The 288,358-nt window shown below is 40.4% G+C and overlaps 1 protein-coding gene and 1 long non-coding RNA gene across 7 annotated transcripts; one reads left to right on the top strand and one right to left on the bottom strand.

Annotated features, from left to right (window-relative positions):
- The first annotated feature begins 91,002 nt into the window (after positions 1-91,002).
- Positions 91,003-195,123, top strand: LOC123277245 (uncharacterized). Of its 3 annotated transcripts, none has more exons than XR_011494559.1 (4): positions 91,003-91,033; positions 97,638-97,747; positions 173,331-173,471; positions 183,336-195,123. It is a non-coding gene; the product is annotated as an uncharacterized lncRNA (long non-coding RNA). The 3 variants fall into 3 exon arrangements; XR_011494561.1 differs by having other exon boundaries at positions 91,004-91,033; positions 97,638-97,703; XR_011494560.1 differs by lacking the exons at positions 91,003-91,033; positions 97,638-97,747 and adding an exon at positions 150,323-150,451.
- On the bottom strand, positions 116,722-208,802 carry ANKEF1 (ankyrin repeat and EF-hand domain containing 1). 4 transcript variants are annotated; one of them, XM_070485564.1, is made up of 11 exons: positions 208,340-208,802; positions 168,124-168,514; positions 162,845-163,044; positions 161,951-162,100; positions 160,383-160,506; positions 155,933-156,755; positions 154,275-154,501; positions 152,644-152,807; positions 151,296-151,433; positions 150,243-150,423; positions 116,722-117,636 (listed from the first exon to the last, which is right to left on the bottom strand). In XM_070485564.1, exons 2-10 carry the CDS (start codon positions 168,467-168,469, stop codon positions 150,265-150,267), a joined length of 2,331 nt encoding a protein of 776 aa, XP_070341665.1. In that variant the 5' UTR covers positions 168,470-168,514; positions 208,340-208,802; the 3' UTR covers positions 116,722-117,636; positions 150,243-150,264. The 4 variants fall into 4 exon arrangements, with proteins under 4 accessions (XP_070341665.1, XP_014688298.1, XP_070341666.1 ...); XM_014832812.3 differs by lacking the exon at positions 208,340-208,802 and adding an exon at positions 173,543-174,285; XM_070485565.1 differs by lacking the exons at positions 168,124-168,514; positions 208,340-208,802 and adding an exon at positions 173,543-174,035.
- Positions 208,803-288,358: the final 79,556 nt, after the last annotated feature.

Genomic DNA, 288,358 nt, shown 5'->3' on the forward strand with positions numbered 1-288,358 from the left:
AGACTCACTCCCTCTGTATTAGCCAAGGTTCTCCAGAGAAACAAAACCAATAGAATGTATGTATTGGGGTGTGTCTCTGCGTGTGTGTGTGTCTGTACAGATATACACATTCTCTCTTTCCCACCCCCTCTATATATTTATGCAAAGAGTTTTATTATAAGGAATTGGCTCACGTGATTATGGAGGCTGACAAGTCACAAGATCTGCAGGGTGAGTCGGCTAGCTGGAGACCCAGGAGAGCCAATGGTGTAGTTCCAGTCCAAAGGCCAGTAAGCTCAAGACACGGGAAGAGCTGTTGTTTCAGTTTGAATCTGAAGGCAGGCAATAGCCAGTGTCCCAGTTTAAAGGTAGTCAGGAAGAGGAATTCTTTCTTACTCAGGGGGAGAATCGGCCTTTTTGTTCTAGTCAAGCCTTTAGCTGATTAGATGAGGCCCACCACATGAGGGAGGGTGATCTGCTTTACTCAGTCTATTGATTTAAATGTTAAATTCATCCAAAGACACCCTCACAGAAACACCCAGAATAATGTTTGACCAAATATCTGGGCATCCTATGGCCCAGTCAAGTTGACACATAAAGTTAACTGTCATGCGCTCTCTTTACAGCTAATCTCTCTGCCTCAGGGTATTGTGGTTTGTGTATGACTTTTTTCATTAGCAGCTTCAGAGTTCTATTTACTAATGGGATGAATCTATGGATCAATGACCACAAGGTTTGGTTGGGGTGAATTCCAAGAGAGCCATGTAAGCTAGCAAGATGATTAAACAGAGGCAACATATTCAAAAGGAAAGCGTGCCAAGTATAATCAAGGAGGGAATTCAAGATTGATACCTAATAAGGAGCATAGATAAGAATTGGGTCAGAATATTCACTCACAATATACTTGAGAGAGTTAGCCAGAGCTCAGACCAAAACAGCAATGTTGGCCACTGGTTTTGAGAGAATAATATGGGTTTTGAGGGGATAATATGAAGTCTGAAGCAGGAATTGATTCCAAGGGCTAGGAACTCTGGCAGTGAAAATCAGGTTGAGATGGGTTGAGGTGAATAATTCAGGATATGGCTGAGAATGAAGCAAGGATATCTGGGACCATGCTGTTAGTGTTGGCCACAAAGGGCGGTGCAGTTCTGCCTGCTAACAGGCACCAGGTTGGGCAAGGCACACTCTGATATCTCAGCAGATCTATCAATGATCTCTTGGTCATATCCAGTGGACTTCTCATCTTTCTTAACCTCTGACTTCACCTGGCACTCTGTATCACTCATTCTATTTCTTGAAGTATTCTATCAGGTGCCCTCACCTCTGTTTCTCTCCCTTCTTTGTTGGCTCCTCATTTCTATAGCAGATGGGTTGAATTAGCAAAATTGTGGTGCCCAGCAGGTTAAGCTGGACATTTCCCTGAGCCCCACACAAGCCCTCTGGGAGCTCCATATGTCCATGGAGTGTGTCCTGACTCTCCATCATGAAAACTTCTGTACTCTAAGCCAAAGAGAAGAATATTGAACAGCTTACATTTGTATAGCCCTGTACAAATTATAAAGCACTGTCACACACATGATCTCACTTTATTCTCACTGTGAGGTATGTTCAAAAGTAATTAGTATTTTAATTCCCAATTAACACATGAGAATTCTGATTGATTTTCAAGACTCCTGTACTGACCATGGTACATCAAGAGAACTCAATTCCTATTTCTTCCTTTGCATGTTGTCTTAAAAAAATCTTATTCATGCCCTCAAGTTTAACCATCATTTATATATGCATGACTGTCAATTTTATATTCCCAGTTCCATCTCCTCTCATGAGCTTCAGAGTCATATTTCTAGTTTCTTACTGAATACTTTCATCTGAAGGATCAAAGGCATCTCAAACTGAACATATATATGCATCAGTTGACTTCCTCTGCTCTTCTTCTCTTCTTATATTCTTAATTAACCTTCTTTCCTGGTGTCCCATTTACTAAACTAGTACTCAGAAGCATCTTAGTTTCATTCTCCTTTGCTGGCTTTTCTTCATCCTCTCAACTCTGTGGGCTCAGATCATGGAAATTTTCTCCTCTCCATACACTCATTTCTTCCTTTGATTCAATTCTGGAGTATCAAGTAACATCTATGTGTTAATGTTCTCATATCTACATATTCAGCCCTGATTTATCTCCTGAACTCCAGCTTGTATATCCAGCTTCCTGCTCGATACCCACACTTAAATATAAAGCAAATATGGATATATCACCTAGCATGTATAAAGTGGAATTTGTGATTTTTAACTCCAAAATGGCTCCCCTCCCTAGTGTTCCCTATATCAGTTAATGGCAACTACATTCACCCGGTTCCTCAGGATGACAATTTTGTCTTATTTCACTGAGCTCTTTCACGTGCACGTCTAACCCATGAGCAAATGTTGCTATACTTTCAATACATTTTCTAAATCCAACCACTTCTCAACCTTCCACAGATCTTACCTTAGTTTAAGCCACCATGTTCTCTCACTTGGGCTAGTACAGTGGCCTCCTAATTTGTCTCCCAGCTCCTATTTCTCCACATAGCTGCCACAATGATACTTTTAAAAGACAAATCTTTCTCCAAAATGTTTAATGGCTCCCATCACACTTAGAGGTCCTTGTCTTAATCTACAAGATCAGGCTTCCTTTGGCCACGTCTCCAAACTCATTTCCCAACACTCTCCCTCTCCCTATCTCCACTACAATCACATTGGCCTTCTTGTTCATTGTACAATCCAGCTCACTCCCATCTTAAGACCTTTGCATTTGCTATTACCTTTACCTGAAACACTCTTGCCCAGATCCTCTCATGACTCACTCCCCCAAGTGCTGCTTTTTCAAAGGAAAAAGGAGGCTTCTCTGATGATCCAAACTAGCTAAACTTGCTAACCTCCGATTTACTATCATTCTTTATTCTCTTACCTGAATTATTTTTCTTCATAGTGCTTTTCTCCCCTAATAATATATATTTGTTTATATCTTTATCTATATCCTATTTCCAGGAGGCAACAGTTTTCAACGACATTAGCTTCTCCTTTGCGTAAATTTTTTTTTGTTTCTAAATAATATGCAGACATTGCTAATTCTTGATTTATAAAATAGATTATCATTTGACTTCCTATTATAGTTGATGATCAAGCTCTCTTATATCACCCCTTTTTATTCTCCCCATCCTCTCAATACTGTGACTTTTCGTTAAATAATCACTCAGCCATTAATATGACTAGGTAAGTGTCATTTGCTGATAAGTTAGTACCACACAATGAGTACGCTTCTTTTTTTGAGTAATTTTCCACTTTCCTTGGGGAAGATTTTTAAGAGCTTCTCTAGAAGAGAAAAGGATGGTTGCTTACAAAGAAGCATGAATCACATCGACATCAGACTTCTCATCAGCAAATCCAGATCACAGGAGTAAATGAAATGAGTCTTCAAATGTTGGAAGAAAAATAAATTTCAGCCTATACGTCTATACAAAGCCAAAATATTAATAAATAATTAAGGGAAGAATAAAGACATTTCCAGACCTACGCAGATTCAGGAAGTTTACTTCCTATGCACTCTGTCTGCAAATAAAAACATTTTCTGAAGATTGTACCCCAGCAAAACAACAACTTACAAAGGAACCCACAAAATGCAAGAAGACTAGAGATTTAGTAAATGTTAGAACTAATGTAGAATTTCTTTCCTAGGATCAAGACTAAGAAGCAAGTATAGAAATAAAACACTGCAAATTAGATCATTTAAGAAATAGTGCAATTTAAAAGGTAGATGATCCTATTGTTAGTCTGACAATGGCATAGATCTCTTCTAACAGCAATAAAAATAAAAGTTCTCTATAAACACCAGGAAATACGAAAGCTATATCATACATTTTTGGTCCAAATATGGCACAATGTTGAGCAATTTTTGATGGAGCTTTAAAAAAGATCTTCCGTTTGTTCTTTCTCTTTGATTATTTTCTTTATGTGAAGATTTATATCCATAGGAGTATTTAGAAACTCACTACCCTACCTTGTTCTGCAATGGATAGTATTTATATAATCATGATGCTGTAAATGCTGCTTATTGATTTTTTTTTTAAGATTTTATTTTTCCTTTTTCTCCCCAAAGCCCCTCAGTACATAGTTGTGTATTTTTAGTTGTGGGTCCTTCTAGGTGGGGCATGCGGGATGCCACCTCAGCGTGCTGATGAGCGGTGCCATGTCCACACCCAGGATCCAAACTGGCGAAACCCTGAACCACCGAAGCAGAGCACGTGAACTTAACCATTTGGCCACGGGCCAGCCCCAGCTTATTGATTTTTGAAGTTTATAATCAACTTGTAAATCAAGCAGAAAAGACTTAATTATGTTTACTTAACAGAATCTGAATGTTCTGAGGTGTAACAAATAAAAGTTGCAGTTGATCTGTCAGAATGTGGTAGCTAAAAGAGGGGGCTGAGGAGTGACAAGGTGGAGAGGTGTTATTTAATGTACAAGCCCCACTTTACTCACTTTATATGATAAAGGGTTAAGAGAATTTGTATAAAGTTGATAGAAGAAAAAATAAAATTTAATCCTATTATGTGATTGTATATAAAGTCATAAATAAAATGATAAAATAAACCAACAGAAAACCAAAAATTAACAGGAGTAATGAAATTTGGGTGTTAGAATAAAAAAGAAAGAGCCAATTAGATCATGTTCTAATCTTTAATAAGAAAGTGTTAATACATACTATTCAAAGTTGATAAATCAAGAAATAGAAGGATATCATTTTTTTAAAATTAAGGTTGTAAGCATGGAAGAACTTGAGACTGAAATATTTAAAGGCAGTTACTTTGGGGAAGGATTAAAACTAAAACGCATGATTTTATTTATTTATTTTGTTGTTGTTGTTACTGTATTACTCTTCTTAAAAAGAATGGAGATATCAAAATTATTTCAAAATGCTTTTAAGCAGGCACTCCTGGTTTGGGTGGGCTGCAATGTTCTACTTGCAATGTCTATCTCATAATGCTTTGGCAATTCTAAAAACTTGCCTGTGCAGTCTATCAGAATGGTATCCACTCTTAATAGTGGAAAAGAAAAAATATTTCCTAAAATGTATTTTTAACCCCTGTGTTTTTCTGGGTAATCTTAAAAAGAGAGTCTGCATTAAAATTGAAAAGTAATATGTGAGAGCTGACATCTGGACAGGAAGCCTGTTGGAGCCAGTATTTTAATAATAAAATTGTGATTATGAGAGAGCCACTTTTGGAACAGGGGAGTAAGGACCTCAAAAATCCATTCCTCCATAAAAGCAATGAGAGCACTGGCAAAAATTGTCAAAATCCGGGGGTCGGCCCCATGGCCTAATGGTTAAGTGCAGTGTGCTCCACTTTGGCAGCCCAGGTTCAGTGCCTGGCACGGACCTACACCACTCATCAGTGGCCATGCTGTGGCAATGACACATACAAAATAGAGAAAGATTGGCACAGATGTTAGCTCAGGGAAAATCTTCCTCAGCAAAAAAAAAAAAAAAAAAGTCAAAATCAATTTTTTATTCAAGAAAATTGGCTGAATCAAGGTAAGAACAGCAAGATTTGTGGAATTTAACTTTTTCTATTCCCGTCTTCCTATCTGTAGTGGTCTTGCAAACCAGGAGCCTGGAAGCCACTGGAGGCAGGCATAATTGGTTTGGAGCTCCACAGAGGCCATATCCAGAAAGAATTGTCACTGCTTGATCTGTTTGAAAGTTCCCTGGAAACTACCACTCTCAGGGCTTGTCTTTATTTGATATGACTCACAACTCAATCAGTGTGAACAGTGTTTTCCCCAGGGCATTTGTCAAAAAGAATCAGTAGCAAATGTTTAACATAGCAGCTACCTGAGGCAGTGATAACAGTTGGGGCAAATAAGACACTGACCAAAAAACTTAAAAGGAAATGTTGAGAAATGAGATGTCCAGAGAGGCTTCGAAAAGCTCCAATATATTCCTGGGAATCTAGAAGTTCACGCATATACATAGGGCTGTGTGCATGCCCAGGAAAGATCTGAGAAGACCCTATTCTATGCATGACCTTGAGACTCTTCATAAGCAGGAAGCAAAGGCTAAGGAGTGTTGTAAGCTGCCTGCTGGAATGTTTAAACACTACCCTAACACTCAGACAGGGCTTCTCTGCAAAGACTGTGAGACTTATTGGTATAAAGCATTTAAGGAAATCTGTCCATTCATTAGCTGATCACTAAGTTAGCTAGGCAGAGACTTCAGGCCACACACAACATAGAACACAGACTTTACAGAGGTAGTTTAGGAAAGTCACTAAACAAACAAACCATAGCAGTGAAAAATGCTGCAGGTGTGTGTGGCAGAATCTGATTTCCAGAATTGCCACATTATACTATTTAAAAGGTCCAGCTTTTGGCTAAATATTAAAACATGCAAAGAAATATGGCCCATAAGCAGGAGAAAAAACAGCAAAAGAAACTGCCCCTAATGACACCTAGGCATTGGACCAACTGGACAAAAATTTTAATTCAGTGAATATAAATATGTTCAAGAACTAAAAGAACTCATGTCTAAAGAACTAAAGGAAGATATTAGAAAGATGACTCATCAAATAGAGAATATTAATAAAGAGATAGATACTATGAAATAAAAAAGAACCAACTGGAAATTCTGGAGTTTAAAAGTATAATAACTGAAATGAAAAATTCACCAGAGGAGCGCAATAGTAGATTTGAGCTGGCAGAAGAAAGAACCAGCAAATTTAAAGATAGGTCAATTAAGATTATTTAGTCTACAAAACACAAAGAAAAAAGAATGAAGGAAAATTAACAGAGCCTCAGAGGCCTGTGGGGCACCATCAAGCACACCAAATATGCATAAAGGGAGTCCAAGAAGGAGAGGAGAGAAAGAAACAGAAAGAATATTTGAAAAAATAATGAATAAAACTTCTCAAATTTAAGGAATAATGTTAATCTAAACATCCAGGAAACTTAATGAACTCAAAGTAGGAAAACTCTGAGGTGATCCACATGTACATGCATCAGAATCAAACTCTCAAAAGCCACAGACAAAGAGAGAATCTTGAAAGCAGTGAGAGAGAAGTGAGTCACCACATACAGGAGATCCTCAATAAGATTAAGAGCTGATTTCTCATCAGAAACTCTGGAGGCAGTGGGATAACATATTCAAAATGATGAAAGAAAAAGACTTTCAACCAAGAATTCTATATTCAGCAAAACTATCCTTCAATAAAACCATAAATTAAGACATTCCTAGCTTAAAACAAAAACAACAACTGAGAGAATTTGTTGGTAGCAGAACTGCCTTACAGGAAATACTAAAGGGAATGCCTCCACTGAAATGGAGGGACACAGACAGTGAATCAAAGCCACATGGAGAAATAAAGAACATCAGTAAAAGTATATACATAGCAAAATATAAAAGTCAGTATTATTGTATTATTTTGTTGTTGGTAGCTCTTTTTGTCTCCTATTGTTTAAGCAGGTGACTGCATAAATCAATAATTATGAAACTGTGTCAATGGGCTTATAATGTACAAAGATGTACTTAGTATAACAATAATAGCACAAAGGTGGAGAGAAGGAACGGAGGTATATCAGAGCAAAATTTTTCTGTACTTTTGAAGTCAAGTTTCAACATTAGTTAATATTAATTGGTATTATTATAATCAGAACTAGATTTTTAAAATACATTAATTATAATTCCCAGGGCAACCACTAAGAAAATAACCAGAAAATGATAGTAAAAAGAAAAAAATGACAAGGAAATTAAACGGTACACTAGAAAATATCTATTTAACATGAAAGAAGGCAGAAATGGAGGAACAGAGGAAAAATACATAAAATATAAAGAAATCTAATAGCAAAAAGGCAGACATAAATCCTGCCTTATCAGTTATATTAAATGTAAATGGCTAAAACACTCGAATCAAAAGGCAAAGATTAGTAAAATGGATTTTAAAAAAATGTGATCCAACTATATGCTGCCTACAAGAGACCCAGTTTATAGTCAAAGACACAAATAAGTTGAAAGTAAAAAATATGGAAAAAGATAAACCATGCAAACAACCAAAAGAGAAGTTCTGTTATTATACAAATAACAGACACAATAGATTTTCAGACAAAACTTGTTACTAGAGACAAAGAAGGACATTTTGTGGATTATTTTATTTTATAATCATAAAAGTCCCAATTAATCAAGAAGCCATAATAACTATGGACATACATACCCAAGCAGCAGAGCCCAAAACTGACAGACTGAAGGGAGAAATAGACCATTCAGCATTAAGAGTTGGAGACTTCAGTACTCCACTTTCAATATGGATAGACCTCAATAGAAGATCAATAAGGATCAAAGACTTGAACAACTAAAACACACTAGATCTAACAGACTTCTATGGGACATTCCACCCAACAACAGCAGAACACATATCCTTCTTAAGTGCATATCAATTTCTCCTCCATGCACCTATGTCCAAATCTCTCTCAGCTTCCCTTTTATAAGGATACATGGAGCCTGATTTCATTTAGGCCTCATCCCAGATAATCCAAGATAATCTCCTCAGAGTCTACAAAGAATAGATTATCAGGTAACTAGTTCATATTAAATTCATATTAAATTAATTCATATTCTCCATGCTAAAAAGTCAAAGTAGGGGCCAGCCCCATGGCCTAGTGGTTAAGTTTGGCACATTCTGCTTCGACGGCCTGGGTTCAGTTCCCAGGTGCAGACCTACATCACTCGTGGGTGGCCATGCTGTGGAAGCAACCCACATACAAAATAGAGGAAGATTGGCGCAGATGTTAGCTCAGGGTGAATCTTCCTCAGCAAAAAAAAATCAAAGTAATTTTAAAAAGAACTGAGTCAGGGGCCTGCCCAGTGGCGCAGCAGTTAAGTGCACATCTGCCACTTCTCGGCAGCCCAGGATTCGCAGGTTTGGATCCTGGGTGCGGACGTGGCACCGCTTGTCAAGCCATGCTGTGGCGGGCATCGCACATATAAAGTAGAGGAAGATGGGCATGGATATTAGCTCAGGGCCAGTCTTCCTCAGCGAAAAGAGGAGGATTGGCAGCAGTTAGCTCAGGGCTAATCTTCCTCAAAATAAATAAATAAATAATTTTTACAAAAATTTAAAAAAAAGAACTGAGTCAGGTGGGATTTCATACGCATTGCCTGATGGTTAAAGAAATCTTGTGGGCAAAGAGGGGACATTTTTGGCACTGGAGAGCTGCAGTGTACCACAGAAATCACTCCAGACAGGATGTCACGATTTATTTTTATTTATTGAACAAACGTATGTAAAATGTTATATGTTGCTGGCATAGTTCTAACCACTTTACAGATTTAACTCCGTACAACTTTATGAAGTTTGTACTATCATAATGCCCATTGTACGGATGAGTAAACTGAGACCCAGAGCAGTTAAGTGTCTTGTCCAAGGACACCCAGTACTAAGTGCCAGGACCCAGGAAGCCCAGTTCCACAGCACAAGTGCCCAGAGGCTACCCTGTATCCTTTTGTGCCTTCTCAGCTCTACTATATCTTTTCATCCCTGCTCTGCTGTGTCTGTACTGTGTGACATTTTGAAAACCTCTTAATCTCTCTGGTCTTGTTTTCTCATCTTTAAAATAAAAAATTTGTTTCTGGTTGGAGGTTGATGTCATGCCACACACAGGGTCAAATCCATCACTTTTTTACTGATAGAGGCAGCCTTTTATTTTTCTGCCCTTTGCCTTTCCTTTTAATCTGGATGCTAGCCTGTTACAATCTGTTTGAGCCAGGGGCCCAAAAACATGAGTGTCCTAGATGGTCCAAGCTGGAGTAAATCTCTGAAATAGTCTAGTCTGGTAATTTCACACATGAGGAAACTGAGACAGAGGAAAAACTACAGGACCAGTCTCCTGACTCACAGGCAGTAACTTTTTTCCACTGTATGTACGTGTTTTGGAGCAGCACTTCTCAACTCGTGTATGTGAATTACCTGGGATTTGTTAAGATGAAAATTCCGACTCAGTGGGTCTGAGGTGGTATCTGAGATTCTGCATCTCTAACAAGCTCTTGGGTGATGCTGATGCTGCTGGTCCACACTTTGAGTAGTGAGGTTCTAGATAGAACTCAGCACTTCTGGTCCATATTACTCTGGGGAAGAATTATGTCTTTCCCAAATCTCTAGGGACATGCCCAGTATCCTCTCATGAAATCCACTTAGGCTTGTGACCATGGAAGCAAGTACAATTACAAACATTTTGGAATTTGGAAGTTGGAAAATGACCATGTCACAGGTGATGGGGAATGGAAGAGAGACTGGCAGCTGAGCTGAGGACTTGTGTGGGGTCAGCAAGCTTGGGACATGATGTGGCTTTGTATATCAGGACTGTTTTGCTTGCAAGTTATAGAAATCCAAGTCATAATAACTTAGGCAAAAAAGGGAACATATTGACTCACATAATTAAAAAGTCTGGGGTCAGGTCTGGCTTCAAGCAAGACTGAATTCAGGTGCTCAAAAAATGTCATCAAAAATGTATCTCTTGTCATCTATGTGTTGACTTCATTCTCAGATAGACTCCACCACCTGTGGTCAACAGCAGAAAACAGCACACCCCTTTCTCAATAGTTCCAGAAAAATCTCTGACTTTGGTTTTCATTGGCCAGGCCTCGGTTGTGTGCTCTTTCCGGGAACAATAACTGTGGCCATAAGTGTGTGGTACTCTAATTACCTTGCCTGGGTCACATATCTATTCCCAGAACCATGCTAGGTCCCATCCAAAACACATGGACTGGGAGTGGGAGAGGAGAGTTGTTGCAAAGAAAAATCATAATGAGAAAAATCAGAACCAGCCCTGTACGGTTTTAAGGCGTTGGAGTAAAGACGATCCTTGGCTTCAGTTTCAGGGAAGTTTAGTTAACTGGCCCATGGTCAGCATTTTACTCAATAAAGGAGTCAGAGATTACTCCACTTCTTGCTGCTCACTTAGTATTCTTTGGCCATAGACTAGAGATTTGCCAAACCCCAGAAGACTGCAGTTGCATGAGTGGGCCCTGCTGAGGCCGACTCAAACCAGTAGAACTGCCCAGTTGACCCACAGGTTGACGAGCCACACCAAATGGCTGTTGTGATGAGCCCCTGAGTTTGGGGAGGTTTGCAACACCACCTTATTGTGTCAATAGATTACTAAATGACCATCTGAATGAACTTGGGCGAATTCTTAATTCTCTCTAAGACCCTGTTTCCTCTGTAACATGGGGATAAACTTATATAAAATTATTGTGAAGATTAAATGATAAGGGAGGTGAAAAACTTAGCACAGTATTCCAACAAAAGGCAGAATTAGAACTACAGTTTGCTATCCTACAGCTAGTCTGCAAGAAGCCTCATGGAGAAAGAAACGTTCTGGTGGAATTAAGAAGAGATGGCGTGAGAGAGACGGAAGAGAGAAAGAAACATTTAGTGACCTCTGCCTGGTGTCAGGCTCTTTCCTATGTCCTTTAATATATTTTACAGCATTCTTCACTTCCTACCAACTTTTGTGGTAAGTTTTATCATTCCCTTTTGATAAATGAGGAAAGCATGACTCAGAAAAGTGAGCTGACTTTGTCAAAGTCAGACAGCTAGTAGTGGAGGCCTTGGGATAAAAAAACTTAGGTCTTTTCAGTCGAAAGACTTTGCTCTCTTCACTGTTAAAACCCAAACAAAGCTTCATCACATTAGTTTTTATTAAAATAATGTATTCAGGACTCCCATTACAGAGTAAGAAAATAGATGTCTTAGCCAAATCTTTCAAATATTACTGTTGCTTTTTCCATTTGACATAATAAATTTTTCTTCTTTCTTTCTAGAATCAGTCTCTTTCTCCCTCTCTCTCTAAATTTCTATGTCTCTGTGTCTGCGTGTGTGTGTGTTTGTGTATCTCCTTCTCTCTCTCTGCTGCCTTCAGATCCCTGTAGTTAACATTCAAGCAGAAGGCAAGTGACTCAGCAAGCTGGATGTTAATCTCAATGGTTTACTTATTCTTAAAGGAAAAAAAATTCTCTTCGCAGCGTATCTAGAAAGAAGGGAATGAAAATTTTAAGCCTCTTGTAGGAAACGAGTCTTAGAAAAACACAGCCTATACGGTATTTTATTCTTCAGTCAGGCAGGAAAAGAGGCCCAAGCTCACAGCAGTGTTTAAATAAATATCTACATACCTTTTATGATCGCACAAACATGCTATTTTTTCTTCCTCTGTTTAATGCCTATAGGAAATCAGGCCTAGGATTGACTTTGTCAAATTTGACCCCTGGCCTCCATCTGTGTACATATAGCCTTTCTGTTTTTACTCATAGAAGCAAAAGACTCAGAACCCCTTGTTTCCATTTGGAGCCATATGACCTGGATTTGCATGATGTATTGTTCAGAACAGGCTAGATTATACTGCAGTAATAAATACCCTCTGGTTCATAACGGCTAAACATAACAAGAATTTATTCTCCTGCTCACTACTTTTGTAATGCAGATCAGCAGGGCCTTTCTTATCATAATCACTAATGGATTTCCACTGATGGAGACTCCAATGCGGGCTTCCATGACTGTCAATGTGAGGAGAAAGGGGGATTCAGCCAAACACAGAACTTAACTGCTTCCACTGGAAAAAATATACGTCACTCCTGCTCATCTTTAACTGTGCGAATCAAGTTGTCTGGTCTCTCTTACTTTTGTCCCCCCGTGTTCCTGGAGAAGTAGAGCCAGAGGTTTTATGACCAGCTCTAATAACTAGCCCAGATGACCTCCCTGATGGTCAGGTAGGGTCCTTGCCTCTCCTGGATCAACGATGAAATAGGATCTTGGCCAATTCACTCTCTTCTTGGGTAAACTAACTTCTTCCCTTGGAAAAAAAATGATGCCATATCTTATTATATAGCTTAGAGGTTAACATGTATAAAGAATATACGTGTTTAAATTCTTTGAATAAGGTAATATAGAATTTTATTCGTTAAAATGATATATATGTACCTGGAGATAATACCCTTAAAAATGGGCAAGGTTCTCTTTAAGTTCTTTCTAGCTGCTATTGTTATCTGGAAAGGGGCTCACATTGTTTGTACTCTCTCTCTCTCTGGAAGATGTCAAGAGATATTAGGTTTATTTTTTTTTAACCTTTAATCTATAATGATCATTGAGCTCCAGGCAGTTAAAACTCTGTTTGTGTTAGAGATGTGAAATTTAGCTTTCCAAGGTGGACTCGCCCTTCCAGTATGTAAAATTTATTTTAAGAAACTGCATGTATATCTCTAAATTTTAGCACAATACAGACCCTCTTTTGATTTACTGAGAAAAGTTTATTATATTTTCTACCAAATAGGGTTGAGATCACTTGATCTAGAAGGCTGAACACACTGATATAAAAGCAATTTCTAGAGCAGTTCTGTCCATAGAAGTTTCTGTGATGCCAGAGAATGTTCTATAGCTGCATTGTCCAATAACGTAGCCACTAGCCGCATGTGGCTATTTAGCACTTGACGTGTGCTTAGTGCACCTAAGGAACTGCAGTTTAATTTTTGTTTAATTAGCTTAAATTTAAATCTAAATAGCCACCATGTGGCTAGTGGCTACTGTATTGAATAGCAAAGTTCTAGAAGTTGGACTTTCAATAAATGTTTATTATTGCTGAATTTTTAAAAAACCAAAATGTATCCTTAACCTGAAATACAGGAAGCTCGCATGTGCATCCCTGGTCTGTCTGCTGAAAATCTGGGACTGCCATGGGGACGTTTTCTAATTCTGCGGTATGGGCATCTTGGGATTCTAGCAACCTGCAGAATCATTTCTTTGGGAAGGGGCTCTGGGTTAGGCCATGCTGGGTGGCAGTGTCAGACTGTGCAATGGGGTGAAGGGAGAGTCGGTGATTGTCCTAGAGCGGAACTATTATGTCAGTCAGTGTAGTGGCCCCGATACCCTCTCCTGGTAAGGCCCTGGGGCTCAGGGAGTTGGCCTGAAGTGGTCAAGGAGAAGGCCTTGCCAGCTCATGCTGAAAAACATCTGAGATTCACAAACATACAATCATCCTATTACTTCCGGCCACTATCATCATCCCCCATCACTGGTGAGGACCAGAGTTGACAGTTTAACCTCCCCTACTCCTGTTTCAGTAAACCTTCTACACCATTCTGTGAAATGACAATGGCTGTTTCCTCAAACTTTTCTAAAGTATTAAACAAACATAGTTTACTCCTCCCCCAAATACACACACAAGTCAAATGCTCACTTTATAGATTACCTCTCCTTGATATAGATATCTGGGAGTGGGCACTGACCACCACCATCACCAGGACAAAGCAGTTAGGAATATCTCACGTTTTCTGAATTGTCCAGGATCTCCAATCCTTAATATGTGCTGTCCACTGTGCTAAACCCTGAGGGTACAGAGATGGATTACATAGGGTCCCTCTTTCAGGGAGCTGCCGGCCAATGATGAGAGATAGACATATAAACAGTTAATTCATGATAAAACATTGTAGTAGTATGAGGTGCCTGGGGACACAGGATAAGGAGTGACACAATGGCAATATTCAAAATGAGATTAATATTCTCCCTAGTTATTTGGAATTCAAAGAAAGAAATATTTCCAAAAATGTTTATGTCAGAGGCCGGTTTAATACCCATCAATCCTGTTGCTGCTTTCTAGTCTCATAGGCTAAATTAACCAGACTCATTTTAACTTAGTCTGAGGCCATGTGACAAGGTTCTGGCCAATGTGTCTGGCCAAATTGACATGCCTCCTATAAAACCTCCTGTTTTCTTCTTCATGTTCTTTCTTCTTTTACAAGGACCATGGAAGCTAAATGGACATGATGGTAGCGCCATAAGATGAAAGGAGTTGGGTCCTTGAAATACTGCTAGGAGGAGACATCAGGAAAGTCTTACAGATCCAATTGGACTATCACGTGAGACATAAACTTTCATTGTGTTAAGCCACTATAATTTGAGGGCTGTTTGTTATAACTGCTAGCATCAATTACCCTCACTAATATATTGTCCAATTGCCTTCAACTTGGATATCAGAAACAATCACAGAACTTTATACTTTAGAAAGTGCTCAGTCTATTTAATCTCTTCATTTCACAGAAAAAGAAATAAAGTGACTTGCCTAAGTTCACAGGGCCAGTTTTTGGAAGTACCAGGACTGGAATTCGGTCTTCTAAGTCTCAGTCAGAGGCTGGCTCCACCAGGCCAAACCTGCCTCCGTTAGTCTGCACATATTTTCTAGCACTCTCATATTTCCAGCATATCTTATATATACAACTGCCAGGGAAACAGAAACACATAGATTGAATTTTGTGAAAAATAAAAATTGTCTTTATGAGGCAAGGAACATTGAGATTTAGCTCAAAGATTTAGCTTAATATTTTGATATTAGTATACTTAGGTTGTTTGTAAAGTACTAAATTTAAAACATGCCTTGATTTATTTATCTGGAAAATTTTAGGTTTATCATCAGGACAGTGCCTTATTGTCTTGTTTGGTTTTGTTCCACTATGCCTGGTATTTAAGTTTACCCACTGCAGGAGACAAGATGTTGAAATTCTTTGGTTATAATATATGGGTTCATCAGTTTCTGAGAAAAGTAGGCTGTAACCTTGCTGACCTTCGATGTCATCAGATTAGACTCTAAGTTTCTTAGTCCATGGACTAAACCCATGGCACATATACTTTCTAGGGTAAAGTGCGACAAAAGAACGCAGGGTGGTTGAACTGCTGTGGCAGATGCTGTTGCCTGCAAGATCAATAGCCATTTTTCCCGTCTGTCATAGATACCAAATCTTGATGCATTTATGTGGCAACCAGCCTACTCCAGATGATAAATGGTGACAAATGTAAAGCAGATGTGTCAATCTTGGTCTCCTTTACAAACGATTTGTCTATAAATAGTAGTGAGACCAAATTCTGGCCAACGAAATGTAACTAAAAATCTGCCGGAGGCTTCTGGGAAATATTTTCCTCTCTGCTAAAAAAGAGATGCTGAGGAAAGGCCACTGTTGTCTGCCCTTTACTTGCTACATCTGGATTTAGTTGTGTGAGGATGTGATGCTGGGAGCTGCAGCAGCAGTCCAAGGGTGGGAAACAGCCAATGTGAGTCGGGGCATTTTGTTTTTCATATTCCTTTGCAACACTCCCTTCCCACAAGTGCACACCTGTTTGTTTCTCAATTCACTGGAATTGAGGGATTAAGAATTAAGCCCTTTATAGGTTTTCAATCAGTTTGTTGGGTTCCAGTCCCCAACTTTTTCTCTAACAAATTAGCCTAGTCACTATGTTTCCTTCCTTTCCATCTGAGTGGAAAAAGGGTGATACAGATGATATCTTCTTTGAAAATTGAGATGATGAAATTCTACCTGATATTGTTATCGGAGTGACTGTATTAAATTCATTTATTCAACTAATATTCACTGAGTGCCTATTGTAGGCCAGAAATTGTGATAAGCACTGATGGTTACCATCATCAAAGTGAACATGATCTGCCTTCCTGGGACTTCTAACCTGGTAAAGAAGAGAGGCAAAAAAAGTAAATTATCTAGTAAATATAGCAAGAATCAGAAACTGTAATCATTTCAATGAGCTCAATGGGATGGGATGATGGAGGGGAACGAGTGGGGCAGAAATACCACTTTACATGAAGTGTCCAGAGAAGACCTCCACGAGGTGGTGAGATTTCATCTGAGAAGGATGTCATGGAGCCTACCAGGTAAAGAACAGGGAGCAAGGGAAGAGATTTTGTAGCAGATGAACAGCAAGAACAGAGGTCTTGAGGTGAGAGGAACTCAGTTATTCTAGGGGAAGCAAGAAGGTCAATGTAGTTGGAATGTAGTGAATTAAAGGGCGAATGGCAGGAGGTGATTGGAGAGAATGGCAGGGACAAGGTCATGTAGGACTTTATAGGCCATAACAAGGAATTTGGATTTGAATCTAATTGCAAAGTGAAGCCTTTGAAGGGTTTTAAGCAGGGGAGTGCCATGATCTTGTAGGATTTTAATATCAAAAATCTGGCTTCTGTGTGAAACAGGTTTGGAGATGTTCAGATGTAGAATGGGGGGATCAGATAGAAGATTACTGTGATGCTATGGGGAAGCAACGGCAGAGGCTTAGAATGGAAGAAGTAATGGTAGAAGCACTGGAAAGAAGTGAATAGATTCAAGACAAATTTAGAAAGTTGAGTCAACAGGATTTGCTGATGGATTGGATGTGGGAGGTAAGGGAAGGGAAGAATTAAATGGTATCTTCCAGGTTTTTGGCTTGAAGAATTGGCTGGATGGTGGGGCTACTTTCTGAGAGGAAAAAACTGGAGAGGGGAAGTTTTGAACTTGTGGTTAAAATCAATAGTCTGGTGTAGATTTTTGTTTAAGATGGTTATGAGCCATTTATATGGAGATGTCAGATTCGTAGTTGAATATATGTCTATATGTAAATCTAAGCTGGTATATCAGTTAGCTATTGCTGTGTAACAAACCACACCAAAAGTCAGCCACTTAAACAATAACTATTTTACTACCTTACCTTATATTCCTTCAGGCTGGCAAATTACCCTGGGTTAATCTGGGAGTCTTATTTGCATTAGGAACCTCCCAGGTTCCCTAACGCATCAGTAGTCAGCTGTGACATGGCTAGGTGGCTTTGCTTCTAGGAGGTAGTTGATTGTCAGATGGTGTAATGATCTCTGTGGTTAGAGGGAGAGTTCTAAGAGTAAGCAGAGCCTGAAACTCACAAGTGGTACACCATTACTTCCCCAGCATTTTATTGATCAAAGAAAGTTATAAGGCTAGCCCAGATTAGTGATGGGGAAAGAGACTTCACCTCATGATGGGAACTGTTGCAAAGTCACATTGCAAAGAGGTGTGGAGACAGAGAGGCCATTAATTAGGGGCATCAATGCAATTAATTGACTGTCGTACAGGTTATAATTTGAGTCTTCCGCATATAGATATTATTTAAAGCCATGGGAACAATGGAACTCAACTAGAGAAAAAAAAGTTGATGAAGAAGAGTCTTAAGAAAATTCAGCATTTGCCAGTGAGATTTGGGCCAGCAAAAAGACTTAAAAGGTAAAACAGAGATAGAAGTATGTGGAGCATGTATTAAGGTTTGATAAACTGAGTCTGAAGACAGTTCATATTCATTTATTGAGGATGTCCTCAGTTTAGGGCACTTAGCTAGCTCTGTGGTAGAAAAAATGAGGAATAACTATGGTCTCACTGTGGAAACCATGCAGAATGTTTAATATAGCTGGAGGGAGAGCCTCATGCTTACATAAAGTGAATAGCAATGTAATTCAACAATACACATGTTTCTCAGGAGCTCATCACAGAGAAGCCCTCAGCAAGATAAAAGTCAACCTTTTGGTTAGTTACATGCATGTTTTCAGTTTGCGAAAAATTCATCAAATCATACATTTATTATTTGTGTTATCTTCCATGTGTATGTTATATTACAAAAAAAGGTTTAAAAAGAACACATCAACCTTCTAGGTTATTGATGCTTGAAAGTGATTTAGTTTGATTAAAAATACTAATTGTCTTTTCATAAGAACTTACTTTTGTTATATGAATTTACATATATGTGATATATTCATATATATTTCAGGACCAAACTTTAGAAAAAGATGCTTGAGAATAAACAAAATAAATTCTCTCTCCTTCTAAGCAATTTGATCATGGTGGATTTTTAACTTTTATCTTAATAATTTTGAAAAAATTTATTACTTTTTGTCTTCTACTCCAGCTTAAATGAACCCCTAATATGTAAAAAGAATTTAGTTCTCTGCTTCGGCATGCATTGTACTTTTAACACAAGAGCAAAAGAAAATTCAAACAGAGGAGAAATTGCTTTTTGTTATAAATTTATGCTAACGAAAGGTAAGAAGCTTCTTTTGAATAAGACAATTGAAGAAAAAATTGGAACAGTTAGAAAGAAAAGAGGACCTGGCAGGAGTGAAAAAAGGCCAAATCAGATAGGGGCTTGTGTGGAAAACTGGAATGGAGACAAATTGGCTGGGTCTAAAAAGAGAAAATAGCTTTTAGAAAATTGACCATAGAAATAATCATAGCCTCTAAGTTGGCTCAAATGATTTAGGGATGCTGGGGAGGAGGGATGGTAAGACAGCTCACATCCTCAACTTGTATCATGTCCTGTGAAAATCTGAAATAGAAACAGTTCTCCTATAACTAATGCAATTGAAAACTTACTACTAATTATATATCCATGGCCTGTGAGCATGATCAGAGACTGAAATGTCACAGAGTTGGCTGAATCGCAAGGCACGTAGAGATGATGAGATACAAGGACCCTAATTCAGCTGAGAAAACTGAGGCCCAGAGACATTAAATAATTTACTGAAGGCCATGTGAAGAGCTAACAACAAAGTATAGGGGTGTTCTGAGTTAATCACCTCAAAGCCTAAACAGAGAGGCTTGCTACATTTTTGTAGGCAAACCATGCAACAGTGGACTTCATAGAATATGTAGTCAGTGTGGATTTTTTTTTCCATATTGGGCAAGGCCTGTAACCAGAAGCAGGGTAAATGCCAAAGGAAGTGATTTACAATGGGTACCAATTACTGTAAGAGTGAGTGTGGTAGTTAAAAAAAAATTTACAAATTCTTTGACGCTATTTTCATTAAGGGCTTGGAAGTCCATGTCGCCTTGGTTAGATCTGGAAGATCTAAATAGAAATAGATCTAAATAGAAACCAAAAGTTCTATTGCTCTATTGATGGTTGGAGGCCAAGTGGGCAATTGGATCTGCAAGCCTGTTACTTAGGGGAGAGATCTGAGCTAGATATAGAATTTCACTTATTACATAAAAATGTTTTTCAAACTTTAAAATTATTCTTTTGACACAGCTATACTGGCCTTTCTCCAAACCTGTGAATCTCGATAGCCTCTTGGGCTTCCCATTCCCCTCAGTTCCAGGCTTCCTTGTACAACATTGGGGTCATCTTCCTCCTTCTCTGTTTGGTACCTATGAAGATTTCTTCAACTCTCTCCTTTTGTGAAATAGAGGAAAAGCTAACCAAATATCTGGACTCTTAACTGCAGCATCAGGTTAAAAAAAAAAATCAAGGTCTGTAGTTTAAATGGCTCCACACCATACATTTGTCATTTCATAGCAGCCTCTACCTAGAAGGTCAAGAGAAATACTGGAGACCCGAACTCTGAGGAAAAGGTGATGCCCTTCATCAGATTTTGCCCGTAAAATTCTGTAACCCAACATGGTGGATTACATCCATTTTTCAGTCTATAAAAGCCCAAAGGGATGGCTGCTCTTCTAGATCTAATAACTCCCTGTGGCACTGTGGTGCTGGTTGGTCCCCTGCTCCAAATCCACTCTGTCCTGTTCCCAGAATTACCATTATTTCCCCATTAGGACATTTCTATTCCCTCCAGCTTGTCAGCCTGACCCCATTAAGTCATACCTTTGCAAAGATACACCTGTTTAACTCCTTTCCTCAGAAATCATTTTCTTCATTTCTGCAATCTTTGTAATTGGCCCTTGTCATAGAAAATCAAAATGCTAAAAGGATTTGAAAAGAATGCTTTCCTCCAACATTTGCCACATACCTACGTGTATCGACTGTTGTTCTGGATTCCTGCCTGAGGAATCTAACTGGGAAATGAGCCATCGATAACATATTGAGGTGAGTTCTAGGTGACGGGCAGGAGGAGGGCAGTTAGTCAGTGTCAACGATTTTGTCCCTTTAGAAGTCTAGGGCAATATTATTACCAGAGGGGAAAGCAGCATCTCTCACAAAAGGTTAAGATCACAGATGCAGACTGAGATCACAGACCAATCTGAGTATAGAATCCTCGTCTGAATCTGGACTAGCTGTCTGACCTTGGACGCAGTCATTTAATACTTCTGTAAAACTTCCTCCCATCTAGATTGTTGCACTTCTAGCTCATCTTTATCCTTCAAGTCTTAACCCAAAAGCCCCTCCTCTCAGAGGCCTTCTCTGCCTGCTCTCTCATCTAAGGAAACCCCCGTGTCTGGCCAATTATTCCCTTATTCATTATTCTACTTATTTCCTTCCTTGTACTCATGATAATTATTTGTAATTCTCTCTTATTTACAATGATTATCTATGTACTTATTTATGATTCAATTGCTACTTTATCCCCAGCTCAGAAAAGGTGCTGAATTAATCAATGAAACGTCTAGGCAAGGCCAAAATCGCCAGTCAGTCTGGTGAGAAAACTCAATCCGATTGATTATTTACTATCCTTTGCCAAGCACTATCCAATAGAAATATAATACAAGCCATTTATGTAATTTTAAATTTTCTGGTCACCACATTAAAGAAGTAAAAAATAAACCGATGAAATTAATCTTATAATGTGTGCTATTTTACCTAGTATATATCCAACATATCATTTCAACACTTAACCAATATAAAAATTATTAATGTAAAAATTATTCATGAGATTAGTTTACATCTCTTTTTTCATAGTGAGTCTCTGAAATCTGGTATTTGTTACTTATAGTACATCTTAATTTGAATGTTAAATTTTCACAGGAAATCCTTCTGTATTTCGATTTTATAAAATTTATAGTTGAAAAAGGAGATTCACATACCCAACTTGTTCCAGGCATCCTTAAACATTTTCCAATACTTGAATAAATTATCAGATTTCAAATGTAAATTTAAATAAATTAAATTGAAATAAAATTAAAAATTCAATTCCTAACTACAGTAGACACATTTTAAGTGTTTAATAGCCACAAGTAGCTAGTGGCTACGATATTGCAGCTCTAGTCATCTTGCCAAACTTTTCTGATCATATTAGCTTGTGGAAATGTATCCTTACAATCAGATTATGTTGTTCCAAAAGGAAGAAGAGAAGGAACTTGTACACATTAAGTGGAGGTATATGCCGGGTGCTTTGGCAACTATTTTCCAAACAACTCTTCCAGCAAGCCTAGGAGGCTAATTTCATTATCCCCATTTTATACATTGGGAAATTGAAAGCTGACAGGGAGAACTTGCTGTAAGCCCATGGCGTCTTTCTCTCTATCTGGTGGTTTTCAAATGAGAAAAGAGTAAGGAAAGGGCACCCATCTCTGGCTTTCTACCCTGTCCTCCTCGTGTCTTTCTACACACTACCTGGAACTTCTGAGAGCACGCTTAGCTTCTTTTGCTCACACATAGGCAACACAAGGCAGGCTTTCTGCTTCCCGCTGCTGGCAGGGCCTGGAGGAGACTGGTCACAGATGAGGCCCAATGCCCAAGGAATAGAATGAACTTCCTGCCTCCCCCCTTGAAGGGCACTTGGAGATAGTACTGCTCCTTGAAAGTATGGAGAGCACTGCCTCACCTCAGAGCCAAAGCCTCTCCAGAGAATTGCGATCTTTCCCCGCTGTCCTATGGGAAATACGCTTTGGGCTGGGATGGCTTCTGAGGATGTGGAGACCATCTGGACTGCAATCATTTAAAGTCTTTTGCATTCTTTAACTTGGACTGTATGCCTTCTGTCCTCCTTTGGAAAAAACAAATTGCATATTTAAACAAGTTTGAGGTGCCCAGTCACCATCTGTGTTTATGTACTTAGGTTCGGGGGGAAAAAGGATTTTGATGACCTTATAGGTCTGAGATTACTGGTTGCCCTTCAATATTGCTTTTCCTTTCTTCCTTAGTGACAGAACCCTTTAATTTTAGCTGGAACATGTCCCTTCCCTGAGAACAAAGACTACATTTCTCAGCTTTCCTTGCAGCTAGCTGTGGTCACGTGACTACATTTTGGCCAATGCACTGTAAGAGGAAATGTTGCGTGAGGCTGATGGAAAGTTTGCTTAAAGAGTCTCTACTTTCTTCATTACCTTACTTCACCTTGCAAGCTGGACTGCAGAGTTGATGGCTGGAATTTCAGTAGCCATGTTGGACCATGAGGTAGAAGCCATGTGACAAGGATAATGGAGCAACAAGATAAAAGGAGCTCGGGTCCTTGGTATCATGGAGTGCCACACCTGCCCTGGACTATCTAAATCCAGATTCTCCTATGTGAGGGGGATATAAACTCTTATCTTCCTTGAGTCACTATTACTTTGCATTTTCTATCACATGCATCTGTACCCAAATCAAATCTTAACTAAAACATATGCACTTTCCACGTAGAAGACACCAGGGAAGTGAGACTTCTGCAACTGAAATGGCCCAATTAATAAGACTAAAAATGGACTAAAAATTAAATGGAGATGTGAGGCCTCACTTGGCCTGCTCATTGTTAAGATGTATCTAATCTCTAGGCCCGTCTCTTATATTTATTCAGAATGTAAGATACTTCCATTAGGTCCTTAGGTTAAATATTGGACCAGAGGATCTCCACTATAGTCTCCAGATGTTTTTAATTTTACCATTTTTTTCTACTTTTATTCCTTGATTTTTTTCTTCCCTTTTGTTTTACTCTCATCCACCTTTTTGGGTTCAACATTTATACATTAGATTTTCCAATGTTACTCCTTTTTTTTTTTTTAAAGATTGGCATCTGAGCTAACATCTGTTGCCAATCTTTTTTTTTCTTCTTCTTCTTCTCAAAGCCCCCAAGTACATAGTTGTATATTCTGGTTGTAGGTCCTTCTGGTTGTGCTACATAGGACATCGCCTCAGCATGGCTTGATGAGCAGTAACATGTCCACACCCAGGACCCAAACTGGCAAAACCCTGGGCCTCTGAAGCAGAGTGCATGAACTCAACCACTCAGCCACGGGCCGGTCCCAGCCAATGTTATTCTTCACAGAGATGCAGAGTGGGACTCATTACCACAGGGAGTCTTCTTCCTGTTAGGGAAGGATGGCACAGGAAAAGGAAAAGGCTGGCTTTCTGGACTGTCAGAAAGTGATGACTAGAATGTTGGCCTCATTACTCCAGCCCTGATTAATAATGTAGGAAAGACACAGGCAAAAAGGGCACACATAGGAAAAAGACTGGAAGGAAGTGCTCAAATTGAGATCAATGATTATCCCTGGAGAGTATGGTAGAAGCCACACTATAATTTTTTCACCATACATACTTTTGAATTATTTGATGTTTCTTCCTTAGAATGGGCATTTCTTATTCTATAATTTAAGAAATGGAAATAACAATATTTTCATGTTCAAGGGGCGGTAGTGATTGGTGGAAGGTCACAAAAAACAAGAAATGTTCAGCTGTGCCATTGTCCAAAAGCATTCACAAGCCAAGACCACACTCTAGAAAACCTTAGCTCCTACTAGATCTTCCCTGTGTCTTCTAGGAGCTTCTCTTCACTTGTCAATATGGGGGAGTTGTTGCTGGGTAAACAGTAGCAGGAATTCTGGGCCAGGCTGGGGTCACCTGCAGACTGGATCTCCACAGACCTCCACGAAAATACTTATTCCAGGTACTTATGCATGAACTCGATTTTATTTTGTTATCACACTGTGTTCTGAGCTTCCTGAAATACCCGATTCCTCTAATGTCAGGCATATTGCTATTCTCCCTTCTAAGAACCCATCCTCTGTCCAGCTTCATGGTTATTGGTTTGTTATTAGAGACTGATTGCATTAATGGACACAGATTTCCATGTCTCTAGGCCTGGCCATGAGATATGTTTGATTGATGAGCCAGCAGCCATCTTTTTGAAAGAAGAGGCTCAAAAAAGTGCATGTGCAGTTTTGCTTTTTCTCTTGGATCCTTGCACCATCAGGAGAACATGCCTGAGCTAGCCTGCTGGAGGGATGTGAGAGATACATGGAGCAGAGCCAAGTCATCCAGCTGAGGCCAGCCTGGACCAGCCATCTGACAGCCAACCTGGCAGCCGATGGTGGATGCCTGAGCAGGTGCTGCCAAGACTGGTCATGACTGATCCAGAGTTACAGAACTTCCTAGTGGAACCATTAGGCTGATGAGAAATGACAAATGGTGGTTGTTTTTGCCACTATATTTTGGGGTGGTTTGTTGCGTAGCAATAGCTAATTGATTCAGTTGTACACTTCCTTCCTCACCTGCACCCCTCCTACCACCGTACCACAACCAACTCTGCCATTTACCATCTATATGGCTAGATAGTTAGTTTTCTCTGTGTAATGAACAATTTTCTCTGTGTAGCAAATAACCTCAAATCTTTTTGGCTTAAAATAACAACCATTTACTCAAGATTATTCATGAATCTGAGGGTCAGCTATGGGTTCTGCTGATTTGGGTTGACTTTGCCTGATCTTGGTGGGATCATGCCTTATCACGCATTTGTGGTCAGCTGGAGGGTTAGTTCATGCTAGCTGATTTATTATAGTGACACCGGGATGACTGGGGTCTCTCTCCACATGATTGCTCATCATCTAGCTGGCTGGCCTGAGCTTATTCACATGATAGCCACAGAGTTTCAGGAGTAGGTAAGAGTAGCAAGTCCTAATGTGAAAGCACTTTTCAAGCCTCTGCTTACATCACGTTTGCTTTGTCCCATTGGCTGAAGCAAGTCACGTGGCCAAGTCCAGGGTCAGAGTGGAAAGGCACTACCAAAAGATGGAGACAAGGAAAGGCACGAAAGAATTGGGGCCACTAGTATAATTGATCCTCCATGATGACATCACACAAATCCTTTGATTGCTCTGAGCCTCAATTTCCTCTTTCCCAAAATGGAGATAGTGATACTGGCCTGTTATAGATGGAATTATGTCTCCCAAAAAGATATGTTGAAGTCCTAGTCCCTAGTACCTGTGAATGGGACCTTATTTGGAAATAAGGTCTTTGCAGATGTAATCAAGCTAAGATGAGTTCAGTAGGGTGGGCACTAATTCTATATGACTGGTATGTTTATAATAAGAAGAAAACACCATGTGAAGACACAGACACAGAGGGAGAATGCCAAGTAATGATGGAGGCAGATATTGGCATGAGAGAGCTTTAAGCCCATAAATGCCAAGGATTGACAGCCACCACTAAGAGCTGGGAAAAGGCAAGGAAGAACTCTACCCAGACTCTTAGAGAGCACATGGTCCTGCCAACACCTTGATTTTGGACTTCTAGCCTCCAGAACTGTGAGACAATACATTTCTGCTGTTTTAAGCCACTCAGTTTGTAGTACTTGGTTACAGCAGCCCTAGCAAACTAATATAGAGCCCAACTCCTCTGGCAAAGCTTTTATCGAGGATCAATGAGAAGAGTGACTGCTGATGGATGGACTCTAGCCCTACAAATGGATATGCTGAAATAACTCTATCTCATATTGGGAGGAAGCTCTTCCAGCAGGGATGAGGTCATACAGCTGTTGCAGCATCAGAGCTGCCTCAGATCTCTGACTTTAGAGGCCTTGGGGTTTCCGAGGGAGGAAAAGGCCAGCATCACTTGTTTTCCTGTCAGCCTCCCTCCTGGTTTGTGGTCAGCTCCCCAGGCTCCTGACAGACACCTGCTCCTGCCAATCCCTGCAGGCCTGCAGGGCAGGGATGTTTTCCTTTACTGAAGAAGAAGCCCTGAGCTCTGACTCTTGGCCTTGCTCCCCTGTAGCTCTGGCTCCGGGAACATTCCAGGAAGACAGAGGCTAAATTTAATCTCGCTTACCTTGCAATTTCTATACTGTGTCCTCCATTCAGACTCTCTTATTATGCAGGGAACTTGGTTCTGGGCATTACTAGAGGCAGTAGTGTTTGTTTTTGCAGCCAAACACAGGCAGGGAAAGGTTCCCCCTCCCTGTGGGAAGTCTCGCATTTTCTGAGGCTAGGTGCATGGAAGTTCTCTCAGAATGCACCACCAGATTCTCCCAGAGTGCTCCTTGTTGCCTCCCACCTCCCTAACACTGCCCACTCTGTTTTCTTTGACTAGAGAAGGCTTTCTACCATCTCTACCCATTGAAGTGATTCTTAAACTTTGAAAACTTTAAAGCATGGGTCATCATGGAGAGAGCACAGACCTTGAGACAAAAGACCTGAGTTTGAGATTCATGTTTAGCACTTACTGTGTGTCTTTAAGCAAGTCACTGAACATCTCTGTACCTTAACATTATTATCTAGTAGAGAGAGAAATGTATTCTGCGAATCAGCTAAGATAATGGATCTGAAAGTGCTATGCTATATAAGCATTACTCAATTTGGAAAAAGAAAATTCATTCATTCATTCATCCAACTAATAACTATGAGAAGTCTATTTTGTGCCAGGTCCTCCTCTAGGTGCTGAGGATAAAGTAGTGAGCAATGTAGGTGAGGCCTCTACCCTCATAGATCTTACATTCTAGTGCAAGAAATAGGCAATAAATCAGCAGAAAAATAAATAGGTATAATTGCAAATAAATAGATAATTACAAATTATAATAATTTCTAGGAGAACTATAGAATAACTGGGGAAAGCCATTGGACTGGATGTTAAATGACATGGACAGAGTTGACATCATTTAAGATTTGAATGCTCTAATCCTTTATGCCTGGAGGAAAAAGCAGGAAGGGATAAGTGTGATGGGGATAAACATGTGTTTTGCTATGTCTTTACAATGTATTCTGAATTTCCTCTAAATCTGTTTGTCTTGCTGGCTTGCTACTCTCTACTCATTGGATCACTGGCATTAATATCTTCATGGGGTTGGCAGATGCCCCCTAGACAAATGTTGAATGTCATTGAATTATACAGAGGGCTTTTATAGGTCTAGTGAGACAAAAGTTTAGAATGCTAGCTTTTGTTGACAAAGAAAAAAGAAACTTAAAAATTTTAGATCTTTCCTATACATGTTAAGAGCAACTGGAGTCTGAACACAGGATTTCATAATAAACTAGAGGTAGAGAGAATTTAGTCTACATTTAAAGAGAAGTTGCAATGAAACAGAAAGGAGTAGAAAGTTTCCCACCACTAAAAGGGAGGAGAGAAACTGAAGGACAAGTGGTCAGATAGGAATGTACTGATTCTTTCTGGTAGATATAAAAAAACTTTTGAAATATGGTTTTAGGGCATATTATTGTTGAACATCAAGAATCCATAATTGCCTGTCTCCTTATTGGTAGAACAAAGATTTTTGTTAGGTGTCCATTTTTACTTCACACGGTCGGTGTGATGAGGGAAACTGAACTCACCTCCAGTTAGAGGGGTGGGGCTTAGTCTAAGCAAATTATGATAATCTCAACCCCCTTGATGGCAATTGATTTGGAAACCCAGGCTTTAGCCAAGCAGCAAATGGCACTCATTTGTTAGTTTTGACTTGGCCCAACCAGGCTGAGGGAAAAACCTTTTAATACAAAGTTACAGAGAAGTTTTATCCTTCTCTCTCCCATTAGTGATGGAGGAAGCAGGCTCCCAGTACTACTTGTAGCCAAATTCTGACCAAGTGGGAAACCAGCTTTGGAATGAGGCCAACAGTGTGGCTCTCAGGGTGAAGAGACAGAAAGAACCCACGTCCCAGCTGATATTGCTGAGGTCTTGAATCAAACAATCCTAATGCTAGACTTCCTGTTTTGTGATTTAATAATTTTATTTCTTGTTTAATCTAGTTTGAGTCAGGCTTTCCATTATTTAGAGCCAAAAGAATCTGAGATAATACAATGGGAGAAATAACTAGACTGCTTTGGAGGAATGCCAGAGTGGGGGGAGTTATTTCTCATTTTAAAGAGCAGATCCTAGGAAAATTTCAAGATATTTAGAAGAGTTCTGTGCCAACAGGGGGAGGTGAAGGCAGACTAGAAATCGACACATGGCATGATGTGATTAATCAACAAGAAAGCTTATGCCACCTGCTTTAGCCTGAGAATGCTTTACAAGGCATTCAGAATTTCCTGAATGCTCCGGGAGGTAGGAAACAGAGAGGCATGTAAGACAGTTGAGGCAGCTGCCTTGTGACCCCATCAGGGGACTCCTTGCAGAAAAAGGTGTGGTGACTTTGAAGTAGAGGTTAACAGGTGGGCCACTCAGGCTAAGGGTTAGATGGGAATCATTGCTATGTCCCAGAGAGGAGTATCAGCACCAAGACCCAAAGAGAAGGACAATTCATGAAGGGCAGACCATGAATCACACAAGACCCACCAGCGTTGGATGCAGCAAGGTTAGAGTTTTACCAGGTAAGGTGAGGTATATCTGAATTTGAGGTCACTGGGAATCATCAGAGAACCACATGTAGGTAAAAACATAAACTTCTACCTATATCCAAACTCCAAATTAGAAGAGAAGATCAGGTTGTGAGACCCACTGAGAAGGAAGAGATACAATCTTGACGGAGCATCTGGAATTAGAAGTGATTGATCATTTACCCAAAGGAAACTGGGTTAATCTGAAAGAGGTTGTGTTAAACTCATTATGGTAGGTTGCATTATTTGCCCTAATTCTTTGCCCGTCCTGTGTCTGTGTCCTTTGTGATGTGACAAGGTAGAGTCTAGGGTACAGTCTGTTTCTACACCCCTGGATCTGAGGTTGGCCGCGTGACCTGCTTTAGTGAATACCATGAAGCTGGAGGGATATGTCCCAGTTCTAAGCCTGGGTCTAAAAAAGCTCTTGTGTGTTTCCATTTGCTTGTACTATCATGTCTGCCATCATCACGAACACAGCTCAGGCTTAAGAGTTACGAGGAACCCAGCTGAGCCACCCTAGTCATCCCAGCTGAAGTCATCTTAGATAACTGACAGCCAGACATCTTCAGAAGTATTAGTTTTCTATTGTCACTGTAACCAATTATCACAATTTTAGTGCCTTAAAACAATGCAAATTTATTGTTATAGACCTGCAGGTCAGAAGCCTAAAATGGGTGCACAGAGCTGCATTCCTTCTGGAGGCTATTGAGGAGGATCTATTTCCTTACCTTTGCCAGCTTTTAGAGCTGGAAATATTCTTTAACTCATAGATCCTTCCTCTATGTTCAAAGCTAGCAGCATAGCATCTTCTCTCCTGTGTGACCTCCTGCCAACCTCTTATAAGGACACTTGTGATTGTATCAGGTCCGCTCAGATAATCAAAGATAATTTCCCCATCTCAAGATCCAGAACCTAATCACACCTGCAAAGTTCCTTCCGCCACGTAAGGTAATATATTCACTGGTTCTGGGGATTAGGACATGGACATCTTTGGGTACCATTATTCTGCATACCACACCAGATATGTGAGCAAGACAGACCAAGATTAGCAGATACAGATGTGTGACAAATAAATGCTCACTGTTGTGTGGCACAGCAGTTTCAACATAGTTTGTTATGTGGCATTGTTGTGCCAGTCAATAAGTGAGCCATGGAAAAGACTGAGCTACCCTTAGTCAGCCAGTTTAAACTTATACCCTGCCATTAGTTAAAATGAAAACTATGGTGCAAGATGAGAACAAAATGGTAAAGAAAGTTACTTTCCTTTTATTCTTCCTTCTTTTCCTTTCTCTCTCTCTCTTTCTTTCTTTTTTCCCCCTTTTTCATTTTGAAAAAAAAAGAGAAAATGTAGAAAAACAAAAACATTGAAAAGAATAAAAAATCACTTCTAATCATACCACTCTGAGATAATTACTATCAATATTTTGGTATGTGTGTATCCAGAATTTTTCAAATATTCAATCCTTGGAAATTTTATTCTGGGACTTCCAATTGCAGGTTGACCTGACCCAGGAAATCTCTCCTTCCATCTCAAACACATAGAAATGCCAGAACAAACATACTGGAAAATAACATGTGTGAGAGAAGATCAGAGTTAGGGCATTCTGAATCTTGCACTGTTTGGAAGAAGGAGAAAGACGCAGATTAACTTGAGATTTCTTCAGTATTCATGTTAAACATTTAAGGGTAACTACTAAAATAGTAGAAATAAAATGTGACATCTAAACCAAAGAGGCTGGAAGGAAATGGATCTAACAAAATTCAGGGACAGGGAGAAGAAGCAAAGAAAAATCTCCCAAATAGAATGCACAAAATAAGATGGCGGGTATAAGTCCAAATACGTCAGTAATAATAATATTACAAATAGATTATATAAAAGGTAGAGACAATCAAATTGGTTTAAAAAAATCCATCTATTGCCTACTTCCAAGGATGCACTTAAAGGAAGAAGACTCAGAAAGGTAGAAAATACATGGAAAAGGCATTTAATATATCAGGCAAATACCAAAAGAATGCTAGCATGGCACATGGTCACTAAAGATATGAACAAAGTCTTTTTTTTTTTTTTTGAGGAAGATTAGCCCTGAGCTAACATCTCCTGCCAATCTTCCTCTTTTTGCTGAGGAAGACTTGCCCTGAGCTAACATCTGTACCCATCTTCCTCTATTTTATGTGGGAGGCCTACCACAGCATGGCTTGCGAAGCGGTGTCATGTCTGCACCCGGGATCCAAACCAGCGGACCCCAGTCCACCAAAGTGGAACATGCGAATTTAACCGATGTGCCACCGGGATGGCCCCAACAAAGTTTTATAGAAACAGCAGCACTGTTTGTAGTAGAGAAAATTCAGAAATAACCTAAAGAGCTGTAGAAAATGGAATGGATAAATAGATCATATATTCACATGATGGAAAACTGTATAGCAGTTACAATGAATGAACCAAGAGCCATAGGAATCAACATAGACAGATTTTTTTAAATGTTGAATGGAAAAAGGAATGGAAAAATTTTACATTCAGGCTGATAAAATTTATCCATATAAAAAAGCCACTCTATATTTCCCATATGTATGTGGTGAAAATATACCAATCTGGACTGGATGATATATACTAAATTTATAAATCCGTCAGTTTGAGAATGGAAAAGATGGGAAAGAGAAATAGAAAAAATGGGACTTTAGCTTATTTATAATATTCTAGTTATTTTAATTAAAAATTCTGAAGGAGATATAATTAATGTTTGTTTCATCATTATCTCTAATTTTCTATACTTTTAAAAAACATCTCAAAGTGTAGTTCCTTCGAACAGGGTGAGGGCTATTTTCTCCAAGGCCTCTTTTAGTGCCAAAACTCTGATTTTACTGTCACATCTAATATAGAAAAAAAAAAAGAAGAAAAAAAGAAATCTATAGTTTTTTGCAACCTGCAGGCAAGTATTAGAGCATTCTTTACTATAGAAAAAAATGAGAAAACCCTAAATGCCTCAAAATAATAAAATTGACACAACTTTGGGGGCAGTATTACATAGCTGTTAAATTCATGTTCTTAAAAAATATGTCATGACATGGTGAAGTGTTCACAATAAACTGTTAAATTAATTGAGCAGAGTGCACACCTATATACACATATATATTTACATATATGCATATCATATTGATCTGCCCTGTGGCTGCTGGTATTACGGGGAATACTAGCTATATTTTCCACAATAAGCATATATTGCCTTCAAATTAAATTTTTTAAATTAAAGTAGGCTAGTTTCATTACAATCATGTAAACTGATAAAAGTTATATAGTTAAAAAAATAAAAGATTGTCTTTTTTTAATACATGACAAGTGTTAACATGCTAGCTCATTAGAAATGTTTCAGATTATAGTGTTATTTAGTTATTTTCTACCTCTCTCTTCCCATCTAAGGGCCCATTAGTTGTGGATTCAGGGCAAAAAAAGATAAACAGGCAGATTAGAACAGTTGACGAACCCAAATGAGGCCTGCACAGTCCATACTGCACCCAAACCCACCACCAGGATAACATGGGTATGGGCCAGTATAGACATTTTTATCTAATAGAGATTTAGATTTTTCCAAGACCTGGACCTCTTGGTCTCACAGAGCACTTTCTTCCAGATCTCTGGGGGCAGCACTGCAGTTGGCTCAAGGAGTGCCTCCTCCTGGCCAAGAATCTTATTGCTTCCGGCCTTGGAACAGGCTTTTCCCAGGGGTCATCTACTATGGTTTGTATCCCACCCCACTCAAGATTTTGACATTGAAACAAAGAATTTTATTTTCTTTCCCTGGAGTGCTGCATTTTCTTTTTCATGCAAGGGAAACAGCTTGTTGAGTTTGACCATTTCTCTGTAGGCTTGAAAAGCAAACCTGGAATGCTGGGGGCCCAGGAGTGACCGAGGTGGAGGCCTCTGTGAAGCATGGATTTAGGTGACAAACTTATTTCAAACAAAAACCTAAATGAGAATCCGGGACGACAACCTGGCTCCTTCTCAAAGCAAAAATGGCCTCAGAAACCACTGAAAACGTAGATCAAAGAAGAAAGTACGCCCGTCTTCTGGCACACAGGCGGCAACCGCTAAATGGTTTGCTCCATTGTCATACATAACATGATGGATATTAGTAGATAACAAACAGCATAAAAATGTCCTCTTTCTAATAAGCCAGCAGAAAAACAAAGAAAATAAAGCTACATTTGGCACCACAATGTCACTTGGAAATTGGCCTCTGTTTATAAGTAATTGATTGAATCACTGAAAGCGTTTGCTTGTCCCAGGCTATCACTAAGACTAGCTCTTTAAAAACTATTAGTATTTCTTTTCTTCCTTCATGAGCTAAGTTTGCATTATTAATACACAGAGGACTTCCGGGACCAAACCAAGCCGGGTTAATTTGCTGTATTCCTACCGCTGCAGCTTGGGCTAGAAACCAGACTTTGCCCAGGAATACTGGAAAGGGGCACCTGTTTGGTCTCCTGCTTTTGCCTCCCAGCCAAGGATCTCTGTGGATACCTGCCAGGCTGTTAATTTAATTGGCCTCCTTGGATGGGCCAGCAGCACATGCCCTGGGGCTCTGGCAACGGACCTACTTACCACATATCTTGTTTTGCTGACCACAAGCTTCTTGTTAGAACATGTTTATTTCTTCCTTAAACACTTAAATCGTCTTTCTAATGGAAGCCTGCAAATCTTTTATGGAAACACATGGATTAGTTTAGTCTTGCAACATGCTAGACTGCTCAATATAGATAATTGAAGCTTTATCCTTTGACATAGATGTACATGATGGAAATAGCAACCACAAAGCAACCGATCAGAGGCGGTTGAGTGGAGAACAATCTTTCTCTCTCTGGTAGAAACAGACATACAAACACAGTTATGGGATATCAATGGTCAAAGAATACCAGGGTCACAATGGAGTCCAATATAAGTAAAAAGCAGTATTCAAGGAATACAAAATTCGCGAAAGAGTCCAATCTTCAGATAATGCAAAGATGTCACCATCAGCTGCTCTATCATTTGCATATTCAGATAAACAATGGGCAGCAGCTGTGGAATTAATGCCATTGCAAAAACCTACTACCATAAGACCATTTAAAAACTTTCATGAGCTTGAAGAAATTAAATGATATGCTCAGTCTAGCCTTTGGATTATAGATTCCCCACTCCAAAGCTAGACTCAGCCTGATTTATCATTTTCTGATGCAACCCAGGTATGATAGGACTCTCTTGTGGACCAGTCTTTGCCCGAAAGAGAGAGAAATGTTGCTTCTGATGCCCTGAAGACAAATGTAAATCTTTATTATGTTTCCTCAAAGGTGTAGTATAGGGGCTTCTCACAGTGAGTGGCCCAGAAAACATTGGTCATTTCCTCTCCAGGTACCTCTCCCCAAAGTTTTAGTAAGAACCACTGCTAAGTTTTCTCTCTTTCTTTCCACACATCCCTTCCAGCATCATGTGGCTTACCATTTCCTCATTTCAGACTCTCCAATATGCCTGCCCACCATGCTGGACATGGGAACTCCCGGCCCATTACACTTGATAGCACTACTGTTCTTTGGAGAATCATTTCCCTTCCTATTCCTAACTTTAAAGAAAATTCTAGCAAATAAAATCATTTACTCTTGTAAAAGGTAGAACTTCCTACCCCTTAAGTGTGGGCTACACTTAGTGACTTTCTTCCAAAGAATACAGTATGGAAACGGAGAAAGAAGCAACTTTACAGTGGAAAAATCTGGCAAACACTACCTTAGCTGGGTGATCAAGGTTAACATCACCAGCAATGTCATATTGATAGTATGTACCCTTGATATGATGTGTTAAAAATGCCACTTTGCCTCTGTGCTCGTCCTCCATAAACCCATTAACCCAAGTCTAACAATGAAAAAAAAAAAAGGAAAAAAAAGCCAAATTGGAAGACATTCTACAAAATACTTGACAGTACACTTCAAAACTGTCAAGGTCATCCAAGAAAAGGATAGTCAGAAAATGCCACAGCCCAGAGAAGCCTAGGAGACATGAAAACAAAATGTAATGTTGTATCCTAATTGGGATCTTGGAACACAAAAAGATCTTTAGGGAAAAACTCATGAAATCAGCATAAAGTATGGAGTTTAGGGATTTTTGCTTTGTTTTTGTTTTTGATTTTTTAAGAAAAGGATGATCGACTTTTTGATCTGGACCATGTATCTAGTGGGGGCACAAACTTTGGTTGTCCTGCCATGGGACATAATGCTTCTTAATTAAATTTGCCCCAGATGAATTTCCAGTTCCCATGTAGCCTAGGCTTGCCAAGAATATTACACTAAAAATACTCAGCAAAGTTATTTGCCAAAAGTAATCAAAATAAAAGGCAGATCGATAAAAATAAATAAAATAAAAGATAGATTGCATATCTGGAAGAATAATAAAAGAGATCCAATTCATAATTCAGCACAGCATTTTAAAAAATTCTTTCTTCGCTCTAGTTTTCATGAAACCTGTAGCTTTTCTGGACTTTCTCATTCTCCAAATTCCTTCCTTTCTATTTCCTACCTCTGCTCTTTCTGAAGCCCCACCACATGTGGCTCTCCTCTCGCATCATTTTCTCAATCCTTTCCTCCTGCTTCTTCCAAACTTTCTCTACCCATTAACCAGACTCAGCTGTCACGAAAGCCTGGGACCTTCCCCAGCAAAGACAGAACTCCCCAGGGGAGAGGAGACAAATCTGAATAGTCAAGGAGAAAATTCTCTTTAGCAAGGGTAGAAAAGGGAACGAAGGTAGGCTGAGAACTCTGTAAGCTAACATGGATTGCTCCCGTCGCAAACATAAACAGTTGTCTTTGATATACAGACCAGCGTTAGGAGAACCACAACAGTGACTGGAGATGAAAAATATGTCCAGAGGAGGAATTGGATGGTCGTGGTTTAGGCCCCAGACACACCACTTAAAGGATAAAGTCCACGCTTTGTGCAGACAGAGTCCATCTCTGCCCTATTTTCTGTTGTGTCCCAGTGCCTAGTCCAGAGAAAGAATTCCAATATATTTGATAAGTGACCTTGAGAATAAGAGTATCTGTTTCTTTAATTGTAAAGTTGCAAATTTAGACAACGTCTGCCTTAGTCACTTCACAGAGATTTTACCAGGAGTCATGCTACCTACATTGAAGGGCAAATAACTAAAAAAAGAGCAGTGTAGCGGACAAAGCATCAGTGTGGACAGAGCATCAGTGTGGAGGCCAGAATAACCCTCCCTAATCAGAGGAGGACTTGGGTGAATTCCTTGGCTGTAGTTGCTTACCTGTCAAGTGGGATAGGCTAGGTCACATCCTCTTGGAGTTCTCATTGGCTCACTGCATTGTGACTTTGTAACTCCTCCTGTCAAGAAGTGTAGTTGTTTCAGCGGCCTGGGGTTCACCGGTTCGGATCCCAGGTGTGGACATGGCACCACTTGTCAAGCCATGCTGTGGTAGGCGTCCCACATATAAAGCAGAGGAAGAAGGGCACAGATGTTAGCTCAGGGCCAGTCTTCCTCAGCAAAAAGAGGAGGATTGGCAGCAGATGTTAGCTCAGGGCTAATCTTCCTCAAAAAAAAAAAAAAAAGAAAGAAGTAGACTTGTGACTTGCTTTGACAAATAGTGTGGTGGAATGAAAGTGTGCAAGTTCTGAGCCTGGATCTCAAGATTCCTAGTGTGATTTTCCTCTCACTTTTGGAAGCTTGCCTCCACCATGTATATAAGCCAGGCTAGGCTGCTGAAGGATGAGAGACGTGTCCCACTCACTCCCATCGCCCAACCAACAGCCAGCCAACTCCAGAAAGAGAGCTGCTTGGCTGACTGGAAGCAGACTGCAGATACATGAGTGAGCCCCACTGAGGCTAGAAGAACAATCCAGCTGACCTTAACTCAAACTGCTCATCTACAGAATGATAAGCCAGATAAATCATGTAAGCCACCAAGTTTGGGGGTAGGATGTTATCCGGCAATGGCTAACTGGTATGACTTCTAAATGGAAAACTGAGTCAGTTACTCCTCTCTCACTTGTACCGTCAGACAGAGGGCACGTTTTCCAGGAAACTTCCCCTGACCAAGAAACCATCTCATGCATTGTCTTGGTGGCCTGTTGTCTGCTTTTGTTTGGTCATATAACTTCCTGTATCATCATTATATTGGCTCTTTAAAAAGCTCTAATAGACAGAGTTAAAATTTAGTCCACATATTAGCCACAGGGCCTATTTATTTCTGCCTCAAGCTCTGTCTTATTTAGCTAAGACTGATGGCTCATGGCTCTTGATGTTCACCGAGGAAAACAATGGCGTAGGACATGTCTGTCTTTAGTTTCTGCACCCCTCTCCTCTGAGATCCACCATCCCTGAAGGAAGACAGCATCCTCTTGTCTTTAGATGTTTGGGACCATTCACCAGGAACGTCTAAGCTCACGTGTTTGTGACCCTTGAGGTTAGAACTCTGCTATCTGCATTTCAAGGTAACATCTAGTTATGCAACAGATGAATCCTGCTATGATGTGGCACATCCTAGAAAACTCAGCTCAAACTGGCTTGAGCGAAAGGGGAAATTTGTTTCTGTTACTGAAGGGTATCTGGCCTCAGGCATGGCATTAATTAGGTTTCAGTCTTCTTTGCTCCATCAATAATCTCTCTTTTCCTCTGTGTTGCCTTAATTTACAAGCAGCCTTTCTCTATGTGGTTACAAAAATGGCTGCTGGGAGCCCAAGACTCCCATGCTTTCTGCTGAATAACTGAAGGACAGAGACACCTCTCCCTTCCCAGTAGTTTCAGCAAAAGTCTGAGGCTGATTCTCATTGGACCTCTTTGGGTCACATGTTGTGCCTGAACCAATTACTTTCTCCAGGGAAATGAAAAATGCTAATTGACCACACTGGCAACCTGCTAGGCCCCAGGGGAAAAGGGTAGTGTGGGAGGTGATAGTGGGGTTCGCATCACTCAATCACCTGGATCAAGAGAGAGTGGGGTTTCCAGAGGAACCTCAGGTGCTGTTAGCAGAAGGGAGGACCGATGTGGGCAGGCAAAACCAGCAGTTACCATGACAACAGTAGTTTTCAATCTTACTTTACATTATGGTCACCTGGGGGTACTTTTACACAATACCTCCAGAAACAGTGATTTACTTGGACTGGGGTGTAGCGTGAGCATCAGTAGTAGTTTAAACTCTCCAGGTGATTCTAACGAGCAGCCAAAGCAGACAGTCACTACATGAAGGATATTAATAGCTCATTAAGCCTTCACCCGGGGGATCAGTCTGAAGGAGTGCTGCTCTCAGGGTAGAGTTCCCAGCCCCGGAGAAAGCTAGAGTCAGTGTGGTGCAGTACATGTGAGTGGACGGGGACAAGCAGACAGGAAGCTCCAGTTGCCCCCAGTTTGAAGCACAGTGGCCCTCTGTATCCTCAGCTTCCCCATCTTTGGATTCAACCAACTGCGGATTGAAAGAACTATGATGGCTGCGTCTGTAATGAACATGTGCAGATTTTTTTTCCGTGTCATTATTCCCTAAACAAGGCAGTATAACAACTATTTACATAGTATTTACATTATTTTAGGTATTATAAGTAATCCAGAGATGATTTAAAGTATATGGGAGGATGTTCGTAGGTTATATGCAAATCCTACACCATTTTACCCTATGTAAGGGCCTTGAGCATCCGCAGACTGCAGTGTCTGTGGGGGTCCTGGAACCAATCCCCTGTGGATACCAGTATATATTAGCAGCTACCCGCTGTGTACACAAGCTGTCAGCCCTGATGGCAACTTTTAAAATCAAATTTTGAGAAACTTATTCCAGAAAGCCAAAGAATCCCCTATGGCACCCCCAATTACATAACGAAAGGTACAAGGTTAACTACCCTGTCAGAGATGACCTCCCCCAGGGGGTCAAGTGTAAAAACCTGGGGGTGGGTGGGTCCCTGGCATCATTCAGCCCAGAGAGCCCAGGCCTGACTCCCCTGTGCTCCATCAGGGGGTTGGGGGTGGAACATCCATTCTCATCTTTGCTGCTGCAGTGTTTTCTCCCAGCTGGTTGGAGGCGGCAAATTCTCCCCATCTTTCTAGTGATGAAAAGTTCTGGCCAATCAGAAGAAGCCAACTCGAGACTGCAAATGTCGGGATGAGATGGCAAAATCTGTTTTTGGAGCTGTTAAGAGACACACCTCTCCGTGCGCAGAGCTGCCCCAGAAAGCTGGTTGTCAGGCGGGCACTGGCAGCTGCTCACGGCCCAGGGGTGGGTGGGCATATCAGAGGCTGCTGCTGCCTGGGTCTCTGCATCCCAAATTCCACATCTTCCTTTACCAGGGTCCAGGCCTCGGACAAACAGCCATGTGAGCCTTCTCCCAGAACTTTAATTTGGGAGAAACTGGGAGAAGAGAATGCCCAGGGAAAGGCAGTGGAGTGCAGTAGGCAAGGTGATGGATTGGAAATTCAAGCCCCATCACATTGATTCCTGTCCTGTCTTCCTCGACTTGGGCACGTGACAGATCCTGCCTACCCTCAGTTTCCTCATCTGTAAAATGGAGTATTAGATGCTGTCTGAGAAACCTCCAGGCTCTGCAAATTCTAAGGTTATGATAAGAAACGGAGGGGCCACCTTTGGGGACCAGTTGCTTTGCTTTGAAGACAACTGGTGGTTTGGGGCCAATGGACCTCCCTCATTTTTAAGAGCAAGAGACATCCCTTTTCTTCATTGTCTTTTTTGTCACTCCTGATCATCATCAGTGTCGTGACAAGAGCATAACATTGGGGATGATGCCCCGAGTGTGTGAGGGGCAGCCAAGCCAAGCCCCCCACGTCCTACCTACGGCTTTAATTCCTGTATTACACAGAGAGATGTTCTGCACTTTCGCGGGTATGGAGGCTGAGTCCGCTTCCGTTTTTGTTCTTCTCTCCTGCTCTGTCTCCCTCCTCCCCCTCCCTCCCCCTTCCTTCCACTGCTGTTTACTGATCCCCCAAGTCGTGATGACGTGCCAGACATCGTGCCAAGTGCGAGGCCCTCGAATTCATCGGGGGCGGATTAGAAAGCTCGGCCCTACCGGAGTCTCCTGGGGCAGATGTGGAAATAAACAAACAGTGACAATACAGCGCCCCGAGGGATCCCGCGGAAATGAGCAAGGCAGTTTGGAAAGCCCACAGGAGGACCCCTGACCCAGGGGATGCCTTGCCGGCGCCCCTCGCCTCCGAAGCAGATTGCGGCGGGGCGGGGGAGGCACAGCTACAGCTCTGCCTGTCGCCAGCCCCGCCTGTGCCGCAGTGAGTCAGGGACCCCGCCTCCCAGCCTGCACCCGCCGACGAATCACCGCCACCAACTCACTGCGGCGCGGCCGCAGGGGCCCTCCCGCCCACGCCCTCTCGGCGTCCCTCCTCCCTCCTGGGTCCCTGCCGGCGGCTCGCCCCCTGCGCCCTCGCCTTGTGCTCGCCAGGGGGATCTGGCTCCCCGACCTTCCGCCCGCAACCCCCAGCGGCGGCCGGTGGAGGGAGGCCAAGGGGGTGCGGATGCCCGGCTTGGAAGGGAGGCGGTCGGCGAGCTGCAGTGTTCCTTTGCATCAGGAACGTCGCCGAGGGAAAGGGGAGAAACAGAAACGGTGAAATGACTCAGGATTTTTGAAGCGGCTAAGACACAGCGGTGCTGGGGGCTCACTCCAGGAGGAGAGGCGGGAGGCGAGGGGCCTTGCGAGTCTCCAAGTCTCAAGCACGGGGCCCTGTCCCAGCCCTTAGCTTGAATTTCTGCAGGAGAGTAGAAATGCAGTTATGATGTATAGCTCTAAAAATATCAAACATATATTCGGGTGAATTCACACCATGCAAGTGACCCAGAAAAAGGAAGTAAGATCCCAAAGCCTTGAGCAGCCACAAAATAATCACTCTCCCGAGCACAGGCCAAATGCCTTAATCCCACTGGCCTTTCCAGATGATCTTTTGGGAAGAAAGTCTGGCAGCTGGATGGAAATGAAAAGCAGCAAACAGGGTCATGTCTATCTGAAACCACCCAAAAGGTCTGTCTCTGAAAATCCACCCTGACCCTCGGGGGACTGCAAGCACCAGGTTCTGCAGGAGCTGGTGCTGTGGCTGGTGCCTGGGCTTCCCCCTATATAGGCTAATGGGGGAGGAATGGCACTGCCCCCGGCCTCTGGGATGATGGAGCTGCCTCAGGCCTAGATGTGGTTCGACCAAGATGAGCTATGATTTGTCCAGCAAAGCGTATGACTTGGGATCTCAGCTCATAGAGGGGCAATGGGAAGCCCTCTTTGTTTCTCTTGCCTGTACCAGTTTGCTCCTGGAACCTGTCAGATTACTCTGTAGCCTGCCCAGATCCCTCAATGGCTCCCCATCCCCAGTCATTACCAAGCCTAAAAGACCCTCCATGATTGGCCCCTGTTACCTCTCACCTCCTCCCCTTCCACTTCTCCCCTTGCTCCCTCTGCTGTAGCCACACAGGCCTTCTCTCTGTGTTGAGCACACCAGGGACACCCCTACCTCATGGCTTTCCCGCATGCTGTCTCCTCCACCTGGAACTGACTCTCTTCCCTAAGATATTTATTTCATTTTACTCTGCTCAAAAGACTTTCCCATCCAAAATAGCATGGTGTCCACAGCACCCCAGCCCTTCGTCTCTGTAAATTTCCTTACTGTTTTCATGTCCTCATTATGTGGTTATCATATATCTCCCCTAGAACGTGAGCTCCCTGAGCGCAGGAGCTTTGTCCTGAGGGCTGTTCTATCCCCAGTGCCTGGCATATTCTAGTTGCTAGATAAATTTTTGTGGAAAGAATGAGTTCGGGTTAGGCCAAGGAACTTGCTCAACTTCACACAATTAGTGGAACAGCCAGGAGCTGAACTCTCATCACCTCCTGCTGACCTAGAACTTCTCTACTATCTCACACTCAAGCTGGTTATTTGGAAATGATCTCAAAATGAAATCAGATCAGACAATGGCCACGGAGCAAGCTGGACGTCTTCTCAAGATGCAGTTTTTAGGGTCCTCCACTCTCCCTAAAGCCCAAATGCCCCATTTCTCTGGAATGTAGATATTTATAAAAGTAGCAAGTCTTTAGTAGACCTTGAGTGGTTCATGATACAGTGCCAACCTTTGGTCTTTCCTGACATTTCTTTAGTCACCTTTGAAGGCTTGGCTGGAAGCCGAGGTTTATAGAGGTCAGGGCTTTCATACTACAGCTTATTCTATCCATTAAGGCTGGAGTTATTTTTGGAAAAGTGAGTCCTGCCAACTGAAGCTGGAATTATAAAATCTGTATTGATGTATTGGAATATGGCGGGCAGTCATTTGGCAAAGATAGGCATTCCAAGTGGTTCCGTTTTCTTGTGGCCATTTTTTGTGCCATACCACCTACTTTCTTTTCTTAGCAACTGTTTATTTTCTCTTCTAAGTTTGAATATCATAAAGGATGTCCAAGAGTTTCAGCAGTGCTAGTACTTTTTAAAATAGCATGATGCACAGAAATAATTCCCAGAGTGGGAGACAGGAAAATTGGGTTTGCATCTTAGTTGCTCTATAGACCAACTCTGTGAGCCTCTTTGTATTCCAAGTTCTCATTTGAACAGGTAGGGTCATACTATCCACCTGAGAGCACTATAGTGAGAGTCAGATGAGTTAGTGTGGAATAAAGTACTTTGTAAGCTGTATAGCACTGGGTACTTCAGTGCCCAGCATGATGCTATTAGAAAGAATATTTTTAAAAAATTGAGAATCAAAGCCCATCTTTCTACGGTTAGAGCCAGGGTGGGGGCTATTTACAAAAGACAGTGTACTGGGGTACATCAAGAAAGGGGTTGAGAGTTAAAATGGAAAATCTGCGGTATCAAGAGTCAAGTCTGAAGTGAGTACTATGCCAGGGACTAGGGGAGAAATGTGATCAGTGAACAAATTGAGAGGCGTGTGATGGCTGAATCATAGGGCTGGAACCAGTGAGAGTTGGAGGGACCAGATAAATGGATGACATTTGAGAAAACTGAGATGAAACAGAGTGGAAGGATGGGTAGGGCAGGGGCTAGTTCCTATTTTCTTCCCTTCTTTCATTTAGTAAATATCGTTGAGTGTTGACAGTTAGGCATAGTCTTTTCATCATCTCCAGGAAACTGTCCCAAGATAACTGATGAATAGCCAAGTCCTTCTTCTTATAAGTGGGCTGGTATTGGTACACCCTTCTCCCTGCCACCCTACTCTAGCTTGGAGCAATTGATTAAAGAAACAGGGGATCTGAACCTCCTAAACACTTAGGAAAGCATGTAATTTTCTATAGATGGAAGCCTGCTGTAGATTTCTAGGGAGGCAGAAGAATTGGGTTTTCTGAGGCCTTGGAGATTATGATGCATCTAACAAAGCTGAAATCGCAGAAGCAGACCAAATAAAATATCTAATCTTAACCTTTGGTTATCAATTCATCCAACACCTATTCTGTGTTTTCTACCAGTTGCCTGCCTCTGTGCTGTCTGTTTTAGTCAATAAGCCACTAGGGGATAGGCAGTCTGTCTTTCTTGGTGCACACCAAGCACCAAGTCACTGTGTAAAGGGGCATATAGAAAATATGGCAATAATGGCAATGTGTTTTCTCTATCACGCTAATGTTAGGGAGCAAAAATTTTTGTCTATCCCTCTAGATTCTTCTAGCAGGCCTAATAATTAAGTTGAGGTGAGACAGATTAATAGGAGAAAATCAAATTTAATTTTGTATGTATGGGGGCTCCATAAGATTATGAGGCACAAAGAAGTGACCAAGGCAGGCAGCTTTTATATCTTTTAGACAAAGAAACACTAAATTTGTGAAGGACTGACAAGACAAAGAAACTTAGGCTTGGGTGCTAATTCGTGAAGAAACTAAGCAGAGTTTGTTTACACAGGCTTCTCAGTCCTGAATACCCTATGTCTAGTGATGAGGATGCCTTCCTACCTTCTGGTGCAGGGAGGGTCCATTTCACATGGGAGATTGATTTCAGGGGACGAAGGAAGGTCAGAGGCTGTTTCTTAAGTAACTTTTATTCAAAATAATCAATATGCCAAGTGGCGTATTTTCAGATACCCTGCCCTGAGCCCCATCACAATGATAAAATACCTTCAAATGCACAAAGTTTTCAATCATTCATTGGCTACTTATCTGGCACCTATGGTGTTCTCTTTTGTGGGTGTAACTTCAGTTACCTTATTTTTACTACCATTTGGGTCCTTATTAATAGCTTCTCATAATCCTGTGATGATACAGATCTTGATATTGAAACCCCTGCGAATCTAGGACTTAAGAAGAGGTAGTGATTCACTGCCTGGAAAGAAACAGAAAGTAATGATAACAAAGGGCAGACCCTATTGGCATTGAATTGGAGGTGGGAAGAGGGAAGAAAGGTGGAGCATCAGTCAGCTATTGCTATATAGCAAATCAGCTCGAAACTCAATAATTTCAAATAATCTCTTTTTTCTTGCTTATCTGTTACTGGTTGGGTGGAGGTTGGATGATCTAGGTTAGATTCAGATGGGCTTGGCTTAAAGCTGCAGATTGGGTCTATATGTGTACTCATGTCTTTGGTTTAGTGAGCTAACTTAGGCAGATAATTGGAGCACAAGAGGGCAAATCCAACCAAGCAAATTCATTTCAAGTCTCTGTTGCACCATGCTTGCTAACATTTCATCGGGTGAGGCAAATCATACTGCCACTTCCATCATCAATGAGGGAGGGGCATGCATTCTGCCTCTAGTGGGTGGAATTGCAAAATGTCATGGATACAGGGAGAGGTGAAGCACTGGTATCAATAACACGTAAATTAGAATCCATTTTCTGTATTTGGAGTGTTTCCAGAATATGGGAATATCACTTTATTCCACCCCCTAATTCTAACTCATTGGAATCGGTTAATCCATGGATTAGGCTGTTCTAGCAGCAGTGGGAATTGTTCTCCAGTGAAGGCCCTTTTGACTGTTGACTCATTGGCAAATGCCAAATTAGATGCATTGCTAGACATTGAATCAAAGAGTCTTGGGTTCAAGTCGAAGTGGCACTGCTTATCATCTGTGCATCCTTAAGTGGTCATTTAACCTCTCTGGACCTCCATTTCTTCATGCGTAAAATGAGGGTTATTACTCCTCAATTCATGTGTAAAATGAGGGTTATTACCCCTCATTATTACCCCTCAATAATTCATGCTCTATTTATCTCAGAGGGTTGTTATAAAGATCAAGTCAAATGAGATCATGAATATGGAAGGTTCCGTAAACGGGGACTCACTGCACGTGCAAGGCAGTAGTATTACTGGGCAAAGAGCTCAAAGTCTTCTGATGGTACTGTTTGTATCGAGGATTTTTAAAAGTCCATCTTCTTATCCAATTCCACTGATTCGGTGACTTGCATGATTGTTGTAACCCTTAGGTCTTGTTCCTGGGCAGCCAGAATGAAGCATAACTAGTTTGACTTGGGGGTGGGCTAGTCAGGGTGGAATTATCAGGAAAGGGCCATGGAAAGAGGTAGTAAAGTCAGAGAGGAATTCAGCCCACTTCTTGTTCTGACGAACGCTGGTTCTGCTATCAATGGCCTTTCTAGGGTCTCGCAGTATGGAATTCTGAAGACAACATCCTTTGTTGCGCTTTTCACTTATTTCTTCCTGGTTGTTTTCCAGTGGTTTCTGTGAAGGCTGGAACATGCTATGGAAGCCAATGCCAACAAATATAGAATAATGCACAGCTTTGAACAGTGTCTTGTGGTTTCCTTTGCTTGGTGTTCATTTCAGCTATAAAATTCTTGATTTTCATGAATCCACCTAAAAATACTTACTTATTTAACAACCTTAGCAGTCTACATTATACATATTCATATCTGGAATGCCATCTGTTCTGTCTCTTGGAGTGAGTTGGTTCCTAGGTGTGCGCCATCCAACCTCATCCAGGAGGTGGCCTGGGGAGTCCATATGGCTTCTGGAATTTTCCTGGCCACACCAGTACCTGGGCTTAGGCCCAGGAAGTGATTCGGGATTAAGAATGAGCATCATACCAAATGGTCTAAGGTTGGATCTTCAGGTTAATCTGGCTCTTCAGGCTGTATCTGAAGCAAGAAGGAAAGGCCATGGGATATTTCTTATGATTTCCCAGTGACAAAACTCATTACTGAGAGGGTTTCTCCCCAGTGTAACAATTTAGGCAAGACCACTAAATGCAGTGGTATAATCTCAGGTTTTCTAAGAAGAAACATCCACACCACATCCAAGATAGGTTATAGAGTTGAAATGTGAGCTTAAGACAAAGCAAATGTGAGCTTAAGATCAAATGCAAGAGAGGCAAAAATTCATAGTTAAACCAACATTAATGAGGGTGGTATCGGGGTGGCAATGAATGGAATCAAGATTTCCTAGTTTCAGCCTCAACTTTGTCCCTAAGTAGCTATGAAGTCTTGAGTGAAGGATTTCCTGATCTGTGCTTCAGTTTCCTCATCTGTTACAGGAGTGAATTCGACCAGGTGCCCTTAAAGTCTCATCCCGCTTTGCCATCTAAGACTTTCATGCTTTCTCTATCCTTATTGGTAAAATGAGGAAGTTGAACCATTTTACCTCAAAGGTGTGAACTCTTTTATTTCATGATTGTAGTTTCTAATAGGAGTGAAATGGGATTGCACTGGGCTCAATGCAAGCCCTGTTGGCCATATGCATTCGTTGGCAAGAATTTAGGGTTAGAAGATGGAAAAGGGCACAAAAGAGATGTGGACCTTTTCCCATTGCCGTTAAAGTGAATGTTTTGTTTAAAAATGCCCCAAATAAAAATAAAACAAAGGAGTCTGCATTTTAACATTTTTTATGTCAATAATAGACAACATCCCACTAGTGAGACTAGGCAGAGTGCATTATTTAAAAGTGTGTTTTTCATCTGACGGTACCATTTGGAGTGCAAATGCATGTTTCTGGCAAAGCCCCATGCCTGGTGATGCTTTTCTCAGCATGGCGGGTTTAGGAAGTGGGAGAGAGACCATGCAGGGGAGGCAGTGTATCCAGAGATTAAACATGACTGTGTTGCTCAGCTTTCAGGACCACCAAATTGATAACCTCAGTGACTGTTCTTCCAGTGGAAGAATTCTAGACAACTCACCGCCGTTGCTGGAGCCTGAGGATTAATGAGCATCCTCCGCACCTTGGCTCGTTCATGCTTTACTTGTCTTTCTCTCCTAGAATCTTCCGTCTAGTACTTCGCCCTCTGTTTGGCCAGCACTGAGAGGAAAGAATGCATTGGCTTGCTGCATTTTGAATTCATGGCTTCTTTCTAGGCTGAGTCTATGTCAAAATGGTCTGTGTATACATCAATCTATTTGAGGGTGGAAAGATGAAAATGGTGTAAGTTAAACAACTTGTGGGGTGCATTTTAAAAGTTATAAGTCGATGTTACTTTTTATAAATTCCTGTGGGCCAATGTGGCTTTAGTTTGTTGCTCTGTTAAATGGTGTCTCAGCTTGCAAGGACCCAAGTGCAAGTAATTTAGTTAGAAGGTAATGCCAGCAATCCCATAGAGAAGTGAGGAAGTGAGACAGGGAAAGGAAGGCAGCCAATGAAGTGTGCATTATCAGATAAATTAGGCTGAATCCCACTGGGGAACTCTGAAAGCCCATAAAGAGAACGTATCTCAGAGTTAACCCAAGGAAGCAAGGGAACTGGGGTATTTATCCATGAACCCCTGCCAGTCATTGGTTGAGGGCTGCCTCAAAGGGATACTAATTACCCAGCACTGCAGCCTGTCTTATACTAAGGCAGAAGCACTAGAGTAAGCCCTCAGGCGTAGGAATTCAGGTGGGAGAGAATTACGATGGTAAGATCTGAAAGGATACAGGCAGGGCTCCACCTGTACTTGCAACAAATAGATATGTCAAGGAGACCACACATAACAGATAGATATATGTAGACGAAAGTGTTAGTATTTCCCACTCAAACTTAAATAATAAAAGAGGCATAATGATTCAAAACTGAAATGTCCAAAGACTGGGGTGCCTTCAGATAAAGCGTGGTCCAGGCTCTTTTAATGCTTTGACCGAGCATGGATTCCTTTTCTGTTTCTCTGCACCACTTACTATGTGTCAGCTCCATTCTCAGTAGTTTCTACCTTCATGGTTGCAGAATAGCTAATAGTAGCTCCTTGGGGCTATATTTTCTAGGTTCAATGTCCAGCCAGGAAGAGAAAGTCTGTTTTCCAAATAGCTTAAACAAGTCCTGGAATTAAGTCTTTTAGGCTATGATTGCCCTGGTTAGGGTCATGTTCCCACCTTTAAACCAATCCCTGCAGCCAAGGGGCTTAAGTCTATCAAAAGTCACTCTTAAGTTTTTGGAGGGTGGGGGCATGGTGACTCTAACTTGAAACACATGGCTGAGAAATTTAGTCTGTTGGGACAGGAATAGGAGGTAATTAACATTGAGGCCCCTAAATCTAACAGCACAGATGTTTGACAACCTTAAGCAAAGGAGCTAAACCAATGATATTGTATTTTCATCCCCCTGATGTCAGGATCCAGCTGAATGTTCAGGGAGGAGAGAAAGAGATTAACAGTGGTGTGGAAGGGAAAAGTGATGGAGAAAAGCTTGGGGACCAACAGCCACTCCAGGGAGCTGAATTCAGACTGTATCTTTGACAATATTAATGCCAGGTAATATTTATTTAGCTGAGCCTAATAAGCAGTGTAAAGAGTCTCATCTCTCAAACTGGCACAGCAAGGGGCCACCGCAGCCAGGCTGCTGATAATTAACAGTGAAATGCCCGGTGTGCTCTCTCCCTGCAACATCCGAAGGGATGCCTGGGGCTGCTGGGTAAATTCATTTTCCTCTTGCCGGCTGGGATAAGGATGGAGCTGGCTGCAAAAAATTACTGGAGAGGCAGCCAGCCAAGGGCAGAACAAAATGGCTGTTCTGAGCGGGCAGGCTGGGCTGTGGAAAGCAACCCATCTTTTACCTGTAGAAGGTCACACACTTACACGCTTTGTATTTTCAGTAGCCACAGGTGTAGACTGATACAGGCAACGGGGAGTTCTGTTGTTTTTTAGCTCACAAATGCTGCAGTTGAAACAGTACTTGCAGAATCAAAGGCTGTTAGAACTCAGTTAGTTAGACCTTGGAGACTGTGCAGTTCAACCATATTTATTTACTGATGCAGACACAGAAAGCTAGCAGAGATGTGTGGCTTGTCTAGCCTCACAGTGAGTTCATTGCAGAACTGACACAAGAGCTCAACTCCCTATTTGCCAGTTCACTGTTAATAATAACAACGTCTATGATCTGAATTCTTAAGATCCAACCTGGACGTAGATTTTGTTCCCCTTTTATAGCTGAAGCATTTGGTGGAATTCAGACAGCAAGTCAGTAGAAGATGGAAGACTGCAATCCCGATGGGCACTGTTCAGAAATAATTCTGGAAGCCCTCTCTAATTAACTAACAACAGTGATGATGGGGATGATAGACAGCAATTATTTAGCTCTCAAAATATACCAGGAGCTGTGCTAAAAAATTTCCGTGAGTTATTATTTTGAAGTTTAATCCTCATAATAACTCTTTGATGTGAGTACTATTCCCATTGTATGGTGGAGGAAATTGAGGTTTATGAAGTTTACGAACTTGCCCAAGAACACACAGTTAGGAAATGATGGAGCCAGGATCTGATCTCACATGGTCCTATTGAAGAGCCTGCACCTGTAAACACTACTAACCTTCACTTTTCCTTCTCTGCCCTGCCAGTGTTTCAATGACTCCCACTGGATTTGCTTCTCCAAGAAGAAATTCTATATTTTGAGCGATCTGGTATCGTTTCCTTTACCCCTAACAAAAACAAGAAGTTCATAAATTTGGTGCTTTTTTTTTTTTTAGAAGATCACCTGTGAAACACTACATTTGCATATTTAAAGGCAGTTTTCCTAAATGTCAGTTCAAAATATAGATTTATCAGGATTTGGAAATGAAATGATTTTCTGTTACTGCTGACTCTCCTGGCTGTCGAGACTGCAAGTGGCATCCCAGAACTGGAGCACTGTGGGATCATTTGACCCCACCCAAGGTCTCCCTGCCAAATAGCCTGTCTTTCTTCTCATTTCCCCACCCCTGAGCTGCATGACTTCCAATTCTCCTTCCTCCAGTTTCTCCAGATGGCAGGCATCTTTCAGCCTCCCGGCTCCTGAAACTCCTTCCCACTGAGTTAGAGCCAATTCCTGTAATCCAGCCTCCTCCTCTTCAAAGGGGTGTGCATAGCTTCTACCAGGACGAGGCCATCTGACTCCACTGTGTGTTGTCTTCTCTTGCCAATGTCCTTATTTGACTTCAGTTTTTCCCCAGGTGGTACCCCCACCCTCCCACACCAACCATTGGCTTGACTTACATCAAGTTTTCCTGTGGGTCACCTTCCCATCTTAATTCTTCTTTCCTCAACTGCACCATTAATACCCCACTCTTCTCTACTTTGCGGCTGTTTCTGTCTTACTAGAAGAATACTATTAGAAAAGGGCAGATGGATTAACTCTGATATTTTAAACTTTAAGCAGTTTTGCCAATTATATCACCAGAGAGCTGCTCAAGGATGACCAAAGAATTGGCTGTTCATCTATAGGCATATGGGAGGAAGTGCTTATTATAGAAGAACAACTCACACCAAAGAATGGGTGATTGAGGCAGCGGCGAGAATCACCTAGAACATACCTGAGTATAGTTTGTACTTTTTTTCCTCTATCTTATCTTAGCTTGTTAAAACCTGAATTTGCCTCTCTTTCCTATCTTTAAGTAATCATTGTCTTGTACGATGTAGTCCAAGCTTTTCCTGCATTATCAATCAAAAATTGCCCTCCTCCTGTCTTCTAGAACATTCTACCTGAATGTTTATGATATGTATAATTGAGCATTTTCCAAAAGTATGAAGACTCAGTTGATGGGGTCTTATGCTGCTCATTGAGATTACCTTTAAATAAAGACAAATATTTCTTCTACTCGATCTTCTCTTTACTTCAGTTTTCTAATTTTCCCTCTATATCGGTATTTATATTGTAATTTATTATTTTATTTTTTATTTCTTTTATGTTGAGCCTTGATGAAAGCTATGAGTTCTCTCTCCTCAGTAAATTGTCCAAATAGCACATACATAACTCACACAGAGCATTTGGCCACTGTCTCAGTGTTCATTGATGCTCACACCCACACAAATTGATTCCTCACACTGCTGTCACACTAATAGTTCCATAAGATGAGTGAGGTCATTGTCCTTTCCTAATCCCTGTCACCTCCAGAACACAGAATAGAGTCCAAAGCCTTCCATGACTCTTACTCAAATTACTCTTCCTTTCCATTCATCCTCTGTTCTAGCAATATTTTGTACATTCTTATCTCCACATGCCTTTGCTCAGGCAGTTCACTTGACCTGGAACATCTTTCTGTCATTCTCTACCTTGAAGAACCATTTGCGTCTTTCCCAGTTCCACTAATGGCACCTTCAATAAATCCCTCAGTCACACTAATCGACACAGGTGACACAGTCACAGTGAGGTGTCATCTCTCCTTTCTTTACCTTACAACTCCCTGAAGCTTCTATCTCTTTGATAGTATTTAGGAGCACGTAAATCTTAAGACTAAACAGAACTGTAAATATTTTTAAAATTTTATTATTATTTATAGATGAATGAATAATATAGAGCAAACTAAAAAAAACTTTATAAAATGATTTTTAACGTGCAACTGCTCTGTGTCAGACACTGATCCAGGCACGGGGGCGTAGTATTGGATGAAGCAGATAGAAACTTTCTTTATATTGGGAGAAGGAAGTCTAGAAATAAGTTTAAAAAGCCAGATACTTTCAAATATTGAGTATTTGGAAGAACATTACTTTGAGAAATGAGGCAGAGAATGACTAAGGGGGAGGAAGAACTTCTTTTTTTTAACTGGGAGATCAAGAAAAGCATCTCTGACATTTGAGATGAAGTCTGAATGGTAAGAGGGAGCTGGCCAGGTAAAGATGAGGGGGAGAGAATGTCTAATAGAGAGTACAGCAAGTGCAAAGGCCCTGAGGTGGGAGCCTGCTGAAATAAAGACAGAAAGCCATGGGATGAGGGGTGCAGGAGGAGATGCTCTTAGATGAGGTCAGAGAGGAGTAAGGAGTTTGGAATTTATTCTAAATGACATAGAGCCTTCTAAGTCTTCAGGCCCTTGAGAGCAGACGTATCTTAGTTGTTGCTAAATTGCTGTGGCTCAGCAACAGTGCTTAGTGAAAGAAATAAATGCTGTAAAGAAGAAAGTCTTAGAACCAAGTCATTCTGAGAATGTTAAGATGCTCCTTATTCGAAACTAGAAGAGAGTTGTTTCCTAGGCCATGCAACGTGTGTGTACGGTCACATTTGGCTGAGAGGAAATGTAGCCATTACATAAGAATGCTTGGCTTTCCATTTCCCCCAAGGACCATTGTGGGGACTTTTATGAGCTCCTAACAGTCCTACTTGCCCTGTGAGTTCCCATTCATTCCACTTTCTTCGATTCTATCTTATCATTGAAATGGTTTGAAGCCTCAAGAGTTTTACAAGCTTCAATCTGCTCTTGGCTTTTTGCCTCCGACATTCAATTTTCACACCTACTTTTGTGAATTCGAGAATGGTACTAGACTGGCTTCCTCTGATAGGATTTTTTCCTTTTCAACACATTTTCAAACATTACTTATTTAGAAGGTTGTATAAAACATATATGATCAGCTTAAAGAGAAATTATAAAGCAGATAGTACTTGTGTAACCGTAACCTAGGTTAAGAAATGGAATGTTGCATTTTAGAACATGTGATGTTAGAACCGAAAGCAAGGTTTAGAACTGAAATCACCTGGTTTGTGCCCCTTTTACAGGTGAAAAGTCTAAGGCTTAGACCTGGTAAGTGGTTTTATACAGGCCATACAACAGTTGCTGATGGAGCTAACAGAGAACATGAGCTCTAAACTAGCAGGCCCCACAAAAGATCAGCGGCTCAAATCTCAGACCACGTTGTCTGGGCTCTAGATGAACATTTGCAGTCAGAGTTGAGGGGGGAGGAGCTAATCTTCTCGTAGAGGGACCATTGTTTCCCTTTCCAGAAGCTCTCTATGGAGGTAACACTGGTGGTCTACAATGAAGATGCTTGGTAATTTCATATGTGGTTGGATTTTTTGCATGGAGTTCTTTCTTTTTCCTTTTTCTTTTTCATCACCAACTCAGCTCATGTTTAGAGTTAATATTTTCTAAGTATCATAAGATTTTTGATGAATGGTGGAATCAGAAGCTATTTGGAATTCCACCTCAGTAACTTTCTATTCAAAAGACAGTTATAGTTGGAGGAGTGATGTTGTAATCATTTTTAATCATTTCCTAGTGGGGTTGAGATCTGGGCCTGGGTGATTCTGTGTCATTAGCATTGTTTCTCTTTCTCCTTTCTGTCTCTCTCACACACGTACATGCACCCCCACACACACACACATCAATGAATCAATAAACACTGGTACCTTGGAAACACCAAAAGGTGAGTAAAGTAGTCACACAAACATCTATATTCCTCCATGTAACTTTTTGTTCCCCACAAGAGACTTTCTTGACCTTCACAACTAAAAGAAGAGGGGCAACATTTTTGAATTCCTTAGAATGATTTCAAAGGCAGAAAACTCAAATTTCTTCTATTCCAAGCAGAAAATATGAGCATAGTGTGCAAAAGTAATGGGAGACCATGATTAATTGGAAATCATTTGCCCAGTTGTGATGTGGTGATATTGTGAGAAATATATATTCGGTCCTCATCCCAGGTTCCTGGCACAGAGCTCCTAAAACCCTTGGCATTTCTGAGTAATAAGGGTAAGAGGAGCATCTTTTGTTATTCATAATGAGCCCCTTTAATCATGCCTGTGTTTATGCTAATGAGGTGACTCTTGGAGGATGGGGGCTGGTTGCCAGAGGAACTAACCCTGTGATTAGAAGGTTGGAACTTTCAGTGCCACCCCTGGAACTCCAGGGAGGGGAAAGGAGCTGGAGGTTCAATTAATCACTAATGGCCAATGATTTAATCAATGGTGCCTACACAATGAAGTTTGTATAAAAGTCCTAACTGAAGGAGTTTGGAGAGCCTCCTGGTTGGTGAACACATTGAGGTGCTTGATGCCGGGGGTGGGGGGAATAGCATGCCTGGAGAAGGCATGGAAGTGCCACATCATACCATGCCCATTGCATCTTTTCCATTTTGCTGTTCCTTTGTTGTATCCTTTATAATAAATGGGCGATAGTAAGTAATGCACTTTCCTGAATTTTATGAACCATTGTATTAAATCATCAAATCTACGAAGGAGTTGTGGGCACCTCTGATTTATAGCCAGTTGGTCAGAAGCACAGTGACAAACTGAGACTTTTGATTGGCATCTGAAGTGGCCAGCAGTCCTGCGAGACTGCACCCTGAACCTGTGGGGTCTGTGCTAACTCTGGGTAGTTAGTGTCATAACCGAGTTAAGTTGTAGGACACTCAGTCAATGTCTGTTGTGAATTGCAGAATTGCTTGGTGTAGGAAAAAAAAACACATTTGGTGTCAGAAGTGAGTAGTAGAAGAAAACAGGAGGTTTTTTTCTTTATGAGTTTAAAAGCATTTACATTCAAACATTTAAAAAATATCTTGTAAAGGCCAAAAAAAATTATCCATAGTGGAATGAAGCCTATAGCCACTTCCTTCCAAGTTTGTCAACTTTGGATCTTTTTGCACTAGTCAAACCAAATTAAAATTGCCATAAAGTCTAGTGTTGATGAGGGAAAAAGTTATAGAGTGACAGCCTCTTGGTTGAAGTTTCTGGTGGTGGCAAGAATGGGGCAATCTAGAGGACTTTGCTACAAAGCAGCCTGTCTCTTGGTGAACTAGTGTGATTTACCATTTTATGTCTCCATGCTGCATTTGGTTATTTTTTTTTCCAAGCTGTCTTCCAGTTCACAAATTCTTTCTTCAGCTCTGTCTACTCCGCTGTTACAATTATTCATTAGTTTTTCCTTTGGCTATTATATCTTTCAGTTCTAAAATTTCATTTCACTCTTCTAAAAAATTTTCATGATTCTTTGTCAAATTTTTCAATCTTAATTTTAATCAGTTTCAATATAGTAGAAGTTATTTTAGAGTCTGTTTCTTATATTCATGTATAAGATTCATATATGTTCTGTTGTCTGAAGTTTTTGATGCTTCTTTTTAATGATCTTCTTCTATTGTTACCTAATTTCACTTTATATAAGACAAAAGTATATAAAAATATATAAATATATAAATTTTATATATTTTATATATAAAAAATAAGACATATTTGAAAACATGTTTGTGGAGGCTATTTCAACCTAGGATGATGTCTTCCTCAGGAGAGAAATTTCATTTCTTTTTGTCATGTGCATGGGACAATAGCAATTTGAGGTCACTTTAATTCGATTTAAGGATTTACATCATCTGGGCAACCCAGATGACTCAAAGCTAAACTGTATATGAGAGCTGGATGACTTCGACTCCAAGTTCTGTTTCCTGATACTGTGATACTGTAAAAACCTCAGATGCATCTTCCAGGTGGGCAAAAATTGGCACAAAATAATGTCTCACCTCTCTGGATTTCCTACTTCTCCTGGGTGTTGGCTTGGTAATGCTTCACAATCTTATTTACTTTTTTATGCTTTCAAGCTGACTTTTATTATTAATTTTTCAAATATATTTTTTCTAGCTTTCCTAATTGTCCTCAGTCATAAGGTTCATCTTCCATTACTAGAGGCACAGTCTCAAGCTAATATAATTTATAAACTAGTCGCCTATATATAAACCTCAGGGCCTGGTTATACACTGGCTAGGAGAACAATATCTGAAATGCCACCTTTCTCAGATATTGGCCTATTATCTGTTCTTTGGTGATTACTTCATTTCACTCTGACAGCCACTTCCTGTCTTTCTCCTCCCAACTCCTGACTGAGCCATACTTGTGATGCTGAACACTCTTCGCATTATGTGACCTGAGCTAGAAGAGAAAAAAGATATCTATTCATCATCAGCCTTCCTCTTCAGTTATACACACACACACACGCACTGTGTGTGTGTGTGTGTGTGTGTGTGTGAATATGTTTTGATGAATGGCCAAGAAGGAAGGTGTGTTTGGAAAATATATAACTTGGGATCCTGAAAACCAAGTCATTTTCTCTTTTTAGAACATATGTGACATCTTCAGAATCAAACGTGCTCTTTTTGTGAGGTTCAGCTAAAGATTCAGTGTCTTTTCAACATGCTTCTGATGGAGTTGAAAGTTGGCATATCAATCTGTGAGTACTTGAAAAAGAGGCTTTCTTAATTTCCTTGGCTAAAATTCCTTAAATACATGAAGAAGGTTTTTTTTAAAATAAACTTTATTGAAATATAAAATAAATATAGGAAGATGCACATATGAGTGTACAGCTGAATAAATTTCGGTAAAGTTATCACGTCCATGTAACCAGGACCCAAAAACAGAACTAGATCATTACCAGCACCTGAGATGCCTCTTTCATGTCCCCTTCTAGTCACTAACCCCTCAAGGGTAATCACTATCCTGATCTTACACTATGGATTAATTCTGTCTGTTTTTGACCTTTACATATAGAATCATTTAGTATACATTCTTGTGACTGATTGTTTGGTTCCTTTCTCTCAACATTGTGTTTGTGGGATGCGTTAATATTATTGCATGCAGTTGTAAATCATTCATTCCTGTTTTTTGTATAATAATCCATTGCATGAATATACCATGACTTATTTATCCATTCTACTGTTGATGGACGTGGGGATTCTCACCATTTTACTAACAGTGCTGTTACAAAAATACTTGTGCATTCTTGTTACCTTTTAGTAGACACAGACATCAGAAAGATTCTTAACCTTTCATCTTCTAAGTCTACCCTGTTCATCAGGACTTTGACCCAGATTCTCATCCTCAATCTCTTCATTTGGACCACATACAGATGAAGACTCTGAGATGATTTCCATGAACTGCTCTTCGGATAAGATGGGAGCATTTTGTCCAGATGACTATGGTCTTTTGCCTGACCCATATCTCTAGAATCTAGTGGTTGAATCGGATGAGTCTGATAAAATGGAGGAAAGACCTCACTGGTAGAGCACCTTAGTTTAGCTTGTTCTGATTTCTGAACATTATTTTGTGGTTCCATCTGGTGAACCAAATTATATCTACTACCCACTGTAGATTGAAATTAATTCTTCCTAGAAATTAATTCTTCCATGTCTCAATTGAATCTTTTAAGAATGAGAGATAAGCCTGTTTTTTGAAAAAAAAATAAAATATACAGTCCCTTATGAGAATATTATTACAATTCTATTAGTTAATCACATTCTGTGAGCATTCATAAAAGAAGGGATGTCTGGTCATGGAACCTTCAAAAAGATAGAAAAACTGTCCATACAATAGAGCAAAAGATGCTTAAAGCAGGGTATTCTAACCAATGTGAGTTATTGTCATATATGCCTCAAAGCTAAACAGATGGCGAATGTGGGAATTAGAGTAAAATTACTCATTCACTCTGAAAAATCCACTTGAGCGTATTCTATTTGCTACTCTCTGTGTTAATACAATTTACATTAAGTTATATTAAATTAAATGTTAATTACATAACATAGTACCATCATAACATGATCTACTATAATTCCAGAGAGTGATAAGAGCTAGAGAGAATAAATCAATGTAAGGAGAAGAATGGGAGCAAGATGTTATTTTAGATGGGGGTGTGTGTGTCAGGAAATCACTTTGAGTCAGTGACACATGCAAAGACCTGAGTGAAGTGAGGGAGCAAACATCGCATTGATCTGGTGGACAGTATTCTGGAAAGGGATATTTGCAAGACCAAAGGCTCTGAGAGGGGAACAAGATTGGCAGATTCAAGGAGGAGCAAAAGGGACAGTGTGGCTGGAGTATAGTGAGCAAGGGAGATGAGGAGAGGAGGTCAGATAATAGAGGAAAAGGAAGACAGGGGCTGGAAGGAATTTGAATTTTATTTCCAGGGTGATGGCATTCCACTGGATCTTAAGTGGGGGTGGGGAGTGTGTGGTTTGATTTGACATATGGTTTGGAAAGATCAATTTGGCTGCTGCACAGAGAATGGATTATAGGCATTAAGAATGGGAGCAAGGCAGTATCCTCTGAGAATCTTATTGATTCTCTGAGATTGGGGGGTGGGAGAAAGAAGTGAGGTGAAGGCTGCTACAGGGACAAGTAGGAAATTGTTCCCAAGGAAGAAAGGGGTCCACCTAAGTGAGCCAATTGCCAGACTTTCAGTTTGATAAGATATCAGAGGAACCACTACATTTTACTCCTTTATTTTACAGATGAGAAAACTAAGGCTCAGAGAGCCTAAGTAACTTTCCTAAGGAGAAGATGTGATAACCACATTGAAAACAAGAGGGAATTTGGAGAAAGATAACTTCTGCCACTAAGTCAAACTATTCATATGGAATAAAGTGAAATTATTGGAAAGAGTTACAGACATTTGGAAATTGAGAGCTGAATCTCTCTCTCTTTTTTATTTTTGAGAACTGAAACTTTGGCAAAACAAAATGCCCAGCTCATTATCTTGAGCTGTGCTTTAGGAAAGCAATATTGACTCTGAACTCTTTATTGACAAAGTCCAAACCTTATTAGTTTTCCTAAAACTATTGTGAGCAATACCTGGCATATGGCAGGTGCACAATAAATATTTTCGGAATGATTATATGATAAAACTGGGTGTCAGAATTCTGAAAGGTTGTATAAAAGGGGAGAAAGAAAAAGCACCTGCCCTGTACTTAGCACTGTGGTAATATTGAAAAAGAACATTAAAGCATTAGTCAGCATCCTTTGGATTGTGAGTGACAAAGAGTCAGTTCAGACTGATTTAAGAATAAGAAAACATTCATCGGCCAATGTAATAAAGTCTAGGGGGGTAGTTCAGTCCAGGTGTGGCTGGATCCAGGGCTTATATGGCCTTTGAAGAATTCTCTCTGTCTCTCTCTTTCTATTTACTTGCTCATCTTTCCTTCACAATTAACTTCATTCTCAAGTTGGCTTTCTTCACATGGAGGTCCCCTACAGTTATAAGCTTACATCTCCTAGTTTATTAACACCAACAGAAAGAGTTTCCTTTTCTCAAATTGTTCCATAAAAAGTCTTCAGGGGCCGGGCCAGTCAGCTCATGTGAACATGGGCTGAGAGTGGAGGGGCGAGTGGTTCCCAAAGGAAGAACAAGGAATGATTAGCAGAAGTTGGTAGAGTGGATATTGGCAGGTGAAACAGCAGAAATCTACTACCCAAGCACAAGAAGAAAAGGGGAATCCTGCAGCCAAAGAGGCAATTTCTGCTTATGAAATCCCCCTAAAACCTAAGGCACGTCAACTCTGGAGTAAGACTTGCCAGCTCAGTATTCAAAGGACTCCTCTGCTTGCAGTATTGACCGTGCAAATATTTGTAGATGTTTACAACAGCACTGCTTATTCTCCTTCAGCTTTCCTGAGGCAGCTAGATTTTCCCAAAGCCCCCTGAGAAACTGAACAGACTTCTTGAGCGTATAAGAGCTCACAGGACCAGCAGCGACTGCCATGTTTCTCTCCTCCTTATAGACTCCCTAGTCATTGTTATGAAGCCCCAAATGCCCTAGTTCATCCATAGATTTTAAAGACGTTCTTCATGGTGATTAAAGGAACCAAGTGCCCAATGTCTGCTTTCCTCAGGAGCTCAAGTGCTAAGACAATGGAATAGCAAGCCAAATGAGGTGGTGACTTCAGGCAAGTGTGTAGCTTTTACTCTGTGATGAAGGTAATCAAAGAAACAAACTCTGCTTCCCTACAGTCCACCAAAACATCCCGAAAACATCCTCCTAGCCAGTTGAAAAATGAGTCAGCTAAAGGACTCCAAAACAATTAAATTAATTGAAAACACATTTCATAAGAGAAATCAAATAGATTATTTGAGGTCACAGAGCATCTGCTAATGAATGTTTGCCTCAGCATTTGCAGCTTTACTTTGCCTCCCCAGTGGCAGCGTTTCTGAAATCCACTCATTTCTCCTTTGTGTGTAAATTCTGAGAATGTGTGTTTCTAGTTATGGCTCCGAAAGACCAGTATTTACCACCTTCACAATTTCTGTCATGTGTGCCATAGCATCAGGGTTTAGTGAAGGAAAGAGAAACTACTCTAGGTATTTCTAGCAGAAGGTGATTTAATACAGGGAAATGCTTACAAAATGGTGAGAAGAATGGAAGTCAGAGGCATGAACAGAATTTTGGTTTCAGTGTGAAAGTCGAAACACTGGTTATCACATTTTCCACTCCTGCTGCCTCCATAACCACCTCACTTGCATGAGGCTGTTGACTAGATAGTAGAACACAGAGTCTGACTCTTGCGTGCATTCAGTCTCTCAAAGCTTAGTAATCAGGTTCCTCTACTGCAGCGAAACTGCCTCTACTTTATTTCTGCGTTACAAAACAGGCAACTGCATCTAGTTGGCACAATAGAATTCCTACCCAGAACCCTAACAGCAAGGGTGTCTAGAAAGTGTAATTTTAAGACTTCCAACCTCTCAGAAAGAAAAGAGGAGGCTGAGAGAACTAATCTAAGAATATGCCACTTGTACTCACTTTACAAATTAAAGTTATTTTAAAAGAAGACTTTGTATTTATACTGCAAATGAAAATCCAGAATCATTTGCCACTAACAGAAGGTATTTGTCAAAGTAAATGCAAGGAAATTTTTTGCCTTGAGTTTCTCAAAGATATTTTTCCTCCCTTATAATTATGATAGAGTAATTATGAAAAGGCTCTTCTCCCAGGTTCTCCCCAAACTGCACTATTTCCCCATGCAATCCCCATCTATCCACTTTGTGTGAGCCAAAAGCCAATATTTGCAATTAAATTATAGTTCATGTCTGAATTAAAGCAGACTTCTATGCCAGTCATATTCAAGCTTTTTTTTTTCCCCCCTGGTGGAGGTATGGAGAGGACCACTTCTTGGTCCCAACAGCAGTGCACATCAATGCACTTTGCTCAATGCTTTATTAGGTTATAAGCACCTTGAAGGTGCTTTGATCTCCTTTGTCTTAAATTCTAGGATAGACCCCACGTTTCTTTTATCCAACCTGGAGTTACAAATCTAGGAAGGAAGACAATCAGGAAAGATGACTATTTCAGGAAGTTTCAGAAAGTGAAACAAAGACCAACAATCAGTTTAAAGCAAGACCTTGTTGCCTTTGTTTGGGGCAGGGGAAGGGGGAACCTGAGGTCACTCCTGCAGCCCTGGACAAGAGTTGTCCATTTAACCCAACTCCTTTCCCCTTCAAAGCACCTTTCAAAGGTGCTTTTTGTCTATCTTTCCTGTTACCAGCTGACCAAACACTTCTCCAACATGAGGACCACAGCTTTCTCCTCTCTTTCTTCCACTTCGCCTTGGTCAACACACCCCTTAACCTTCCATTCTCAACTCTTCTTTAATTTTCCTTCAGGGCGGTTACCACTACCAGCTTCAGTACATATTGCTGTGTGCCTTTCAAAGAGCTTCATGATTGTCTATTTTGTTCACAGCAGAATCCACAGCATCTAGAGCACTGCTTGTTATGAACACTCAATTCACATTGGTTGAACAAGTAACAAATGGGAGAATGAGTAGTCAGCCTGCTTGGCTCAGCCAGGCCAACCCCAGAAAGAATCCCAAACCCAGCTCAGCCTCACTTCGGACCTTAGTGTGTTTCACAGAATGTCAAGTTGATGGAAACTATTTACAACGGAATGCACTTCAAACTCCAGACCACCTGAATCAAGTATAGGCCTTCATGTTGTTGTAAACTCAATTTTGAGATAATGTTGGTAGTTTCCTCTTTTGTCTTAGAGGATGAAGAATTGGGTTGAGCGTTGACTCCACCATCTCCTGGATGGCAAATCACTTTCATTCTCTGAGCCTCAGTTTCCTCACTTGTACAATGGGGAGGATTTATTTTTTGCTTAATTCACCACTTGTTGCATGGATCATATGAAATGAGATACTAATCCACATATTTCATCATCTAAGAAGTAGTTTTATGAGTGCCTACTATGTGCGAGGCCCTTAAATATCATATTCTCAGTGTGGTTGTTTCTAACTGCCTTGGGGAAGGTTTCAGCCTTCCTCCTCAGAACTGCCGATCCTCCTCTCTGCTTCATTTTTCTCACCTAAGTTTGAGTCTAACTTAATCCATTTTCTAACTTAATATGTCTTTTATTGATTTGTATTATTTAATATAGGTATCTATTTCATTTTGTACTATGTGTCTCCCCCTACTAGGCTTTAAGCTCCATGAGAGGGATGATTTTATTGTTGTCATTGTTATTGTCTTTGCAGGGTCTGGCCCATAGTGGGCACTTAATAAATAATGTTGAATGAATAAATAAATGCCCCATGCTCAGAGCACAAGGGCTAAGATAAACCAGGCTACCATATAAAACTCAAATTTATTCTTTATTAGAGAAAACTTGCTGAAGAATGTGTGTTCTGTACAGATGGCTTCTACAGAAGGGCTGGAGTTGGGCTGAAGGAACAATTAGGAGGCCAGTACATAATTCAGGCAAGATATGACAAAGTGACTGAACTCAGACAGTGTCTGTGAGTGAAGGAAAGGGACAATTAGAAAATATTGAGAATATAGAATTGCAGGGCTTGGTGGCTACTTAGATGTGAGATGTGGTGGGAAAAGTAAAATCTACATTGACTCCCTGGTTTCTGGATTGGGAAGCTGGAGGATGATGATGCTCACTGAGATGGAGATACTGGAGAAGGAAAAGGTTGTTTGAAGGGCAAGCATGGGGAGAGAATTCATTATCAGGTGCCTGTGGACCAACAGATGTTCACCAGGAGGTTGAGTATACAGCTCTGGGTTTAGCAGAGAAATTTAGGCTGGGGATAAAGATTTGAGAGTCATAATCCTAGGCTCTCAGGACAGCACTCAGAGTAAGGAGAGGGGAAGGCCAAGGGGAACACCATAATTTGGGATAAATGCAGGAAAAGGGGAGCTGCAAAGAGAACTAAGAGCAATCACAAAAGCAAGAGGAAACCAGGGGAGGTTTTTCAAAGGAGGAGCCAACAGCATCAGCTGTCAGAAAAATACCAAGCAGCACAAAGAATGAAAAATTTCCACTGGACTTGGCACATGGAGGGCCAGGGGACAGAACAGACATTCTAACAGGAAGGTGGAAGATCTTAACTTGTATTCTCATCCCACCTCTCCACAGATAGGACCACTGGGGAGTGCCCCATGATTCTCAAAAATGAGCCTTTTGCCTGTTCCATCTGAGACCCAGAGTTCTGCACCATGGATGATGGAAAAGCCTTTCATTTACTTAAAATCCAAGACTGCTATGGTCTCCTTCAGGTCAAATACCCACAATTCTTTTATTTTATTAACATACATGATGTGCTGGAAAGTTCTGAGATTGGGAGTCAGAAAACCTGGGCTGATCTGTTATGATCTGTTATGGCTAAAGGGTGACCTTGAACAACATATGGATTTTTCTTCCAGTTCAGTTTTCCTCATCTGTAAAATTATGGGGCTGGTCTCCATCAGGTCTCTGGGAAGGTGTATCAGCAGTATTAGAGCGATCTTTTAGCTTTAACATTTATGAACTAATGAAATCCACAGTAGATACTTAATAAGATCCTACAAGTATCCAATTTCTATTCCATTCCAATAATAATTCTGTTGCTGGACCCATTCCAGTTCTTCCATATATTCTTTGAAGCACATAGAAGCCTAAACCGTATATAGCTCTCTAATATGGTCATGACTAAAGCAGCAGAGTACATGAGAAGGTGGAACAAAATACAGACTTTATACATCTGTCATAGGCTGCTGGCTGTTGTCAAGCTGCTAGTGACTTATTCTGGTTGCAAAGAAGCAGGGCCAAATAATTTGCTTAGAAACTTACTGTTCCCTTTAAAAGTAATTAACCCAAATTAAGACAATATTCACCAAGGGTCCTGAAAACAAAACAAAACAATAAAACCTCCAGTCTATTGATTTAATAGTAAGATTTCTTAAAGGTAGCCAAGAAAGTGTGTATTTTTCCAACTAAAATTTTAACATATTTTGCAAATGTGACTCAAATGCCAGTGATACTTCCCCCTCATTGTCTCTTAAAGAAATGGAGCCAGTGAGAACTGAAGAATCATGGTGGTATTGAAAATGTGGTCTTTGAAATTCATGTGTGTAACTCCAGTAGATTATTGTCCAGCTTACCTCCACTCCTTCTCTCCAAACTCCTAAGGAAGTGTGTACTTCTTGCTCAACTGATGTTGACCTTGACTATGTGTCTTGCTTAAGCCAATGGAATGTGGGTAGAAGTGACAGTGGCACTGCTGCTTGATGTCTTTCTGACATCTGATGCTGTTGGCTTCTCTCTCTTTGAAATGGCATCTTAGACCAAAGGAGACAGCACATATTTCTTCTAGTGCTTCTAGAAGCTTCTTCCTCTATCACTTATACTGCCTCAACACAAGGTTGACATAAGGGAAGCCATATTGTAGAAAAGAAACCATATTGTAACTTTAAATGACCTCTGATTAACCAACCCAGACATGCTCTGTAGATTTTATGGCTTCTGCCATCTGAGATAAGATGATAACTTTGTTCTTTTGAGTTCTCTGGGAATGTGATGACCGCCTGGCAGAGAGCCTATGCTGATAGCCATCATCAATGACAACTGAAAGATCAAGGTAGAGGGTGTTCTGATCTCCGATGCATATCCAGCAAAACAAAAGGACTATCAGGAACTAAGACCAGATGTCTGCCCCGATCCAGAAACCAGCCCCCTCCTCCACCTGGAAACCAGCCCCCTGTATAACTGGCCTGTAGCCTTTGTTCTGTAAGATGGTTCTTTCAGACCTGAGTCAGCCATCTTCCTTCTTGCTAGCAAGCTGTAATAAACCCTTTCTCTCCTACCACCTTGCCTCCTGACTATTGAAATGTTTTGTGGGGAGCAGATGACCCCCCTTGGGCAGTAATATCATGAGAAGGGCTTCTCCCTAGTAGCTGCTTCCTTTTCAGACTAATCTCAAAATGAGATTCATGGAACAAATTGCCCTAGTGAACCTATAGCCTCAGAGTGGCCCCTGCCAACTTGTAGACCCTGAAGCATAGGAATAAATGATTGTCGTTTTAAATCACTGCATTCCACATTGGTATGTTATGCAATATGATTGTGTCAATAGTTAACTGAGATAGCATCATTTGGCATAACAGCCTTTCTTGTGGATTCAATGCCCATTGAGATCCCTGGTCTCTGTAACTACTCTATTTAGGGCCTAATTGGCTTGGATCAGGAATCAAGACAGAACTATACTTAGAGAAAAATTAGTTTACAATGTTTTAAAGCTCAGAAGTCAATTTTACCTCTCTAATGGTTGACCATTTTTAAGATCTACATCTCAACCAAAGGCAATTGTGTCTCCTAGGGATATTTAGCAATGCTTGGATACATTTTGATTGTCATGACTCAGGGTGGGGGAGCTACCGGCAGCTAGTGGGTAGAGGCCAGGGATGCTGCTAAACCTCCTACAATGCACAGCTCTTCACAACCAAGAATTATCCAGTCCCAAATGTCAACAGTGTCAAGGTTGAGAAACTCTGGCCTAACTATATATTTCTTTCTCTCAGGGCATATCAAATTTTATCTTTGGGCAGCACAGCATTAAAACTGATATCTTTCTTTAGGAACAAGTAGGAAAACTTGGCCAAGTATATATCACTCCAGATAGACTCCTGAGGAGACACCAGAATTCTTCTATTGTGTATTAAGCCATTGAAAAAGGTAAGCAAAAGTAATTGTTCACTCACAAAAGGTTTAAAAATCTTTAATTGGACTTAAATGTCTCACTGAGGCTTTTCTTTTTCACCAGCACCTCAGGAAAATTCTGTATCACTCAGCTATCAGACGCCTTGTGATGTAGCTAATCATTTACTCTGTCATCCATTCAAGTTATTTATGGAGCACCTACCACGTGCCAGGCACTCAGGATTTCTCATTCCCAAGATGTCAGGTCTAGGTTTGTCTTTGTTTTCTTTTGATTCAAACTGAGTACATAAGAGTGCATGGAAGTTCACATTTGTTTTAAGGCACCCCAATAGTGAACATAATCTTTCTATTCACCTTGCACCTTTGAATATCCCTTCCTGTATTATGTGTTTTGAAAGGAGGTAGAGACTGCCTCTCACTAGAGATGTATGAGCTGAATTTTCTCACCTTCCCTTATAGACAACTAGCTACAACTGTGTAGAACTTGGTGACAGCCACTTGGATCTAGGTGATGGCTAGAGGTAGGTGCAAATGTTTTTGTGGTAGGAGTATAAGCGCAGCTTCACTTTACAGGCATATTCCTCAATGTATTTTATGTTAGTATTATAGGGGAGGAAGACATTTCCTCTACCCGCTCTGGGTCCTTCTGGCTGGACAATGAATTAAATTCACATGAGACAGAATAACAGGAGAAAATCAAACAAAGCTTTATAACGTGTATACATGGGAGAGACTCAGACAAAGTGATTAACTCCCAAAAATGGTGGAGGTTCTCATCTTAAACACCATCCTCAGCTAAAAACAAAGGAGGATGTTGGGGGTGAGGGGAGTCAGTTATGGGAGATTACCAGAAAAGCACAGTAAACAAGAGTAAGGTTATTAGGCAGATTTAAGTCCTTGCCTTCCACATTGATGAAGAGTTTCTAGAGATAAGGTCATCTCCCTTCCTCCTGGTACAGAGAGGGAAACACCTTTACAGATGGAGATTTCCTTTACAAATGTATATGTCTCTTTACAAAGGGTTAAATTCTACTTTTCAGAGTTTCTTTCATGTCTGCAGTTTTTAAAAGTAACCAGCCCAAAATAATCCTCCTGCCAAAGAGACGTATCTTGGGGTAGCCAATTCCAGTCCCCCACAGTATTGTATTTTATAAGCAAATATTCCATATGCTTTGTTAGTAAGAGCCAGAAGAATCTGATACCACTAGGTGAATGATGATGCTATTTAAGCTGAAGAACAATGGTGAACAGCAAGAGAGAACATACTAGGTTGAACCTGAAACTGCTGGGCAAGAGCCTTTTATCCATCTGGAACAGAAAGAGTTTTCTGGCAGATCCACAGGCCCAGTTGGGTCCTCAAAAATGTCTAACCTGGTGAAAATGTCGCCACCTCCCACTGTAGGTTCGAGGAGAGGGATTGGCCAGGGCAGCTTCTGGTCAAGAAAGCTCTTGCTTCACCCCTCTCTTAGTTCTGCCCCTTTGAAGCCATGGTAAGTGACGTCCCAATGAGCCAGGGTGTGGAGAGCCTAGGATAGGAGCAGGAAGATGGACAATGCACGAGTGTAGTACTTCCCTGGCCACAACATACTGAAATGTCCATATTGTTTGCTAATTCAATTGTGCTATTTTGGATTCAACCCCAATATCTCCTTCAGATAATGCTTTTGTCTGTACCCAGCCACAGAAAGAGTAGAAGGCGACTAGCAGGAAAACAATGATCTGACGCATAGAGAGAAAATGGCTGATGTCCTCCTTTGTGATGTCTTATCTAATCCTTACAAAAACTTTGTGAGAAGACTTGGTTTCTACTTTGCAGGTAAGAAAACTGAGGAAACTAACTTGAATTCTAATTCAGGTGCCTCTGATTTTCAAGTCCGTATTGTTTTTCATTAACTACAAAAGCCAATGTTGACTTCCTTTTATGATCTGTCAATATTCAGAGCAGTACAATTTTTGTCATGGAAAAACCCAAGCCCTACCCAGAGGGAGGAAGCAGGGAACATAAATTCAGCCCCTTTGATGGAAGGGTGACATTGCACGCGGTTTCAAATCACCTGGAGAAGCAAGGAATCTACTCTGAGTTTGCAGATTTGATTTCAAGAGCTCCAGGTATGGGATCCATCATGTGAGGGTCAATATGGCAGCCCAGGGACAGATTAGGACCAGGTGACTGCCAAGCTGTTCACTGTCCCCTTGTTACCCACCTCCTACACTCACCCGAGCACGGTGCAGCCAGAAGTTCAGAGGCAAAGGTGGCCTCCTGCCCTCTGACTTTTGCCCTCTGCCTCTCTCTCTGGGCTTTTTGACACCATGTTGGTGGCAACCATTGGCCACCTGCTTACAGGCACAAGTCATTTGAACTAATAAAATAAAAGATAACTCTGATAAGAGCCAGCTGTTGAATTTTCACAGGTCTTGGCTTTTTTTCGAGAAAACGTGGTTTCTTCAAAGAGTCAAATGGAGTCTGGCAGTCACGTGTGTGGACTCTGGAACCATATTGCTCAAATCCTGGCTCTTCTATTTACTTGGTGTGTGACCCTAGGGATGTTACCTCACCTCTTCAATGCCTCCGTTTCCTCATCTGTAAAACAGACTCATTTATTCGTTCCATACATTTGTTCTGCCATGTATGACAACCTTGATTCCAGATGCTGGGGAGGGAGCACTGAGCAAAACCCACCAAGTCCTTCTGTTCTCGTAGAGGAGACAAATGATAAACAGATCCATCTTTAACATAATTTTAGATAGTGTTAAATGCTATAAAGTCAAATAAAGTAGGGTAATAGATGGAGAGATGGGGAAAGGGATGGCTATATTATAAAGGGCACAGAGGGAAGGCTCTTGGAGGAGATAAAACACTGAGAAGAACAGAATAGTGTGAAGAGAGGGACCCACACAGTACCTGAGGCAAGAATGAGTATTCCAAGCAGGGGGAGTGGGAATGTAAAACAAACATAACAATGGTACCCACCTTACTGGAGCCCTACAGTGGGAGTTGCATGGGTGATATATATAAAATGGGACCATAGAAACTGCCCTGTGAAGGTTAGCTCTGCATGCATCACAGAATCTCAGACTTGAAGAATGATAAAGTTCTACTCCAACCTTTCCCTTGTGATGCGGGTGTCTCCTAAAACAGTCACGGAGCTTCAGCTTATGTGCCTGTCATGATGAGGAGCTCCTACTTCAGGAAGCAGGACCTTGTCTCAGTTGCTGGGTGGCTTTTCTTTGTGAGGAAGTGCCTCCTTCCACTGACCTTACATCCTACCCACAGGAAACACAAAACCTACTTGCTGCGTCTTTCACACGACAACATCTCCAACATAGGAGATAACTTTCATCTCAGCTCCATCAGTTCCTTCAACCATTCCTTACCTGTATGGCTTCCAGATTTCTCACCCTTTCATGTGATCATTTCAAAAACGCGGCACAATAGGCTCAGTCCCTGAAAGACGAGAGCAAAATGGTGAGATTCATGTTTGAAGCTCGAACTCCCCACTCAGAAGCTCTTTCCTAAAAGCGGACTCCCTAGATAAAGAGGAGTCTGTCTACTCTTCTCAGTGTGTGCCTGCCCCTTTCTGCCGTCTTGCTCAGGCATAACCCTGGCCTGCCCCAATTTGCGAGCATATCTATGGTAATGATTAAGAGAATAGTTGACTGACCAGTGCTTCCAGTTTCCTGGAGACTGCAGTGCAGAAGAGAGAAGAGAGGGCAGGAGGTGATGGGGTAGCCGTGAGTGGTGGTGGGTTCAGGACAGATGTTATGGCCATTGTATCTATTAAGCATTAGATCAACAGAGTTAGACTAGAGCTGACGCATCAAAAATCTAGGGTTCATTTCCTGTGAACCAGCCAGCTGGGTCTTGCTACCCAGCCTTAGCCCAGCTGCCTCACAAAACAAGCCATGATTGCAGGTGTTAGAAGGTATAGACGACCCAGCACTAACCCATCCCTGCTGCTAGAAAACAATTCCGAGAACTCTGCCTGATGGTAGATGACTCAGCCATATTGTCTTTAGAGCTTACCTTCATTAGAACAGATTCTCCTTGGCATGACTTCTGAAATGATGGGCAGGTTTTATCTCTATGGAGCCCAGGCCTGAATTTTAAGCAGTGATGTTGTGAAGTTCTGTATCATCTTTTTCTGATTAAATTATTGGATAAACATAGATATTTTGGGCCAGTAGGTAGAAACAGGAGATAACAGTAAAGACAATCACGTTTTGATCTGTTTATTCATTTGTTTCAGTTTTTATATTTGGAACAAAAATCTTAATTCTTCAACTGAATGTAGGAAGGGCGAGTGTGAGAAAAATTGAGGCACCCACTCAGGCTGATCCAATGCTAAGCACTAGTCACGGTGCAAACAGCTTCTAATCGCAACTTCACAGTGATTTATCTGCTCTCCCGGGCTGGCTTGATAAAGCAGCCATCCAAGTGATGTTCATATGATGCCACTCCAGGACTCAATTTGCTGGGAGCTGCCAATTGGCTGAGTAATGCTGGCAAATAATGAGCCAGTTTCTCATTGGTTATCTGTTTAACTGACAGACAGGTCGGGCAAGGCCATGAATCTTGTGTGGGCCAGTCCGTTCCAGGACACCAGGCCATCTGACCTTGAAGCTGTCCAAACTGGGTAAGTTGCCATTTGAGGATCCTGACACCTTCAGCAGCAAGGATTTGCAGACTCATCCTACCTGCCTCAAAGCTTTTGCTGTTTTGGAAAATGTGTTTGCAAAATTTTACTGCCTTCTGCAGTTTGCAGACGTGATTCCCTTTTTTTTTTTAAACTCGGTGGAGGTGGGAAATTACTATTCCTTGAGCCCTCTGTACGCAGCCAAAACGTAGTCACCCTTTTCTTTTCCTCTTTTTTTTTTTTGGTGAGGAAGATTCGCCCTGAGGTAACATCTGTTGCCAATCTTCCTCTTTTTGCTTGAGGAAGCTTGTCCCTGAGCTAATATATGTGCCAATCTTCCTCTGTTTTGTATGTGGGACGCAGCCACAGCATGGCTTGATGAACTGAGTGTAGGTCTGCGCCAAGGATCCAAACCTGAGAACCCCAGGCTGCCAAAGCGAAGCACAAGAACTTAAACAATACCCTACCAGGCCAGCCCCCAAAACCTAGTGATTCTTGAGAGACAGACTCCTGAATCAATATTTTTTGACCACCAAGCTGCATGCTAATCTCTCTCTCCCCCAAACTCCTACAACTCAACCGTCTAGATCAATGGGTTTCAAATTTTACTGTCCTTGGAATCCCCTGGGGATTCAGTTAAAACACAGGTGCTTATCCAGCAGATCTGGGGTGGGGCCTGAGACTCTGCATCTGTCACAAGCTGTCGGCAAATCCACACTTCTGTAGCAAGGATCCATTTCTTTGACAATAGAAACGGGCTGTCTGTGACCTTGCTCCTTTCTCCAGATGTATCTGAAGCTTCTTGATGGCTGTATACTCTTTTTTTCCCCTTCCTAGAACCACACACAGTGCTATATGAGCAGGCAATGCTAATAAATATTTGTAGAATAAAGAAACTCCTGTATAGTAGAAACTGTGTCAATTCTGCATCAGCACAATGACTCATGCATGGTAAGTGCTCAATGGTTATTAATTGAATGAATGAATGAACTGCTACGATCTAGGAGGGTGGTGAGAGAATAACAAAAAAGAAAAACTGAATCTAAGAGGGATTTTTAAGCTCCTGCTTGAATCAAACAAGTGGGAAAAATATGGATGCAGATTCAGGAAACACGATGTCTGGAATTAACTGATTTACACCCTAGTCATGTAGTGTCTAACACATACTTTGCTAGACCATTTCTGTCAGGAAGTCTTTTAAAAGCGTTTCCACTGTCATGATAAGGTTTTGAGTGAATTCGCTGATTTGCCCTGTTTTGGGTACTGTGCAGAGGCAGACAGCAGGGAATAGGAGAGAAGGCCGGTGGAACTCACCCTGGGGAAGCTCAGTGGGAAGGAAGTCCTGGGCTGCCCCGGGAAGCACTTAATTCTCAAACAGTGGTTTTTGACTGATTCTTCTCAGTCACCTTCATCTTCCTCTTTCTCTACTTCTGACCACCCACCAACACAGACCTCAACACACAGACCAGTTTTTGTCCTTGGCCTGGAAACCTGACCCTCATTCTTGCATAGCTTTATCTGCTAGGAGGTTGGATCAGTGCCCTTGCCACACAACTAGACCCTGACTGAATAAACAGGCCACAGCTGTTCATAGAGAGGGGCAGTCTTCTCCCAACATTGGGGAAGGAAAGCCATTTACGGCAGAAAGGTGAAAGTTACAGAAGCAAATTGGGCAGCTGGGAGAACCAGGGAGGCCACAGTCAAGGCAGTATCAGAAGTTCTGCTCTTTAGACTGAGGGAGACGGTTGGGCTCACACTCTGTTGGGGCAACTCTGAACACACTGTGGGTTTATAGCCCCACGAGCTTCTTCACCTGCCCTAAGGAGCACTCTCACCAGCCTGTGGTACCCCCTTCCCTTTGCCCATCCTGGAACCTCTGCCATTAGAGCCATCCTTTGGATGAGGAAACAAATCAGATGTTGACTTTGGAAGGCCACTGTTAACTGTCCCTTCGATGTCTGTCACCTGAGCCGGTGGGAAGGAGGAGACTGTATATTTCCTTGGAGTTGCCCTGTGCCAGCACCCAGGCAGATAGAGCCTGGGTGTATCCCAGCCCCTCCAGCCAGATTGGAGGGGAGGCCATAGAGTACAGATAAACTTCACTGATCTGAACCCTGAGGCTTGCTGAGCCAGAGTCATCATGGCTGTGGGACTGTCACAAGGCTCAGGGTCAAGGGGGAGCATCCAGATGTCTCCAGGCCAGGTGGAGCAAGTCTGCAACCTGGAGCTGCTTCCTGGAGGGGCAGTTGGGGTGGTGAGACCCTAGGGCCCTCAGACCCTGCAGGCGTATACGGGCATGCCCTGAACTGCCCTGTCTTGGTTTACTGCATCCAGCTTTCCAGCCAGCTCTGCAGTCTGGCTGGCTTTGTTTGCTGCAGGTGGTGTTGCTCTGCGGGGCCCAGCAAAGGTGCACCGGGCAGCCTCCAGTCTCCCTGACTAGCTGAGAGCACTGCAGTGAGGACACGGGCCAGCTCCAGGCGGGCTGCCAACAGCCTCTTGCAGACTGCGTCACAGCACAAACCTCTCGCTTGCAGGCAAGGGAGGAGTAAGAGAGCAAAGCCAGAGACTGGAACTGTGTATCTGGTGCTGCTTCATCCCTCTTTCCATCCCCCTCTGCTGTTTTATGTGGTTCCTCATTCTTTTTTCTTTCCTCCACCCTGCAACCCACCACAACACTGCCACGTTTGTGTCCTCCTGATGGCTTTTTATGCCAGTGTCCAAACAAAGTGATCCAGACCATAGTGCATCCATCAGGACACTGCTTTCTAGGGAGAATCAGGCTGATTGATCTGATGACGTGTTAGGCATGTCATTGGTTAGCAGAGTGAAGCAATAGAAAATCAACAGTTTCCATCTAGAGACCCTCCCCTGGCATGGAGCCAGCAGGGTGCCCTTGGCATGTCAGGTTCACCTTTCTCTGGCTTGATTTCCCCATTTTCAAAATAAGAACAATTTCTCCTCCTTTCTTTGATTTAGAGAGTCTTGTGAGTATCAAGTGGAATAATAGCGGGCTTCATAAATTTTAACTCACATGGAAGTTACCTGGGGATCTTGTTAAAATGCACATCCTGAGTCCATAGGTCTGGGGAGTGGGGCCTGACATTTCTAACAAACTCCTAGGTTAATATGTGCCACTGGTCTGTGGACCATTCTGAGTAGTGAGGGACTAATAAATAAGAGGACAATTTGAACATCAAGAAGCACAAAGGCAACCATCACATTTTAGTTATTTTATGTATTTGCCCTTCTAAAAAGCACATTTTCATCTTAAAAAGGAGTCTTCACATCTTTAATTCAAATGAATGTCCTTATTTTAGGCATCTCAGATAGCTGCTAGAGAGAAAATATGAATTTAGGAGGGACTGAATATCATTTCTGTTGTCACTGAAGCTGCCTCCTTCTTTCTTCTCCCTTTTCCTTCTCTTTCCCTCTCCCAGAGTGGGTGCTGGATTCAAAGGCAGGTTCTCATCTAAGCCTGTGGTCAATAGGTGACCATGGGGTGTTGGGTCATTATCCGTGCCAGATTATAGACAAAAGACAGGTTGATTGAAAGCCATTGTTTTCTTAAGCAAAAGAGAACATGTGTGTACCAAAAGGCATGTACAAGAATGTTCATTCCTAAAGTCAAAGCTAGAGGGGCCAGCCCAGTGGCCAAGTGGTTAAGGTCACCTGCTCTGCCTCGGGGGCCCAGGATTTCACCAGTTCTGATCCTGGGCGCAGACTTAGTGCCGCTCATCGGGCCATGCTGAGGTGGCATCCCACGTGCCACAGCTAGAGGGACCCACAAGTAAGAATATACAGCTATGTGCCTGGGGGCTTTGAGGAGAAGAAGGAAAAAATAAAATCTTCATAAAATAAAAGTAAGTCAAAGGCAGATGAACCCTATACTCTAATAACAACAGAATAAAGTAGTGCTGTATTCATACAATGGAATATTACAGAGTGATAAGAAGAACAAACTACTCTAACACATACCCTCATATATGAATCTTACAGGCAAGCACACAAGCCAGACATAAGAGCACATGCTGTATGATTCCATTTATATGAGGTTCAAAAACAGGCAAAACTAATGTACAGGGGTAGAAGACAGAAGAAAGGTTGTTCTACGTGAGGGGAGGTGTTGACTGGGAATGGGCACAAGGGAGCCTTTTTGGTGCTAGAAATTTCCTTCATATTAGTCTGGGTGCTTGTACCACCACTTCACTGAGCTGGACTCTTAAGATTTGTACGAATTACCGTATGCCTGTTACATCCCAATAAAGACATTTTAAAGCTGCAAAAAGAGAAAGCCTAGTTCTAATTTTATCCCTGAATGTCACATTTCTGGGCCCTGCTCTCCTTCTCTCCTTCTATCCCACATCTTTCATAAATGGAAGCCCCATGTTGGCCATATCTGGCAACTTTCCTGATTGGCTCCCGGCTGGCTTCCCAGGGACGTTTTCTAGACCATGGAACGAAAATAGAACCTGCCTTCTCATTGCTTCCCTTGTGAAGGCACAGAAGGCTTCAGGCTGTGTTGTTTCTGCTCACAGGGCCCCCTGTGAGCTTGAAGCCTGCCCCTGCCTCAGGTGCTGTGTCCTCTGGCCACCAGAACACCTGCTCTCTCCATGGCTCTGAGCTGCCAACCCTTTTTCCCAAGTCCAGAATCAGGCATGCAGAGCTGTTTGTAATCTGTACTTTAATGCTGGCGTCCCACATTTGGATTTCTCCAAGAAGCGTCTGAAAGTTGTGGGGTATCAGTTAATCTGTTGTCACAATGATGCTGCCTAACAAGCCACCCCAAAATTCAGTGTCTTCAAACAATAACCATTATTAGTTCTCAAGGTTATGGGTCAGCTGAGTGGTCCTTCTGCTCTGGGCCAGGCTCTGCTGATCTCAGCTGAGTTTGCTTGTGAGTCGGTGGTCAGCTGAAGGATAACCACTCGAGGATGGCCTCACCTACACGTTTGGTAATCAGCTGGCTATTGTCTGATAGGATGGCATGGCTGGGTCATGTGTCTCTCATCCTCCAGCAGGCAAGTCTGGGCATTGACTGAGGTGGCTGAGGGTCCAAGAAAGAAAGAGGAGAGGGGCTCAAGGGATCTAGAGATCAGGCTTCGAACTGTCAAACCATTCCTTCTACCCTGTTCTATCAGTCAAAACAAGTCACAGACCAGCCCAGGTTTCAGGAGTGGGAAACACACTCTACCTCTGGATTGGAGGAACTGCAACATCACATTGCAATGAGTGTGCATACGTGAAAGTGTAGGAAATCAGGGCCGTTCTTTGTAATCAATCTACTACATGTGATTGGGGCATCAAGACAGTGGCATTGAGAATTGGGTCTTTTCCCTTCTGCAAAGCATCTCTGGAGTAGAAGCTGCTATGCAGGCTTCCCAGGCTACAGCTTTGACCCTGACCCCATAAAACCAGTCAAACCTGTTCTCCAGCCCTCTTTTATGCATTTTTCCTTTTGAGCTCAGCAGGTTCTTTTCATCCTGACTGGTCAAATAAATGTGTGACAATGTGGGTGAGACATAAAAGGAGCAGTCTGAAATGTTTCTGCTCCAGGGAAGATATTTCAGGTCAAGTTTCTTAGAAGAGGCTGAAATGGAGATTCTGGTCAAGTGATTTGTGGAGGAAAGATTTTCAGGAAAAGGGAGGGCCTAGGCATGGACTTGGTCTTATCTGGAGACTGAAATTGACCCACCTTGAGACAAGGAGGCTGGGCTTTTTTGCCCCATATCAGCCAGTCATTGGCTGTGGCTGCCCCTGGGTGAGGGATGGCGCACATCTCTATTGCTGTGGCTCCCACCAGCCAAGGGTAATTTTCTCAAAGATGTAGCTGTGAGTGCTCAGAGCAGTTGCGGAATGGGAATATGGCCCAGGAAAGGAGATCAGGGCTGGACCCCAACAGCTCCTACTGTAGAGAGGCACTACTTAGAAAGTCAATTCTGAACTCAAAGAAGATCTAGAGAAAATTTAGAGGAGGCTTTAAGGTTCTGATCTCAATTCCAATGTGTGTGTATGAGGGGATTCCCACACCATCAGGCAATTCTCTGATACCAGCTGGGTGTCCTACAATTCAACTCAATTCGGACACTATCTACATGGAGATGGTCATATTCCACAGGTTAAGGGCTCAGGCCCCCATAAACGCCCCCCACTTCAAATGTTAATCTCAAGTCCAGGTTGTTACCTGTGCCCCTGTGTTTTCATCTATAAGCATTACATTAATTCCCAGCACCTCCACGTATTCACCAACCTGGAAGCTCTCTGGAACGCCACACTTCTGAGTTTTCATGGCGTTTTCATTATGTGGGTGTGACTGATTAAATCATTGGCCATTGGTGATTGGTTCAACATCCAGCCCCCCTCCCTTCCCAGAGGTCAGGCAGGTGGAACCGAAAGTTCCAACCCTCTAATCACATGGTGATTAGATTCTCCTGGAAACCAGCCCCCATCCCTGGGTGCTGGGCAGAAGTCACTTCAATACCATAACAAAAGGCACCTTTATTGCTCTTATCACTTAGGAAATACCAAAGATTTTAGGAGCTCTGTGCCAGAAAGGAGGACAACAACCAAATATATCTTATTACAAATCACAGTATCACAAGGCTTGATAACTTTGTCTAAATGTTTGATGAGTTGTGAATTCATATAGAGAAACCCATTCTGTAGGCAGATCTAGGATCCATAATTGGACTCTCTCTGAAAGCAGATTTGGGCTTAACATAAGGGAGGAATTTTGCACAATTGAAGCCATCTGAAAATGAAAAGGCCTGCACTGGGAGTAGTGAGTTTCCGAAAAAGAGACAGGGCACCATTTGGTGGGAAGATAGTATAGGACATTAGTTAGGTCCTCAAAGAAAAAGGGAGAGATGGTGGCTGGGATTCCACATCCTTGAGTCCTTGATGTTCTGACTAGAGATTCAAGAAGGAGGTGTGCAAAGGGGACATTTATTCAGGGCAAACACATTTCTTCTATTAATACAGGGCTTTGGCCTCAATCCCCTGTTCATTACCCCTAGATCTCACATGCCAGCTGAGAAGTGGATAGAAGGGAACTTTTCACAGTCAGAATGAGCCCTGGTGCACATATGGCACCAGCTACAAAGGAGAAGAGAAAAGTGTACCCTAAAAGAAATGTCAAGATAGACCCTAAGAAGGGTCACTGTGTATATTCCTCCCAAAGCTCTGTAGATCTACCCTCTAGATCCTTCTGGATGGTCTGAGAATTAAATTGACATCAGACAGAATGACAAGAGAAAATCAAACAAAGTTTAATAACATGTACACATGGGAGAAATCCAGGAAATCTGAGTAACTTGCCAAAATGGCCAAAGCCACCACCTTACATACCATCTTCAGCTAAAGACAAAGGAGGATGTTGGGGTTAGTGGTTTGGGACTTCAAAGCGGAAGAGGGCAATTTGCATGGAGATGGAAAAGCAAATGTTTGATAAACAAACTTTTGCTGTGCCATCTATAGACAACGTGACCAGAGAGAGAAAGAGAGAGAGAGAGAGAGAACTTTATAAGAATGGGCTTAGCAAGGATCCTCCCAGTCTATCATACCCAAAGCTATCTACGGTAATGGCCTGTCCTTGGGACAGGCCTTCTATCTTAAATTCTTTCAGGCAGTTACGGGGAAGTTTGAAGTTTCTTCCTGAGTCTTTTGTCCTTAAAAATAATCAAGTCAAAGAGACATATTTTGGGGTAGCAAATTCTATTCCCCTACACCATCTTACTTAACTTCCGCAGCCCTATATTACAGGCAGATACTACAGTTCGTGCTAGCCATTCAGCTTCTGTAATTTTGCCAAGAATGAAAATCATCCAGTGATGAAGAAATAATAAAGAAAAGCCCAAACACAATTGCAAATGTGGCATTTTCTGAGATTAAGAGGGGTAATTTCCAAAATAAAATCAAATATTTCATAAACATTTTACCAGACTGAAGCTTATACAATAAAAGTTATTAACCCTTTTTAAAAAGAATTCTTTGTGCTTTCTTATGGTGTCTTCTAGCCCTGATGAGTAAATGTCTACAATTAACATTTATATTGACCTGAATCATTGTCTTTCTTTACCAAACCCACTTAGTAGCTCTGCTTATTGCCTACCCACGTCCTTTCTCCACTTTTACCTTACTAACTGAACCATGATTTTTTTTCAGGGCAGCAAAGTACCTGTCTAAAATGCTTACCACTCCACCCTCCTTTGCAGCCAGCCAGCTGCCAGTCCTAGCCAGTGAAATGTGAGTGGAGGTCACTAGCTGAAGCTCCTGGGAAAGCTTTCAGAAGTGGAGGGACCCAGGTTGCAGTACATTTTACCCCTTGCCCTTCATCATCCTTCTCATCTCATCCTTCCCAACATGGATGAAAGGCCTTCCTGTGGCCTTGAAATGTTGCACCTGAGGACAAAAGCCACTTGCCATGGCTGGCAGTCTGTAAAGGGAGAAGGAGCCTGGGACAACGATAACATCATAGTTTTGTAGCATCAGCCCAGGGTTGCCAGCCTCCAGCCTTCTTGTGACAAAAAAGAAATCCTTATTTAGTTAGATCACCATGGTCCAGTCTCTGTTTCTTGCAGCCCCAAACAGTCGTAAGTACTATATCCAGTTACTTCTTCAAAGCAGCTCTGTTACTGGCAGCAGAGGAGCAGTAATACTCAGACTTTAGCGTGCATCAGAATCACCTGGAGGGCTTGTTGAAATACAAGTGTCTGAGTCCCAACCCCAGATATTCTGATTCAGTAAATCTGGGGAAGGCCTAAGAATTTGTATTTTTAGCGAATTCCCAGGTGATGTCGATGCTACTGGTCTAGGAACCTATTTTAAGAGCTTACTGACAGGGATGTACAGAAAGAAGGAGGAAAAATCTGTCTGTGATGGTTTCAATGTAACTCTACCTCACAAGAAATCTTGGAGTGGGTGACACTTCAATGTCCATTTCTTGAATCCCCTGGTTCTGTGACTCTGTTTACACTGGTCAAAAGACCTGGATGTTACCCATTTTCAGCTGTCGGGTGCCAGTAGTCAAACTCTCGAAATGGTTGGGTAAATATTTTCAAGGCATCCTAGATATTCAGCAGCAGATAGAAATAATCCATTGTTGGGTCAAATAGCTTCATGAAATCTTATCTTCCACTCAAGATACCTGGGTCTTTCTTGGGATCCAGTTCACATATGTAGTGAGTTTCAGGCACCAACAACTTCTTTTGCTGCATCTGCTGCCTGCTCCAAAGCTCCCTTGACAGAACAACTTTTCTCTAATACCAGTGAGTTTAGAAGAAACTCAAGGTGACATTGTCTTACCATTCCTCTTTTGAAGACTCTCTCTCACACTGTCTACTAATAATTGCTAACTTTCCAAAGGAGTCAGGTGAGATTAATTTTCTGCAAAAGCTGATTTATGGCCAGTCACCTCTGAGAAGATGGCCTGAGTCACTCTCCTTGACTCATGCTCACTGCAGAATATTCGGTGATAAAAAATCTTACTTTTAAACACAGAAAATTTATGGGCAAACTTCAAGGTCCTTCCCCTCCACTCAGCCATTAATCTTGAGTCCAATAGGAAAGCAAATAAAGGCCATTGGCAAAGCAGCAAAAAGGGATGCCCCAAATTTGGGTTTTCGGGCTCTATCCCCGTGTTGTGACCGTTGAGCCTTTGCCCTTCACGTTCCCTGGGGTGAGGCTGACTCCTCCCCCGTTATAAGGCCTAAGTAGTTTAAAATTTAAGATGTTTTTGAGGATCCACAGAACAGGATGATAACTATAAATATACTACTACTATCATTTATTGAGCATAAGTCACTGTTTTAATGACAAGACCCTAAAGTTTTAGGAAGTCACTTAGTCCTCTTAATGACCTTGTGGGATGAATTCAATTCTTCCTCCCATTTTACAGGTGGGTAATCTGGCCTCTATCTGAGGGAGTTCCCTTGATCTAAATCACAACTGTTAAAGTGGTGAGGCCAGGATGAAAGGCACAGTAGGCTGACCTCAGAACTCTTAACCACGTGGCATACTGAACAAACTAAAAGAAAACAAGCAAAAACAACCTAACACAGGGATGGACTAGACCCAAAGGTTTTTTTCACTGTTGGAAATGTGGAGGAAGTTGGGGTGGCATATTTATATAAGGAAGAAGTTTTGTCGGGATCAAAAGAATTTAGGTGTCTTCAGCTTTGACGCCAGACCAGGAGAGGTACAGAGCTCATTAACAATTACAACATGCCCAATTATTTATTGTAATTTTATATGATATAATTGTATGTGCTTTTATACAATATAGAACATATATAATACACAATTAACAATACATAATACATATGAAATATATATAATATACACTATTGATTATAATGTTATATAATACATAATATTTAACATATAATACATAATATTTAATATATAATACATAGTTTGGAACAGTGTTATTAAGATATTATTCACATACCATAAAATTCAGTAAAGTGTACAATTCAATAGTTTGTAGTGTAGTCACAGAGTTGTGTAACCATCAGGACTATCTAATTCCAGGACATTTTCATCACCTCAAAAGAAACTCCATACCCATTCTCTATTCCTCCTTCCTTCAGTGCCTGGCAACAACTAATCTACTTTTTGTCTCTATGGATTTGCTTATTTTGAATATTTCATACAAAAAGAATCATGCAATATGTGGTTTCTTGTGATCAGCTTTTTTTACTTAGCATAATGTTTTCATGTTTTAGGGTGTATCAGTGCGTCTTTCCTTTTATGGCCAAATAACATTCCTTATGTGGATTTACCACATGTTGTTTACCTATTAATGAGTTTATCGACATTTGGGTGGCTTCTACTTTTTGGTGATTATAAATAATGCTATTATTAGCATTCATACACAAGTTTTCATACGGACCTGTTTTCGGTTCTCTTGAGTAAATACCCAGGTGTGGAATTGCTGAAACATATGATAACTCCATGTTTCATTTTTAAGGATCTGCCAGACTGTTTTTCAGAAGTGGCTGCATTCCTTACAATCCCATCAGCAATGTATGAGGATTCCAATTTCTCTAGCCTCCCCAATATTTGTCTGTTTTTTTTATTTTAGTCATTCCAGTGGGTGTGAAGTGGTATCTCATTTCAGTTTTGATTTGCATTTACATAATGACTGATGATGTTGAGAGTCTTTTTCATGTGCTCATTGGCATTCTATATGCCTTCCTTGGAGAAATGTCTTTTCAGATCCTTTGTCCACTTTTAAATTGGTTTATCTTTTTGTTGTTTACTTGTAAGTGTTCTTTATATGGTCTAGTCCTTTATCAGACATGTGATTGTAAATATTGTCTCCATTCTATGGGTTGCCTTTTCACCCTTTGAAACACAAAATTTTTTAATTTTGATGAAGTCCAATTTATTTTTTCTTTTGTCACTTGTGCTTTTTGTATCATATCTAAGAAATTGCCTAATGCAATATCACAAATAGTTATGCCTAGATTTTCTGCTAAGATTTTTATAATTTCAGCTCCACATTTAGATCTTGGGTCCATTTTTAGTTAATTCTTTCATGTGACGTGAAGTACAGGTTCAACTTCATTCCTTTGCATGTGGATATCCAGTTGTTCCAGCAGCATTTGTTAAAAACAATCTTCTTTCCCTATTGAATTGTGGTGGCAGCCTTGTCAAAAATGAATTGACCATAAATGTAAGAGTTTATTTCTAGACTCTCAATTTGGTTCTGTCAGTCTATATCTCTATCCCTATGCCAGTACCAAGTATTCAAGATGACCACTGCAGCTTTGCAGTAAGTTGTGAAATGGGAAAATGTGTGTCCTCCAACTTTCTTCTTTTTTTCAGGAATCTGTGCAGGTGATTCTGATGAATACTAAACTTTGAGAAGCACCTATGTAGTGAGGTGCCTGGCTACTGGTAGATGGTCAGTGAATGAATAAATGCATAAGTCTTAACTATACTACTTGCTGACTGTATAATCTTCACCAAATATGATGGGTTATAAAGAAGCTCCTGCACAGCTTCTGACATATAATAGGTTTCTTCTCTCTTCTTTTTTCACTCTTATTTGTAAGTCAACTGACTGGTTGCCAGTGTGGTCTTCAAACTCTTAGCCTGTTTGCAGATCCACCAGAGAGCAAGCTTGGAACATCCCTACTTGTGTCCATAGATCCAAAAAGGGAATAAAGAAAATGTGGCTGATAGAAAAGGGCATTCTCTGGAGTTTGCAGATGGCCCATCTGATCAGGAATTTGTCTGATTATGTGGGTTGATCAACACATGCGATAGATGACAGAATATTGGAGTGTTTTCTTTCTCAGCTTCAAGCCTACGGGCTAGGCGAGAACCATCATTTTTAGTGTTAAAAAGATAAAGTTTTGGTTGTAAATATTTCTCAACCAAATATTTGGTTGTCAATAATTATATTCAATCTTTTTACTAAACAGTTTCAACATTTGAAGTAATGCCTTTCCTAGTTTTGCAGTTTTAAAGTTTTTCTTTAAAGCAAAATAAGACAGGATTTAAAAATTCCTGGGCTGTTTGTTCAATCACATCCAAGTCTGGTTTCTAAGTTCCTAACGATTTCAATCAAGGTCTCATTCTCCTTAAATTGTCACTGAGCTGTTGAAGAGGGTTACAATTTCCTCCACATTTTATTTGAATTGAATGGTCAATTAAAATACACACTAACTAACCCCTAAATCGACTGGACTTCTAAGAGATTTTTCAAAAGGTATTTAAGGGGATATGAAAATAAATGATGCTTGAATAGTTAAAAGCCCCACAATTCTTTTAAAGTCCTACTGAAACCTATGCAATATGAAAAATGCTAGGAAGAATGGAGTGGGGGCAGTAAGGGTGTTTGTTTCTTTATCAAAGGGGAAGGATAGGTGGAAAGAGCAAAAGCAGAGAGATGGAAGTTAATGGAGACAAAGAAATCGATAGTGGTTTCCGATTTCGCACCCTAGCAACTCCTTAGAATTAAATGGTTGTGAGGCCCACGAAGGGAAGCTTGACACCAGGCTCTGGGAAAGCAGTCCCAGCAAAGTGCCCTGTATCCAAGGATGACAGACAACTGTCAGAGCCGCCTTCCTTCCAGGGACTTCACAAATCTGAACAATGAGCATACAGGGTGACCAAGTGCCAGGGGGAGCTCCCCCCAAAGTCTATGCTGCATACAGCTTCCTGGACCTTTTTGGGAGCTGGGGGAGGGAAGAACCTTCGTACTCACTGAGACTTGGTTCTTCCTTGACCCAAGTGAAATGAGGACTTAGAGTTGGCTACAATTTGTTTTTTTTTTTCCGTAAGGAAGAATGAAGCCTTGTACTATATTTTTAAGCACGAGAATTTTTGGAAGCAGAAGCAAGCTGACAACTTAAGTTAAAAATCTTCTCTTTGATCTCTGCATTTTCTCATCTCTGGTAAAGATATCAGAACCAAGCAGACATGAATAAGGCAGGTACTTTGTGGCTGGAATAACAGCAGATGATGGAGGCAAATCCACAGTGATGGAAATTGTCCCCTGTACATTTAACAGGGGCCTTCTGGGATGCATGCTTTAAGAAATGGAGGCACCATAAAAAGACGAAGGGCCCAGAACCCAGGGGTTGATCAAAGACGCTACTTGGTCAGAGGCAGTGTGGAGCAGATAGCTAAGATAATAAGCTGGGTTTAATGTGAGCTTACTAGCTGTGTGATCTGAATATGTTATTTATCCTCTCTGTACAGTAGTCCCCCCTTATCCATAGGGAATACATTCCAAGACCCCAAATGGATGCCTGAAACTGGGGATAGCACTGAACCCTAGATATACTACGTTTCTTTCCCATACATACATACATATGATAAAGTTTAATTTCTAAATTAGGCACGGAAAGAGATTAACAACGATAACTGATGATAAATTTGGCTTTGAGGCCATTATTAAGTAAAACAAGGGTTACTTGAACACATGCACTGTGGTACCAGGACAGTCAATCTGATACCCCAGACAGCTACCCAGTGACTGACCGGCATACACCATGTGGATACAATGGACAAAGGGATGATTCACATCCTGGGTGGGATGGGGTGGGACAGCATGAGATTTCATCACTCTACTCAGAGCAGTGTGCAATTTAAAAGTCAATTGTTTATTTCTGGAATTTTCCATTTAAGGCAAAACTGCAGGTAAGAGGGGACTATTGTACTTCAGTTCCATCATTTGTATGTGGGGATAATCATAGAGTACCCTATAATATTATTAAGATGATTAAATGAGCTAGTATATTCACAGCACTTAGAACATTGTCTTGCCCAGGATTAGGGTTCAGTGAATGTTGGTATCATCATCACCATGATTATTACTACGTGGGGCTGTGTCAGGCGACCAGGGTTCTAATTTGACTACTCCTTTCCTTTTGCAAAACAGAAAGGACTAGGTCAGCTGGACTGAGATCAGCTGTTTCTAAACACATTTTTAGCAGCAGAAATAATTTTTCCAACATAAACTTCAAAAGAAGCTAAGTGTTTATGTACCTGTTGATGTCTTTGATTATAGTTGCTTACATCAAGAAGAAAAATAAAATAAATTTGTGGTCTCACATTACAAAATAGTCCAGTAAGATCCAGCTTCAAGAATAGCTGGATACAGAGGTACAAACAAAGTGAGCTGGATCAGTTTTGTTTGTTTGTTTGTTTCTGTCTCCTCTCCACTCTGTTTCCCTCTTTCTACTCCATTCCCAGGATCCTCTGCCCCTCCTCATCACAGGATGGCTTCTAGAAGTCCCAGAACAATATTCTTCTAAATTCCAACGTACTGAAAAAGAGTGAGCATCTTTTCCCCAGCATTCCCTGTGAACGTCCTGACGTTCATTTTGATTGGCCTGGCATGAACCACATGTCTGAGCCTAAACCAATCACAAGGGCCAGAGGAAAGTATTGCACTGATTGGCCACTTAGTTCACATGTCCCACCTGTGAGGCTGGGAAGAAGCCCTGTCCCTGAGAACAGAGAAAGGAATAAGCTGTACCCACCAGGCTTCTTTTGCACCCTACCTGCTTGGCAGTCCCTTCCCCAAATCCCAAATATTCCTAGTTTGAAACCCACTGGATGTGAGTCTCTAACATTCTGCAAGTGTGCCAGGTTGCAGATCCTAAAGAAGCAATTACTATGGGAGCAGTAAGGGGCCTGAGCAATTCCCCGAGGGAGGTTCCATTGAGTCTCCCTCAAACCATAGCAGCAGGCAGTTACCAACTCTGCTGTCCCGTGAGACATTACTTTGTCTCTGCGTGCTCACATTTGTACTCAGTAGTGAGCAGGAGAATCACCTGGATTGAGTTCTACATCACATTATGTGCAATGTGCTTTCTGTTCTAATTATTTATTGCAGCTTAAAACAGTAATAATTTATTAGTATCTCTTATGGTTCTGGGATCAGCTAGTTCCCTCTGGGCATTTCTGGCTTCCAGTTCTCGATCGTTACAGGCAGCAGCTAGGGCTAGCGTCATCTTGAAGGCTTCTTCATTCTCATGTATGGCACTCCCTGGACTGGGAAGATCAAATGGCTGGAGCTGGAACATTTGGGGCCATTGGTTATCTCTCTCTCTTTCAGTGGTCTCTCCACATGGTATCTCCAGCAAGGCAGCCTCAAGGTAGTCAGATTTCTTACAGGGCAGCTGAAGACACCAAGAGTGAGTGTTCCAAGACAACAAGGGGGAAGCTGCGTGACCCTTTCGGACCCAGCCTCGGAAGTCACACAGTGTTACTTCCTTTGTACTCTTTAGGTTGAGGCAATGACAAAGCCCACCCCCTTTCAAGGGTTGGGAACCTAGACTCTATCTCTTAGTAGGAGGAGTGTCAAAGAAAGCACAACCCTCTTAAAACCATCATACCTCCTGGGGATGGCTTTGGGTCAACCTAAACAATGTGTGCTTTCCAGGTCTCCGAAAAACTGCTTCATTCTTCTCCATTTGAAATCACATTTTAGAGCGGATTCTTGGTCATGCTGTTCTGATTCTGTCCTGCTCTTGGCGGAAATGAGGTGAGATTATCAGGGCATAGCAAGAAAAGTGGTTTCTTAAACAATAGTGTGCCAGAAAAGAGGCTTAGACATCACATGCAGATATAATGGTCTCCATCTGGACACATGGACCTATTTTGGACAGTTGGGATCCCTTTTAGCACTTGTGAGAATATCGCAATACCTCACCCTTGTGCAGTTTCAGCTTTTGTTATAGAACACAGCTAGAATCAAGAAAAACATTTTCTCTGCCATGTATTTATTAAAAGCATTGAGGCACTCTGGAGGGACTGTGATACAATCTGATGTTACTGCTCAGAGTTTGATCATTTCCAGGAAAAAGATAATGTTATCTTTAAGGTAAGGGCTAATTCCAGGGCTAATTGCAAACGTTGACATGACCTCATGTTCAGGGTAAAAGGAAAACATGCAAACATCTGCCTGCACCAGTGCTCAATGCTCTGCTTTCCGCCACCAGCCCACCCTTGTGATTACCAAGCATATGAGTAAAATCGGAAGGCAGGGAGAAAGCAAGATGGGAACACATGTACATGACCCTCCAGAGGAAACCACTGAAGAGTGGGATTATGGAATCCTGATTCTCACATGTTTGCAAGGGTGTTCAAGCAAGGATCACATAGGTGAATATGTGAAGGTATTGTCAAAATATGCAAATTATGTCTTCCTTTTAATTTCTGACACCAAGTCAAGGCATAACCCTTTTTATTAGACCTTAAATGCCTTCAATATAATGAAAGAATGAAATTCCCCATTATAGAATTGACTTACTATGAGGAGCCGAGTTCTAGTGAGTAAAGGGTACTCAGGTACTACAGGTAAAATCATAAAATCAGCAAAGATGTTCTCCAGCCTGCCACTCCTTGGTGTGCTAATGTTTGGGTCTTCTACTGACTCCGGCAGCACTAACTCTGGGGTCCTATGGCCAACTCCTTTCTTCTCAAGGCCCAAGACTCTGTTCGGTAACTGGCAAATGTTTATGATTCTGGTCCCTGGATTCATTCAACAAGAATTCAACGTGCATTAGTTGAGCACCACCCACATACCAAGAGCTGTCCAGGTACTTGGTTTACAGAAATGAACAAGCCAGCCGTAGTTCTGATGTATGGAACTTATAGTGTAGTACCGTGTCCTTCTGCAAAAGCAGCAGTGGGAGGGGGGAATTCTATCCATTATTCATTTCTATTGTGAAGCCAAGTGGGAGTTTTTTGAGCTTTATAATTTACTGATGCTCCTCTGTTTTTCCCAGTCCTATATACACTTTCTAGAAAAAGTACAGAGAACCCCACAGGTGGCTGATATAATAACAAATGTTTTCTGGAAGCCTGAACTTAGTTAAAATTTTCCAGTATAGAAAATCACGAATATTTGTTCAAAGTGCATTCATATAATTCTCTGTCAATGTGAAATTTTGTTTCTTGGGACAGAGCTGGACTGGACTTGTTAACTTGGGGCTAATGCTGAAGAGAAAAACCAAGATGCTGTTGCTGGAAAAAAAAAATCAGTGGGGAGGTAGAATACAGTACCCTGTCAATCAAGAAATATTTATTAAGTTTCCCTAGGTCCTGGGGTTTTCATGGTAAACAGGACAAAGCAGCTCCTTTGTAGATTTTGTATTCTAGTGGAGGAGAGAGATATTTATTATCTCATTTATTGAGTGTAAATAAATAACTTCTACAATTGCAGGTAAGGTGAAAGAGAATGGCAAAGGTATGCCATGTTTTAGGTAAATTAATCACAACAGGGTTCTCTGAGGAGTTGAGATTTAAGCTGGACCTGAATAGTAGGCAGAAGTGAGTCATGCAAAGATCTACAGGAAGAAGGTTTCAGGCAAAGGAAACAGCACGAGATGAAGCAAGAGATCCAGTGGGACAGGCCAAAACAGAGAGGTCCAAGGAGCAGGGGGACTTGTAGGAGCACACGCCCAGCTGATGTTGAGCCATCTGGTAGTGGGCTTTATCTGGAAAGAAAGGATCCAGGCATTTAAACAGGATTATGTACCACTCAGAGCCAGAGCATTGAGGAGAAACTGAGACCATGAAAACTGCGTAAATTCTTCCTACATCGGTAGAGATTGACCCTTGAGATTTGGGTAAAACTGAGCTGACTGATGAGGTCCAGCAGCCGCCTAGAAGAGATGTGGAGGCCTCGAAGCATGAAGGCTCTGACAAGCTTAACTTTGGAGTCCACCAGTTTTCAGAACGGAGGGGCAGGTAACCTTATTCTATGGGGTGAAGGTGGAGGGCGATTGCTTCCTTCTTGGCTTTAGCTGCCATCCTGGAAATGTACTGAAAGACTGGACTCTTTATAAGCCTTAACTACAGTGTGTCTGAACAAAGTTAAATTTAAAAAAAGAGAGAAAATCGCAAAACAATCCAATGTTTTCAGTTCTGCAGTAGGCGGGTTGAGAATAACCGAAGTCCCCATGTGTCCCAGGGTCTCTCGGGGTCCCATAATAAGCAGAAATCCCACTATCACTTAATTCACACCCCTACATGCACCCTGACGAGGAGATCTTCTCACTCTTGGCTCCTGAGGTTGCTGCAGGGCTTGGTGATTCTGCTGGAGGAAACTGCTGTGTGTCCTCACATGATGGGGACTGCTAATTCAGAAGAAGGCCTGCTTGCTGCTCGCTGTGGGTGTAGAATGCTTTCAGATTTCTCTTCTTTTCAGGATGCTATGGCCAAAGGATAGAGCTGACTGTTTTCCAATGCAGCTTCTGCCATCTTCCTTCCCAAGAATATGATGTGTTTTGCCTCCTCTCTCATATTCTGGTCTATTCTCCCAAACTGTGGACTTTTCTTTGTTCATGAATTGCTTTCTACAGTTGATGCAAATAATCCATGCTCAATCTATAAATCAAAATTGGAGTGAATTTATTATAAGCCAGATCTGAGGACCAGACTGGGGTTGTCTTTCCCCAAGGAAGGAAGGGCACCAAAGAAGTGGAATGTACAGAACGGTTATATACCGTCTTGGAACAAAGAGTATACATCACATATGAGAGGAATGTCCCTTTACAATTGTCATGAGATGCTCAGCTGGCACAGCAGATTGGTTGTCTGCAGGTCAGTGGTCACAAAGTGAGCACAGCAGGTCAGTGATAAATCCTTAGTTTCCAGGAAGAGATGCTTATCCTCAAAGAAATGCCGATATGGGAGGAAGCTACATGCCTTTCTTTAGGGCCATCATTCTTGTGTTTCGGACACAGTGAATATTTAAACTAGATGTATAATGCATGCTCAGCAGGCCACATCAGGCCCTTTAGGAAAAATGTCAGGCCAAATTAGTTTTAAACCAAATGGCTTCCCCATATACTCCACTATATCCCATTGTTTTTCATTTATTTATCACCACCTTTCAGGAGTGGGGACTACTCCCCACTCTTTGCTCCTATCTTCAGCTGAACTACATGATCTGTCCAGGATCTTCTCCCAGGACTTCAGCAGACCTCTGTTCTTCTTGGACATCCTAGAAGTGGAGAGGTTTCCCCTTGATCTTCCCATGGAATGTCTTTCAGTAGCATCAACAGAAGGTCAACAGAAGACATCATTGATCTTTAAATCCATAGATCTGCCTCTCCTTTTTTTCTCCTTTGTTTCTCATAACTCCTGTCTACTTCTCAGTCTATGGACAATACTCTGACCATTATCAGGCTCTGATAAACATTACTTCACCCCTTTTCACCATTTGTGGAAGGGTATATTGGTATAAACTTCAGGCTCTACCAAATCTAGATACAGCTTTGAGGCTGAGTGTCTAATATACATTTCCAAATATCATCCTTACAGCAATTATGTAATAGGTACTATTATTTTACAGAGAAGCAATTTGATATATGAAGATTTTAAGTCACTTGCCTCGGGTCACCCAGCTCTGACTTACTGAAACCAGGATTCAAGCACAAGCTTGTTGCCGCCCCCGTGGGGTCTCCAGCCCTTGAGGTCTCTGCATGTGGTCCAGGAAATAAACCAGGAAGGCTGAGGCAGGAGTGGTCAAGTTCGGCATATTTCTCCTGGCTCCTCTGCCAAGGACTTCCTCTGGACCCTCCCTAATTTCTTTAGTCCCAGATAAGATGAGCTGGAGAGGTTTTTTTTTTTCGGGGCTACATTCAAGTGTTCATTTCAAACAATAGGAAGCACAGAGGATTTAGCATCATTAGAAGATGTGAGTTTGAGAATAAAGAGACAATGAGACGTAATGGCACAGATTCTGCCAAGAGATTGCTGGAGGTAGCAGCAAGCAATTGGATCAAACGATCGATGTGGGCTGGCAAAGGCAGCGGAGCAGCTTCAAAGCTGTTACTGCCTCAGCTTCCTAAGGCTCAAATGGTGCAAAGGAACTGGAAGATGCGGAGGATAAATAGGCAGGCTTGGAAAGAGGGATTAAAACCCCGTAACTCCAGATGAGCCTTCAGGGCCGACAATGCCCCGAGGCTTGTGGGCACATACCCAGTTGTTACCTGTGTATAGCTTTATCCCCAACTAATATGCCAGGTGGTGGAGTTTTATTTCCTTGTTGACTTTTTTGCTGCCACCCAGGGAGTCTTGGTAACTGTAAACAAAGATTTAGAACACTAATAAAGTGTCGGGCGCCAATGCGGTTGACTGTATGCAGGTACTAAAATCAAGTAACCTCTGGGTGAGCAGCTGGTATGGGGGGACCCCAGCCATGTGGGCTGGTGGAGGAGGAGGAGGCCAAGAGCAGGGAGGTGGGGTGGGGAGAAGGGGATCTGATTGCTGAAGGCCCCAGTTCAGAGCCCAAGATTTAGGCAATTGTAGTAGATGCTGTTGGGTCGGCAGGAGCCCCCAGCTCCCAGCTGCTGTGAGTGTTGGCTGATAAGAGCTCACAGAGGCCCCCTTTGCCAAGAATTACCCTCAAAGGATACCTAGGAGGTAACACTCCTACATTCCCCACCAGGAGGAGCCTATAGCAATGACTGACCGATACAGGCATACAAAAGGCCAGCCACCTTGCCTTAAGGAGGAGGTGCTTGTGTCAACACCGTGATTTATGCTCCAGAGCCTTTTGCGGATCAGGACAAGTTTAGATTTTACCCCAGCAGACATCTTCACTTGGTCGTCTCATCTTTTCTGCTTTCCTCTCTTAGATGCTTCTCCTGAGAGTCCTTCCTCAATACACCATAGGCACCTGATTTTCCCTATCTTGGGTCCTGCTTTTGGGGAATCCGACCTAAGACACACTGAGGGTTTTAGGTCCCCATGCCACAGCTAAGTCTGGCAGGAGGTTGGGAGGGCTTTGAAGCAGGAAGATCTCAGAGACGCGTATTCAGGGCCAATCCTCCAGCTATGCATACATGCAGGGCATGGTGGGTGGGGATTGCAAATGAGTGGACAGAGGATGGACATGAGGGCCGTCACCGGGAAAGTACAACTAGAGCAGCCAGCAAGAAGACCAAAGACAAACCCAGCGCTACAGCCCAGGTCAGCAAAGCCGGGGGTGGGAGATGCAACGACTTGTAGGATACACGGAGGTTCAGGTCTCTTGTCTGGCTCACCAAATCCTTGGTCTGTTGGTGACAAGACCTAACTACTTATTAGCCATGTGAATCTAGGCAAGTTAATTTACTTTTCTAAACCTTAATTTCTTCATCTGTAATATAGCATACATTCAAGAAACAGTAACTATTTTATTATATATATATTATTCTAAGCCATGGTGGGTAATGGAATTTTTGCCTGCTGTGTGGTGGACCTGGATTTCTACACAGGGCCCACCTGTAGGTCCAGACTCAGAAAGCAAAGAAATGCAAAGCTATGGGATACAAAGAAGGGGGATTAAATAATGGCCAGACCAACCTGAAAGGCCATCACGATGCTTGTATGGCTACCACAGTCCAGCATCTTAAGGCCCAGGGCCCTGAGTTGCTATTTTTGCATCTTCAGAGCCAGTCTTTGAGAGGGACAGGGAAAAGGAGAGGGAAAGACAGCTATAAGCCAAGAATCAGAATTGACCATCTTTTATTCAGAATTGGACCCAAGAGGGTCTGTTGTGACTGAAAGTTGGCCAGTCAATAGTTATTGACTCCAAGTCTGAAATTGCAAGAGAGTTTTTCTCTAGCTTGGCAGACACTACATGCACAATGCCAGATTCCCAGTGCCAAAATCAAACTGGAAGTTCCCAAAGACAAGAACAGCAGGAACCCTGAGCCATTCAAATATTCTTTCCCTAGGACCACTCTCTACTCTCCCTACACTTCTAAGACAGAGTTATATGGTCCTTATTTTAGGACAGAGTTCCAAGAAGCAGGCCTTGAGGTGAGAATTCATGTGCAACTTGACTTATTGAGAAGTTTCTCTTGGGAGAAACTGGATGCAGAAATCAGGATGAGACGGGAAGAAGCGAAGCAGAGTTCCAGCCTCAGCCTGACCCCACAGGGGAGGTTGGGAGTATAAATGACACCTTAGATTTTGGCCTAACTCTAAGGCAGAGGAGCTGGGCTTTGATTTTCCCACCTCAGTCAATCATTGGATAAAGACCACTCTTGAGGACATAAAACCCCAAGAACTTTTGTCTCTCAGTAGCCAGCCCAGAAGCCCTGGGTGGTTCTCCATAGAGCATCAGAGATGGAGAATTAGAAGCCACTTAGAAGACGAGGAAAGGCACACTGAAAAGGTCAAAGGGGTCCAAGGGAATCTGAGTGGAACACCAATGGATATGCTAAGTTAAGACGTGCTGATGGATGTGCTAACTTATGCACACTTAAGATTATTTTAAGGGCCTGGAAAAGGCTAGTCATTTCTGCAAATATGCCGTTTATTCTACATGTTTTAGCATTATAAAATGGGAATGGCATAGAATTTAGCATTAGAAGATATGAGTTTTAGTCCTGGCTCTGACTCATATAAACTTTGTGACCTTCAGTAAATCTCTCAGCTTTCCTGGGCCTCTGTTCCTACATCTATAAAATGGATTTATTATTTTTGAGCTTTTTAATATACATTGATATTTTCTACTGGCTCCACAGTTTTCTGGTATATGTGTTTTAAAACATGGAATAGGATGGTAGATTTTTCTATTCTGTCTGGTAATTTTGTCAGTTTTTTCCTTTCTATTTCAAGCCATAACGTCAGCCACTCGAATACAGGGTTGTTCTTTTTGTTACTGTGCAATGTCTCTTTTAATACTTTTTGGCCTGAATTCAATTTATTCTGATATTAATATTGCTATCTCACCTTTCTTTTCATAGTAATCACCTTTTTGGTTTTTTCCATTCCTTTATTTTCAACGTTTCTGGATGATTATGTTTTAGGAATGTCTATTATAACCACATACGGTTGGATTTTTAAAATTCTGATTTGATAATCTTGTTCTTATAGGCAACTTGAATTCCTTTACATTTATTTTGATTACTGCTCTATTTAGATTTAGTCATATGATCTTATTTTATGTTTTATATTTATTATGCTCTTTATTTGCTTCTTTTCCCACTTTTCCTTCTTTCTGTTTGATTGATAGTTTCAAATTTTTAACATATTACTTAAGTGTAAAAATTTGTAACAAGGTTTAAGGCATTCAGCATCTCTGCCCTCCTTTCAAATAACCCCAACCCTGTCTGCTTCAATTACTCACTGAACACCTTCTCCCTCTATATTTTCCTGGGTATTATTTGAATTACATCTAATTGTATGACAAATATCATTCTTTTTGAAAGAGTCAATAGTAAATTAAATTTATCAACCTATTTGACTGAATTCTGTACTAATTATTGTTTCTGTGCTTCATCCATCTCTGTCTCTCAGGGTGTTTTCTTCTTCCGCCTAAAATATATTCCTTTTTTTGAGGAAGATTAGCCCTGAGCTAACCGCTGCCAATCCTCCTCTTTTTGCTGAGGATGACTGGCCCTGAGCTAACATCCATACCCATTTTCCTCTACTTTATATATGGGACACCTACCACAGTATGGCTTAGCCAAGCGGTGCCATGTCTGCACCCGGGAGCCCAACCGGCGAACCCTGGGCTGCCGAAGTGGAACGTGCGAACTTAACTGCTGCGCCACCAGGCGGCCCCCTAAAATATATTCCTTAGTAGTTATTTCAGTGAAGATCTGTGGGTAATAATATCTTATTATTTCCATTTTGTCTAGCCTGAATTCATTTCCTATTGTGGGTTTTGTTGCTGTGTTTCTTAGCATTGTTTCCTCAAGTGTTTGGGAACTTTATTATCGAATGGAGGCTCTTTCTCTCTCTTTCTCTCTCTCTCTCTCTCTCTCTCTCTCTCTCTCTCCCTCGCTTCCCCACCCCGTGTCTCACAGTCTTGCAGCTTTTTATGTGATCTCTTCTTCCACCACCTCCTAAGAACATTCAGTCCAAAACCAGGTCTTATATTGGTGGCTCAGGGCTCCCAACCTACACTGATATTGGGGTTATTACATAGTCAGCAACAAAGTCAGCAGACATTTAAGCATAAGTGCAGGATGAAAGACTTTATTTCTTACAGCTTCCCTGTTGCACAGCTTTATATAAATGGTAGCTCAGATAGTGGTTTTAAGAGCTTATTTCGGCATCCTTTAGTGAATGAGAAAGCCTCAAACTTGCTTCTGATTTTTAAGAATGAATTTGAGGAGTGAGTCTCTTACTTCCCATGGAACACTTTTAGTCTTGTTATCCCACAAGAACCCAGATTTCTCCATTTGCTTCTGGATCTGCAGTTAAGTGAGTCTGAAACTCAATCCCAGTTACTCCTCTGTGTTCACTTCCATTTCTGATCTTCAGAGATGTTTCTCTCAGTTTTTAGAATGGCTATGTTGTCTTAAATTCTTCTGACCATAATTTGTATTTTTCAGTTATTGCTGCATAACATGCCACTCCTGAAAACTGAGTGGTTTACTGTAATAGTCATTTATTCTCACTCATGCATCTGGGGTCTGGCTAATCTGGGATGGGTTCAGCTGGGCACCTCTGCTTCACTCTGCAGGGAATGAGATGGAGGAATAAAAATCCTAGCTTCTTTATCCTCTTCCTATTCAGTCTCCTGTTAGTGCCCTGCACACCTCCCCCATTAGCCAAGCTCCATGGTAGCCAAATGACCAGGGTACCATTGACGAGTCCATAAATGTCAATCCCCTGGAGCACACAGCTGGGTAGAGGTGAGAAGGAGCAAAAAAGAATATGCAGCACAAGACTCAAGGGGAGTCACAGGCAATTGGAAAATCACTGGGAGACACAGGGCATGCACAAACAGAAAACCAAGACTCACAAGTCTCAAAAAGGTGTAATCACCCAGGACGGATTTTGGAAAATCATTCTTTTTGGGTTTTTGGAAATTGGCAACTTTTGGCTCAGATGAGGGATACAGAGGCCGAGAGGACCCTGTATCTCCAAGGGGGAAAATCCTGTCACCTTTGAAGGCTTGTCTTGCACTCAAAGAAATATTGCACCCTTTGAACTTTTTATTACTTAGGTCTCATTCGTCTAGTATTTTGTACTGAAAAGAATAAGAGGAAGGCAATTTTTTCCGTTCAATGGATGCTGGAGTGTCCATCATGAGCACTATTGAGTTCCCACTCTCCCACTGTCAACTTCCCTGACCTGGGAAAAGACATGTGGCTTCCCGAGTGTCCAATTCCCTCCTGCAGAAAATGAGGAAGTTGAATCAAATGCCTTCACAACTCAGTATCTATGGTTTAGAGATGGGATGAATGGCACTTGCTTGCTTATAGTTTTTTTTTTTTTTATTTTGCTGAGGAAGATTAGCCTTGAGCTAACATCTCTGCCACTCTTCCTCCATGTTATATGTGGGTCACCACCACAGCACAGCTGATGAGTAGGGTAGGTCTGTGGCCAGGATCTGAATCCACGAACCCAGGTTGCTGAAGCAGAGCATGCCAGACTTAACTGTGATGCCACGGGGCTGACCCCTGCATTTTTTTTTATTAAAAATTATTCAACATTGACTGCTTGTATTCTGGTCTTTTTACTGAATCACTAGAACTAATGGAAATCTTGTGAGAGAACTTTATATTTTCTATTTTCCCTACCTTAATTCTTAAATCCATCGTTTTCTTCTATGCCTCCCAGGCAAAGGAGAGCCAGCCCTGACAGCCACCCAAGGCAAAACGTGGTTTGATAATGGGAAAATGAAAAAGCTAGAAGGCTGTGAATTTAGATTTCTAGCATGTGTACTGATTTCCTGGCCTCATGGACATCCTAGTAATTATCTAGAATTATGCATAATTTTCCTACTTCTGTTTTCTAAGAAATTGTCAGTTTTAAGGTCAGAGTTTGACAATTTATTGGTTTGCCCTGTAGAAATAATTGGGGGCATCTGGGACTGGAGTCTTTAAGGTGTGCAGTTGGGGCCGTAGATGTGAAGCTGCCTCCTATTTATAGCTGAGCAAGCTTAATTGTTGCTTTTCAATCTAAATAGAAAGGCTCTGTTTACTGCTGCTTTTAATTGTAGCAAGCTGGTGAAAAAGCATGCCGGGCCTCTTCAGTAAACGCAATTCAATAAAAGCATTTTGTCAATAAATTATTGTTGCCATCGTGAAAACCATGCACAGCATTCAAATATAAAGCAAGCAACAGTTCAGCTTCTCCCTTTGATGTCCCCACCATAATGCTTTTAAATTTTCTTAATTCATTCTCTTTTTTTTCTGTTTTCATAGAATGTTAGAGCTGATAAGGGTGTTGTCGATCTTCTCAGCCTCTAGCCTTCATTTTACAGAGGAAAATCTGAGTTCCCTGTGCAGGGCTGGGACACGATTGTGTCTAGAGGCGTTAAAAGGATGGATCGTCTGGGAAATCAGAAAGTCAACCCTCTTTCTGTGTGTGTGCCTGGTTGGAAGAAGATTTGGTGCACACCAAACCTTTATTTGGGGAGTTTTCTTTTATAAAGCTCTTCTCACATGTTTTCTGCCCAATGTGCCATTTTATCCTCAAATCCCTGGGAACTGAGTAATACAGGACAAGGATCCAATCTTGATCAGATCAAAATCACAAACCCAACAGTGTTTTATGGGAGAATGTTCCAGAAGAAGGTTCTTTGTGTGGGAAGGTAGGGATGAGTGGAGGATTGCATGTTTCAAAAATGACCATGGCAGTATTTCCAAGACCACATGCTCTTCCATTGATCCATTTCTCCATCCCTTGAACCTGAACAGCCTTTACAAATGCCTTGATGAGTAGAATGCAACAGAAGTAATTGCAACTGACTTTTGAGGCTAGGTTGGAAAAGACACTGTGTTTCCACTTTCTTTCAGGATGCTTGCTCTTGGAACACAGCCACCACGTTGGGAGGAAGCCCAGGCCACGTGGAGAGGTCCCAAGTAGGTGTTTAACTGAGGTCCCTGGTGACAGCTGGCATTGACACGTGAGTGAGACTTTGAGCTGCCCCAGCTGGTGATGAGTACAGCTGAGTGAATTATCTCCATTGAGCCCTTTTGAAAATTCAGATTCTTGAAGACAATAAATATTGTTGGTTTATGCCACTACATTTTGACATAATATGTTGTACAGCCATAGAAACTGGAATTTTGTGATACAAATACTATTCCCTTGCATCTCACTTCTCTTTAAAGTATGTCTTCCCCTTTCCTTTAAGGGCCCTTTCTCCTTTTCTTTCAGGCAGCACTGTTGTTACTTCTACTAGTGATGCTACTATGACTCAAATACTGTTGCTACGGTGTCTATTGCTACTGCTGAGAAAAATAAGACAATTTTGATAGCTAATGTTGAGTACATATCTACTATATAGATTTAAGCCTTTAACTTATACTAAATCATTCACTTCTCATAGGAGCCTACTATGGGTTGAATTGTGTCCCTCTAAATTTATATGTTGAAGTCCTAACCCCCAGCACTTCAGAATGTGACTGTATTTGGAGATACGGTCTTTAAAGAGGTAAAATGAGGTCATTAGGGTGGGCCCTAATTCAAAATGATTGGTGTCCTTATAAGAAGAGGAAATTAGGACACAGACGTGAAATGAATGAAGTCACATTTCTGTCATGGCTGTGGATGCCAAGACCTGGGCTAGAGTGTTTTCTCTCTCTTTCTCTCTCCTCTCATCTGTTCCTCACATCTAGGATAGGACTCTGATGCCCATGGCAAAGCTACATAATAAGAGGAGGCTGGGTTCCTGAATAACTGTGTGGAGCAGAGCCACTCTGTCCACTCACATTGAATGAAGGCAAGGAATAAATCCTTTTGGGTTAAACCAATGGATTTTGGGGGTTGTTTTTTCACTGCTGTTAGCCTACCCTTACGAATATAGATTATCATTGGAATTAAACCATTCAAACTATTCCACTGCTGGTCCACAGTAATTGGTTTAGGTTGGGTACATGCCCCCATCAAAGCCAATGAGATATGAAGAGCTAATTTCTGAGGATTCTGGCAAAAGGAAGACTCTTACTAGAACTACTAGAACTGATTCCTTTCTCCCACCCTACCGCCAACATGCTGAGAAATGCAAGCTCCAAATCTACTGTAGCTTTGTGCTGTCAGGAGACCACTACGTGGAGGAAGGGGCCAGTACTGCAGAAGGCAGAGAGACGGGGAAGCCAGGTCCTTGATGACATCATTTGTTCTGCTGGACCAAGCCTTGCCAGATCTACCTGTGGGCCTTCTCAGTTATGTGAGACAATAAGGTCACATCATCATTTTAGTCTATTTGGGCTTTCTGCTCCTAGAAACATAAAGCAGCATTACTGAGCACCAACTTCCTACATAGCACCCATTATGTCCTTTTTTCTTCCTAATAGAACCTCAGTTTTTTTCAGGTGCCCAGACCTCATGTAGAGCATATGACTCAGAGGAATCCCTTCAGCTTCTAGAATGAATCTAACTGGACTAAGGGTTATCTCATCCCCTTTGTTTGTGATTGGTTTATGAAAAGTCATGTGACCCAGTTCTGGCCAATGATATGTGATGAGAGGGTCATTGGAGTCCTCTGGAGAAGTCTGCTCTGAAGAGCAAGCTATTCTCTCTCTCCATATTTGAATGAAGGCAGATAAATCCACAATTGTCCTCTGGCCGGCCTTAAAAATGAAGCCAACCATGTGAATAGCAAAGCCAAGGATTGTGGAGAACCTAAGCTCCAGATAATAATATTAGGATGCTGGATCAACTAACTACTATTAAATTTCCTATTAAATGAGCTTATGCATTCCTTAATTTAAAAAGCCAGTTTAGAGTTTATTGAAATAGCTGAAAGTTAATGGCTACATAAAGCATCCAGTAGTTCCGAATGCCTCCAATAGAGTAAATAATCCCTACCCTCTGCCCGCAAAGCAATGGCAGCCAAAATTTGCTTTATCCCTTCTATCTCTGTCTCGTTAGGCTATAAATGGCCAAATGGTTTCCTCTCATCTGAAGGGCCATGGGAAGAACTCTGTGCAACCTTTCCAAACCAGTCCCGAAATAGAAAATGTTGGAAGTGGTATTTCAGCCTTAAAGTGGTCTGTGCTCTACGACACAGACTAAGTGAGGATTATTTGACAATATTTGCAGCAGGAGGGGGAAGAGTTGGCATATTCCTGGCCTCTTGAGTGAGTCATAGGACTGGAAAAGAGCTCAGCTCCTCTCTTTTCTTGTCCAAGATTGCTCTTTGATGGTATTGAAGGGATTTGATGACTGATGGTGAAAATGAAATTAGTTGGTAGTCTTAGCCAGATAATTATGTTCTGAACTCCAGGAGAAATAGACTTTGAGGCATCTATTTATAAACGAAAGCTTTCAGATGCCTAACATTTATATATAGGCTTGGTTCTTATATTTGTAAAGTTTCTTTTTCAACTAATGTTATTAATGCCTATTATCAACTCTGGGAGGTAACTGTAGCAGGTTTTGTCAATGTCATTGTACACATGAATTTGGACAAGGAGAGTGATTTGATTTCTAGGTTGATTCCATTATGATAGAACATACTCTGTATGATTTCAATTCTTTTAAATTTGTCGAGGTTTGTTTTATGACCCAGGAAATGGTCTATCTTGATATATGTTCTGCTGGCACTTGAAAAGAACGTGTGTTCTGCTGTTGTTGGGAAGATACTTCTATAGATGTTGATTAGATCCTGTTGGTTGAGTTCTTGTATATCCTATCTGATTTTCTGCCTAGTTGTTCTATCAACTATTAAAAGAGGGGTGTTGAAATCTACAATTATAATTGTGAATTTGTCTATTTCTCATTTTCGTTTTATTAGCTTTTGTTCACATATTTTGCAGCTCTGTTGTCTGGTGCATACACTCTTAGTATGGCTATGTCTTCTTGGTGGATTGACCCTTTTATCAGATTATATCTCTCTCTGACTCTAATAATTTTCTTTGTTCTGAAGTCTACTTTATCTGCTATTAATATAGTCACTTCTGCTTTTCTTTTATTAGTGTTTGCTTGATTTATCTTTTTCCACCATTTTACTTTCAACCTGACTGTATTGTTATATTTGAAGTGAGTTTCTTGTAGACAATATACAGTTGGATCATGGTTTTTAATCTGCTCTGCCAAGCTGTTTTTTAATTGATATATTTAGATCCTTTACATTTAATGTATTTATTCATCTATTAGGGCCTAATTCTGCCATTTTATTTTTGTTTTCAGTTTGTTTTCTCTGTTTTTATTTTTGTTTTCTTTTTCCTACCTTTATATAGGTTAGTTGAACATTTGTTTAGAATTCCATTTTGAATAATTTATAGTGTATCTCTTTGTATAACTTTTTTAGCGGTTGTTGTAGGTATATATATAACATCACAGTCTACTGTTGCCATCATTTTACTAGTTTGAATGAAATATAGACAACCTTACCTTTCTTTACACTCATTTATCCTCCTCTGTTCATAATATAATTTTCTTCAGTATTTCCTCTACATACACTGAGAACCACATCAGACAGTGTTATAATTTTTGCTTCAACCCTCAAATGTAATTTAGGAAACAACAGAGAAGAAAATTCTATTGTATTTATCCATAATTTTGATTACTGTATTTTTTCCTTCCTAATGTTCCAAGGTTCCTTCTTTTATCAGTTTCCTCCTTTTAGAATACGTCTGCTGGCGATATATGCTCTTCATTTTCTTTCATGTGAGAATGTCTTGATTTCCCCTTCATTCCCAAGGATGCGTTCACTGCATCTAGGATTCTGGGTTGACTGTTCTTTGTTTTCAGCACTTGAAAAATGTTGAGACACTCCCTTCTAACCTCCATGGCTTCTGATGAGAAGTCACTTTCATTCTAGTTGTTTTCCCCAATAGGTAGGTTGTCACTTCTCTCTCACTGTTTTCAAGATTTTCTTTGTCTGTAGTGTTTTTGGTGTGGCTTTCTTCGGGTTAATCCTGTTTAAGGTTTTCTCAGCTTCTTCAGTCTATAGATTTGGGTCTTTTGCCAACTGTGGGAACTTTTCAACCATTATTTATTTAAGTGCTTTTTCAGTCTTACCCTTTTTCTCCTCTCCATCAGGGACTCTGATGATATGAAAGTTAGATCTTTTTTGTAATGCCACAGGTCACTAAGACTCTATTGATTGTTTTCAGTCTATTTTATCTCTGTTGTTCAGATTGAGTAATTTCTATTATTCTATCTTCCAGTTTACTGATTGTTTCTTTGTCCCCTCCATTCTGCTATTGAGCCCATCCAGTGAGTTTTTTTATTTCAGCTACTATATTTTTTGGTTCTAATGTTTCTATTTGGTTCTCATTTATATTTTCTATTTATTTGCTGAGACTTTCTATTTTTTCCTTGCTTTCAAATATGCTCATAATTTCTACTGAAGTATTTTTGTAATCACTGCTTCAAAATTTTGTCAGATAATTTTAATATTCCTGTCATCTCCTTGTAGTCTTAAAGTTTTTCTTGCTACATTTATATCCTGTCCTCCTTTTGTATTTGAAATACAAAAGAAACGTATATAAGATTTTTTCTATAATTATTAAATCTGGGGGACTTGATTTGATTCTGGTGTCTTTGAATCAATTTCCAATGTTTCGCAGCTGTTGAGGATCTGAACAGAGCATGCTGTCCTTCCCTTCTCTTTGCAGGACATGAGACTGAGCTGCCAAATGGATAAGAGAAAGACACAGAGGCAGCTCACCTCTGCTTCTTGTCTCACAGAGACTGAGCACCTTGTGTAAACCGTTTAATAGATGCTTATGTATGAAAGGCCTCCTTTTTATCTATCATCTCTCACGTCCAATGTTTATCTATAGGAGGTTTACCCAATGAGGTCTATGTAATGGGCACAAAAATATTGATTGAATTGGCAAGCCTCCAAAACATAGCATTTGGGAAGCTGAGTCGAAGTGTCCAAAATGAGTCCATCATTTTTTCCAACTTTGTGGGAAAAAAAAAATCTCAAAATCTTTGTATCCCTGAGTCGGAAACTTCCAAAAGAAATGCACGTACCAAAAAGAGAAAAGTGTGCACACCCAAAGACATATCTATATTAGCAAGATTTGTAACAATGCAAACTGGAATCAACCCAAATACCAATCAACAGTAAAATGAATAAATAAATTGTAATATTTTCACACAATGGGTTATGACACTGAAATGAGAATGAACAATCTGTAAATATACACAATAATATGGATATATCTCACAAATATACTATTGAATAAAAGAGTCAGACACAAAAGAGTACATATTGCATGATTACATTTGTATAAACACAAAACAAGACAAAACTAATCAGTGATGTTAGGGATCAGTATAGTGATTATCCTTGAAGGGAGGAAAAATGAGACACAGGGGGTTTCTGGAATGCTGCCGTGTTGTGCCTTTTTGACCTGGGTTCTGGTTATACAGGGAAATAGTTTATTAAAGTTAATAGAGTGGCACACTTATGATTTTGGAGCTTTTCTGCATGTATGCTATACTTTAATAAAAATATACCAGGCAGGTTTCATTGCTTCCTTCAATCATAGCCCCTTCTGGAAAACTTACCACATTCACAGGATCAGTCCTGGGTTATGATGAGATCCTATCCCCACGATACCATCCCTCGGCATAATTGGTTAATCCAGGACTGGACATCTGACCCAAGGGTAGCCGTGTGTAGCTTTGGCTGAGTCAATAAAATTTCTTCTCTTGGGAATTTGCACTACACACACATACACACACTCACACACACACACGCACAGAGGCTGTTGTACCTTGTCAGAAGACAAGGACAAGGATGTAAATTCTTGTAGCCTTAGAAATGTGGCTGCCCATAAGGACTATGAGCAAGCTGGCAGGTAAATGGAGAGGTTCTGCAGAGAAAAGAAAATGGAGCACATGGCCAGAGAGAAGAGACAGACTCTTCAGTCCCTGAGATCAGGGAAAGCCTAGCCCAGACTATAGAGCTGCCTATCAGACATGCTGCTGACCATAGACACACGACAGCCCGGTTGAAACCAGAACTTCCCAGCTGAGCTCAGTCCCAATTGCTAGTCTCAGAATTGTGAGCTAAATAAGTAGTTACTGTGTCCAGTCACTAAGTTTCGGGATGGTGTATTATGCGGCATTGTTGTGGTCATAGGTAACTGATACAGAATGGATGGGAAACCCTGTACACACATACAAACACGCACCTCTTGCAGATCCTCAAGTGAGGAGCAGACTGAGGTCATTTGTACTCTTTGCATGGAGCAAGCCCAGACCAGTGGCTCTCGGCTCTGTCTTCCCAGTCTTTGTTTAGAGACAATCTCTTCTAGATTCAGAGAATCTCAGATAAAATGAGATCCTGAGGAATGCTCTTGTGTCTAAGGCTACCCCCAGCTTCCCTGGCAAGATGGAGAGAGGCTAAAGATGCCTTCTCTCCTGGAGGTCAGGCTCCAATTCCTCATTTCAATAGACTTCATTCCATGTCTTCCACTCTTACAGGCACATCACCCACCTCTCTCTTTTCCTCATAGTATTTTGTATTGTCAAGTCTGGCTGTGGGCTTCCTCTAATTTTTGTAACAAATCAGGAGTTCTCATTGACACTCAAGGGAGGAAGACAGTATCTCTTTACAGGCCACGTAAAAGCACCTAGGTCTGTTCTGGAAAAGGTTAGTGCTCCTTCAAGATAGACTTTAAAGCCTTGAGAAAAGTTAAGAAGTATTTATTGCTAAATTCAAGAATCCCTCTGTTTACAAGAGGTGATGGCCCTATAGCTGTATTTCCAAGAAATATATATATATTTTTTCTTAGACCAACTCTGTCCCTGGATTCAGAGGAGTCAGGATAGGCTTTATTCAAGATTTTTCTGTTTCTGGCAACATCTAGACAACTTGTCGACTGGTTTGACTCAGTGTGAGGGAGGAGCCTAAGCTTTGTTCCCACAGTGGTGAGGGTTCAGGGACAGAGGGAGCAGCAAGCATCTTGCTTTGGGCACTGTGCTAGGCACTATGGGTACTTCACCTCATTTGAAGCTATATCAATCCCCTGACATCACTGCTATTATTATCTTCATTTTATAAATAAGAAATGAAGGCTCAGTAAAGAGAGGTATTTGTCAAAGATTACTGAAGAAACAGATCAGTGTTACTTCTTGAACCCTACCAGATCTTGCTAATTACAGGAGAATATCATATCTTCCCCCTGCACGCACACTTTTTTGAAACTTATGAAAAAGTAGAGATAATAATAACTAACTAATATCCATTACAAAGAATTGATCATAGTTGACATTTTGTCTCATTAGTTTTAAATATTTTAAATAAAATGTTAAATGTCTTTGATTCTCACTTTCAACCTAATCCTACTATCGTCTTTCCACTCCTACCCTCAAGAATAAATCTCTACTATAAGTTGTGTTTTCCTTCTAGCCCATTTTTTATACATTTCAAAGACTTTTCTGGAAGTAGAAAGCTTCATTCTCCTTACTGTTTCCTTGCAGGGGTTTTGTGAATCCCACTCCTTAGAAAATGCCAGCAACCTCTGCCTGCCCCTTTGTGCTGTGGCCCCCCATGGTTTGTGATGCTGCTGCGGGGGTGCAAGCTCAGGCAGAGCAGTGGCCTTGGCAGAGCTGAAGTGGCCCACCCCTGCTACAGCGGGCTCAATTGTTTGTTCTCGGCTCATGCTGCTAATTGTTCAGTTCCAAGGACATCTAGGAATGTCGCCTGGCATTTTGTTTCCTGAGTTGCAGGACAACTTGACATGATGCCATCTAGTGTTTCAACCTTTACCAGCAAGAGGAATGAGGCATCACCCAAAATAAAGCAAATAGACACACACACAAAAAGACATCTTGAGTAAAATATCTTAAAACTGAAGCTTGAGATGTTTTTCTTTTTTTTATCAGCATTGCACTGCAGGAGACACTGTAGGTGTCCTACCTATATCTCTCTACCTTACCTCTTCAGTGCACAGTGGCCAGGGCACCAGCTGCCAGGACTTGCATACCTCTGGAACCACTCTGCCCAGTGTGGGAGGCTGAAATGATGGGGAATCAGTGTCCCCTGGGAGCAGCCCTCAACAAACGACTGATATGAATGGATGTGTAAATATCTCAGCTCTCTTTCAGGTAGGAAAACAAAAAGACGTGTGTCCAACACTTCCAGAGTTTTCCACTGGAATTAAGCTCCAGCTACCCAGAGTGCTAGCTGGCTTGCTTATGCACACTTTACTGGCAGGTTCCCTCTGTGTCTCAAACCCTCACTCTCCTACCAGTATTTCCTTCACTTCCCAAGTAACCAGGTAAACCATTTGCTTTGGAATCTTTGTCTCAGGGTCTCCTAAACTGAGAAAACCCCTCTGTGGTAGATGGCAAAATGTCCACAAACCATCCCCTTTCTCTATATTTTTACATTGTGATATTACAGCTCCTCCCATCAAGCAGTGGGCTAGCCTTGGGTCTTGCTTTGGCCAACAGAATATGGCAGAAGTATTGGAATGCCAGTTCCAAGCCTAGGCCTCAAGGGGCTTTGCACATTTATGCTTTTTCCCAAAGACTCATGTGCAATAACAAATGGTTGCTTTTTTAAGCCACTGAGTATTGGGTGATTTGTCATGCAAGAGAAACTAACTGATTGAATCTGACTCCCACCCCAAGTCCATATTTGAGACCTTCTTTCGTGTATATTTCCTTGAATGAGAGCATTGTTATTCCTAAAGAAAAGCATCTTCTCAGGCACAGAGAGGCTGAAAGACCTTCTCAGAGCTGCCCAGCAGAATGTGGGTACCAGTTGCTGTCAGTATCCTGGTTTATTACTTTGCTCCAGGGCCTCTGTGCTGAATCACCTTGTCTGGTTTGCCTGCTAGCTGCTGCGTTTTCTCTCCTCCACAGCTGCCAGCCTGGCTGCTGGTTTTTTCCAAAGCCCTCTTTTCACAGAGCTGTGAGGTAGGAAGCCACTGTGTTTTCAAGGATTGTGCCAATGACATATGTGTCTGATTGGAATTCAAGTGCCTGCCAAGCTGGCCCGAGATGCAGAGCTCACCAAAAATACTGCAGCTTCTGGATGCTAGAGAATTTATGGAGCTTGGGAGCCAGTGGGATGCAGAGTAAACAACATTGAATAGTGAGTCAGGATGCTTAATCTTGGCTTTGCCTCTGGCCTCTGAAGTCCCTTTCAGCTCTAAAGTGCCAGGATCCGAGGACTGAGTAGGGCTTTGTGAAAATGCAAAGCCAGAAAGTATGGGGTTAATTGTCTAATTTAAGGACGTTCTAATAGGTTAGAACAATGGTTCTCAAAGCAGGGTTCCTGTGCCTGCAGCAGTAGCAGCAGCATCTGGGAACCTGTTAGAAATGCAAATTCTCAGGCCCCATCCCAGATCCTCCGAATCAGCATCTCCTGGGGTTGGGCCCAGCAATCTGTATCAACAGGCCCTCTAGCTGATTTGAATGCAGCCTCAAGTTTGAGAATTACTGATCTGAGCCATGTTATTCCAATCGTGGCTCAGGGTGTTGGCTTCACCTGGGAGCTGGTTAGAGATGGTGAAGCTCAGCACCTCCTCCTCAGCCCTTCTGAATCAGAATCTGCCTTTCACAAGATCCCCAAGTTATCAGGGTGCACGTCAAAGTTGAGAAGCCCTGAGTGTAGATTCTTAGTCTCAAGCCTTCAAGATGGTGATTCACTCGATCTAGGGTAGAACTCAATAATTTCCATTTCTAAAAAGGTCACAGGTATTGCTGAGGCTGCAGATTCAGGGACCACACTTTGAGTAGCAAGGCTGTAGATTTCAGGCAAGGCTTGGAATCTTGGCCATGGAAGGGTTTCAAGCCAATCAAAGTTGGTTTGACTACTCCATACAGACATGCAGGCTCTGTACTGCCCAACTCCTGGAGGCACCATTCACAGAGACTATGAGTCAAGAACCTGAAACCCAAAGCTAAGTAAGATAAGAGGCAGGGGCTGGCTGAAAAGTGGGTTTTAGAGTCAGAAGTGGGTTTGAATCCTAACCCTGCCACTTACATAGAATCCTTACGTAGTGTGATCTTGGGAAATAAATTCAACTCTGAGTCTCAATTTCCTTTTCTGTGAAACGGAGATGATCATTACTGCCCCACCAGATGAGATACTCAACAGTCGGCGCACGGAACAAGCCCAGCAAATATTCGTTCTCTTCCTTTCAGCTGAGGGAACAGTGGGTGTCTTCAGATTTGTAGGCTCCTTCTCCTTCAGTCTCATCCTGGCCAGTGGCCTAATTGCCTGGTCCAGGCTGAAGGCCAGGTAAGTGGGATGGGCTTTTCTTTAGAGCTCCCAGGGGTCAGATGAAGGTGATACAGCAGTAACACAGGCTGTTTACATTAGGAGCGCTTCCCATGGGTTTGTACAAATCGATTCATAAAAATGACCAACATAGCCAACTTCAAACTACACCCCATTTCACCTACCTACCAAAGTCGCAAAAGACAGTAGCAGTCCCTGGTCCTGCCAAGGATCTCTGTGATGGCCCTGGAGCCCAGAATCACGCAGAGACTTTGCAAGGGAGGGCACCCTGGCCTGGCAGGCAGAGAAATCTGCCATCCTCCACATCAAGGACCCAGTCAGGCTCTTCCTGTGTTTTTTGTGAGAAGATAACAGTCAGGGGTGATCTGAAACAAACCCAAAGTCCAAATTAAAGTACGTATTTGGGGTGAGGGGAGAGCCATTCGGGCTATAAAGCAGGCAACAAGATGCTTTCAAAGCTCATGGACACCCAAACCAACCAGGGCCACATTAAGAGGCCAGATGAGACTTGTTGGTGTCAGAAACTAGACATCCATAAATTTGCTTTTTGCACTTTATAAGAAGAAACAGAAAAGGATTTCTTTCTTTTTCTTTTTTTTTTTTTTTAGGGAAATTAGCCCTGAGCTAACTGCTGCCAATCCTCCTCTTTTTGCTGGGGCAGACTGGCCCTGAGCTAACATCCATGCCCATCTTCCTCTACTTTATATGTGGGACGCCTACCGCAGCATGGCTGTGTCAAGCGGTGCCATGTCCACACGTGGGATCTGGGCCGCCAAAGTGGAATGTGCACACTTAACCGCTGTGCCACCAGGCCAGCCCCTCTTTCTTTCTTTTTAAATTCAGGGCTGGTTAGATTTTTGGGAGGTGAAGTGCCCCTGGGTTCAGGCGGGACTTCAGCCTAAGACAGCCACTAGAGGGCCCCAGAGATCCAGGAAAACTGCATGGTGTCTCCCAAGAGACGCCCTGAGAGCTGTCAGGCCTGGTCAGGGTGAGGTGTTTAGGGTGAGCCCGGTTCCTGAGAACCTGCTCAGCAGGTGCTCACCTTTCCATGAGAAAGACGCAGCCAGCTCTGTTAGGGAAGCTACATAATTAATGGGCCAGTTTATTCACTGACAAACACTTTCTGCGTGCAGACCCTGTTCCGTCCTTGGTGTGATAGTAAGGACGAGGGTATAGGACTTTTATAAGCGAGTCTCCAATGGAAAAGAAACCTGATTTTAGGGCTCAGTGGTGGTATCAAGGACAGGCTTGGAAGATGTGTACTTTAGTACCCCATTTCTTCCATGTGCTGCCCCAATAAACGTAAAATCAAAATAAATAGCATCTTGCTGTGCAAATGTAGCTTGGAGCAAAGCCCCATCGGGTAAGCAGATTGCCACACATTAATCTCCCCTGTATAGAAATTCCAGCGCTGTCCTGATTGGGGCTCTGCACTGTACATTGATGCAGGGATGGGGCTGACTTCTCTGCTACTACTCAAAGGGCCCTTAAAGTATACAGTAAGACGACATAGCATAGAATTTTAGAAACTCGTCCTTTCTGGAGAGATCTAGAAAATAGGAGGGGCTATCTAGAAAGGAGACATGCTAGAAAATGACCTACCAAGGTATGTTCCAGCCCAAGGAATTGCTGGTCGTGGGAACCATGAGGACAGAACACGGGGCAGAATGAGCACTGCCTGTCCGCCAGCTTCTGCTAGGGAAGGGATTCGTCTCCCTCGCCCTCATCCTCTGTGGCCCCTCCGGCAAGGCATTTTGGCTAAGGAGGGCCTTTACAATATGACCTACACTTCCCACCCTCACTCCCACTCCTCCACAGCTGGCACAACTTTTGTGAGTCAGGAAGGTTGGGGATAGGAAAGAGGGGTTCCCTAAAGTAGAAGAAGGGTTTCCCAGTCTATGGGTTTCTTTGCTCTAGAAGAGCTGAGTCCTAGATGACTTGCAAATATGGTCTCCTTTGTGCAGGGAGCTTCTGGAAAAGGAAAGAAATTGGTTGAGTTTAGTCTATTTTCTTGAATGTAGGAGATAGATGGATAAAATAAATGAGATGAAACAGATTATATCAAGCAATATAAGGATGTATCCCTTTTTAATAGAAATTTCCTTTTCAGAGACTAAAAACCCAGTAAACCTCTTATTTCTCAGTGTCCCATGGATAAAAGGAAGGATGGCTTCGCTGTGAGACTCTATTGCTGTCTCCACCACTGTGGCCAACCCCTCTAGCCCCTCTCTTTCTAGGTGGTATAGTTGGCCATATCAATCCTCCTGTAGATATTGCCTTTGTCTTATTACTCTTTGCTCTCTAGTTCCCAGCACATCAAGTCCAAGCATCCTTACCTGCCTCTCAAGGACAGGCCATCCCTTCCACATGACACCTCTTCTCTACTCTTATCCTACTGGTCATCTCACTGTCCAATTAAAGGATCCCTGACATTGACCCTTTGCGGCGTTTATGAGTGCTGTTCCCCTTGCTTGGGACATCTTTCCTTCTTTCTGGCATAAAGGTTGAACCCAAGATACAGTTCCTTCGAAGAGTCTTTCCTGGCTGCTTAGCTCTTCTTGATTGCCTCTTCCTTTGAACTCCCACAGACACTGGAGGACTTAGTCCAATACTGGTTTTCCTCTGTCTCTGTTATTCTAGGAAGCTTGATTGTGACCCGACAATTAGATGGCTAAGTCTTTGAGGACAGAGGTTTGAGCATAGCATCCCAAGCCCCTAGCATTGTGACCCCATGCACACATTAGAAACCCAGTTCACATCTGCCTGGTTAACTCCTATGCATCCTTCAGATCTTGGGTTGAACCTCACTCCCTAAGGGCAGCCTCCTCCATTAGACCCAAATCTCCTACTATAGTTTCCCAGAGAACCATGTATCTCTCCTGCATAGCACTCCTCAAAGATAGAAATTTTTATTTACTTATTTTATTTTATTACTCTGTTCCCCACATGAGGGCTGGGCTTATATCTGGCTTTGTCCAGTGCCTAGGGCAGCGACGGGCACACAGTGGGTAGTCTATAAATATTTATTTAATGGATGAATACATATTGGTTGAATGGCTGGACTGGAATGTGATGTGGACTTCTTGAGAAATGAAGAGAACAGAGTTGAGGATATTAATCTCCTGGGAGCTGGTCTCCTTGAGCACAGTCCTAATCAGAGTTGAACAGCAGAGGCTCAGATGGGCCAAATTAGCAAAATCATGTTAGGGTTGTTATTGGCGACAAGTGACATGATATTTCCTCAACGATTTTGTCAGCAGGTTATAAAAGTCATACATGCTCATTGTGGAAAATATGTAAAGTTTAGAAAATTATAAGGAAGCAGAGAAAAGTAACTACAAGCCCATCACTCAAAGGCTTTTGAACACTAATATTTTCTTTCAATACTGGTTCATTACTTTGTTTTACACAATGGAAACCCTACTGGCTATACAATGTTGGATCTTGCCTTTTTTAAAAAAAATACTTTAACCTTAAATGATAGGCATTTCTCCTTTTTATTGAAAACTCTTCATGAATCATAATTTTAAACTCCAGAATGTTCCACTGTATGGAGGTACTCTATTATTCCGTCAATGGAGGACATGAAGGTTGATAAATGTGAGTTTTGACCCTTATGACTTTGAAGACATTTTAAAATCTAAAGGCAATAAAGATAAATGGAGACGTATTAGAGATTTCCCAGATATTCCAGTGCGACACCAACCTTCATTCATTGGCATACCACCCTGGCTGTCCAGATCTCAGCCCTACCCAAGTGAGTGCTCCTCCTTCCTTGCTTCCTCATCCCCAGCTCCCTGCTCCTCCATCTGCTACTTCTCCCCATGTAGCAGACACTATTGGCGCCCTGCCCATGTACTCTCAACACTCAGCCTTCCTGGACTTGCCAATGGCTTCTCCCTAAGCACCTTCTTTGGCTACAGGAGCATGCTCAGTGGTGAGTGGAGCAGGCTGGGAGTGCCAAAGTATTAGTGCCCCCAGGAAAAGCCCTCAACCAATGAGAAATGGGAATTAGTGGATAAATATCCCAGCTTCTCATCGCCCATGAGGAACAACTTGGAGATGTGTTTCCACACAGGGCTCCCCACCAAGACTGAGCTCCAGTTACCCACAGGTGTAACTTATTCTTTAAAGCACTTGTATTACTGTCCTCTCCTTCTCTGCCTCATTTCCACATTCTCCTTCTGTGTTTCCTGGGATCACCTCACAGATAAACCATTTGGACTCAAATCCTTCTTTCAGGGCCTGCTTCTGGGGGACCCAGTCTAAGATACCCCACGACCCCATTTCTTAAATATGAGTTCAAGTACTTTTCATCTTAGAGTTTTCCTCTTCTTTTTGACTAAAGTGGAAGCTAAAAAGTCTAAATGATCCAACATATATTTTAAGGAACAGAGTAAAAATGCAAAACCATGCCAGACTGCTGACTCTTTGTCATAAGAACATCTGATAGGAACTCCCAAGGGGCAATAAATTATATGGAGATTCTGGTCACTTTGGAGGTGACTTTGGATTATTCTTTCTTTCTCCTCTCTTTAGTCCTCATATTTCTTTCTTTATCTGCTTCCTCTGTGGTAGAAGGCATCCTAAGCTGAACTATTTTTGCTGCTGTAGGGGAGGAAGTCATATTCCTTTACTTTCTAGGTTCTTCAGGCTGGTCTAAGAATTAGATTGACATGAGACAGAACAATGGGAGAAAATAAAGCCAATTTAATAACTTGCACATGGGAGAAACCCAGGAAAACTGAGTAACTCCCTAAAATGGCCAAAGCTGCCACCTTAAGTACCATCTTCAGTTAAAGACAAAAGAGGATGTTGGGGGTAGTGGTTTGGGGCTTCCAAGGGGAGGAAGGCCATTTATATGGAGATGGAAAAGCAAATGTTTGGTAAACAAATGTTTGCCATGCCTTGCAAAGACAATGAGATGTGGAGAGGACTTTGATCAAATTAGCCTTGCTAGGTTCCTCCTTGTCTACCGTTATAGATGTCTATGGTGATAGCACCTTCCTGGAACAGACCTTCTATCTTAAATTCTTTTAGGCAGTTAGGGAGAAAGTCAGTTTTCTTCTGAATCTTTTGTTCTTAAAAATAATCAAGCCAAAGAATCACATTTTGGGGCAAATTCCGATCTCCCGTAGTGCCAGTCCCTAATTAGGTTTCCAGATACACCCACAAACCTGGATGTGATGCTAGATGTGCTATAAAGAAATTTCATATTTATTTTATTTAATTAATAGTTACTACTAGTTACTAAGGGCCTCATGCACTCTGAGCTCTCTATTAGGTTCTGCAAAAGATTCTGCAAGGACCATTAGGAAAGACTTCTTTGTAGGGAAGATAAGACACACAGACAGCTGGACTCGGGCAAGGCTGAGTGTGATGTCAGTTGAGGGGCATAGATTGACCAAAACAAACAACTCTAGGAATTCAGAGAAAGTAGTGATTCATTCTGGCTAGATTTTGAGAAAATTTCATGGAACAGGATAAGAATGATCAGTGGGTTGGATTTTAATAGGCCAAGACAGAGAAGTAATCTAAGCTTCCCCCATCTCCATTCCTAGGGGACTTCTATTTGATGCTAAAAGGTAGACTGCTGCTTGCCTCCCTCTCCCCACAGTAGTTATGAAACCCTGAGTTTCCTTCTATCTCAGCTCCTCCAATATCCAGCGAGGAAACGACGACGTCTTTCTGATGTAAACAGATGGGGCCAGACCCAAACTGTAAAAGAGGCGTATCAGATAGGAAGGCATTTCATTTTAGATATCAGAACGCCATCTGCCAGGAGTTGAAACAAAATAGACACTGATTGTATCTTGTGTTAAAAGAAGACTGGAGATAGGCATTTGTCACGGCTGGTTTAGCTACTCAGCAACATCATCAAGGAGCCAGGCTTTTTCCATCTTCCTCCTCTGCCCTCCTTAAGCTGTTGACTTCACCTCCCGGTTGCAAGTTGGCTGCCACAGATCAGGCATCAAGACTGCCTTCGAGGCAGGAAGAGGGGAGAAGGGCAGTCACAGAAGTTCCTTTTCTTATCAAGACAGCAAAAATTTTCTTAGGAGTCCTTTGCAATACTTACGTATCATTGGCTAGAACTGGATCATGCAGCCACACCTAGCAGTAAAAAATTCTGGGAAGGGGGATATTTCATTTTTTAGATTCTGTAATTATAGAAAACAAGGAAAAAGGGACAGGGAATGGCTGCAATGAAGTTCCTACAAATTCTACCTTCCCTTACAGGAAACTTCACCTGCTATGGCCGAGAGGCTCAGAGCCCTGCTCTCTCTCAGCTGATAGCTGATGTATTAATCAACTATCACCACAAGCGCACTATATAGCGAACCACTCCAAATCTCAGTGGCAGGTAACAACAAGCATGTGTTATCATGCTCACAGTTTTGCTGATCGGCCAGGGTGGCTCTGTTCCATGTGTCTTTCGTTCTTCTGGAACCAAAGAATGGGATGGCAGAAGCACAAGAGAAGCAGGCAGAAGGACGTGCTGCCTCTGGAGGTGCAGGCTCAGAACTGGCACACCACTGCTTTTGTCCATACGCCACTGGCCAGAGCAAGCCACCTGGGACAAGAGCAAGAGTTCTAGTGGAAGGAACTACGGAGTTACTTGGGCAAGGGTATGGGTCTGGGGAGGGACGAGGAATGGGGAACATTCTCAGACCCCAGCTGCATCATCTAATATGTTCTCCATGTGAAAGAGGTGGTGGGGCTAGGACGTTAACATATGTCCCTGCAGGTGGCAAATGTGCCTGTCATAGGGCAGGGCCTACTTAAGGCAATGCCCAATCAGTGAAGTGACTCTAGGGGGTAATTTTAGACCAGGTGTGAGGGAAGGGAAGGCTACAGCACACTAGTCCTTTAGGGAAGGCAGAGCATGTTGTCCTTGAATCACCTCTCATAGGTGGTTCTTCCCTTTTATTGATTGAATATATCCAACAAAAAAAGATTCTGAGGCTCAGCTTCCCACCGTATATCAATTGGCATTACCAGGAGCAGGCGGTTCCTCAGGGCGTTTTCATACCTTGAGCGGGGATGGAAGCCTGCTTTCCCAGCAGTTGTGCCTGGAGATGTTACCTGCATTTCTCAAGGAGTCTTTTCCCAGCTAAACTCCATTTGCGATAATTACTTTAACTAAATTAAACCAAATATTGTGACAATACGAACAGAATAGAGATGGAGACAATTCCTCATAATGGTCATAAGGCCCAGCTTTTTATTAGTGCCGTTCAATTAACCAGAGCGTCCTTCACAGGAGAGCTTTATTGGTTTTAATTTAATTAGATTCTGACGTGTGCTCACAGAGGGAAATTACAATACAGGCCAACCGTAGTTAAGGACATAGGTGTGTCTGTGAAAAAAAGCGTGTATACCCTTTTCTTTGAAAATCAGATCCACTCATTCATTCAGTAAACATTTTCAGTAGGTGCTCCTCTCTCCAGAGGCCGCCTGTCCTACTTTTGGTCCCATTTTACAGATGGAAACTCTGAAGCACAGTGAGTTTAGACAACTTCCCCAAGGTTTAATAGCTTGAAAAAGGCATGGATTCCCACACGACTAACTAATGGAAAAGAAGATGGGGCACTTGGTGGAGGACACAATTTTCCTCATGAAGCCACATAAACTTTGAATAATCATAATCATTTTTGGGGAACCAAGTAGCCTCCTCATTGCCAAGAGTCTTGATTTGACATATGAGGAACTTTTCCTGCTCACCATCCCTTCTCTCTCCTCCTGGCTATAGCAACCTGATTTTCCCTCGGGAGAACCACTTCCCTTTATCTAGTCCATGTGGTTTGAGTGGGGAGACCTGACCCTCCACCTCCAAGGCTGGAAATCAATCAGGCCTGAGGATTAGTTGAGGAATGAGCATGTGACCCAGGCAGAGGCCAATGAGCATCAGCCATAGGACTTCTGCTGGGGCCTTTAGGAAAGCAGCAGGCTCTCTCTGGTAGGGATGTTAAGGAAGGACAAAAGGCTGGGATAGCTGGCGGCCGCTGTTGGAGAAACTCGGACTGAAATTTAAAGCAACACAGGGGGCATTGATGCTGAGAGACTGAGACAAATAAATAATGATATTATCTGAGCCCCTGGATTTAGCCAGGCCTGAGTTTCCCATTACAGAGGCTGCACACTTTTTAGTTGCTTGAGCTGATAGAGAACCTTCATTTGTCAAAGCCAATTTGAATCAAGTTTCTGTCATTGGTAACAGAGCCCTGTCTGAGAGTGCGCCAGATTACTTTCCAGGCCCATTCTGCTGCCCTGGGGGCCTCTGTTCTTTCTGTCCAACAGACCTTGGAGAATTAGGCTGATTTCCTTTCTCTGAAGCTTCCACCAACATCCTCCCATTCTTACATGGAACTTCCCTGCTTCTCGAACCTTCTTTACTTCCTTATTGACACCAATAACAAGAACACAGATGCTTTTCATTTAAAGGCTTCAGGCTAATCATTATGAAGAGAAAACAGGTCACATAAAAATTAGCATGAAAAGGCTGTTAAGGTGGAAAAAATCTCACATGTTCTTGCAGTCATGGTCTCTATCTAGTGTTTCATTGTTCAATGTGGTAGCCATGAGCCACAGATGTGAACTGAGCACAGCAAATGTGGCCAATGTGAGAAACTGAATTTTTAATTCTATTTCATTTTAATTAAAAATTAAGTTTAAAAACTTATCTTCAATTCGGTTGTTGGAAAACTTTTTCATGTATGCTTGGAACAATCTGAGTATGTGAATTTTTCTTACCAATTGTACATTTTATAAAATCTAAGTACAGATCAAGTATTTTTTTTTTTTTAAGTATGCTTTTTTTTTTTCTGGTGAGGAAGATTGGCCCTGAGCTAACATCTGTTGCCAATCTTCCTCTTTTTTTTCTGCCCAAAGCCCCAGTGCACAGTTGTGTATCCTAGTTGTAGGTTATTCTAGTTCTTCTATGTGGGACGCCGCCACAGCATGGCTTGATGAGTGGTGCGTAGGTCTGCACCCAGGGTCCCAACTGGCCCACCCCAGGCTACTGTAGAGGACCACGCGAACTCAACAACTCAGCCACAGGGCCGGCCCTAGATCAAGTATTTCTGATAAAAACTTAGTGTCTGAATTGAGACATGATATAAGCATAAAATACACATAAGATTTCAAAGATTAGATTTAAAAAAAGCAAAAATATTTTATTAATTTTTATATTGATCACATATTGAAATGATATTTTTGATATATGAGGTTAAATAAAAAAAATTCTTAAAATTAATCTCACCTGTTTCCTTTTACTGTTTTGAACATGGCTGGCGTTATATTTCTGGTGGACTGTGCTGGTCTACAGTTTCTGTCTAACCAGTGATTTGAAGGCCGGACTTATAGTGTATATGCTGCAGGGTGGTGTTCACCAAATTTAAGATTGTGGTATTTTGTTCTGAAAGTGTTTGAGATTTGAGCTTTTACTCTGGAAAAGCATTGAAGAAATGGGTCAGCAACCCCTCTCAGATTAGTCTTCTTATGAAAGTCTGGAACTATCTAATTATGCCATTTTTAGTATTTTTCATGTCATTCCATCGGTGAACATCGCTTTTGCTTGTTCTCTTGGTCAGTATGACACTCTTCTAGCTGAGGGTATAAAACATGAGTTCCTGAAAAATACAAAATGGAAAAATATTCTATTTAATACAAAATGTTAGATGTTGTTGTAGATTATTTCCAGGAATCTTTTCATATTGCATCAGTTTTGCTGCTGTTTTGTCCATTTTTTCACTCCTACAAGTCTGACACTTTTATGGAAATAATCTGGCAACCTGGGAAGCTTGTATTTTGTTCCATTTCTCCCACTGTTAGCACCCACAAACCAAGGCTCTTTACCTGCCACACAAGAGGGGCCAAATAAAAACCAGAAGGCCAGGCTTACAGCAAGGAAAGGGTTTTTATTTTGGGTGACATCAGCTGGGAGACGAGAGCGAGCCCTCAAATTCATCTCGTTTCATCTCATCTCCCCGAAAGAGGGGAGGCAAGGGGTTTTAAAGGTTTGTGAGGAACGTGGCTGCTTGTAGATGGGGGCTGGGGTTGGGGGAGTCAGTGGCCTGGCTGGTCGGGCTTCCCCACCAGCCTGCGTTAGGCCTTGGGATGCTGCTTGTAGGAAGGAGGAGGAGATGATAAGGAAATTTGCAGGTGGGCAACCTTGGCTGTTTGTTTCCATGGTGGATAGTGGAGCTGGGAAGCCAGGGAGTAAGCAGAGAATGAGGGTTTTGGCTTTAACCCCATATATGCTGGGTTTAATGTGGGAGAACTGACATCAGGGGCGGCATCACCACTTTCCAGACATCGTGATTCTTCCTTCCATTAGACTCCTTCTTCCCATGCAGAAGTCAGAAGATACAGTTACAGCAGAACCATAAGTGAGGGCTTGAATCTCTAGGGACATGCCAACTGGGGGGCTCCTGTCCCATTGGGCCCCCAACCCCACGGTAGAGGCTCCCTGCAGAATATCCTTTTAAGCATTCAAAGTTTCTTTGGCACAAAACAACAAAACTAAACTGAAAAACATGATCTTCATCCTGGAAAGCTGAAAATTGGAAGGTTTTTTAAAGAACATCATCTTAAGTCCAGAATGTGCACTGCAAAGCTTGTGCCAGACACTTGTCTGCTTGGGCTCAGATCCATCCTCCACACCTCCCCTGCTCTTCTCTGCATTGCAGGAGGCTCATCCTGCAAGCTCCGTCTCTCAGACTTCCCAGCCAATTGGCTTCTGGCTGGATTCTGTCCATAGGAAGCAGGGGAGGAGACGAAAGATAGAAAAGCAAAGGGAATGTCACCTACTACTTGCCCAGAGCAACTCAAGGGAGGTATCAGAAGCATTTGACTGTTCCTCCAAATTGTTTTTTCTTTCTTGTTGTGTTAAGAGATATAATCACCAACCACCTTGAACCAATCCAAACCCTACTGCAAGAATTACGCCTGCTCAGAGGGGCTGAAAAGTGCCCAAGAGATGACCTTTGCCTCATTTTAATGCTAAGATCTCTGCCCCAGGAGGAGCTTAGGCCTTATTATTATAACAAGCGATGTATATGGAAACATATTTTCCGACTGAGCCTGCCTCTCCCTTTTGAATATTCATTCCTCATCTGAAATAAAAAGCCCCTGCTGTCTAGTGCTCAGAACGCCTTATTTGTATGGGCTCCTTTGTAAAACAATTTGCCGGGGGCCCCTTATTTGTGGCAAATAAACTTTACTTTGTGTGACAACTACTTCTGGTAGAGATTCTGATTTCAACTCACCAAGTAGCAGACTCGCTTGGTTTGGTAACAGGAAGCCAGGGAGATGCCAAGGGGCTTACAGCCCCTCTCTCTTTCTTAAGACGCATCATCTTTGGTAATGGTCTTGCGTCCTGTTTTCCAGCTCTTGTCTAACAACCCTTCATTCTATGACATTATATGTAAAAATTTAGAAAGTGCACACAAAATAATACTATAAATTGATTATGCATTTCTGTATAATATTTTTAATGATTATAAGAGTACATGTTAGAATATGATTATGGTTGATGGAGTGGGTCAGGGAATGCAGTAGGGGTTATGGCCCGAGGGGACCTGATAGTCAACTGTAATGAATATTTTGCTTTTTTACAAAATAGAGTGAAAGGCCATAATGCAAAGTGTTAATAGCTGTTAATTCTGGATAGTGGAAAAGGAAAGAAAAGAAGAGGAAAGAAAAAAGAAAGGCCACACTTCTACACATCTTTTGGGGGAAGAACTAAACTTTACCATAATACATTTTCTCTTTTCTTACATAAGTTTTTCCAGGAATTATTTGAATATCATAACTGTATTTTTTTTAAGATTGCCACCTGAGCTAACATCTGTTGCCAATCTTCTTTTTTTTCTTTTTCTTCTTCTCCCCAAAGCCCCCAAGCACATAGTTGTATATTTTAGTTGTAGGTTCTTCTGGTTGTGCTGTGTGGGATGTCACATCAGCATGGCCTAGTGAGTGGTGCCATGTCTGTGCCCAGGTTCCAAACCGGCAAAACCCTGGGCCGCTGAAGTAGAGCACATGAACTTAGCCACGGGGCTGGCCCCTGTGTTGTTTTTTTATTGCTGCTGCAACAAGTTACCACAAACTTAGTGGCTTAAAACAACATAAATGCATTATCTTGCAGTTCTGGAGGTCAGAAGTCTGACATGGATCTCACTGGGCTAAAATCAAGGTGTCATCAAGGCAGCAGTCCTTTCTGGAGCTCTAGGAGAGGACCTGTTTCTTTGTCTTTTCCAGCTTCTAGAAGCCAGCCACATTCCTTGGCTTGTGGCCCCTTCCTCCATTTTCAAAGCCAATGGGATTATATGTCTTTGACCATTCTTCCATAGTCACATTTCCCACAGATTGCAGCTGGGAAAGGTTCTATGATTTGAAGGACCCTTGTGATTAGGTTGAGCCCACCCAGAAGATCCAGCAAAGCTCCACATCTCAAGATCCTTAAGTTAATCACGTCTGCAAAGCCCCTTTTGCCATGTAGGGTGATATATTCACAGGTTCCAGGCATTAGGATATGAACATTTTGGAGGAAGGGCCCATTATTCTGGCTACCATGGTCATATAAAATAGGAAGACACCCTTCATCTCCAAACTAAGGGCTCTTGCAAGCCCTTCTTCCACATAGCACGCAATCTTTCTGAAAAGACAAAGCTTGTATTCAAGTTCAAGTCCACAGCAGTGAGGTTGTTCATCTTCTCATTATGCATAGCTGAGCAGGAAACTTGCTGTACATTTTTATAATAGAAAACAATGAGAAATTTACAAGCTCATTAAGATGGTTTTCATCAGGATAGCCAGGCAGATCTCAAATTAAAATCTTATAGATTTCCCCCACTGAAGAGACAAGCATCATTTGCTCGAATTGTTGCTGCGCTATAGCAACTCATTTTGGCTGAATGACAAATTAACACAGTTCTATGAGATACTACATTTTGCACTGGTTGCCGTGGTTTTGCTGAAAAACAGGTCAATTTCTTGTGAACCAGGATTTTGCTGAACTGGTTAGTTGTCTAGAAACTGGGGCTTGGAACTAATTATTAGAAAGTGCTAATGTTCACTGACCTACGATGAATAACCCTTCCTTCCTGAATAGGTTAACTTCTCTTTAAGGAAAGAGCTAACGAAATTCCGAACCTCCCAAAGAGATCACAAGGAGACATTTGATTAAGCAAACAAGGTAAAGCAAGAACTTGGTAGATAATCATGAAAACAGTCCTTGTAAAGTCTTTTCACTTTTCATTGAGCAATTGCATTCCTCCAGCAAACAAAGGAATAACGCATTAATGTTCAAGAACTTGAATTATGCAATCAACCAACCAGCAGAAATACTCAAGCTGCCCTTCCAGTTGATCAGAGGAGAACTGCTTTTTCCTATTATCTCCAAGCATTTGTAGGGCTTTTGTCTGCTTCGTTTCTAAAAAACTATTTTAGCAGGTAGAAATTGTTCCAAAATTTAAGACAAAAGAAGGGGGAAATCTCACTGATTTCATAGCTCAAGTCAAAGGTTGCTTGTGAAGGTTAGCAGAAAGTCTGACGGTATTATTTTTTCCTGGCTTCTTCCTCTTTTTTGGACTGGTGGCAACCAGGACAAATGGGACTACGGTTTTCAGGCTGCCAAGACATATATTATCATCCCAAATTGGGCCAGTAACTTGTGGGCAACTGTTTATCAGCACCTGCCTTCTCTAGGCCTAGCTGGGTGCCGTGAACTTCACAACTATCCCTGAGGATACAGTGCTCCGTGTTTTAAATTGATTCCTATGCAGCCTCCCCCTTATGGGTGCTTCCACTTTTGAGATACAGCATGGGAGCTGAGCCTTCTACCCTTCCAGTCTTGAGAAATCCAACCCTGTCCGTGGCCTGGCTTCCCCCCTATGAGACAGAAGGTGAAAACCACCTTTTCATTCATTCCATAAGTATTTGTTGAATGTTGTCTTAGTTCAGGTTCCCTCAAAAGCCTGAGACCCTGAGACAAGAATTCATGTGTAAGCCTGAGACCCTGAGACAAGAATTCATGTATAAGCAATTCATTTGGGAGATGATACTAGGAAACATAAATAGGGAAGTATGGAAGTGAAACAAGGAGAGGAGGCAGCCAGAAGGAGGTACCCTATAGAATAAGCTACCACCATGGGCAACTGGAGCTCAAGCCCACTGGGGCACTCTGGGAGCCAGTGTAGAGGACTCAGAGTTGACTTACAAAGGGTGAAGGGGCTGGGTTATATATCCACCAGCCCCTAAGGATCAGTGTCTGAGGACAGCCAGTGGGTAACTTCCCAGATTGTCCAGTCTACTGCTTGGAGGCCAGAGTGGCTTTGTGGTGTTTGAAAGAAGGCCCTCTGGGAAAGAGGTGCACATACTGGCAGTTGGAAGTAGAACAAGCTCACAGTGCAGTGGTAAGGTGTGAGGGGCAGTAACACAAACGGCTTCTTGTTCCAGCCTATGAGCAAGGCCTTGAAATAAGTGCTGTAGGAAAGCTTAATCAATCCAAACAGTACATTAACCAGAAGCAGCTGTGTTTTGCTGACTGTGTAGGCAGAATGATGCCAAGTGCTGTAGGGGAAGCAGCAGAGAAGGAGGCATGGTCTCTCCCTGATTTTGAGGAGCTTACTGAGTTGGGAAGACAACCCCGACTTTACCGGCAAATGAACGGAATACAATGTTACTCTAAGCATGAGGGGGGATTGAATTCTTGAGAAAAGCCTCATGGAGAAGGCAGGAAATAAAGGAAGGAAAGTATTTGCAGAAACAGAACAAAAGCCTATAGAGTTGGAGGAATAGTGAGAGAGAGCATGGAGACAAATTTTGCCTTGCACTTGTTGGTAGACCACAAACAAGCCCATGAGATTGAAGTTGATGGAAGAGTTGTAGGGGAGGAAGACATTTCCTCTACCCACTCTGGGTCCTTCTGGCCAGAAAACGAATTAAATTCACATGAGACAGAATAACAGGAGAAAATCAAACAAAGCTTTATAACATGTATACATGGGAGAAGCTCAAGCAAACTGAGCAACTCACCAAAATGGCTGAAGCCACCACCTTAAATATCATCTTCAACTGAAGACAAAGGAGGATGTTGGGGGTGGGGGGAGTTTGTTAAGGGAGATAACCAGAAAAGCACAGTAAACAAGGGTAAGTTATTATGCAGATTTAAGTCCTTGCCTTCCAGATTGACGAAAGTTTCTAGAGATAAGCTCATCCCTCCTTCCTGGTACAGAGGGGAGACACCTTTACAGATGGAGATTTCCCTTAGAAATGTAAATGTTTCTTAAGAAAGAGCAAGTAAATTCTACTTTTCAGAGTTTCTTTCCTGTCTGCAGTTTTTAAAAGTAGCCAGCCCAAAATAATCCTCATGCCAAAGAGACATATCTTGGGGTGGCCAATTCCAGTCCCCCACAATGCTTAAGAGATGCGAGGATCTTCAAGCTTGACTGGGTAGGGCAGGGCACACAGTGAGAGGTTTGAAGGCAAAACAAAAAAGTCTTGGTTTGTTGTTATCTTAGAGATATAAGTCATTGCCTTGAACCTATGATCCCTTTTAAAAAGGCCCACCCATGCCCACAGCACTGTTGAAGAAGTGGCCAAGTCGTGGCAGACGACCCTGCTTCTGAAGCCACATCTGACTGAGATGAGCAGACACCTGACCCTAGATGGACTAATCAGGTTCTGGTGCTTTGGGGTTTTTTTCCCCTGGCATTTGGGCCTAGGGCACTAAGAGACTGACTAAATCGGTTCTCTGTAGAGCCAGGGCAAGAGTTCCGTTCCCTTAGTAAGCCACAGCCATGTGCAAAGAATTACCTTACAGTGAAGCATCACAGGGGATATTGAACTGCAGCAAAATCGGCAAGTACAAGTGCTGAAAGAATCAGAGAAGAGAGACCATGCGGCCCAACAAGTTAAAGGTGACTTTCTAATTCCCCCAAGGCCATAGTGTACCTCGGGCCATTTACAGTCTTCTGTAAACTTTTCATTCAAGCTCATTGGAATGCATTTCTCTCCTCATTGGAAATCAAGGGCCCTCAACTAAGACAAAATGGTAGCCATTAATTTGCATATTGCCAGCTCTCGGATTGATTTTTAGTCTCTTGGGTTGATGTCTTAGCTGATGATCCTCAGAAGAAAACCTTGAGATGAGAATCACGTGTAAATTGTTTAGTAAGGAAGGTCTCCAGGGAGACAGTAAAGGAATGGGGGAAGCAGGACAGGGAAGGGAAGGAAGCCAAGCAGGTGGTGAATTCAGACTAAGTGGGTGGAGCCTGCAGGGGGCGCTGCAGTGGAAGTCGGGCCTCAGGTTTGCTTTCTTCCTTAACCCCAGGCAAGGGAACTGAGCTTTCCCTCTTGGCTTACTGACCTGCACTGTCCTGGAAAAGGGAAAGTAAGTTAGACAAGATGCTTGCCCTCAGAAGAGTGAATGATTTAACATGGATGCGCCATGCCCCCGCACCCCCTACCGCCCCCCACCCCAAGACAGTAGAATCTCTCAACAATGTACACGTGGCTGATTTCCTCACAGGGACAATTTTCTGAAATCTCCTCCAGAAAACAACTTCCCGAAAAATGACTGTTGAAAGAATGTAGCAAGAACCTGGCAGAAGCCCAGTTTGTGATCAGCAGGCTTGACCCAAGAAAGAGAAGAGTAAATATCAAACAAGCATCGATAAGACTGTTGTGTGTTTTTCTTTTTCTTCTTCCCCCTCAAGGCATGTTTGCTCTTTCAAGGACTGGGAACTTACTGTTTAAAGTATTTTTGGTCCGAGGCTCAGGCTGTCAAGAAAGGAGTGGGCATCTGCTTGCACTAGTGAGGTTTTTACCCTGTGTGACCTCTGTCTCAAGCAGGAATTGTGAAAGTGTGGGCCAGCACTGGGGAGGCTTAAGGGTCCAGACTGCTAAAACATGGAGAGCTTTTTCTTTTTTATGAGCAAATGATATGCCATATGATATCATTTTATTTTTTATATATAAACCAGTGCTACATACTAGTCAGTTACTCTATGCAGAATTCATTATTACTAAAATTTGGTATTTGTCCATTTTAAATAGCACAATATTGGAGTTTATTAAGAACAGTAATTCAGGACTCCAATGAAAGTCGGCTTCCACTAAATATTTCACAGCCCTATAAAATGTGTAACGCTGCTGCACACAGGCGGATAGTAGGAATCCCCACAGGCTTGGGGAAAACACTGATCGGTGCATTTGGTGGTGTTATCTACAGTTTTTAATTGCTGCTATTCTTGCTTCTTGATCATCAGACATCGTCAGTTCAAATTCATCTTAATCTGCTTTCTTTTATATTTGGTTCATTTTCTTATGTGGAAAAATACTGTTTTAGTTTGGGTGAACCCGGAAGGAGACTGAAATAAGGATGTGAGTGCAAGTAGTTTACATGGGGGTTTTCCCAGGAACCACTATAAGGCAAGTGGGGAAGTGAGACAAGGAAGGGAGGAAAATCCATCAATGGGTATACACAAATGAGCAGAATTACTGCTGTGGACAGCTGGAGCTAGGCCTCTGGGGACTCTTGAGAGACTTTGCATAACATGTTCAGTGTTGTCCCACCCAAAAGGAAAGGATTGGGGTATTTATCCAACATTGGACGGTTGTTGAGGGCTGCTTCTGGAGGCAGCAATGCACAGATACCTCCAGCCTGCCTTGCACTCTGGATCATGCTCCTGCAGCCAGAGAAAGCCCACAGAGAGGATGCAGGTGCATTAGAAGAGGCTGTCAGTGAAGAGAAGAATCAGAAGGAAGGTCAACAGGGATTGGGCAGGGCGCAGGTGTAATGGCACAGGGCACATCTAGTATGGATGCACATTTCCATGAACAATATTTTGGGCCCACGGTTTTCTAATCACTCAACTTTGAAACAAACATGGTACATTGCAATCAACCATATAAGCCCATATTGCTAAATTCAGGGAGAACCTTATGTAAGGACGTAATTCTAAAGTCGAAACCTGGAGGATGGGAAGATGCCAGCCATATGAAGAGGGGAGAGTCATCCCAAAATCTTCTACATCAGTCTGCCCATTTAAATTCTGAGTCTGGAACAAGAAAATTTAAATCCTGGATTACTTGAAGAGTGGTCCTTAGCAATCACATTCTCATTCAGAATAAAATTGTGTCTCCCACAGGATAAATTTTCAAATTTTCCATTTGATATCATTTTAACATCATGCTTCTTACCTTTAGTCAATTTCTCTATGCCCACCCATTTGTCAAATTTCCCAATCCCATTGTCACAGATCGCTACTCTGACTGTTCCCATCTTCCATCCTAGGTTTCTCTAATATAGTTCCTTAGAAAATAGAACATCTCATTGGAGACACAGAAGACCTTAATGCCCTCTAAAGATGGTGAGGATGAAAATCAGATACCCGGGACTGGACTTGCTCAAATTTTTCTGGTTACAAAATTTCCCACTTCGTCTTGTCTCTCCGCCAAGGGGTAATTCCGTATCTCTCAGACACTAGTCCTGAAGTTTGTCTTAGGACCTTAATGTTCTGTGGGTAACTGTGTGGCCTTGAAAAGGACTTAAATCAATTTGTGAAGGGATGTCTTCCCCAAAGGCCCCGAGTCACAGATCTTTTTCTTGCTCTGGAGTCACCGTCAAAATTGCCTGAGTCACGCATTTCTTCTTTCTAGTGTAACACACTCCCAAGGGCCATGTGGCTTCATCCTGAGCAAATTCAGTAAGTAGTACGAGAGAGAATACTAAATACTTTAAAGGATTATGAAGCCAGCTCAGACCTCAGTTCTTAGAAGATTTCCTGAAATCTTTCAGATGGAGACAGCATCACTTCTCATCAACAATGGCAGTGTCCCATTCCATCACATTTTCCCCTGGATGGCATCTCCCTCCCTTGGAGTTTCTCTGATAGTTCCGACTTTCGGCAGAATCATTTTCTTTTACATGCATTCGGAGTTGTCATCTTCTCTGCACGTGATTGTTTCCTGTCTCCCAGAGAGTCTTCACAATTTTTATTCTTCTGATGGAAATCTCTATGTTTTTATGTACTATTATGGATTACTTTCATCAACTTTTCTTTCACCGAAAAATCTTGCTAATGCAAGTAGACACCTGTACTCAGTTTTTAATTTGATACAATTTTCAACAGCTGTTTATATATGACCTATTTTTTCCATATCTAGCAACACAAAGTTAGCTCTCAATTAAGGCTGAAGCAAATATCATTGTTTTATAAGAAGATCCAACCTAGTCAAGCCATACGCAAACTTAAAATATGGGTGTTAAAGGAATTCTAGGTATTTGGTTTTTTGCCCTTGTGTCTGAAATTTTATATCAACTTAGTTGAATTTGTTTATGTGGTGCTGGGGACCAGGAAAGAAGAATGTAATACATAAACACAGCTTCACATAACTACAACAGAAAAAAAACCCTCAACACTGCAAACCAGTATTTTAATCTGTGTATGAATCCTGTCTAAAACTTCTCCAGTGGTTTTCCAGCCTTTTTTTTGAATACTTCCAGTGACAGCAAACTCATTATCCCCTCATGAAGCAATTTAAGCCACTTTCAGGAAGTTCTAATTGTTGAAGAAAACAAAAGCATCCAGGAGCTAATTCTGGACAGTTGTAAGTACTGTGCTAAAGAATTTGGACTGTTTCTGTGTCAGTCATCTTGGTTAAGAGAACTCTGCAAATAAACTATGTTAGCAACCCAAGTGGAAAAAGAAAACAATTAATATTGAATCTCAACGTTCCCTGGCATCTGTAAAGTTCTCAACCTCTACCCAACATGTTTGTTTATTCGGCAAATGTGTACCCATTTGGGTAAGTGTCTCACTGAAGCGCCATGAATGACTGTGATTTACTCACTGTGTTGTTCAGAATAGATTCACTCTCCTTTCACCTTATAGCTCAGATAAATCACCACAGCCCAAAGGAGTATTTTTCTTGTTCTTCTGCAGTGGGCATGTTGCCCTAGAAGGGTCTTTGAGGTCATCCACCTGAGCCGTTTGCTCTCCATCTATGACATAGCATAGGTCCCTAGCTCCTGACTTTAGTTATTGTGTCAGAATCTTACCCAGGTCTTATGAAATGATCCCTTTGGAGTAAGATCCAAAATATGTTCTTATTTGTCATGTTTAACCTCATATCATAAAAACTGAAAGGAGATTATCAAGGCAAGTCTTGAGATAGTGTCTTATTGATAATTTGGCAGGCATGATCAACATCTCAGGTTAATCCCCAAGTGGCATGTGGAGGGGTAAGGAATATTCTAAGCCTCCTCGACATCCCTAACATCCATTGTTACCACTGCCTCCGCTCAGACCCTCTCCATTTCTCCTCTGAATGACTGCTGTCGTTTATTGTCCCCTGCAGCCTCAGCCTTGCCAGGTCTCTCATCCCTTCCCTCCTGCAGCCAGAAGGCTCTTTCTCAAATGCACACCTGATTACGGGACACGGTTGCTTAATTGCCTCACTGCCTTCTGCATAAAACTCAGACTCCTTATCATGGAATACAAAGCCTGTGCCAACTTCTCCCACCTCATCACTTGTCTCGATCTTTCTATCTTCCAGCCATGTGGGATTACCTTTGATCCTGGACAGTATATGCTCCCTGCTGATTCTCCTCTTCCCTGCCTTTGGCTGCATCCATCCCTCAGAGTGAAGCCCTACTGCCAAGCCTCCAGGAAGCTCGTTTCCCTCACACTTTCTTCCCCAGCAGGACAGGTTTGTGCTCCATCCACCCAGTTCCACTGCATCCTGAGCTTATCTCAAATGCTATCACTAATTGCTCTGTGTCATGATTGTTTTCTAGTCTACATCCTTCCCAAACCTGGAGCTCTTGGCAAGAACAGGCTGGGTCTTTGATATCTATAACATCAGGATGAAACCTTTGCAGTTGCCCCATGTTGCAAATGCATGCTGACTGCAGGTGTTCTAACTCAGAGATGAATAAATATTCGGCATTGGAAAATGTAATTGTGCTGCTGAGGACCATTCTACAGACAACACCCTTTGAGTGAACTCTGGAGTAACTAATGGTTGCCTTTAGTGGAAGCACTAAAACACGAATAACAGTGATCTCTGGTGGTTTGCCCTCGATTATGTTTTTCTCTTAATAATTTTTCTGTTTTTAAAATTCTCTGTAAGGAACCATATAGGTTACATTTATAATCAGGAATGAAGGTTAAAAAACAGTATATATTATTTTGTATTTGCATTTATCTTTATGGCAAATGTGTACAAAAAGACTGAGACAAAGTCCTCAGGGGATTAACAGTGGGTTTTTCTAGGGTTGGAATAAAGGGTGATTTTTTTCTTCCTTCTAATTTGCGTATTTTGTATGATTATGTATTCCTATTTAAGAAAATATTTACTTATGCGCCAGCCCCATGGCGCAGCGGTTAAGTTTGCACGTTCTGCTTCGGCAGCCAGGGATTTGCCTGTTCGGATCCCAGGTATGGACCTACACACCTCTTGTCAAGCCATGCTGTGACAGGCATCTCACATATAAAAAAGTAGAGGAAGATGGGCATGGATTTAGTTCAGGACCAGTCGTCCTCAGCAAAAAGAGGAGGATTGACAGCAGATGTTAGCTCAGGGCTAATCTTCCTCAAAAAAGAAAAAAAAAAAAGAAAACATTTTTTTAAGTATTTAAAAATTAAATAAAAAACGTGATTAATAATTTGAATAGTCAAATAATAAAGCCATCTCCTGTCAAGAGACTACTGAATTTAATCAAATCATACTTATTGTCAAGCCATTTACCTATTGTTTTCAGAATCCATGGAAAACAATATAAATATTGGAATCTATCTCTTAAAATAGAGAAAAATATGACTCTGGAAGTTATAAAACTGGAAAATTTGTTTTAGACCTTTTGGAAGTTAAGTGTATCACTGTGCTGGGAGAGAATTTAAGTCCAGTTATGAATTATAAAGTTGGTTTTTAATGGAATTATAAAGTTGGATTTTCATGGAATGTAACTCTCTATTTCTGTTGCCAAATCTATTTTCTCTTAGTATATAACACACCGGAGATTATGATCCCGTATATTCAGCAAAAGATTTACTGTGAAGCAGTAAAAATAGGTTTAGTCATAATATATACAGGTGCATATTTTTAAGTAGAGCATAAATGTTTGAAAAAAATGGCAGTGAGAGAAAGTAAGGAATCAACATTATTTTAGAATATTATTTCTTTTGATTGTCTTCTCTAAGCACATATGATTTGCATTTATTGCAAGTTAAAACTAAACACTCTTTCAATATTTATCAAACAGTGAAGATTTCCCTCGGTTGTATTTGGCAAGAGCTGAATAAATCAGTTGCTTATGGTTATTTATTGAAAAGGAGATTAGTTATTAGTCTTTAGCCATTATGAGTTTACTTTTGTGAGCCAAGTAATGTTAAGTTCTTACAGGTTCTTGCATATCATCAATTTTCATGAGCTGAAAATGTGATTTACAAACTTGATGATCAATAATTTTCATATAAAATTAAATGTCAGAGTAGATACTTCTAAAGGTAACTTGGATCAGTCAATATTGGGGCTGAAAATTAAATCCTGGAAATTACACAAATGCTAGTACTTGGACATAGAAGTCCAATAATGCTTACCTGAAAGATGGAAACGCATGTGTATTTAGCACTTTAAAGTGTGAACAGATAATAAACAGAACAATTGCCAGTATATATTATCCGATTGAGCACTCACCACAAACCTATGAAGCAAGTCTATTAGTCAGGGTAGTCAACAACCTGTAATCTCAGTTGCTTATTGCCCACCATCTCCATGGACAGGCAGCTCTGGATCCTGCTCCATATCTCCTAGGCTGATAGAGAAGCCCGGAGCAGAGGGAAGCAGAGCTCAGAGAGTCTCACAGCTGCAATTTGAACAAAGCTCCAGCCGGAAATAGCAAACATCACTTCTGCTCACCACTCATTGCTCAGAATAGTCACCTGGCACCTCCCTGCCACAAGGGGGCAGAGCAGGGAGTGAGGGGAACAGAAAGTATTTGGTGAATAGTACGAATCACTACTAATCCTCCTCTTTTCTTTGTTTGAGGAAGATTAGCCCTGAGCTAAGATCTGTGCCAATCTTCCTCCACTTGATACATAGGTTACCTCCACAGCATGGCTGACAAGTGGTGTAGGTCCACACCCAGGATCTGAACCTGCAAACTCAGGCCACCGAAGCAGAGCACGCCAAACTTAACCACTATGCCACAGGGTCGGCCCCTAAACAATGATTTTACAGCAAATTCTGAGCCTACCAATTCTATGTCACCTAGAAAAATACAGGAATTTTAGAAGTAGAACAGAGATTTGCAGGTATCCCTCGGTCTCACTTTTGTGAACACTGAAATCCTTTGGCTATACTTCCAGCTGCCTACCTCAAAAGCTAGAGACTAAAAATACTGACTTTTGTTACTAGAGCCAAGTTCCTCGTGAAATTGTTATGACCCTTGGAGTTCTTGGGTAACTTATTGAAGATAAAGAGCAATGTGATTTGCTATCACTTGGAAGAGGTTGTTAGCAATGTGAAGCCGAATAACCCTCAGGAAGAGGCCATACTATGGATCCAATCTGCCTCAGTGGTGTGTATTTTTCATTAAGGTAAATTATAGACAAGGCTATTGCATCACATAACTCCAGGGGGCACTGTTCACATAGTATTCTGTGGTAATGGTACCTCCTAGAGTTGTGCAATGCATTAGTTTAAAAAAGTCTTGGGGCTGGCCCCGTGGCTGAGTGGTTAAGTTTGCGCGCTCCGCGCTGCAGGCGGCCCAGTGTTTCGTTGGTTTGAATCCTGGCCGCGGACATGGCACTCATCAAACCACGCTGAGGCAGCGTCCCCCATGCCACAACTAGAAGGACCCACAACGAAGAATATACAACTATGTATTGGGGGGCTTTGGGGAGAAAAAGGAAAACAATAAAATCTCTAAAAAAAAAAGTCTTTTCTCCTAGGGGGCAAATGTCATACACATCATCCAATTTCTATCCTCAATAGTATTTCACTCCTTATATGTAGGTATTGGAGGGGAACATATCATAGGTAAAGTCTTGAGCAGTCTACAAATTTTGCACTTCCATTGAGCATTCAGCCAATGGAAGCTCCTTCCTATCATTTCCATTTTAGCATTTGACATCTTGTAATCTTTAGCACTTGCTCATAGGTCCTGAAAAATCAGCAGCAAGTAAAGAACAAATTTACATTGCCTCTACATACTGCCCAGGAAGTGCTCTTCACCCTGGAATGGGCCATGAATATTTTATGAAGATCTTCAGACGGTTCGAATACTAGCCTATGTTGAGAACCACAGACCTAGGAAATAGTTCAAAAGTGTCCTAAGACAAGGTTATTACTAAGAAGTTCGATTTATTAAAAGTTCAATTTATTCAATTTATTAGATTGGGAACATGGGAGGGCTGTAACACTGATCTATCAGAAAGAACAAAGGAAGATATATTGTAATAGATTTGATTCTTCAACCTACCAAATTTGGCTTCTGGCCCACAGTTTTGCCAAGGCCCACAAGCACTGCCACGTCACCAAATCCAACAGATTACTGGTTCCCAACTTTTACATAAGAATGCCCTGAAAAGCTTTTGAAATCCAGACACCCAGTCCATATCCAAGCCCAATTAAAGCAGCATCTTTAGGGTGGAGGACAGGCATCTGTGTGGTTTTCTTTTTTTAACATTCCCCAGTTGATTCCAAAATGTAGCCAACATCAGGAGTGACTGCACTGGTTCCTTTTCAGGGAATACTGTACTAAACTTCATAGCAACTTTCAACATTGGCTTCTTCTCCCTTCGTGAGAAACTATTATCTTGGCTTCCATGACTCCATACTCTTCTGTTTTCCTTTTTTCTTCCAACTCCTATAACCACTTTTTTTTTCTCATTCTTATGTGCCAGGTTCTCTTCTTCTAGATTTCCATGTTATGGGAACCTTCAGACTTCAGCTCTTAAAGCAGAATTACCGTCTTAATCTAGTTGATATAATTTATTCTTATGATTCCAAATACTGTCATTAAGCCAAAAGCTCCCAAATTTATATCAATAGTCCAGATTTCTTTTTTGAGCCTGTTTATCCACTTGACTGTTTCACAGGTGTCCTTGAATATTTCCAGAACCAGACTCTTGACCTCAGATGTGTTCCTTTTTCATGCATTCTTTACTCTCACTACATAATGCAATCTCTCCAGTCACACAAGCCAGAAATCTGAGAGATATTCTCAATGCTGCCTCCCAAAACCTCACCAACAAATCCAGGCCTTCATCGTGTCTCATTTAGTCTACCTCCAAATATATTTCAAATCCGCTCCCTTCTCTATGTCACCACAACTAAATTACTCATTTCTTGTTGCATCACACATTGTCCTGAAACTTAGTGCCTTAAAGCAACAATGAACGTTTTATATCTTGTACAGTTTGTGTGGGTCAAGAATATGGGAGTGGCTTAGCTGGATGATCCTGGCCAGGGTCTTTCATGAGGTCGCATGAGATGTTGGCCAGGGCTGCAGTCATCTGGAAGCTTGACTAGTGCTGGCAGATCTGCTTCCAGTGGCAGGTCACTCACACAGCGGAGGAGTTTGTGCTGGTTGTTGGTGGGAAGCTTCAGTTTCTCCCCATAGGGAACTCTCCATAGGGCTGCATGAGTGTCCTCAGGACATGGTAGCTGGATACCCCCAAAGTGAGTAATCGATGAGACAGCAAACAGGAGGCTGCAATGTCCCTTTTGGCATGCTTTTGGAAGTCACTCACCACCATTTTTGTATGAGCTTGTGGGTTACACAGATCAGCCCTGTTTAAGAATCAAGGGAAATACACCAGGATGTGAAAACCAGGAGGAGATGATCATTGGGTCCAATCCGGAGACTGGGTAACACAACAGCCAACACCTTAAACTATGCCACGATCATTTCTCACCCAGAATATTACAATATCCCAAGTGATAACTTCACTTCTAACTTTGTCCTCATTTCAGCCATTTCCACAAAGCAAGCAGAATGATCTTTTAATAAAGAGAATTGGATCATACCATTTGTCAGCTTAAATCCTTTGACTGCCGTTATATGAATTTAAAAGGAGAGTCACACTCCTTAACCTTCTTTGCAAGGTCCTCAAAATCTGGCCCCAGCCTCCCTTTCAACCTCATCCTCAGCAATCTCCCCCTTGCCCCATCTTTGTTCAAGCCATTCTGGTCTTCCTCTGAGCATGCTCCTCACCAAGCCAGGCTCCTTCTCACTTCAGAGCCTTTGAGGTGCTTCTTTGGGTATAGATTGCTTCCCTCTCTCTCCTCCCAATCTGGCAGCTTCTACTCATTCTTAGGTCTCAGATTAGATACTTCCTCAGAGATGCCCTCCCTGCCTCCCAACCTAAAACTTCACCCGGTACTTTTCCATTATAACATTTGTCACGTTGTATAATGATACTTTGGGTTGATTTAATTACTGTCCCCCCTATGGTGGCAAGAGCCCAGGGAGCATGACTGTGCTTTGTTCAGCATTCTACACCTAGTGCCCAGGATGCTGACGGCAAAGTAGTAGACCCTTGATATTTATCGAATAAAACGAATGAATGAATGACTGGTGATCTTTAAGTGATGATTTCAGTTGAGCATCCCAAATTTCAGTTTATTTTTCTCTTCTTTGAAGCTTTGCCAACAATTCTAATGCTAGAGGTGAGAAAATAGAGTTAGGAAAAGCAGAAACAACCAGGAAAGTTTAGATAAAAATAAAAACATTTCTCCCTCTCTTCTGGTAATTTTTTCCCCAGAAGCCTGATAAAGATTAGCCTTTTTAGACTATTGATTTTTAGAGTGAGGTATAAAAGATTTAAGAACATTCGCAATATTCAAGATGATTTCTATAAGTAGAAAGGATGTTATAGAAAACCACCAAGCCAATTACTGCGTTTGAATCGATAAGTACATTTTACATTTTTTTTGTCAGACGTTTCTTACCAAATGGCTTAGATAACATCATCTGTTCTTGTTTTTTTTTGTGCATTCCTACTCACACATATCAAATGAAGCAAAGCCAAAGGCTTTGTTAAGTAATGGAAAGGATTTTATTGTCAATCAGTTCATGCTACCGCAATTGTGTGGGTCCCTGACCAGGAAAATGTAAGGCAATGTGCTCTCATTTGCATCAAAAAACATGTAGCAGATTTAGAAGTTAGCACTACGAGGGTAATTTCCTTGCTGCAGAACACATTTATCTGCTGATGTGTGGTCTAGGAATATAGTGTTTTTATTCTGCCACTTCCGCCTCCCACTCCACCTCCAAAAAAGAAAAACTCTTGCAAAGTTATTTGCAAAGAGTTTTTGAGATGACTTGCTCCTTGCTTATTTGCAATCCCTTTACTTCTTCAGAATGATCGACAGTTTTTATGCATTTTGGGGCCTGGAGTGGAGCTGAGACTCAGGGGAGCAGGGGCGTCAGGGAGCCCTTCTACCAGTGGGTGCTGATGAGAAGCAGCCATTTAGAGAAAGATTTGCTTCATACAAATAGCTGTTATGAGTGGCAAAAGGGAAAGCTAATACAGTCCAGCAGAAAGAAAGAAGGGAACACTGAAGAACAGATGCAGGAACTCAGGAGAATAACTGTCAGGGATGAATTAGCCTAAGAGTAAACTTCTCTCTACATGTGACTAGGCACTGAGAAAATACATACATGACTTTTAGTCACATTCCATGACTAATTTTAAAATGATTTAAGTTTAGATTGTGGTACATTTTCAATGCAGCAGGAAAGTCCCTGGAGGGATTTGTAAGGCAACCACATGGAATTGGGCACGTGGTTGATTTCCATTTGATTCTACTGATTCCTCCCTCGCCCGAGGAATTTCCTTGGTAACGCCACGGTTCTTGGTGCTTCTCCATATTCTTTGAAGGGCAGTCCTTTTTGTATTAGGACTCTCCACACAAACCAACTTAATAAACAGAGAATATAATGGCTCATAAAGCTTAGAATTTCAAAAGGTGGAATGAGCATGACTGGATGCAGGACTGGAGCACTGTGGCTCTCTCCCCTGCGCTTGCTGGCACTCTCATCCTCCAGCTCCCTTGCTCTCTCACCTCTGCTTTCATCTGTGTGAGCTCCGACCTCAGCCAGAATGTCCTCACAAGGGAGCAAAGATGTCTACCAGCAGCTCTAGACTTACATCCTGCTAGAATCCTAAGTTTATTCTTCCCCTTGGTCCAGTAAAAACCTTGGTTGGGGTCTCAGTGGATCTGGCTTTGGCCTCTTCCTCTGCCCAGTTTCTATGGATGTTCTCATCACACTGCCTTTATTTCTTTTCTTGGAATGGATCTGCCCTTCAAAATGCTGTTCCTTCCACCAGACTCTTCCCTTCCATCAGGGCCAACTTAATTCCTTACTCATCCTTCAGATCTCAGCTAAAAGCCATTTCATTAGCATGAATTTCCTTGATTCCATGGCGCATATTGTAAGTTCACACGTCACGTAAGGACACGGTTACCTTGCAGCTATACTGTGGTAGCACTATGCTTATCTCCTGGAATACCTAGAAGTCTGCCAAGATAAGGATGAAATGTACCAGCCAAGACTTTATAATGTGCTATTTAAAGTTAAAAATTCCCCTGGAGACAACCTGTATTAGCTTGTCTAGACTTTTTAGGGATCTGTAGATTGATAGTTTGTACTTTGTTTAACATGTTCTACAGCCTGGGTTTTTATAAGATCCCGGTGGGTATAAAAGACCCCTCAATAAATGTGTGCCTGGGTTTATGGTTATCTTGATAGTGCATCATCTGCAGATAAAGTGTGACCTGTCCTGAGTAACTACAAAGGACCCTGGGAGGTTATGCCTAGAAGTCTTGGACCCAAATATGATTGCCCGTGCTCTCTCCTGCAGTATCGCATCCCTTACCTGTATTAAAACCTTACGTGAGTATACCCTGTGGAATCTTGGGAATCTTGTGATAATCTTCAATTATTCACCCTTGTGTAATTGTCACATATGTATTTTGTGATTATTCTATTCAAATATGTCTCTCCTACCAAACTATAAGCTCATGAGGGCAAGGGCTATGCCTAATTTTGCATTTCATTTTCTCCTGAATTACTATAGTGCTTCATACATGGTAAATCAGAATCAACCAGGGAAACAGAAACCACTCTGAGTTCTTACAGAACTGAAGTTAATGCAAGGATTTGGTGGCACAGGTGATAGAAGAAACTGAGGAACCAATCAGAGTACGGAAAGGCAGCCCAGATATTAACAAAAGGAAGCTGGTGCCATCCCTAGGCTTGAGGGACTGGGGAGGAGGTGGTGCCAGTAAAGCCCAGGGACCAGAGTCACTTGGTGAAATCTGGAACCACAGCAGGATGGTCAGATGGGAACAGAAGCCGTCAGGGAGACAGACACACCTGTTGCCTGGGATGCGGCCCAAGGCAAAGAGGGAAAAGGAGACCTACCCTGGCTTCTCTACTCTTTCCTTTCCTCTCATCTTACCAGCATCTGCCATTGTCTGGATCCAGCTGGAAGCCAGATGATGCAGAAACCCGAGAAAGATAGTCTGTATGGCACAGTCTCCAGTGATGCACTGCAGAGGAAGAGCAAGGAACAGCCCCAGGATTGTCACTATCAGTGCTCAATAAACAGATGTGAATTAATGAGGAAAACCAAATTGTGTGCAGAACAAGCATTGCTTGTTGGTTCAGAATTCCAGTGGTACCCGCCTTGAAAGGTCTAGATCTATAACAGAGGCGCATGTGTTGCATAGACCAGAGGTCCCTACTTGGGGCCGAATCTGGAACGACACAGTCAGCCTGGCTGCTCTATTTAGTGACAGTTCTGCTGCTGATCAATCCTCCTTCTGGTTGACGCTTTCTTTAGCTATGCAGTATGTTGCTTTAGTTTGGGATCCCTTCAGGCTTATCAGTAATACTTTGTCTATTGTTCATTTCTTTCTTTCCGTGTTTATTTCATTAGTTAATTTTTATGAGGGAATACTTACTTCTCTTACTTCCAACTTCCTTAGGAGGGGAGCATCACTCTGGAGCCTGCATGTCCCAACAACAAAGAACATCATAATCTCCCATGTTTAGAGAAATATATGGATATTTCAAATCATCTTACAAAAAGTCACTAAACCTATGGAAATCAAATCATCTTTTGTGTATTAGTTCTTCTTTAAAGTCTTATTTACTGAAGATAAAAGGGAAAGACCATCACTATTAATCCTGAATAAAACACATATATACATACACCCCCCACAAAACTCAACTATTTATCTAGGATAAAAGATCTCCAGTGAGTTCCAGAATGTTAACAGAATATCCAGTTCTTTCTTATTGCCTGGATAAAATTCATGATGTAGTAACAATTACCTAAGGATCTAAGAATGTTAATGTGAACTTATTCCATCGGCACAAACACCTCTTCTACCTTCGTTTGTAAATTTCCCGCAGGACCCATTGTTAAAGAAACACAAATCCAGGAAAAAAAAATCTATACCCTGTACAAATATTTAGAAAATAATAACACAGTTCAGATGACTATTTACTTCAAATATCTCCCTAAGGGTAGAAAGCGTCTGAATTCCCCTCTTCCTCTCTTTTCATGCCACCCTCTTCAGAAACAAACTACAGGCAGGCTGGTTCCCTTGGGTACCTTCACGGGTACATTGTGAATTTGCTAAATTGTGAACTCAAGAAAAATTGCTAAACCAAATGCAGTGGGGCAGATTCATTTGTACATAATTAGACGTGACTTTATCCTGAGCGTGCGGTAGAATGCAGCCTTCTGTCTCTCATGTTTATCATTTTCAGTGATTGATAATGCTCAACTCCAGTTTGAAGAAACAGAAACTGCCAACAAGATTTGTGAATTGCTTTCTCCTTTTAAGTAGCTGCTGAATGGATTCTCATTGCTGTTCTTGCTCATTCTTTACTCAAGAATGATTTAGACAAGTTTGGAAGTTGATAAAAGTTAACGCTTTTTTAAAGAGAAAGCTTGTTATACAAGATGATCCTCAAGAAGTCACCATCCAAAACTTTGCACCCAAACTATGTACCCCAAAGCTGTCATCTGTAGCAGTTGCTATCAGTGCCCTGCCCAGATTCCCTTTACCGGTTGGTGCCCCATTGCTCAGCTGCTGTGGTTGACGGTTGCTTCTGGCTAGAGCTTCCCTCTTCTCCGGAAGATTGCCTTTGGCTGATTGGAACCACCTTGCTCTGTGAGGTTTCTGTCCCCACAAGGAGCTGACCAATGACTAACTGATGCAGGGTACCAGCCAGCCTCCTTCCCTCTGGGCAGGACAACCTTGTGGTAGAGTTCATCCTCCACAGCTCCTCATTGAACCAGGTTGAGGCTAACTTTCTCTTCCTTAGGCCCTCTCCCTGTTGTTTCCTGCTTTCCTCATGCCCTTTCTCCTGGGAGCACTCCCTCAGTAAAGCACTTCCGCAAGAGCCCCCATCTCAGGCTCAATTTCTGGGGAGCTTGACCTAAGGCACTGTTGTAATTACCAAACTATTTAGACTCTAAAACAAATTGGTTAGGCTCTGGAGACAAACCAAAAAAGTAAACATTTGGGCTACTATCCACTAAAATTACTACGACTGGAATTAGTAACTATTCCATAGCAAATGGCTATTGTTCATCTTTCTCTAATTATCAGAAACTAGATAAAGAAAATGTCTACATGCTTCAGTCGCTTCAGCTGACAGTCTGAGAGTGAATCTGCTTCAACAAGCCTTTCCCCCTCTGATTGTCTAGGTCTGGGTCCCCAGCCCTGTGCCTTCTTTTGGCTTACCCTGCAGCTTGAGACTGAAAGAAGGTTAAAAACACATCACTTATTGAGCACCAACTCTGCATATACACAAAACTAGAATCCTTGCACATATTACTTCAATTGATTCTCACTATAGTTTATTTTGGGGAATATTATTACCCCTAATTTATAGATGATGAAATTGAGATTCAGAGACAATTTGTAACTTGATCCATAGACAGGTACCTAGTAAATGGCAGAGTGAGAATTCAAATCCAGATGCGATGACTACAAAAACCACACTCTTAACCAATTCACCACAGTGTTAATTTAAAGATAAGGACTTATATAGAGAGACTATTTCCTTCTAAAGTTAAGCTCCTATTGATACTTTTCTGTAGCACACACTGTTGGTGCCCCTTTTCCCGTACTATGAACCCACCCCCAGCTCCTGCATACTTTCCAGCCAATAGCACCCCCATGACCCGCCAATTCAATTCACTGAATTGCCTTTGAGCACTGCAATAGCCTTTCCAGTACCGTCTAGTCTGTAACTATTAAGGGATGCAGGAATCCAGAAGCCCGGCACATTAGCCTATGCTTTGCATCTCCCCACAGGTTAGACTTAAGCTGGGCCTTCATCAGAAAGCTCACCCCCACTTGCCTGTCCTGCTTCACCCCCTCGCCCCAACTGGTTTCCCCTGGGGAGCATTTCCTTAACAAATCCCTTGCTCTTGAATTCTTGGCTCAGTGTCTCCTTCTGAAATAATCTTAATTAAGTCCCTATACATAAAGGAATAAAAGAGGCAAATACTGGTAAAACCACTTTGATATTCTGGACTTCTAGGTCAACTTGTATTTTTTTTCAAAAAAATAATTTTGTTGTTTATTCCAAAGTAATACATGTTCATTGTATAAAAGAAAACTAGAAAATATAGGTAAGCCAAAATAAGAGAATAAAAATCAATTCATAATTCTAAAACCCAGAAAGTTACTATTTATATGTGTTGCATATTTACAAGTCTGAGATTACCATACATATTAAATAGATTTTTTATGTAACTTTGACAGATTGTCTTTTTATGCTGGCAAAATTTCCTCTAGAAAATTTTCCTTATGCTTATATAGAATTTTGTACTGCAATTTTTGGGGGGAGTGGGACCAAGCTCCCATGTGATGCTGATGCTGCTGGCCCATGGACCACTCTTTAAATAGCACGGAGACCTTATAGGGGCCATGAAAGAACTTTGGCTTTGCTCTGTTTGGGTTTAATGTCAAACTTGAAATAAACTTAGTCACTCAAACATCCCCTCACACAATTCCCATTCAAACATGTTATTGAGCCATTCAAATGAGTATAAACACTTCATATATGGAGAAAGAGAATTAATAGGACTTGACACTAACACTTTCTCTCAGTTTATGTTCACAAATAGCTGAAGGTGATCACAGAACACCCCTATAAATGAAACTGGCATTGAGAAAGTAGCATTCAGTAGGATGAATATAGCAGAAAATGATAGCCTCTGAAAATCTGCTGTTACAGACTCATTTTCCTTGTTCCTGAATGAAACCATGGGTAGGCATTTTCCCTCACATTCAAGAAATAAAGTTTTCTCTAATTATTTTAGGGAACAAAATGTCCTAGTCTCAGGAGCCAGCTTGAAGGAGCTTCCATTGGCCAAATCTGAGACAATTTGAGCACCAAAATAAATACTTCTAGTAAAGGAATTTTACTCATTAAATGAAAAAGGAATGCATGAGTCTATGCTGATTTACATACATAAATTAATGGGGAAGAAGAGAAAGCTCTGCCCTGCCGTAAAAAGTCAACTAAGAAATGTAGAAAGAATGATGAAATTAGAAAGTCATCTTATGGCAATCATCACTGTAATAATTATTTCAGGCAAGAATCATCCACAAATGCTGAAATTCATGGGCGAAAGTTATGGGACTAACAGGAAATTTACATACTTTCAAGGGATCTATCCATTAGATACTTATTAATTACAAAAGAAAAAATAATAACTTTACAGAGGAGAAACCAGGTAGAAACGACTTTAACCAAGAGATTAAAGTTTACAACGATTACATCATACATCAACATCACGCGCTTCCGGATGTGATATTCTACAATATCACATCCGTGGAATTCCTGCCTAAAAGGCATCATCCGAATCTATTCTTGAGGAAATAGAAGACAAATCAAAATTGAGGGACACTTTACAAAATAACTGGCCTGTAGTCTTCTAATATGCCAATGCCATCAAAAAACAAAGATAGATTGAGGAACTGTCCTAAGCTAAACCAGACCAAGGAGATGTGACAACTGAATGCAGCCCATGATGTGGGATTTCTTTTGCTATAAAGGCTGTTATGGGGACAAATAAGATATGTAGATCTGATAGTTAATTCAAATATTAATTTCCTAATGTTGACAATTATAATATGGTTGTGTAAAAGAATGCCCTTGTTTTTTGGAAATATATATTGAAGTATATATGGGTAAGAACATCCATGTCTTCAACTGACTCTCAAATAGTTCAGAAAAAATCACACACACACGTATGTATACATAGAGAGTGAAAGAGAGAAAGCGATGTGGTAAACGGGTAACATGTAGGTAATTTGGGTGAAGAATACACAGGAATTCTTTGTAAAGTTCTTACAACTTTTCTGTAAACCTGATATTAAGTCAAAATTTCAAAATGAGAAAACAGACCAGAAAACTTCATAAAACAGAGAAAATTTAGTTCTACCAGCCAATCTCCAGGCTTTATATTACAAAACCTGTAAGCAACCAGAGCTCAAGCCTGCCTCAGGGGCAGGTGGGCCCTGGTGCTGCTTCTTTCACTCATTCAGCCTCCTCCCTAACTCCCAGCTACTGTGAAAGGCCCTCGCCCATCCGATGGTGGAAGGGGAGGGAGGGAGTTAAAGGAGACCCCTTTCATCACATATGGCTGACGGCGTTGTAATCTGAAGTTAGTGCCTCCTGGCAAGGCAGATTCTAAAGTGGACTCTGTCAATGGGGCTTTTGTGGATATTTTCAGAGTTCCTGCCCAGCACTCACTCCATTTCCTGGTGTGGGTGATGCCTCCACTAGCTTTTAACTCAACAGCACACCTCCAGCAATGGTCAGTTTTATGTCTTAGTTTGGCTGGGTTATAGAACCCAATTACTCAGTCAAACACTAGTTGTAGGTGTTGCTGTGAAGGAATTGTGCAGATGCAATTAACATCTACAATTAGTTGACTTTATGTAAAGGAGACTATCCTCAATAATCTGGGTAGCTTTGATCCCATCAGTTGAAAGGCCTTAAGAGCAGAACTGAGGTTTCCCAGAGGAAGAAGAAATTCCCCTTGTGAACTGCAGGGGTAGTTCTCGCCCAAGAATTTCCAGCCTGCCCATCCTGAGAGCCTGCCGGGCCAGCTCCTGCAGTCACATAAGACAACTCTTAGCAATAAAGCTCTTTATCTATCTACCTACCTACCTATATCTATCTATCTATCTATCACCTATCTAACTATGCTTCTGGTTCTATGTCTCTGGTAGAACCCTGATATACCTCTTTTCCAAGCATGAGTCAGGCCTCAGGCTCAAATTCCAATGGACATTTGTAAGGTTTCATGGTGGGTCTCTTAAATCCCCGCTTCTCCCTTTCCTCATACATATTTGCCTTAAGGAAAAGCCACATATGATACCTAGTCATTTTCTATTATATATATATTTTTCTGGCATCTGGAAGTTCTGTCCAAAGTATCAGCTAGTGGATGAATACCATTCAAACTGCTTCTCCGTTGCACAAAACCCTGGGGCAAATCCTTCTTGCTGAGGAAATGTTTATTTTGTAGTAAACAGAAGACGAGGGAATGCACTTTTAACATTTTTGCTAGGGAACTCAGAATCATAACTAATAGCATAAATATTGTCCTAGTTTGGGTCCATCCAGAAGCCGTCTTGAGACAAGGATTTAGGTGTAAGTATTTGATGATTATAGCCATTCAAACGGGAGTAAGGTGATATCTCATTGTAGTTTTGATTTGCATTTCCCTGACGATTGGTGATGTTGAACATCTGTTCATGTGCCTATTGGCCATCTGAATATCTTCTTTGGAAAAATATCTGTTCATATCCTCTGCTCATTTTTTGATCGGTTGTATGTTATTTTGTTGTTGAGCTGTGTGAGTTCATTATATATTTTGGAGATTAACCCTTTGTTGGATATATGACTTGCAAATGTTTTCTCCAAGTTGGTGGGTTGTCTTCATTTTGTTCCTTGTTTCCTTTGCCTTGTAGAAGCTCTTTAGTCTGACGAAGTCCCATTTGTTTATTTTTTCTTTTGTTTCCCTTGCCCAAATAGACATGGTATTTGAAATTATGCTTCTAAGACTGATGTCAGAGTATATTGCCTATATTTTCTTCTAAGAGTTTTAGGGTTTCACGTCTTACCTTCAAGTCTTTAATCCATTTTGAGTTAATTTTTGTGTATGGTGAAAGATAATTGTCTACTTTCATTCTTTTGCATGTGGCTGTCCAGTTTTCCAAACACCATTTATTGAAGAGAGCTTTTTTTCTCCATTGTATGTTCTTGGCTCCTTTGTCAAAGATTAACTGTCTGTAGGTGTGTGGTTTTATTTCTGGGCTTTCAATTCTGTTCCATTGATCTGTGTGCCTGTTTGTACCAGTTCCATGCTGTTTTGGTTACTATGGCTTTGTAGTATATTTTGAAGTCAGGGATTGTGATGCCTCCAGCTTTGTTCTTTCTTCTCAGGATTGCTTTAGCTGTTCAGGATCTGTTATTGCCCCACATGAATTTTAGGATTCTTTGTCCTATTTCCATGAAGAATGTCATTGGGATTCTGATTGGGATTGTGTTGAATCTGTAGAGTGCTATAGGTAGTACGGACACTTTAACTATGTTTATTCTTCCAATTCATGTGCGTGGAATATCATTCTATTTATGTCATCATCGATTTCTTTCAATAATGTCTTATAGTTTTCATTGTATAGGTATTTCACCTCCTTGGTTAAATTTATTCCTAGATATTTTATTCTTTTTGTTGCAATAGTAAATGGGATCCTATTCTTGAGTTCTCTTTCTGTTAGTTCGTTATTAGAGTGTAGAAATGCAACAGATTTTTGTAAGTAGATTTTGTACCCTGCAACTTTGCTGTAGCTGTTCATTATTTCTAACAGTTTTCTGATGGATTCTTCAGGGTTTTCTGTATATAGAATCATGTCTGAAAACAGCAAGAGTTTCACTCCTTCCTTGCCAATTTGGATAAATTTTATTTCTTTTTCTTGCCTTATTGCTCTGGCCAAAACCTCCAGTACTATGTTGAATAGGAGTGGCAAGAGTGGGCACACTTGTGTTGTTCCTGTCCTCAGAGGGATGGCTTTCAGTTTTTCCATATCGAGTATGATGTTGGCTGTGGGTTTGTCACATATGGCCTTTATTATGTTGAGGTAGTTTCCTTCTATACCCATTTTATTGAGAGTTTTTATCATAAATGGATGTTGGATCTTGTCAAATAGTTTCTCTGCATCTATTGAGATGATCATGTGGGTTTTATCCCTCATTTTGTTAATGTGGTGTATCACATTGATTGATTTGCAGATGTTGAACCATCCCTATGTCCCTGGTATAAATCTTACTTGAACACGGTATATGAGCCTTTTAATATATTGCTGTATTCAGTTTGCCAATATTTTATTGAGCATTTTTGCATCTATGTTCATCAGCAATATTGGCTTATAGTTTTCCTTCTTTGTGTTGTCCTTGTCTGGCTTTGGGATCAGGGTAACCCATAGAATGAGTCAGGAAGTGTTCCATCTTGAATTTTTTAGAATAGTTTGAGGATAGCTGTTAAATCTTCTTTGAATGTTTGGTAGAATTCTCCAGAGAAGCCATGTGGCGCTGGATTTTTGTTTTTTGGGAAGTTTTTGATTACAGTTTCAATCACTTTACTTGTGATTCATCTATTCAGATTGTCTATTTCTTCTTGAGTCAGTTTTGGGAGGTTGTAAGAGTCTAAGAATTGGGGCTGGCCCCTTGGCCAAGTGGTTAAGTTTGCGCGCTCTGCTTTGGTGGTCCAGGGTTTCACCAGTTCAGGTCCTGGGTGTGGACATGGCACTGCTCATCAAGCCATGCTGAGGTGGCATCCCACATGGCACAACCAGAAGGACCTAAAACTAGAATATACAACTGTACTGGGGCCTTTGGGGAGAAGAAGAAGAAGAAGAAGGAAAAAAAAAAGAATCTAAGAATTTATCCGTTTCTTCTGGATTGTCCAATTTGTTGGCATTTAGTTTTTCATATCACTCTCTTATAATCCTTTATATTTCTGGGGTATTCTTTATAATTTCTCCTCTTTCATTTCTAATTTTATTTATTTGATCTGTCTCTCTTTTTTTCTTAGTGAGTCTGGGTAAGTGTTGGTCAATGTTGTATATCTTCTCAAAGAACCAGCTCTTAGTTTCTTTGATCCTTTCTACTGTTTTTGGTTTCTATTTCATTTATTTCTGCACTAATTTTTATTACTTCTCTCCTTCTGCTGACTTTGGGCTTTGTTTATTCTTCTTTTTCTAATTCTGTTAAGTACAGTTTAAGATTACGTATTTGAGATTTTTGTTGTTTGTAAAGGTGGGCCTGTACTGCTATGAATTTCCCTTTTAGGACCACTTTTGCTGCATCCCATAAATTGGTATAGTGTATTTTCGTTTTCATTTGTCTCCAGATATTTTTCAATTTCTCCTTTAATTTCTTCATTGATCCATTGGTTGTTCAGTACCATGTTACTTAGTCTCCACATATTTGCCATTTTCCCAGCTTTTTTCTTGTAGTTGATTTCTAGTTTCACAGCATTGTGGTCCAAAAAGATGCTTGATATGATTTCAATCTTCTTAAATTTGTTGAAGCTTGCCATGTTTCCCAACATCTTTGAGAGTGTTTCATGTGCACTTGAGATGAATGTGTATTTTGCTGTTTTTGGATGGAATATTCTATATATATCTATATATATCTTAATATATATCTATTAAGCCCATCTGGTCTAGTTTTTCATTTAATTCCACTGTTTCCTTGTTGACTTTCTGTCTGGATGATCTGTCCATTGATGTAAGTGGGGTGTTGAGGTCCTCTACTATTATTGTGCTGCTGTTAATTTCTCCTTTTAGGTCTGTTAATAGTTGCTTTATGTACTTTGGTGCTCCTGTGTTAGGTGCATAGATATTAATGTGTTATGTCCTCTTGGTGGAGTGTCCCTTTTATCACTATATACTGCCCCTCTTTGTCTCTTATCATCTTCTTTATCTTGAAGTCTACTTTCTCTGACTTAAGTACAGCAGCACATGCTTTCTTTTGTTCACTGTTAGCTTGGAGTATTGTCTTCCATCCCTTCACACTGGGCCCACGTTTGTTTTTAGAACTTAGACGTGTCTCCTGGAGGCAGTATATTGTTGGGTTTTGTTTTGTAATCCATCCAGCCACTCTGTGTCTTTTGGAGAATTCAATCCACTTAACTTTAGAGTGATTATTGATATATGAGGGCTTAATAATGCCATTTTATCACTTGTTTTCTGGTTGTTCTGTATTTCCCTTGTTTCTCTTCCCACATATTTCTGACTGCCAGTTCAGTTTGGTGTTTCTCTATGATGATTTTCTCTTTATTCATCATTTGTGTCTCTGTTCTGATTTTTTGTTTAGTGGTTGCCATGAGGATTGTACAAAAGATCTTATAGTTGAGATAGTCCCTTTTCTAATATCCTCTTATTTCCTTAGTCTAAGTAGGTTCCATCCCTTTCCTCTTTCCTGTCTGAATTATATTGTCACAACTTATTCTGTTTTGTGTTGTGAGTTTGTGATTAAAATCAAGTGATTATAGTTATTTTTGATGCTTTCTTTCCCTTTATCTTTAATGTTATAATTAAGTGTATGCTAACCTGTTCTGATAGAGAGCTGCGATTTTATGATTTTGTCTGTCTATTTATCTCTTTGTTCAAGGCTTTGTAACCCCCTTTTTTTTCAGGTGTGAGGGCCTTCTTGATCATTTTTTGTAGCATGGGTCTTGTGGTGATCAACTCCCTCAGCTTTTATCTGGGCAAGTTTTTATTTCTCCATTGTATCTGAAGGATAGTTTCACTGGATAGGGTATTCTTGGCTGAAAGTTTTTGTCTTTCAGAATTTTGAATGTATCATTTCACCATCTCCTGTAAGGTTCCCACTGATAAATGCCCTGAAGGCCTCACAGAGGTTCCTTTGTGAGTTATTTTCTTCTGCCTTGCAGCTCTTCTTTCTTTGTCATTTACTTTTGTCAGTTTTACTAATATATGCCTTGAAGAAGGTCTTTTTACACTGATGTAATCGGGAGTTTTATTAGCTTCCTTTACACGTAATTCCAGCTCCTTCTCCAGGTTTGGGAAGTTCTCAGCTATTATTTCTTAAAACTAGCTTTCTGCTTCTTTTTCCTCCTCCTTTCCCTCTTGAATACCTATCATCCTTATGTTGCATTTCCTAATTGAACTTGATATTTCTCAGAGAATTCCTTCATTTCTTTTTAGTCTTAGTTTGCTCTCCTCCTCCATCTGCAGCATTTCTATATATCTGTCCTCTAAATTACTGATTCTGTCCTCCACAATATCAGCTCTGCTTTTTAAGGACTCCAGATTTTTCTTTATCTCATGCATTGTATTTTTCATCTCCAACATTTCTGATTTTTTCATAGTTTCAATCTCTTTTGTGAAAAATTCCCTCTGTTCATTAATTTTATTCCTGAGATCATTAAACTGCCTTTCTGAGTTTTCTTGTAACTCGTTGTTTCTTTATGATAACTATTTTGCATTCTCTGTCATTTAGATTGTAAATTTCTGTAACTTCAAGATTGATTTCTGGGTACTTGTCATTTTCCTTCTGGTCTGGAGTGTTAATATACATCTTCATGCTATTTGATGGGGTGGCTTTTGCCATTGCATAGTGCTTGTATCTGATAACAGATTCCACCTGCCACCACTGGGGACAGGTAGAAGCTGTGTTTTCCGAGCCCTCTGTGACCCCTGGCAGATGTGCCTCTTCATTGGAAGCTGTGCCAACAGGGACTGTCTGTATTTGTCCGCTAGCTGCCACTGCTTTACATATATAGGCACAGGCCTCCCCTGCTCTCACTGCTGGGCCAAGCTGGTGCACCAGGTAGGAGGGTTGCTTTCTTTTGCATGCACAATCCCACATGCCCCCCCCTCTGCACTCACTGTCTGCCCACCTGGGTTGCTTGGCTTGGTGTGGACCCCCCTGCAATTGCTTAGATAACTCAGTGTGAGGCATTCCCACAGGGTGGGAGGCAACTCCAAGAGCGCAAGTGTTCCTGTGGATGGCTGCCTTCTCCCCCTTCCCCTCTCGGGGTTGCACACTGGCACTGTGCAAGGCCCTGCACCCTATATCGCTGCTACTCTGGAGGAAGAGGATATCCCCTTACCTTCTTCCACTGCCTCCTGGGGTGTCCAGCACCCCCAACTTCAGATATATGGTTGTGTGGATCTCTCAGACATCTATTGTGTTGTGTGAATGTCCTCTGTTGGTTTATGAATGTCCTTTTCATTGTATCTTAGGGAGGAGAGACTAATGGAACAGCTCACTCTGCTGTGATGCTGATGCCACTCCTATGTGTAGGTATATGGGAAGTGATCTCAATAAAGACCAGAAGGGGTAGGGAAAAGTGAGAGGACTGGAAAGGGAAGGCAGCCAATGAAGGATGTGTTATCAAACAAATTACCACTGTAATAAACTTGATTTTAATCTTGCTGGGGAGCTCTAGCATCAGTAAGAATGTGCACTTCAGAATAATCTCACCAGAGTGGTGAGGGAGCTGTGCTGTTAATACACTGACTCTGTTCAGTCACTGTTTGATAGCTACTTCCAGGAAGTGCTAGTTCTGACATACTTTGGTCCTCCTGTACAAGTTTAAATGTCGGAGGCAGCCTTCCAGTGTCTGGAAGTCAGACCTGAGAGTGTGACAATCACAAAGCAGAGAAGAAATGGGTGGAGTGCTGACAGCATCTACTAGAAGTGTCAAAATTTATTTGACCCAAGGTGTCTAACACATATCACTTATAATACTGTGTGAGAAACAATCTCCTTCCTTAATGGATTAAAAACTACTTCTCTTCCCTAATATTAAATTGTTTTCATCAATTTCCACTACAATTATATCTTTAACAAACATAATGGTGTACATCTTGTAAATTTTTTGACAATAATGTTACGTTTATAACCAAAATGCCGTTTATTTCACTATATTCTTAAAGAAGACTGGACGATTTATCCAGAATGACACGTAATTCATTGAGAAATAAAACACACCTTCTCTAGACAGCTCAGAATATTTATAGTTGTTAACACAAAAACAAGTATTTGGTTACAAATTCTTAATTTGTGGATTGCTTTGGGTTTGATGAAAATATCCACTTTCTCCAAAGTTTGGTCTCTGGGCCTCATAATGCTTACCCCAAGAAGCAACTGCTGTGATTTAGGTCTTGAGGGCAGCTTCCATTGCTTGAGCTTTCTCTGCAATATTCTTCTGAAAGGGCATCAGGAAGTCATCAAAATCTACCTCGTAAGTGAACCTCTCCCGCCGAAGCTCCCTCTTCCTGATCAACTCTGCCGTTGTGGCTTCAGGACTCCAGATCTTAAATAAGCAACCACATCCAGAGCAGGTATGAGTATGACAGCCGATAAACATGCCATATTCAGACAATTTTCAATATGTTTAATTTAAATCTATCAAATATACTTCTCAATCTATTTTAACTTATTTTTTCCTCTTACATGACATCAGTGATTAAACGGACATCATTATTTCTGATGGTGACTATTTGGACAACTAAAATACTCTTCAGTTATCTCTCTGATGATCCTTGGACCTAAAAATGAACAGCTGCTGTTCATTTTTAGGATGTCAAAACAAGGAAACAATGGAATTAGTAGATCATTTGGGTTTACTACCTTTATGTCTTATGGGGAAGTCAAAATTATTTTCATTGTAGAAGCAGAGGGAGCTGGTGGTTTCTTATTCGGTATGGTTTGATGGGCATTGGCAAGACCACTCTTACTCCCCAAAGATATCTCGACTCTTTAACTGTAGATGTTTTAGGAAGCTACTGAGTAAATTCAGTCTTGATTAGCATGAAACTCCCAAGTGAGATGGTGGTAGTGAGTACCAAGAGAAAGGGTTGGCTCTGAGAAGTACCAAGAAAAAGTATCTGCAGAATTTGGTGACTAAATGACTACAGGGAATGGCATTGACCAAAGAAGACTTCAATCTTTTAAGGAAAATTAAAATGTCAATATAGAAATAGTAAGACAGGGAATCAGATATTGGGAGTTAAAACAAGTTGGACTCACTGAGATGGAAGTAGCAGGACCTGACAAAAAGATACCTTCAAATTGTAACTATGAAAGATAACCTTTGGACATTTGTTTGGGTGCTCTGCAAAAAGTATTTGAAAAGTGACACTATGAGTTTATGTCATGTTATGAAGATCTTTCCAAAGTACTTACCCTCCGTGGAATAAATGTGATATCTACTTTCTTGGTATAACCACTAGTAATCAACGAATTGAGATAAACCACATTATCCTTATGCATTTTCTTTTGCTCCGATATGGTTGGTATAGTATACAGTGAAGAAAGTGGTTCCTTGAAACAAGACCAAAAAGATCTATCAATTGGAAATACCTATATGCACTTTCTAAAATTGTTTATTGTTCTACAGCTTACTCTGAAGCCGAAAAAAAAAAAACTAAAAATGCTACTATACGAATTATAATTTGAAATGAAATAGATTATTTTATCAAATTTGGGTGGGGAGAGAATTAGTTTGCCTTATTTAACTCTAGGTAAATAGTATCAGTGACAGATCACATAAGTTTTCAAGATATCCATACTTGACCTGTGGCCATTCATTAATCAGAAGGATGTATTCCTACTGAAATGATAATGGTGCATGTAGTAGGAGCTTTAGTTGATTCATCCTCCTTCACTTCTGGCCATCCTCACTCTCATCCTCCATGTTTGTTACTCTCTACTGTATGCCTACAATCTATTTACCCTACCCACTTCCTACCACCTACATTTCTTCAACCTTTTCTAATTTGATAACCTTAAAGCTTTTCCTTCTTGAATTTTGTCCCCTGTCCTGTGTCTGCCAAGAATTTCCAGGGATCCTTCTGCTTCCTTAAAAGAAGCTTCCATGCTAGAAGTGTACTTAGGGCCTCCCTGCTAATGACAAAGTCTTGATGTCTCAGAAATTCCCACGCGCAACAGCCTCAACCTTCTGCTGGTAGCTTAGAGGCACTCAAACCACTCCAGATTACCAGGAACAGTCAACTTGGTGCCTGTAAAACCTTCATTTTGCAGGGTATCCAAGTTACAAATAGCACCATATCCCGGGTTCAATAGGAATCATTAAAATTCCTTGGGAGAGGAGTGGTGGTAAAGTGGGTAATGAAAGATTATAAGATCAAAATGAAGGAAAATCACGCCTTCATTCCTCAGAAGGGTTACCCTCCTTCGTTGTTTGGGCCATCTCATCAAATCTGTATAATTCAGGACCAAATATAAACATATCCAATACCAGGTGTTTTTTCAACATTCTAATTGTATTTGGCTGAACCAACTTGGTTTTTGTGTGGATTCTGTTTGCAATGAGCACTTTTTAGACTTTCCAGTAATAGGAATTTTCTTGCTAGATATTTCTTTAAAAGTATTGCATAATGGTGCTAAAAATATGGATTGCATATTATTTTGCCTATGTTGTATAGCAATACGTAAATAGTGCCATAGCCCCAGACCCCAGCAAGTTTTTAAGGAGCTCCAGTTACTAATGGGTAGGAATTGCTGTTCATACCTCTTCTTTCTTAATTTCAGGGCCTTCAGTCTTGGATTTAGGAGATGGCTTGCCTTTTAGTTTTTGATTTTCTGCTGGTTTTGGAAAGTTATCCATCTTTTCTTTAATCAAACCAATTATTCTATAGTCAGCGTATGCCTTTGCAACATCCATGGCAGTATGCCCTGTTTAAAAGATAAATTCAGAGTTACAATAAACAGATTAATAATAGACCAGGTAGAAAAATTTCAGTACATCAGCCCTAAGAATGTGGTAGCAAGGGTGATTACTAAAGCAATGGTGTGTGTAAAGTCATAGAGCTAGATGAGGTATTCTCTAAGGTGGACAGCTCAAAAATCTCATAATTTAAAGTGCCATCTACCAGCAAAACAATTTTTTCTTGTTAATTTTTTTGAGCGTGTATCTTAAGGAGTTGATAGGAAATATTGGTAGATTACACTTTGAATAGCTAATTGCTGGCTCTCTTCCCACCTTGCACACATTTCCTTTTGTGTGACAATTTTACATTATCCTCCCCCTTCCATGGGGTAAGGAGGTATATTCAAAAAGGTCTGGGGAAGCTGGTGGTCACTAGCGCTCTATGCTGATGGCTGAGTATAAATGACACCTCAGGCAGGCTTAATACAATACTACCTGTGACTCAAAGGCAGCCTGAAGCAGCCAGAGGTATTAATGCTCTCTGATCAAAAGGAAGCAATGGGTCCCACTATAAGAAAATGACATCTCCCAATAAGGAGCTCAAATGTTTATTCAAATGATTATTCTTCACGTGTGATATTTATGACATAAAGTAGGCCTCCCATTTACTTCCTAGAGAGAGCCTCCATTCAGGAAGTACTTTGTCCAGCTTTAGAGGATCCAAAGTCTACAGAGGGTTTAAACCATGCCAATTATTAGGAACAGACAGTAAAAACAGTGTGATAACTCAAACTTGATCTGCATAGTGGTTTAAGGCCGCAAACTAATAAAATAACTACAGAAGTTAAGAGTAAGTGTTTAGGGGCCTGCCCCATGGCTGAGTGGTCAAGTTCACGCGGTCTGCTTCAGCGGCCCAGGGTTTCACCAGTTTGGATCCCAGGTGCGGACCTAGCACAGCTCCTCAAACCATGCTGAGGCAGCGTCCCACACAGCACAACCAGAAGGACCTACAACTAGAATATACAACCATGTACTGGAGGGCTTGGGGGAGAAGAAAAAAAAAGAGGCAGATTGGCAATAGACGTTAGCTCAGGGCCAATCTTTAAAAAAAAGAAAAAAATAGTAAGTGTTTAGACATTTTTATAGCAATTTGATAGAAGAATTTCTGTCATTTGAATCTAATGATAAAAAAATTTTGGGCTTGTATTTTATGGCTTTTTCCACTACATTTTTCCAGTAAATAATTTTTGTATTGTATTTTATAAAAGTATCAGTCCACGACAGATTGCAAACATAAAGAAGTAGTCCTTTAACACCAAAGATTTGAGAAGCATTGAGTATAAGACAAACTTCCATAACATTTAATTCAGGCTTGTATTTGCAGCAGTGACTCAGGGGAAAATGTGGTCCCTCAAGAATAAAACCAGAAGCGGTTTGGAATCTGACATAAATCTCCTCTTCTAACCCTAACCATTGATAATATGAACACGTACCTCTTCTATTTTCCAGCTGGAATTTAGCACCAATATCAAGTAAGTATTTTACAGTATCCAGTCTACAGCTCTCGATGGCTCTAGTCAAAGGAGTTGAGTTGTTGATGGAAGGTGCATCTACTACTGCTCCAGCTTTAACAAGAAGCTCAACAATATCTTGTTGGCCTGCATGGCACGCAAAATGAAGTGGAGTCCACAGAAAATTATCTGTTGCATTAACGTTAGCCCTATAAAAGAAGATAGAGGTAAAGCTAAAAATACGAGTTGTTCCAAGCACTGGAGGGTAAAATGCTAAGTAAGATTTCATACAGTCTTATCAAGATGTTCAACTGTAAACCAAGGAAGCTGCGAGTAAAGTTAAACTTTATGCCATAATTTTTGTTGATACGTGTTCTGCGTTATCTGACAGTCTTAACTTCCTTTGTGTATATACACATTTTGTTTAGTTTTAAAGGGCACTTAGAGCCTCGGGGTTGCAATTTTTGCAAAGGTTAAAATCAAGGAAAATTATAGAACTGGATCCAATGAAGACAAAAGCTGTCAGAAAATATAAACGTTATATTATTCCATTTTCTGTCTACTTTCTCTGCGTGTGACGAATTTTAAAATGCACCTCCATTATTAAAATTCTAAGCATTATAAAGGTATTGTTTAAAATTTTAGTCCTTTTTAGCAATTCACTGTGCAAAAGTTCAAATTCTCATTAGTTGCTTTATACTCCCTCTCAATAATATACAAATTTGAGTCCCTCTTTGACATTAAATATAGCAATAATAATAATGATAATACCTTTTATCAAGTATGCATTACTGTGCTTCTAAGTGTTTTACATATTTTAACTCATTTAATCTTCAACAAATTCTGTGAACTGAGTCCCCATTAGAGCCCCGTTATAAAAAGGAGAACACTGAGGCAAAGAAAGGTTAAGAAACATCCCCCAGATTATTCAGCAAGGGTAGAAGAAGGAATTACCCTGAGTAATTGCTTTAGATTAAAAAATTAAATGAAAATGTCATGCTCTGATATTTTAAAGATATTTACAAATGATCCAAGGAAAAGACCACTCCCTCTGGAGGAAGGAATGAAACACATCCTTAGTCATTATGGCCACTATCCCACTTGTTTAAACTTGTTGGGATCCCCACACACAAAAAAAGAGGCAGCTCAAAAAGCAACTCCATGTAAAATGAGTGAGTTCTAGAGATCTGCTATGATTACAGTTAACAATACTGTACACTTAAAATGTGGTAAGAGAGTAGATCTTATGTTATCTGTTCTTGCTACAATAAGAAAATATTTAAATTTAAAATAAAATAAAAAGTGACTCCACACCATCGAGGTAAAGCTGTGAGATCAAGTTAAATTGTCTCTGGAGGCCAGTGATACCCCATCAGAAGGCCTCTTCTACCCCTAGAGTCAAAACTCCTTTGCCTTCCCTTTGTGCATTATTGTTACAGGCAAACTATCTTTGTGTACACACTCCTATGCACCCGTTAGCCTGGTCTCCATATAAGAGCTATCTGTATTCTAGATTTAGGACTGAAGCGCTTTCTTATGCTACTAAGATCCTGGAGTTGACTGTATCTTAACCTTCCTTTTACTTCCTGGAAATGAGAAGAGGCATCAAAATTTAAACCTCACTCGACCAAAAAACATACCCTTTTTCAAGAAGAAACTTGACTGCATCGATGTTTCCGCTGGCACAGGCAGTCATCAGTGGTGTTTTGTAATAATTATCCTTCATATCCACAGGTATTCCTGATTCAAATGCCTTTTTCAGAGAAGCCAGGTCTCCTGCCTTGGTGATAAAATTAATGTTTGAATATACCTTCCCTGGATCGTCTATGTACCAAGCAGAGTCGTCCTGAATGGGGTGTTCTGGCGGACGGTCTTGATTAAACCGATTGCAATCAGTTACATTCTTGTAGGTTTCAATCATGTAAAACGGTGGCCCACCGTCACTCCGGCGTGGAAAGACATGATCAGGGATGACGCAGATTGGGAGAGGTAAAACAAACTTGCCTTTCTTCATCTTTTTGCCCATCCCTTTTCTCTTTTTCTTAGGCCCATAGGATCCCAAGACATAAGCCTTGCTTAAGAATCTGGTTCCTTTAAAGAACTCATTAATGTTAACCCCTCCTCCCCGAACTTTTTCATGAAGTTGAGCTATGACAGCCAGCTGTTCGGAGGTCACAAATTCTTGCCTCTCCTCCAGCGCGGTCACAAAGTCATCCTTGCTGACTGTCCCATCGCCCCTGTCCACAAACGAAAAGGTTTCCCGAAGGAAAGTTTCATGTTCTATTGACCAGTCGTGAAGTCTAAGTGCCCAGAGTGGATTAGGGTTTTTAGCTCCTGGCCGAGCCAGTTTGTTGGCGATTCGCTCCACCCTCCGTATTTCTTTGCTGGCTGCTTTGAAGCCGCCTTCCTTAGCCAGGTTCTTAGGCGTTTTATGATCTAAATTCTTCCATTTCAAGTCACATCCTAAAACACGAAGCATCATTATTATGAATGGTGCCGAAGCATCTGCATGGCTCTACAAATGACATTCATGCAACTTTTTTCTTAATTTACAGGGATTAGTCAAGTTTGTTCCCAAACTATTCATAGAGATGAGCATATTTAGCTATTATAATTACAAAATTAAGCTGCAATTTTTTCTTTCTGTGAGGTTCACTTTGGTGAATTCTGAGGGAGACATGTTTTCAATTTACATTTTCTCTTCCCAGAGGATTAGACAGTAATCGCTGTAGATACTGGAAACAAATATTATATTGGGATACTTGCTAAGGAGACTTCATGCCAAGCAGGAAAAGAGTAAGAGTGACGTTTGAATTTGGAAAGAAGCTGAATTCAGACAGCTTACATAGGACCTTAGGAACTCAGAATGCTGAACACCACCTGTTTCTTTTTGAAGATTATGATTGTAAATCTGTGTACAATCTTAAACTAGATTTTATCCGTATTCTCTATGAAATCAATGCAATTTATATTGATCTGCTGTTTGGTGGTAAGGTCATGTGAACAAGCTAATAGAGGAAAAAGTAATTTATTCATCAAATCTGAAAAGATTCTAGTATTCTATTTGCACAAGTTAAGCATTAAAACTCATTTTCCTTCTTGGTCCCTTACATAAAATGATGAGACCAACATTACATGTAAGCATTCTTCAAATAAATAAACTTTTCTGAATGCATCAGGAAGTCCACTTAGTGCTATGGGGAAGGCTGTATTGTCTATAATGTGTCTTGAGACATTAAAAATCTATTATGTGTATATATAAATCAGACAATGAAGAAGCTCTTTCTAGTGTTTTGCATCTAGAAGAAGGCTGTTCCGTTGCTTTCCAACATTATGTAATCAAAAAAGATTGATACCCAATTAGCGTCTCTAGGAACCAACACGGATAGGCAGCTGCATGCAAAAAGAAAACGTGCCCTCCAACACCTTCTAGTTTTATTCCTTGTCAAAAAGAAAATTAATCACCAATGCTTTTTGAGATTAATATTTCCTTTGGTATTGTCAAAAATTAAAATTTTATCTAAGGCTGGTAAGTTTACTAGTGATAAAAAAAACCTCAAAAACAATATTGGGACAATAAAGATTCTAAAATTTCTATATTGGACAGTTTTAAGAACAGTGACTTAAATACTGTATGATCTCACTCATAAATAGAAGATAAAAACAACAACAAACAAACACATAGAGACAGAGATTGGATTGGTGGTTGCCAGAGGGGCAGGGGGAAGGGAGGAGAGCCAAAGGGGTAACTAGGCACATGTGTGTGGTGATGTGTGGTAATTAGTCTTTGGGTGGTGAATATGATGTAATCTACACAGAAATCGAAATATAATGATGTACATCTGAAATTCATATAATGTTATGAAGCAATGTTACCTCAATAAAAAAATAAAAAGAACAGTGACTTACTGGGAAGGGGACATTGAGACTGAACTCAATAGTATAATTCCACAGCGCAGTAATTCCATAGTAACTCCACGCATGTTGTTTTTACTGAGCTTTTTTGCTTATTCAGGGTGTCTGGGGTTTTATCGACAATTTCCTGAGCCACTCCTTCTATATTCATGCCAGCAGAAGGATCAGAGTTTAAAGCTGCTAATTTATCTTGCCCTCTTCCATTTTCCTCCTAGTTAGAAACCTTTATGTAGATAAAAGACTCCAACATTCTAGCTTAAAGATCTGAAGGCATTTTTCCTCCCCTTTTGACTTGGGACTTTTTGTCTCTTCTTTTACAATTAGTAAATAAAGACCCATTTATTCCCTCTGTGACTGATGTTTCTCTGTGGTTGAGATACTCCACTTTCAGCTGGCTGGTGCTGTAGAACTCCAGCAGCCAGAGGCCCATGAGAAGGAGGACTCTCCGTGGGGCACCTCAGGAGAACTACGCCAAACCCCCTCCTCTGCCCCTGGATGTGGCACTCTACACTGCTCACAGGGACTCGTAAATAGCTCCAGCGACAGGACTAGGAGCAAAAGGGGCATAATGAGAAAAGTCTTTACATTGAAGTATAGAAGAGACGAAACCCAGGGAGTTTACTTAGAAATGAGCATCTCATTCCTAATGGTTTCTTGCTGCTCCGATTGCCTTAAATCTAAGATTCTAAGTGTGGAGCTGTGACTGATAACTGCTATGGAAATGAGTCATCCACATAGGATCTGGTGAAGTGGTTGCACTTCCAAACACATGACAGAACTCAGAACATTTTCAGACATTTGTTTTAGAAACACAGTCTATTCTTAGGATTCTGACAGGAAGATGAATCTTTTCTGCACCATTGGGTAAGGCCTTCGGCATGGCCCACACTGGCCCTTTGCTTCTCAAACTGCTTTCTGTGAGTTTCTCCCAGGAGTACATACATGATAGAGTATATGTTTAGTGATGTTTGTCCCAATAACAAAGTATTCAACATGTTAAAGTTGAAGAAGCTGTCTCAATCTGGGCAGATCTTTAGTTTTTAGAAATGCACAATGTTAAAAAAGCAATGTCAGATAAACTGATAGTCATAGATTTGAAAACAAGACTGATGAGACAGTTTATGAGGACAAAAATTGCATTTGACATATTTTCCTTCCTTGTTAAAAGTGTTTAATATTTTAGGGTGATGGGGAAGGAGTATGAGCTCTGTATAAGTTCATAAAAAGTAAAAGTGGATCAGTTATTACACTATTAGTTATGCAGGCACGTTACTTAGAATATTAGTGGTTACAGTATAGGCTCTCTAGGTTCTAGTAGCTTCTAAAATTCTGTGCCTGTGTAGAGGACAGAAAAACAAAAACACTTTCTCTGTTCTATTACAGTCATTGGACTTAAGTTTTTGCCGATTTCTCATAAACTGGAAAAAAAAAAAAACCCCACTACCGTAAAGTTCAGTAGGATGCAGTTCCATCTATGAGTTAAAAACTTTTAATGTACATTCAATTAGCATGTAATTAACACCAAACTGATCCATATCTTTAAGCTTAATTACTTAATATTATCATTTTAAGGAATACATTAAGCTATACATAACCTAGTTTATATTTCTAAATTAATAAAGTTACCTAAAAGCTATAGGAAAATCTAAAATAATAAGTATTACTTATATTTCAAATTTTCCATTAAAAATTTCATTTTATTTCATGTTTATCCTCAAAATATTTTCCCCATAATTTCAAATTATCCAGAAAAGTTATCGTTGCACTTGACACAATAGAATAGTTTAAAAAATAAAATAATTAAGAATCCAGACTAAAAGACATGGTTTCCAGCATTTGTCCTTTTTTAGATTGATGTTCACATTTTTAAAAGAAGGAGTTTAATAACTATGAGCATTTTAATAATTGCCTGACTCATGAAAAATAATCTGTAGATTCTTAACAATAACCTAAAATTATTTGGGAAAATGGGTTTTCATCACTTTTAAGATCAGATTTATGATTTAACAGAAGGTAAAGTAAGAAAAAATTTCAATTTTCCTTCTACATATTTGAGTGAGGTTGGGCTATTGAAACAGATAAGCAACCGACAAGTAACGGGCCCAAATTCTTCACTCATCTACAACACAGGTAAATCAGAAACACTTTCAGCATAAAATTGCTAAACAATTTTACCTCGTTGAGCTATATATTTACAGCAATCTGCAAAACCACCCATGGCAGCATAATGAAGTGGTGTGTTCCCATTCATTGCAATCAGCCCCACGTCTCCATTGTAGGCAAAAAGAAGCTTCAGTATCTGCAAAATAAATAGTGGATATGTAGAGGAATAGGAATGTGCATTTACTGAATGAAGACTGGCACCTAGACCTGTGCTCTCCAATACATTACATGTTAGTGACATGTGGCTATTTAAAATTAAATTGAAATGAATTAAATAGAAAACGAATTTTAAAAAATTCAGTTTGTGGGCCAGCCCCAGTGGCCCAGTGGTTAAGTTTAGCACAATCCGCTTTGGCGGCCCAGGTTCGGTTCCCAGGTGTGGACCTACACCACTTGTCTGTCAGTGGCCATGCTGTGGCAGTGGCTCACATACCAAAAACAAAAGGAGGAAGGTTAGCAGGAGATGTTAGCTCAGGGTGAATCTTCCTCAGGAAAAAAAAAATCCAGTTCCTTAGTTTCACTAGCCATATTTAAAATACTTAAAAGCCACATGTGGCTACTGTTTTGTACTGTATTGTACAGCACAGATATAGGACGTTTCCATCATTGCCAAAATTTCTATCAAACACATTGATCTAGAGTATAGAAAACTCAATACTCAGCTGGGCACTACCATTTTGGTAAATGTAGGCAATCTGAGAAGGCATCTGACTATGGCAAACGTTATCCAGGGAGCAAATTCTTTACCAAATGTGACTTCTATTGTGATCTATGCTTTTATTGCAGGGAAGAGACTTAATGACAAACATAAGGATAACTATGTTAAAACTCAGAGAAAACTGAGTAAACAAATGTTAGATATAATTCAGAATTTTTAAAAATTGGATAGCAGTGGCCCAGTGGTTAAGTTCAGCATGCTCTGCTTCGGCAGTCTGGGTTTGGTTCCCCGGCATGGACCTACACAACTCGTCTGTCAGTGGCCATGCTGTGGCAGCCGCTCACATACAAAAAGAGGCAGATTGGCAACAGATGAGTGAATCTTCCTCAGCAAATAAAAATAGGATAGCTTTGCTTCCTGTTTTGTTTCTAAATGTCACTGTACCTATGAGATATCCTTTGCCATGTCCAGATAATCAGAATACTTAGAGTTTAAAATTAAGATGAGTCATTAGATGCACACAGACATTAGGGAGATAAGAGTATGTTGATATTGTTCTCTTGTTCTCCCCACAATTAGATTAGACCATATTTTGAAGATTCAAGCATGCAATGGAGGCATAAAATAGAGTAATCTCCGTTGGCAAAACTTTTAAATTGTTGTAGTTAAGAATACAGAAAAACATTATTAGTAATATTAAATGAATAAATTAGCAAGCAGACTAAACTGAATAAAGAGCCAGAATATGTTTTTAAAAAATAATATTTTGTATAAAGTATAATTTTAGAATTATTAAGGGAAATCAAGATGGTAACTGAGAAAAAATTCTCCCTTAGTGTAACCTACATGCTATTTTAAAATTTGGAGGCAAAGGAGAGAACATTTTTAGCAACAAATTTTAAAGCAAAGAGCAGGTTATTACATCAAAAAAGCCTCCTTTGGCAGCAAAATGCGCAGCATGATGTCTGTCGTTGTCAAATGCATTCACTTCACCTCCTCTTTCCAATATCCCTCGGACTAGCTCCACCACTCCCTCTCTCGACGCTTCCATTAAAGCCGTGCGACCTGTGGACTGGATGGGAAACAGATGAGATGCTGTTGTACCGGCCGCATTAAATAACATATTCAGTGTAAATATGGTGTAAACCCACTTGGCCTTATATTCGCACTACATGTTTAGCTCTCTACATTTTTAAAGGTTTTGTATAACAAATAAGAAAAATGAAGCCAGTACAATGGGTCAGTCTTCAAAATGTAAAATTCTAAAATCAGAGTCCGGGTCACCCCAGATGTCCCTGTGAAAAAGTCATGCTACAAAATGCATCTCTTGCAAAGAAAGTAGGACAAAAAGGGAGAAAAGAGGTTAAACTATATGCTAAAATTAGGTTATAGGTGTTTTGTAATGAGAAGAAAATCTACTTTTATTGTCTGGAAATGACAATTAAAAGAAAACTCAGTAAAATTAGCCAAATGAGGAGAGGGAGAAAAATAGATAAGGGAAACAGCAGAACTACATATTTTCTCTCCAAGAAGATAAATTTTTATTAGGCATCAGTGATACCTTCTTTTATTTCCTACAATGATCTTTTAATATTATACATAATAAATACCAATTTTCCAAACATAATTAGGAAATAGACTGTAGAGTCATGGCAATATAAAGATAATGAAAGTATATCATCCTAAAGCATTCTGAGTAGAAATGAACAGTCTATATGCTAACAGGACAATTTCACTATATTTAAATGCAAAAATTACACTAATAAGACTCTATAATTGAAAAAAGGAATGTTTACAATCACAGGAATAGTCATACCGAGTTGATAGCATTTGGATTGGCTCCTCTTTCCAAAAGTGTCAGGCACACTTCTTTAACATCATGTGCTTCTTCACAGGCTCTGAGGAATATTGGCTTTCCTTCATAGGTGGAATTATTGACGTCTGCACCATGTTCCAGGGCAATCAATGCACAGCGATAATGCCGCTTAGTAGGTAAAATGCAGTAAAACAAAATACCTGCAGAAAAATAGAATCCCCAAAAGGTACTTATTTAATAGTCTCTACATATTTGAATCAAATAAAAGGGAAAAAAATAATTTTAAAGCCCATAAATTAGCCAGTTGAAGGTGGTGGGCATCTCTGCCTTGGTTGTCCCTCTGAAACCAGCTGAAACACCAAGACAAGGAAACAACAACAAAAGTTTAACTTCTGATAAAGTAGAAAACAGTCACAAACAAATGTGATAGGACCCAGTTTGGGGAAGAATATGAGCGCTGATGTGTGAGTCCCTGTGGACCCTGGGTATTTGCAGTCTTGCAGTCTACACCCCAAGTGTTCCTTCTTGGAATGTTCAGGCCAGAGTGTGCTAAAGGGCTCCTGGTGGGTCCCTGGGCCCCCTCTGAAACTGCAGAGTGGCAAAGGAGCTGGTACTGAATGATGAAGTGGGCAGACGGGCCATGTTTATAAGAAGCAGGCTGTCAGTATAGTAGCAGTGAGAAGAAAAACTGTATGGCAAGTGGCTCTACATTTTAGCAAATCATTTTGCTCCACCAAAGAGAGGGAAATGCTAAATCCCCACACCCAGCACCTACGACATACAGACTCTCAATATAATCCATGTCAAAAATGTACTACAGATCAGGGGTATCATTATAATCCTGGGGCAGAGTGTTGGTAAGAAAGTCAGGTAAGCAACAGTCATACTCCAAACTGACTTTGTAATGACCTCACTCTACAAAGAGGCTTCATTCAAAGAGGAACAATAACCAATGAGAAACCAGCATGTGACCTATGAGAAAAAGATACTGAAAGGAAGGAAAGGAACCTGATAATGAAAGCTGGGAAAAAAGTATATACTAGAAACGCTGTACCATGTGAAAATTATTGACTGACTCACTTCCATGATAGCAAAGAAATGAAATAAAACTTTTTCTAAAACAAAAGTGCAAAGATAGACCAAGACCTAAAAGAAGGACATTTAGAAGAGAAACAGAATGAAAAGATGAAATCTAGCCAGCAGAACTTAGGGAAGAAATGGTAGAGAAAAATAAAACCACTGAAGAAATGAAAGTCAAATTGGAAGCTGGAAAAGGGAGAGCAGACATTGCTGAAACCATGGTCAGGAACATGCAGAAAAACTTGAAAGAACTAAGAAAAACGTAATTGAGAGGATGCAAGAGTTTAAACTGTCTAGAGAGGCAAAGAATATTTAACATGTATGTAATTGGTATTCAATAATAAAAGGCCAAATGGAACAGAAAAAATATGAAAGAGATAAGAGAAGAAAACTTTCTTGAAGTAAAAACTCAAACCTGAAGATTGAAAGAGCATGCTGGGTCTCAGGAAAAATTGATTAAGATCAATCAACAAGACCTCGCTAGGTAAAGAAAGTGTCCCGTAAGCATCCAGGTAAAAATTCAAGTCATCTATAAAAAGGAACAGTCACGTTGGCCTTGAGACTTTGCCATAGCAACAATCAATGCTAGAAAATAACTAAAGGACCTCTATGATGTCACATGGGAAAGAAAATAGGGAATTTTTATACTTATCAAACTGTTGTTCATATATAAAAGCAGCAGACATGCAAGTTTAAGGATGCAAAACATCAGAAGATACACGCCCAATGGAGTGAGCTAAACTACTCAATGACAAAAACCAGTCTACTAGGAGATCAATAGAGAACATGAGACTAAAAGACCAGTGATAGATGCTGACTCCCTTCCACTGGCGATCCAAAGCTAAATCACCTTAGGAATTCTAGAAACAGAAAAGAATATTGTTCATAATCATGCAGAAATGATAGTGTAATTTAACAAAAACTTGGAGGGAAAGAGAGAGAGTATAAGCATTTGATTTTGTCATCTTTTACCATGGGAGTTTGAGATATTATTGAAAGAAAATAAAGAGATTAAGGGACAGATGTTTATTATTTAAAGGTATAAAAGGAATCACTGAAAGAACTAAGATGATTATAATTCATTAAAATTGGGTGCTGGAAGGGAGAAAAAAGAGGTGAGAGGTAGAGTTATAGTACTAATCTCATCTCTCATAGTAAAATATCAATAAATACTGCGCAAGGTGCTAATTCAATATGTATTTGTAAAACTATCAAGTTAACCATTAAAAGAACTAAAAACAACTCTCATCACAAGAAAAAAAATTCTGTAACTATGTATGGTGACAGATGTTAACTAGACTTATTGTGGTGACCACTTCACAGTATATACAAATATTGAATCATTATGCTGTACACCGGAAACTAATATAACATTGCATGTAAATTACACCTAAATAAATAATAAAAATAAACTATTATTCCAACAATGACAACAAAAGAGCTAAGAACAGACCGTTAATTTTAGAAAATACAACTAGAAGGAAAATAAATGCAGGGCAAAATAAAACAAACAACATATGGACCATATAGGAAAACATTTTTACACATTTTTAAAATATATTTTTTATGTATTTATATATTTTATAAACATTATATATTATATAAATATATATTTATATAATATATTATATTATAAAATTTATATATTTATAAATATTGTATATTTATATATTTATATATGATTATATATTATATATATATAGTCAAAATCGAAATATATTTCCTATAAACAAATGAATCTAAAATAGGGTTACTCGGAACAGTTAAAAATAGAAAGATAGTCAAGGACATGGTTGAAAATAGAAAAGACAGAGCAAGTCATAGGAGGTAAAAGTGGACCAAAGCAACCGCAAACAACAACACAATCCAGAAAACAATACCAGGTGAGGTCAATCCATTACAAAGGCCCTAAGGCACTCACTTATCAAATGGGTATTTTAGATGTGTACAACTCATGCAGTTAAACTCACAAAGTCTGTCCAGGCCGACTATTTAAGCCATAAAGAACATGAATCAACAGTCCAAAACTAAAGCGAAACGAAAGAGAAAAAAAAATTGTGTCATATATAATAGAACTGGCCCACTGCATTTAGGACTAGGTGTGCGTTCCTACAAATGGTAGAACAGTGGAGCAGGTATTGTAAGGAGCTCTTCTAGCTTAACCCTTAAAGAGAGTAGTTCCAGGCACCGTAATTAATTCCCTAGGACAACGTACAAGAAGGAGTTTATTGGCTTACAGCTTTACCTTCTCCACATTCTGCAAAACAGTTCAAAGACAAAGGGCCGTTTAGGCCTAGAGTGTGTCTCATATCCTTCTAAAGATCCAGCAAGTATTTTAACCGCTTAAATGTTTGCTTGTCCTTTAGAAACAATGCGCAGTGAGCCAAACATCACTGGAAAATAGGATGTTAATGACAGAAAGATTACTGTAGAACAATCAAAGCAGGTTGGCAAACGGCACCTGAACTGAGGGATGTGCAAGGTGAGCCAGGTTCAACGATGTGGGGAAGACGAGGCGCTCTGTGCAACGGGCGTACCATGGGCTACACAGCATCAAGGCTGTGGGGGGCAGTACTAACAAGTTACGTGTGAAACAAGATTTTCTATCTGTTTCAAGTTTTGTTTTACATTTTTACTTCTTCTTGTGTGATTTGTCAGATTGTTTTCTCATACATCCATCTTCCAGAACCTTGAAAGATCTAATATTAATTTGAATGAGGACAGATATTAACTATATGGCTGTTACATTTGCTACAAATATTCACTTGGCCTTGTTTCCAATTTTACCTTGATTGTTTAGTTTTAATTTTACAATTTTAGATCTTTATGCTATAAAATTTCTCAATTTGTTTTCTTTGTATTTATATGTCTGTTTCAAACTCAAGACAGTCAACTTTTCTCCATTATAGTGTTTTCCACAGTATATTCCATAAAACTCCAGGTATATGAGATGCTATAAGAAAAAACTATTTCTTGCTCAAATAAATATGGAAAATGTCACTGTCTTTGGTCCGTCTGACAAATGTGAAATAAACATGTCTAAATTTGTTACATCTAATGTTTCTCTAATGAATTTGACAGTATAACCAATTTGGCATGTAGCATTTATCAACATCCCAGTGATTCAGTGGTCCATGGAACACACTTTGGGAAATATTCTGTATTCTATAGAGCTTTGAGAGGCTTCTGTTTTGTTCAAGACTTAAGATTTTAAAACACATTTGATCCTGAATGCATCTGAAGTTTATTTGTTATGTGGTGCCACTAAGTAATTAAATAATTGTTCCTTTTCTTCATCCTCTCCTCCTGTTTTAAGCAAATCACTTATCAAATACCAAGTTCAGTGAGAGTTGCAAAAGCAAATTGCAGAAAACATTAATATTATAAAATGGGATTCATTTCTCCAATGTGGGGCTGGTGTTAATGGCTTTGTACTTGAAATGACTCTTTGAGACAACTGATTAACTCTACCAATTTATATTAAGCCTGGTGGTAATTTTCTCAGTGATTTTTATGAGGCTGTGTCAACTCCTGCTGGAACCTTGAGTTATTTGGGCAAGAAGCTCCCAGGCCTGGTCTTAAAATGAGATTAGAGAGAAGAACAGAGTAAGAAAGTACGGCCATTTCATCTGAATAGTCAGGGAAATGCCACGTCTCAAGTTTGAAGTCATATTCCTAAATACACTTAAAAATGACCCTAGAAAGTTGAAGTTTATGTCCAAATCCACCTAGTCCTTCAAGTTTCCAAATGCAATGCCTTTCTTTATTAGACTGTTCTTGAGAAGGGACAAAATCCTTTTTGAATCCTAAGTCTAGTATTACTCGAGGTTCTAAAATGTAGAAAAGAATAAGGAATGCTCTTCTTCATCTTGATTTTATATTTTATAATAAATGATTATGATTATGGTAATATCCATGTGTTTGATGCTGAAAATTCTCCACATGTGGAAAAAAAACAGATTAATCTAATTTTCTTTTTAAATGAGGAAGTTCTCAGAACTAGTTTCCCTAAGACATACTTGTACTGTTTTCAAATTATGGGGAGACAGTGTGCTTCGGTACAGGAGGAGAATCTAGTCTTTCACTTAAAACCATGAGTAATTCACTTCTGAAGTTGGAAAGCAAAAAAGTCCATTTTATTGATTTCTGGCTGAATTGTAGTGAATTGTGTCTCCTGGGTAGGATGTGGGGATTTTTACCTTTTCCTTCATTGTCAACTATAGTCATATCAGCCTTCGCCTTGGCTAGTATTTCCATGGACAACTCATGGCCCAGCTCTGCCGCCCTCATTGTCGGAGTACAGCCCATCCGGTCTTGCACATCAGGGTGAGCACCAAGGTCAAGGAGAAAGCTGACCATATCAATGTCATTGGAAACTGAGGCTAAGTGCAGAGCACTGTGTCCATTGACGGGTTCTGTGAAATTGATTAGTTCAGGGTACCCAAGCCTGGTCAGCTTCTCTATCTGCATCTTGTCTTTGTTCCGAACACACTGAAGAACTTTGTAGATCTGCAAGTTCTCAAGTCTCTTATCTGCTAAGGCCATACTTGACCAGCTTCTCGAAAACGCTTTTCTGGACCAAAACAAAAACTACAGCAGCGAAAGACAAAAACAAAAACTCAAAGTTAATTTTGTCATCTTCACTTTAATTAAATAACAACAATATTTTATGCCTTCCCTAAGAGGCTGTTTCTTAAGAAATATTATTACCATAAATTATTGCAACGGATTTCATGAAAATAGAAATTACATATAAACACAAAACTATTCAGCTAGCATCAAGTTAAAATATTTCAAAACAAATCTTCCATCATAATGAATACTAGCCTTGCTATGCAGTTTTCTTGTTATCTCATTTAATTTTCCCCGCCCAACACAACCTTCCCATTTCCCTATGAAGAAGGTGAGGCTAAGTAAATTGCCAAGGTAAGGATTTATGCTCTCCGCTATATGGTTGTACCAGCATGTCCCCCACAATGTAGACACCATACAAGTTTTAGTAGTCAAAAAATGTTATAAGAGTATTTTGAGATGCTCATTATAAACAGGCATCTACTCTGCTTTGTGAGATACCAAAAATGAGATGCATGATTCCCGCATCACCTTATGTAGGAATGAGGTAGGTAAATGGTTGAGAGACAACTGTTAAGTTTTCATAAATAATCCCATTGTTAAATTGTGATGAGCATTCTACTATGTAATTTTATCTCCTTTTATTATTTATGAAAAACCAATCTTTGGAATTGAGTAGTAGGCCATGTTAGGTATGCTCAGCCTGCTAGACTTCATTTTATTCTGGGAAAAGAATCCAATTATCACATAGGGAATCCATTCCACGCAGTACCGTGGTACTATCCAAGGTCAAATCACTGCTACAGATGCTAACTTTCTCATTGCTTCCACAACAGCTCCCTATAATCCATTCTCTATTCAGTCCCCAGAAAAATCTTTTAAATACGTAGATCGGATAAGATTGGACAAACTTCCACCCCCAATATTTTGGATGGAACTGTCTCTTCTATCCCCTGTGATAGGAATGGGTCTGAATCCTAGGCTGAGCCTGTATGAGTGGACACTCCCTCCAGTACAGTGAATGTCTCAAGCATATGCTCAGAACACACATTAGCCAGTCAGCGTCCTACGGGACCCTTCTGCCAGAACTATTTGGAAAGACCACTCTTTCTGCCGAAGCTGTTAAGCAGTAGGTGCAAGGTTGTGGCTGCAGGCAGCCATCTTGGCTGTCACAGAGAGAGGGTGTGTTTGAGACTGAGGCTGACAGCAGAAGTGGCAATGGGGAATTAGTTGTGCCAGAATTCGCCTACACCCTAATGTGCAGGGTTGCACATTAAGAGTAAATATATCCTTTCCCCCAACCTTAACTTAGCATAAGCTAATTAGCTGAGTTTCTGTTATTCACAATGAAAAGATTCCACATTACTACAAAATCTGAAACTGCACCATCTTTTCCCCACCACAAACCTGCTCCGTCACCTCTGTTCTCTGTGGCAGTAAGTTGACTGTTGACCACTCACTCCTTCTTTAGATGTATATATCTCTCTAGGCAACCATAACATCTCCACTGCCTCTTTGCCTCCTAGCTCACTGCCCACTGCTCAGGCTCCTGGGCTGGCTCCCCCTCTTCTGTCAAAAGCTAATTATTGCAGTGCCCATGGTTAGGCCCTCGGGACCCTTTCTCTATTCCCTCACACTCTCCTGGTGATCTCATCACATCTCAGGACCTTCATTTCAATTTGCAGTTTCTGATTGTTCACTCTTGAGTTTATACAGCCATCTCTGACTCTCCCCAGAGCTCCAAAGTTATATATCTACTTGTCAACTCTCCATTCCCCCTTGGACATCCAATAGGCATCTAAAATGTAACATGGTCAGAAAAGAACTCGTGATATCATCCTGACCTTCTCCAGTTCTCCCCATTTCCAATAATGGCATCACCATCCATCTACCTACTCAGATTAAAATACTAAGAGTTACTCTTCATTCTTTCTTTCTCTCACAGATCCCCTCCTCTTTAAGTCCATCAGCAAATCCCATCAACTGCCTCCCGTATAAACTGGAGGGACATCAACCGACATCAACTCCCAATGGTCCTATCCTAGGACAAAACATTGCTACCGCCTTTTAATTTGTCTCAGTCCTTTCACAACAGCCCCCTATAGTCCATTCTCTGAGCAGTAAATCTTTCAAAAAGGTAGATAAGATGAGATCAGGCTAGCTTTCACACACATCTCCAACATTTTAGTATAAATATTCTTAAACGTAAAAAAAGTTGAACACCCATATATCTACCACTGAGATCCTTGCTTTATCACATATCTACCCATTAACCCAATTTATTTTTTGATCCATTTCAAAGTAAACTGCAGACATCCTCCAGCATACATATCCTTAACTGGAGTTCAATAGATGTTTATAACTATAAACTAATAGCTTATATTTCTCTTTTTGGTCTTTTGAGTATATAATGAAATGTGCAAGTATTAAGTGTAACATTCCATGAGCTTTGACAAATGCACTTGTGTAATCCAAACCCCTATCAAGATAAAGAACATTACCTTCACCCAGGAAAGCTGCCTCCACACTATCTTTTAAAAGCATTGCAAGAACTTTCCATTGTGATCAGAATAAATCCAAATTCTTCATGATGGTCTCCTAGGGACCCCTCCCCTACCCCCGACCTCACCTCCCCATTATCCCTTGATTTAGTGATCTCCAGCTACACTGGCCTTCTTTCTGTTTATGGAATGAAAGCTCAACCCTGCCTTTGGAAGTTCACCCTTCTTGCTTCCTCTGCCTGGGATGCTCTTTGCTCAGAATTTCCATTGGTCAGTGCCTCTCACCATTCAAATTGCTGTCACCGTGTTACTACACCCCTTTGTTTTATTTTCTTCATAGCTCTTACTGTCTGAAAGCATTTTATATAATACATAGATAAATTCAATTTATGTATGTCTCCCCCACTAGAAATATAGTCTTCATGGAATAGAAGCTTCATATTACAAGGGCCATTATTTCTCCATCACCCAGAACCTGACTCATATGAGGTATTCGATAAATGCTTGCTCAATAAATGATGACTACAGGTTAAAGGAATTAAGGAGTGGAAGGAAAGAAAACACGCAGGTTTCTGGCTTGAGCAACTGGCTACCTGTATCTGAGATGGGGAGCTCAGGATGGGGTCTAGATTAGTCAGGGACTGTAGACAGTTCAGCTTTGGGCATGCTGAGTTAGAATCCACAAGGCAAGAGGGAGTGTGCACAATCCAGGAGAGAGCTCTGAGCCTTATCTACGGGGAGTTATGAGGTTTCCGGTGGTTGCGGGGCAGGCTGAGAGGGATGAAGGCAAGGAGGAGGGTGTTCTCCGTGGGAAGAGGGACCACCACGGTCACATGCGTGCTCTTGTCTCATCCTTTTCTCCCCACTCTTCTGCCTGCCGTTTATTCTTTGTGCTTCCTCCTTTGCTGCTGGGACATCAGCCATCACATGGCTGTGGCTTCCGTGTCCTGTTTGCGGTAGCCCCTCTCTTCCCTTCTAATCTGTTTATATCGTGTGGTGGACTAGGAAACCAGATAACGCCGCTTGTTAGAACCGTGTGTATAAATAGGCTCCCAATAAATCCTGAGCTGCCCCAGAAGCCATCCATGTGGCCTTTGCTGCTTGGCTTGGTGACATTTATTTTAGCTGCTATTTATGGCTTGTTTTATTATTATCAACCATATTCCAGTTAGGTGCAGTGTCGTCATATTGCATATGTACGCATGTCATATATGGAATAGGATAAGACGCTTCCAAATTGCTCATTGATTGTACTGCCACATTGTTTGTGCGGACAGACTTCCTAACCAGAGACATCAATGTCATCTCTGACAGCACCCACACCTAGAGAATTAGCAGCATGTGGCACTTTCCAATGAAGCCACAGTGATGAAGTCAGCAGTCCACGGGCCAGTGCTATGTCTGGCATCCCTCACAGCTAAAGCCCCAAAATGCTAGGGAGGGATTTTTGCCCTGTGTAATGTCCTTCACGAGTGACCAAGAGCCTCACCCCACTGGAGGAAATAATACAAATTCTGCCCTCTAGTCCTGGGTTCCTCGCAAATTGTGTAAATTCCTCGCAAATCTCTGATCCTGAGGAGGGTGGCCACACAGACACACACCACATAGACACACATGTACTTTACTTCAGCATGGTCTTGGGGTACTTGGCACACCCCATCTAACCATCTACATGGACAATCTCAAAAGTGGAGGACAGGATTTCTTGACTTGAGGTCCATGTTTGGGGTCTGAATCTGAAATTACAAGAAAATCTGTGTGGTGTGTGCGTGCAGGTGCATTTTTCTCCTGTGAGGAGAGATCCGTAGAGCTCATCAACTTCCCAAAGGAGGCTGTGAGACAAGGGTGCTTTGTTAGAAAGAGGAACGCAGGAGACACGCTTGGAACAGCGGAAAGAGTGTAGGATTGGAGGCGGGGAAATCTGTTGTTGTTTGCCATCCTCCTTCCCCTGCATCATTATTTATACAAACTGGTTGGATAAACCTGCACATGTTACCCATCTAGTTTGTGCCTTGGTCTCTTCATTGTGAAATAGGAATAACAATAATACCCAGTTGGTGGGGCTGTGTGAAGAGGAAATGAGATAATCCTTGTAAGGTATTTAGCAGCCTCACTATGAATAAATCAGATGTCCGTGGGTTTCAACTCACCCTAAACCACGGTTTACATTTGGGGGCTTCTTTAGTGTCTCAGTTTTTTTTTCTTTTTTGTGAGGAAGATTGGCCCTAAGCTAACATCTGTTGCCAATCTTCCTCTTTTTGCTTGAGGGAAGATTATCCCTGAGCTAATATCTGTGCCAATCTTTCTCTATTTTTTGTGTGACGCCTCCACAGCACGGCTTGAGGAGCGGCACTATGTCCTGACCCGGGATCCGAACCTGCGAACCAGGGTCCAGGGAAGCAGAGGCCTGAACTTAACCACCACGCCACCCGCATGCCGCCTGTCTGATTCAGTTTTAAACCTCAGGAAAATCGGTAAGGTAGGGTGGGTGAGATGTCATTTCAAGGGAAAGAGCAAGCGGCAGAGACCAAGGTGCCAGGCTCACCTCTTATTCGCGGGGGCGATCGGAAGCAGCGGAGGACCCGGCACCGACGCGCGTCGGCCTGTGGGGGCGCCCAGGGGCCGGGCTCTCGGTCTCCGCCGCCTGGAGCCGGCCCCAGCCGCACCTCGGGCTCCGGGAACGCGGCCTGGGCGCCTGGCCACGAACGCTGTCCCTTTGGGCAGAGCAGACGAGCCGGCGCGCGAGGCAGCAGGGAGCGGGGGGGTGTGTCCATGGGCCCCGGGTCGCCAAAGGCAAGCGCGGCCCGGTGAGCGCAGGGGGCGGCGGGGAGCTGCCGAGACAGGGCCGATTGTGAGCTTCGGCCACGCAGGGCCCGGCTGCCCGAGCAACCGCCCCGGGGCGGGGCCGGCTCGTCTCCGCCCGCCGCCAGTCCTCGCCAGGTGGCCGGGATGCTGGAGGAGGGCTTAGCACCCCCAGCGCCCACCCAATGCTGGGGTCTCTGGGAATCCTCCCGTCTTTCATCCTCTTCTCCCACCTCCTGCCCTCATTCAAAACTTAATTAGAAACGTAAAGCTCATATAGTATAAATAAATAAATACTTTTAAAAGTAAAGTTATATGAAAAATATAATAAATTATACAATAAAATGAAAAGCGAATCTACTTGTCAGAGACAACTGCTGTAGATTCTTGTTAATCTTTCCCAAGAATTTTCTTTGCATACTCTAGGATGCATATACGCTCAAAAATATACGCAAATGGGAGCAAATATATCAAGATCATTTTATTTCAGGGCCAACAAATGAGCCCCAACCCCAACACACTCACTTTTGGAGGCAAATTCTGAAAACGTTTATTTGTTTATGTGCATGTAAAACATGCATGCTTTTAAAAATAGCATGCAATAGCTTCTAATTAAAAGCAATAGTTCCCCGACCCCAATCTATTTTATTTTCTACCCAGAGACTCTGTTTAAGAATATTACTAAGGACTTTTTCATGAACACAAAAGAATATGCTATATAATATATGGAAAGTAGGAAGAAACAAAACATACCATGGCTAAAGAAAAAGAAGTCTGCTTCACTGCTGGACTCTGTGTATTTCTTCCCCATACTACATCCTCCCTCTCCTGTCTCCAGAAGTAACGACTATTCTGCATTTTGTATTTATCACCCCTTGTCTGTTGAAATGTGTTGCTTCATGTAAATGCTTCCCTTAAAAAAAATGTGTATTTAGTATTGCATATTTTGAGAATTTATAAAAATCGAGTAGAATAGTATGTACTGTTTTGATCATTTTTTTCCTTCCAGTATCTTATTTTTGAAATGTATCTTTGTTGATATGTTTAATTATTGTTCCTTTATCTTAACAGCTGTATACTATTCCATTGTATTACCATTCCACACCCCTTTTAAATCAGTTCTACTATTGATGGACATTTGGGATGTCTCCAGTATTTGCTATTATAAGCAATGCTGCTATCATCGTGCTTGTACGTGTCTTTAGATGCACAAGTTCAGGAGTTTCTCTAGAGTAAATGCCTAGGAGTGGAGTTTCTCGGTCATAGATTATTTATAACATCAAAATAATATTGTCTTGTTTTCCAAGTGTATATGTAGCAATTTAGACTCCCATCAGCAGTGTGTCCTAGCCAAAACTTGGTTTTGTCACACTTTAAACTTTTTGCCCATCTAGTGGTGTAAACTGGTATTTCGTGATTTTATTTTGCATACTCTGATTATTGATTATTAGCCTGAGAGTTTGATTCCTTGGAGATACTCGAGGATAACTTTATTCACCCTCAAGTTCTTCCCACATAACCCTCTTAGATTATTTTAACAGAATCAGGGCATCGTTTCTTGAATTACTCTTTCTTGGTGTGGGCAAAGCCTCACCTTTGAGTTTGATTTATTGACCTAGTCGGGTTTGGCGATGATGAGCAAGTTACTCACGTTCTTTGGGTCTGAGTTTGTAAAATCAGAATAATAGAAACTGCCTTTACAAGCCATAAAAGAAGTAGGCGTAACAGGTAATCTCATCTTGGCTGTGGTGGACAAGCGTGACTGGTTCTTGGGGAAGGCTTCTGTAGATGAACGGTTCTGAGTCTGTATCACAGGTCAGTGACGGAGTTTTGCAATGATAGTCTTCCTCATTTTGGAGACAAAGTTGATGTCAATGGCAGCACTATTTAACTGTGGAAAAAGTGCCTAAAGTTATTTGAGGATTTGGTAAATTTTGGAAGAAACATCTAGAAGACTGAAGGGAATAGATTAGTAATGTGTAAACTGTGCTTGGATTTGTCAGAACTGTTAATGCAAATATTTTGAATACAAGTTAGGTAAACCTTTGTAGTTGAATGAGACCTTGGAGATAAGCAAAGCAGTCTGACTCACTCTCCCAACTTGATTTTAGGGAAATTTTTTCCCTGAAAGGCTACTCTCTAGTTTTATAAAAACTCTTTGATTTATGAGCAGGTAGCTGCTGCTGAAAAGTAACTTCACAATGATGATCATATTTGATTTCAAACTTTTTGTAGCCCGGGGAGGCAAGTTATGCCAAGCTGCTTAAATACCAGCTTCCTGTTAATGAGGGGGCAGGCATAACATGGGTAAAATTTTAGAAATCCCACAGATTAGTAAATAGACACAAACTTTTCCCTCTTTCGCCAGAGATCTTAAAAACACTGCAGAGTTCTTAACTTGAACTTTATTTTATTTTGCCCTAAGCCATTTGGCAGTACAGCTGTCAGAACTTGGGCAACACAATGAAAAAACAGGAGAAAAGAGCATCAACAGTTCTATTGCTTAAAATAAAGTTAATTGAAAAGTGACAGAAAAGTTTATGTAGTTCTTACCAACACGAACTCGGAGCCAGACTGATGGTTGGGATACATTCTCCACCGTTAATCTAACTTGTGCTTCCATCTTTATTTGGTATTAAGTAAAATTTTATCTTTAAGTTACAGCTATGCAAAAAGGTTGTACATTTACAACTTCTTACAGTCTCAGGCTTTCTGCAAAATGCTTGGTAAATAAAAGTGGTTCTATTGAATAGCTTCACACCTCTTTATAAAAATTGGCATTAAAATCCAGTAATAAACTTTAGCTACCAGAGCCCTTAAATTCTTATTTACTAGCTGAAAGGCAGCCCATAGAGTAGTTGTTTCATAGCAATAACGATATCAATTAATTTAAGTGTGAAAATAAGGGAAATATGAATTAGTAACTGGTATGGCATTCCAGTGAGTGATGGTATATTTAATTGGAAATAAAACTTGTTGAATCATTATGGATCATTTTGTAAGACTGAGGCAAAGTTAATAGAATTTGTTGTTCTTGTTATCTTCACAAATACTTACAAAATTCATCTCTTATATTGCCCATGAGTTAGTATTTTTTCCCTCTAAAAGTAAGTAAATCTTTTAGGCTGCCTCTGTGTTTTGAGGAAGGCTATTTGCTATTTTGCACTGCATGTTTATTTTGAAAATTATGTATTGTACAAGTAAATGATGGATTGATAACAGATATTTACTTGTTTCTTTCCACAAGGAAAATGAAAATGTGTCAAATAGCTTTGAAATGGGAAATAAATAGTTGACAACATAGAGCACTGCTTACTACTTCCATTAAGGACTTTCGTATCGATTCTTTTATATTGTGGCAATTACAAAACACCTCTCGAATGGATGAATGTTGAGCAACCACTCCTTTAGAATATGAGCAGTTTGCAGATAAATCGATTTACATGAGGATCTGTACTTTTCTCTGGCTTACAGTAAAGCCTTCTAAGATCACATGGGAAAATTTTTGTGAATCTGAAATAAACACCTCAAAAGTTCTCTTGCTCCTGAGGATGTTTTCAGTATTTGTAGGCTACTGTCATATTATTCAGATTTCCTGTATACTTGGCTATTTTTAAATTTACTGTATCAGTCTAATTCTTAGAATATATTAACTCTCTCACAGTAAGTATACTTTTTATCAAGTTCTTCTTATATCTCTAGTAATTTTTAGTGCCATACTGTTTGTGCATATAGATTTACGACATCTGATTCCTGGCTTTTGCTTTTTATTGTTACATAATGTCTCTCTTTTTCTTAGGTAGCAGCCATAACTTTTAATTCATCCTGGTCTAATATTAATTTCTTTTTGTTTGCCTTGCCACCAATCTCTTATTTTTAAACTTTGATTATCAATTTGTTTACAAGTATGTTTCTTGTAAATGCTAAATAGCTAGACTTTTCTACTATTTAATCCAATCTGTTGATGAGATAATCTAATCTATCAACATTTAGTGTAACAAGTGATATACTTGATTATAGTCTTTAATCTTATTTATTGGTGATTATTTAGTTTACTCTGCCATGACCTCTTTTTTCCTTATTTTTCTGGTTTGCTCGAATTCCTCCTTGTTAACTTGGGAAACCTGATGAACTTTTCCATTTTAATTTTTCCATTAGTAATCACCCTCCACTTTCAGGCACTAATAATCTATTTTTTCATTTTATAAGAATAAGAGGGCTTTTCCCCACTTATCTCCAGATGCTCTGTTCTCCCAATGCTTTCCCCAATCTGAAAAGAACACCTTCATTTCCCCACTTTACTCCTCCACTCTTAAATCTTGGGGATGATTTTACATCTCTCCAAAGAGTTGGTTCCAACTCTTGAGTTTCACCAAGATGATTTAGAACTTCTAATTCCAGACAATTATTATACCATCACTGGCAGTATGAGTCTTCCATGTCAATGCCTATGACACATTCCCTTTTTCATTGAAAGGCAGTTTCACATTGTAGTGATGAGCTTGGGCACTTGAGTCAGACTACGTGGTCTTGTGTCTCAGCTCCCCTGCCAGCTAACCATAGAAACTCGGGCAAGTTAAATAACTTTTTTGTGCTTCAATGTAAAGAATAACAACACTGTGGTAGTTTAAAATGTCCACACGTTCTTTGCTCCTTCCCTCAAAAAAGTGGAGCCTAATTCCCCTCCCCTTGCTTGTATGCTGGATTTAGTCTCTTGCTTCTAATGACTAGAATAAAGTGAAGGTTACGGTGTGTCACATCTGAGATGAGATCATAAAAGATATTGTGGGTTATGAATCTCTCTCAGAATGTTCACTCTGAGGGTTCCAGCTGCTATGTCATAAGGACACTCAGGCAACCCCATGGAGAGGCCCGTGGGATGAGGAACTGAGGCCTCCAGCCAACAGTCCTGTGAGTGAGTCCTCTAGGAAGCGGATCCTTCAGCTGTAGTCAAACCTTCAGGTGCCTGCAGACCTGGCTGACATCTGGACTTCATCCCTCGGAGAGACCCTAAGCCAGCACCAGTGTTCCCAGATTCTTGACCCACAAAAAGTGTGAAGTAATGACTGTTTGTTGTGTTAAGCCACTAAATTTGGGGGTAATTTGTTATATAGCAAAAGATAACTAATACACTCACTTCCTAGGGTTGTGATTTGGAATGAATAAGATAGAGCACGTAAAGAACTTTGCTGTTATTTTTATTATCTGATCCAACAGCTTGTGTTGAAAGATTCTTTCCTCATCCCCCTTTTTTCTTCATTTCCCTATCTTGACACTTCTGTCTGGGTCATTTGTTTGCAGTTAGAGTTTTGTCTCCAGGATTTTCCACAGTGGGCTTCATGGATGCCGGATTCTCTGAATCTTTGTATAGCTGCCCATATCTTTATTCCACCCTGACCAGTGAATGGTATCTTGATTGTGTGTTGAATTTTTAGGGTAGGTCCTTTCCCCTCAGCACTCTATAAATGTTATTCTACTACCTTCCAGCTTCTCCTATTTTCTTCTAGTAGATAGTTATTCTACTGTCATGTAGCAGATGATGTCTGTCACTAGATAGCTTTTCCTTTTTACTTTGTATGTGAATTATTTTTTTCCTTAAAGTTCGTGGTATTTTCCCCTTCCTTCTCTAAATTTTGGAATATAACCAGGATATATTTAGGTTGGTATCTTTTCTTATCAATTCTGCCTGGAATTCAGGAAGATATTTCAATCTGCAGACTTTGGTCTTCAGCTCAGAATAAATATTATTTTATCATTTGTTTAATTGTTGCCTCTAGTTTCTGTGGACACTGAAAGCCCAAAAACTGGTAAGGCAGTGCTTCTAAAACTTTACAATGCATAGGAATTACCTAGGAATCTTGTTAAAATGCAGATTTAGACTACCTGGAAGGCTGGTACCTGCCAACGAAGGGCATTCTGTTGCAAGAAGGTAAGTTAGTAATAAAATATATGTGCGTAAAGTTACTTATAATACACACTTATGATATACATCAGGCTTTTTTCTCTTCAAGATCATACCTTAGCCTAGATGACCCATGGCTAGGATAAATGGAGACTGTCACAAAATGATTGATTTGTTCCTCTCTCACTCCCAACCATGCCACAGGAGGTACAAATAGGAGGTGGGGGAGAGAGAAATAATCTGGAGGAGCCAGAGTTTAGGCAAGATAGTTTGGTGCCTGAACACTTCCTAAATTCAAGTGGTCAGAGAGAGCAGAGGCCTGAACATAAGACTTTTTGAAGTTTGCATGGATGCCGGACCATATAGATGGTACCTCTGTCTCATCTGGAGATACTGAAGGCAGGAGATTTCATGCAGGATCTGAGCCAACAGGACATGATGTGGTTGCAGGGTAAACAGAATCACCCACCCTCTCTTCATTCCCCTAAGGTCTCAGAGGGCAGCAAATATGACCTCACAAGTTTCTGCATTTCCAAATGGGAGATCTCTAAGATCAGCTGAGGGGCAGAGGCTGTGAGCTAGCCTGATAGTGACAATGGAATAATGGGACACACCCCATAAAGGGCGTGTGCATGATCTGTGGGATCCAAAGGAAATTGCAGCTGAGATAAGGCTGGCGGTCCAGCTATTTTGAAGCCAGCACGTCAGTAATAACTAAAAAATCAGACACTCCCTATCTGCCCAGCACCTGGGCAGGACAAGCTGATGACTCCAGGAGTATAAGACAGCATGGGCCAACTCTTTCCACCAAGAAACCATCAGTCACCATCACTCATCCAAGCAGATTCTATTTTCTCCCTTTCTTCTGTTCTCCTTCCCACCAGCACACACCAGTGATGAACAATGTGCTAATACTGATAGTACCTGGATTTCATTGACTAATTACTTGTGACAGCTATTATAATAACAGAATTAGACATAAAATCCTAGATTGGACTAGATTATTGAAGAGGAAAATAATTTTCCCATCACCAAGTGAGAATGGGACCTTTACAAAGAATCGTATAATTGGTTATGAAAAGGGTGACTACGTATCAATGGTTTGAGGGAAAACCTGGTTTACACCTTGTGTTCAATCTTCATCATTAGGAAGTACTGTAACCATCTGACCACAGGGAACAAGCCTCAGGACAAAAGCCACCAGGTAGGGCTAGCAGAATGAATTCCAACAACTTGCAAACTTTAATTAACTTGAATTAATTTGGACCTGCCCTACCTCTGACTTCATACTAAATGAGATAATAATTCCTCCAATTTTTAAGCCATTTTGAGATGTCTCTTACAGCCAAAAACATCCTAACTGCATAGCATCATTTGATACCCAACCAATGTTCATCAACATTTGATACATTTGTTAAATAAATCTTTTGATGTCCATCTCTTCTATGTAATGTAAATATCATCTGAATATCCATCCAAAAATTATAGCTGGTCTGTAAAACTAGTATATGGCCTACATTAATTGATAATTATTCCTTCTCAAACTTCTTGTACTATTCCATATATAAGCAGAGTAAACCTACATTGTTATGTTAACTAGACAAAGCATAGCTGTGAAACCAGGAAGTTACAGTTCATTGTACATTTATTTCAATTACAGAAAGAGCTAAAACCTTTCTCTCCTATTTAATGCTTCCCTAGAAAAGCAATTGAAATAAACTGGTACAATTCTAAAATGATTTGCACACTATGTAGACCAGAGTATGAGGACGTACCTACAGAAAATAAAGGCACAATTGTTCTAGAAATTAGATCTTCGTGAAAAAACAAACTTAAATGATTGACTAACCTCAAGCTGATTAGATATTTTTATTAAATGCATCCTTAGCCAGTGCTTCTTTTCATGGCTGCAATAATTAAAATATATTACATATTCAAATCAGTAATTGAATTTGGTAAAAGAACATGCTCAGCTCAGTGAAGACTTGAATAAACAGAATTCAAGTACCATTTCTTTGTACTTCATAGCACTTGCCTCATCTTAGTTTAGTGACTGCTCTGTCTTGTACTACAGGAAGATTTTATTTTCACTTCGTTTTAGACTATTCATAGGTTCATATAGGTGGGTCATAGGCTGCATCTAGGTATGAAATGGACTGGGAGTTTGTTAACTACACAAGATGAGAGGTAGTAGAGACACAGTCCAATTCGTTTTGCATGCTTTCGGTCATATTTCCCACTGCTCTGTCTGGATTTGCCAGTAAGATCCGTGACATTATTTTCATTTCATATGACTAAGCAGTAAAATGATTATTGCATTGAGAATTTTGTTTGTTTTTCTGTGCTAAGTTCTTAAAATAACTCGTGTTCAAAACAGTGAAGGAAGACTTCTTTTTATAAAACAGTTTGGAAAGGAAATTATTACTGTCTTTTATGTTGCTATTCTCAATATTTTAATGATTTTAAAGTATCTTTCAAACATTTTAGGAAGATCATTTAGGAAAAAGGTAGAAATAATACATTCATATTGTGTTAAACTGTGACCATTTTTTTTTCTCTTGAATTCCTTTTGAAATTATCCTTACGCATCTGGTGATACAGAAAGATGAATCCAATAGAGTAATATAATGGGGCAATATGAATTTGTGTTCTAGTTCCTGTTAGTTGCATCCTTGTTTGAGTCACATTTAGAAGAGATCCGACCATGACACAAAGCCAAGACAGCAGATAAGGGTGATGGCAGATAACGAGATTTAGATCTCGGTCTTCAGTGCATTATCATTTAACTTTCATTGGCATCACAGCAATTCACTCTTCATTCATTTTTTCCAGAGAGTTTTGAATAATTGAACAATTTTAAACATAATCTTCTGTGCAAAAGGATATTTATTCATTGACTCACTCATTTAACAAATCATAATTAAGTACCTATTATATGCCAGGCACTGTTCTAGACACTGGAGATACAGCAGTGAACAAAAGAAATGAATTCTCAATTCTTGTGGAGCTCATATACTAGTGGGGGGAAGCAATATATGCAAACCAACAAACAAAAAAACATATAATAAGTCAGGAAATGATAGGTGCTATGAAGAAATGTAAACCATGGTAAAGGTCACATCGAATGCTGGGTGGGTACTGATATATATAGGTTGACCAGAGTAGGCCTCGCTGAAGAGGTGACATTTGAGAAGTGAGGAAGTGGGCCTAGTGGATTCTAAGGGAAGAATATTCCTAATAGAGGTAATAGTAAGTCCAATATTCATCTTCTTGGCAGGTCAATAAAACAGAAGGAGTGTGCTATGGCTGGAACACAGTGTGTGGGGGTGAGAGATGGCCACCTCATATAGGTGATAAGATAAGGACTTTGGCTTCTAACCTGACAGGGGGCATCATTGGAGGGATTTGAGCAGAGCAATGGTAGGATTTTACTTAGGATTTAAAAGGGTTGCTCTGGTTGCTCTGTGGAGAAGAGATTTGGAAGGCAGCAAAAGTAGAACTAGGGAGAGAAGTTAGGTAAATGCAAATACCCAGATGAGAATTGATGTCTTAGACTAGGACGGTATGGCAGATTGATTTCATTTGATGGGCTCAATTAACGGCCTTCCCGTTTCTTCTTTTCTCTTGAGCCTAGCTTGCCTCCTGGAAGTTGACAAACCATGTGGAACAGAGCCAATACTGCCAGCTGAGGCCAATTTACATCAGCTAACTGGCAGCTTCTCATCATGCAATTGAGCCCCAGTCAAGACCAGAAGAGCTGCCCAACTAAGCTGAGCGAGACTGGCAGAACTTCTCAACTCATAAACTCACAAATTTAGGGGTAGTTGTGACACAGAATTATGGCATTATTATATGTGCTGTATTTATTGTACTGCATTATACAGATGGCAATCAAGGAGATGGTGAAAAGTCAGTGGATTCTGAGTATCTACAGATAGAAGAACCAATTGGCTGAGTGAGAGAAGTTGCGTGACTCCAAGGTTCTGCCCTGGACCACTAGAAAAATGAATATGGATAATAGAGGTGGATATTGAATCCAAATTGAATCTTTGGTCAATATATTGTGACACATTCAAATGGAAATCATAACATAAAAATTGTCCCGAATGTATATAGTTTTGTAAAGTAGTTCTGCTCTTCCTGAAGGGAAAATTAAAAAATAAGCATGGCTTTGGCTAGAGACACAGAGAAATAGAAAACCTGCTTCTCATAGTCACTCTGCTAGAGGAAATATATCAAAGTCATGCAGCCCAATTGTTTTATTTAATAACCAGAATTTGGATAAATATTTCTCCATCACTTGTGGAACTGGACTCTGGTAGATGCTGACCCTTTACCTGACTAGTGCATGCCCCCCAGCTGCTGTGACTGCTACTGCTAATAGCTCGCAGTTGCCCCTTCTGAGCACTGCCTTGAGCCAGTGGGGCCCGCATCCCAGGAGATTCCCCGGGAGGATGCAATCCACCACTCATGCATCAAATGAGCAGTGCAGGGTTAACAGCTGGTGCCATTCACACTCCAGAGCTCCTCCTGTGATCAGGCTGAGGCTAGATTTCAGTTACATCCCTGTGGCTGCTTAGCTCCCTTCCCTGGCGCTCTTCTGCTTTCCTCAGTCTCTTACAGGTCTCCCCTGAGAGCATTCCCTCAATAAATCGCTTGAACAAGAATCTCTGTTTCGTGCTTTGTTTCAAGGGAAACTGAAATAAGACACAAGGCATCAGTCAAATTGCCAAGTACTCCTAGGCTATTGCTATCATAGGAAGACAAGTATTTTTATTATTTTTTACGTTCAGACAACTGACTTTATTGTCAGGACACATGAGCATATCATCAGTCTCATGGACATGTTGAAGAAACATGCAATGCGATGTTTTCTATGTTTAATTGAATGATACCAGAGAAAGAAACCATCTTTACAGTTTTCTGAAAATAGATTTTATTTATCAAGGCAAGAATTGTTAGCAGAAATCTTAGAATGTTTATTACATCGTAAATTGTTAGTAACTTGGACTGATGGAGAAAGTTAACCTGAATTAACGGTAAAGAAATGCAAGTATTAAATGTCCCTAGCTTGGTGGCTTTTTACCAAAATATTCACTTCATCTTTGGAAAGCATCATGTTAGCAGCCTTTTGTACCAATATGGTAATTTGCACATTGATTTTTTATAAAATGATTGATGTGAAATTTGGAAAAAAAGAAAATGAGTATTAAATATACAGAAAAGGATTAATTTGAAGAAGACTTACATGTAAATATCATTTTAACCAACTCCATGGGACTCCTAAGTTCTTTAAACTGTATTTTGTTTAATTTGTTTTATCAACAATTGTTTGCTAAAAATATATCACTAGAGAGAATATACTGTTATGATTATAAATGTTGTGTTGAATTTGACCTGTAGCTGCATCTATGTATAAAAATGTTAGACCTCACAGACTCCATTCTGAATCATACTTTGTATTATTTTTTTTTTTAAAGATTTTATTTTTTCCTTTTTCTCCCCAAAGCCCCCCAGTACATAGTTGTATATTCTTTGTTGTGGGTCCTTCTAGTTGTGGCATGTGGGACGCTGCCTCAGCGTGGCTTGATGAGCAGTGTCATGTCCGCGCCCAGGATTCGAACCAACGAAACACTGGGCCGCCTGCAGCGGAGAGCACGAACTTAACCGCTCGGCCACGGGGCCAGCCCCTGTACTTTGTATTATTTATGACTGACTCTGAAATATATAGTTCATAAAATTAAATGGTATATTTTGACATGATAGAAATTTAGAATTATCTGATGTAGAGCCAAAAGAGTGAGATGCTAGAGAAATCTAGTCCAATTCCTACATTATTCAGTTGGGGAAACTGTAAGTTAGAAAGATTAACTGATTATTCCAAAGTCACGGAGGTAATTAGTGTCATATCTGGAACCAGAAAGCAAAACAGGGTCTAATAAACATATTTAGTATAAGATATAGCTGTTTAATTGTAGCTATTATTGAAAAAAAGAACAAAAAATACATTGAGAATGAAATGGAGAACTGACAATTATTTCAAATGGCTTACATCCACATAATTCAGACAGAAGCCAACATTGTAGTTTACTCATAAATTAAATGGATATTTAATAATAGTTTTCCATTGCATAGGAATTAACACAGAAAATCCTAGTTATATTATCTAGTTGCTTCCTCTTATTTAAAAACATTTAATTTACTCAGTAAGGTAGTATCTTTGGTCCTTCTGCCATTTTCTGTAACTATGATGTCTCAAGTCACTTACTGGAGAGCCAGCAGCTATATGGGACAGAATTGGGCAGTGTTGTGTGGAATGTCACTTGGGTTGAGTTTGTTGAATACAGCAGCACTTCTCAAACTGTTAACATGTGTAAGAATCATCTAGAGGTCTTGCTAAAAATTCAGATTTCAAAATGCCAGGCCACAAAAATGACATTAAGAAACAATTCCATTTACAATAGCATCAAAAAGGATAATACATTTGGGGAAAAGTTAACAAAAAAACATGCAAGACTTGTAACTGAAAACTACAAAACATTGTTGACAGAAATAAAAGAAGATCTAAATAAGTGGTAAGAAATCCCATGTTCATGGATTGAAAGACTTAATATTGTTAAGATGCCAATACTCCCCAAATTGATCTACAGATTCAACACAATCCTTACCAAAATCCCAGCTATCTTTTTTGCAGAAATTGACAAGCTCATTCAAAAATGCATATGCAATTCAAGGGACCCAGGATGGCCAAAATAATCCAAAATTGAACCTCTACCTCACAACTTATACAAAAAATTAACTCAAAATGATCAAAGACCTAAATATAAGAGATAAAACTATACAACTCTTAGCAAAAACCTAAGAATAGATCTTCATGACCTTGGATTAGGCAATGGTTTCCTAGTTACGGCATCTAAAGTAAAAGCAACCGAAGAAAAACTAAAGTATGTTTTCATAAAAACGTGTGCATTCACTATCAAGAAAGTGAAAAGACAACCCATGGAATGGGAGAAAATATTTGCAAGTCATGTATCTGATAAGGTTCTAGTATCCAGAATTTATAAAGAACTCCTACAACTCAACAATAAAAGACAAGTGACCCAATTAAAAATGGCCAAAGGATTTGAATTTTCTTCTCCAAAGAAGATACACAAATGGCCAAGAAGCACATAAAAGAAGGTCAACATCATTAGTTACTAGGAAGTGCAAATCAAACTCACAATGAAATACCACTTCATACCCACTGGGATGGCTATAATCAAAACATGGACAGAAAGAAGTGTGGGTGAGGATATGGAGAAATTGGCCTGTTATACATTGCTGATAGGAATATGAAATGGGGCAGCTGCCTTGAAAATAAGTTTAGCAGTTTCTCAAAAACTTAAACTGCCATATGACCTAGCAATTCCACTCATAGGTATGTATCCAAGAAAACTGAAAACATATTTACACAGAAGCTTCTTCACAAGTGTTCTACATGAGTGTTCATAGTAGCCAAAAGATGGAAACAACCCAAACAGCCGCCAACTGGTAAATGGACAAACAAAATGTGATTTATCTATAAAATAAAATATGATTCAGTTATAAAAAGGAATAAAGTACTGACACATACTATAATAGGGCTAAACCTTAAAAACAATATTTTAAGTGAAAAAAGCCAGACACAAAAGCCAAATATTACAGGATTCCATTTATATGAAATGTCCGGAATAGGCAAATTCATGGGGACAGCAGATTAGTGGTTGTCTAGGGGATAGAGGAGGAGAAAACGAGAAGTGACTGCTAATGGGCCCAGGATTTTTTTTTGGAATAATGAAGATCTCTGGACCTAGAAGTGTTGATAGTTGCACAATGTCATGAACACACTAAAAAACCTGCCGAATTGTACACTTTAAAAGGATGAATTTGATGGTATGTGAATTACATAAATGAAAGTTTGCAGTGGGGCCTGGAATTCTGATTTTCTAAAGTTCCTGGGTAACACATGCTCCTGGTTCACAAATCACACTGGGATAACAAGGGTTTGGAGAACTCCTTCCAAGGTCTGGGTGGGGCATATAGCATTTTGCTTCTGCACCTGATATTAGTGATGTGTAGTTGTTTTTTGCTGGAAAGGGAAGTCCTCTTATATTCCCACTGTTAAAGTAGTAACTCGGAACAACAGATCTTGGGTCAACGTGTGATATATATATCTCACAAAGTGACATAGACCTGCCTCCTTAAGATGGTATGTAGGCCACACATCCTAGCACACCACCCACTCCTGCCCTCTGAGGGTCAATCAGAGTGGGTTCTGGCAGAATGCGCATGAGGGATTTTGCATCTGGGAAACTAGACACCATGTTGAGAACTGTATCAAGCAGGACTCTACCATGGAAGCTAACAGTTCAAAGTGTAACCGAAAGTTCGGTCTCTGAACCCGATGCCAATCCAAATCACGAGAACAGAGTCTTGAGTGGAAGAGGAAAGGTTTTTACTACGCCAGGCACAGGGAGCAAAGCAAGGGCTCATGCCTCAAAAATTGCTAGCTCCCCAATGAGGAATGGGTAGGGATTTTTATTTGGGGTTTCGGGTAGGGGAGGGGGGAACACGTAGCTTGTGCAGCTTGGTGCTTTCCCTCCAGCCTGCATTTGGCCTTGAGAGGCTGCTTGCAGCAAGGCGGGGGGAGGGTGAGATAGGAGGATGGCAGGTGGGCATCCTTCGCCGTTGTCTCATCTTCTTGTTTGAGGCAGGTTTGAGTGCTGGGAGTCGAGGAGTTGAGGTGTGGGAAGCCTCCGCTCCTTGAAACTCTTGAGACAGCGTCTTTCTTGGCAAACTCAAGGACACATGATTAGCTAAACTTTAGTGTGCCTCCAACTCCGGGCCACCTAGGCTTTTAACAATTTGTAACTCCTATTTAGTTGTAAAGCTCAAAGAGTCCAAGTTTAAAGAAACAGGTATTTACATATGTGTGGAGCTAGAGAAGCAGGAAAGGGGGTGGTGGGTTTTAGTTTTAACCCCGTATACGCTGGGTTCAATGTGGGGAACTGATATCAGGGCTGATGTTAAGAACCTGTAACAAAAGTATTTAACACAGAGACAATTCTACTGGCGATTGGTTGCACAGGTACTGAGTAAACTGAGATGCCAAATGGGATGATGATATAGCCCAGAATTTACTAACAGTATAAAACAGTATACTAACACTCCTTGGCTGGAGGGTCAAAGGGAAGAGGCTATATTAACAAAATCCATGGGCCAGGTCATACCTAGGAAATTGAAAGCACAGTGAGTCTGTCTCACTGTCTGACAGGAGCTAGAGACACAGAGGGGACACAGCTGGAGGCACCACACAGGCCAAAAGAGGGGGAGAAACACCCTGCCTTCTCCCTTTCTCCCACCCTCCGTGTCAGTGCAAGCCACTATAACAAAAATACCATAGACTGTGTGGCTTACACGACAATTCCGCAGACTGGGAAGTCTAAGATTATGGTGTGGGTCCATTTGGTTGCTAGTGAGAGCCCTCTTCCTGGCTTCCAAACAGATGCCTTCCTGCTGTATCCTCACCTAGCAGGAAGAAAGCTCGTCTCTCTCCTGCCTCTTCTTATAAGGGCACTAATCCCATTTATGAAGGCTCCACTCTTATGACCTAATTATCTCCCAAAGCCCCACCTTAAAATACTATCACATTGTGAATTAGGACTTCAATATATGAATTTTGAAGGGACACAAATATTCAGTCCATAGTACTCCAGGATCCCAGAAAGGCCTCCCACTGGCTGCAGACCATTGAAAACCAGCTGACAGGAGCCTGAAAACGACAGCCTATGAGAATCAGCCTTCTCAAATGCACAGAAGGGGGGAAGGAGAGAATGAAGTGGAGTGAAAATGGACCAAAGTGGAATAAGAACTTAAACGAAGTGTAAAATTGTAATTTATCATCATAAATGCCAAGGAGTGACAAAAACAAAAGGTCTGGTTGAAAAGCTATTACCCTCCATGCTTCCCAACTTTGGCTGCACGTTAGAATCACCTGAGAAGGTTTTTTAACTCCCCTGCCAAGGCTGCACCCCAGACTAATTACATCAGAATCTCTGGGGGTGGGCCCCAAGCATCAATGTTTTTTAAACCACCCAGGAGATTCCAACACTCAGCCAAGGTTAAGAATCACTACTCTAGAAAAAGAGGTTGGGCAGATAATATTTCATGTAGCTTACTATTAGGAATTATGATAAAAGGGGGCATCATTTTTCTATTAGCCTTATATTGCAGTAGCAAAATAACTCAAGCACGAGAAGAAAGGAGGGAAATAAGAAGGACAGACAAGGAAACTTCATAAATGGGGTCATTTTTATAGTAAATGTAACACTTTAGAAAGACGTCTAGGAGAGGAAAACATTGAGTGGGCAATCTTGATCAGAAGGGGCACTTAAAAGGGAGGGTCTGATTAGGGAATAGGAAAGCATCAACATTAGCAAGTGGAACTGAGAGAAGTTAAGGTCATAAATCCAAGAGAAATTAGACAAATCAGCCGGACACTGCCGATAGAGCTGCAAAAAAGAAAAGAGGCAGGACTGGGGTTGGGGTTGCATTATTTTGACCACAAAGTGAGAGGATCCAAAAGCACAACAGAAAAACTAGAGGTAGGATCCAGTCAATAAGCACAATGCTTGTGCCACTTCTGGTTGCCCAGGCAACAGGAGCCCTTTCCTCATGCTAATGACAGTATAATAAGGAAAACTACATGCAGATATAGTCACGAATAATTAGAGGTGGAGTCACACATGTCCAGGGAGCTTCCTTTGGGAAAGGCTAGGTAGGAATTGGGGTGGGATTTGGGTGAGAGGTTGATGGATTTGATTTACATGTGAAAGCAGTAAGTTGAGGCCTCTGTAGATGGTGATGGGAACACAGGTGGCTACTTCTCCGTGTCCTGTCTTGATGCACTGTGCAGTTCACGGGGGAATGCAAATCCAGACAGCCACGCCCAGGCTGGCTCTCCACTCAGGAAGTGGAAACACTGATTTTTGATGTAGGAGGAAAAATCACAATTTACAAAGTTCACCCTGCCCTTCTTGAAATATGTAAATGCTGTTTTTTGTTTTGTTTTTACGCAGTTGTCCTGTCTCCCTAGTTACTGAAAAGTTCTAGTTTTATGTTTAACATTTTAGCATCTTTTAATATTGTGAAAGGTTTATCTTCACAAATTATCTTTGATGTTTGAAGATACTTTCAAGTACTTTTCACATATTAGGAAAGAAATTTAAATAAAATATTTTACTTCTTAAAGTTTCTTTTTCAGTGATTAAAGCAGAAATCAAGATGCTTAATGTTTTAGAACAATGCTTCTCAAACTTTCTTATGCACAAGAATCGCCTGGGGATCTTGTTACAGATTCTGCTCGTCTGAGGTGGGGCCTGAGATGCTGCATTTCCTACCAGTTCCCAGATCCTGCCATTGCTGCTGGTCCAAGGACCTCACCTTGAGTAGCAAGATTTTAATCCATCATAGTAGTTGCTGGGAAATATAAATGGTAATTTGGTAGTTAAATTAACCAAATATAATGTTTTTGTTTCATGAAATTTTTCCATTTCTGGAAACAATTTTTGTCAGATTTTTCTTTTCTACATTACACAAGTAATGCATAGTTATAAAAAAATTTACCAATTATAGATATAAATGGAATAAAAGCAAAAATCCATCTTCATTCTCCATCTTTCTCCTCCCTCAACTCTTTCCTCTGTGGATAATAAATACTTTCGTATACTAAACACTGTGTATATATAAATTTTCAAAAGGGAGTAGCCTGATGAATACTTTGGTATTTACTGAGAACTTTTACAATGCCATAATAATGCTACATAATAAATTCACCTAAAAATTTACCACAAAATTCAGTGGTTTACGGTAAGCATCTGTCCTCATGCTTGATTTTCAGGTTGACTGCTATGGTGTCATCTAGAATAGGCTTCATGGGCAGCTCTCCTTCAGGCTCCATGTTCCAAGATGGAAGCACCTGCTGGGATTGGGTTCAAGTTGGAACCAAGTTTTATTCTGGGGCCAAGGTTAAAGGAGAAGGAGTAGCAGTTACTTGGGACATGCTTTTCTCATGGAGGAGCACAGTTGCCAAGAAGACATGCCCACCATTCAAGTTTATGTCTGCCAACATTGTTCAAAGGAAGTTACAGGGCCAAGCCCAGAATCAAGGGGAGGGATTGTTCACTTGGCACCGTGGGGCCATGGCAGAGGTGTGTATTTACAATTTTATTAAAAGGAAATGAAGAATTGGGGTGAATTTTTAATCTATGAAGCCACTGCGAGTCTTTCCTTTCTCGTTTCTCTTTTGTGCTCTGTCTGGCCTTCTTTCCTCAGTGAAATCCACTGCATTCATGCCAAGTTTTCACACATTGTCATCTGGTTTTTCACCAGAAAACATCAGATGGAGAAAGAGAGGGTCAAAACTCCCCTCATCTTTGAGTGACTCCACCTTAGTGATGGTCCAGAGCAATGACTAGTACAAGAAAATAAAAAACTCCCCTATGGTTTCCACGTGTTCACATGGGAACAGAACCGAGCGCTGTTATCTAACATGGTTCAGTGAGGTCCTTCGTTTATAGGCCAGAGCCATGAATATGTCGGTTTCTTTCCCAATTTGTTCTTCAGTCACAGCAAAGGGGATTTTTATTAAGGGCATCTAATGCCATTCTAAAGTTTTTGTCTACAAAGTGTAATAAATAATCTCAGTTTCTAAACTAATTTTAATTGTCTCTAATCCTTTACTAATTAACTATGCTTCTTTCCACCCAGATGCTAGAAGGAGGTTGTTGCTCTTGTTTTCTTTGTGTTGGCATATTTTGCCCATAGCAAAACGATCTCAGAATGTATAGTAGAAGCTACTGATGCCCCAATCTACATGCCCTCAGCCAACTTCTGGATTCACTGCTGTAGTACACCCCAGCCCCTCCACCTCGACCATCCACACCTCTCTCCTTGCTTTTCAGCCTGGGGGCTTTCTTGGCACCAGAAGAGCTTTCTCTGCCTCCATGCAAGCAGCTTGGAATTCCCAGTAGCAACCTTCAACTAATGAGCAACTGGAGCCTGTGGTCCAGACACCCCAGCTCTCCGTCACTCAGTGGGGTACATTCCCAGAAAGATTCTGACACCAGTAACCTGCTCATGCACACACTCTTCCAGGCTGCCTTTCCTTCCCTACCTCACTCCTCATTCTTTTGCAGCACTTCCTGGGGTCACCTCCCAAACAAACAACTTGTACCCACATCCTTGCCTCAGGGTCAGCTTTTAGAGAAACCCAAACTAAGACAGGTTATGAGCAGAAAAAGCTGAGAGCTTTCTCTAAAATGCACAAAACTCGGAGCACCTAAAGCAATAAAGTAACTGAATTTATGTGCAGATAAAAATGGCTGGCAGATGGCATTGCTCTTCAGCTGGCGATTTAAAATAAGTAGCAACTAAATACCGAAAACGTGAACAGAGAGAAAGAAAAACTCCCACCCAGGTGTTGGTCTGTGTTTGAAGCACAGAGAAGGTGGAGTTTGGCCCTAGGTAAAGGCAATGCACCCGATGTCCTGGCTTCTTCTGCTCCCCAGCTAGTTTCTCTCTCTGGCTGCCCCTTGGTTGAGTACCCCTGTCTCTGACTATTGCCCAGAAGGGATGGGTATGATCCTGTGCTCATTATTTCCAGAGCAGACAGATTTGCATTAGACTCATGTGCTTCTAAAAGCTGGTGACAGCCCCCTCTTGTGCCCTGGGTCACATCCTCTTGGTATGCCTTTTTATAGTAACTAGCTTGGTGGAGGTGTCACCTGACAGCACCCCACGTCAGCAGCAGCACCTGTCTCTTGCTTCCTGCGCTGGAGCTGCTCTGCTGCTCTCTCTCAAGATGCCTTCTGGAAACCATTCAGCTGTTGGGCATGTGCAGTCCTGGAAGGGCAGGGTCCTGAACACCCTGTTGGGGCAACTCTTGACCAATGGGAGAAGAAAGCTGATGCGTAATCTCTTGCTGGCCCTTCTGGTGGACAATTTTGAGGTGTGTTCTATGCAGCTCCTCAGAGCACCCCCTAGAGGACTGAGCCCCAATTGCCCACAGTGGTGTTTAGCTTGATAACTTTTCAGTCTCTGGCTCTGGTTTCTTGAGACAGAATTGCCTAAAGTAAACTTCCAGCGTACACACTCTGTGTCCAGCTCAGCTTTCTGGGGAGCCCAGTGCTGCTTAGCTCCACATTCCAGAATGCCAAGCTTCCCCCGTTTCCCCTTTTCCAGTGGCTCCTCATACACCTCCCAACCCAACTGCTCTTATGACACTGTCATGGCTTCCAATGAACAAAGGTGGGAGTGTCTAAAAACTAGAATTTGGCTGCTGATTAACTACTCTTAAGGAATTAACCATATGTGAACAAAGATATGAACAAACATTTAGGACTCTAACTTCTGGACCTTCTTGTTGAATTTTTAGGATTCTGGTAAGCTCATTTCTCAGCTGACGTTCCACCTGTATTCATTCTGCCTTTCCTTGAAATGTACAGTATTGGGCCAGCCCCAGTGGCCTAGTGGTTAAGTTCTGCATGCTCTGCTTCAGCGGCCTGGGTTTGGTTCCCAGGTGTGGACCTATACCACTTGTCCATCAGTGGCCATGCTGTGATGGCAGCTCACATACAGAAAGAGGAAGATTGGAAGTGGATGTTAGCTCAGGGAGAATCTTCCTCAGCAAAAAAAAAAAAAAAAAGAGAGAGAGAGAGAGAAAGAAAAAAAGAAATGTACAGTATTTATATCTGTGGCTGTGGATTTTATGGGGGTTTGTTGATTCAGAAAAGTGTTTATTAATATTCACGGCTCTTGAATAGGCACAACTGAGAATACAGAGCAGCTGAGATGCTAAAGTTTAGGGATAATCTAATAGGAAACGGGAAAAACTTTACAAATAACCAAAGCGAGTAAAATAACAGAATGTGATAAATATGACAAAGTATTGACAGGGTGTTAATGGTGGAGAGAGAAGTTACGTCTGGTCAAAGCCAGAAGGAAGCATAGACTTCACACTGTTCCTCAATCAGATTGTGGAAGATGCTCCGCTTGGACCACACTGAGACCAGCAAAAGCAATGGTCGGTTTTGCCACAGTGGCAAAAAAGCTCGCTTTTGATTGGCTAAGGCATTTTGAAAAAACATTTTCAATTTGACTCTTGGACATTTTGGTGGCTCTGGATAGTTCAAGCTCCGAAGACATTTCAACAAGTTTTAGCACATGGTGTTGAACACCATTTTTATCCTCTCCAAGGTTGAGCTTTTAGAGTTATGAAATCTATCTTTTCTGAGGTTGTAATGTCATAATACATGCATTTTTGAAGCATTGTGATTCTTCATGCCTGCTGGGTATTTCTGCTTGTTTATGAGAATTTCATTGGTATTCATGTGTAGATGGCGGTTTGACCTAGAAAGAACAAAACATTAAAAACAATAATTACAGAATTCATGCCATCCCTAATTAACTATGTTTCATTTTCTAAGAGCTACAGATGTTATATTACTCATGACAGTCTGTTCACATATTATTTATGTCACACAAATAGGATGTTTTTAGCTTGAAACACTTAAGCAAATTCTGTGTGTTTCTCTAAATTAAAAAAGCAAGTATTGGGGTATATTAACCATTTTTTGTGCCTATAAAATGACGAGCCAAGCTAGCTAAGGTCTAAAGCCTTCCTAAAACAGAGTCTGGTCTTCAGGCCATCAGCATCAGCATCACCTATGGGCTTTTAGAAATGCAGAGTCCTGGGCCCCACTCCAGAACTACTGACTCAAAGCCTGCATTCTAACAAGATGTCCAGTGACTCATGAACAGTGTAATGTTTGAGAATCCTGATCTACTGTTTTCTAGAGCTAAAATTCTCCAAGGTTTAAGAGCTAACTTTGGCCTTAATTGCAATAATGTCTGACACACAGGACAGTCTCAAGACACCTGGTGACCGTGGTACTTGGCTTTTAGAATAAGTAAATATATTTTAAAATATTTGTTTCTAGTAAAGATATATTTTGCTCCTGCTAAAACAAGCCCAGTTATAGATTTAAAGGATCCTTAATTACCTATGGTACATTTTCCGTGCTCTGATGATTTATGTACTCCTGATTCACACAGGGCAAAGTTTTAGGTTTTAGAAACTTAGAACCACGTTACTAGTCACATACTGCGTACATCTCTTTGAGAGTAAAAGAACATTTTTCATATCTGCCCAAATGAGAAATGTCCAAATAGTATATTCAATGATGCTCAACCATATTCAGAATTTTTTAAACTTTTTTTAAAGATAAAATTTTCCACCCATCAGATTGAGTAATAAATGGCATCATAACTCGAGGGTTTTGGAAGGGGAAACTAGCCTGATGTACCACTGGTGAGGATATGAATTAACTCTAGGCACTGAGTGAAGAAGAGAGGAAACGAAAAATGTATAAATAAAAGTCCTGCCCATGAAAAACAGCAAGAGCAAAGGCAGGGAGGAATTAACACTCACTGTGTGCAAACTGGAAATAGAAGGCGAACTGTGTATTGTTCTTCAATGTCAAGTTACTGATAAGCCATATGGTGTCTATTTGGCTTGTTTAAAATGTACTTTCAAATATAAGAAACGAAACAAATTGTATTTCAACTAACTTCTGTCTTTCTGAACGAGGAAACTGCCCTTTCTAATGCCCTATTGTAGAGGAAACAAACAGGTTTGATCAGTAACTATCCTGTTGGTGTAATATGCACGTCCAAAAATAGTGAGTACCAGATCAAATAGTGTTAATATTCAATTGTGTTAAATAGCCTCATTTGGATATTTTTCCCGAAATAAATCTAACATTGAAAAACAAACACATACACAAACATAATGCATTTTAGAACTGAGTGATGGCCAGTGGGATACCTGGGGAAATGTACTAAAAGATGAGGCTGCAAAGATAACCTTGGTGCAGGCCAGCCTGGATGCTCTGAGAGGCTCTCTGCCCAGCCATGGGTCCATTTTCATGCAGATGCCCTGTTATGGGCTCTCCCCTTCCCTGCCTTGGCTTGGTTGCTGATCCCTTGCTAGCTGCTTTTCCATTAGACTTAGCCCATCCCTTGCTTCCAGATGAAGCTTGCCCGTAATCAGGTCTCTGGGCCCTTTTCCTCGACTCTCCGCCCACCACCACACTCACCTGACTCCTTGATCTCCAGCCTGTGCACCCTATCCACAGTTGTCCCTTTTATCTTTTATTTTTTGTCATTTGAGTCAATACAAAGAAATACATAATCTCTTTTCCCAATGAACCCAGAAGATTAAAAAAAGTGAAATACAGGTATGACTAGAAAATTCAGACAGTTCTGAAAGAGATGAAACGGAAAGTGAAATTCTCTCCTTTCCCTACAGATCTCTTTCCTCAAAGGGTAAGTTGTAATTAACTTCTTGTGATTCCTTCCAGGAAGAGTAATATGTAAATACACTATAGTCTCTCACTGGGGGTCAATCTTGTGAATTCTATTTCCAAGACAATCCTCAAGATGAGCAAAATTTTTCAAATTTATTTGCAGTTTGCAAAATACTTTCTTTGGGTATTTTTAAGTTCCTCTGTTTTTGATTCTCCATTTTCAAATATTAAAATTGTGTTTTCTCCTTTTGTTGGTTAGATTCATCAGTAAGTTACCTGTTGTGTTGCTATTTTACCTCAAATTACTTGCTTTTTAGTCAATTCATCCACTATTTTTCTGTTTTCTAGATCATGAATGTTGCCTTTATCTTTGTTATTTTCTTCCTTTTCTTAAGTATATTTTGTTATTATGTCCTGACTTTTGGTCTTCAGTAGCTAATTCTTTTCTTTTCATTCTGTCCTGCTATTTATGTGGATATGTAAGGCCATGTATTTTTCTCTGCTGTTAAGTTTTTTTTTTTTTTAAAGATTGGCACCTGGGCTAACAACGGTTGCCAATCTTTTTTTGTGTGTGTTTTTCTGCTTTATCTCCCCCCCGCCCCGTACACAGTTGTATATCCTAGTTGCAGGTCCTTCTAGTTGTGGGATGTTGGACGCCGCCTCAACGTGGCCTGACGAGCGGTGCCATGTCCGCGCCCAGGATCCGAACCCTGGGCCTCTGCAGCGCAGCGCGCGAACTTAACCACTCGGCCACGGAGCTGGCCCTTCTGCTGTTAAGTTTTAATATTTATTATTTTAATTATAACAACTTTCTAAATACTCTGCAATTACAATTTTGATTACTTTTTTGATCTCAGATGTTTTATGGGAGAAACATTACAAACTTCTAGGTAGTTGTAGTTTTTCTGCTTGATTTTGGTTATTATTTTTTAGTTTTATTTTGCATGTATGTGTGCACATCTAGAATGTAGTCTGTGCTATTTCTACTTTTTGTTCTAATACATGGAAAATTTTTTATAAATTTGAGTGATTAAAATAAAGTATATTTTTTGTTATAGGAATATGACATTTACTATATTTTTATTGCTCTATGTTCAATTTTTGTTTAGAATTTCAAATTCTTACATATCTATATCTATTTTGTTCCTAGCAATTCTTACAGTTTATGGTTTATTTTTTGTTGTTACGGTATTTACTGGTTAACTTTTTTTGCTATCCTATTATTTAGGGTAAATTTTTTCTCTGGATTAAACTTTGCATCTTTCTGGTTTTGTCTCTTTCAAGCTTCTCTTCCTTAAATTTGAACTTCCGTGATATTAATATCACACCTTCAACTTTTTATTATTTTTCTGGTCCTGATTTGTTCATCCTTTAAAAGTTTACCCTTTCAGTATTTCTTTATATTATCTGTGTTTTATACAATATGTATTTTTTGCTGTTTACCCAGTCTATGATAATATTTTTACTCATTTTTATTTCTATACTGACATTTTTGAGAGAAAAGTTATATTTAGACTTAATTCTGTCATCTTAATGTCTTTTCTGCTTTCAATACCATGAGTTCAATTGAACCAGCTTTTAAATCTGCAAACTAATATTAATTTTACTAGATTTTTTTCGAATTTGGACCCTTCGATTTTTGGTATAGTCAGTGCTATTCAGGAAAATGATTTAGCTATTACTTTGCCAGTGGTAGGATCAGGCTTATAGTAACCTAAGGTATAGGACAAAAAGACATTTACAGGAGTTTCTGTGAAAATGTGCTTAATCCAACGAATTCTCCTGAAGGCTACAAAACCAATGTGGGTTTGAGCACATCTAGCATGAAAATAGTTTCTGCAGAAAAAACAAAAATAAAAACAAAAGCAAAATATACTTGGATCTAAAAAAAAATGCATTATCAACATGAGTTAGAGCAACCCAGAAGCAGTGGTCAAGAATATTACTGCTCAAAAGTTTGTAGGTCAGCTGGTTGGGTCTTCAGATCTCAGCTGGCTCCCCATGCATCTGTGGCCAGCTGTGGGTCAGGTAGGCAGCTCCCCTGATCTTGGGTGGGCTCTCTCACGTTTGGGGTCAGCTGACTATAGGCTGGTCATGGCCTTGGCTGGGCAACTGGGTTCCACTCTACGTGTCTGGCTGGTGCTATTCCCAAGGTGCTGGCAGGACTCCACAAAAGAGAGCAAAAGTTCAAGGTCGCCTGAGACCCAGGCTGGGAACTGGCTCACTCTCACTTCTGCCACGTTCTGTTGGCCTAACCAAGTCCAAAGGTCAGCCTGGATTCAAGAGGTGAGTAAAGGGATGCAGCCACTCTGATGGGAGGATTTGTAAGGTCACAGTGCAAAGAGCCTAAAGGGTTGAAGAACGGAAACACTTTGACAATCAATGTTCCATATGTTACTACTTGGAATTAAAATCCTTTTGCACTCATATCCTCCAGCTCATGCACCCCAAGATTTCTTACGGGCTTGAGCATTATTCACTAAAAAGAAGACTATTTCATCACTTTTACAAAGGGGAATGAAGTCTATAGTGCAGCAATTCATTTGGGGGCACTCAGAATGTGTTATCCTATGCCCTGAGGTTAGCACTTCCACTTTGAAAGTTTGAGCCTGTCTCGACTCAGGGAGAACTGAAAATGTTTACCTAGCTACTTAGGAACTTTGCAAGAGCCTATGGTTTTCAGACTAAAAAAAAATTGGAGAAAATTATATATTCATATATTTGTGTTTATAAAACATTAGTATGACTTTAAAAAGATGGATTTTATATAGCTACTCACAGGTCTTATTATAGTCATGTCCCTTTTCAAGAATTGTTCTTTTTCTCTGAATGATTAATTGACATATGTGAGATTTGTGAGCATATAAACACAAATCCCACGATTCCACGAAAGTTACATTTACATTATTTTTAAAAATCCTATTATAAGCACTCTCGAGTGAAATAAACCTAGCTGTAAAAAGCATAACCCTTAGGAATAAAAAGCCTTTCCAAATATATTTGTCTAAATTTGGCAGGCCTATTTTAGAAACATGAGTCTTGTTTTAAAAGAAATCTGTGATTTCCTCCTTGAACTTGTCAACATTAACAGTGACATGAAATTACAGTGTTTCATAGAGATGTTATCTAGCAAAATGGGTAGGGAGCAAAACTTGAGATGAAAAAAATATCCAGAATGTATGCACTAGTCACTTTTTCTTATTCAGCAAACCATTCATATGGAAAGTAAAATGGAGAATTCTGGCAATTCTTAAATACTTTCAGTGCTATTTAATTGAATTAGTAAGCCTTGAGAGATATATTGGGATAATTACCACACATAATTAAAAGAAGGGAAAAATTACTTACTTCAATAAGTTATCTCCTTTGTGGTCAATATCTATTAGCTGCTATTATGAAATGAAAAATTTTGAAGCGATTATGGTATCTTAGATTATTAAACCAAATTTAAATGATTAGCTAATTGATTATTTTTATTATAATCTATTTCTGTCAGTGGTCTCTAAGAAAAATTAATTAATATAGGAATACAGTTAGCTACTTATCCATAAATAAAAAATTTTGCTCTGCTCTTAATGACACCTGGTTACTAACTAAAGACAAATCAAGTAAATAAACATAATGGAAGAGAACTAAAACCTACAGAGACTATAGTCTAGACAAATTATAAATAAGGACATCTATTTTCTGGTTAGTATTTTGAATTGTATTTCCATATTTTATCTCATTTAATCAACACAGCAATATATTTGTTATTTTGGACAAGTTTTACTAAATAAACTGTGGACTTGTGAGTTTACATGACTTGCCCAGGATCAGAGTCAGCCTATGGTGGATCCAGGATGTTGTCCACCCTAAAGACCCTGTTCTCTCTACCAAGACAGCACTGACTTCGGGCCTCGTCTATGTACACTTCTGGGGGAGCTGAGGCACCAGCAATGATGATGGAGGTCGAGGAAGGAATTCAAAGGACACCTGATGGTACAATTTCCAGCTTTGAAAAATGGCCAAAGAAAGGGTAGATTCCAAACACTTATTTCGAGCAAATGAGCCCAATCTCTGTTTCACTGGAGTCATGGAAAATCTCAAAAAGTAAAGCATGCGAATTTCAAATCCTCTATTAAAACTTCACCCTGACAATGTTAAGCCTGCGTTTGATTTCATAGTAAATAAGAACCACTTAATAATATTGATAATGTTATTGATTATGAACATTTTTATTCTATTATGTCTCGTGGGTATACTAAATTATTGTTCAGTATATATTCACCCACTTCATGACCTCCATGGAAGGAGTGTATTTCTTTGCCCCACTGATGTTACGTGACTTTCTTTGGCCAAAAGAATGTGACTCAAAATGACTGTGCCAACTCCCAGCCTGCACCTTAAGTCAACACAAGGGTCCCTCTGTCTTTCTTGTACTCCTGCCATCACCTCAAGTAGCTCCCAGTCCAAGGAGGATGAAGGATCTGAGGACCAGACATAGACCCAACCTATAGCTTGGAGCCTAGCCCAGCCATGTCCAGCCTAGGTCAGCTGAATTTCAGCCAACCCACAGGGGAATCATTGGTCTTAAGTGGTTAGAAGGCTGAGACTACCAGATCAAGGTATTCACGTTACTCTCCTTCGGGTGAATGGGAGCTACAGCAAGTCTTTGAGCAGAGAAACAAGTGCCATCGTCATCTTTTACCAAGATTATTCAGGCAGCAATATGCAGTTCAAAGACTTCAAATAGAGTCTATTTCTATAGCTCCCACAGAAGAAGAAAAACATAATTTCAATTTGGTGCCAGGACTTTTAGCACGCATGATGCAATATGAGGAACGGCTGGAGCTGTGTGAAGAACTCAGGGTTGGAAATTTACAGCATGATGGCTTAATGCCCAAAGGAAATAATGAATCCCAACCTCTGGAAATATGGTTGTCACCTAGTTGGAGAGTCTTGCATAAGAACAATCACATAGTAAATATTCTGTAATTGTTTTCTGTTGTCCTCACTTTGGTCTCTCGTGATAGGAGCCTTCAGATGAGCCCTTCAGTTAACTGTTGTCTTTTCTTAAACGTATTTGAACCGCCTTCCTAAGAATTAACTGCATCAGAATGTCAAGTAAATTATTGACTCATCTTGTTCAAGACTGAAAGCAAATCTAATAAAAGTGCCCTTAAACTCTGTTATGAATTGTTTTTAATTTATATAAGAATCTATAGTACTTATTTGTAGGATTTACATGCTGGGGCTTACAATATTGAATTCTTCAATATTGATTAGCTAGTTAATCACTGGGGAGACCCATGGTTATTAGTGCCAAGAAGAACCCCAATAGTCTCTGGCTGATAAAGATAATTCAGTAGTAGAGCCGAGAGCAGTTTTCAATTCTGGCCACACATTCTAATCACCTGGAAAAATTTTTTTTAAACCCCAGACCAAATAACGATTATTTTGAAAAAGCTGTCTGGATGATTTTACTGTGCAGTCTGGGTTGAAATACGGCATATGTATTTTATGCAATTTTGTAAAATCCACAATAATTTGGACAATTTACCTATATAAAATGCCCCATGAAGAACATTATCCCCTATAGCTTAGTTCTATAGCCAGGTGAAAAGAAAATCTTCACTTTAATTTGTATGATATTCTATATATTGATTCAGAAGATAAATGTAATTATCAAATTTTGCCAACCACCATCTATCCACAGAAGTATTTCAAACTCTTTGCAAAACTTAAACTCTGTGCTTATTAAACAATAACTCTCCATTTCCCCCTTCCCCTAGTCCCTGGCAACCACCATTGTACTTTCTGTCTCTATGAATTTGACAACTCCAGGTACCTTTCATAAGTGGAATCACACAGTATTTGTCTTTTTTTTTTTTTTTTAAGATTGGCACCTAAGCCAACAGCTGTTGCCAATCTTCTTTTTTTTTCAATTCTTCTCCCCAAAATCCCCCAGTACATAGTCATATATTCTAGTTGTAGATCTTTCTGGCTGTGCTATGTGGGATGCCACCTCAACATGGCCTGATGAGCGGTGCCGTGTTTGTGCCCGGGATCTGAACCCACGAAACCCTGGGCTGCCAAGGCGGAGCACGTGAACTGAACCACCCAGCCACAGGGCTGGCCCCAGTATTTGTCCTTTTATGAGTGGCTTATAGTGTGCTTAAAGTTCATTCATGTTGTAGCATATGCAAAAATTTCCTTCCTTTTTAGGGCTGAATAATACTCCATTGTATGTATATATCACATTTTGTTTATCTATTCATCTTTCAACAGACACATGGGTTGCTTCTGCCCCTTGGCCATAGTGGGTAATGCTGCTATGAATGTGGGTGTAAAAACATCTTTTCAAGACCCTGCTTTCAATTCTTTTGGGTATAGAGTAGACTTGCTGGATCATATAGTAATTCTATTTTTAATTTTTGGAGGAACCACCTTATTGTTTTCAATAGTGGCTGCACCATCTTACATTCCCACCAACAGTGCACAAGGGGTCCAATTTCTTGAAATCTTTACAAACACTTGTTATTTTCTGTTTTTTAATAGTAGTAATCCTAATGAGTATGAGGTGGTATCTCACTATGATTTTAATTTGCAGTTCCCCAGTGATTTGAGCATCTTTTCATGTGTTTATTGATCATTTGTATATCTTCTGTGGAGAAATGTCTATTTAAGTCCTTTACCCTGTTTTGTTTGTTTTTTTTTTTTTGCTGTGTTTTGTTTTGTTTTGTTGAGGAAGATTGGCTCTGAGCTAACATCTGTGGCAATCTTCCTCTATTTTGTAAGTGGGTTGCTGCCCACAGTCATCGGGTTCACATCCCCTTCTTTTCAAATGGGGGAATGGAGGCCTAGGGAGGCAGTCACTTGACTCAAATTACACTGCCAATAAGCAATGTGATCAAGATCCTAATTGAACTCCCAAAACCAAAAGCTTATATATTGTTAGAAATGTCACCAGAAGCAGAAACAAACAAAAAAAGGGACAATAGGTATGCATTCCAGGACTTGAGTTCCCTCCTCATCTTGCAACTTCTGAAAGCTTGCTCTCCCTCAGCCAACCAGAAAACTAGAAAACCTTTGGCTTCTAGCACCCTAACTTCCCAAGCCTAGTAACAAAGCCGTGGGGATCGTGGCCATACGAACGTCCTCTCACCAGTCCTAGGTTCACTTTAGCTGGTCCCCTTGCCACTAGAAATGGGACAGCTGGACCCTTTCCCAATTTTCTCTGCTTTTAGCTATCTTTGATAAAAGGGGCCTCATTCCATAAAGATTAGCGTACTCAAACTGTTGCTGTTTTTGTATTCACAAAAAATTGTATTGACAAGATTGCCAATTTTCCAAACTTTTCAAGTTCATCTGAACTTCCAAATAACAACATCCACTGGAAAATTATTGGACATCTGTGAGAGTCATTTGGAGTTGAATTAAATTTTTGATGTGCTGTGAAACTGGGTCAGTGCATTAGAATTACATTTTAATAGTTATAAATGTGCTAATAAAATGACGTTCTTTGCTGCAAATTGGCAACACTCCCAGACTTCAAGAAGCTCCGAAATGAATTTCAAAATTTCTGATTAACAAATATGTACAAGAAGTCAGAAAAGACAAATTAAGAATCCTTTATAAAAGTACACAATAAACCCTAAATTTATCTTCTGAGTTATGATCTTAAATGGGGCTATTTACATGGAAAACAGCAACTTTGTTCAATGGTGTGAGTAGCAAGTAGGGAATTCATAAGGAGAGAAGCTCCTCTTTCTTCTTAGAGTTTGTGATTCCAGTGAAGTCACTGTACTTAGTCAACTCTTTTCTGGAGTGCTTAACAGAGCAGAAATAGGACAAAGAGATGGGAGTTGTGGGGACTCTGATTTCTATCGGATTTTATAAAGAACTTCTTAACAACAGGCTGCTTTGTGCGTCTCACGAAAAATATTTAAACAGAAATTGGACGACCACCTTTCAGGGATGTTATAGAAGATATTTCTTAATTGGATGAGAAGTGTACTCAATGACTTTCAAGATCCTTTTAAATTTTAAGACCGTGCTGCTACATTCTATGAAATAAAGCTAAAAAGAGCCCTCGTTGAATCGCTGGTAAATAATATGTCTCAGAAATGAATTCTCACCCAACAGCATTAAGAATTTAACAGAACTAAATCTGAGTTTCTGGAATTCACCTCCGGGCTTAGGGGCAGTCACAGCTTTGGATGCGAAAAGGACTTCAAGGGAGCTGCAGGAGCCTGGCAGAGCCTGCAAACTCAATGCCCTGAGGGGCCAGCAGGTTCTCTGAAGGCAGCCTGAAGACAGCTGTGTGGTGAAGGTTGATGGCAAACCTCAAGATATTCAAAATGTAAAGCTCTTTTGCTTTCCTGTCTTATCAAATCATTACCATTGACCCTAATCCTCTACATTAGGAAGACAGAGGAGTTCAGAGAGCTCTGGGACAAATGGAAAAGACCATGCAAGAAATCTTTGTTGGGGTGTAACTGTGGCCCATTACCCCTGAAAGGTAGCACAGTCGAGTGTAGAAGTTTCTTAGGTATCCAAATGCTTATGCAAAGCAAAATTTGTTTGTTTATGCAAGGCAAAATTGCGTTTTTGCCTGGGTGCCCTTCAGTCTGATGACACCCAAGGCTTGCAGGTCATGTCCCTTCTCCCTTTCCCACGCTCCTCTCTCTCGCCCCCCACCGCTTAGCTCTTCGCTAGGATCCCTGACTCCAGGCAATACCTCACATTCGGGACCTGTCCTACCTGCTCTGAATGAAAATTGGCCTGAGCTGTGTCCTCATCTCTCTGCACCTTCTAGATAGGTCGCTGAGTGAATTAAGACAGATAGGAACACACTCTGCGTACCTCTTCCATGACATTTGCATGGTGGTTGAGTTTTCTTATCATTGAAAAACCATTTCAATTTTCATTATTTTCAAAAAGCAAAATAATGTTTCTGTAATTGTAAATTTCCTGCAGGTGGTCAGCAGGTAGGGGCAATAGTTTGATAGTTTAAGGTGCGGACTCGTCGTGCACCCACATCCCACAGGATAGGTCATCCCCTCTACATTTGTATAGAAAGTCGGAAACTATGTGATGGAGAATTATTTTAGAATCCCTTACTACAACCTGCTCATTCAACAAAATGTATCGGTTTCTTCCGTGGAGCAGTTATTAAACTCATAAATGCCATGACTGAAACATGGATAATGTTATTATACTAAAGTTAATTCATTGTTTTCTAAAAGGTTAAGCACTTTTTTCCCCTCTTTGAGTTTTATTTACTTTTCATTTTTGGACACATTTTGCTCTATTTTTTTTCAGCTTTCTTAATTGGAAATTATATACACTTAAGGTGTATAACTTGATGTTTTGATATACGTATACATTGTGAAGTAATCACTGATGTGGGGTTGGTGAGCTGAGGAGTCGAAAGAAAGATTTCTTGGACTCTCAAGATCTGGCAGTAGTGCTCGTTTATTTAGAGAATAGAATAGCATGGGGACAGGACCCATGGGCAGTCAGAGCTTCTGCTGCCGGCATGGGCACAGGACCCATGGGCAGTCAGGCTGCTGCGTGGGGACAGGGCCCACGGGCAGGAGGAGCCGCTGCTGCTGCTTCTGCTGCAAAGTTGGGTGGAGAGTAAGGCCACATTTAAGGCGTAGGTATGTGAATTATCTCTTTACAAGACAAAAAAAAAGTTAAAATGGTACCAGTGCCCGTAGGGTCTGGCCATTGGGCGGTCCCACAACTTTTAGATAAGAATCAAACCGGATTGAGTAAATGGCAGAAGTCACCGCTTAAATATTATCCTCAGCTAAAGACAAAAGAGGATTTGCAGGCGGGGGGGGGGGGGGGGGGGGGGGAGGGGTCACTTACATGAGGTTGCCAGACAGTAACCAACTTAAGTCCTCGCCTTCCCCATTAAGAGTTTCCAGAGATAAGGCCATCCCGGCTTCCTCCTGGGGCAGAGAGGGAGGCATGGAGATTTCCTTCACAAATGCAACTGTCTCTGATCAAAGGGCAAGCAAATTCCACTCCTCGGAACCTGCTTCTCATCTGCAGTTTTAAAATTAACCAGCCTAAAATCCTCATCAATCACCACAATCAAGCTAGTTGACATATTCATCACCTCACTGAGTTACTATGTTCTTTCTTTTCTTTTCTTTTAATTTTTTCTTTGTTGCAGTGAGAAGGCTTAAAATCTATTAAAAATTTAAGTATTTATTGTCCATGAAGCTAAGCTTATTATTTGTCCTTATTGAGTACCATTTTGCTACTTTTTTGGTAAAGAGTGCATTTAAGTGTTACCTTACATAAAGACTAACATGATTTTACAGTTTGTTGGAAAGACATGCTTTAAGAAGTTAAGGTGTCAAAAGTCCACTAGGCAATGGAGACGGATATGGGGACAAAGGTTTGGTTTTAAGAAGTTAGAATCACAATTGCTAAAATTGAATTAATTTACCAAAAGCTTCTGCAAACTAACCAGATACTGTTTCCAAGAAAAATGTATCTATATACCATAAAATATATGGATTTATACCATGAAAACCCAAACACAGAGCAGCTATGGTGGCCATTTATCTGACAAAAAACCAAGACAAAGTTGATTCATCTGCTTCCACTGCACCAAAGCGGTAAAATTAACAAGGAACAAGATAACTCCAAGTGAGTCCAGCTGCAGAGTTTGAAGTGTTAGTGTTATGTCACCCTGAAATTTTTCCCCTGTTCACAGGACACCGAACCAAGAAGAGAGTAAGTGTCCTTTCTGCCGTTTCAAGGGCTCAGGCATTGTTTTTGCTCCAAGGACCATTTTGAAAATACACTGTGCACTCAAGGACAACTGCTGATTGTCTTTATCACTTGGAGTCAAGGAAAACAACCCACAGTTGGAATGAACATCCCTTTTCTCAAACTTTCTCTTCTACCAAGCCTTTCAGCTAAACTGCTAGAGAAGACTGAAACAGAAGTTTCAACCATTTTTGACCTGTGTCTAACCAATAATTGAGAGAGGCAATAACACAGGTAGGACCCCCTGATTTACTAGGTAAATGAGACTTTCAGCTGAAAACAAAAGCTGGTTGTAGTCCCTAAAGAGGACTACATTTTTGAAATGTAGACAACTCCATTTGTGAAAAATGGAAGGCGGTGATAAAAAGCATTTGTTTGTTTTTCTTCTCTCCCCTCAAGCATGCATGTTACTTGTATTATCTCAGTAACAAAAGGGAGAATTAAGCTCAACATTCCACAGACTCGCCTTAAAAATTACCTCTCACTTGGGTGGGTGTGGCGTTCTGGCAAGTCTTCCCCGTGTCTCCTCCACCTCAGAGAGCTCCTGTTCTTTAGAAGACAGAACCATTCTCTTTGGGCAAGAAGGCCCCTTCTCTCCTGCTGGAAAATGGAAAGGAAGCATCCTGGAGCTGGTTCTCTCTGTGCTGCCTACAAACGGCTTCCCAGCAGCATTGCTGGAATCCACTACCCAGACTCCGCCCTTGTTGAAATCATAGTTTTTTTCCCTCTCCCCTTTGAAAATATAGAAAAGGGCTGAGATGAAAATACTTGTGGCTGCTATTAAGTAAATAGCATATAGGATAACAAAAATGGCCAAAGCAAGTGTGAGATCCACAACGAAAATGATTAGCTTTGCCAACATGTCTGCATTTCTCCTTGTTCACAGAAGATATTTAAAAATTCCCGAAGGCACCCACTGTGCAATTATGTCCTTGTGAGATGTGGCCAGGAAAAAGGACATTTCTAAACATGCTAAAGTGTGTTGTAATTCCTCCAAGTATCTACCAGAAGAGCCGTAAAATGAAACTTTTGATTTCCCAACTGACACAAAATAATGGCTAAAAGTAAAATATGGGCTATTGCTTCACCATGAATAACCTGATGGAGAGACATCCAAAGATTTATTTTATCCCTTAACTATGTAACTGATTCACTTGGATTGTAATTTCCAAAGAATAGGAATGCACCAATATTATCATTTTATAACATGCAAGGCTACCACAGAAATCTAATGGTTCACTTGGAAAATGGAAATGCACCAGTCCAGTGTGAAAGGAAAATAAAGCCATTTTCAAGCCCACAAAGACTCAGAAAGTTTACCTCTTTTGCATGTGTTTGGAAAAAAAAATTGCTTGAGGATATAATCCAGTAAAACATCTTTATTGAAAGAGGAATACTTGATATGTTAAGACCTGTGAATTTAACCAATAAAGCAATGAAATTAAATTCCAGAATCACAGCTCAGCAGCAGACATACAAGGCAATAAATTCAAATTAAAAAAGGAAGTTAGTGGGCTACCAGAGATAGTCTTTAAGAAGACAGTCACTTTCCTGTACTAAATGGTGTGATTAAAAAATGTGATGATGTAGAAACAAAATGGCCAGGATATTTCTTAGTTAACAAAGTAAATGAAAGGTAATAGGAGGATCCAAGAAGAAGATAAAGTTGAATAATGAAGCCACGGTAGTCAAATGAAGCAAACTAAACTGAAGCCTGATTCTGAGTAAGTGATGGAATATGAGAATTGAGAAACTATTTGTCCTTAATATTCAGAAACGTCTGCTTCATGCAGCACAAACAGTGTGAGATTGTATTTCCAAAGGGTTTAACCACACTGCTTGATTTTACAATGAATATTTTCAAAATTATAATATTCTAAATGCTATCTACCAGTTTTACATGCTAGAAACCTAAAACATGACAATAAAATTTAATTTACGATAGCGATAGAACAGAATGTGTAGGTTATAAACCTTGAGAATTTAAAAGTATCGCTATAGCTAAGAAAAGTTTGGATGCATACTGAGAGAGAGGGAGAGAAGTGAGGGAATATCGATTTCCACATCTTACATGGCTGGAATTCAAGAGATACTGCTTAATATTGGTGTAAGAAATAAAGACTAGGTGTAGTTTTAAAAATAATAAAGAAGACCATCAGAAGAGCTAAAAACACAAATTTAACAAGATTTAATAAGTTAGAATTGGTAGTAGAAAAATGTTGAATTCTTCACTTTCACGGTAGGAAATCAACAGATCATGTTTAAAATTGCTAAATAACAAACTAAATTTATAAGTATATTATCTAGACCTGTGCTGTCCAATGCGGTGATCACTGGCCACATGTGACTATTAAACATTTGAAATGTAGCCAGTCTGAATTGATACATGCTCTAACTATGAATTACACTTAACATGAAAAAAGAACTTAAAACATCACATTCATAGTTTGTATATCAACTATATATGAAATGATGTCTTGGATATATGGGATTAAATAAAATATATCATTAAAACTATTTTCACCTTTCTTTTTACTCTCTAAAATGTGGCTACTAGACCAACTAAATGTGGCTTGCATTCTATTTCTATTGGGCAACACCGCCCTAGAACTTTAGAGCTAATCAAAAAGAGAACTAAAAATATTAAAAATAGCTCTCTCTGGAGAGTAGACAGGTGTGGGAAAGGGGAAAATGTTATATTTTCATTTTGTGCCCTTCTGTATGGCCCAAATTTTTATTACCAAGTCCATCTATTATTCTCTAAACAAACATTTAATGAAATACAAATTAAGATAATGTGGAATAAATAAAAAGTATGATATGTTTTTAAAGAGTAGATTAGGTAGGTGGACTGGAGGCAAAAATCAAAAGAATCAAGCAAGGAGAGTCATTTAGATAAAATGTGAAAATGACCTACCTTTCGATTTATAGAAAAAGAATGAAAGCAATGGTAGATAAATATAATTGAGAAGGGAGGCTAGGATTATAAGATGTATTATATTGATCAATAGTTCACTTCTCAGCTTAAAACTCAATTTTAGAAATCTTTGGGTAGTTTTCTGCACATTAGATTAACTAACAAATGTAAAATAACTAGCGGATGACGGCACTGTGATGGTTAACAGAGACGTGGCTAGCTTTATGCTGAAGTAATACGTACGTGTTCCAGTTTAACAAAGAGATAGACTTGGTTGTGACGGCTCACCTTACTAAAGAAGCTGGTCCCTAACTAAAAGAACCAACAAACAACTTCCAAATCCAACACTCGAAATAGTCTCTCATAAATTCAATCCCCCGATTTTACAAAGCTACTAGAGACTAAGTAACAACGTCAGGGAAAGAATTCAGATTTCCTATTATAATTGCAATTAAAGAAAATTTCATTAGACTAAATTTACAGACAGCATTTATTAAAATAAAGTGTCTATTAAAAATTTCTCAGGCACATTATGTAAAATTAAATTACTTTTAGTATTAATTGGAAAGAAATATTATTTGTCCAGTCTTTCCTCTGTGATGGAGAGCATGTTTACAGAGTTCACATTGTGGAGGAAACTTCTCTGTTCCCTTAAAAATTTGCTCCACCAAAAATGTCTGTAAGGGGCCGGCCCTGTGGCCGAGTGGTTAAGTTGACGCGCTCCGGTGTGGTGGCCCAGGGTTTCTCCAGTTTGGATCCTGGGTATGGACATGGCACTGCTCATCAGGTCACGCTGAGGTGGCATCTCACATAGCACAACTAGAAGGACCCACAACTAGAATATACAACTATGTACTGGGGAGCTTTGGGGAGAAGAAAGTGGCGGGGGGGGGGGGGGAGGATGAAGAAGATTGTCGACAGATGTTAGCTCAGGTGCCAATCTTTAAAAAAAAGGCTGTAAAATCTTCAGAGTAGTGGGCAGAAATGTAACGTCACTATAAACCAGTTGTCCTTTTGAATCATTGTTTTTCAATTTTCTCCACTGTATGATTTCACAAAAGAGAGTAATGTATTCCACTTTAATTTTTGTCTTTAATTTCCCATTAGAACGTCATTCCTTTGGCTAAAATTTTGTTTTCTTTTGATATTTGCATACAATAGCCTATGCCAGCAGATTAAATTTACTCAGCCATTTAGGTATTGAGAAAGCTGGTAAATTTTAACAAAAATAATTTATCTTAATGAATAGGTTTTGGTAAGACAAGGGAAGAGGGAGATTAAGGCATTAGAGGCAGGTGATTCAGACAAAAGAAGAAAGACAGAAAAGATTGGGCCCAGAGAAGATTATAGCAAACCTCCCCAGGTTTACTGGCTTAACATCAGTATGCCTGGGGAGGTGAGATCGTGGGGGCATAACTTGGGATTGTGCCTTTTCATGTCCTTCAGCGTAAAAACTGGGACGATTTTAAATGTAGATTGATTTCTGGCTCAAGATTAAAAGGATCAGGGAAATTCTTTTCATCAAACACGAGGATCTTAGGTTCTTATCCTAGAAATTTATGTAAAAATCATTAGATCTAGAACTAGTTATAGTAGAGAACAGTGCTTTAATATATAAGGAGGTTTGCTGCCATACATTTTATTGATGGGTAGGTTTTTTCTTTATGCAAATCAGATCTTAGCTTTGACCACCAGAAATCACATGCAACTCTTCATCCTAAGGTGCCCCCCAAATTTATTTCCAATTATTTAAAATGAATTTGAAACCAGCTGCAATGATGGCTTCTGTAGATTGAAAACTACTGCAGTGTCTGCAGAAACTAAATCATACATTTAATATCTCTTACCTTTCAGATCATCAGATCCCGTAAGACTTACTATAAATCTCTCCACTTCCACTCCATAATGACTTGGGCAGCAGCATTCTGAATTAAACGATGCTATGACTTGATTTATGTACATCTGGACTTTCAACCCAATGGCTTCCCAGCACTCTATCAATCTTTATAAAGTCCTGGTAATGTACTTGAAAAGAACTGCAATGCAGTGAGTTAAAAATGAGGAGTGGAGTTTTGCCAATGTTACAAGATAAGAAGCTGTGACCTGGCCCGTGCTGCAGCTGGGGATGGGGGAGATTGCTCTTTGGGCTCAGCAGCCCCTTGAGCTCTGCTGCTGGCCCTCTCAAGTCCACTGCCACAGCCTGAAATGGCTTTTTTTCCAATAGGCCACTGCTGAGAAAGGTGAAGAGGAGCTTCAGTGCTTGGACTGCTCTAACATTTACTTCATGTTGTTAAGTTGAGGCTGCTAGAGCTTGTTTGCATTTTTGCCCTATTAATTTATTCAGATAGGAGTCTCCCTAAGCCCAATATGGTATAATTCAGTAAGTCGGATGATTGTCTTCTTGTTCCCAATAGTAGGTGACCCTTCCTGCCTATAAGAGGCTTCAACCATCCAGTCTCATAGACATCAGGCTGGGCCACATGATTTGCTTTGGCCAGTGGAATGTGGTCAGAAATGCTAGACGCCAGTTCTGAGCAAAAGCTCTAAAAACTATCATGTGGTTTCACCATCTTTCTTTTTCCACAGCCACTGAGCTGGCAGGTCCGAGATGAAGGTGCTCATTCACCCTGAGTGGGTTCCAGATGGAAGAGCCAAAGCCAACCTATGATTGATATGTAAAATGAGCGAGAAAGAAAATGGTTGCTATAAGCTACTAAAATTTGGAGGTAGAGGGTGTCTTTTGTTACTGTAGCATAACTTAGCTCAGCTGCCTGATACAATCAGCATCTTTTGTAGAATCTGTAACTGTCTGAACATGAATAAACCAAAAAAGTTCAGTGAAGTCACTCTCTTTAGCCAATGAGAGTGATTTCTTATTTCTCAAAATTTCTGCACTCCTGGCCTGTCTCTCTTATATGTCCTTCAAAAAATATTAGAGACTAGGCATCCTGCTTTCAGGAGTGCTAGATGCCCATACTCGAAGAGATCTGGTAATCTTTCCTTTTCTTGACAGAATGGAGATAGGTCTGGAGTCTTAAAGTCTGGAGATCTCTCTCTTCCCACTTCTCCATTGATGCCAACATTAAGGCAGCCACAATAGACTTCTCAGGTGAGAATTTATGTCTAGGAAGATTCTTGGGAGAGGGGCTGCCTCAATTTATAGCGGAGCCTGCAGAGATGAGTGGGCATGAAATTCCAAACAGCATACTCGTCAAGTGCAGAGAAATATCTGTGGTCATAGACACTTTGACACATTGACACTTATATTCAAGGGGACTGTAATTTTTGACAAGTCTGGGATTGGCCACATCAAAATGGAATGTAATTCAGGGAAGACTATCAGGTCACAAATGATTAAGACTTTGGTTCTAAATTCAATTCCACCTTCCATAGCTTATTACATAAACTTTTTTATTATATAAACATCTATATTGCTAAAAATGATGATTGATTGACTGCATGAGTCTTTTGGCCTGTCTGGGTTTTAATTCCAGGTAGGCCACTTCCTGTTTGCACACCCTTGGGAAACTACTTAACTTTTCTCTACTTCAATGTCTTCTGTTAGAAAAGAAGAACGATGATGGTACCTACCTCATATGGTCATTGCAAACATTAAATGACTTAAGAGAGGTAAAATGCTGAACAAGTGCCCTAAGTACTCAATGAATGTAAACTATCATTATTATTACATCATTAATGTAAGCTAAACATTATTAATCAATATAAACTATCTTGCCTATCTCCAAAGGTTACCAAGACTATCAAGTTCTTGGAAAGAACTTTATAAACTTTATGAAAAATTATTTTTGTTGTCTCATTTCTCCCTTTGCTGTACAACATGACTTCTTTTTTTTTACCACAACTCTTTTAAGGGTAGCAATAATTTAGGATGCTTAACAGATTCGTTTGACGAGACCAGTATCTTCTGAGACCACTGGAGTCAAAAACAATTTGTCTCCAGAAATCAGCCTTAAAATGCATGTCAAATGTGGTCCAATCTTCACAATTTGGTTGATTATTTGTGTCAAATTTTTAAACCCAAGGTGACTTCCTGTCTACACCTGGACCTCTTTTCAAGCCATGAAGACTGATTTCACAAAACTAACACTAAAATGATGAATCCCATCGCAGACGAAAAAGAAAAAAAATCCATTCTCCATGCATAAAACAATGCTCTAAAGAGTCGTTGCTATTTATAAACCATCCATATTGCTCCTTTTTCCTTTAGCATAGCTAATGTGACTTTCGAGAGCTATTTTGAATTTTACAAAACTTTATTAAAAATTGTCTGTCATTTTACTTTAGGAAGTTAAAGAATTAATTCATTGTAATTTTTTCCCAAAAGATAACTGTGGAATAATTCTACCAAAAGTTGTAGAAATCAGATGCACTCTGAGGAGCTTTCCACTGTCCTCTATTTTTGAAGACCTCTGTCCCAGTAGGTAGTCACCTCTTCTGCTGTGGGTTAAGATGTCTTTTCAAGCCAGTTGAGAAATATCAGAAATCTACTGAATAGATATCCTTCCTTGAAACATCCATGTGAAAATGACATGTTGGCCGTAACTTTGATCTGAGATACAAAAATTGAGCACTTCAACTCAACAAGATAATGAATGATAAGTGATGGCTCGAGCTCAGACACAAGAGATAAAGAAATGACCCTGCCGTCTCTAGAAGAATTCAGAAGCCAGAGGTATGTTTTTGTCCTGTGTTTTTTTCTGGCAAAGGTTTTCCCCAAGATGTCTACTTCCTTGTCTTTTTCGGGACATTACACATAGCAATAGCACCACCTAATGGCCTATTCATCTGTTGATGCGCTGTCATGAAAATTTTGCAGCCGCTCAACTGGCAGGTGTAGAGGAGGGTTTCCTGGTTTCACTGTTATCACCCTATTCTTGTTTTCTACTGTGCAGTTTCATTGTGCAGTTTTACAGCTAGTTCCAGAGCTCACCACTATTAAAAAGAAATTTTAAGATAAGCCATTTTTTAGCTCCTAAACTCTCTCTTCTTCAAAATAATAGGTTGTATAAGTACTATAAATAACAAATTCTTATTAGTTTTCCTGTTACAGTGCAGTGTGAATAAATGATCCATCTTAGGAGGCACATAAAGTTAACTGTTTAATAACACTGGCTAATTAACTAACCTAATTCCGTTTTATTTCCCTAACCTCAAGTATTGTTTCCGCAGGAATAGACATAATAAACTTAGAATTATGAGTTCATATTAGCTTGTTTAAATGGAACTAGAGAGTGTACTTGGTACATGTATGCAATATAATCTTGGAAGAGCTTTATGAATATGTTATTCATTTAAATATCCCACTTGATAAAAGCATAGAAATTCTGCTTTATTCCTTTTTTTTTTGCCCCCAAGGAAGATTAGCCCTGTGCTAACATCTGCTGCCAATCCTCCTCTTTTTGCTGAGGAACACTAGGCCCTGAGCTAACATCTGTGCCCATTTTCCTCCACTTTATATGTGGGACACCTGCCACAGCATGGCTTGATAAGCAGTGCGTGGGTCAGCACCCAAGATCCAAACCTGCAAACCATGGGCCGCTGAAGTGGAGCCCGCGAACTTAACTGCTACACCATTTGGCAGGAGCCTGCTTTACTCCTGGTTTTGCTGAATTGCGAAATTGATTAACCAGCTGAAATATAAGTCAAGATTCTTCTGAAGTTGGGCGTAAAGATCTCCAGACCAAGACTGACTTCTAAACAAATAGAGTGGGTGCTAACAGTCTCGCACAGCTTCCTGATGTTCCACCACGTAAAAGCAATGACTCAGCCACAAAACAGGATTGATAAATATTTGAAAAGCAAGGGAAAGGAAGAAAAAATGAGTTTGAGGACTATCAAACCATAGTGCTTGTAGGTCAGGCTCAATGCAGAGCCTGAGACAGGGATCCATTGTATGTGATGTACTGAGGGAGCATTCTTCAGGAAAACCTGTAATGAAGGGGACGAAGCAGGATGGCAAGGTGAGGACTAAGGTAATGTCTAGCTTCTGCCTGATCCCACAGGGGAGCTCTGGAGTGCAAGCCACATCACAAATTTGTATTTCTCTATCAGTCACTCATTGGCTCTAAGTTTGTCCCTAGTTGCTTAGAGGGAAGATAAAAGTTCCTGGCGAGACATCTCTTATGCACTGAGGGCAAGTCTCTGGAGGAGCAGCTGGTAGCCATTAGCATCTAATAGTCACAGTACCTGGGAGATGGCACACTGGCTCATCTGGGGCACCTGGGTGAGGTTTTAAAAGTGTGCTTCCATAGTGTGCCTTTGTCATTAATTCCTGCCCTCCCAAAAAGGTGAATCCTTGGCAAACATTGAATGACATGTTGTTAGTCTTGCATGCTCATCACCCTTACCTGTCTTCATCCCACACTGCCAGTCCTGTCAGTCCACCCCTATGTCCTGCCTTCATATGGCTCATCAATAACAGCCTACTTGTTTTCCCTTGCAGGGTTGTCCCACCCTCAGTTCCTAGGTCTTCCTCCTCTCTCCTCTCCTTCCTCACTCAACTGTTCCTCCTTCATACCCTTTCTTGCATCTCTAGACATAATCTAGTATATTTGCAGTCAGTTAGATTTAAAGAATAATATTGAAGCTAGTTGTATAATCCATTGCAATCTTATTTCTAAATTTAACCAGCCTAGTTAGAAAAATAATCCCTTAAACCCAGGTGATTAGAAGTTTTTTTCTACCAAAGGATCATGAGCAGGTGCCTCAGCTGTTTCTTCTGTAAACTGTAAGCTTGAACCAAGTTTAATCCTGGGCTGGGAGGCAAGATAACATAGAAGAATGATCCATAGGCCTAGAATCACATAACTTATCTCAGCTTTGGCCTTTGCATGGTTAAATAGATATAAGCAAACATGTCTGACCCGCTCACTGTATTAATCAATGTCCTAATACAAACCAAATAGAATACTCAAAATAGGATAATTCTAGGAGGTTTTGTTAACAAAGGAGCTGTCTACAAAAGTGTGAGTGTAGGGGGACCATGATAGAGAGTGGAGTTGGTTGAAGCTAAAAACATGAAAGAAATGAGCAGTCAACAGAACACTGGAGAGTCCCAGAGAATTGACTTGTTTTCTCGACAGCAGATCTCAAGCTGGTACCTAATACTCATTTTGAATAGGGACAGCTATATGATAGGTAATCTCGTTGGGGAGTAAGGAAGGAACGTTTTGGGACAGTCTGTGGTTCTAATAAAATCTATTATTTCCAGCATCCTCTTAATAAATACTTTTTTCTTTGAACCTTACAAGTATATCTCTATTTCTAGCCTTCAAAAAGTTGGTGTGGGGTTCACGACCAAATTCCTGGAATCTGAGCTCTTATTTGAAATCGACACTCTCTCCCTCTCCTCCTTTAGCATTGTGACCAGAGTTCTTGTATCTTGTTTCATGGCTGTGGTAAGGCATGGTCATTGTAGTGCAGATTTCAGACTTTGGGGCAACTATATATCATAGTCTATGATTTGAGGTTGTAGCTCCTTTTTTCTTTTTCACATTTTTAAAAATAGACTTATAATTCACATATCATAAAATTCATCCTTTTAAAGTGTATAATTCAGTGGTTTTTGTATACACATGACATTGTGTAACCATCACCACTATCGAATTCTGGAACATTTTATCATCCTGAAAAAACACTTTATACCTATTAGCAGTCGTTTCTCATTTCCTCCTCTCCCAAGTCCTTGACAACCACTAATCTACTGTCTCTATGGATTTGTTTAATCTGCACATTTCATATAAATGAAATCATACAATATGTGGTCTTTTATGTCTAGCTTTTTTCACTTAGTATAATGTTTTCAAAGATCATCCAAGTTGTGGCATGTATCAGTACTTTATTTTTATTGCCAAATAATGCTCCATTGTGTGGATATACCACATTTTACTCTCCATTCATCTTTGATGGACATTTGGGTTGTTTCCACTTTTTGGTTATTGTGAATAATGTTGCTATAGACATTCGTGTATACACCTTTGTGTGGACATGTTTTTGATTCTCTTGGGTACTCTCTTGTTTTTAGAGCTGGAACATTTTCCCCTCTGTTTATCATTCTTTTTCTGGTATGTTTGAAGAGGGAAAGGAAATAAAAATGCTTTTACTCTTCCATCATTAATCAGAAATATTGTTATCTAAACCACAAGTATGAAAACCAAAGACCAAAAAACTTACATAAATTGTTCAGGGACACCTGCCAGTTAACAATAGAGCTGATCACTTCTTGGTCTTTTGGCTAAGATCAAGTGTAGTAACAATAAAGCTGAGACCAGAAGTCTCCCTGACTTCATGACAGAACACGTTATTCCTATTTTCCCTTATGTTTCCATAATACCTTGATTCATTTCCCCCCTAAATCTTTCAACTAGCTATTGCTGAAAAATAAAATACTTCAATATTTGCTAATATAAATCATCAAGTATTACATTTCATGAGTCTTCAGGTCAACTGGGTGGTTCTGCTGATCTGAGCTGGGCTTGCAGGGGCTCACTCATTCATCTTGGCCAGCTGCTGGTCTGCTAAGTAGCTTATTGATTGTTGCTGTGCTCTTTGACACATCTGGGATCTTGGCTGGGATGATTTATTGCTGCTTCTCATGACCTCTCATCCTCCAGGAGGCCTGCTTGGACTTGTTCTCATGGCAAAGGCAGGGTTCCAAAAGAGAGAAAGAAGTAAGCAAATTCTCTTGAGGCACAGACCTGACATGCCATCACTTTTTCTACGCCATACTGCTCCAAATAAGTTACAAGGTCAGGCCCAGGTTCAAAAGGGTAAGAAATAGATTTCACCTCCCAGGGTGAGGAGTTGCAAGCTCACATTGCAAAGGGTGTAGATGCATGGAGGAGTGGAAAATTGGGACCATTTTGCAATCAATCTACCACAATGCTTGTACTAAAAATATAGCATGCAATAATTGTGTAGAAGTTGACAGGGAAGTGACAGAGAGAAAATAATTCAGAGAAATACAAAATTATTCTGGGTATAGAGTTCTTACTGGAGTAAAAGGGTTTTCTATGAATACTTTCTTCTAGATACACTAGTATACATGCTGTCTTCAAATGTACCCTTGTTCTCCAGTCCCCACTATTGTTTTGATAGTGACTTTCTATGGCATGGCCTTTTGCCTTTCCGAATTCCAGCCATGCTTTGAACACCAGCTTCAGACTTTCATTAGCGTCCAGAGTGTTCCCCTTATAACACATTCCTATAATAAATTTACTTGCCTGCCCACCACACCTTGCTCCGCTGGACTGAAAGCTCCTGGAGGACAGAGCTACCACCTAAAGCAATTTCGTATCTTCTAGCCCAGCGCCTAGCACGTAGAAGCAGCTTAATAAATGTTTGTGGAATCAAGAGACTCACGAATGAAGCCCTAGCTGCCTTGTTCAGCACACTGGTTTTTCTCCTATGATTCATGATGAATTACCTTTATCACTCACTTCATACTTTTCCCTTTGTGATATAGTGTGCAATATGTGTGTATACATACATATATATACATGCTCATACATCTATCTTTGAGTATACGTATATATGAATATATATGTATACACACATATTTTTATGTCTTACATGGTTATTTAATTATTTCATTGCTGTTTGGTTTAATTAACAACATAATAAATAATGCTCTTTCTTAACTCTAATTCTTAATTTATATTAATTTCTTATAAAAAAGAAGTTGAGGTGACAAATTTTTCAAGGATACAAAATAGACCATTATGAGTAAACACTGACGGAATAGAGGAACCATTTTATGGCAGCAACTTTCTGGAAACCTGATTTAATATAGTTGTTTTAACAATTATAGAGATAGGGAAACAAAACTAGAGATCTTGTTTTCGGAGAACCTCTTTTAGGTGTAGTTTATATGGCTTCTTATGTAGGGAACAACACAGAATGGAATGGATGTCATCTATAAATGCAGTTTTGTAGAGTAAGCAGAAATATGCTTCAGAGGGCCATTTCTCATCCTGACCTTCAATTAAACCTAAGGCGTTAACCCTTAGCTTAATAAAGGCTTTTCTGTGGAGAGCTAAACTAAAGTAGTCTAGGAGGGCTTGTTTCTGGGGTACCAACTCAACGTAATCACAGCGTTTTAAGAATATAGGAAATGTTAAATTCCTGAAAATTTTTCCCTCAAGTGTCTGCAAACTTATTTGCTATTGGAAGCTTTTCAAGATCAATGGATTCAACACTGAACCCTCTAAAACACTCCAGAAATATAGATTTTCATTATTGACTAAAGTCTGATCTACAGTAAAGTTCAAATACAGACTATTCGGAGATAATATTGACATATTTTTATGAAAATGAATTTTAGGATAAAGGGCTCACTGGAGAATACAAGAGAGTAAGGAAACACTTTCAAGGTGTATTTAACCAGGTGTGTCTTCTCACATATATAGATCATGTGTTCCTTATGAGTAAAATTTGTTCTTATATTTAAATTTTTTTGTATTTCCCACAATTTAATAATGCAGTCAATGAATCCATGTTGAATGAATGAATGAATGAATGAATGAAGACATTGGGAGGTAGGACTTTGCTAGAATGAAGTCATTGTTGATGATCTTTACCCTTCTATGGAACTAGAAAGAAGGACAGGTTAGCTATTTTCTTACTCCCTGTCTATTCTCAGTCTGCTCTGCTCTGCTCTGTGCCCTAGGAGCCTGATCACTCTGGATTGCATTAGCTGCTTCCCTTGTCCGTTGGTGTCCTTATGGATTTGGCCACTGGGGAGCTCTGTCAGAGCCATGATGGAAAAAGAGCTATTTCCTTTTTTTTTTAAGTTATACTTTTTGCGAGGGAGAGTGAGGGAGTTTGGCTCTGAGCTAACATCTGTTGCCAATCTTCTTCTTTTTTTTCCTTTTTCCCCAAAGCCCCAGTACATACTTGTATATCCTAGCTGTAAGTCCTTCTAGTTCTTCTATATGGGATGCTGCCACAGCATGGCTTGATGAGCAGTGCACAGTTCCATGCCCAGGATCCAAACCGGTGAACTCCAGGCCAGCGAAGCAGAGTGCACGAACTTAACCACTATGCCACCGGACAGGACCCCTAGCTCAGAGTATGTCTTTTCTACTCCCTGTTGGCTTCAGTTTTCCAGTTCTGGAAATGGCTGAATCCTTCAATAATTATAGCATCCATCTGGCAGCCCAATTTCTATGGCTCCAGCTCTCACTGAGCTCTGATAACATCATCACTGCCCCAAATCCTTTCAGATCTGTGGGTGATAGCAGCTTCCCACTGTTGCTAGACTCGGTATGCCTCATCCTTCCTCTTCGGTTCCTTTAACACTGCCCATCCCTCTGCAGTCTCTTTATTAGATGTCTTCCTTTGAATCCTATCAACAGAGTGCTGCTTCCTGCTAGGACTCTGAATGAGATACTAGGAGATGTTATACCATAATCAAACAAGAATTTGCATAGATTATTTGTAAGTAAAGGGAAATAGCGAAGAGATTAGATATTATTTTAAGATTATGTAAACTGATTGTCTATTTAGACAATGAAAGTAGATCTCAAAATATTTGCTTGGCCACCACAGAAGTGAAATATGGGTGGAAGGCAAAATTCAGGTATTGCAATGAAAAGAGTAGTGGGAATAAAGATCCAACTCAGCACCAACTTGGGTGTGAGCAGGTGTGTGCATGTGCATGTGTGAGTGTGTGTGTGAATCAGATTAGGAGAGGGGGCAAGAAAATCTGGATATTTGTTTTCCTGTAAAATCTGGTTGAGTACGCCACTATATTCTAAGGTAGATGTCAGGATAAGAAACCATATGAACCACTCTTTTTAATTTCATAACTCATGAAAAAGGATTAAGTGGTAAATAAAGACTCAATGAGAATTAACTGGCGAGATGGTGGCTGCAAAGGAGGAGCTTGTATTTTTTCACCAACCAGAGCATATTTGCTTTTTCCTCTCTCCTGGGAGCTGCCACCACCAAGTTTATCAGAACCATCACTTATAAACTATGAAGTAGGTAAATTTTTCTTTATAACTCTCCAACTTCATCTTTTACAGAGTAACACATCAATGGACCAAGTTTACTGAGGGCTAGAAAAGTGAAAGGTCTTAATCTGAAGCTACCAGCCACCCTTTGATAGAGTTTGGATCCTTCCTGTGTGCTCTGTTCTCCTTCCTCGTTGAACGTTCCATCTTCCCCAAGATTCTAGTTAGAGTTCAGTGATACAGTGTTATGTAAAAGCCCCCAACACTGTTCTTGGGCCAGAGAGGTCAACCAGTAACGTCATTTTTCTCTTCTGTTGTGAGGCACCATGGTATAGAGCTTGAGGACACAGAGTCAAGTTTAAATACAGCCTCTGCCTTTCTAGCTGTTCACTGTTGAGTAAGTTACTTAATAGCTCATAATTTCAGTTCCTCATCTGAAAAACGGAAGTAGATGATAGCATCTTAGCGTGAGAGAGTATGTAATCCACATGTAAGAAATGCCGTGCCCTTCTAAGCCTCAGTTTCCACATCAGGATAATTCTACTTCCATTAGATCATTGTCTGGGAGTAAATGAGATAATACATGTGAGCCGCCAAGCACTCTCCATGTACATTTGTCTTAACCCTTCCCCCCCAACCCTGTGGTTTTGATTTTCGAGTGATTGATTATATACCACACAGAAGACAGCGGTGGGGAGAAAGGCTCCTGCCTAGTGAAATTGCGTATAGTAGGCCCACTAAACTAAGGGACATTTCATTTGGCCCCTAAAAAGTAAGAAAGAATTTTTACAAGTGGACTTGGGCAAAAGTAAAGGCACAAATATGGAGAATGCACAAGACCATATTTCAGACTGACTACAACCTAGGATTCTTCTTGAGAAACAGTAGGAGAAATACCTAGGGATGACAGCTAAAGCCAAACTGTGGGTGGTGACCTTGAACACAAAGCAAAAATTAGGATTTTCTTCATTAAATCCTATGAATCCATGGAAGGCTCTTAAGAAGGTCAAAGGTATGACTATGTTGGATGGAAGTCAGACACAAAGAGGGATCATATGGACTCTACGTTTTGAATGAAATCAGTCTTAGTTTATTTATTGGAATGGCGGAAGTAGTGAGTGACATCCCACTGAGTCTCATAAACATGAGTGGGATGAGTAGTGTGGGTGGTGGGAGAGGAAAGCTTATTTTGCCAACTATTGTATCCTCAAAGGCAGCAAGGAAAGGGATATTGGAGTGACTTACTCATGTGTCACAGAAAACATTCTATAGATTGCTTTGAGGTTATTCTCCCCTTGTCCACCCTCTTCCCCCCAACCAGATCCATTGTCGACCCTTCTCTGTCCTGCTCTATGCCCCAGGTTAGGGACAGGCTAATGATTCCTATGGACCTCCTGGCCCAGACTCCTTTGTCTTCTGGTCTCTGGTTGGATTTGAGAAACAGAAACAGAAGATAGGACGGTAGCAGGGGAGAGAAAAGTCAGGGCATTCATTCCTCTGGCTCCCTTTCTAATTGTGCCACGTTTGTGGCAGTGGTTGCCCAAAGGTCCCTATACTCATTAGGCTTTATTAACACTATATTCTCCCTCTGTCCCTTGAGGGGGCAACAGCTTCCCACCATTGCTAATCCCTGGATGTTGTAACTTCCCTGTGGGTTCCCTTCGCTCCACCCACACTTCTGTAAGGACTATTTCATTAAAGCGTCTCCAACAAGCTGCACTGACTTCGGTTTCCCAGCAAAATCTTGGGCTGATACGGTTGCAAGTCCCTGATTTATAACTTCCCCTGAAACATCACCTTGATTAACAATATTTGAGAAAGTCTCCAGGGCTCTCTGTGTACTGCCACTGGCCTTAGCGTCAAGGCAGTCAGCTGTCCAAGAGGGTTTGCATTCAGCAATTATTCCCACTCGCTCCCTCTTCCTCTGGTCTTGGCTGTCTCTTTAAATGGTTCCACCACTCACCCAATTGTTCAAACCCAAAGGGACCACTTTTGATCATTCTATTTCTCTCCACTTCCACCCCTGTCCAATCTATCACAAAGTCGTGTCACCTCTTTCTCCAACATATATCCTGAATCTTCCTAGTTCTCCTCATCTCTACTCTTAACAACTTAGTCTAAGCCTCCATCATCTCTAACTTGGATCATTTCAATGACTTCTTAACTGTTCTCCCTACTTCCTTCCAATTTATTTTCCACCCAGCAGTTAGAGCGAAACATTTAAGTAAATTAGACTATACCACTCCACTGCATTCTCTAAAGTCTTACATTGCTCTTAGATTAACGCCAAAGTCTTAGCATGAATTAAAAGTCCCTTCATCATCTGGCCTCTCAAGTAGCATCGCTTACCTCCTGGCCTTTTTCTCGCTGGGATGCAACCCCCCAGGCTTCCATTTCATCCTTAGAACACACCACACTTCTCAGGGCATTTGCACTTGCTGCTTCCTCTCCCCAAATCTCCACCCACAGTTTGTACATGGCTGGCTCTTTCTTGGCATTCAAATCTCCACTTCAGTGTCCCCTCCTCGGGGAGGCTCTCCTTGATCACCCAGTATAAATTACTGCTCCTTCTCTGTCACCGTCATGACAGGTTTGGTTTGTTTACTGTTTGGAATTCTTGTAGATGCTTTCTGAAATTTTTGTGTTCTTTTATTACTTTACTTCTTGCCTCCCCAAGTTCCCCTGCAATACAAACCCCTAGGTTTGATGTCTTTGTCTGTCTTATTCACCACTGCCCTGGCAGTGCCTAGAAGAGGGTCCCGTCATGATAAATAATCTATAAGCATTAGTTGAATGAAGAATGAGCAAACATCCTATAACTTAAGAAAAAAAAGACAAGGAAATTCAAACAGCCAATCAACAGTTGGAAAGAAAGTCAATCTAGTTAGTTTTCAGGGAGGTGCAAAAAAAAAAATGCCATTTTCATCTATCTGATGGGGAAAAACTTAAAAGTTTGTCAAAATAAAGTCTTGGCAAAGTGTTGCAAACAGTGGAACTTTCAAGCATTACCCTGAAATATCAACTAGTATACCCTTTTTAGAGAGCAATTTGGCCACATAAAATTGAAAATGAGCTTAACATTTGACTCAAGAATTCCACTTCTAAGAATCCACATTTGCTTTCATATTTGCCTAAGCAGATGTTACGAGAATGTTTATTGCAAGATTTTTGTATTAACAGAAAAAGTAAAGCAATGTAAATGTCTATTAATGGGGGAATGAGTAAAATGTGACATATTCATATATGAAATACTATACACCAACAAAAAGGGACTACTGTTATGTGTATGTGTGCAAATGTATAAATACATAAAAATCAAATGACTGTATCACCAAAATATAATTTAAAGAAAGGAAAGATGCACTTTGATATCATTTATATAAATAATACACATATATTCTATTCTAGTTATTGTTCAGGGTGGAAAACATGGAGTGGGAAAAAACCCACCACCAAGTGTTGTTACTTTTGGGGCAGGAGTTAGGGAATGCGACCTGGAGGATTTCTGATTGAAAGGAACTATGTTTGTAATGTTTTATTTGTTTCTGAAAGCAAATACAACCAAATATTAACAGTTAGTAATTCTAGATGTTGACCATATGGGTGTTCTAATCAATAACCTTTAATTTCTAAAATAAAAAAATCAAATAATAAAAATGAAGTCAATTATTTGGAAATGGGAGAAGATGGGAAAGATCACCAGAGAGAAGCAGAGACTCAGAGCGGAGCGGGGTCAGACTGCAGGCTATGCGTTGAAGGAGAGCAGCGAGGGGATGCTATTGGGGTCCATGTCCCAATGTCCTTTGTTGGCTGGACAGTGAACCTATCACCCTCTGTTGCAAGTGTCAGCTGCAAACAGCTCACAGTTGTCCCCTCCCCTGGAGAATTGCCTCATCCTGCAGTCCCTGGGCTATGCTGCAGAAGACCTGAGGCCTGGCCTTACTCAACACTCATACTCTTCTCATGGCCTGGGTGAATGGCTAAGGTGAGAGTTGGTATGACCATGGGCATTTTTATCTCAAATACTTTACTAAAGCTTCCAGAACTTAAGGTAACTTGTACGAGCTTTTCCTGAAAAACCTAACCCCATGAGTTTTGAGGGGGAAGAACTGGATTAAAAGTAGTTTAAAATGACTAAAAATAAATCTTAAACCCAAGAAGGAAAAGATTCCCTACTCTTACCATATGTCCCCATCCAATCTCAATTGGCTGAGGTCCTTAATGTGAAACAAACACTCCTATTCCACAATTAGAAAAAAACCAAGAAATTACAGAATGTCAAGAACCAGGAGATGTCAGTACACTTAATGGTGTGAATTGCCCCTAAAATGGGAGAGTGACTCCCTGATCATCCATGGACAGAAGATTTGAAATCTGAAAGCAAGCTGGGCCCTGTGTGAGGGAAGCCGATTGCACTGCCCAGTAAAGAAGGCTGCACCTGCCAGAGATACACTCTGCTGTCTAGATCCTGTTGCCAAGAGCAGGCCCAGCACCCCTGTATCAAGTGGAGAAAAGCTGGATCCAAAGGCTCCTCACCTTGCTGCTGGGAAACCATAGCAGCAACCGTATGCAGAAGACCTTGCCTCTGCCTGGGTTCGTGATTATTTGTACATGGCTTAAAGAACTAGACAAAATTGGATGGGATTCCCAGTTCTACCATTGACTAGCCAGTGTGGGCTGTGAGGAAATTACTTAACTTCTCTGGCCTTCCATTTCCTTGCATGTAAAGTGGGGTGACTGAAGCTTTCAATGAAATCATGTGCTACATGAATCTATATTAGGCACATAGCTAAAGTTGGTGCCTCGTCCCTGAGCTAATGCAGGCTTGGCTTGGCGTTGATGGCAACTCCTGCTGCTCTGTCTGGCCAGGGCCTACCTTCATTCCTAAAGGAATGGGCTGTACTGAGTGCATGGATGCTCCTAGCAGAGCACCCTGTCCTTCCACATTCACGAGGGTTCTAGCTTTGCGCAGGCTGCAATAGCCTTCACAGCCCCAGAAAGGCAGCATCACTAGAAACTGAGGCTGAAGTGCGTCTATGATCTGTTTTTCTGATGCCATCCCAAAACATTTAATCTCTTAAAAATTTTTAAACATATATGTCTCACCATTTGAAAGCTTGTGGTTGCATTTATCCTCCATCAACACATAAAGTGGCACAATCACAATAGCTTATCACCAGCAGAGGTCAAAAGAATGTCCTGGAAAGAAATCCAGCTCCCTTTGCTTTCTCAATCCATTCTAGAGCAGCTGCATATTTGCCTGATATAATACATTTGGTGGCAAACAGACAGGTAGATGTTATCTCATGTAATTTCAGGATTTTGTTTCACTAGTGGATCAAAGGGGAACTGACTGTTTCCCAATTTCTTACCCACATCCATACCCCAAATTTATTCTTTTTCTTCCTGTTTACTTTTTTCTGGAAATACTTTGACATTTCAACTTCCTAGTAGAGATGGGTGATTGAACCTACACGTTTGCTTTCTCTCCCTCCATAAACTCTAGTAACATAACAGTAAAGCAATAAAAAAAAAATAATAATAAGACCTACTAGTACAAAAGACAGGAGAGGTAACTACACCGCAGGATGTTGGAAGCTGGAAAATGGATGGATGAGAGGACCCTGACTTAGAAAACCAGAAAAACCAAAGAAAGCTGAATTTCAAGCCTGAAGTAGGGAGAGATCAGAAGCAATTCAGTTAACACCCACAGACCTCCCATAGGCTCAGGAATTGGCAGTGTTGGGTACTCCTGAAGTGAGAGTGAAGATGGGGCCAAGACGGGATTGGTTGGAGGTCTCTTAAGGAGGTTTGATTACAAGATCCTACTGTGCTCTCTGTGGAGCTGGGCAATTGCCCTTTTGCATCCTGGTAAAATACAGGAAGGTTAATGATGGGAGACAGTAAGTGAGAGGTCTCTGGACTGGAGGGCTCAAGGCACAGTTGGGAGTAGGGTAGACGTCACAGTGAAAACAGTGAGGTTCAGGTCTTTGCCTGGCATTTGCAGAACCCAAAGCAAGAGTTCCCATGGGGGCTATGGCTCCTGGCCTACGCCCCTCCTCTGGCCACCCTGTCCCTTGCCTCACTGTCAGGGACCTCAAATGAGCCCCTGTGGAGACCCAGTTGTCCTGTTCAAGCTCTGTTAAACTCCAACAGACTGCTCCTCCTTGCCCATCCGCTGGTTTCAGAGGGGCACACACTGGTGGATGGAACTGTTCACCCTAAGGAGGACAGATTGAGAGAAGAGGCCCACACAGTCCCTGACAGCAGGCTTGAGGTCATTTGGGCAGGACTTCTGAAGCATTGTCTAGAAATAAGGGGTAGGTCCCCATGACTTTGGGGAAAGGCACTCCAAAGAAGGACCAGAGCAGAGTCTTTTAAAGAATGTTGCCCAGGATAAAGTGATCAACTGTCTGTACTGATTTTAGGACTGAAAGTCCTGCATCCCAGGAAACTCCTCAGTCTTGTGCAAACCACCGTGGTTGGTCATCCTACCAGGCTTAAACGTGGTACCATATTTGCATACTTAACTCTGAGACCCTCCAGCCCTCTTGCTTTTGTTTAGTTCCCAGAGTGCTGGCACTAAGGCCTATGAATTCCAGGCATGAAATTAGGAGTCTTTCTCTGGGGAAACTGACCTACCCAAGAATAAAGAGCTAGACTCTGAGATAAATGAGTCCCCCTTAGATGCCTCTACAGTGAAGCCCAAAGTCAGCAAAGCCCACCCACTAGCTCAGAGCACCCAATCAGCTTTTCAGGGTGCTAGGCTTAAATAGAAGCAGATACCAAGGGTCACCAGACCTTGAGCAAATTCTTAGCATAAAATATTAAGACAAAAAAAGAAGAACACTAACAAACAAACTACTTAGAAAGAAACATATTATGCAAGGAGAAGAAAATTTTTAAAAATCTATGTTAATATCTTCAGAATCATGAAAGAAGATATTGCATTCATGAATAAAATAGCATAAAATTATAAAAAGGGATTTTCAGGTAATAGAAAGAGTTCTTAGGAATTGACATGAGAACAGATATAAAAACTCCATGGACATATTGGAAAATAAAGTTGAGAACACCTCCACAAAAGGAGGAATATAAAGACAGAGAGGGAAAGTAAGAGAAAAAAAGAAAAAGAAAGCTAGGGTCCAGTCCAGAAGGTCTAAAAGTCAAAAAACAAGTAGGAATTCAAGACAGAGTTATCAGGGGAGCAGAGAGAAGGAAACCATAATTCAAGACATTACCCAGAATGGAGGGACATAAATTTCCAGATTGAAAGAAGTCAGCAAGTGCCAAGCACAATGGATGGAAATATTCCTATGCCAAGACACTGGAGAAATGTCAACGGCATAGGACAAAGAGAAGATACTACAAGAGAAAAAATTGTCACAGTTAAAGAATAAAAATTAAGAATGGTCTTGAACTTCTCATGACCAACACTAGAAGCTATAAATAACACTAGGGTCTATACAATAGAAAAATACCTTCAAATTTCCAAAGGAAATTTATTTTCAACCCAGAATTCTATACCTTGACAATATGTCACTTAATGTGAGTATGAAATATTCTCAGACACTCAAAGTCTCAAAAATTTTTCTTCAACAAACTATTGGAGGTGACGTCCTACCAAAGTAAATACACAAACCAAGAAAAAAAAAGGTCCGGGGTTTAAGAAACAGAGAACCCAACACAGAGAAGAGATAAAGAGAATCATCAGGAGGATCTTGAGTGAAGGCTTTGGGGGAAACGTAGTTGAGAAAATGAAATTATTAAATAATGGTATGTCTGAATATTTAAAGAGGAGAGATAAGTAATTGGCAGAGAATTTGCAGTTGAGTTGCTAAAAAGGAAAATACCTGGAGAATTAAAGAAATAAAACAGACAAATATTAATTAGAAACAGAACAAAAAGTTTATGAAAAATGAAAACTAATTATAGTATACCACATAGATAAGCTGTGGATAGCATTTGTGTAACAATTACTGCATACTGTTCTAACCCAAATTGGGGTATACCTATCCTAAGAGGATGGGAAGAGGGAAAATGTGCATTTGGCGGGAGATGAGGGAGCAGGAAGATGCAGGAGAGATCATGCAGGTGTCATCATTTTCCATAACAGGAAGACAATAGATAATGCCCAAGACTGAAAATTAAGAGACAGGAATATAAACATGCAATTTTAAGCAATATGAGTGTCTAAATCAAAAGAATAATTGTAAAAAGTTGGAAATACTTACCTGCTGGAAGAGGACAGTGGCTGTGGGGACGTCGAGGTCTGCTATTTTTCATAACACACATTGAAAAACTATTTTGCTCTTTAAATTATATGCATGGACAACTTCATAAAATCACTCTCCTCAAAAAAAGACATATTAAGGGATTTCTAAGTTATAACCTAGCTTCCTTTTTGTTTATTTTTTATTTTATTTCATTTTTTCCTATTTAAAGTTTTTTAATGCAACTATTTAAATATTTTTTATTTAATTAGATTTAATGGAATTGACTAAAATAACTGATAGAAGACCATAGTGGTATTGTTTGAGCTATAGGTGGTGTATAGTTTATTAAATTGAAAAGATCCAATAATGTGGTTTTAGTTTTTCATTAGGAAAAGTACATTTTTTAATGAAGCATGAAGTTTACTTTAATTAGCTTTATGTTCTTGAGCTGACTAGAGTGAAAATTTTACTTATTTAGAATTATAGGAAAAATAGATCTTCTAATTAATAGAATATTCTGATTTTGTAAGTGTGGTAGATTGGTTGCAAAAATGCTCTACCTTTCTTACATGCATTCTCCATGTAACGTGACTTTGTAGCAACTCCCACTGACAGGTGGAGTCTATTTCCCCACCCTGGAATCTGGGCTGGCCTTATGATTTGTTTGGCCAATGGAATGTCATGGAAGTCATGGTGTGCTAGTTTGAGGGAGCCATGTATGCTGCCACACTTTCTCTTGGACCCCTACCACTGCCATGAAAACAAGCCAGACTATTTTGTGGGAAAATGGGAGATAATATAAATGAGAACACAGCAGTATTAGCCAAGGCCATGTTAAAATCTCCTGCAGCCACCCATGGGAGGGAGCCTGGCCTAGGTCGATAGAGCTGTCTACCCAAGCAACTGTTGACTGTAGAGATAAGAGGGAAACCAGCTGAGACCAGAACTGCCTAGCTGATCTGAGACCTCATGAGCAATTAAAAAAAACCCAAAATTTGTTGCTTTAAGCTACTAATTTTAGGATGGTTTGTTACACAGTACTGGCTAACAGATACACTAAGAGTTATCGACTTGCATCATAAAGGAGTATTCAACATTCAAAGATTTAGAACGTAATAAAAAGGAAAAAGAAAATCACGTCCTTAACAAGAAACAGTCATGATGCCCTCCAAGTAAGGAAAAGAATCTTAACAGGAAAGCACTTGATCTTCTGAGGACCTTATACAAGAGGATATATACACCATGCAGAATAGAAGCCAGAGGGACCTGAGCATCCTCTATATAAAGGGAGGAAAATTGCTTTCGGTTTGGAGTGAGGCTCACAAGACCAGCTCCTAAAAAGGCAAGCGTAGAAAGAAGCTAGAATGGTGAGTGAGTGTCCAAGTTGGGATCCCATGAAAGAACAGGGATGTTTAAGATGTAATTTGTAGTTGTTTTCTGTGGAATGTAAGATGTAACACTTTCACTCACACAACTTATGGTTCCTATGAACTTTCTGTAAAATCTATAATGCTTACTCATGCTTTTATGTGATTGAACCCTATATAAGTAATTAGAAGGTGTTGCAAATTTTGAATCCAGATTATTAGTGGTGGGCTGGAGGCGTGGTCAGGGAAGACATCATGAAAACCCAGAAGTTAGAGGCAATGGTGGCCATCAAAGTGAAATTCCTGAAAATATGCTTATATCAGGAGAAAACTTTAAACTTGTTGAGGCTGTGTACTTGGTAGTGGTCTGAACCAATTTGACTCAGACTGCTAAAGGAAGGAGCCCAGTGATGTCTCAGCTATGTGAGGCAGCATACAAGATTGTGGATACATTAGAAAATACGGTAGAAGTTAAACATACCTGTACTATACAACCCAATCATCCTGTTCCTAGGGGTTTACCCAAATAAAATGAACACCTGTATTCACACAAATACCTGTACTTGAATGTTTATAAGTGGCCCTCTTCGTAGTAACCCAAACTGGAGACAACTCAAATGTCCTTCAACTAGAGTGTTGGTAAACAAAGTGTGGTATACCCACTTACTACTTAGCAATAAGAAGGAATGAACTGTTGAAACATGCAATAACATAGATGAATCTCAAAGACATTGTGTTAAGTGAGAGAAACCAGACTCAGAAACCTACTGCATGATTCCACTTACATGACACTTTTGCAAAGACAAACTATGGGACAGAAGATAGATCCACGGTTGCCTGAGGCTAGGGATGTGTGTAGAGGTTGACAACAAAGGGGCAGAGGGGAATTTTTTGAGGTGAAGGAAGTGCCCTGCATCTTGATTATGATAGTGACTACATAACCATGTACATTTGTCAAAACTTCAGAGCTGAACACAAAAAAGGGAGAATTATACCTTAATTTTCTAAAATGGAAAAAAAGTATTAGAATTGGAACCTTAGCCTGAAAGTGTTTTCAATCTACTTTTGGAGAGCAGGTGCTATTGTTTTAAAAGATACAAGCATAATTGAACTAAAAAACTCCTTGAAGGAGACAGATACAAATTGATAAAGCAAGAAGGGAGTTCAGAAAAGCTTGAGGAATCTTAAACAGCATAGGTTGGATTTAAGCTGGCTCTATATGAAGGGTGGGAATTAGGTAAATGGGAAAAAGGAGGAAAGTTATTACTATTGGTAGAAACCAGTGCCACAGTGAACTTGGCATTCTCCCTTGCCCAGTCTTCTGTGCCTGAAACAATCCTCCAGAATGGTCTCTATGACTCTGAGGACCCCAAGCCAACTGCTTCTTTCCACATCTGTGTGATTCAAGACTAACTTCAGGGACCAACCCCACGGCGTAGCAGTTAAGTTCACGTGCTCTGCTTCAGCAGCCCAGGGTTCACTGGTTCAGATTCTGGGCACAGACCTACACACCATTTATCAAGCCATGCTGTGGCAGGCATCCCACATATAAAATAGAGGAAGATGGGCACAGATGTTAGCTCAGGGCCAATCTTCCTCAGCAAAAAGAGGATTGGTGGCAGATGTTAGCTCAGTCAGGGTTAATCTTCCTCAAAAAAAAAAAAAAAAGACTAGTTTCCTTTGGAGACCTCAATTTGCGAAGATTACATGGGAAACTTCCTTCAAAATCAGGATTCAAAGAGGCAAAACTTGAGACTATGGGAATTAACACTCGTTTTTACATTGACAGTTCCTTCAAAATAATAAAAAGATAAAAATGAGGGGGAGGGAATTAAGAAATGAAATAATAATCATGAAATCAAGATGGATCAACTTTTCTTTGCCTGAGATGACGATCAGTTGCAAAGAAGAAAAAAATATGTATTTCGGTTAACATTTATTTCTAGAGAATATGTTTGTTTATATTGAAGAATTCCAAGGGATAGGATAAAATCCTATTTGGAAAGAATATGATGTTTTAATCTGAAACTCTCCTTCATTTGTTGTGATAGTTATCTGTCTCTAATTGGCATGTTTTTGTATTTCCACCTTGTTTAGAGATTAACTTGTTAAGAGGGTTCTTGCCCTAGGCCTATATATTTGGGCTGGGAATTATCCAGTATATCTTAAACTCTAAATGGTTTGGACAGCTCTTCTAATCAGCTTCAGAGTAAAGATTTGTGCAAAACCAAACTGGACATTACTCTTTGAAAACATATTCTCAGTTTTGGTTTGCACCTATGAGCTGTGATGAGAGCAGGACATTTGCCTGTGATGATAACAGGCAATGTCATTTCCAGTGATGTCCAAGTTTGGTAACTTAAGAGAGCAAACACCCCAAAGATATATTGTATGATTTTTTTCACATTAATTACTCAGGGCCAAAAGTAAACCAGGGTGAAATGCAGGGAAATCAGGCAGTTTATATAGAGCAAAAATAAGTACAGCCTCATTAGCTATTTTTATTATTAATTTTAAGTGTCTAGCATGGTTTTAGCTCATGTTTACTTTCTTAGGTCAAGGAGTAGCCATAATTCCGCATTTCACTGGGATTTGTATTTAGCTCTTTTTGGTGAGGTTCTGAGCAAAATTTGATTAGATTGGTACAGCAACAGCATTCATTAGCACGTAGCATTTATTGCCGACTGGAAACAGCGCTATAATGGGCAACGATGGTGTGTGGTGTGGGCAGCCCCCAGGAATAGTATCAAGGTTAATTAATTTAACTTGGAAGTTTTGAAGATTTTCAGACAGACAAATCTCAGAAGATTTCGTAGGCAAGTTTTTAGACCTCAAGGATATTCTTTGATGCTATCTGGGAAATTGTTGTTGACAGCATTTGGAATGAGGGTTTTAGGGAACAGTGTAACAGTTTGAATAACTGTTGACAGCATTCTCCTTGGTACATCATGCATTTTAGAAGTTACAAGAGCATTTAAACTTGTAAAATATTCAAACAATGTAAAAATATGCAGGGTAAAAATTAGTCTTCCTCTCCCCAACCTCATTATCCTGAAGTAATCATCAACGATGTAGTGTATATTCTGCCAGAATCTTTCACACAACATACGCATGCGCACACACAAGCACACACACGCCTGCATACACATCACACATACATACATACCCCAAATCAGCAATGTAGATATTACTGAGATTTTCTGTAGAGAAATGGGGATGGATAAACTGCATATATATTTTTTATTTTTCAAAAATGGGGATCTCTCTCTCTATAGTTCAGCAAATCGCTTTTACATTTACTATTATCATGGGCCTTTTCTGTGTCAGTCCTTATATAGTTCTTGAAAATCTCTATAAAATTCCATAACTTGGTTGCACAATGTAAATATTGCCCTTCTGATGAACATTTAGATTATTTCTAATTATTTGATATTAAATGATATTAAATCATGATACAATAAACTTTTGTATATATCACTTTGTGCGAGTTTAGTCTGAAGGATAGATTACTAGATGAAATACTGCTGGGTCAAAGAATATCCAAAATGGATGAATGATCAGTTGCAATCAGTAATTTATTCAATAGTCTAACTTTCCCCCATTAAACTGAAATGTCACTTCTAACAAAGAATAATTTCTCATCTATGGTGAATCTGTTTCTGAATTCTGTTCCATTAGTCTTTTTTTTTTCTATTCCTGTTCAAATACCACACCATTTATTATAACTTTAAACTAAAATTTTCCTTTTGCTAATTTAATTATAAAAATAATAATAACCATAAGTTTAAGTGACTAGTCAAGTAACTAGACTTGCAAGAAGCAGAAGTTCAGTGTCTGAAAGCTCCTTGAGGTCAATTCCACATTTTTTCATATTTGTGCTCATGAAGACTGCAATGATACCTGGCGTATAACAAGCACTTTTTGAGTGAACAAATCCAACAATTCACCTCTTTTACACAAATTGCACAAAAATTATAAAACTAACAGTCTGGTTATTGTTATTGATGATTTTTTGCGGCATGTTTTATACCAAGTGATTGTTCAGATCATGTCAAGTTCACGTGATCTTTGATTCAACCACCCCGTGTGTTAAAAAGTAGAAGTTAGAAAAGGAAAGCAGAGGTGAGAAAAGCTTGGTGTATAAATTTTCAGGAGTCTCTTTAATATTAAAATATCAACAATAAACAGAACAAAAGAGACTAAGCGTCTGTCAATGGAAATGAAAACGAATAAACTGCTAGATCTCTCAAAATTTGGAGTATTGCATTGTTAGCAAAAATTTTGAAGACAACTTAGTAGTAGAAATGACTATGATATTGGGTTAGGTAAAAAAAAAAACCCAGAATATGCTATAAGTAATATTTTTTTCCTATATCCAGCCTTGTTTGAAAACCAGTCTAAGGAGACATCACCGCAAAATTCTATATGCATACAGAAGAGCACTAAAAAAGAAAATTGGTAAATAATGGACTGTTCATATTGTGGAGGTGACAGAACAATGCATAATATTTTGTTTCATTTTCATTTTAATTAATAGCTTAATAATGCTTATACAAAAAAAGTTTAAGCCTATTTAAGGACATTGCTAAAAAAAGATTTGGTGTAATGGACAATGTCATAGCCTGAGTCCTGTAGAAAATAAACCCAAGGCAAAACTTATGTGCTAATGCATTGGGTGGATTGCAAAAATGTCCCCTGTTCTCTGTTCCTCTCTCTATTCATGCCTTTGCAATGTGTCTCCATAACTCCCCTCATCAAGGGGTGGAATCTATCCCCCTACCCCTCAAATCTGGATTAGCTTTGTGATGGGTTTTGCCCAATCGAATGTGGTGATGTGGCAGTTCTAAGTTTAGGCTTTAAGAGATCGTGCATGCTTCCGCTTGCTTTCTTGGGACCCTGCTCAGCTGCAATGAGAGACAAAGCAGGGCTGGTTTGCTGGAGGATGAGGTACATGTGGAGCAGTAATGAGCTATCCTAGACGACCCAACTCTTAGCCAACCTAGCAGTTGACTAAAGCTGAGACCAGAATTGCCCAGCTGGGCCCAGCCCAAATAGCCAACCTATACAACTGTGACCTAAATAAATGCATGTTGTTTTAAGCCACTAAATTTTGGGGTATTTTGTTATACCCCCAAAGCCAACCCTTCCATGATTTATTGGGAGTGCAAACGCAATGAGAATGAAGGAAGAAAAGAGAAGAGAGGCAAGGAAGGTGATAAAAAAATGCAAAGAGGTGTATTTCAGAGCTAGCCAGTTTCACAAAAAAGTGTGATAACTTGGCCATGGCAGATGTCTTCTGGAAGGACCTTATGGAGACACATCTTAGAACAGGCTGTCAAAGGGAAGGAAGAGAAAAGAATTTATCTGCCAGCTGCTTTCAGCTCCTGTCTTTCATTGGTCCAAGTTTGCTCCACTGGGCATTATTACTCATGCATTTCTGGATTGTGTTACACTGTCCTTCTGGTAGTCACCCCAGGGAAGCTCGAGCTCATGAAAGTAAAGATGACAGCAGCATGCTGGGTGAACATGGTATATTGTTTACAAAAATGGCCTCAATTCTCCACTTGGCCTTATATCCATCCACATTGCTATGTGACTTTGCAGTTCCTTCCAGTAATAGAACCTATTTCTCCATGCCTTGAATCTGGGCTGGATTTTCCACTTCCTTTAGCCTATAGCATGTGAAACAAGCAATTTTGTGCCAGTTCCAAGCTTGGACTGCAAGAGTCCTTGCATACTTTTGCTCTCTCTCTTCAGACCCTTGCCTCTCTATGTGAACAAACCAGGACTAGCCTGGTGGCCAATGACCCAGTCATCCCCATTTTGTACCTGTCAACAGCTAGCCAAATGCAGGCAGCAGAGCCACCTAGCTGATCCGCTGCTGACTGCATATGCATAAGGGTGCTCAGCCAAGACTAGGATAACCACTCAAGGAAGCCTAGCCTCAATTGCTGACCCATTGAATCAAGAGCTAAATACATAACTTGTTTTAAACTGCTAAGCTTTTGGGTAGATACTTTTGGGTAGATGCAGCAATAAATAAGTATTTTATGCAGCAATAACTGATGGAATGAGCTTGCGATGAGTGAGTGGATCACACTTACAGAATCAAAACTTGAAAAGGTCCGTATTTTTAAAGACTCAAGGCACTCTAAGCATGCAAACTTGCCTGTGACATTGGCTCTTTGGACTGAAAGGTATTGTTGCAAATTGGCTTTCTAATTAGTCAAGTTCCAATATAATGAGTTTTTAAAAATTCTTTCTTTTAAAAGTAATATATGATACTGGCAAGCAGCCTTGCTTGCTTTTTGTACTGAAAAAGTGTTAATAATCTGCTCGCTTGTTTTTCATTAATTATAGCTTAATTTCCTGTGCAGTGGGATGGATTGTTTTTTATAACAATAAAGCCTGATGGAAATGTTTACTTAGATCTGTCATCCAAAACAATGGACATATGTTACTTGTTTTATAGGCAGAGAGGTATTATTCTCCATCTCCAGGAAAAACACTCTCATATGAAGAACTATGACTTCTTAGTTTTATTAGCTGTAACACAGGTCTAATGGTGGCATAATTAGGAATTTGGATCATAATTGCTTCAGTATTTTCAGAAAAAGGTTGAAAGTTTTCCTTTTGCTTTAGAACTACACGATGAGGTTAGTGCATCTGACCCATGGATAATGAAGAAAAATGAACACTAAGTGTGTCAAGACCCAATTGAGGGCACTAAGGAGGCACTTTACTTTCTAATTAGTTCTAGGTAAGTAGCTAAGGCAGAAGAGCAATGCTATAAGCAGGTGCTCAGAAATCTAAGCATCAGAGACAAGCTCTACATTTTCACCTCATAATATAACAAAATATTTAAGTGGATTTTGATTAACTCAGCCTCAAAGACGGAACAAGTTATACCTAAGTGTTTGCATCCCTTTCAATCTTGCTCCATATCACGGTTTCTCAATCTTGGCGCTATTGACCTTTTGGGCCAAGTAATTCTTTGTTGTGGAGGCTATCTTGTGCATTGTAGGATGTTTAGCAGCATCCCTGGCCTCTATGCTCTAGATGCCAGAAGCCCCTCTGCACAGTTGTGACAACCAGAAACTTCTCCAGACATAGTCCAATGTCACCTGAGACACAAAAGTGTCCCTAGTTCAGAATCACTGTTCCAACTCAGTATCGTTATGAGGTCTCTTGAATTATGTTATGGTTCCTTGGGGGCTGCTGCAGAAAGTGACGGGGACACCAAATAAGTGAGACTCTGGGTTCCCCAATCCTACTTCAACTAGAGAAGGTCTAGTTTTGTTTGTTTAGTAAGTCAGATTTTATTGTAAAATTTGTCAGAAAATAAATTGATGCTAAATCCAAAGTTTTTAAAAAAATTCCTTTAAATCTGGAACAACATTAGTGCAAAGATTCAAATATTGGTAACTAAAAACCCTTTTCTAAAAGGAGTATCTAAAAAGCGTGCAAAAGCCTGTTAACATTCTAAAGCTGTCGGTTATCTACCTTTTGAGAAAACTTTTGGCCCATACAGTCATAACTCAAGTTTTTGGTAGAGGCATCATTTATAGTCAGCATCTAGGAAGAAATATAGCAACTTCTTAAGAATTTGAGTCATGATTCCCATTCTGAAAAGGGATGCTTCTGGTCACAAAATAGGCTGATCAAGAGGGTATGGAGGGCTGGCAGAACCCACTACAACTGCTACCTACTAGGCGTTACTGGGAAAGAACTTAAAACATTCTCTTGCATGACTCAGAAGAATTAAAATGCTAGTTTCTACAATGAAATTCAGTCTTATTTTAGCCACAAAACCTCTTTTCCAAATGAAATTTTATATAAAATCTTAATATATAAAACAGATAAAAGAGAAGTTTTACAGAGTGAAGCAGAAAGTTATGGGCCCAGAGGCTCAGCCATGCACGATGTTAGAAAGACTGTCTCCGCAGAAATACAGCCATGACGATCTATACGGACATTTACACATCCATAGGATAGCTATAATCATTGTAAAGATTTACTTATGGAATGGGCCAGTCAACTCTGCTACAGTTGCACACCCACACTCTCTATATGCTTATTTGATTTTCTACAAAGTTTTGCAATTACTTTTTTTATAAGTCTTCCTATTTCATTACACATCACAAAATTGAGCAATATTCCTAGACGAGCATACATAATTAGTCAACCAACGTTATTTAGTGCCACATGTATTTGGATAACATCTGATGCCCAGTTGGCAATATTCTTTCTGGTTACAAAATCAACCTTTGTTCTTTATAATCAAAGTAGCAAAGCTAAAATTTTTCTTGAATGTCTGATTTATTTTTATTGAGGTGTAATTTACATAAAATGAAACATCATTCTTAAGTGTTCAGTTTGATGTTTTTTGACAATTGAATAGGCCTGGGTAACCACCACCCAAAACAAGATATGGAACAATGTCATCACCCCAGAAAGTTCTCTTGTGCCCTTTTCTAGTCAAATTCTTTCCCAGAAGCAGCCACTTTCTAGATTCAATACCACAGATTAGTTTTGATTGCTCTAGACTTCAGAGAAGTAGAATCATACAGTATACATTCTTTCGGGTCCATTTTTTCCGCTTGTTACAATGTTTGTAAAATTCATTTGTGTTGTTTCTTGTATCAGTAATTGGTTCCTTTTGATTAGTAGGTAGTATTGAAAGGCTCCACGCATCCTTAAAAGATTCTCTTCATACACTGATTTGTATGTATCCAGGACACATTTTAGAATGCAAAATCTCTACTAAAGTGGGGTTTTTGAGCAATTTTCATTCAGATATAGTTTTCATATGTTAGACACCAATTTGAAGTTAATCTAGCTCTGAGAGGGGGTCTTTGCTTTTCCATTCGCTTTTGTTTTCCAAAAGCATTTCGAAATCATGCAAAAAATACAGACACAAAACCTGTGCTTGTGCCTCAGTGGTAAACATTTTAGCAATTTACTGCAGCCCTTCTAACATGCTCATGAGCTTTCAAGGCAATTAGTTGGTGTAAAAATAATCAACACAAAAGAAAAGAGCTAAATTCACAGCAGTTGGTCTTCAAAAGCATTTCCCTTTTGCATGACAAGAATGATGGACCTAATGAGAAAAATTCTACCTCCTTGAACTTTGGGGGAGAAAATTACTTTGATCCATCACTTGCGACTGCTATAAATTTCTTAGTGATAAAATGTGATGAAACCCTATAGGCCTATAGGAACATTTTAAATGGTACTTGGGGGATAAGTACTTAATCCAAACATTAATGTTGGCAACGCCCATCTATGTAAATCAGTCTCCAGGTGTGTTCATTTTAAGTCAGTTGCTCAATACACATTCTTGGTTACCTGCTACGTTCCAGGTGGACAGCTCACTACAAATCAATAAAGATCAATGAGTCACGGTTCATGACATATGTCTATAAATTTATTATGTTATTTTTTTAATTCACTTTTTTTCCTCTGCCCAACTACTGAGACCTTATTGGAGCAATTAAACTAAATAGAAACCAGAGGTCCAAGAGAAATTTAGTATATGCCTCCTTTCTTTTATAATCTGTGCTTGCTTGGTTTTCCAAGGAATCTGCGTAAGTTAACAAACACAGTGTGTGTGTGTATACAAGGAAGCACACAGTCTTTCTCTGAGCAGAACAGAGCATGAAGAGAGATTCCTGGAGAAGAAGATGGGAAAGTCAAATATTGCTAGAGACAGCACAGATTTTGCAAGTTGGATGAAATTAGAATAAATTATTTTCTAAATTTTGCTTTCCCTCTTACCAAGTAAGAGCTCGCTCCCTCTTACAAAAGAGAGAAACCAGTAACGGCAAATATGTCTAATTTCAGTACCCAGAAAATAAGACCAAGTACATTTTCTAAAGCTAACTGGGGCTGAAAGACTCTGCATAATCCAATTCCCATTTTTGTCTTGTCCTGAGAACATATATTTAATTCATTGAATTCTTAATTATAAATTAAAAAGGGACTATTTCACTAGATTTCTAAACATTTGAGGGCTTTTATATAATTGACATCTTAGCAGAAAAAAAAACTCCCCTTCCCACAAACAAATTCTTAATCTCTATATTGTTTAATTATCTAGCTAGCTATCAGAAGCCATTTGTGTTAGTTAGCTATTGCAACCTAACCATTTCAGAACCTAATGACTTGGAATAGCAATCACTTATTTGTCAGGAGTCTATAAGTGGTCTGGGTGGTTCTGCTGAGAAGACCCAGGCTCAGGAGGGCTCACTCGCGTGTCTGTGGTCTGGCGCAGGTTATCTAGGTGGTTTTGATGATCTTGGCTGGACATTCTCACATGCCTGGACCTTGGCTGTACTGAGCCAGCTCAGCTCTGCTCCACATCTCTCTCAGCCTCCAGCATGCTGGCACGCGCACGTTCTCACAGTGAAGGCAAAGAACCATGGATGAAAGTGGAAATGCACAAATGCTTTTTCAAGCCTCTTCTTGCCACATGTTTGCTAACGTCCCAAAGCAAGTCACATGACCAAGCCTGAAGTCAGCGCAGGAAGGCATTACCAAAGCGGGTGGGTACAGACGAAAGTGAGAAAGGGACCTGTGAACTTCAGTGGAGGAACTCAGCCAGCCTGAAAGAATTCCTATAGAGAGCAAGATAGAGAACAAATACCCCAAACTCTAGGAGTTTTGCCTGGCTCTTCCCTTGGCCTAGACTGCTCTTGTTTGGTTCCTCATTCATTCAGTCTCAATTTAAATATTCTTCCTTGAAGAGGCCTTGCCTCAACACTCTAAAGACACTCCGCCCCTTATGATTTTCTATCATAGCACCCCTTCACATTTATCACAAGCTACCGATAATGAAATAATAATGTATAGTGATATTATGTATTTTCCTACTTGACTATTGACTTCTCCTGTCTCCCTCACTAGACTGCCCATTCCAGTGATGCTGGGCTTGCTTGTACCAGCACTTAAAGACCAACTGTTGCATTTTTAGGAATTCTATGAACCTGGTGACATCATGTTGGTGACCTGAAATCAACCGCAGCAGGAATATTTACTCCATAGAAAGTGGCATAAACTACAAAGCAGGTCTTTGATTTGGGGAGAGACACGCAAGAAGGAGACGTTAAACACATACTAGTACACGCTGGTCATGCTTTCCAGGAAAGCAGTAGCTTGTCTGTCTTTTTCCTCATTTCCTCAGCATGTAGCACACAGCCTTTGCACATTAGCACTCAATAAATATTTGTTGAATAAGAGAATGAATTGTTACATTAATGAACAAGTAAGTGAGTGAATGAATGTCACATGGCCAATTGGTAGAAAATGGGTCTAGATGACAGCTTTCTGATTCCTGATGCCCTGAGGGCTCTGAAAATCCTGTAACATTGAGAGTCTTCACCTACCTGACACTAAAGTGGGGATTGACTTGCCCCAGTGGAGCCCTCCATGTCTATATGATAACTTCCTTTTGTCCAGAACTTGACCTTATAGACCTGGCTAATATAACTTGTACTGACTCAACTACCTGCAACTACCCTCCCACCCCAACCTAATACCATGATATGTGATGATGTAGGTTCTGCTCACCCTGCCCCTCTAGCCTGGGTAACTTCTGGATTCTGCCTAATTTCCTTCTCATTCCTTTGGGACTCTAAGTTCACAATTCCACAGGAGACTCAAGACCTGATGATCTCTTATTCCTAAATATGTCTTGAATTCTTCCATGCTTTCAATCCCCAGTGCCACTACCCCAGTCTTGGCCACTGTTATCTCTGGCCAGGACTGCTGCAGTACCTTCCTAACTGATCTCACCTCACCCACTATTGCCCCTTCCATCCATTCACTACTTTGGAGCCACTGTGATCATGTCATAATCCTGACTACTACCTCAACTGCCACTCACTCCCACACCACTTGAAAGATTTCTCAGACTTCCTCTTGCTCTTAGGATGAAGTCAGCTCTTTCTAAGTTTGTCAGCAAGGCCTGCATCCTTTGACCCCAACCTATCTCTCTAGCTCTTGGACTAGGCTTTTTGTTCCAGTCTCTGGAGCCTTCTTTCAGGCTCGTATCTTGCCATTCTCCCTCCCCTCACAGGCCCTTTGCACATCCTATTGTCTATGGCTCTAATCCTCTTCCTCTACTTCCCCCATCCTTCAGATAACTCCTACTACTCATCTTGCATCATCATGATTGACTTTGCCTTACTGGTTGTGTCCAATTGCAATTCTGTGTTCTCATAATACCGTATAATATCTCTCTGTTTCTAAAGCATTAACGATAGGTACTGTTTGTATGAGTATTTGTATTATCAGTTTGCACGAGTATTTGATTACTCTCCATTCCTCTCACTGGGCCACTGCACTGTAAGGAAGTGCAGGAACCATGCCTGGTTTTGCTCACCATTATCTGTCTCTCTTGTTCTCTCTCTAACTACGTTATAGAATGGATGAACAAATGACAGAATGCCACAGAGATCAATGTAACTGGGTCTTCAATTATAAGTGCTCCATAAGTGGAGAAATATTCCATTTTATATTTTCTCATGGGACTACAAGACTATTCAAGAAGCAGAGTTCTCTGATTTTCTCCTGCTTCACTGGTTTCTTGCCTTTAAAATAAATATTCAGTACATGCTAATCTCACCCGGTCACAGCTCAGTCTACTCCTTTCTAGCTTAAACCACACTGGATACAATAAAATCTCTCCTCCAAGTTCTTCAGCACCCTAATTTTGCCAAGTTCATACATCTTTGTCATTTCTTGTCTTTTACAACCTCTTGCAGCTTTTGACACCATTTATCTTCTCCCCTTTTTTCCACTTTCTTAAAAAAAAACTGTGATTGTGGCAAAATGCATGTAACATAAAATTTACCATCTTATTCATTTTTAAGTGTACTGTTCAGTGGTGTTAAGTATATTCACATTGTTGTGACATCAATCTCCAGAACTTTTTCATCTTGCAAAACTGAAACTCTATGTTCATTAAACAACAACTCCCCATTTCCTCTCCACCCAGCCTGTGGCAAGCACCATTCCACTTTCTGTCTCTATGAATTTGACTGCTCTGGATACATCATATAAGTGGAATCATATAGTATTTGTATTCTCTCCTTTTTGAAATTATTTTCCCCTTTGCCTTCCATGATATCCAGCTGGTCTCTCTCAGTTTCCTCTACACCCCCTCTCCAAAGTTCCCCTTCCCGTCCTGGCACTTCTCTTCCTGTGACAGTTTGGGTTTCTTCACCACCAGAACCTTAAACAGGAATTTGTGTGCAGGTAGCTTATTCCAGAGGTGATCCTAGGAAACAGTGGTATGGGAGTGAGGAAGTGAGACAGGAAAGAGAAAAACTGATAAAAGATGCATTATCAATAAACACCCACTGCCATTATGGGCAAATGGAGCTCAATCCAACTGGGAGCTCTGAGGGACAGTGTGGGACACAGCTCAGATCTGAGCCCACTAAATGGGAGGAGGCCTGGGTATCTATCTGCCAACAACTCCCAGTCCTCTCTGGCTGGGGGCTCTTCCTAGGGGCTTTAACTCCATGAGTTTCCAGGCCGCTCACTGCATGGACAACCATGTTCCATGAACAGAGCGGCCTCAAGTAGAGGGTGAAAGTGCTCACAGAGGAGATATGAGAGACGCCAAAAACACCTGCTAGCGTCTTCTTTCCTTCCCTGCCCTTCTCATTCTACACATGGTCTCGGCTGATGTATCTCAGCAATGCTCAAGCCTTCCATTACCTTCTATATGCTGAAAACTTCCAGTTCTTTAGTCCATATTTTCCTGATGTGATCTGGATCCTTATATATTCATCTGCTTACTGGACACCAACTTCTAGGATTGCTTATGCATCTAAAAAACATCACCAAATCTCTTCTTCCTACTCTAGTCCTAATTGTGGCTGGGTGCTCTCTCCCTCTGGTTACCGCTTCCCCCCCTACTGTGGTTAATGGAACTGTGAGCCCCTGGGTCTCCTGGGCCAGAAATCTGGCGGTCACCTTAGATTCCTCCCTCACCATTACTTCTCATGGCTGATCAGTTATTAAGACCTGTCAATTCTAATTCCTTAGAAGCTCTCTAAGCCATCTCTTCCACCATCACTGTTACTTTCTTAGTTCAGGTTCTTATCATCGCTCACCTTCAATATGCTCCTAACTTGACCTCCTCCCTCAATTTAAACTTCATCCAGTCCATGCCTTATGCAGCAGGAGTAATCTTCAGTTGTAAATCTGGTCACATCACTCCTCTGCTTAAATTCTTTTAACGATGCTTGATTGTTGCAGTCGCTTTAAAACTCATTTTTATTTTGTCAGTTACAGACAGGCAGAATTTTCTTGTTTGCAGGTTTTTGGAGAAAGTGGTAAACAATAGGAATTAACCATTCCTTAAATATTTGGAAGATAATACTGTGATAAAACCGGTTAGACATGGAGTGTTTTGGAAAAAGAGGTCTTTGACGATCAATTTATGTTCTTTAATTCTTACTGGTTCACTTAGCTTCGCTCTACTTTGATTGTTTTTCAGTACTTTTCTAAGAATTTTTTCATTCCATCTAGGTATTCAAAGCAATAGACAGAGTAGTTCATAATATTCTTCTTTATTTTAAACTTCTGTTGCATGTATAGTCTTTCTCCTTTACTTTATGCATTTATATATTTGCAAATTCCACTCCCTCCATTCAGTCTTGCCAGGAATGTTTCTTATTAAGCTTTTCAAAGAATTAGCTTTTGGTTTGGCTGAATTATTGCTATTTGCTATTATTTCTATTGCGCACAGTTTCATAGACGTCAGCCATTATTTTAATGTTTCCTTTGCCTTTGGTTTAGTAGATTTGCTCTCCTGCTATTTTTCATATTCTTTATTTGCATGCTTAGCCTACTTGTTTTTTTAACCCTTTCTGGTTTCTTGTACGTATACAGCTATGTATTTTCTTCTAGGTAGTGCTTTTATGTTTCTCAGAATTTGACATGTGGTGTAAAAGAGAAAACTTCATTTCTCCCTCTACTACATACACTTCTGACACTGAATGTGGGTTTTTTTTCCAAAACTGACCAATTCCTCAACACCAGCTGGGTATTCTACCATCCAGATCAATCCTGACACTATCTACCTGGAGTTAGCCTCAGATCCCACAAGTTAAGGATTCGGTCCCCACCAGACTGCTCCTGCTTCAGATGCCAATAACAAGTCCACACCTCCCAGACTTCTGACCAACTGGCTATAAATCTGGGGTTCCCACAACCCCCTTCTCATGTTTGATAACTTTGTTTGAATGGCTCACAAAACACAGGAAAGCACTTTACTTACTATTACATGCAATATAAAAGAGTATAACTCAGGAAGAGCCAGATGGAAGAGATGCGTAGGGTAAGGTATGTGGGAAGGGATGCAGAGCTCCCGTGCCCTCTCTGGGCACGCCACTCTCCCAGTACCTTCATGTGATCGCCAACCCAGAAGCTCTCCAAACTCCTTCACTTAGGATTTTTTTGGAGGTTACATTACATGGGTACAATTGATTAAATTATTGGCCATTGGTAATTAAGCCAACCTCCAATCCCAAGCGGGGCTGAAAGTCCCAACCCTCTAATCACATGCTTGATTTCCTTGGCAACCAAACCCCATTCTGAGGCTACCTAGGAGCCCCCAGCCCCCAGCCATCCATTAGCAGACAAAAATACACGTCATTTCAGAGATTCAGCGCTTTAGGAGCTGTGTGCCAGGAAATGGGGTCAGAGACCAAATATATAGTTCTTATTATGTCACAGGTGTTTCATTACCATTCTTTTCTAAATGTTTCCTAATTCAGATGTATTATAGAGTAGGAAGGTGGGAGTTCATGACTTAACCTCTTAAATCTCTGAATACTGTCGAAGAAGGAATCCCTCTTGAAGTAGATTCCATGAGAACAAAGCAAAGAGATCACAAGAAATATTGAAAGTGAAAATATCAATTTCTTTCATGTGTTTGAATGTAAGTGATGTCTCTTATCAGTCCTCTCTGGAAAATCAAGCCCTGGGAGAGGGAAGAAAAGAACCTTTAAAGGAATGAAAGATGGCACATTAATGACTGTAATTAATTTAGACTGTTTTCCAGAAGCAGCATCACCTTGTCCTGGATGCCAATCAGAGAAAATTTTATGAGACTTCCTTCACGTTTGTTGTTATTAAATAAGAGAATTAAAACCTGTTTTATCGAATAATATCATTAGCTGTTTATCCTGATTACAGCAACCTTATCTGGTTTCATCTTATAAATGTCACAGTGTTTTCATTGCAGTTAAAAAATTAAATAAAATTATGTACTGGTTGTCAGACCAACTTGTTTTTAGCAGTTTATGCTATTCTTTTAAATACATAGACATAATTTGATCATGATAGCTAATGAAATTTAAGAAATTCTTTCTAATTTTTAATACGTGAATCTTATTTCATTATTCTCAAAAACAGAACACCAGAATATAACACACACACACACACCCATGTACTCGCATACAAACGTATATTTCAAAGAAATACTATGCTTTGTCATACTCCTTGCTTCACAAATAGTTTATATATTTTAGATATGTTGAATAATTACAAATTAAGTAATAAGAAGCAGAATATTGGCTTATCTTTTTTATAACTTACTTCAAATTGATAAATTTTTATCACATTTTCGGTAATATGCCCTACAAGGTGCATTCTGTAAGGTTAATATTTCCATATGCATTATAACATATCTATTTGTACAGAACAATGATGTCCCACTTTTTTCTGAAAGATCATATGAGTTTGGTTGTTTTTTAAAAATGAGGCCTGGCTTTGCCAATTAGGTCATTCCAGGGACTTTTCCACGAACTTATCTGTAGCTCTGAGATTTTGATAAAAAAGAAAAATGTATTTAAGGCATGTAATACCTTAAGACATTTTATTAAAATATTTTATTTGCAAAGTTGTATAAAAAATAGCAATATTTTGGTTTTTCAAAACCTTTCAGAATATATCTCTAGTTGAAAGAGTAACAAACCTAGTTAATAGTATTTGATTGTTCTTGATAAAGCCTTTTTGCTATTCCTCCCAGAAAGTGAGCTATTGAACAACTCTAGTGATTGGGGTAGAAATCCATTTGCAAGTTTGGGGGGGTTCAATCATGTGCTTTCAGCAAAATTGAAGGAGGGGTTTGTAAAGTTCATAGCTGACAGAATCATTAAAAGATTTTGAAGAGAGATCACAATGTGATTTCAGTGTATATATGGAAAGTTCAAACAGTTGAATGTCATTGCTATAACAAAAGTGCTTCCAATCTTATGTTCTTGTTTACAAGAACAAGCTTTCACACTTATTATATACATAAAAAAAGAAGAATAGAAATATAATCCATGGGGCTAGCCTGGTGGCATAGTGGTTAAGTTCACATGCTTTGCTTCAGAGGCCCAGGGTTTCCAGGTTTGGATCCCGGGCACGGGCCTATACACTGCTCTCCAAGTCGTGCTGTGGCAGCATCCCACATACAAAACATACAGGAAGATTGGCATAGAGGCTAGCTGAGCAACAATCTTCCTCAAAGCAAAAAGAGGAAGATTAGCAACAGATGTTAGCTTAGGGCCAATCTCCCTCAGCAAAAAATAAAAAAGGAAAAGAAAAAACAACACATAGAATCCATGATCAGACTCAGACCCTTCTAGCAATAAAGAAATATTTATGTTCTTCATATACATCCATAAATAGATGAATTGGGAAAAAGTCTCATTTATCTCAATAAGAGATATATTTGCAAAAGATTTTTTTTTTTGAGGAAGATTAGCCCTGAGCTAACTACTGCCAGTCCTCCTCTTTTTGCTGAGGAAGCATGGCCCTGAGCTAACATCCATGCCCATCTTCCTCTACTTTATATGTGGGACGCCTACCACAGCATGATGTGCCAAGCAGTGCCATGTCCGTACCTGGGATCCGAACCGGCGAACCCCGAGCCACCGAGAAGCAGAACGTGTGCATTTAACTGCTGCACCACAGGGCTGGCCCTGCAAAAGATTTTTGCTTTTATGTTAATACTTACTTATCAAAAATTTATAGTAGATTTATCATGGTTTTATCAATTGTCAGTTACCAATAATTGCAATGTTATTACAATACATTTTAAACATATCAACCTTTGTGGTCATAAGCAATAGAAAAAATTTTTCAATTTATTATACATATTTTTGGTGATTAGAAGAATGCAGAATGATCAATAAAAACTTTCAAATATAAAACAAATTACTTTAGGATAAAATTCTGTAGGGGGACCATAATACAAATTGGATTTCAAGCAGTGAAAGAAATGATGTAAACTTTCTATCCTTGGAGACTTTCTTCTTTTTAATGCATGATGCTAAATTTCAAAATGCCACTCCTATTTAGATTCCTTTGGATACACTTCAAATGTAATGTAACAGTGTTATTACATCATTGGATTCAGCTTGAAATTTGCGAGGGGATCTATAGTTTTTCAACATTAGTTGTGGGATATGGCAGCGATGATTTCAAGCCCATCGACTTGGGACACCACTTCTAGAGAAACAGGCTCGTGTGTGGGCAGCATCAGGGCCACACAACTTCCCAGCCACACTGTAAGGATGCTTTGGACCTGGGATGGGCCATGGCAGAAGTCTAGGCAGGTATCTCAGAAAAGATCCTTTTTCCTACTAGCTGCTGGCACAGCCAACCTCTCATCTCAATTTTCATGGCTCTTCCAATGAAATTCCAAGTTCCTGCAATTCATGGCTCTTGATATTAAGGAAAATCATACAAAACTTTGTGTTTTTGTGTCACGCTGGAGTATTCTTTAACAAGCCTGCCTGAGGGTCACCTGATGGGTTAGGGAAGTGCGGTCCAATAGAGCTTTACGCGCTGATGAAAGTGTTCTATATCTGAGCTGTTTCACATGGTGACCACTAGCCACATGTGTCTATTGAGCATTTGAAATATGGCGAATGCAATAAGGAAGATAATTTTTGACTTTATAGCAGTTCAATTTAAAATTTACATAGCTACATGCAGTCTGGCCACCACATTGGACAGAACAGCTCCAGCCTAATGTATGTACCTGTGTTTGATTTACTATTAACTATTGATTAGGGTCCAGACTCTCCAAAGTTAAATGTTAACTTCCAGAAGACTGATAAGTTGCAAATTTGATTTCAGTCCCCTACTACAGGGCAATAAAACAGTGTTATTGCCCGGTAGTACACTAACCAGTTTTCTATTTAATTAACAATCTTATTTCAACATTTTTTCCTCCGTTGACAATATGTAGTTCAGTCTTTTGAACTCTCCTTTGAACCAGCTTTACCATCCTGTTATTTCTGCCATTAATGAGTTTCTGCTATTAATTGACACATGTTCCCTATGTATTAGTGAAAAAGTGTTGCTTTTGAAGTTTTTAAAAATTATACTCTGATGTTTCCCATCTGACTTCGTTTACCGTTTACTGAGTTCATCGAGTCCTCAGACTCTCCTCCCGGGTATGATCTGGACGCACCCTCTAATGACTCAGATTTGTTGGAAACCCAATTCCTGTTTTATTTGCCAGAGGAAAGAATATGGATTTTAGAGTCAGATAGAGTGGATTAAGATCCCAGCTCTGCCACTTCGATCACTGTATAACCTGGAAAAAGCCATTCTGGTAAAAACAGTAGGAACTACCTAAAGAGGTTGCTGTGCGGAACAGATGCAACAGCATAGTGATAAGCTCAGCACAGTGCTGAGCACAGTCAGCGTTCGATTAAAACGAGTGGCATCTCTTCTCTGGTTTCTAGTCCGATCTCCTTTCTCTGGGGTTATTGGCCTCCAGCCTTGGAGAGTTCCTCCACTCTGGAAGCTTTCTTCTGTCCCCACCCTTTGCTGTATGACATTCACTGAAGCCACTGTTATGGGCTGAATTGTGCCCGCCCCCCCAATTCATACATTGAAGTCCTACCCTTCATTATCTCAAAATGTGACAGTGTTTGGAGATAGCGTCTTTAAAAAGGTAATTAATTTAAAATGAGGTCATGAGGGTGGGCGCTAATCCAAAATGAGTGATGCCATAGGAAGAGGAAATCAGGACGCAAACATGCACAGAGGGACGACCATGTGAGGACACAAGGAAAAGACGGCTGTCTACAAGCCAGAGAGGCCTCAGAAGAAACCGATCCTGCCAACACCTTGATCTTGGATTTCTAGTCTCTAGACCTGCGAGAAAATTAATTTATGTTGTTTAAGCCATCTAGTCTATAGTACTTTATTGTGGCTGTCCTAGCAAACTAATGCAGCCACTTAAAAATTAAACGTCTATGGGGCTGGCCTGGTGGTGTAGTGGTTAAGTTCATGTGCTCTGCTTTGGAGGCCCAGGACTTGCAGGTTCAGATCCTGGGTGTGGACCTACACACCACTCATCAAGCCATGCTGTGGCAGCATCCCACATACAAAATAGAGGAAGATTGGCACAGATGTTAGCTCAGGGACAATCTTCTTCAAGCAAAAAGAGGAAGATTGGCAACAGATGTTAGCTCAGGGCCAATCTTCTTCACCAAAAAATAAACATAAAATAATTAAATTAAATCTCTATGATCTCAGTTAAAATGCAGAAGTCCCTTAAGAACAAAAATATGTCAATCTTCTGTTAGTCATTAACACTTTAGCATGATCGAAGACCAAACATTTGAAGTGAAAAATTGGGGAGATTAGACAGGGGACTTTGGTATCTAAAGAGTTACTAAGGAATTACCACTTGGTTAGGTGAAAGGTCAACAAAAGGGAGAAGGGATGTGAGCATCAAGTATAGGCTTGTGACAAATATGGGCTGGCCTAGCATATCAACTCAACAATGCATGGATTTTTCGAAAAGACTATTGTATCAGTTAACTATGGCTGAGTAACAAACTATCCAAAATTTAGCGGCTTAAAACAACAACTCTTTATTATTTCTAATGTGTCTACAGATTGGCTAGGTGGTTCTGACGATCTGGGCTGGGCTCCTTCAGAGACCTGGTGCACTGGTGGGTCAGCTTGAGGCTGACTGGTCTAGGATGGCTTTCACCTGGAAAATTCAGCTGTCCTTCTCATGGTTTCCCATCCGTTGGCACTTGCTCAGCCTTCTTCTCCTGGTGGTGGCCAGGATCTAAGAGTGAGAAAGGAAGACAGCAAAGCCTCTTGAGGCCCATGCTCGGAACTGGCACAATATCACTTTTGCCTCATTCTGTTGACCAAAGCCACTCCCACCCAGAGTCACTGGGTGGGGAAATCTCTTGGGAGGAGGAACAGCAAAGTCACCTGGGAAAGGAAGTGCATTTAGGAAAGGGGAGAGAATTTGAGCCATTTTTGTAACATACTGAATTATAAGCTTAGTATATATTATATTTTGATGTTCCTGGAACTTTTGCACTTTACTTTTTGCATCAATGCCTTCTCAGGATATCTCTATTTATACACCCTGAGAGCAAAAAATGCAAAATGTGGAAAATTAACAATTACATGGGTTGAATTCTCATTCTCTTCGGTGTTCATCTAATGCAAACAGTTATTTTAAGCACAAGATAATCACAAGCGGCAGTTTCTGCTCTCAGAGTTCTTACAATAGAAACAAACTGGCCATCCAGATTTTCAAATATACCCTCTCTGCAGGGAATACGTCAGTATTTGTGCATCACCTCCGCCTAAACACTGCCCATTTCACTGTTGTGTCCCATCATTCGCCCTCCCTCTTGCCCCTTCCTTAGAAGACGGATTCCTTTCCCAGGACCCCATATCTAACTATTCCCTTTAAACAGCACACGCGCATCTTCTCTGTGACTTTGCACCTTCCATTAATTAACAGTGATCACAAAGCATTATACAAAGCCATTAGCAAAGTTACAAAGTGAAAGGTGTAAATATTTAAAATCAGAAATATTCAAAATTCATATACCTGTTCTCAAATGATACGATGTTGCACCTGTAGCAAATAAGAAACTCAGCTAAAAACGCTAATAGATATTGAGAAAGCTGGGTAAAATGGATAGATGCATGAGAAATATATAAATTGTGTGTGCGCATATGTGTATTAATTTCACTTCTGGTTGAATACTCCTCTCCGTCAAATTTTCATAGACATTGTAAACAATTATTTATCAATTTAATCCATACTACTTATTATTTAATTGCTATATTTCATTCTTTAATTTTGGCATCTTAATGCATCCCAGACTATGAGAATTGAGTTAAATCTCTCATGACAAGTGTGGTCTTGTGAAATTTTCGTTATATTGCTTATTTATCTGCCTTAGGACTGCTAGTCCACCTATCGTTCATGACTGTTATGGCTTTAATATAAAACAACACTGTTTCACTCTATAATTTTTACCATGAATTCTGCTTTCCTGATATTAAAATTCTATTGTTTTCTTTTGTCAGTATATATTTACCCACCAATCTGCAGCCATTAGCACGAGGATGTTTCAACGTTACTATCCTTAGTAAATATCTTATTTCTGGATTAAAGGGGATAAATCACCTCCTCAATAGATATCAATTTTTGGTAAAATATAGTACCCATCCCCCCCCATTAGTCAACTAGAAGTAGAGAACTCTTCCTTAATTTGATAAAGGGTACTTCCTGAAATATGTAGCAATCATTACATGCTAACTGTGAAGACTTTAAAATTTATTCAATAGAATAAATTCTTAAAGTCTTATTACCATTTATACACCTAAAATGGTATAAACTTCATCTAGCTTTCTAATTATCTCAGAAATGTCAATGTAAATAATCCATAATCAACCTATAAATCAAAATTGGAGTGAGCTTATTATGAGGCAGGTTTGAAGACCACAGCCCAGGTCCTTCCTTCTCTAAGGAAGGAAGGGCACTAAAGAAATGGGGTATACAGGGTGGTTATATACCATCTTGGAACAAAGAGCATACATCACGTAGGATAGGAATGTCGGCCAAATTAATTTTAAACCAAATGGCTTCCTCATATTCTCCAATATATCCTAATGCTTTTCATTTATTTATCACAACGTATTAAAGAGGGAGTCACCCCTGACTCTAAAAAGCAGGGCCTGAGTGGAAGGCAGGTAGGATAGGGCTAAAGCTCAACGCAGGGCACCTGTGGCTGGAATCCCTTAGGACCTCATTATCCTTTCAGTAAGGAAGTTGCTCTTCATGAAGTGCAAGTGGCTTCCATTCTCATGCAAATGAAGGGGCCAGGCTAGACAGGCCTGGAGATTTTGTAAAAATCCCTTTGCTAGGACCCAACTCCTGCCCATGGATCCCTGCCCACCTAGCCTTTTCTAGGGTCCCCCTTCACCCCAGTCTTCTCCAACTCCATCCTTCCTCCTGCTCTTGATTCCAGGCCCTCTAAGTTAGCTGCTGCTCAGTGTTGCAATTCTAAATGCCAGGGCAGTTAGTAAGTTAAGCAGAGTGAAATTGGGTATTTCTGAGCTGAAACACTGTTCCATTGAGAAATTCAGAATATTGACATACGAGGATCAAGTCCTGCAGGATTTCACCAACCCTGATTTAAAAACGAAACCAAATGCATGTGTGTTACAAGCTGGTGGGAGCTTTGGGTTGTTTGGTGGTGGATAATTTCTAAAAGATTTAATCCAACTAAATGTGAAGTACGAGAGAGACGGAGGAAGAGACTGTGAGATTTCATGCCAGCATTGTCAACAAGAAAAGACTGTGTCTGTTTTCGTAGAGGAAATGAGGCTTTAATATTTTTAGGGGAGAAAAAGAGGATTTAGGTGAGCAGGAAGGCAAAAGAAACCATTCCTCAATGGACATCCTATTGAAAAAGCCCACAGTTGAAACTAGGAAGGAAAGGAACAAACCTGTTAAATACCTAAAGATGAGGTCCAGGAGACCAAGCCCCAGGGGGCTAACCGGAAATCAGAGAATAACCTAGCATGCTCAGCACCAACCCTCTTCAGTGGAGCAAAGAAAGACACTTGTTATCGGTAAAGCCCTGGAACAGGAGTCTGCAAACTGTTTCTGCGCGAGGCCAGAGGGTAAATACTTTTGTCTTTGCAGGTTATATGGTCTCTGTTACAACCATTCAACTCTGTCCTTATAGCATGAAAGCAGCCATAGACAAGACATAAATAGGCATCACTGTGTTCCAATAAAACTTTATTTACAAAAATAGGTGATGGGCCAGATTTGGCCCAGAGGTTACAGTTTGCTGACTCCTGCTCTAGAAGAAAATTCTTTTACAGTCATTGAAGAATAAGAAACAGAACTCAAGAGAGTCCTGGAATGGGAGACTGAAGTGAAGGACGTGCATGAGGATAATCACCCAGCAGAGGGAAATAAGAGGCCTCTAGAAAATGCAGAAATCAAGCTAAGCACTTGAAAGGAGATTCAGACCTGTTAGAAAAGGCTGTTTGATTCTATGGGAACTAAGAGATAAAAGCAGAAGCAAATCCAGCAGAGCCCTGGTATATTTCAGGTGTGGAGAATGTGATTCTTTAGGTCAAGGTCAGCCTGAAACAACAGATCCTGAGATGCTGCAAGACCCGTTCCCTGGAGACTGCCGGCCAGGCCTGATTTGCATGAAGGGCCTCGTCAGTCAATAATTAATAGTGCTTATTGAGAAATTGCTCATTGGCTATTTTCTTTAGGAGAGTATTCCTTCCCAGGAAAAGATGCAGATAGCAAATAACGCACAACAGATTTATAAAACTTTAAAAATACCTTACAGCAAATAAAAATTGTCAAATGTGAACAGAAAATTAAAGCAGCCAAAACTTTTGGGGAGTGGGGGTACAAATCAAGATACAAAATAAACATCTCTCTGAGGAAAAGAGTACACAATGGTTCTGACCAGAAGCTTCAAAAAAGGAATCAAATAATAAATGAAATGCTGATAGGAAGTGTACTTGTTTGGGGAAACTTAGAACGTATAAAACATAAAAGCAAACCAATGAAGACAAAATTAAACAGGCATTGGAAGGTGAGGGGTCTGCAGAAATATTACAAACATTTTCAAGGAATTTTATAAAACTTACAAAGTAAAAAAAAAGTCTTAATGAAGCTAACAGCAAAGAGAGGATGAAGTCTGACTTCTGGCAGGTTCAAGAGAAAAAAATCAAGACCCAAGGAAAGCATGGAGCAGTCACTACAGGAAGCCAAAAGTAGAAGGAGAGGAACAAGCAGCTGAGAGAACCAATCAAATTACAGCTTAATATCAAATGCAGACAGACCTCGAGGAAATGCTTGTTTACAAAAAAAACAAATTTGAAGTTTTGAATAATTGCATCGGGCAGCTGAAATAACTGGAAAATCACCAGAGTGAGAAGATAAAATAAATCAAAGATGACAGACGATCTCTGTCTCCTGGATATAATCTTTGTTAACAATAGCTGGAAAAGATGGAGCCCATTTCCCATCTAAACGGAGTGATGAGGTGTCAACGAGGCACGGGCTGCAAGAACAAATAAAGAACGAGATTTGTTCTCCACATTCAGCAAAGCTCCAGTGGAAAATGAATGCAAAACCTCACAGCACAATGTAGGGATCCTGAAAGCACATGAAGATATGGCTCTGTAAGAAAAGCTGATTCAGGAAGAGAATAAATAGGGAAAGAAAGAGCAAAAGCAATCAGCTGCAGAAGAGATGAAAACTTAAAGGCAGTGAATTCAAGAAATGAAGGGAGAATTACAGAAAGTAGAAATATTCATATGCAGTTCGTGACAAGAAAGCCCATCCCTGCTTAGGTTCTAAATTAATACCACTATACAAAAGAGGAATGTTTCAAAACCCAGGGACTCTAAAACCAAATCCAGGAAGTCTTGGACCTCAAACAGCCCCAAAGAACTTTTCTAAATCAGTGGGCAAACTACATCGTGCATTAGAATCAACTACAGGGCTTATTGAAACACAGATGGCTGGGCCCCAGCCCTGAAGTTTGGATTCCGTAGATCTAGGGGGAGGCCTGAAATTTTGCGTTTTAACAAGTTCTCCAGTGATGATGATGCCGCTGGTCTGAGGACCGCACTTTGAAAACCACTTCTCTACACCAATCCTGGTTTCATATTAGAATTGCCTTGGGTCCTTGCTGACCCATTCAATCAGAATCTCTCTGTGCAGGGCCCAGGCACTGGTCTTTTGTGAAGCATCTCAGATGATTACAACACAACCAGGGTTGAGAACCACAACAGTTAGCCAAGATATTCTTTCAACCAGTTCACTGAAATTGATCCATGTTAATGCTCATCCCTACTGATGATGTGCTCACCTTTGTTATCTTTCTTTTTTTATAATAGAAGAGATTTGTCCAGAAATGAATGAGTCCAATGCATGGGCCTCCATCTAGTCTTAAGGAATCATCTGATTTATCAATGGAAGAGTAACTGCCTCTGTTTGGGTTCTGTTGAAGCTTCATTGAGAACCCAAGCAGCTACTTTGATGATGGTTCATGAGTTTTATTCTGGTGCCAGAAGCTCCCCACCTCCCCCTCCACCTTCCTCATCTTTCCAGGCATTCTCAGTATGATCTCACCAACAGGAAGATGCCCACCACCCTCTGATCCATTTGGACCTCTACCTGAAACTCACCTGTTTTCTCTCTCACTTCAGCCTCGGGACTTTGCTGTGCATTCCTTTCCAGACCTAAGTAAATCACCTGGGTTTTTACCCAGAATAAGGAACTTGCCTTCTAACTCTGTGAGGAGGGACTTCGGCATCCAAGTTTTAAACTATTCAGTCTCTCGGTTCAAGAAAGAGCATCTTGTCTGGTCTTAGGTCAACACCTCTACCTTCATCCCCAAACCAAATCCAAGTGGCTCATTGCCTCTAGCTTTCGCAAGATCTTTTTCAGCTTCAGCTTTACTAGCGCCCCCACCACACATGCTCGAGCACACGCCCGTGCACACACACGCACACACACACGCCTAGTGCTCACAGCAGTGCAGAGGACAATTCATAGGCTTCTCTCAGGCTTTCAGTCTAAGCCAATGAGTGAACTAATTAAACATTTCACTAGATGCAAAATCCTATATTTTTCTCATTTTTATTGGGGTAAAATTTATGTACAGTATAATGCACAGCTCAAGGGTAAAATTCGGTGAGTTTTGACAAACTTAACATCTTGCAAAGAGAACATTCGCATCATCTTAGAAAGCTCCCTTATGCCTTATTTTAGGTTCCTGGACCTAATTCCAATGTGTGGTTGGGGCAGGGAGGCGGGGGGTGGGGGTGCGGAGAGGGGCTTCCCACACAACACCAAGTAATTCTGGAACACCAGCTAGGTGTCCTACAATTCAAGTCAGTTCTGACACTATCTACCCAGGTGCTACTACCTGACAGCATCTGGTTCCTCGGGTTAAGGGTTTAGTCCTACAAGACTACCTCCACCCACCCACCCACTAAAGATGCCAGTTGCAAGCTCAGGTTGTTACCTGTACTTCTGGCCAATTGGCTATAAATTAGAGGTTTCCATGATCTCCTCATTAGGAGGAGGATTAATTTGGTAGAGCAGCTCACAGAACTCAGAGAAACATTTTACTTACCAGATTACTGGTTTACTATAAAGGGATACAAATCAGCAAAAACCTGATGGAAGAGATGCCTAGGCAAGGGAAGGCGAAAGGGCACGGAGCTTCCATGCTCGCTCGGGCGCACCCCTCTCCCTGCATCTCCATGTGTTCACCGGGCCAGGAGCTTTCTGAATCCAGTCCTTTGGGATTTTTATGGAGGCTTCATTACATAGCCATGATAGATTAAATTATTGGCCATTGGTAACTGATTCATGGGGGGCGGGGGGGGGGGCAGGGGGACACTGAAAGTTCCAACCCTCTACTTGTGTGGTTGGTTTTCCTGGCAACCAGCCCCATCCTTAGGTAAGGTCCGAAGGTCACTCATTAACATAACAAAAGACACCTTTGTGCTCTCAGCCCTTAGGACATTCCAAGGGGTTTAGGAGGTCTGTGCCAGAAATGGGGATGAAAACCAAACATACACGTATATTTTTTATTATATGTCACAATATCACGTGCCTCCTCAGTCAATCCAATGAGCAACCTATGTCCTGATCTCTCTCATCATATATTGATTTTGTCTGTTCTTGAACTTCACATAAATGAAATCACACACTATGTCCTCAGCTGTCTCTGTCTTTTTTGTTCAGCATTATGGCTGTGAGATTCACCCACATTGTCTCCCATGTTTTATTCTTTTGTGTTCCTGAGTAGTATTCCATTACTTGAGAATGACGTAATTACTTTATCCATTTTCATGTTGGTGGATATTTGGATTATTTTCAGGTTTTGACCATTACCAATAAAGTTCTACGAAGACTCTTGTACAAGTCTTGTTGTGGACATAGATTTTTATTTCTCTTGGATGCGTTTTCTCCCAGGGGGACAATTATTGTATCATAACCATAAATGTTTAGCTTTATAGAAGACTTTTTTCCAAAGTTGATTTACCATTTTACACTCCAAACAGCACTGAATAAGAGTTCCAGCAGCTCTGCATGCTCACCAACATTCAGTGTGGCCAGTCTTTCCCATTTTAACCATTCTAGTGAATTGGAAGTGGTAACATCTACTATTTTTGAAGAATTTTTTTCAATGTATGCTGACCTGAAATTGCCCACATTTGAGCCAAGTTATTTAATGCTGAGATTTGTATTTGATTTTTTAAGTTTGCCACAGATGGAAATCATCTTTTGAGCTGCAGTTTCCTATAATATGACTGGACTAGTTTATTTTTAATTATTTACATCATGTCATTTTAAACTATCTACAATGTTATAGAAATAAATAAATGCCTTTTAAATAAAAATAATTTAAATTATCAGAAAAAGAAAGACACACTAGAAGAGAAATTTTAAATAAATACATACGTAAATTTTAAATGGAGTGTGGATGGCCTTCACCTAAGGTTAGAATTTATGTAGCAAACTGAAGGAAGACTGGAAAAAGGAACATTGTGACATTCTAGACAAGCCTTTAATAAACCGCCATTCCCAGCATAACTTGCAGGTTTTTTCCTGAGCATTTACTACACAATTCAATTATAGCTTCTGCTACATTAAAGCAAAAGGAAACATTGCTTCTTCATTAGACTAATACTTAAATTGCTTCTACTTGTTTTTGCAATATATGCTTTTGATTTTCTTTTGTTATTGTGTTTTTTATTAATTTTTCGGAGAGATGTAAATTAAAACACTTTTTTCCAAAGGTATTCCGCATAAGACAGTTGCTCAAAATATTTGAGAAAAACTCGTGTGCACAATCCACAGGAGTGATTCTCAAACTTCTATGGATGTGAGAAGTTGGCAAAAATACAAAGACCCAGGACCCTGTCCTGTTTTAAGACACTCGGTCATGCGTTTTTTTTTTTATTAGTTCTGCAGACGGTTCTGAGACACAGCAAAGTTTAATAACCACCGCTCTACAGGACGTTCCCACATGAGGCCACATTGAAAGAAAACAAAATACAGCTTAATTACAGTGCAGTTGTCAGCAATGACCAACAGGTGGCTCACTGGATCACAACACTGTTTAGTGAACTGCCTTCATTTGCATATCAAGGCATTTCCAGAGAAATAAGTCGTTGGAAATAAAGACTATTAGTTATATCTGTAGAACAATTCAAATGCTCTTTTCCTCTTTAATGTCTTTGAATGTGTGGCTCCTAGCAAGTCTTCCTGACAAACATGTAAGAACTTCCATTCTTGAATCTGAAAATATTTCTTTAGACTTTCTATGTTAGGCTGCATTCCTTCTTAAGGAAAATTCAGTTCTGTCAAGATGAAATTGAAACTGAGGATGAAGGAGTTAAAATTTCCCTGCATTAGGGTAAAACTGTGCTTTGTATCCACAAGTTTAATGCGGGAAACAAAATAACCAAAATTTCTGAGCTTGCCTTGCAGAACAGCCAGAGGACCGCTGATGAGAGAGGAACTTGCTGGCAACCCCCTGTCTGACTAAGCTTCTTGCAGGAACATTGAGAAACTAAAAGGACTGATTGTAAACAAAGACTAAAAATCCACTGCGTGCAACACATAGAACAGACAGTCACGCCTGTGCAGAGGACTCTTAGAATTTCAGCCCCCAAGGCCACATGCTCCCCTCCCCTACCTAAAACCCCAAATAAAAACCCTCACTTGTAGCTTTTCAGGGAGTTTGGGATTACAGCGTGAGCTGCCCATTCTCCTTGCTCAGCGCTTTACAATAAAATTCCTACTTTCTTCTTCTATGCCCTGTGTCAGAGATTGGCTTGCTACACAACAGGTGAGCAAATTCACTTCAGGTTCAAAATCAAATGGGTCAAGAAAATGGTCCAGGGGCCAGCCTTGTGGCATAGTGGTTAAATCTGTGCACTCTGCTTCTGCGGCCTTGGGTTCTCGGCTTTGGATCCTGAGCACAGACCTACACACTGCTCTTAAGGCTATCCTGTGGTGGCATCCCATACACAAAAGAGAAGAAGTTTGGCACAGATGTTAGCTCAGCAACAATCTTCCTCAAGCAAAATGAGGAAGGTAGGCAACAGATGTTAGCTCAGGGCCAATCTTCCTCACCAAAAAAAGAAAAGAAAAGAAAAGAAAATGTTCCACACCTTATTTTGTACTTGGCTTCACCAAAAGGTCAGGAAGTGATTCATTCTACTCTGGTTTGAACTCACTAGAGTAGATATTCTTAAAGTTTCACACTAGGAATTACTTCAAAGATTAAAAGCCTGCCTCGTAGGCCTGGGTTTAATTACAGCTGACCAATTGCAGTGGTTCTGGTGGCAAAGTTGGCTTGCTTTGAGTTCACTGAGAAAGAACATGCTATTTGAAATAGTACGGAATGTTCTCTCTGGGTTACAGCTCTGCAGGAATTAATGCTTTGTTCAAATGCCCCCAGTCAAGGTCGCATGTACCACAGCAGGCAGGGATTCCCCAGATCTGTGCTTATAGGGAGAATTTAAATACCCAATTCAATTCAGAATTGTTCCACGTGCTCACAATTTCCAAATAAAGGGCTCCAAACAAGCCTGGAGACTATACTTCATTTATGCACTGATCATTGATAAACATTTATTGGATGCCCACTCTGTGCCAGATCATGAATAAGGCCTGAGAATTAAGATATAAAAGATATTGTTTAGGCTTGGAGGCATGCAAGTGGTCAATTTGCTACGGTTGTGTGATACTCATCACACCCGTAACTGACCATTGGATGCCTGCTTGGTTCACTGTTACAGCCTCACTGCCCAGCACAATGCCTGACACATGGCATCTGCTTAATAAACGTTTCCCCCATTATGTAGCTAAGATGCTTATAAAAGTCATCACAGTTCACTTAGAGAGCATAATGGACAGTGACATAACTCAAATGAAGGAGAAAGACCTTTGGAGAACTTCCCCTGGATTGGTTTCCTTTGGTTGGATATGTTTACAGAGTAATCTATACATTTGGTATTTTCTAATGAAACTGACATTACCCTGCCCATACTCCCTCAGCTCTCACTTCTATGCTACAGGCAATTTACTGAGAACACCGAAGGCTCACTACCAGATGGCTTTTTCCTGGCTTTGGAGCACACCCAATTGCTGCCAGAAGTCGCCCCAAGAGCTGCCTTCAACCAGTGACTTCCAGGTGGACAAGTACACCAGCTTCCTCGCTTTACAGTTGAGATAACTCTGAAGTTGTTCTATACTTTCTCTTAGAGCTCCTAGCAGGCTAGAGTTTCTCTAATTGCTCACACTGGTAACTGATTTGATAGTGCCTTTTACTAGATTCTGCCCAGTTCTCTGTCTCACTTCTCTTTCCCCTGCTGGTTCTTCCTGGCATCAACTCCCAAATAAAGCATTCACACTCAGATCCTCGTTTTAGGGTCTGCTTCGCAGGGACTGAGCCTAACAATAAACATGAGCTGTCCATCTGCAGATGGGTGAGAAGTGGGGAGAAGGTGTTGGTGATATGCGCACAAACATGGAAGCAGGAGGGACCTTGAGACTGCGAATAGTTACAATTGATGGAACACGGGGCTTCAGGGTTGAAAGTGATGATAACAGATTCTGAATGCTAATCTAAAAATCTGTATTTGATTTTGAAGGCAGCAGAGATCTACTGAAATGTTTTTAAAAGGCAGGAAAGGAACACGTTATGGCTTAGCTGTAAGGTACAGGCGAGTGTACAAGGCTTCAAATGTGTGGATGAAATAACCCAGGACAAGGGGGTACTACTTTTAGAATCTGATAAAAATCACAAACTCCTCCACACAAAAATGCATATAAACACATACATACAATTTTGCAAAGGGATTTCCAGGGTCACCAATCCCCTTTGAGGCACACCTGTGGACCTCCTCAAGGTTTCTAGAAGAGTGGTTAGAAATGCGTAGTATAGAACAAGAAGACAGGAGGGCTGAGGAATTGAAGATTTGGGAACAATAACCTTTTACGTATAAACAAGAATAAAGGAGGTAGAATAAGAAGCTGTCATTGGGACAGGAAAAGACTCAAAGCAGAGTTTTATAGGGAAAAAACAAAAGATGTGCTTGGTTGAGCCACTTTTGATCGGTAGGAGATGACAGAGATTATCTCTCTCCAGTTCTTCCTTTTATGTTATTATTCACTCAAAGAGGAAAAATGGTAATCATCAATCAGGAAATATGGCATGACAGAGGACATGAACTGAAGGCTCCCAGGCGCAGTTCAGTTAAAAAATGTATTGCTTGATTCTGACAATACTAGATGGTTGATTTTCTTTAAGTTAGTTGCTAACATTTAAAAATAAAGAAATTTCTAGATTTTCTTGAAAACACAATCAAAACATCTAGGCCAGCATTCCCAACCAGTTTCTATTCTCATTGTTTGTTGCCTCCCTAGGATAGCGTATGGTTTCTCCAATTGGCCACAACATTTTACTCATTTCACATTACCGACCTGGTCCCTATAAACTTTTAAATCTTTTGAATCTTAAGATTCTTACAGTAAAATATTATATATCAATACTTACTTCCACTATTCATTCATTCATTCATTCAGTTGTTCATTAGCATTTATTGAAAGTCTACTGTATGCTAGGAACCATGTCAGATGCTAGAAACAGAAAGACAAACATGATAGTTCTCGCTCCAAGCTATTCATAGCATAACTAATAAAAGCCCCCCAAAATGTGGATTTAGAACAATCCTGGTTGTCAGTTGTACAACACCAAGTCCCAGGGCACTATCTTTGAATTTTTATGCTTTGATCACAAAATTCAGAGGACTATTCTCTCCTGATAAGCCATTACTCATTCACAGGTTGGGTCCATTATTCTAGGAATAATGCAGTCATCCATATCTTTCAGGAGTACTAAAGGAAAATGTGAAGGGAATGGTGAGAATACTATAAAAGGCGGCAAGTAGGAAGTTTTCTTGGATAAAGAGGAGAAAGGGAAAATACGGTGGATGCTTTAGGATCATCATTACCAGCTGGTGCACCCATCGGCCAGCGCATCCATATCCCAGCTTCTGTAAATATTGGCTGCTAATGGCTCACAGCTGCACAGAATTGCCCTCAGTCAATGGGAGCTGCCTTCTACAGTAGGTTATAAACCTCCCTTCTCTGGGAGAAGGACATCCCACAGCCAGTGACTGACAGACACAGGGGTACAAAGACCAGGTGAGAATAATACAACTCACGCTCCAGAACTCCCTGTGGTTCAAACAGAGGCCAGATTCCACCTGACACCATGTCCTTGCTTTCTTTTTCCCCCTGATTCTAACCTGGTTGCTCTGCTCCTTTTCTCCTCAGGATGCTTCCTCAATCAATCGCCTGCTTCTGAATCCTTGTCTCAGGCTCTGCTTCTGGGGAATTCTGACCAGCGTAAAACACACAGACCAATAAAACCTTCATTACTAAACCTTTATTACTAATTGTCTCATCAGCAGAGAATAACAAAATATCAGCCTCTTATGGTGCAATCAGATTTTTCAAAACTAGACCAGGGTACAATGATATAGTAATGACACTTCATGATTTATGTATCACAATTAAACTCAAAATTCAATTTGTAGTTCTCTTTAGAGACAACAGTATACTGGCCGAGAAGTACGCATATTGGAGATGAGAAGTTATTAACTTTAATTCCAGTAATAACAATTACCAGTCACTGTAGGCTTCTGAGGGGCTTCCTGTGAATGATAATGATGGGAAAGTTTCTGTGATTTGTGCTTGGCAGATGGATTTCAGTCCTGGGGAAAGCCAAGGACTATTACCTCTGGACTTCTTATTTCTAGAAAATGCTCAACCTGCAGATCCCTTGGATTCTCATTTATTCAGTAGATGAGGAAAATGAAATAAAAATGGAGAAGGTTGCGAGATCATGTCTTTCAACATTAAGGAAAGTCTTCCGGCTCTCATGCAAAATCTTTAGCAGCTGCTTCATTATCTTTCCTTCTACTTATTTCAAATCTCCTCCTCTGACCACAAAATATTGGGAACAAATTTGCATTTTAGGAGGACTGAGAATTAGGGCTGAAAATTTAGGAATATCAATCTTTTGACCAAATGAATACCAGGATTATCTTGTCTAGTCTACCTCCCATCCTAGATATACTTGCACATCTGGGGTACACACCCACACTCCCATGCACACTCAATTCCTCACTTATTCACATTCTCTTCCCGAGTTGGCTTAAAAAGGTACAACCCCATGAGGAAAGAAGTAACTGGGCTTCTGACAGAATGACATCACATTCACAGCAGAAGGAAAAGAAAAGAAAAAGCAAATCAGTTATTGTCCAATTGGGAGTGTTGGTCAACAAACTCTCAGGCAAGTCCACAGGAAGCTTTTCAAGTTTTCAAGAATAATGTAGAACCTTCTCAGAAAGGTATCAATCTTTTGTCACAAGCTATATGTTCATTCCCAAACTAAGAATGTATGTTGACAGCCCTGCCCTAGCTAGGAAATGCAGGTTCCTTGATTTGCTCTCTTGCCTATTTCAAGTAACTACCCCAATCCTAGAAACACTATCCCCCTTTCTCAGCTTTAATTTTCTTCATAAAGCGTATCACTACCTGACGTAATCTATTATTTGTCCTCTCCCCACACCCTCACTTATACAAAAGAATATAAACACCATAACGTCAGGCGTATTGTCTGTTTTATTCACTCTTCTATCCCCAGCAACTAAGTGGTTCCTGGCATTTAGTAGGTGCTAAATAAATATTTGCCAAATGAATGCAAAAATGATAATGGCAACTTCAGATGTATGGATTGCAAGTGAGAAAAATATAGAGTGCAGGAACATCAGTAAATAAAATAAGGATCTTGTAAAGTATTTCCAATATTCAGGAAATATCTTTACTCCATTTTCTAACTGTTTAGGGGAGGCTGATGCATTCCTCCTTCTATCTGCAGGAATAGACGATGCAAGGCAATCCTGGGAAGGGTTATTTTGGTACAGAAAATATACAGTTTTTTTCCTTCTAAATCAGGAGTTCATTCTTGCAACCAAACTAAGGAGAACATATAATGTGCATATCATGTGGTTAGGTGCTGAAGGTAGGAAGAAAATGTCAAGTTGCCTAGGACTGAATCTCAGCAATGTCTGTTATCAGCTGTGAGATGTGCTTCAGTTAGAATAAGGCCAGCCTGAGAGTGAGAGAGAATCCAAAATGACTGAAATCGTGTATATTCACTTCTCTCTCCTGTAACAGAAATCTGCAGCTAGTAGTTCTGTACTGGAAGTGCAGCTTCAGGGTCATCAGGGACCAAAGCTCTTCCTATTTTTTGGTTCCATCATGCTAGTGTATACCCTTCATCCCCAGTGCCACCTTGTGGTCCAAGATAGCCACCAGAGCTCAAAGCCATTGAGAGATCATAAAAGCCCTAAATGGGAAGAAAGTCAGAAGCGTGACAAGTGCTTATCACAAAAACATGCTTCTCACCTCATAATCTCACTTCCCTTTATGCATCCTCAATTTGTAGACCACACTTATGCTTACACGTCATTGGCCATGGCCTAGTCACATGCCCACCTAGCTTCAAGAGAGGCTGAGGAAGGTCATCTTTTAGCTAACTGTGTTGCTGCCCCAAATGAAACTGTGGTTCTATTGAAAGAGAAGAAATGGAGAATGGATATTGGGTAGCAACTTGTAGTCTCTAACGTGCCTCAGGTAAATTCTTTATCCTCTTGAAGCCTCAGTTTTCTCATCTTCGAAATAGGGATGAAAAAAGTTGTCAAGGGTACTGCATGAAATCATGCATATAACGTCCATGGGAAAATGCCTGACACATAGTAAATACTTGATTAATGTTAATTGATGTAGTTGTTATTGCTATTATTACTGTCCCTGACCTCCAAGAGTTTAACATTTTCTAGGGGAGACAAGTCAAGGATGGGAAATGTGTAAATGGTAGTGAAATTCAGTAGAGGACAATATCTCTAAAGCAGTCAGGTGAATAAGTATTACAGGTACGAACAGGGACCATGCTTGGGGAGGATTTTAGCTGTGTCCTGTGAAGTAGGTGGGATGTAAAAGGAAGAGAAATTAGGTGTCCTGAAATTTCTTTAAAAGCGCTTTTCCAAAAAATCATGTTTATGCTTGTAATTTAGTTTGCTGAGGACAATTCATTAACTTACTGCCATTGATGGACATCATATTTTCATTTCAAGCCAGCCAGCAACTACTTTGTGATGGGTAGGGAGGAAAGTGTTGTTTTGCTATATGGATCTCTGATTTATTCTGCTCTCTAGAAAGAAGAAAAAAGGAGCTTCAACCAAATGAGGAATGTCTTTATGGAAGGCTAACATGGGAATAATTCCTATAAGAACCCACAACAAACAACTGTGAGATACTCTTTCCCTGATAAAGCATCTCTCTCGAGGTAGACCAGTGTTACTCATGTGGTCCATGGACCAGCAGCATCAGCAACACCTGATAGGTTGTTATAAATGCAGATTCTCAGGCTCCACCCTAGACCTGCTGACTTGGCATCTGCATTTTATTGGGATCCTCAGATCATTTGTATGATTCCAGTTTAAGAATCGCTGGTGTATTACACAGTTCTGCTCTCAAGAAGCTAATAGTATTTGGGGAGAAATAAAGCATAAATCCATTAAAATAAGCAAAATAGTAAATGCATACAACATTTCAAGTGATTCTGGGACAAGAAAGGACTTGACGTGAAACCTATCTGAACTTTAAAGCTGTGCCAACCTGAGAGAATTTCAGTAAGAACAGCAATTGTTTGTTTGCCTAATATCTCTTACTTTTTCTGAGAACTGCACCCACACCTTCTGGCAATTTCTGGGGCTTACTCCATGCACATCATCCTCATATTATAGTCAAAGAAAGTCTTTTATCCTACATAAGTTGGCCCTCAGCCCTCCTCATTACTGGGGTAGGTAGCTTACCCTCCCTGAGAGGAACCTGTCTTTTGGAGAACATTCATGAATTATGAACAGGAGAAGTGCCAGGTCCTTGTTGGTGGCTTCTGCTTGCTTTATTAGCATGGTCTTTGATCCAAGTTTTGCACCCCTCCCTGTCCCTGCTCCAGAGCCTACATCCACATTTTGAGAACAATAAGTATTGACTTGAAGGAGATTCACCCAATTATACATCCTACCCCAAACCAAAACTCATAAATAACTCAAAGGAAGCAGGAAGTCACAAGTGAAACATTCTGAGGAATCTGAGACAATGAGACACAGATCCCAAAAAGACCATTTTTCTCCCTCATTTAGTTGAATTTTGGTTTCATATTTAACAGAGAAGATTCTTTCTGAGCAATGTACATGGAGACACTACTCACTCACTCAGAGACCCATTCTATTTTAGAAAAGCCCATTTTATATTCTCTTAGTTATAGTCTATGATATGACTTTCCACCCTCCAGCCATCCATGACCTATGAATCCATAAATTCCAGTTTTGTGTACAATAAGGAATCAGGAGAGACCAGGCGTATCGCGTGAAAAAAAACTTATAGGTAATGACTCCCTGGTATCATTCCACCAATAAACACCGTTAGTATGTTTACCAGGAGGTCTTGTCTTTAGGTCATTGCCACATTTACGTGGTGATTTGACTGAATTCATTACTCTTAGATCTCACTGCTAAGAAGAGAATGGGTTACTGACCTGCTGTTGTTTCCTACGCACTAATAAACCTACTTGAACTCCTATATTTTCCATTTATCACAATCAGTTTTGTCAGTAATCTAACCCAGAAATCTGCACGCCATCCTCAACTCCATCCTCCCTCTCTCCATCCGTATCCAATAAATCACTATGACCTACATCCTTTATCACTCCTGAATCCATTCTTGTTTTCATTGTCACTGTAGTTCAAGCCTTCATAATCTAACTATTGAGATCTCTTCTCCCTCAATCTTCCACCTCTAATCTCTTCCCCCTCAAAATGGCTTTTAGAGTGATCTTTCTAAAATACTCATCTCATAAACCGTTCAACAGCTTCTAGAATTCCTGTATGGCTAGCTACTGCTGCAGAATAAACCACCAAAAACTAAGGGGATGAACACAACAATGATTTTTATAGAACATGAAGCCAGGGATGAGCTGTTCTCAGCTGGGCTTTCCCATGCACGTGTGTGTCCGTTGGGGGCGCTGCTCTAGGCTGGCTTGGCTGAGGTAGCTTAGCCAGAGCAACTTCATTCCACGTGTCTCTCAATCCCCTCCTGGGACCAGCAGACTGACCTGAGCACTTCTTTATGGCAATAGCGGCAACGCAAAAGCATAAGCTTCAATGTGCAAACCCATCCCGCACCCCTGCTTGCATTATGTCCGCTAATTTCCCAGAGTTAAGAGATGTGACAGGCGGCTGTCCCCATGAGGTTGTGTCAAAAAGTATATATAACAGGCAAAGGTGAAAACGGGGGCCAATAATGCAATCTACCATATCGCCTAATTGCAAAGCACAAAACCCAGGGAAAACACTTCTGTAGCCACCACACATGGAAGCTTTGTCATCTTCATATTTTCCTCCCAGATGGTTGACTGCTCCTTCCTCAGAGCTGCTTCTCTCTCTGACTAGGTATTTATAGCTAGTTTTTAACACAAACTGTTGTAGTGTATTTATACCTCAGTCTCCTCAACAAGACTAGGAACTCCTTAAGAGCGTTCTTGTGTCTCACTCATCTTCATATCCCCAGGCTCTAGTACGGGACCTGGCCCTGAAGTTGCTCAATAAATCTTTGTGGAGTTGAATTGAATTGAGTAGAATTGAAAGTACGTCTCCTAGAGTCTGAACACTTTTTGTGTTGTATACAATGTTTACAGCAGTTCTGAGAAATTCAGCCAGGTGTCTAAGGAGTTGCTGAGGAGATAGATTCCTGGGAGAAATCCCCAGTACCTGTGGGGTTGACTTAGAAGAGGATAAAAGGAAGGCGGATTCCCACGCCCTAGGGAAACATATATTAGGCAGTTTGCTATGACAGGGAACAACATCAGGTTCAATAGACGTGACTGGGGTGGAAATTGGGAACTGGCTTGAGGAAAAAATTTCAGAGGCTCAGTACCACCCAGAGCTAGAGCAGGAAAGATTTTATTCTAAGCACCAGAGAGTTGGGAACACTTTGAATCTCTCTTTTCTGAGGTCAAAATTGGTTCTAAAGGACTGACAGTGGTGTCAAATGACCTCATCTCTGAAAAAAGGAGGCAAGTTTAGAAGACAAACCAATCATTTTCTGGCAATTCTTAGAGCCAAGATATTTATTAACCTTGTCATCAACAATAACGTATGGTCTAGTGCCAGGAAATAAGATCAGAATCACAAAGTAATAAAGATGTTTGACTAGATGCTGAATGAATCTCTGGTTGGCCTAGGGGTGAAATACGATCTACATGACATAGTTTGCCAATTCAGTGACAGAGAAAAGAGGAAAATAGAACTTACGATAAAAGATGTTTTTCTACACTACACCTCAAAATCATTTTGATGAGACGACATTTGTAATATAGCCTGCTGGGCTTCCTGAATAGTATGTGCAAAAAGAAAAAAGCAACCAAAGGGCTTACCAAACATCCTTTAAAGAGTTTAACTTAATCCATATTCTAAAAGTATAAACACGGAAGAAAATGTCTCAATAGGAGAAAGTGCCAATGCTGACCATTTCTCATAATTAAAGGAGCAAAACAAATATTATAGTCTTATTTATAAAATGAACATTACAATATTTAACCAGTTCTGTCCTGATTTTATTTTTTAATGCATTTCTAACGGCTTTTTTTACTTCCTAAAACATAATAAGGGAATAAGAAGCAAGCTGCTCCCATAGAATGGATCAATTAACTTAGATTATTAGAAAATCATTACGTCCTTCCTGTGAGAAAGTACTTTTGCAAGGGACAAGGGAAGGAATTCACACATACTTTATACCTACAGTGTTGTAAACACTGTTCTACATGCTTTACTAACTTTGTTTCCTCTTAAAAAGCCTTATTGTAGTGAGATCTAAAATGCTCTTTGAAATTAATTCATTCACTTTCACAAATAAAATAATTACCTGTTTTGAAATGTGTCACTCCTCAGAAAAGGTGGCTCTACTGTTGATTCCACATGCAAAAGACTATAAAAAGTCCTATGTAAAAGAACGAAAATTGGATCCTTCTAGAGCACTTACAGTCTAGCATCAACTATATTGTAGAGATAGAAATTAACATCATACATGGGTAAAAGGAATGTGCGATACAGATGAAGATTTATGCAATTTCAGAAAAGTGAAATATTCCTTCTAACTTGAGGTGTTGAAGTTGATTTCACGGGACAAAGGAAAATTAACTTGAGACTTAAAGAATGGATTAGATTTGGACATGAAGCAAACACTTCATTCAAAGCTAACGGAATATGTGTCCATGTATGAATCCATGCATATATACATATATCTCATAGTTCAGTCCACTGAAGACACCAAGAAGCAGCGACAATCTAGTGGCAATGAGCACAGACAATGCCCAGATCTTGGTTTCCAAACACCATTCTCCAATAAAAGGAATCAGAGTCCTAACAAAAGTGTTTGACTCCAGGACTGAGACAGGGAAAATAGAAGATTCCTGGGGAGCAAGCCTGTCTTTGGAACATCTTGTAGTGCAAGAAAGTAAGGAACTGCTTGAAAAAAGATGGGTCATGCTAAAAGGGAACAGAAGCAACCTGGATGATCAACCAATGGCCAAAGCCAGAACTAGCTGATATAATAATATTACATGATAACTCATAAAATAAAATAAATATCCATGAATCCATGCTAATTAAATAAATAATTAGATATATAAGTAAATGGGGGGGCAGAGACAGCTCCTTTTTATAATTGAATTATAAATAATTCATATTATTAACATATTAGTAACATTACTATTTATATACATTATTAATATATAATATTATTAAATATAGTAATATAATATTATAATTCATAAATGTAGAAGAAGTGAGGGAAATGCAAACTCCCCATTGGGCAAACACCATAGTAATAATTGTTGCAGGTACAATTCATCGGTGGAAGATAAAATTATAGGGTCGATGTTTGAGGAGAAACAGGAGTTTTGCATAGTCTCAAAGTATGTCCTCCAACCCAGTTATTAGTGACAGAGGGAAAAATAGTAACTTTATAGCAGAGAACAGTTTGAACAGACTTGTACACAAAAGTTCACAGCAACACTACGGGTGATACAAAAATGTGGGGGTACATGATTCTTGTGTTACAGACCTTTCTCCATAAGCCACTGTATGTAATGCTCCATTGTCTCCCAGTGTTGAGAGCTGTAGAGAAAAAATGTGACCGATTTCCTTTTTATTTGTTACTTCATTTTATTTTCCCTCTTTGGATGCTTGTAATTTTTTTGTTTCTTTAGTCTTTGAGTAAAAAAAGTCACCAAAAAAAATCTTACATATTTTCTTTTAATTTTATCACATATATCATAAGCCCATTAAAACTAAGCATCTAATTCCTTCGTTGGCTTTAAAATATGCTTTATAATAACTTTATAATTTTTCCATTCTATTTAATCTAATTTTTCTTTAAAGACAATAAATTATCTGGTTATTTGATTTCTTTTCTCTGTCCTCCATATCTTTCATTTCTCTTCTCATTTTTCATTCCTAATATTTTAGGTCTGTGTTCTTGGAACTTTTCAAATTAGAAAATTGCTTTTCTGCAATGTCCAATCCACTCTTTATTATTTCTAAGAAGGATTCTTTTTAGACTCTTTAATATGAGTATTTGAACATTTTAAAAGTAGACACAATGGTATAATGAACTCTCAAATACAGTCATCCATCTTCAATTTTTATCTGTCCACCCATTAATCCCCTTCATTGTCTCATATTTCCCCTTTATTGACTGACTGATTTTAATTGTCTTTAAAGATTTCTCTAAGCTCTTATCATACTCCAGTCCTTTAAATTTTCTTCCTTTCTCTGATCTAGTTCCTTTTATAGTTGGCCTTATCTTATATTTGAGTTTTTATTTTGTGGAATGCATGATTTCCTGAATGTCCTTGAGGGTATAAAAGATGATGCTTTCCATCTTAATGTTTCTTTTCCAGACTCTAGAGTATTTTTTCCAAAAAAAAGAAAAAAAGGTATGGCTTTGCTCTATATCCTTAAGGATGCTACGTCTAATTTTTTATTTTCTCAGCCTGTTTATAACTCCTCTTTCTTCTGATGAGTCATCCTGGAGTTAGGAGTAGCCCATGAGGTTCTTTCCTTAGTTCCTGTAAGCATGGCAGGAAAGATATTCCTTCAGAGGCTCAAGAAATAACTCTCTGGTGCTTTATAACGCTTATCAAAGCAGAGCTCTAGCTTACGGTGCAATTTGCTGGTCCCACTGCAACCCGAATTATGGAGTTTCTTTGATAAAAATCTGAATTTGCCTGTAATTTTTTCTTGCCAGAAAAAATGTATGAGCACCCAACCCACATCAAATATCTTCGTCTAAAGATGTTGCCAGAGCCTATTCCTTCCAACTGCTGACTTCTGAATCCAAATATAATCACCATCCTCCATCCTTCGAGCCCCTTGTTTTCATCCTCATGTGCCTTACTTCCACGCACGTGGATTCAGCGTAACAAACCAACATTGTGAAAATCTTAACTTCGTAGGGGTGGTAGCGAAGTGAAAGGGTCCTGGCTCTGCTAGAAATAGCTTCCACGCAATACCTATTTGGGGTGGAGGGTAGGTGGGAAGTGCTTTCTCTCTGGGGAGCGAATAACTTAATCTCTGAGTTAGGTATAGAATGGGGAGGGACAAACAGAAATCTCTTAGCTTTTCCCCTAGATGGCTCCACTGTGCTGCCTCAAACATTCATTCTAGCTTCGGATAAAGAAAGCGCCTGTAAAAGGAAGAGTAGGACTAAGACTAACTCTAATAACAGCCCGAAGTGATTCAAAGGACTAATTATAGGCCATGTCCTGTGCTGAGCATTATTCATGAATCGTCTCACTACACCACAACCCTTTGGGGCAGGTAATGCTATCATCCCCATCTTACAGGTGAGGAAGCTGAGGCTTGGAAAGGTTACATAGTGTACCCAGGGTCGTGCAGCTCACGAAGGGTAGAGCCAGGTTTCAAACCCTGTGAGCTCACTTTGATGAGGCTCTTTTGTTGTTGTTCTGTTTTAGGTACTTTATATACACTTTCATACTTAATCATAATAACCATTTTTATACTTAAAGGTTATATAATTTTGGAATGGTAGTATATACACAAAAGGTAAAAAAGTAGATAATGTCAAAAAGTCTCCTCACCTATCCCCCAGTCACCCGGTTCCCCTTCCATTTCAAATGTATCATTGGGGGATATACTGTCATATACCAGTGTATTTATCTAATTTCACATAAATAATAATGTAGTATACACATAGCTCTGTACCTTGCTTTTGTCATTTAACAATATATCTTAGAGATCTTTCCACTTCAATAGCATCAAATTCTGCCTCATTCTTTTTAATGCCTGCTTAATATTCCATTGTGGGTGTAACTTTAACAGTGTCTATCACTTGTTTCTATTTTTTTGGCTATTGTAAACAATATTGCAGAGACTAAACTTAGACATATGGCACTTTACACATGTGCATGTGTAACTGTAGACTAATCTCACTGATGTGGTACCGTGATTCAAAGGGTGGTTAAAACCCACTGGAGGGTTTCAGTAATGGTGGTTTGGGGTGAGGGGGGTGATTACAGAGGTGGTAGAAGCACTGGGAAGACAAACAGGAGAATCTGAGACAACCCTGAGGTTAACCACAGCAGAAAACTTCTCCCACTCCTAGGCTGGAGTGAGAGAGGAAGGAGGCAGTGGTACTGGACCTCAAGGGACAGGCATTCCACCCAAGAGGAAGAAGAGGGACAGAAATACCCTTCCTCAGCTCCCCAACTAGCACCAGTGGTCTCACTGGTGAAACCCCAGTACACATTGGTCGACCCATTCTGGGGGATACAGTCTGTAAGAATTCACCTCACCCCAACCAGAGCCAAAAAAAAGGATGGAGCAAGGAATGAATCTGGAGACAAACAGGTTCAGGTCTGGTACAGTCAACTCTTTTATATCTCAGCATCCATTATTATTCTGAGCCCATATTTAGCAAATTCAGGTTTCTAGTTGGCACAAGACCACAATCAGTTAAACAAATGTAGATCCTTCTGTTCTCCAATCCAGCCAGGGAGACACAAAATTCCACCTCATGTTCAGGATTGCCAGATGTAAGCAACTTTCCTGGATAGGTTCAGTTATGGATCTTTATGACCTGGGGAATTTGACACACCTACAAAATATTAGAGGAAAGAAAAAAAATAACTCGTCATTGCTGAGGATTTTAGGCTGGTTAATTTTAAAACTGCAGATGAGAAGCAGGCTCCGAGGCACAGAGTTTGCTTGCCCTTTGAGAGACATTTGCATTTGTGAAGGAAATCTCCATGCCTCTCCCTCTGCACCAGGAGGAAGGGGGGATGGCCTTATCTCTGGAAACTCTTAATGGGGGAAGGCAAGGACTTAAGTTGGTTACTGTCTGGCAACCTCATGTAACTGATTTAGGGTGGTGGCTTCTGGCCTTTACTTAATCCTATTTGATTCTTAGCTAAAAGTTGTGGGACCACCCAATGGCCAGACCCCACCTGCACTGATACCATTTTAACTTTTTTACATGTTGTTTCCTTTGTCTTGTAAAGAGATGGCTCACATACCTATGCCTTAAATTTAGCCTTACTCTCCACCCATGTTTGCAGCAGAAGCGGGGGCAGCAGCAGCTCCTCCTGCTGGTGGGTCCTGTCCCCATGCTATTCCACACTATTCACTAAATAAAAGAGCACTACTGCCAAATCTTGAGAGTCCAAGAAATCTTTTTTTTGACTCCTCGGCTCACCGACCCCGCATCAGTCATGACGTACTATGTTAAGATATTTCTTTAAAGTTTCCTCGGTAGGGGCCGGCCCCATGGCCAAGTGGTTAAGTTCATGCCCTCCGCTGTAGCTGGCCAGGGTTTCACCAGTTTGAATCCTGGGCGCTGACATAGCACCGCTCCTCAGGCCATGCTGAGGCAGCATCCCACATGCCACAACTAGAAGGACCTACAACTAAAAATACACAACTACGTATTGGGGGGCTTTGGGAGAAAAAGGAAAAAAAAATAAAATAAATTTAAAAATCTAAAAAAAGAGGAGAGAAGATCCAAGATGGCGCCGTGAGTAGTCCTCTTTGTCTCTCCCCCTTCGAGTCTACAATTATTTGGACACTTATCGCTTGACAAAGGATATCCAGACAGCATCTCAGGACGTCTGAGAGACCCACGCAACTATACATCGGAAGGCAGACGGACTTTCCTCTGGGAGGATGTGGAAATAGGTGAAAACTCTCCGACGCCGACGAGCAGCCTAGTACCCGCAAGCGGCTTTCTTCCAACGGACGCCCCCAGAGGATCTACACATATCTAGGGCACGAGCGAGCACACAACAGAGGAGCGACGGTGGAAACCGGTGACCAGAACCCTACCTAAACCCCCCGCAATTACTCCTAAACGCAGAGGGAAACTTTGGAGTTGCACACCTGAGCCCGCGGGGAGAGTCTCTCCCCGCCATCGGCGGGGAGACTCCGCCTGGTGTTCGCGGCGCCCGGAGGGTCCCAGAGAGAGTCGCTGAGGGTACGGAGGTCTCCCAGCTGCCGTTGCCCGCCCTGTGGGACTAGGGATTGCCGGAGATCTCGGAGAGGACTGGGGCTGGGGGAAGTTTCAAAGGCCGGCTCTGCGACCCGGACGGGAAGCACGGGAGTTCCGCCCGGGCAGCAGACAAAACTCTCTGTCTGCCATTAGCAGAGGGGCCACGCCGAGCATTCACAGCTCCGGGAGAGGCCCGGAGAGAATCCCAGAGGGCAGGGCGACCCCCAGCTGCCGTTGCCTGCCCCGTGGAACTAGGGATTGCTGGAGATCTCCGGGAGGACCGGGGCTGGGGGAACTTTCAAAGGCCGGCTCTGCGACCCGGACGGGAAGCGCGGGAGTTCCGCCCGGGCAGCAGACAAAACTCTCTGTCTGCCATTAGCAGAGGGGCCACGCCGAGCATTCACGGCTCCAGGAGAGGCCCGGAGAGAATCCCAGAGGGTGGGGCGACCCCCAGCTGCCGTTGCCCGCCCCGTGGGACTAGGGATAGCCAGAGATCTCGGAGAGGACTGGGGCTGGGGGGAGTTCCAGAGACCCAGCTTCGTAGCCTAGGGGGAAACCCTACAGGCTCACAGCAGCCTTAGGGAAAGCCTCTGCACAGCACCAGTAGAAGGCACCCAGCCACCAGCCACAAGGCTGGAAGACCCCAGGGCAAAAGCAGCATAGCTAGGTGAACTAACCACAGACTGTAGAAGATGCCAATAGCTCTCCTGCGACCCATAGAGGACAAGTGAGATTTTGTGGGTGCCGACAGCAATGGAGCGACAAATATAAGTGATCCCACCCCTGGCCGCTGGAAAAGCCCATAACACCATTGCAGACCCCAAGGAGAGAGCACATCTAGGTGGGCTGCAACAGTAGGCACCAGCAGCCTGAAGCCCCCCTGTGACGGCCCCCACAGCAGAGGAGGGAATCCAAAGGGCCACTGTGGCTAGGAGGAGGGGCCCAGGCCCAGTTAGCAACTGCGGACAGGGTTCCTGGTTGGTGCAGTATAAACAGCTGCTCCCCCACCGCAGCAGCTGAAACAAGTGAAAGGAGCAACTAAACTCTATCTCCATGCGGAGGCACAAATCAACAACATCAAGCAATATGAAAAAATACATTAAATCTCCAGAACAGAAAGAAAGCAACAAATACACAGAAAACAATCCCAAAGAAAATGAGATATATACCCTAAATGATGATGACTTCAAAACAGCCATCATTAAAATTCTCAATGAGTTAAGAGAGAGTTCTGACCGTCAACTCAACGAGTTCAGGAGCTATGTCACAAAAGAGTTTGATACGATAAAGAAGAACCAAACAGAAATATTGGAAATGAAGAACACAATAGAGGAGATTAAGAAAAATCTAGATGCTCTGAACAGTAGGGCCGATAATATGGAGGAAAGAATTAGCAATTTGGAAGATGGCAATATAGAATTGCTGCAGGCAGAGGAGGAGAGAGAAGCAAGACTAAAAAGAAATGAAGAAACTCTCCGAGAATTATCAGATACAATTAGGAGATGCAAAGTAAGGATTATAGGTATACCAGAGGGAGAAGAGAAGGAGAAAGGGGCAGAAAGCCTATTCAAAGAAATAATGGCTGAGAACTTCCCAAATCTGGTGAGGGAGATGGATCTTCAGGTGACAGAAGCCAATAGATCTCCAAACTTTATCAATGCAAGAAGACCAACTCCACGCCATATAGTAGTGAAGCTAGCAAAAGTCAACGACAAGGAGAAAATACTAAGGACAGCCAGGCAAAAGAAACTAACCTACAAAGGAACCCCCATCAGGCTATCAGCAGATTTCTCAGCAGAAACTTTACAGGCTAGAAGAGAGTGGAATGATATATTCAAAAATCTGAAGGACAAAAATCTACAGCCGAGAATTCTCTACCCAGCGAAAATATCCTTCAAATACGATGGAGAAATAAAAACTTTCGCAGATAGACAAAAATTAAGGGAGTTCATTGCCACAAAACCTCCTCTTCAGGAAATCCTCAGGAAAACCCTCATTCCTGAAAAATCCAAAAAAGGAAAGGGGCTACAAAACCAAGAGCAGAGGAGATAAGTAGAAGGACAACAACAGAGAGTAGCAGCTCTACATCAGAACAGATTAAACCATGGGACGAGAAACAAAGGAAACTGAAGAAAAGCGGAAAACAAGACACAAAATGGTAGTGGTAGGCCCCCACATCTCAATAATCACTCTAAATGTAAATGGATTGAACTCCCCAATCAAAAGACACAGAGTGGCAGGATGGATCAAAGAACAAGATCCAACAATATGCTGCCTCAAGGAAACACACCTCAGCCCCAAAGACAAACACAGACTCAGAGTGAAGGGATGGAGAACAATACTCCAAGCTAATAATGAACAAAAGAAAGCAGGTGTCGCTATACTAATATCAGACAAGGTAGATTTCAAAGCAAAACAGATAAAGAAAGATAAAGAGGGACAGTATATAATGATAAAAGGGACTCTCCACCAAGAAGACATAACACTTATAAATATATACGCACCCAACACAGGAGCACCAAAATTTGTAAAGCAACTCTTAATAGAACTAAAAGAAGACATCAACAACAATACAATAATAGTAGGGGACCTCAACACACCATTAACACCAATGGACAGAACATCCAGACAGAAAATCAACAAGGAAATAATAGAATTAAATGAAAAATTAGACCAGATGGACTTAATAGATATATATAGAACACTTCATCCAAAAACAGCAGGTTACACATTCTTCTCAAGTGCACATGGAACATTCTCAAGGATTGACCATATTTTGGGAACCAAAGCAAACATCAATAAATACAAGAGAGTTGAAATAATATCAAGCATCTTTTCTGATCATAATGCTATTAAACTAGAAATCAACTATAAGAAAAAAGCAGAGAAAGGTGCAAAAATGTGGAGACTAAACAACACGCTTCTCAACAAACAATGGATCATTGAAGAAATTAAAGAAGAAATCAAATTTTATCTGGAGACTAATGAAAATGAGAACACGACATACCAAAACATTTGGGATGCAGCAAAAGCAGTCCTAAGAAGGAAATTCATCGCAATACAGGCCCACTTCACTAAACAAGAAAAAGCTCACATAAGCAACCTTAAATGACACCTAACAGAACTAGAAAAAAAAGAACAAACAAAGCCCAGAGTCAGTAGAAGGAGGGAAATAATAAAAATAAGAGCAGAAATAAAGGATATTGAAACAAAAAAGACAATAGAAAGGATCAATGAAACAAAGAGTTGGTTCTTCGAAAGAATTAACAAAATTGACAAACCCTTAGCCAGACTCACCAAGAAAAGAAGAGAGAAATCACAAATTAATAAAATTAGGAATGACAGAGGAGAAATCACAACAGATACCAATGAAATACAAGAGATCATAAGAGAATACTATGAAAAACTATATGCCAACAAATTGAACAACCTGGAAGAAATGGACAAATTCCTAGACTCCTACAACCTCCCCAAACTGAATCAGGAAGAAATGGAGAATCTGAATAGGCCAATCACAAGTAAGGAAATAGAAACAGTAATCAAAAACCTCCCCAAAAATAAGAGTCCAGGACCAGACAGCTTCTCTGGAGAATTCTACCAAACATTCAAAGAAGACTTAATACCTATTCTCCTCAAACTGTTCCAGAAAATTGAGAAAGATGGAGAACTCCCTAACACATTCTATGAAGCCAACATCACCCTGATCCCCAAACCTGACAAGGACAACACAAAGAAGGAGAACTACAGGCCGATATCACTGATGAACATAGATGCAAAAATCCTCAACAAAATTTTGGCAAACCAATTACAGCAATACATCAAAAAGATTATACACCATGATCAAGTGGGATTTATACCAGGGACACAGGGATGGTTCAACATCCGCAAGTCAATCAACGTGATACACTACATCAACAAAATGAAAAACAAAAACCACATGATCATCTCAATAGATGCAGAGAAAGCATTCAACAAGATCCAACACCCATTTATGATAAAAACCCTCAGTAAAATGGGTATAGAAGGAAAGTACCTCAACATAATAAAGGCCATATATGATAGACCCACAGCCAACATCATACTCAATGGACAAAAGCTGAAAGCCATCCCTCTGAGGACAGGAACAAGACAAGGGTGCCCACTTTCACCACTCCTATTCAACATAGTACTGGAGGTGCTGGCCAGAGCAATTCGGCAGGAAAAAGAAATAAAAGGAATCCAAATAGGTAACGAAGAAGTAAAACTCTCGTTGTTTGCAGACGACATGATCCTATATATAGAAAACCCCAAAGAATCCACAGAAAAACTATTAGAAATAATCAACAACTACAGCAAAGTAGCAGGGTATAAAATTAACGTGCATAAATCAGTAGCATTTCTATACACTAACAATGAACTAACAGAAAAAGAACTCAAGAACTCAATCCCATTCACAATCACAACGAAAAGAATAAAATACCTTGGGATAAATTTAACCAAGGAAGTGAAGGATCTATACAATGACAACTACAAGACTTTCTTGAAAGAAATTGACGATGACATAAAGAGATGGAAAGACATTCCTTGCACATGGATTGGAAGAATAAACATAGTTAAAATGTCCATACTACCTAAAGCAATATACAGATTCAATGCTATCCCAATCAGAATCCCAAGAACATTCTTCACAGATATTGAACAAACAATCCTAAAATTCATATGGGGCAACAAAAGACCACGAATTGCTAAAGCAATCCTGAGCAAGAAAAACAAAGCCGGCAGAATCACAATCCCCGATTTCAAAACATACTACAAAGCTACAGTGATCAAAACAGCATGGTACTGGTACAAAAACAGGTCCACAGATCAATGGAACAGAATTGAAAGCCCAGAGATAAAACCACACATCTATGGACAGCTAATCTTCGACAAAGGAGCAGAGGGCCTACAATGGAGAAAAGAAAGTCTCTTCAACAAATGGTGCTGGGTAAACTGGACAGCCACATGCAAAAGATTGAAAATTGACCAGTCTTTTTCACCACACACCAAAATAAACTCAAAATGGATCAAAGACCTGAAGATTAGGCCTGAGACAATAAGTCTTTTGGAAGAGAATATAGGCAGTACATTCTTTGACATCAGTTTCAAAAGAATCTTTTCAGACACTGTAACTCCTCAGTTGAGGGAAACAATAGAAAGAATAAACAAATGGGACTTCATCAGACTAAAGAGCTTCTTCAAGGCAAGGGAAAACAGGATTGAAACAAAAAAACAGCTCACTAATTGGGAAAAAATATTCACAAGCCACTTATCCGACAAAGGGTTAATCTCCATAATATACAAAGAACTCACACTGCTTAACAACAAAAAAACAAACAACCCGATCAAAAAATGGGCAGAGGACATGAACAGACATTTCTCAAAAGAAGATATGAATATGGCCAATAGACACATGAAAAGATGTTCATCATCGCTAATCATCAGGGAAATGCAAATCAAAACTACACTAAGATATCACCTTACACACGTTAGATTGGCAAAAACATCCAAAACCAAGAGTGACAAGTGTTGGAGAGGTTGTGGAGAAAAAGGAACCCTCATACACTGTTGGTGGGAATGCAAACTGGTACAGCCACTATGGAAAACAGTATGGAGATTTCTCAAAAACTTAAAAATAGAAATACCCTATGACCCAGCCATCCCATTACTGGGTATCTATCCTAAGAACCTGAAATCAGAAATCTCAAGAGTCCGTTGCACCCCTATGTTCATCGCAGCATTATTTACAATAGCCAAGACGTGGAACCAGCCTCCATTCCCAGAAACTGATGATTGGATAAAGAAGATGTGGTATATATACACAATGGAATACTACTCAGCCATAAAAAAAGACAAAATTGGCCCATTCACAACAATGTGGATGGACCTCGAGGGTATTATGTTAAGCGAAATAAGCCAGTCAGAGAAAGACGAACTCTATATGACTCCACTCATAGGTGGAATTTAGTATATTGATAAGGAGATCTGATCGGTGGTTACCAGGGAAAAGGGGGGGTGGGGGGGAGGGCACAGAGGGGGAAGTGGTGTACCCACAACATGACTAACAAAAATGTACAACTGAAATCTCACAAGGTTGTAATCTATCATAACATTAATAAAAAAAAAAAATCTAAAAAAAGAAAGTTTCCTTGGTACCTGTAATGATTTCCCCTTTGTCATTTTCCATATTGCATATATTTGCTTTCAACTTTTTTCCTTTAAAGTCAGCTAAAAGTTTCTCTTTTTTTTTGGTTTGTTTTCAAAGAACCAGCCTCTGGATTTATTAGTAAATCTTTTCTTTTTCTGTTTCAAATGTCAAATTAATTAAAACATTAATATAATTTAATTTATTAAAATTAATTCCTTCTTTATGTTATCCTTAGGTTTATTCTTGAGTTGGATACTTAAATCACTTATTTTCATTCTTTCTTGTTTACTGCTTTATCATTTATTGCTATGAATTGGCTTCTGAATACTACGTTAGCTGTTTTCCATATGGTCTGCTATTTGGTGTTTTCATTGTTATTGATCATTACTATAATCTGAAGTTTAGTTTTTTAAAAGATGAGTTTATAAGAGAACTTAAAATTTTTCTAGATGCTAAAATTCCTTTATTTTCTGGCTTATTTCCATTGTGATCAGAGAGTATTCTCCATATTATTTCTACATTTTGAAATTTACTTATATTTTCTTTATGGCCTAACATTGGTAATGTTTGTGAATGTTTCTTGGGTATTTGTCTAGAAGAGTTAATGCTTGGTTTTCAAATAAGCAGCAATAGGAGTGTGTGTGTGTGTAATAAATTATGTTATTTAACTTTTCTAAACCTTTACTTTTGCCTGTTTGATCTCTCATAGAGTGAGAGAAGTATATGAAAATATTAGACTCTAAATTTCTTTGTATCAATTTTTCCTTATAATCTTGAAGCCAGGTACCTGGGGTTACTGTAAATATTCAATAAGATTACCTTCCCATCTTGTTATGAAAAGAAGTTAATCTTGCCAATTTGCTGTCCTCTCATTTAACAAGGGGTAACTCAAGCATCAAATGACTTATGAGCTTGTTTTACAGAAGAAAAAGTATGCCTTCAAGGATCACCAGATAACCAGCCCCAGCTGCCATGGACACCCAGAAGTGAGATTGCCCAGGGCCTTCTCAGGAGTGAAAGAAACATGAATTACTCCTTTGTTTCCCTGGAACTCCTCCTGCCACGTCCCTTAGCTCTATAAAACCCTATGCTTTCTTCTCTTGTTAAGGTAGATTTGAGAGAACCCACCTCCTGCCTTCTTGTCTTGGCCAATTAGAATAAACCCTCTTAACCCTCTTCATCTCCAAGTATTGATATCTCATTGTTTTGGCTTACTGCACATTGGGCACATGAACTTGAGATTAAGAGGTTCAGTATCAGTTTCAGCTTCTAAAATACTGGATCTTATATTATTTAGTACATAGATATTCACAGTTCTTAGTCTTAGCTCTTCAGGGGATTACATGTTCTATCACTATAAAGTTCTAGTTTAGATCTATCTAATACATTTTAAACAGGTTTATTGAGATATAATTCACATATAATACCCACATACCCACTCTACCCCAAATCCTCCAGGCTGTCACAATTTCTCCTATTGTTAATATCTTCCCTTAGTGTGTTCTGTGTGTTACAATTAATTGGCTAATATTGATATATTATTATTAATTATAGTCAATAATTTACCCTAAGGTCCTATGAAATATAAATCTAAAAATTGTTCGCTGTGTTATAAAGCTCTATGGGTTTTGACCAAGGTATGACAGGTATCTACCATTACATTATCATTCAGAATATTTTCACCACCCTAAAATTCCTCTGAGTTTCACCTAATCATCCTTCCCCTCCCTTTCCCCAAACTCCTGGAAACTACTGATCTTTTTACTGTCTCTATAATTTTGCCTTTCTCAAAATGTCATATAGTCAAAAACATATAGTATGTAGCCTTTTCAGAATGGCTTCTTGAACTCAGCAATATGAATTAAAGTTCCACCATGTGTTTTTGTGGCATGATAGCTCATTTCTTTTTTCTCTCTGTTCTTCAAATTGCATAATCCCTATTGATTTGTCTTCAAGTTCACTAATTCTTTCTTCTGCCAGTTCAAATATACTGTTGAGCCCCTCTAATGGAGTTTTCATTTTAGTTACTGTGGGGGACTGGAATTGGCCACCCCAAGATATGTCTCTTTGGCATGAGGATTATTTTGGGCTGGTTCCTTTTAAAAACAGCAGACAGGAAAGAAACTCTGAAAAGCAGAATTTACTTACCCTTTGTTAAGAGCCATTTACATTTGTAAAGGAAATCTCCATCCGTAAAGGTGTCTCCTTCTCTGTACCAGGAAGAAGCAGGGATGACATTATCTCTAGAAACTCTTCATCAATGTGGAAGGCAATGACTTAAATTTGCATAATAATCTTACTCTTGTTTACTGTACTTGTCTGGTAACCTCCTGTAACTGACTCCCCGCCCCCCCCCCCCCCCCCCCGCCCCACAACATCCTCCTTTGTCTTTAGCTGAAGATGATGTTTAAGGTGGTGGCCTCAGCCATTTTGGTGAGTTTCTCAGGTTGCCAGAGCCTCTCCCACATATACATGTTGTAAAGCTTTGTTTAATTTTCTCCTGTTATTCTGTCTCATGTGAATTTAATTCATTCTCTGGCCAGAAGGGCCCAGAGCAGGTGGAGGAAATGTCTTCCTCCTCTTCGTTACTGTACTTTTTTCAATTCCAGATTTCCCATTTGGTTCTTTTTTTATCATTTTTTCTCTTTAGTGATATTTTCTATTTGATGCAGCATTGTCATTGTACCTTCTTTTACTCTTTAATCATGATTTCCATTAGTTCTTTGAACATATTTATAATGCTTATTTTGAAGTCTTTGTCAAATCCAATATCACGTTGCTCTCAAGGGTACTTTCAGTTGCTTGCTCTTTGTTTCATTGTATAGGTCACACATTCCTGCTTCTTTGAATATCTTGTAATATTTTGTAGGAAAATGGACATTTTAGATAATACATTTAGATAATATATTTAGATTATATATATATATATGTATATATAGGTGATATGTATGTGTATATATATAATATATATCTAGAAATGTCTCCGGACTCTTCTCCCCCCACCTGCTTCCAGGGCTTGTTATTGTCATTTGCTTGTTTATTTGTTTAGTGACTGGATGGATTATTTTAGTGGAGTCTATTTCCCCTACACAGTATGAAGCCTCTGGTGATGCTCCACAGAGGGTGTAGCCTTGGATAAGCCTATAGTCATTCTGAGAAGACAGTGGTTTTAGCAAAGCCCTGAGCGTCTTTTTCCCTGATCATACCCAGCTGTTAAGAGCAACTGATTGCTCTATTGTTTTTAACAATGCCTTAGGGCATAAATAGCTCTATAAACTAATACCATCAAATTCAGGCTCCTTTGAAAAGATAGTTACTAAAGTCGGTGTTTTAGATTTGTTCTGACCCCAGGAGGAATCTTTTCTGCTGTCTCCTTCCCAGTTCTCTCTGGAATACCACCTCTCCCACAGTGTAATCTACAACTCCAATGAACCCACTTGTCTCCTCCCAAGTACCTTTCACCACAACCTCCATTGTTTTTGAGAGTGCCCTATGACTTGAACTTCTTCACATTCTGTTGCAAATGAAATCAGTCTCTTTGTGAAGAGATTAGGGGCTATCTGTTTTAAGGCAACATCCCTGAGACAAAATCTTGGAGCTGAAGGTGGAAACAATGGTGCACTGCTTTCTGAGTGACACTTCTGCTTTAGAAACTGACCTCTAGATAAGAAGCGAGAGGCAGTAATCTCAGGTCATCTCAGCTTGCATCTCCTGGCGTGGAGCCATGGCTTTGCAAGCTGAGGTAAGGGATCCCAATATTCTCAGAGGTGCTGTGCCCCAGGTAGGGCCTCCC

The sequence above is a fragment of the Equus asinus genome, chromosome 15 (genome assembly GCF_041296235.1).
Source record: "Equus asinus isolate D_3611 breed Donkey chromosome 15, EquAss-T2T_v2, whole genome shotgun sequence".
Taxonomy (NCBI): domain Eukaryota; kingdom Metazoa; phylum Chordata; class Mammalia; order Perissodactyla; family Equidae; genus Equus; species Equus asinus.

What these genes read in the sequence shown, in the direction of transcription:
- ANKEF1 (XM_070485564.1), bottom strand. Translation starts at nt 168,469, where the DNA reads ATGGCCTTAGCAGATAAGAGACTTGAGAACTTGCAGATCTACAAAGTT. An exon ending in ATCCAAATGCTATCAACTCG is followed by an intron (nt 162,101 to 162,844) that starts GTATGACTATTC and finishes TTTCCCATCCAG; the next exon opens with TCCACAGGTCGCACGGCTTT. An exon ending in CCAGCTGGAAAATAGAAGAG is followed by an intron (nt 152,808 to 154,274) that starts GTACGTGTTCAT and finishes TCTTTTAAACAG; the next exon opens with GGCATACTGCCATGGATGTT.